The sequence below is a fragment of the Falco peregrinus genome, chromosome 13 (genome assembly GCF_023634155.1).
Source record: "Falco peregrinus isolate bFalPer1 chromosome 13, bFalPer1.pri, whole genome shotgun sequence".
Taxonomy (NCBI): Eukaryota; Metazoa; Chordata; class Aves; order Falconiformes; family Falconidae; genus Falco; species Falco peregrinus.
The window spans coordinates 15,734,317-15,977,823 of record NC_073733.1 but is presented as its reverse complement, the minus strand read 5'-3'; the positions used below and the strand labels follow the sequence as shown (position 1 = coordinate 15,977,823).

General features: G+C 44.4%; 5 protein-coding genes, 2 long non-coding RNA genes and 1 other non-coding gene across 23 annotated transcripts; 4 read left to right on the top strand and 4 right to left on the bottom strand.

The window, feature by feature from the left end:
- Positions 1–12,604: 12,604 nt before the first annotated feature.
- Positions 12,605–20,627, bottom strand: LOC106112185 (uncharacterized). Its single transcript, XR_008749714.1, has 2 exons — positions 20,451–20,627; positions 12,605–13,402 (listed from the first exon to the last, which is right to left on the bottom strand). It is a non-coding gene; the product is annotated as an uncharacterized LOC106112185 (long non-coding RNA).
- Positions 20,628–20,680: 53 nt separating this feature from the next.
- On the top strand, positions 20,681–34,909 carry MOSPD1 (motile sperm domain containing 1). Of its 2 annotated transcripts, XM_055817870.1 has the most exons (7): positions 20,681–20,816; positions 26,118–26,374; positions 26,555–26,630; positions 29,843–30,069; positions 32,017–32,178; positions 32,755–32,858; positions 34,371–34,909. In XM_055817870.1, the coding sequence occupies exons 2-6, from the start codon at positions 26,221–26,223 to the stop codon at positions 32,832–32,834; spliced, it is 699 nt and encodes a 232-aa protein (XP_055673845.1). In that variant the 5' UTR covers positions 20,681–20,816; positions 26,118–26,220; the 3' UTR covers positions 32,835–32,858; positions 34,371–34,909. The 2 variants fall into 2 exon arrangements, with proteins under 2 accessions (XP_055673845.1, XP_055673846.1); XM_055817871.1 differs by lacking the exon at positions 32,755–32,858.
- A 7,274-nt stretch (positions 34,910–42,183) lies between these two features.
- LOC101912667 (P2R1A-PPP2R2A-interacting phosphatase regulator 1) lies at positions 42,184–222,654 on the bottom strand. 4 transcript variants are annotated; one of them, XM_055817861.1, is made up of 11 exons: positions 222,650–222,654; positions 58,787–59,115; positions 55,350–55,428; positions 50,613–50,669; positions 48,531–48,574; positions 48,397–48,451; positions 47,884–47,976; positions 47,275–47,363; positions 46,551–46,615; positions 45,490–45,586; positions 42,184–44,323 (listed from the first exon to the last, which is right to left on the bottom strand). In XM_055817861.1, exons 2-11 carry the CDS (start codon positions 58,900–58,902, stop codon positions 44,167–44,169), a joined length of 852 nt encoding a protein of 283 aa, XP_055673836.1. In that variant the 5' UTR covers positions 58,903–59,115; positions 222,650–222,654; the 3' UTR covers positions 42,184–44,166. The 4 variants fall into 4 exon arrangements, 3 of the variants coding, with proteins under 3 accessions (XP_055673836.1, XP_055673835.1, XP_055673834.1); XR_008749645.1 differs by lacking the exon at positions 222,650–222,654 and adding an exon at positions 44,863–44,931 and having other exon boundaries at positions 44,190–44,323; positions 58,787–59,207; XM_055817860.1 differs by lacking the exon at positions 222,650–222,654 and having other exon boundaries at positions 46,551–46,612; positions 58,787–59,206.
- PABIR2 (PABIR family member 2) lies at positions 62,320–73,738 on the top strand. Of its 3 annotated transcripts, none has more exons than XM_055817864.1 (10): positions 62,320–62,789; positions 63,190–63,268; positions 64,613–64,669; positions 65,048–65,091; positions 65,172–65,226; positions 65,453–65,554; positions 66,817–66,905; positions 67,460–67,538; positions 69,972–70,068; positions 71,174–71,312. In XM_055817864.1, exons 1-9 carry the CDS (start codon positions 62,674–62,676, stop codon positions 70,050–70,052), a joined length of 702 nt encoding a protein of 233 aa, XP_055673839.1. In that variant the 5' UTR covers positions 62,320–62,673; the 3' UTR covers positions 70,053–70,068; positions 71,174–71,312. The 3 variants fall into 3 exon arrangements, with proteins under 3 accessions (XP_055673839.1, XP_055673838.1, XP_055673837.1); XM_055817863.1 differs by having other exon boundaries at positions 62,322–62,789; positions 67,477–67,538; positions 71,174–73,738; XM_055817862.1 differs by having other exon boundaries at positions 62,327–62,789; positions 67,474–67,538; positions 71,174–73,738.
- LOC114010894 (small nucleolar RNA U109) lies at positions 70,946–71,091 on the top strand. The gene has a single exon (XR_003552587.2). It is a non-coding gene; the product is annotated as a small nucleolar RNA U109 (small nucleolar RNA).
- Positions 119,062–126,058, top strand: LOC114010892 (uncharacterized). Of its 5 annotated transcripts, none has more exons than XR_008749648.1 (4): positions 119,067–119,141; positions 120,155–120,292; positions 120,747–120,908; positions 123,293–124,503. It is a non-coding gene; the product is annotated as an uncharacterized LOC114010892 (long non-coding RNA). The 5 variants fall into 5 exon arrangements; XR_008749650.1 differs by lacking the exon at positions 119,067–119,141 and adding an exon at positions 124,786–126,058 and having other exon boundaries at positions 119,437–120,292; positions 123,293–123,364; XR_008749649.1 differs by lacking the exon at positions 119,067–119,141 and adding an exon at positions 124,786–126,058 and having other exon boundaries at positions 119,437–120,292; positions 123,293–123,377.
- On the bottom strand, positions 131,433–152,953 carry HPRT1 (hypoxanthine phosphoribosyltransferase 1). Its single transcript, XM_055817872.1, has 9 exons — positions 152,825–152,953; positions 150,676–150,782; positions 148,989–149,172; positions 143,389–143,454; positions 142,400–142,417; positions 139,995–140,077; positions 137,604–137,650; positions 135,300–135,376; positions 131,433–134,695 (listed from the first exon to the last, which is right to left on the bottom strand). Exons 1-9 carry the CDS (start codon positions 152,849–152,851, stop codon positions 134,648–134,650), a joined length of 657 nt encoding a protein of 218 aa, XP_055673847.1. The 5' UTR covers positions 152,852–152,953; the 3' UTR covers positions 131,433–134,647.
- PHF6 (PHD finger protein 6) lies at positions 164,151–191,503 on the bottom strand. 6 transcript variants are annotated; one of them, XM_055817868.1, is made up of 11 exons: positions 191,112–191,503; positions 185,838–186,017; positions 185,525–185,626; positions 181,843–181,976; positions 181,474–181,517; positions 171,818–171,981; positions 171,499–171,642; positions 170,152–170,256; positions 169,195–169,328; positions 168,439–168,568; positions 164,151–168,148 (listed from the first exon to the last, which is right to left on the bottom strand). In XM_055817868.1, the coding sequence occupies exons 2-10, from the start codon at positions 185,973–185,975 to the stop codon at positions 168,439–168,441; spliced, it is 1,095 nt and encodes a 364-aa protein (XP_055673843.1). In that variant the 5' UTR covers positions 185,976–186,017; positions 191,112–191,503; the 3' UTR covers positions 164,151–168,148. The 6 variants fall into 6 exon arrangements, with proteins under 6 accessions (XP_055673843.1, XP_055673840.1, XP_055673841.1 ...); XM_055817865.1 differs by having other exon boundaries at positions 171,818–171,984; positions 191,112–191,496; XM_055817866.1 differs by having other exon boundaries at positions 164,151–166,849; positions 171,818–171,984; positions 191,112–191,496.
- Positions 222,655–243,507: the final 20,853 nt, after the last annotated feature.

Sequence of the window (243,507 nt, the reverse complement as noted above, 5' to 3'; positions counted from 1 at the left end):
TAGGAGTAGATTTGCTAAGGGGTGAATGGAAACTAAACTATTGGTAGAAGATGCCAGCTAATACCACTAGGTCCCAGCACCGAGAACTTGATGAGGCCACCTATGCATTTCTCTCGCATCAGCCAGCTGAGATCAGAGACTAACTTCTGACTCCAGCTGACCTCAGCCAATTCAAACTGGCAACCTAGAGGCCCTGCATCGTACAGTGTTCTCAAGTCAGACTATATGAAATGCTAAGCAATTAGAAGTTCATACCCTCACCCTTTTTTTTTTTTTTTTTTTTTATTTCAGACTGCCAGATACCTAAAAGCCGCTTCTCTCGCATTCAAGCATAGTGTTTAAAGGTCAAGATGAAACTCTCTTGTTCCCCATTTCAGAGGCTGACCTTTCCAAGGGCAGCAGCAGGCAAGGTTTACATACTCTCCCCCTTTCTCTGCTGAAGATTTTGGCTTTTGAAGCCTGTTCCTGCTGGACACCACAAGAGCTGAAATCTAGCAATTTTCTGGATACAATGCAAGACATTTTTTTAGTTTAATGAGACTCTTTTTATTCCTGAAAGTAACAGACACCATGGTTGCTAATGTGTATGAATGCAGCTAGAGTGAGTGGTTCTTTGCTGTTCCACCATACAATTGGTGTTTGCAGTGCTGACTACCTGGCAGCCTATGGCAGCAGATATTTGTGACATCTATAAAATTCAATTTTTTCTTGGGTTTTAATTGAAATTATGCTCATCTACATTTCTTCAAGTGCAATAGTTAAAGGAATTGTTTCTATGGGGAAATTAATCAGAACAACTACTGCAGATTAAGCTCTCCTATAATTAAATATTTTGAAATAGGTCCTGCGTAGATATTCTATCCCACAGCAAAAAGGAACATAATTCAGGAAAAATAATTTCAATTTCCAGCCAAACAGATCAGTGATATTTTTCCGTGTTCTGCTGATAAGTTATTATTTTCCTGTTTCTTGTCCTAACACAGCTCAACATCTGAGCTGTTCCTCTAAAAGGATTTTAGTTCTGACAGTCTGTCTTTCTTAACACTTTTATATTGCTTCATCTGGTTTTGGTTGGGTTGTTTGGTTTTTTTTCATCACCTAGCTACTTTCTGACCTGAACAAGTAATGTGTCTCTGAGACACTAGCCATGCTCCTTTAGGCACTGAAGGAGGTCAGCTTTGGCACCGATTAGCCATCTGAATTTGGGGCACACTTGATACCTTAGTCAGAAATTATCTACTCAAAATCTGGGATCAACAGCTAAACCCTTCAAACCTCCCTCTGCTTCTGTGGCTCCCTATCTTGGTCTTGTAATACAGCTGTTCTGATTACTTTCCTGTTTGATTTAAAAGGCTTCAAGCCAGAGCAAAAATGGTCACTGCTAAATTACTATAAAAATACTGATTAATCCATCCCGTGAGCTGGGAGGTATTATCCCTATCATACAAAAAAGGGCCTGCCACCAGAGCGAAGGAATTTGCTTGGCACCACACAAGATACAATCTTCAGTAACACAGTGAGAGTTCAGAAGTGTTTAGCTCTTTGCCAGCCACAGATCTATACTGTCCCTTTCTGAAAGATAAAATCCCCTGTTTACATGAGTAATTTGCGTACAGCTGAACTCCAGTATGAAAGATATGAAATTGTGCTAAATAATATCTCCTTCTCAGCTCCAGTAACTATATGGCGGAGTGAGAAAACGGAGTTAGATTCAAGATGGCAGAAGCTGAGCAAATTCAAGCCCTGGATAGTGTGCTCTATCAGGGCTAAATATTCTCACTCGTCAGCAGTTAGCTGCTCTTAAGCCAGACACTAGGAAAAGCCAGGCTGCTTCTGCCAATGTGTCACACAGCCCCCTCTGAAAAAAGCAAGCCAGTATTTTCCAGGATATAGCTCAGAAGCACCTTTCCTCCCCCACCACTAATTTGTAACCACACTACAAAATTCCACAGAATTGTAACTCATCCCCTTAAAGATTTCTGCCCCTTTCACTTGCTCCATCTCCTTCCTGCAATCATTCCACTAAAGGCAAGAAAGAGTTTGGGAGCCTGATCTAAAACTTGCCTTTTAGGAGTCTGGGTTTGCAGATTGAGGACAGTAATGGACACTGAGGTGCAAATTTCACATTACTGTGGGCCACCAGGCTTTGTGTAAGCCTCCCATGGAGATATGCACCTGAATTTCTTTTCACAGGCTTCAGCAAATTCAAGAATTCAGTTTTCAACTGAACTATAAGGAACGTACTACGGATACATGCCCTGACTGCAGCACATTTTCTCCTGATTTATTGACTGTGCATAAATACTACACTATAACTGTCATATTTAACCACAAAAAGAGAAAGCTGTACGCTCAGGAAAATAATTCAGGGCAACTCTGAGATTTTTCATCTGTCTTCCATGCATTTCAGAAAAAGAGGCCTATTAGCAAAGGGGCAGAGTCCAGCCAGCCTGATTTTCTCCCTGTCTCCGCCACGCACGTGTTAACCCTTTTCTATGCACGAAGCACAGAGTATCTTTCCTCTTTCTGCAAGATTTTTATGTGAGCACAGCTAACACTGCCCATGGTCCAAAGGTGAAAGCCAGATCACCACAGTCTGCGTAACAGCAGACACAGTTTAATTTCCATTTTGCTTTAAAGACCAATGAAAAGGGGATGAGGAAGTGATTGGTTGCCTAAGATGGTGGATCATTTTGCAATAATAGTAGATAAGCAAAATTCTCACAAAATGTCTCCGAGGAGACATAAAATGAATCCATGAAGCAGCACTTTGAACAGCAAATCAAGCTGGAACAAATTTTCAGACAGGCAAGGCTTTCAATATGAGAGGCGGTTTCAAAGTCCAAGAGTCTCTCCAAAGAAGAAACAACATTCAGAATAAAAGTTTGAAAAATATTCTGGCTACTGAAAAAGAAACTGAAACCTTCTTGGTAAATTTAGAAAACTGGAGAATTGAGTTACTCTAAACACGAAGATGAGAAAAAGAAATTAAAATCATGCATATACCTGCACATATGCAGGGAGGTACAAAACCGAAAGTGTGTGTTTCAGCTTAGCGCATCTTTGTGATCAAACAGCAAATAACAAATTAGTGGGGTGGATCTCCTAGCCCCAAGACCCTATTTTTCCCACCAAGTTCCCCCCACATAAAGATTTATCATCTCTCTCTTTTAAATTCTGGGAGACAGCAGAGCTTGTTCTGGAGGAGGAGAAAAAGAAAAAGGAGAGGAATTTCTGGCTGAGACAGGAGAGACTTGCACCAGGCAGTCACAGCCCCGGGAAGCGGGGGCTCATGGGCCAGGGATGCTCCGACCTGTCGGTGCATTTAAATTGACAGCCAGCCAAGAACTGCGTGAAATTCCCTGTTACTTCCTTTTACTGGTCTTATGCTAAGTGTTGCTAAGCTCTACCTGGGAACCAGGCCAAATCAGCTTGGGATCTTTGGATGAAAGGCATTATAAAAAAAAGTAAAATCCAGAGTATTACCCATGTGGAAAACAACAATATGAATTAAATGAATGTGCAAAGTAGCAGGATTTGGATTTTATTACATTCTACAACATAAAATGTAAAGACAGACTAAAAAATTGCCTCTTCTAAGGAAAGCTACAGCCTTCTGCCCGAGTTTCTGTGAGGAAGAGTCATGAATGCAGTATATTGTTACCAGAACTGACACCTGAAAACACACATTTTTAAATAGACTGGAACCAACAGAGACTGATTAGGAAAGTCATTTTCCTAGGCTAGGGTACACAGATTTGTGCCACTGAGTGAGAAGTTAACATTGCTTCATCAATTACCTATCAGCATTTATTTTATGACAAAATACTCGTGTGGGCTGGGGATCTGCTCTGAACTGACAGTATTCATCATAAAGGGAAAGCCATTCTTGCGTGTTTCATTTTTGGACACAGTTACGTTATTTTACCATACGTGTGGCTTGCCTGCAACAGAATTTCTCCCTTACAAAGTTCAAAGTACCTCCCACAGAGAAAGTTTATCTAACCCGACCATATACTCCACATCCTGCTTATGCCTGATCCAAAGCGGACCAGACCCTGCTGCAAGTCCCAGCCTTCCAATTTTGGCTCTGCAAGTCACTTTTCAGCCCTCAGCACCATTTCACTCCACCCAGCACACCCAGTGCCCCCACTGGCATGGCACCTTGTCTCTCAAATAAAAAAATAACAAAAAATTAGGGACAGTCTCCAAAATGTCAAGGGACACCACTCTGTGGAACATTAAGTCTGTGCTGAGAGCACCTAAAATCAAATTACTGGTCCCAAACTGGGAATCCAATGTATTATTTAGGGATTAATATTAACATAGGCAGCACCTCAAATACTGTGTTCAATTTTGGGTCCCTGGCCACGAGATAGATATTGAGGCACTAGAGAGCATCCAAAGAAGGGCAACGAAGCTGATGAAGGGTCTAGAGCACAAGTCTTATGAAAAGCAGCTGAGGAACTATGGGTTTTTAGCCTGAGAGGAGGAGGGTCAGAGGAGACCTTATTGCTCTCTACAGCGACCTGAAAGGAGGTTATAGTGAGGCGAGTGTCAGTCTCTTCTGCCTCAAATTGAACCAGGGGAGATTTAGATTAGGTATTATGAAAAATTTCTTCACCGAAATGGCTGTCAAGTACTGGAACAGGCTGCCCAGGGAAGTGGTTGAGTCACCATCCCTGGAGGTATTTAAAAGATGTGTAGATGTGGCACTTAGGGGCATGGTTTAGTAGTGGACTTGGCAGTGCCAGGTTAACATTTGAACTCCATGATCTGAAAGGTTTTTTCCAACCTAAACGATTCTGTGCTTTCCAACATCACCTTAACACATCATCATCTTACTGAACCTGAACACTTTCATGGCATCAATATGTTTACTCTATCATCATTTAGTTGTCAACCCCCCGCCCCAAAGCTACTACAGCAAAACTGTGCAATAAAAGCGTTGCATTTCACCGTAAGCATTTTTTGCAAAATATTCCCCCCCCCCCCCCCCCCAAGGAATCCAAATATTTCATCCTAATGACTATTCATCATTGAAGACAGTTACAGAAGCGGACAGAATTATCTACTCTGAGCACAAGCTTTGGTGCTATGTGAGCTCCTGCTGGCTCTGCCACAGGTCTTCACCAGCCTCTTCCATAGGTACCTGGCTTTCCTACCTTGGTTTTCCCAGCTGCACAAGGGATGGTTTTTGTTGTTTTTACTGTTTTTTCAAAACCACACAAAACTATGCCAAGTCGTCACTAAAGAGGCAAGAAAAATCAACCCTGCCCTGTAGTTCTTGCAAGCTAATTTCAGACATGATCTAATGAGTGGGTGGTAAGACGACAGCAAGGCGGGACAGGAGAGAAAGGCCTAAGCCGCACTCCTGAAGCTAGAAGGAACTCAGCAAAAAGCAAGTGCACAGGAGAATAAAACTAAGATCTTTCTTCAATATTTTTTTTTTAAGATAAATAATGAGGAAGGGGAAGCGAAGGCTCTTCTCCTGAGGTATCTGGTAGGCGTTTGGAAGAAACAAGGTTCCAGGAAGAGCTTAGACAGAGACACAATGTTGTCTTGCAAGACCAGCTCTCTGTGCAGTGGCATGAAAGGAGGAGACGGCAGGAGCAGACAGCACAGTACAACGGTGTTGCCAGCAGCACAGACCAGATGGGAAATCCAAAGAACTGAGACACAGCAGCAGGCAAGCAATAGGTGTGCAGTCTTGAAGAGTCAGCTCAAATGCAATGGAGTAAGAAAAAAGGACACAAGGCAGAAGAGCTGTGTGATTTTGCCAGACTGAGAAGGCAGCAAGGTGTCCCCTGCACATGCTCATGCCTGGATCTGAAGACATTTGCATCTGCCTCCCAAATGGAGTATTTATGCCAAATAGGAACATAGAAATTGTACATAAAAGTGTGCTCTTTTCCTCCTCTGTATCTAAAGATTTATACACTATATAAGATATTGTGCTTATTCTGGACCAAGTAGGAAAAAAAACCACCCCTCTGCCCTCCCTGGAGTTGCTATCTTTGTTCCTGTTTAATGCTGCTGGCCTTGCTCAGTGCGGACTGAATTACTGGACTTCCTGATCTCTCTCAGGTCCCAATTTCGTCACTTCCTTGCACTCACTCAATTTTTGTGTGTTACATTTGAAGGTTTGTTGGCAGCAAATGAGAACTTCAAATTCAGACAACTTCTGTTTACTTGCTGCGTGCTCTTACCTAGTTTTGGACATGAATACAACCTCAAACTGGAGAGGGTTACAGGAACAGTTTTCTTTCAGAAGTTTTTGGCAATTTCCAAGAGCTGAAAGCTAATTATTTTGGCACAAAGAGGCACCAAAGAATCCTTCAACTATGACATTCCTGTATAAGGTTTCCTCGACACTTTTGTCTGAGAGGAAAAAGAAAGAGAAGTAATAAAAAGCCCACATATATCTTTTTTGAGATAAAGAACAGCTTTGCTACAAGAAGAAATTAAATAGAGAAGAGCTCTTCAGGTTGAAGAAAAAAAGATGACTGCAGAGGGAAATTACAGCAGTCTATAAAATGCTGAATGGAGAAGGTAAATACAGAATAATTGTTCACTTTCTTTTGCAGTACAAAAGCTGAGGGGGCATCCAACAAAGTCATTAAGCAGCAGGTTTAAAACAAACACACCCAAAAGGAAGTACTGTTTCATACCGTCCATAATTGCATTGTGGCAGTCAGTGCCTCAGGAGGTTGTGGAGACTGAAAATGGATTTTAAAAGGCATTAAACAAATTCATGGGGGACAGTGTGATCAGCAGCAAATAAACACAGTAGCTTAGGTGAAACTTTTCGGGTTTTCAAACCCATACCCAGCTGATTTCCCAAAGCTGGGAGGAGGCGACACCAAGTCAAAATGATTCAGTATGTGGCCTTTTTCTTCATCGCTAAGCATCTGCCGCTGACTGTTCCTGGAAACAGCGTGGCAGTTCCTGTTGTTCAGTGTGGAGCTATGAAGCAGTGTGTTGCACATCAGTTACAAGCAGTAAACTAAACTGTTCTCTGCATTCTTCTGCTCGGCTCTTCTCCATCTTCCAGCAGGCTTCCTCTGAGAGCAAGAGATGCTTCTGGCAGAGCTTCAGGATCCAACCCTCCTCCTCCTCTCCTTCCTCCCCCCCATTCCTTTTCCCTAGAGCAACCACACTTGTAATTGTGCAGAGAGAGAACATTACATTAGCTATCAAAGTGCTAATCTCAGGTTAAAACAAGGAAAATGTTAATCCTATGTTTTGGTATTTAATTGTAGCCTCTGTATCTCATATTCAAAGGGTAGAAAATGCAGCTGTTCTCCATTCTTGGTCAAAAAGCTCCCCAGTCCCCAATAATAATTTGGTACTATCTACAAAAAAAGAAAGAAAAGGCAACAGAACAACTGCTCTCCATAGCCAAGTGAAAGTAACAATTTACCTCAGACAGCAAGGAAAAACAAACAAACAAAAAGAAAAACCAGAAACTCCACCCTGAAGTCACTCAGTTTCATTTTAAAAAATAGTAACTGCAATAAAAGATTTTATGTGCAACATTTACAAAAGACAAGAATTTCCAATTATGATCATGCCCAGTCTTTAAAAAAAAAAAGAAAAAAAAGGCTGTAGTAACGCCAATTCTCTTCCAAACAATTTCAGAACAGAGTCAGAAACATTTTCAAACTTCAATTATTCCCTATTCAGCTAAACCCATTGTGTTTGCAAGGAAAATCCAACTGAACTGGGAGTTTGTGCCAGCTATTTCCCATGTCACAACATGTTCATTCATCACCCCAACACTTCCCCAGCCTTGCACAAAGCACACACACTCTACAGCATCCCTGAGACAAGGAGAGGCAGCTTGTCCCTTACCTCCCAGCAGTCCTACCCTCTCCTGCTGCCCCCTTCCCTTGCCCTGCTGCAATCTCCCCTTTCCTCCCAGCACACCCCCCTCCTGCTCCTTCATTTTACCATCCAGCAGCCGGGCAGAAAAGAAAGAGGAGAAAGCAGCACAGTAGGAGGGAAGGAAAAGGATGTGGTGGGTGATGAGCGCTGGGCACAGACTTTACAGATATACAAAAAATGAAACAGGATTACAAATTCAAGGGGGAAGACCACAAAAGCCTAGTGATGGTCTAGCACAGTGGGAATCTGTGATGAGCAACTGATGACTCAAGGTTTCCATAGCACTTGTATTCTCAGCTTCAGAACACACTGAACAAAAAATCTTAAGGCAAGGGGTATACTTGCGGTAAGGCTGGGGGTCCTAAGTTGTTCTGCACCCCTGCTAACGTGACTGTCCTGGGAAGAGAGTCATTGATACTGGATTGTGCCCTTCAAGGGTTAGTATCTCGGTGCCAACACTTCGGAGTTTCCTACTAAGAGCTCACAGCCTCTTTGCCCTTCCCCAGGTGCTCAACACTCCTCAGTGCTCACACACATTAAGGAACACAGACAGGAGAAAAATGAAAATGGTAGGAGAACAGATTCACGGAAGCAAAACAAGTAAAAAACCACTTTGAAAAGTAACTGTGAAAAAAAAAGTGTAGATCAGAAGGAAAACAAGCCCAGAAAGAAGCATAGGTCTAACAAGGTTCCTGTGTTCTATAGGAAGAGCCTCAATTACAAAAAAATGCATAACTTAATAAACTGAAACCATATACTACCTTTTGATACACATAACAGGAGCTCACCTGAATCACATCCCAGGCAACCAGAATCAACTGATAAAACTAAAAAGATCATAGAAATAGAAACGAATTTTTTTTATTTAGAAATTAGTACCAAAGAGGGTATTCAGCCATTTGACTACTTTTCTTTTTTCTTCTAAATCTTAACAGTGTATTACATCTTAGTATATCAAGGCACAACACTTCAGAATGGTGGCAACAAAGGAAAAATTAGCCTCAGCCTTCCAAAGAGAATTTCAGTGAAATGCAGACATCTCAGTTAATGGGCTTTGACTGTGGGTATTTTAGCTCTAGGCAGTCTAGCCCGGTGCACTTTGAGCTTAATTCTCGGAGGTATCAATCACTTGAAACTCCAGATGAACTCAGTAAGATCAGCAGCTGATGCTAGTCAGTCAGGCCCAGCTGCCCTGAAATGGTTAATCGTAGGCATTAAAAAATGTGAATCCACCAACGTTTGGACAACCAGAGATTCATCTAGTATAAGCCTAAGAGGGCAGTAGGACCCTAAAGGCAAAGATACTGCCTGACATCACTGGCAGGGCAACAAACAACAAATAGACTTTTGTTCTGATAGTGATACCCAAACATATTTTTTCCCGTGTGCAGCGCTCCTGCGTGAAGAAGGGCTGTCCCTGGGCCTGAAGAGAGAGCAGGACAGCACCTGTAGCTACGTGGATTGCTGCTCCTACAGGGAATGCAGCCACAGCCGGTGCATTCCTTGCTAATTAAATGCAGTCCCCAGGCTGTCAGCCAATTACCCCTGCAACCCTCCCATAGCCACGTTTGCAAACCTCTGGTCAAATAAGGGGTATGTGGAAAGCTTGGAAGGTAAGTAAATGCAGTTTAAAGCCCTGCTGCATACCAGATACAACCATAATATTTTTCTTCCTCATTTACTATTTTAAAACAAAAGCAGCAAAGGGTATCTGTCATCAAGCTGGACTCGTATTTCCCCCTCTTGTGGAGCTGCAGCTCGCTTGCTTGCAGTCTCAGAAAGCTGTCCGGTGGACCCTCTGCCTCTGGGCTTCAGGACTGGCCCAGCCACAGCACCGCTGGCTACCAGGAGCTGGTGATGTGGCAAACAGGGAGGGTAGGGCTGCAGCAACGCCACAGAAAACTGCTGTAATTGCTGCAAGTATAACATGGAGGCTCTTGCAGTCAGTGCAATTTTTTGTCAAAGTAAAAAATGAGAATATTATCTTTTTCAAAGCCTTTCTTGAAACACTACAGAGAGCTGCCTGTGTGCAAACATTATACTCAGCTGCTCCTTTTCCCAGTAGATAGGCAAAAGAGTGCTATCTAATTTCATAGGCCTGGTCTACACTATGCCTTCTGTCTCAAAATGGAGCGTTTCCCCTAATATTATTAAAATAAAGCAAACCTATCTACAAAATGGGACTTTTTGCGGACAATGAACTTCAGGGGTTTGCTAACTGTTCTTTCCTACTGAGGTTTATTTTCTCATCATAGCCTAATCATTAGTTTTACAGAGGTACAGAATACACACAGCTCAGCAAGGCAGCTGGCAGTGGCCACATCCTGCCTCCTGCCAAAATCCACTTATGAGGATCTAAACAAGCTTGGTAAAAATCCTCATTTTGTGATTGCTCTCCAACCAAGAAAGCAGCCAGGAATGATTCTGTCACCACCAGGTCTTCCCACACACCCTGCTTTCATCTTAATTTTTATTCATAGGATCATGCATGTTTCCTATGACATGGGCTGGAAGTTGCTTCTGTTGCATTTCCAAAAGGCACTGGAGGATTTCAGCATCAGTCACTGTCTCACACAGGACATAAAACAAATTTTAACAGACGATAGTGGAAAAAATCCTGAACCAAGACCTAGCACAACAAATATACAGAGAAACTCAGTCCTCCCTCTGAAAACACTGTTGTTTATTGCTGCCAAGGTCAATGAAAACTATACGCAATCTGCTTTAGCAAACCCATCAGATTTACATATACCGATAGTCTGCATTGTTAGTTCTGAAGATATTTGATAAACAGTTAAAATTGGAAGTAGGCAGGCCTCAAAAACAGCAGCTGAACAAAAACTCAGTGGGCTTGAACAGCATCGAGGCCAACCTGCTGTTTCAACACCACATTCCCTTTCCTTTTCAGTCTTGGGAGGGAGAAACATGTCAATTTTCAGAGAAATCAGTGAAGAAAATACCAATTTCTGGCCTCAAAGGCCAGGGACTATTTGTTACTCCCTTAAGGGGACCCAAACTTTATCCAGTGGCTTAAGCCATCCCAGATGTCCACCCCAAAATCCTGCAGAGCAAGGAAAGAAGGTCCAGTTAAACCCAACTACTGCCAGACTAAAAACAGCTCTCCAGATGAGCCCAGATCTGGTTTAGCATCATAACAAAGTCAAACACTTCTACCTAACCATAGTTACAGGCTTGTCATGCAGTTCTAGTACTAATTAAATTATTAGTTTGTGTGAAAGTCAGGCCTTTTGTATCTCAGCAAAATTTAAAGTGGAGCATAAACAACCAGCAAGACTGAAAAACTGTGACACTTCCCTATTACTTGTGTACTTGCCAATATTTTGGTTTAGTGACAAATATTAATCCCAACTGTTAATAGTCCTCTAAACTAACTTACATCCAACATGCCTCACATGGTGTGTTTTATTCTCATTCACTGAGGGAGAAATCAAAGTCCAATCAGTAGGAGCCAAAAGCACTTCTGTCACTGAAAATCACCTTGACTGCTGTGTACCTCCTTTTCTTCACCAGTAGACATAATTTTGACTATTAGTTACAAGTTTGAGGGGTTTTGGAAAAATTTTACACTTCCTGCCTTTTTAATTTAAATTAGGTGACATTTGCAGTCTGGTCTTCAGCAACTTACACAGGGCAATTCAGGGAATATAAGGCAGAAATGAGAGCAGGACCTCTGTTTCCTTCCCTACAGTTGTGAGCTTTGACCACTTTTCAGTGCTGCCTCCCTTACTGAAATAGTAAAGTAAAAATGCAGGCAGTTCCAGTTTTCAGATTATATGATCCCAGCCTTCCTCTTTTGTTGTTGCTCATTCATCCTTTTTATGTAACTGTTGCCTTAGCTGTGAAAACCGTAAAGGTCAACTTGACACTAAACCGTATCCCTGGGAAGAGTTATCAAAGTTGTGGACAAAACATAAAAGGCTGCCACCTATTTTCTTGATTTTGGGGAGAAAGCATGTTGGTAACTTGTTCTGAACACAACTGTTCCAGAGAACTGCACTCTAAGTACTTCTGCAATGGAATTTACTCCCTAAGATTCTGTGTGCAATGGGGGGAAGCAGTAAATAAATGGCACAGTCTTGCTGATGACTGTATATAGGGCAGAAGTAAGATCAGATAGCAGATCTGTTGTTTTCAATGAAATCAGTGGTTCAGATTTTTATCTCACATTGCTATAATTTCAGTGGTATTAGTTTATTGACTTTTATGCTAATATAATCCACAGTATCCCAAATGTACACTGTTTCTCTTAGTCACAAATTTCTTGTGAGTGTAATAAGACTCCGGTGAATTTATCAGTATTACTACAAAAAGTACAAAGAAACTAACAATAAGAATACACCAAGTGCAGTATCTATGTTGTCTGCACCGAACTGTGCTGTTAGCATTGTACTGGGGAAAGGAGCAACCCAAAGGCTGCAATAGGCCAGAAGTTTTACGAGGATCCGTGCTTCACGTACGCTGGAAACACCTTTCCCATCAAAATCCCACTTTTACTATAATTAAATGCTTCAAGCAATCAGTAATTTTGTCAAAATTTCATTTTAAGGGGAAAGGAAAAATTCTGAGAGCATCTGGTGTCTTGTTTCAATGTCTTCCCTTCAAAATAATTTTACTCTGTCATGTAGCATGGTGCCTATAAATACGGTGTATACCATACTCTAGTGCAATATATTCTAAATTAAAACAGACATTTCAATCTATCCATCATGCCTTTATTTTCTGAATGCTGCAATTTTACCCTAAATAACAAATTAAACTTCACAAAACCAGTGAAAAAGATCTTTCCTTCCAGCATTCATCATGGACTTTCCTGGTTTTTTCCATTCCTCTCTGGAGCAAGGTGGGTGCAGTCCTGCAAGGAGAACATGGCAGGAAGGCTGCTTTGGGGGCTCACTATCCATGAAGAGATTTGCAGCTCAGGCTCACGTCACCTCGCTCTCCCCACGCTCGCTCCCGAGCTGGCGCGCTGGTGTCTTGCTGGGCTGCACTCATCGGGCAGAGCTGAGGAGGAGGTGAAAAGCAGCATGTGGAAATGCAGTGGGAAGCCGAAGCAGGCCGTGCCGATTGCAGCGGGAGAGCTTGCGACGGCCGCAGCATTGCGATGGCACAGCGGGCAGTTCCCACAGCAACCCGCTGCTCCCTGGCTCCTCTGCACAGGCAGCGCTGAGCTGGCAGAGCCTTGCTCTGAGCATGTCAGACAGTTTTGAAAGAAAGGTTACAAACTTCAAACAGACAGAGATTATGCTCCAGCAGGGCTGTAGCTAGGTATAATTCAGCGAACCTCTGCCACCCCCCACAAAAGACCCACCACCGCTGAGCTGAGCCATCCCGTCGGCTGCACTCAGGCTGCGTAGGCACTGCAGGTCTGCCACTGAACCCCAGGTTACACAGCATTCTCCTGCCAGTCCCAGAGGACGTGTGGGAGCTATCCTTGTCCCCTCTGACATTTTCCTGAGTTTCAAAAGGGTGGTTCGTCTGATAGTTGGTCATCACACTGAAAAAAAGGAAATTAATTTTAAATAAATTTCGTAATGTTTGCATTTCAGAATAAATGTAAATTTGCACCAGAACAAAAAGCAATGTGGAATAAGGCTTTCAAATGTGTTGGTACAAGCTTGCACATGAGGCAGTCACAGATGATTGATATGATGACTGATACTATAATTTAGCTTTTTATGCAGTTTAAATGAGCATTCAATTCTGTACCCTTTAATCACAAAGTGGCATTTCATCTCATGAGTAGCCAGCTGTAGTTCGATAAAAGAAAGGCTACCCAACAGGAATAGGCAAAGTAGGCTGAGGCCTCAAAAAAAACCCAGATCAAAAACGTTATTTGAAAAATGAAATATTAATATGGGCAAGGCTTCCAACTAAATGTTTCCTTTGGTATTTGCTCAAGTGAATGTTATACCTCTAGTGGCAGTAGAAGTGAATTACTTAGCATAATGGCTATGGAAAATTCAGACTACAGTTAAATAGTTTCTACATCTTGGATATAGGTATGTACATACAAAAATGTATGTCATTTTTGAAAAATGAAATCTTAAATCCCCATGTTGGTAATTCACCTTCTCAGAGCCTGAAAGTCGAGCAAGAGACATAAGCAGGCCTTTCCAAGTTAAATACTGTAATTTGTCCAAATAAAATGACAGAATGCAGGCTCACACCCAGTATTCGGATGCGGCCATGGCTTCTGCTGAAGTTACCAGATATGTCCATTACCTCAAAGGAAAGTTTGTTATAAAAATGCTAATGCACAACTCGTCCCTGCAGGCACAGGGGAAGGCAAACTGCATGCTACAGCTGCAGAGGAGACACACTGCTCTGGAGAGGGAGGCACATGGCAAGACTGGTTTAGGCTGCGACAGTTGCGGAGTCTGTCTGTGGACAAGTATCTCCTCCCAAATCCAGCTGTGTTGACAGCAGAGTCCTCCCCCAGTGTGCCCAGAGGCTGCTGAGCATTGCCCTGCAATAGGTTACCACCCCTCTGATCTGGATTTACTTGTTTGAACACTCCCTAACCTATTTCATTGAAAATCAGCTGGGCCAGCAAACTCTTATTACTTAAAATGTTAGGCCAGGGTTGCAGACACGTTTTCTTCCCTGCAAAGCAAGCTCCAGCTATTTCTATTCCCCCGATCTTTAGCTACACTTCGGCTCTGCACCCCCCACCCCATTGGTCTATGCACTATTTTATCTATTTTTATAAACCAAATTTGTTGGGGTTTGGGTTTTTTTAAGTTGGATTCCCCCATGCGTCTGATTCACTTAACTAAATGTTATGGTCTGTGCCAACCAACAACAGAGGAGATGGCATGGGGCTGGAAAAAATGGCCAGGAGGTCCCTGTATCACATTTGTCTTCAGGATAGAGGTCTGCAGGAATCCATGGTCTGATACTTCCTAATCCCCCTCTGAATTTGGCTTTTGGTAAACTACATGACTCGAGACATTTTACAGTCATCTCATCAACGATCTCAATCTCTTGTTAATGTCATACTCTCCAGATCCACCAGACTCAGTAGGATCTCTACAATCAAAGTTTTTTTTTTTTAGTCTGGGCCTTCATTTAAGTAATTCGGGATGTGGCTGTTGCCAAGTTGTACCGTCCCATACACAGTTCAGAATATGCCCAAGGCATGTTGCTTCTAATGCCTTGAGTCAAAGGTCACATAATACCAGATGGAGAAATAAACTCTAACCTCTAATTTGAGTGTGTGCAACTCAAGCGCAAGTAGGATCTGTGCTGACAGTGTCCTCTTCAAGTCAGTGCACGTATATTATCTGCACTGTAAACTTCTCAGTCGTTGGTGGCAGCAAAGCCCAAATCCAGACGTTTTTTGAATTTCCAGGTCAGAGATCAACTCCAGCGTGCTCACCTCCCAGATCTCTATTCTGCAGTGTGTCTGCAACATACCAAAGGCTGCACGAACTAAGCATGAGACCATCTGCTTAGCAGCAACAACAGCTTCTTGGTTTTGACTCCCAGCCTTTTTAAATCCCTTGTCTTTGTCCTGCTGACCATTATAAGGAACGAGTTCAGCAGGAAGGACAAGTGGTTTCCAGAGTAATTCCCAGAAGAACTCCATGAGGGAGCCTGGAGCACGCCTTGGTGCCATGCTCAAGAAACAGAGCGTGCAATGTGGAGGGCCCTTCAGAGAGGGCCAGGATCAGAAAGAGAAGGACAAATGGTGCTTGTGGTCAGCTTTTAAAGACAAATCTAAATATCAGGGCAGGTATTTGCTAACACGATAGCAAAGCCATCAGTGAGGCTGCCCTGCCTCCCTCTGTACAGCTGCACAAAGACTTAATACATTGCACACGTAGAATGCTTGAGCAGCAGAGGTGCAAAATGGATTGTATTAAGTGAAGCTTTTAATAAGATTTTGATAACAGTGATTTTTATGTTAATCTCTAAAGAATTTGCTTTTGTAACATTTAACTGATAAGCATATAATCTAGTTTTAATTTAATCTCTGCAGGTGTTTCCCAATAGTAAATGTTAAAATTTTATTGCTTCCTTAGGCAGTAATAATAGGGAAAAATCTGTAAGGTTCCTAGCGTCCATTTGTATGCAGATAGCATCATATTTTATAATGGCTGTAAATCTGACAGGATAGCCTCTTACTTTTGAGATGACATTATAAATACGTGTCAACACTGAAGTAAACATTCAGAAGGAAAATGAAATAGAGATGTTATTAGAGGTCTAATGAAACAACCATAACTGCTTATTTATAAGAGATGTATATGCACATCCTTGAAAGAAGTAGAGCCCATGCTGGGTTTGCAGGTTTCCGATGAGCAGGACAATGGAGATTCTCAGCAGGGTCCTACAGACGATGCAGAAATAGATCCTACACTTCATAAAGACGATGACTGTCGATAAAACTCTAAATGTTTGCTCCCTCTGAGGTTTCTAAATGATTATAAATACCATGGTATGTCTAAGACTCAATTATGGCTTCTTTCATACAGCTTCACAGAGCAAAGCACAGGTCAGGAACTCCCACACGAAGAACCATGCGACACCCAGTACAAGGAACTGAACGCTGATACCTGTCTGAAGTATAAAGCATACTTTGGGCAAAATTCACTCAGCACAAGGCCCGAGAGGGACTTGAATGATCACTTAGATCTTACATCGGCCTTATTCTCAAGAATGAGCATGCATGAAACCTGCCCTTGTTTTACATTCAGTGTTTTAAAGACAGCTACAATTTAGGCTGTATTTTCGCCAAATCATTTTATCTGTTCTGCAGCAAATATGTCACTCTGGCATGCTGTGCTCACCGTGTCCATAGGTACATCTCAGGGACCCATCAGCACGGGCAGAGAGATAAGCTAAAGGACTTCTAAGGTGGAACTGGCTTGCCTCCAGCCATTGTGGAACATGGGCAGAGAGAGCTTTGAGCTGTCTTTACTCTCCTGTATAGGCATGCCCTGAAAGGGATTACACTTTAACAGAGGTCTAGGTATTTCCTCAACAGTGCTTAGATATGTGGCTCCCAAGGTCCACATTATTAGTCATAAAAACAAAGTCTAACCTCTGACACAAAAAACTGCATGCTAGTACATTTAAGTCCCTAGTGACACAAAATGGGAATACAGCATGCTGCCATTTGCACGGGGGGAGGAATCTGAAAAGCTGCCATATAAGCAAGCAAAAAAAACCCCAACCAAACCTTACCGGTGAATTAAAGTTACTAGAACAGCTTGGACTATTTAGGCTGGGCAATTCTTGCTTCTGTTACAAGTCAGAATATGTATGCTGCTTTAAGGTGGCAGTTTGAAAGCAGTATTTTGTTTCTTTTGATAGTCTCTTCAAGTGAAAAAAAGATCTTTTATTATGAGGGTTTTATAAATAGGTATTAATTAGAAAGAAAACTCAGTTTTCTACAGAAAGACAAGACAAAAACAACACAACACGGGCGTGAATAGAAATGCAGATACCTCACTTCATTTCCTGCGTTACTTCAAAGTCAAAGAGGATCTGCCATGTTGTGCCATGGAGAAGGCAACCGTCAAGAAAAACAAAATATCATAATAAGAGTATTGCCTATTAAGGATTAAATGCATTAAGAGCTATAGGTTAGATTCAGATATATAAAATGTTTAGGTCTCTCCTGTCTGCACACTAGTTCTTTTCCTGTCAGAGTTTGTAAAAATACAATTTATTTTGTGTATAAAGAATCTGAGGATTCTTTAAAGGAGGCCCCCTCATAAAGTGTTTGCAGTCAGCCTCTCCAGCTGCACAACTATCACACATGTGCCAATGTTACAGGCACACTGGGCTAGTGGTGACCACAGAACCCAAGTGCTGTACCCTCTGTACCTAAACACTACACAATCTCCTTAAGCCATGGCAGACAAAGTGGAACTTTTTGCTAATCAGGTGTGAAAATTACAGGAATCAGGCATAATGCTGTGTTTCTCACAACTTAAGAAAGTCTCCTCCATGATAAATGAGTTGAGAATCTCCCATATGAAGTATTTAAACAGATGGATAATCACCACAGCAACCAAAACCGACATAGTCATTCAGGAGCATTCTGTATCTACAGACTCCAGTCTCACGTTTCATGCTGCAAGGAGGCAGTATTTGATGTAACCGAAGACTAACCAATGCTTTTACGTAGCTTGCAGTGGTTTCTAAGGTAGGTAAAAAAGCAGAGGACCAAACATTAGCTACAGGAACAGAACTTTTTTACACCTCAGGTCCTACTTAAAGTGACCTCACAAACTTGTCACAGATTCTCTACTGCATCGTCTATTTCTACTCCTTAGCATCTGTATTTCAGATTTCTTCATCCACATTTTCTCCTCCCGTCTTTTCTCTGCTCTAACAGCATCATAACAAGGACTGCAACCTCAATCTGCCTCTGATCCTAGAAATCATTAATTATTTGGGCGAAATAAAGTAGCCCAACCAGGAGAAAGCAAAAGAAACAATAACCTAATGATAAAGGAGAAAACTTCCCACAGATCTGAGATACTACTAGTTACTGCCACCCATGGCAGTAGTCTCCATCTCCCACGTTGCAGATGAGCAGTCTACCCACAGTACACGGCATGTGGACACACTCATACACATCCTCTCAACGATTTTTTTCATCCACCTAAAGCACCGAGCCTTGCTGGCATGGCAGTGAGAAGAGCAGTAGGTCTGTGCCAGGCCAGGCTTTGGGCATGCCCCAAAACCAAAAATCTCGGCACCAGTGAGTTTATCAAGCAGCTCTGTAATATTTTCACATACGTCAGTGCTGGTTAAATAGTGATGGCATATATGTAACTTTAGTAGTGTCTGGGATGGGGCATAAATCTCTCTCAAGGGCACATTATTGCACAATTGTCAGTGATGTGGGGTTTGTGCTCTCTGAAGCATCAGGCACTAGCAACAAGAACAGAAGAACACTGACTCCTACTTGTATGCACACAAACTTTAACATTTAATTGGAGTTAACACAGGGCTTTTAAAATAACAAAATAACCTAAAACCAAGCTTCAGCAATAGGTAAGAGGAGACTGGCATGATTTCTGATTTTCAACAGGTGGCCAGTGGATGCAAACATTATTAAATGTGTGATAGATAAACCAAAGTTGAATCCTGGTAAATTTATAAAGGGAGACCTAAAACTTGTTTTCAGAGATTCTGAACTTTCTTTGTAAATGAGCTGGGTGAATTGGAAACCATCAGCTTAGCTAATTAACGTGCTTCTAAGTCTAGCCATTTTAAATTATGTTTTTTCTAATTTGATCATTCTGTTTATACAAATTTGAGTATCTCTGAAGCATGTTTATGTCTGCTGCTTCTCCTGAGACAGGTTTGCAAAATCAGCAACACCCTGCATTTGATTAATACTCAGTAAAAACAATAATCTTCTGAATGTATCCTGAAGGCTGATGTCTGATAAGTCTGTTTAAAACCAAGAATTCCAGTTTATTTATAAACATGTTAAACCCCATAAGCTGATTGACACTTGTCAAGAAACAAAATATTTTGCCAGTTTTCACTGCATGCATCTGCAGAAATTCTGACAAGATTGTTATTTCTATATATAACAATTTAACTGTAATATTATGTGATTTGTGGCTGTAAGACTGAAACTTAATAAACTATTAGCAACTACTAGATCTGCAGAAGTTTTTTTTCCTGATCTACTATCAGGAAAAAGGTGAGCACTAACACATCTTGGCTAAAGTGCAAAATGGATATTTTTTTTATTATTTAACATCTTACATTATTTTAAACAGACAAAATACATTACTTCCTGTCCTGGATTGTTTCATTATTTGTTTCACGATGTTATTGTGAAATACTAATGGCTGTTGTGTTTATTTCACCACTGAAGTGTGTTCATTTCACTGGTGGGTAAAGCCTGGTAAAGGGTCAAAGATTTTGCAATCCTGCTGACTGGATGGCTTAATATAAACCTTAATTATTCACCCAACATACAACAAAAGTATTTTGCTGCATTAATAATCGGAAAGTTGCAGATGATCTTAGGTGACCATTACGCTGCTGCGTGTTTTTTAGATTATACAGGGCTTAAAAGCCCAAGCGAGGAAAAAGCCCAGCTCAAGGTGACAGGGGATATGCATAAAATGGGCTGAAGCCCAGTTTAACAAAAACACACCAGTAAGAAGACTATAGAAGAAAGGTAACAGAAAGAGGAACAGTTTAGAGACAACATGCCCCATTTAAGCTGTTCTGCTGTACGATTAGAGCATCACAAACACACGTCCCCCTTGTTTTATCCTGCGCTGAGGCTGACCCCCGCCGGGGGACGGGCAAGGGGCCGGGGAGCCCGCAGGCCAGGACCCACGGCAGCCCCACGGCCAGCGAGAGCGAAGAGCGGCCGGGAACCCTGACGGAAGGGGCCAGCCCTCAGAAACCACTGGATGAGGGAAATTATTCCTAAAAGACACCGTCCCGCGCGACAGGCGCGCCGGGCCGGTTGCAGACCCCCCCACTTCCCGCCGCGGGGCCTCCCCTCGCTCTGCGGCCGGGGCAGCGCAGCGCAGCCCAGCCCGGCTGCTCACCCCTTCCCCGCGGCGCCGGGGCTCCCCGGAACGGCGGCGTGGCACGGCCCCAGACCGTGCTACCGGTTGGGGATGGAAGCAGCCGAGAAACGAGGCCCCCGCCGCCAAGGGCAGTACCAGGCCCTGAGCGCCGCCCGCCCAGGCTGGCATGGCGGCGGCAGGGAGGGGGCAGTGACGGTGGCGGGCGAGGGGCGGGGCGCCGGCACATCTCGCGATAGCTGGCCGGCCGGCCGGCGGCGGACGGTAGCGGGTCCGCCGCGATCCCGGCAGCCATAGCGACGACGCTACCTGCAGTGACGGGAGCAGGCGGGGGGGGGGCGGACAAAGGGGGCGCCGCGCGAGCCCGCAGCCAGCGGCCCCGGAGGGGTGAGTTCGGGCCCGCGGCGTCGGGCGACACCCCCGGGCTGGGGCGCGGGGCGGAGGAGCGGCACCCCTGGGCGTGAGGCGGCGCCGGGCCCGGCAGCAGCGGCTCTGGCCGGCCGGGCCCCCCCTCCCCTCCCCTTCCTTGCGGTGGGGAGCGCGGAGCTTTGCCCCGGCAGCTCCGGCCGTGCGGGCCGGGGTGGGGGCGCTGGTGGCGCCGCGGCCCTTCCCCTCGGCGGCGCCGTCGTGAGGAGGGAGGAGGGGGCGGCGGCCGAGCTGCCAGGCCCCGGCGCCGCCTGCCCGGCCTGGCCCCTCGCACCCGCGGCGGGGAGCGGGGCAGCAGGGCAGCGGGGTCCGGGCGCTCCCACCGGAGCCGGGGGGTGCGGGCCGGCCGGGGCGGGGCCGGGGCTCGCCGGAGCTGGCTCCGAGCTGCCGGTGGGGAACGGGGCGGGACGGGGCCGGTGCTGGCAGCGCGCTCGTCACGGGCAGGGCAGGCTGCGGGGAGAGGCCGTTAGCGCGCAGATACCTCAGCCTTTATCTCTGCTGCTCCTTGTTGGAAAACAAAGAGGGTCAATTAAGTGTGTGCGGTTATTGCTGGTTCCCCTGCCTTCGGCAGGTGCGCTGGGAGGGCCGGTCGGGGTGCCTTTCTTCTCCGCTCGCCGGGGAAAGGGGGGTTTGCTGTCAGTCTGTGGCACCTCGGCATTGGGGCAGAGTATTTGAGCCTGGCCTGGGATAGGGGGACAGGCCACGTAGCGCTAATGAGCACTAATACACGTTTAAAAACGAGTTGGGTTTAATGCATCAAACACAACCTGAAAGTGAGAAAACTGAGACTAAAGTAGGTGTGCCCTTGAAAGCCTTCCATAGGGTTCTGATCCGTTCTACTATACGGCTCAGAAGAAGCAACGCGTAGCTGTTATTTCATATTTCCCTGCTTTCACATGTCTCTTTAGTTGCATTTGAATAATGTTTTTTGCTACTGTCACCTTTTCAGTATCTGAAAAAGTAAAGGAAATAAGTAATGAGGTCCTGGTAAATTTTGCTGTCAGTATCAGCATGATTGATGCATGTTGTAGTCATCTGTGCTAATAGGTAACGCTTTGAGACTATTTCATTTTACAGCATACTGGAGACTGTTACTAATTACGTTTCCCATCACCCTGCAAAGAGGTAAACGGTAGCATATTTTGGCCCAGGCTTTGCAAAGTGTCAGAGTGGTTCTGCCAGTTTAAATGTGACTATCCGCCTACTTAAATGCTTTGCGGAATATGTGCCTTCATAGATTAGCAAATTGAGGTGAGGTTAACCAACTTGCTCAAGGTCATGGAGTGTCGGTGACAGAGTTAGCAAAAATGGAATCCAGCCATTCTGGCTCCTGGGTCTGTGCTCTAATCATTGGATGACTCTCCCAAATAATTGCAGGTAGTTTAAACATTGGTTTGCGTCAGTGCATGTTAAGGCCTTCAAAAACTTCTGGAGAAACAGAATGTTAATAGATCTGCTTTGGATTCTATGTCATATTTACACGTAGCTCAACTTGACATAGGAGGGAATTTTGAAGAAGGTTTTGGCTTGTTTTGTAAATATGCGCTCAAAAGGCATGAGTTTTATTGAGCAGATAGTGTAGAAGACCTTATTGGGTAGAATCAGAGGGTAGATCATGAGATCTAACAAAGATAGATTACACTGCAATGAGACAATTTTTAAAAGGAGGATGTGGAGGCTATGACTGTAAAGAGGTTATCTTCTGAATAAAGTGTTTACCAGATGACATTCTGTAGAGTTATTTGTAGTCATTAGGAAAAAAACCCAACCAACAAATGCACTCAGAAGCCATGGCGATAAGGCTGTTGGAAGTTACAATGGGAACAAAAAACTTCCTCACTTGATTTATTTTTTCAGCAGATACTTGTTAAGTAAAAACAAATCACAAATGGTGTTATTTCGGGTCCTAGAGAGAAGATACGTTTCACTTCATGTTTTTCTCTGTCAAGTTTAAATTTATGAGGAAAGGGATTTCAAAGGAAAAACTGGCAGATCTGTCCTATTGTGGCACCAGCAGTATATATTTAGTAACTTCAGGGAGGAAAGATCCTTATTGTGCTAAAAAAAAAAAATCAGTGACAATTGTTTGTCTGGACTTCAAAGAGCGTTGGAAAGCAAGCTGGCATTGTTCAGGTGTTGTACTTTGGCCCATGTCCAGTAACGAGCATTACATTTGACAGATTCCTGCACCTGCAGGGAGTTTCGTTGGCAGTACTAGGAGAAACCCATCTGTGCAGCGTAGGTCACAGAATCGAGACCACAGATCTCAGTTTTGTACGGGTTGGTTTGTGCTTACCTTTATGTTCTGCAAGTAATCACGGTGACTTGGCTACAAAATGCAGCGATTGTTGTGAGGATCTGCTGAGCTACAGCGCAGAAGAGCAGCAGCCAAGTTTCTTTTAAATTAACTGGCTGGGGTGCCAAAGGCAGCCAGCTGCGTAGCTTTATTCTGAACATGAGTGCTGCTTTAGGGTTCATCTGCGCAGAGAAGTTGTGATGAGACAGGCTTTCTCTGAAAGTCTTTGCAGTTTCTTGGTGATGAGTGCTGTATGAAAGGTATGCTGTTGTTAATACTAAACCGTCAAATCTTCCCAGCATATGTACAGTTTATAATGCAGTCTTTGGGAAGAGCGCTTCTGCTGATGTTACTTGGGGAGATATCCCAGCGCTGTGACTTTTAAGCCAAAGTGATGGTCTTAAAAAGGATGCTGGTTGCTTGCTTAGAAATCCAGACGTTTATATCCTGAATGACGCTGCTGTGTCAGCAAACGTGTCTATTATAAGTCTGGGTTTGCCAGATTTTACTTTTGCCAGTTTGGGCGGTACCTTCTTATCCAGCCAAGTTAAATAAGAAAAGGAAGCAATAACGGGATATACTTTTTTAAGATTGGTGGCTTTCCGCCTGCAAGTTGTGGAATCCTGGAAGGTTTATGCACTGTGTTTTTAATGGCTGCATAAGAAAAATGAGCCTGTTGATAGGCTTTAGTGATCTATACCTCCACTGTTGTTGTGATTTGTGGGGTTTTGGACACCTAAACACCTGGCTGAGCTGAAGAAACTGGAGTTGTGATATGATGACAAGAATCGGAATGAAACATGTGCAGTTATTAAATAAAAAACTAAAGCATTGAAATAATATTATTATACAATTTTTTTTAAAAATATTACATATAGTCACTTAAATATATAGCAGTAGTTTGCTATTGGGTGTACAGTAGTTTAAAACACTTATTAGGAAAAAACCAACCTGTTAATTTCAAAGATTGCCTCTATTTCTCTTGTGCATAATGTATGCAGTATAGATATGCATAAGGACCAAAGATTCTCACATATGCTTACTGTATACTGCAACGAGCTAACTTTTGGGGACCTCCCCCTTCAAAAAAATCCACCCAAAACCCAACAACAACAAAAAAAGACCCAAAACAGACACCTTCACCCATCTGCCTATGAGAAGTTTCAGAGTAAGTAATTTTGTATTGCTGTGAGCTGGCAGGCTTTCCACATTAGTTCTTCATATAGCCTTAACATATTTGAATGGAACAATGAATCTCACTTTGCAATAGTACATTAAGTTGTTAAAGTAATGATACGTACACTTGCTGCATGAAGTGATTCCAGAGTTTAATTCTTCTGAAACAAAAGGGATCCACCAAAATTCTAAGCAGCACTTGGAACCCAAGTGGCCACCTACAGAGCTTTTTTTTTAGACTCTTAATAAGGTAGCAGGACATCAACTTGGAACACTATCTTTGGGGATTTGTTTTCAGAATATTATTAGTAGCATTTCAGTGCAGTGGAAACAAACCTGTGCTCTGAAAAGAAACTGGATCTTGGGAAAAGACATTCCAGTGAGAGCCATGAATTTAAATTCTACAGGGATGATTTGCTATTTAAAAAAAAAAACATGTAAATTTAGAAGCTTAGTTTGTGAGTAAGAATCAGAACCTGTAAATCTGAAGATATGACAGATATACTCAAGTAAACACCTAAACCTGTCTCATATTTCAAGGATGAAACACATAGCTGGTGCTTGGAAACATGAATATCATGATGTTTAGAATGCAAAAATAAGCATTTGGTTTTGATTGTTCACGATGAGGTTATTCACTGCTGGGAAGTCCGGAGACTACATTTCATAAGGTGCAACCAGATCAGTTTATTAGACGGGAGAAGAGCCGAAATGGACCTTGTTTTATAAAACTTCAATGGAGGTGGAAATGACAGCTGATGAGTCAGTAGGAACCTTTTGTTCTTCTAATATTTTCTACTATACAAAAAAGTTAAACCTCAAAGGACACTTTCAGTTTGATAATTAACCTATAGAAGCTACAGTAAAATATGACGTTCTTTGGGGACAGATATGTAGCTGTTTCGCTTTGTTCTGTCTGTAGTGTGTAAAGTCAATGGTATGTGTGCTGAGGAGTCTGGCTTTAATTTTATTTTATGAATTACATTTGGGATTGTTGCTTAGTTGGGTCATGGGTTCTGGTTTAATTCTGGAATGTCACTCAAAATAAAACAAAACTGTAGGGATGGCAGAGGGAGAATTACAATGGTAATACTTTGGTTAGAGGCAGTGGTGGTAGAAGACCCGTCTTATTTTTTAATCAAATAGTAAATCCCAAATCTGTTTGGTGTTATTCATCCCAGTTACTTTTCAGTTGGTTGCCTGTAACTACCATGCAGTTGTAACTAGAGTTTAGTTTAAGCAAGGCGTGAGGGTGTTTCCCATTCTTTTGTTCTGAATCTCTGGGATTTGACATACCTCAGTGGCTGTGTGAGCAGATACCTAAGTTGTTACACCTCATCCGGGAAGGTCACCACTGCAGAAGGATTCCTGCCTAAGCAGTGACTACTGCTGCCTTACATCTTTGTGTTCCCTCATTTCTGCTCTGTTTCTTCTCGCGTGTTAGTGTCCTGAGGACAGGATGGGATATCTTTTTTGTTGTCGTTGTTTGGTTTGTGTTGCAAAGACCCAGCATAAGCAACCTTAGTTGTGGACTGGGACCCCAAAATGCTGCCGCAATACTTTGAAGAAGTGCTTATCCATTTATTTTATAGCAGTTTGTTAAACAGGTGGAAACTGGATGCAAAAATTTTTTCTATTTCCGTATTTTTCAAGGAACTTAAATAGAGGTGGATTCATAACCAGGCATCGCATTTTTGTATTTTCACACCTTTGTTGACTGCCTCAGTTTAGTATAGACTTATGGAAATAATCTTCTTGCCTTTTCTCTTTTTTCCCCTTTTTTCCTTTAGAATTGCCAAAATGCTTTGGAATTCTTAAACGATTCAAAAACTGAAGTCTCTGAGGATACAAAATCATAAGAACACAAGAAGCAGCAAGGAGGATTCAGTGCCAATGCAGCAGCAAAAAAGACAGCCAGAGTTAGTGGAAGGAAATCTTCCTGTTTTTGTTTTTCCTACAGAACTTATATTTTATGCAGATGACCAGTCAACACACAAGCAGGTGTTGACTCTATATAACCCCTATGAGTTTGCCTTAAAATTCAAAGGTGGGTTTCTTAGGTTAAGTTCTATTTAAGGGTCAGTTGGTGCTCTTGAACAGTCCAATTATAATTCATGTAACAAATCATATTTGTGACAAAACCAAACTCGTGTCTTTACATGTATCTGTTGAAGTTGGTGAGGTATTAGTTCATGATTTGTTACCACAACTGTCCTTTTCGTTACAGTTCTTTGTACAACTCCAAATAAATACGCAGTGGTTGATGCTACTGGTGCAGTGAAGCCGCAGTGCTGTGTTGATATGTAAGTAAAAGTTGGTTGTCGGTGGTTTTTTTTCTAATGTAAAACATCTGATTATCATAATTTCTTTTATTATTTAAGAGGTAAATGACAGCACGCAGAGTATAAACTATGTTGGATAAAGATACAATATTTTCTTAATCTTCTGTGTTCTTGTGGCCATCTGGTCTTGGCTGTTCTTTCGCTCTAGGGCAGAGGTGTTACAATGTTGGAGGTAGTTCCTTCTTTAATTTGTCTTTAGGCAAAATAAAATGCTACTAAATGCACCTGTAGTATAGTATGTAAACCAGCAGTGAGAGTAATGTGAGCCTCTTCTGAGTACTTCTTTGTACAAGATAAATAACAAGAAAAGCAAGACCCCCAGGGTTGAGATTTCTTTGTGAGAAGTGTTTGTTTGCAGATTGGCAAAATGAAAATGTGCGCAGTCCTACTGAGCACATTTTCCTGGGCCACGTTTAATAAAGGTACTTTTGTCTACCTTTCACCCTGGGTGCTGCACTCCCGTTCTTGGATCTCTCAGTCTCCCCTTTACTTGTTTCTCCTGTCAGGTCCCAACTCAGTAACAGAGAAAATAAGAAAGCCAGTTAAGTAACCACAGCAATGTACAGGGTCTGTAGGCTGTTATAATTCAATGTAGAGTAGGTATTTAGGCTAAAATAGACCAACTTTTTTCATCTTCCATTTGCCATGTTATTTCTGTGCTGATGTACAGATAAAGAAAGTATGAAGTACCTAAAAGTGCAGACTGAGCTTTCTGAATAGAAATTTGCAAACTGTAAAACACCTTCTGGAATCTGTAGCTAACAAATGGTCATATACAAAACACTCCACTGCTGAATGATCCGTCTTTTGTTAGATAAATAATGCAGTGCTTGGGAATGGCTCTTCCCTGTAGGCTGTTTTCCTTAGGTGTAATTTGGAAGATGCCAAGGACTCGCCAAATAAAAGGGAAGTTTAAAACATGGAACTGAAAAGTTTCAATGGGCAGGGGCAACAATCCTAAAAATGGAACAAAACAGGTTAGAATATACCGGTGTATCAGTGAAGATTCCAGTCTTTAGCAGACATTTACACAAGCTTGATTACATGTGGTTAATTTTAAACAAATGTCTTTTGTTAAATAAAAAGATAAGACATATGCGTGTTTCCAAGGCAGTTTTTTTGTGTGGTAAAAACTCCCATCCCATTCCAACAGTTGCTGTCTAAGGGCAGTGTTTACTGCTAGGATATGAGCAGTACTATGCAAGTATGGCCATTTGCCAGATAAACAGATATTCTACAGAGCTTCCAATTATGCAATGGTCTCTAAAAAGTAACAGGAGAATGTATCTGTTTATAAGGGTCTGCAAAAAATATCTCTTTGCTTGGCAGCAGATGCATGTTCTCATAGCACAGTGTTATGTAAAGATTCTGTTTAGTTTGGTAGTTAGTGCCCTGGTACTAAGAGTAGAAACAAAAATTTAAAAGGAAGTGTTAAAGGAAGAAATTAAAGAGTTGAGTCTGCTGTTCTGATGTGCTGAGAGTTGTATGTATTAGGATTGGCAGGGGAGGAAGCCTTTTGTTTTAGTGAAGGCAGTTGCCCAGCCAACACCCAGCTTCCTGAAAGCCTGTCATAAGCACGCTCTTGCCTCTGAAGTGACTTAAAACTCTGTACATTCCTGCAGCCTTTTTGCTTGGGGGTTGACTTAGTCTCTGTTTCCTTGCTGAACAGTCTATTCAGACTAGATACTGGTTACAAACACTGGCTGTATTAATAATTGTAGGTATCTTGATGTGATACAGTTCCTTTAACTGAAGACTGAAACACAAAACGTGTTTCTTGAAGCGTTTAAATGTATATATTATCACAAAGTTAGGTTTCTTGAAGCAATTTTGAGACTACTATCCTGTATCACTAAGGGTAGAACCATTTTTTTTCCCCTCTTGAAGCCAAACTTCTTGAAGCCAAATCACTGATATGTAGGTATTTTTCTAACCTAAGATTGTTACCTTAGAAATTTAAAATAGCCTTTCACAGAAGTTTTCCACTTTGGAAAAATAATTAAAATCCATATTAACCCTAAGAGCTGATATGACTTCAGAACCTAAATGTTACAGCTTTTTAATACTAGATACGTATTTTCGAAATGAATCATAAACGTAGAGATGAGGTAGTTGAGCAGAGCACTGCTTAGAGGTCTGTATTGCCTTTGATCAGTGCTATTTTAAAACCGTGCCTTTTGTAGGTCCAACATATAATTTTTCCCACAAAATGCCATAAAACTAGGAGGAGTGCAACAACTATCACCCTGTTTTACTGTTGAAGCCACCTTGGTCCATGTATTCAAAACAGTAGAGCGAGAGTGGTTGCTGGACAGTGAGAAGGTTTACCAAGAAAATAACTGACTCATAGCTATAACTCGGATGTCTACACTGCATTCTGAGTTGTGATTGCAGCTTGTGTAGCTACACCCGGTAGCTAGTCAAGTATCTGCAGCATCATGTATTTCAGTGACGGCTACAAAACATGCTCAAGGTAGCTAGATTGATGAGCAAAGCTGTGACGGCACAGAGCTCTGCTGTTGATATCCAGGTTTATTTCACCGAGGACAGATAAGAAATGTTTGTGTAGATACACAGGCGTCAACATGCTCTTAATGGTGGGCCTCTGACTGTAAAAATCCCTTTAAATCTAGCTGAATCCTGTCTGTAAAGTGAATGAGTTTTGCTTCTGAGAAAGTATAATTATAAAGCTTGGAGCCTGGTTTCCTCAAAAAGCTAGACTTGTGCCATCACCTATCCAAGTGGTTGGCAGTCCTACTTTCCTTCTTTCCTTCCCTGTCCAGTCCAGTCCCCCCATACCTTTTAAAATCATTGGCCAGCGTCAAACAACTTTGATAAAGGAGAAGGGGGGTTTCGTGCAATTTGGCAGCTAGGCCTCAGATCAAGGCAAAGGTGTGCCTGAGGTAAAGAATTAACTGTTCTTTTTGGCCAGCCAATTGGAGAATATAGATTTGGGAACCAGAACAGACGTAAGGAGGGAGGAGGGAGAAAGAAAGAAAGCAAGACCAAATCTTAAAGAACATTGAGTGATGGAGGAGGTAATGGGGATCTGGACTGTCGCAGTCTGTCTGGGTGGGGGGTCAGAGGGGAAACATTGGGCTGCAGGATGTAAATCCATAGGAGACATGCTTCTTGTTAGTTCCTCTGTTTGAAAATGCTGTTTTCCTCTGCAGTGTGATTCGTCACAGAGATGTTCGGGCTTCTTACTATGGTGTGATAGATAAATTCCGTCTACAAGTGTCTGAGCAGAGCCAGAGGAAGGCATTAGGGAAAAAGGAGATTATTGCTACTCTACTTCCGTCTGCAAAGGAACAGCAACAACAAAAGGAAGAGGAGGAAAAACGAATAAAAGAACACCTGGCTGAAAGTGTCTTTTTCGAGCAGACTTTGTGTCAACCAGGTAGCTGAAATCTTTTACCCCTCCTGTCTTCTGAATCGGTTATGAACAGCTCAAGTGACTAGAAAGACTAGATTAAAATAAACTGTAAAATAATTATTTTTACTTAGCTGTAAGACTGCTGTCTTTATCACTGGGGGATCCCAAGAACCCAAACTATGGCTGTGCTGCTTATGCTGGCTTGATTAATTAAGACCCTTTGCTGCCCCGTGTTTACATGTCATACCTTGGAGAGTACCTCCTCTGTTCCTCTGGTGCAGAAGTTCTGTTACAGCCAGTGCGAATTTATCTGCAAAAGGTTGGTAGTTATTTTTTCCCCTGGGTTTTTTCAGAACATATGCCCCTTCTGAGTTTGTTCCAAACCCTTAATCCTCCATTTCCTGATGAGCAGGAAATAGTGCCAAAACATCTTCTAAAGTGCTCCTTGTTCTGAGCCATCTCCTTTGTCTGTCTCACAAGTACAGAAAAGCACAGTCGCTAGCTGAAAACTCTTTGCATCTTTCATATGTGAGGAAGTGAATCAACAGTCTTGGGGAAAACCTGGATCAAATTGTTAAACTGAAGTGGTAGAGGGAGATACAAAAAATACCAAGTTTTACCAGAACTGAATGTAAACTAATTCTTGACTTGACAGTCTACGTTCTTGTTACTTCTACTGATTTATACTGTAATATTCTTGCCGCTGTTTTATTTTTCATGACAAGAACAAAATCAGTTCCAGAAAATAGATGAAACTGCTTGAGAGCGTTCCTCCTGTTAAAGCCAAACTGTTTCACTATGTTTATACATAGTTTGTTGACTGGTGAAACACCTTTTACTAAAAAAAAAAAACCCCAAACCCTCAAGAACAGGTATTACTAGGCTACATGGTTAAAGCAAACCTACAAAGATCTCTGGGTTCAGGGAACAAAATGTACTATGATAGTTGTTCCGGTAAGAGGGTTTGAACTGTCCTGAACAATCTGATACTGGTCTTCATCCAGATGCTATTTCTCTGCTTAAAACCTTGTTGACTACACTGTATTGCTTGCTTACAGAAAAACAGTAAACAAAGCAACTACAGTCTTTGCATATAACCTGCAGCCTAAAAATAACAGATTTATGGAATTGAAATAGGACACATATTGCTAGTCACTGAGGATAGAAAAACTTTGTAAGAACATTGGCTAATTTCCAGTGGGTCTTAAGAATTTGGTTAGAGGTATTCAACTACCATGTTAACAGCTCTTTTCAAAGATTACAGTGTGCCTTTGAGCAGGTTCCAGCTATTAAACTGCAGTGCGATAAAAAGCATGAAGGACAGTTCATCTGTAGTTTGCAATTCCTTATTTTGGTGATACTTGACTGTCAAAGTGGTTCGTTCTCAGAGTTTTTAAAGTAAAATTCAAATATTACTGATTTGTGGCATGTAAACTGGTTCTGGCAGGTGCAGCCCTTAAATCCTCTAAAGAAATGAGGGGAACTCATCTGGCCCAAGAACCTGTGCTCTTGCTATAGCCAAGTTTTGTTCTGGAGGCGTAAGCAGTTGTCTGCCTGTGCAGCTCTTTAGGTGCTCTTTCCCAATTGATTACTAATCACTGAAGGGAAATATCAAGGAGTGGAGTCAGGCCGCATGGTGAAACCTGAAGTGCAGCTGAAACATCCAGCTGTCATGAGTGTGTCTGTATAGCTGCTGGGCCTGGCTGGCTCTGTTCCCCCAGAAGGGAGAGGTTTGGGAAGTCACGTAAAAACAATTCCCAGCATCACACCAGGCAGCAGCCTTCTCCACTGCAAAAGGCAGAAGCTTCAGAAGGGTGGCTTGAAGAGTTGTTTTCCACCCCCTCCAAACTCCAAAGGAAAAAGAAAATCTGAGGATATTGCAGCTCCATTGCACTGCAAGTATTTTTGCAGAATCTATAACACTTCTATTGGTTAGGTGTTCCTTACAGTTGGTACTGTCTTGTTTTTCAGAAAACAGAACTGCCTCGTCGGGACCTAGTTTACTAACAGTCTTCCTAGGAATAGTGTGTATTGCAGCACTAATGCTACCTACGTTGGGGGAAATGGAATCCCTGGTGCCTCTCTACCTCCACTTAAGTGTGAATCAAAAGTTAGTAGCTGCTTATGTTTTAGGTAAGTATTTGGGATTTTGTAAATGTTTTCTTGCAACTTCTGTGATTTGGGAAACTTCTGTGTTTGCCAGTGGCTCCAGGAAACTTGATGGAGACAAAGCACCACATTACATTCTGGTTTACATCTCCACTTATATTTTAACTTGCAGCCATAGTGACATCAGGGTAAATCAGTTATCGTAAGTGTTTTAGACTAGAGTTTAGTTGGTATTATATACAGGCCCCTACATGTTAATTTCACCTTCATTTGATGACTGGCCAACTGTAGTCATCTGCCAACAACACTGAATGGAATGTGCTCTTTCTTATTCTTATGTTGAAACAGAGAGTTACTCTCCTGCAGAACCTAGATCTCTTTTGTTTTGTTACTCTCTCCAACCCAGGTGAGCTGGCCTGAAAGGCTCCATTCACTACCTGCCTGATAAGCAGTTGAAATGTGTGGAAATAAGTTGTTGTAAACCCTAAGAGACCACTACCATCCACAGTTCTTCCTGATGTGTAACTTGCTCCTCAATTAGCAAACGTAGAGAAGTTGCACATTTTACTTGTTATGACTATTTTCCTGTAACTATTTCAGATTTGAAGAACAGTCACACTAAACTCAGTTCTCCTGTCCCACTACCTGGCAGAAATGAGGATTTAAAGGAAACGAGCTAGGCAGCTTCAAACTGATAGCTAGAGGTGAGGTAGTGATGGGAAAAGATGCAAGTTCTTGATGGTTAACACGCACACTCCCTTGACTGATTGACTCCTGCAAGTCAGTCTGCTGAAATGGTTTGAAAACTCACTTGTTGCTCTTTGCCTGAGCTGATGGTGATGTATTTTCAGATCAGGACCTTGCAGTAATCCTTGCTTGGTGTTTGTCTCTAGTTTTGGAGATTACTTCAGTTTCTGCTGGTGCCAGCTGTAGTATTAAGTCATTTGACTTCATACACTTGCAACAACTTAACCTGTTCCTCTGGTAGCAGCGGTTTTAGTGTTCATGAAAGATCATTCTGTGTGCAACTCTCGCAGAAAGCTGATTGCTCTTGAGAAGAAACCAACTGGGCACACTTGACAGTTGAGGAGTATTTGCTTTACAGACATGAGTCAAACCCTTTATTGCCGGAAAGCCCCTGTACAAGTGGTGTAGGCTGTCCTGTAGCACCTTCCAGAAGCCTCTGTTACTACTCTACAATGATTTAGATAATCCAAGCTAAGGCCTACAGCAGTTGTGGCAGTACTGATTGTCTAAGCTTAGATAAATACATATATATACATACACATATATAAAAAATTATATTAATCATAATATTTTAAATATATATAAAATAGCTAAGCTCTCTGCATTGAAAGGCTGCTATATTGACGTCATCTGAGCCTGCAAGAAAGTTAGATTGCCTAAGAACAGATAAACTACTATTTTGGTGTTATGTAAGGTTGGAATTGAGGGAGCCCGAATGTTTTTCTGTATGCCTTCTTGCTTTCTGCCATGTAACTTATGGCTAAAGAACTTGCAGATTTGCACTGTATCAGCACATAATTAAAGTGAACTTTCAGCGAGTTATGAGTAGGTTTATTAGCCCCACATTTCCTGCTTTCATCTGTTTTTAATTGTTTTTAACCTCTATCAGAGCAGTTCTTTTTTTCTTCCTCCCTCTTTAAAGGTCGTCACAAAGGCTCTGTAGAAAGCTCCCTGTGCAGACTGACAAGGAAGCCTAACATCTTTGTCTAAAACTAATCTTTGATCAGTTATTCTGCACAGAGCAGGAACAAAAATGTCTTGGAGCCTTGAGCTAATCTGCCTTACTGATGATTCAGCATGCGAGTTACACTGCCCATAACTAGCCCCCACAAAAACGGGTGGCTTGTGTGCTAGCGTTACACTTACGTAAGTTAAAATCTTAACGTTAAGATTTTCCAGTAGTGAGATCAGTAATTGTCTGGAGTATTTATAGCTGCTTTGGCATTTAGTTACTAGATATACTGCCACTTCAGTGCAGTTTGGTTGGTTTTTTTTTTCCCCCCCTTTTTTACACAGTTTTTGACTACATCAACATTTGGAGCAATACTTCTAGTATTTAAGTGAAGCGTATATATAAACTCATTCTGCATGTATTTATGCACTGGCCTGTGACAGGGTAAACTGAATTTTAAATATTTTATTAAGTGAAATTAAAGCGTTGTGTTTAGTTCTTAATTCTTGTCTTTCAGGTCTCATCACCATGGTTATTTTGAGAACATGAGCAATGAGTTAATAGGATGTCAAACACCTTACTGTATATTCACATCATGAATGTGGACTGCCTTTTACTCCCATTTGGCTCATTAAGATGCTAGCAAAACTGTTCAGTGATTTAAGATACCTTCAGAAGTGTAATATATTTTAACTATGTATAATAAATGAAAGACTCAAAGCACTTTTCGGTGCTTCTGTAACAGACAGCTATGAAATGTTCAGTGATACCTGTGAAAATAATTTGAAAAACTTTTATATCTACGCCTACTGTAAAAAATCCTTATTAAAGCAACATTTGTTATTTTTAGTCTATGTTCACATCAGTGCGTGATCACTACAAAAGCAAACTGTCTTATGTAAAATGTTCATTTGGTTTCTGGTTGTACATGCTGAGGCTGGTGCATAACACTTCTGTATACATACCAGAAGGATGAGAGTCATGACTAATCATTGAAGAAAATTAAAAATTCCATCAGTGAAACTATGAAATAAACCATGAATTTTAGGTGAAGAATTAACTCTCAAAATTCCTTACTTCATTATTTCCGATATAGCATTGAGTGCTCGTTTTCTTACCTGGGGAAGTAATTTCTGCAACAGCCATTTTGTATCACAACTGTAGACAATAAAAACAAGTTCTGTAATCAGATCCTTTCATTTCTTAGGGATGCATGCAATATGTGAATTAAGTGGCAGTAACAGAAGTTGCACTCACGCTGCACACTAACACAAAATTCACCATTTTTATGATTTTAGAGACCAAACTCAGTACAGCAACACAGGCATTCCTTGACACCATCCCTTCACCCCCAGCTAAGGTAGGGGATTTCCTTTGTATCAGAAACTCCTGCTCAAATGCCATTTTTAACTTTAGGTGAATATTTGTCTTGTTTCATATAGTAAGTATTTCCTTTCATTTGACATTTCACTGTCAAGATGTTAAGTTTAAAAATATTTCTGCTGAAGGGGCATTATTAATGCATTTGATTCATACATGCAAATCTTTGTTTATAAGAAGTCTATAATATGCTCTGGTCTGTATAGAGAACACATTTTGGAAATTAAACCTCCTTTCCCCCTGCATGTTATGGGTCGCTTTTCTGCTTATATGTGGAAGTACAAAGAAACCATGCAGGTAACAGTGTTGCTTTAAAAAAAGAAAAAAGGTTGAATTCCAGTTGTTAATCACTACATTTTTTTCTTATATATAAGACAAGTAAGTTTTTAAAGGACAATAAAATGTTGCTTCAGCTTGATTCTCAGAAGAACTGAAATTGTGTCATCTATCAGTGTCAGATGATAAAGAAGAGTCAAACATTAACATGCATTTAAAAAAAAAAAAAGTTATTAAGTGGTTTGAGAACGTTGTGTCCCAGAGCGGTGCTGCAGACACAGCACTTGCCTCCAAACACTGAGATCGTATTTTTTTTTGGGTGACGGTGTTTTCCTACCACTGCGGAGCTGCATTCTTGTAGTTTCTCTGTTAGGTACCTACGCTGTCAGTTCTGGTTTCCACGAGGCCGTTGAACCTGCTGCTTCTTGAGGAAGGGGAGGGAGCTAAAACCACCCCATGGTACATCAGCCTGGCTGTTAACAAGATATGTATTCAAGTGATTTAAAAAAACCCTGAACCACGAAACACACCCAAACCCACCTTTTTTTGCCCCATATCCTAGAGTTCTAGTCATGGGCTAGGATCATGTTTTCCCAGGCACTTGCAGAAGTACAGAAGAGAGAGAAGCCCACGTGTAAGAACCCGGAGTTGCTACAACCAATCCTGACACCTGCAGCCGCCTTGGTCCTGCAGGACAGGGCACGCACGAGCCTTGAGCAGGGAGATTACAGCCAACAGAGACCCTGCCTGCCAGCATTCGGTCTCAAGGAAGTTAAGAGGTGATTGGTTTAGAGAAACATCTTGACCAAAGAAATTGGTAACAAAAAGTTACCGGCACCTAAAACATTGGACCATGTCTTTTCCAAGGGCATGCAAGGAGCAATACACCGATAAGAAAGATTAAATGCACAGTGTAACTCAGCAAATGCAGATAAAACTGGTGCTTGGGCAAAGTAAGCATGACAAATGTGAATTTTGACTTCTTTCTGCTCCAGGGAGATTACAGCACACTGTGTAATCACAGATTTATTCCAGTTTGGGGAGAATGAGACCTGAGGACAGTGTCGGTTCAGCACTGCAAGGGGAATATATCAAATCATGTTACGGTACGGGCACAGGGAGACAATTTTACCAGGTGGACATGGAAGATTTACAAGATAATTCTGATACATAATATGTATATATACACGCACACATCTCTAGTACTTCATAGGGTTATGGAGAACACCGAATGCCTTTGGAAATAAGACCTGAGACAGTGAATATGCCTCCTCTTAAAAACACCAGGAAAAACAGTTAAGCCTTCACGTCATTTCCCATTCCTGACTCTTTAAGACAAACAAAAGAGTCATTTCCTTGAAATGGAAAAGTATTTTCAGCAGACTGCTAGGAAGGCTTTAAGATCATCCAGCAGAAACAATTACCTTGTTTACCCAGCACTTGCTATGGCACCGGTATCTCAGGGGGGCAATGCCAGCAGGCAGGGGCTGGGACTGCTGCCGAGATCACGTTCACCAGCGTCACTCCGGGCAGCTGTGGGCTTGGTACGTGATCTCATCTAGGTGTTTGCACTTGCCTGCCTCAGAAAACACTTGGACTTCCCTATTTTATCTAAAGGAGCAAATCACAGAACGCTTCAAACTGTAATAGACCCAATATAACTGTTTCAGAGCTCCAGGGATCATCAGTTTCCAAACTTTCTGATCATCAGTTCATTTCACAAGGGATGGCAGGGTATGGAGCCCCCCCAGGCTGGGGAGTGGGGGGGATCAGTCTCCCCTGGAGCTCACCTGCAGGCAGACCCGGTCCCTGCAAAGGGAAACGCTGAGCTGCTGCTGCCGCTGCTCAGGTGCCACAGGAAGGTAACCGAGGGGGCTGGCGGGGGCAACGGTCACCACGCGCCTTTAACCAGCTTTAACAGCAGCATCTGAGCTGCTTCTAGAGACACCCATGCACAGAGCCGTGCCTTCAGCAACGCAGCGGAGAAATCCTTCCTGGAATCAACTGGCTAAGAACTGTCAAAGCCAACTGTACAGTATTGCATTTTCTGTTCACACCTAAGTAGTATGTGATAACCAACAAGCCTCAACTGGAAAGAGGCTGCCAGATCAGTTTGGCAATAAATCACCGTATTTTAGCCCTCATTTGTCTGTATATGTAAAATACCTCGCTTTCCTCACAAATGCCAAGTTCCATCCTCCCTTTCCTTTGTCAGGAGCATGAATCTCGTGCTTCAGACCCACGTGCACTGGTATCTCATCCCACTGCTGGGGCCAGGCTACAGAAGGAAACTTGCCTGAGCCAGATCCAGGAATACTTTGTTTACAGGAAAAAAAGTTCTTGGGTGCCAAGCGATGCATGCTTCATAGGGCCCGTGGGGATCCAGGGCAACCTCAAAATTCAGGGACCAAGCTGTACGTGAGGTCTTAAACCCCAAACCTTAAATCACCTCCCTGCCAGGAGGGAGTTTGGGCTCTTGGGTCAGAGCAGCTCAGGTGCTTTCTTCACCCTCTGACCTTGTACGAGACCCTCCCGGGGGTCCTGTGAAACGGGGCACTTCCCTCCTCTCCGTAGTGCTATGGATGGCACCGTCTCCCACCGGAGTGGAGGAGAAGGAGACGAAGGTAACGGTGCTGGCGCTGGGCTCCAGGTTCCCTGCAGGCGTAGCTTGCTGCCCGAGGAAATGAAACTACGGCTGAACCTGCTGGAGGAGAGCGGAGGGCACTGCTGCCCGCAGCAGATCGCCTGCTCAGCACTGCCACATAAGCCAGAAAACCCGGGGAAGCATCGCCACGCAGCCCGGCAAAAACCATTTAAAGATAACACACGGATAAATGAAAGGAGCCTGGAGAACCTCTGTATCCACAAAAAACGAGTGCTGGAGGAATGAACACAGGCAGGCCAACACCGTAACAAGTAAAGCCAAGTAAGGGGATACACTCATTTTTCGGGTCTATTTTTGTCTTCTACAGAAGCTCTCTTCTGTATGCTAACTAGCTGTTTACTTTGGATAACGAACTGTAGCTAATGCATATGAGCTCTTGAAAATTTGCAAAGCTGTAACCACGCTGACAATATAACGTGGCATTACGTGCAGGCAAAGGCAGGCACCTTGGTCCCTGAAACAGCAGAGACTCTGCAAAGGAATAATTTAGAGCACAACCATGACCACAGCAGCACAATCAAAGCAACAGAGGGTCTCCTGGCCCTGAGGAACAAGGCCCGCCTTGGTGACCAGCTCCCTGTGACACCTCAGTTGTGGAATATCAGCTCAGACACACGGAACTGCCGTCACCCTGATCCCTGCAGAACAGGAGATACCAAGGAACAAGATGCTTGATAAAACTCCTATCAAAGACAAGGAGTAAAAGAAAAACGAGTCTGTAATGGATCTTAAATCCACGTTAACGGTTTTTTAAAAAAACCAAACAGAAGAATTATTAACAATACAATTTACAGTAGCAAAATAATGAAATATGAACAATAATGAAACGAGAGCATTCTTCTCCAGGAAACTGCAGATACTCTTGGTGGCTTTGAGGTATGAACAAGGTGGCATCAGACAAACAAGAAACCACCATCAAGAGATAAATAAAACTCTGCAGCAAGGCTCTGGAATCCCACGTTCCATCAACATCACCAAAGCCATTAGCGCCTTTCCCTCAGGAATCTGCCAGGAATCTCCAAAATCAAACCTGACGGCTGAAGTGAACATGCTTCAAATGAAAGGATCCCGATTTACTTTTAGCAGGAAGTTTCTTTCAGCAATTTCAGTGCCACACAGCCCGATTTCAGCCAGCTTGAAAGACAACGCAGCACACTGTTTCGGTGCCACAAAACGCCACGTACGATACACACATCACGCCTTTGATTTTTTCTCCACACAAGGGGAAAAAGCAAATCACGAGAACCATGTTTCCAGATTAGTACCTGCAGCAGAAAGTGCTCCTGCTTGAGCAGCTCTTCCTACTTAAGGTGGCATCCAGCAAAATTCTAAAGCTGACATCCAGCAAAATTCTAAACATTTACACACCATTATTAACCATGGAAGGAAGTCTTACATAGTGAGCATTTTCCAAGGCTCTTACAAAGCAAGTAAAAGAAGAAATTAAACAATCAGAAGAATTTAAAATTTGGTCAATGGCAGATTTGTCTGAGGAATCTTCATGAGATTCCTCCCCATGAGACTGGGGAAGCCTCACGGTTCCCTGGCACACAGGGCAATGGGCACGAGGGCACGGAGAGCCCGTGTTTGCTTTTGGTTTGAATGCGCTCAGCTCCTCCCTCCTTGGAAATTTCTGTTCCCGAGCCAGTTACTGAAAGTCAGACAAGGTTATTCTCCTTCAGTTGTTTATTCCCCTCCCTCCTCTCTCATGCTTCTACCACAAAGCCCCGACAGGGGAAGCAATCTGCCTTTTGCTGCGTCTTTTAGGTGTAGGGCAGCTGCCTGGAGCCCGCTGTGACGAACGAAAGGCATCTCCGGACCGAGACCCAGGCTGGCTGGCAGCTGGCCTCAAGTTTATCATTAGGATGCTCGTACCAAATATAAACAAAATAGGAAGACTCTACTGTTACAGGTAAAGAAAAAACCAACAAACCATCATCCAAGACATACTTTTAGGGAACAGACTCCAAATAAAAAAACGTGAGGTGACAATTTTTCCATCTAGTTAGTGAAAAGGGCTCTTGCAAGCTCCCCTCTGTATCAGTAAGGTTTTAATTGTTGTACTGTAGCTGTAAACATTCATTTACATTTACAAATATTTTAACTTGGTGCTTCCAGGAGAAGAGGGATCAACTTAAACTCCGTCTGCCAGCTGGTGATGAGAAAGGTTGCTTAAAACAGGGTATGAAGAGCTCACACATTTTAATTACAGCTCCTGAAGCTCTCTATTTTAAGCAAACGAGTTACGACTCCAACATATGCACTAACGCAACAGCATAAAGTGAACATTTCTGAAACGCTAAAGAAATGCACAAGCTGTTCTGAGGCTGGAAAGTGGCTCCCGGAGCCCCAGAGGTCACTCCTGCCTTCAGTCACTTCCCTAGCAAACCCGCTCACCATAGCGGGGCCGGACTCACAAACACAGCACTAATATTAGAACCACAACACGCATTTCTACATCACGGTATTTTGGTCTCACCAATACAACCCTTTGGAGACCTGTTTTGTTGGCACAGGCTGGAGATCACTTAGACTCAAGTTTTCTGAAGAAAGGCGAAAAGAACAAATTTAGGATTAAGTTCTTATGCTGATCTCGGGAGGATGTGGGCAGCCGTTCAGTTGAGTATTCGGATCGACTGGCTTGCTGGCGACACGCAGAAGACCCCAGCAAGTTAATCTGGCTGATGCACAGGCTCGTTTTTCCTGGCATTTGTACCTCTCTTCTAGCATGAAGTATCTATTCCTCTGCTAAATGCAGTAACCACCAAAGCGCTCATTCCAAAAATACAGTCCCCCGAGCACTGGCACGGTTATCGATGTTCCCTCAGCAAGTGTGTCATTCTGGAGAAGGTGGAAGGAAGAAAAACACCGATCAGTTGTCGAGGAAGACACACGGGCCCAAGACCTGGGTTAAATGCCAACAAACGCTACAGGATAGTTTTCAACCAGACCAGTCAAGTGCCGATCACAAGCACGACTTTGGCAGGGTGCCATCCGAGAGGAGTGGCAGAACCCCAGAAACAGCTGTATGCCCCGAAAGAGTCACAGAATAAAAAAAAAAATAAACTGTATGGTTATATATACTTATACTTTCAGAGATATGTACGTATATATAATCATAACACTTCCAATATGGCCTGAGACAAGAAAGCTGCCCATTTCTTCTCAGAGGAAGACAAAGGCATAGACACTTGTAACACAAACTCAGAGCAGTTAAGGAATGTGTTACGCAACAGTCCTGTAACCGTGACATCTAATCAAGCAATCAATCATGTGTAAATGGGGAATTAGCAAAATGGAGCTAGTACTAACAGTATGAGTTACCATGTGAGTACAGGGTTGATGATGCACTTTGTATAGCACCCTAACTCCCTGAATCCAGATATATTTTTTGAAGGGTAATATAGTTCCAGAATCTAGTATTTCATTTCAGTGGAAAACCCCCTGTACGTCTCCTGACTCCAGGATGCAAACCCACAGCTTCCCAATGACACGGATGGACAAGAAACCAAGGTGCCTTTTTCCACAAGTTCAAGGTGGTTTCTGCTTCGCAAAAGCAGGGGAAGGACCAACTGCAGACTTGTAACTGCTTCTCTCTCCCCCAACAGCATTAACTGCCCTGTTAAAGCAAACCACAGAGACCCCCCATTTCTTCCCCAAGAGGTAAGAGCCCTGGTGCTGCCCACCAGCCAGCTGTAGCTTCTATCTTCCAAACTATCTCGCCACGACTTCCTCCAGGTATAAACTAGGGCCATGCTTAGCTACTAAAGTCTTCTGCAAATGTTTGGGTTTATTCTTCAATGTTCCCAGAGTTGTCACAGAACTTTAAGATAGCACTGCACTAGGAAAACAGAACAGTCTGCTGCAGGTTTTAAGGCCAACTTCAATGTAAACTAGACTGGGTGGAAGTGGGTTACAATAGATATTCCGATTTAAAAAGGAAAACATTTAATCACAGATGAAAACAAGAACGTGGTTACCTCTCTAACAAAGTGCAGAAACAGTAAAACACATTTATTTTTCCATTTATTGGCACTTATTTGAAAAATAGCATAAATATTCAACAGAAGAGAGACAAGTTGACCCACACGCAACTATTAAACTCCTCTACTGATGCACCTTTTAAAAAAGACTGGAAGAGACACCAGGAGGTTCAGTCTTAAAAAATAAGCAAGATTTAAAAAAAAAAGTCTCGCCCTCACCACAAAATAGTGAATGCACAGCGACTCTTTGGCACATACCTGAAATAGCGAAGCAAGCTATGCCATATTAGACAGAGCAAACAGACATTAAACACAAGCTTGTCCATCTGCCACAGGGATGAAGGACAGTCTGAATTTAAAAAGGAACTGCAATTGGGACGTTGACTATTACAATAACTTAAGAGGAATGAAATCATAACTAAACCGTGTCGTATCTTACTTGAACTGAGTAACACTATTAAAATACATTCTATTTTCTTTCTACGATAAGGACACACAGAAACTGGTCACCGGCCCTCAGGTCAGCAGGCCTTTGCCCTCCAAGTCATCCATTTCTAATTCTGATGACTGATGTCAATCAAAACTTCATCCATGTGAACCTTTCACAGCAGAGTTCAAAGTGAGCTTTTCTCCAACCTCAGGAAGTTTCTATACCTCTCTCAGTTCAATACACATTACAAAGATTCAGTGTTTAAAAATAAAACATTTTTCTTACTAACCGCTCTGAAGACAAGGCTTAAAACCACATAGTACAGACACACACAGATGTACAAACGGGGACGCAGCTGGGGACACTCAATTGCTTAACAGGAGACAACCACCAAAATGAGGTTCCCACTGGAAAATCTGACACGTGGCTTATGGTGGGGTTTGCAGATTTCTCCTCCTGTCTGGGGAATTTCAGAGTTGAGCTCAGGATGCCTCAACGCACTGACTTTTCAAATACAGTAAAAGAATCCTGAAACATCTCAGATTACCAAATTCTAGGCTTCCGATCAGTGTCTGACATTTTCAACAGCAGAAATAACTTGATGCCACTGTTTGACGAAGTGGCATGAGACTAAACATAGATTAAACATGTTTGATCACCTCAGCCTGTAAAAAGGCATTCAAGATTCCTCACTGTATTTGTCCAACAGAAGTCATATGAGGATGAATACTGTCTGGTAAAATAAAGCACTTCTGAAGTACTAAATACTAAAGCCTCAGGATTTAACGTTTTATTCCAAACATTATTACTATTTTTCCCTATCAAAAGACCTTTAACAGAGCATCTACCACTCTAATACATCATCTAAATGGGGAAGAAAAAGAAAATAATACAAAAACCCAGAGGAGCGTTCCACACCTCATTTGAATTTAGTCACAATAGCAGTCATGATCATGAATAAAATCCAACATACAAATTTAAGTTGACAATTCACCAACTTGTTCTTTTGACACCTATTAGAACACAGATTTAACAGCCAATCAGAACACAAGAATCAATTCCGCCCCCCCCCCCCCCGAAACTCCCCCTTTCATATGAGGAATAAAAACCATAAATATCTTACACTCAGGGAATAAAAAGAAATTAGTAAGCTGCTTCTTTAGTTTCAGACTGAGGACAAACGCCAAAGTTATCTGCTACTACATAAGCACCAGCTTATGTTAGTGAGGACACTGCCTGGTGGCTGTTGGAAAGCCAAGCCTTCCACAAGCAGAACATACACACATTCTGGACGTCACATTTTGTAACTTACGCCAACAAGACAATATCCATTATAAATCAACAGCTTGCTTACTGATGATAGCATGAAATACGTCTGCAGTTCAAATGCTTACTGTATTTTAGTAAATGTCATACAAATCACTAGAAATGTGAATTCCTCCTCAAGGAACTATTCTGGAAGTTTTCTAGAAATAACATTTCTGGAAGTTCCTATGAGGAACAGAATCAGTTAAACACAACAGAAAGTCTTGTTGATATCCAGCTTGTTTCCTGGTGTCCATTAGCAGACTTCTGTTTCTCAATTAATAGGTAACTTAGCCATAAGATCTACTGGTAAAAAAGATCTGGAGTCCGATAGTGAGACTGGAGAGTCTGTGTTGGTGCCAACTTCAGCTGGTGAGTCACAGGAAGAGCCTGCACTGCTTCTGTTGTCATCAAGAGCATGTGACGACAGACTGAAAACAGAGTAACACGGAGATATGAGGAAGGTAAGGTACCCTTTCTGATAAGTTTCAAATACTAGCTTCCATTCATTATAAAGCCATTTTAAAAAATGGTCGCCTTTGAAAAAACAGTAAAGCCCTATGGTTTGAAATAAATCTGCACCCTGCAGTTACTTCCAAACAGATAACATGATGCTAATTTCCTCCTTCAGCTCACACAGGAACGATGTACAGATTAGAAGCACCAGGCTGAGCAACCCATTGCAAGCTCTACCCCATCTCCTACAAGGTCCTGGGCTAGCATATATTCAGAGGCCTCTTTTGCCAGGAGAGCTGACGATAAACTGTACGCACTGGAGTTGTACTGTTCACTATGTATTTCACAGGACACAAAATTGTAACTACAGGTGATAATGATCAGTAATAGCATCGAAGTGTTTTGTTTTTTTTTTTTTAAATTACCATCTTCTAAACCAAGATGCAGCAACTGAACCTGCACTGCTGTGCCTGCTGTGGATAGGGTGTGCAAAAATGTGATGTCTTGAAAGTACCTTTAAAACACCTGTTTTACTGCTGCCACTGCAATGGGCTCAAAGCTCGTGCACAGCTATGTACTTTAGCTGTAAGGCAAAAAGGACAGAAGTACCGTAAGCAGCCCTGCCCTGACAGTTGTGTGAGCACTCCCTAGGTATTACTAACCTCGTGACTGAAATACTAAATCAAAATCTCTTACTATGCAAAATCATTATGATTTTTTAACCTAGTATTTTTTATCTCTTCCTCACAGAGAGGGTCAGACAGGCTAATTTTCCCATGCGACTAAGAGCAAGGAAAAAGAAAAAAGAAGAAAAACACCCCAATCTACCCACAAGTAATCAAACATGAATGCTAATGCAATTTGAAACTCAACTCCAAAAATTGCCAGCCATGAGGTATCTTTTCCTAAACAGGCCCAACTTCCACATGTGAAGCATGTTAACAGTCAGTCCCAGAAATCATAAAATTGTAGCAAATATTACTCCCTGTTTACTGTGATAATTTCAGTGCTGCAAAATTATGAGATATCTGTATTAAAAGAACAAAAAAACAACCCCCCCCCAACTTCAAGCATAATCATTGCGAGATGAAAAGACTTGTAATGCTTCTGATGAGATCAACACAATAAATAGAGCATTTACCATCCCCCAAGGTCCACCTGATGTGAAACTTCAGGGGAAAGCATGTTGGTGGATCCTTGGAATAATCTTTTTGGATGATCTTCTATCTCTGTTACACCTTTGGTAAGAGATAAGGAGTGATAAAAATTACTACTCATTTAAACTAAAATCTACTTTCAATGTACTCTACAGAGTAAAGAGAATAGAGGTTCAAACTTATTACAATAGATGAGAGATTATTTTATATGTATAACATAGAAGTTTGATGCTGAAATTTTTAAGACTATTTCTTGGAAACATTTTACTCCAACCTTCAGTAAAGTTTAGTGACTTATGAACTGAGGTTTAGTTATCAGATATTTATTCTTCAGTAGCAAAGCAAAATCTTTTCGTTTCAGTTCATGCAGCGATCAGTTCACCGACTAGCTCCACCAATGCAGAGAAGCCGAGAATAAGGAAAGCTTGTCTTCCTCTTGCAATCAATAAAAACAAGGTTCAGGATTATCACTAAACTTACATATTGATTCCCAAATACTCTAGAAGAAGGGAGAATAAATATGTGCTTAAACTGGCTACGACAGAAATCTGATAAAAGTACTTTTAAAGTTTTCTCAGAGCCAGAAGTGTTCTGTTACAAAGGTGAGGCATGAACATATAAAAACAGATACAATAAAATTACCAGAAGTTAAACTTGAAGAAAAACAAAGGAAGATAAAGAAACACTTCCCGGTAAAGCTGTAAGGTGTCTACTAGGTCTCTGCATAAGCTTTTGGTTTTGAAGAGTGATTTTAAATCTATAGTACCTGTGTGCTTCAGTTAGCCAGGACTTTCAAAATTTTCTATTTGTTCAGTTAAATATACCAATAGTTGTATTTCTTGTTTTGTTAAGCAGGTTACATTAGTTTTATCAGACTGATATGAATACAGCAATGGAAAGGCATTTGAACAGAACAGCTATTCATTTTATGGAACGGTAAAAACTGATTTGTCTGCTTTATCCCTACCAACCATTATGTTTACTTGGTTATCTGTAACACCTTCTATTTCTAGTCACTCTGAAGCGCCAGCACCAAATACTGTACCTTTTCTTTTTATTGACCCAAGAACACTTGGTCGAATGCAGTTAATTGGACTCTGGCTTCTCCTGCTAAAAAGAAGGCATATGCTATACTGATATCACCACTAATAAAGGAAGACTGAAAACATGTAAAAAAATATACTCTGATAAACTACCAAGTGGAAAACATTAAGAAAATAGGCATTAAACCAGCTTATCCAAAATAAGTCCTTCCCACCCCCCTCCCGAAGACAGACAAGGAAGTATAGACCCTAACAGAAAAAGTTTAATCACATTATTTCACAGCTGGCGCAGTCTAAAAGCCACGTCTAGGCACTGACCAGATCTTAGTCGACAGGCTACTCTGCTGAGCTATTAGGGCCTAATAAAATTTAATTGTTTGCCCACGTCACTCAAAACAACATCCAATGCAGCTAAAATCAGAATCAGAAACAAACTGAATCTGTTTGCTTTGGTTTCATTTTCCCTTCAGATTCAATTCAGTTACATAAATGTGATTAAGAACAATGTAGAAACTACACTGAGAAGACAGATGCCACGACGCAGTCCATTTTCCCAGTTTTATGACATGAGGATTTTTAGAGCACTGTAAAATCTAAAGTTTACATGAATATATAAAGTTGTATTTGTGATTAGAAATAAATTATGTATATAAATTTCTGGTATTTCAAAAGCCTACTGTGAACAAGCTACGCCAATTTGCTATTATTGACATGATTGGTACTTACCTTGAAAATCGCCTTGTTGGACTTGGGCTAGGACTTGGAGGTAATCCACTGCTACTCACCAAACTTTGCAAAGAGGGTGAGAAACATTGCTGAGAGTAAAACAGTTTGAGTTATTTATGTATAAACACTATCACACCCATATGGTAACAACTGATCCTTATGGCAGGTAAATAAGCAACCCATTAGCAATTTAAGCAACCAGTCAATACGGCTGGGTATACTGAGATACCACTTTTTGTTACTGAGCGTTAAAAAATGGGACAGGTTCATCTTCATGCAGAATACATGCAAATTGAAAAGGATTTATTTCGCAAAATAGGAACGTATGCCCCTTCCTCTTATTCCAACAGGAAGGCAAGTAAAGAGTAAGGTCTATTAACCACAGATTAACAGTTGAACAGTCTACAGAAATTCACATCCACAAGATCTGCAACTGCTAGCTGGTATTTTCTGTTTAGGGGTTTTAGGGGTTTTTTTTTTGTTTACTCTCTAGTTTCTTGTTTGCAGCTGAGGTAGAAAGGAGCAGGTGGCTTAATCTTTTGCTACTAATTCAGTTGCATGTATTTAGCACTACTCCAGTTAAAGCCATTATTCCCACATTTTGCTCACCTTGCCTATTCCTCTGGTAGGTGAGGGAGCTGGAGAAACTGGGACAAAGTCTACTTGCTTTGGTGATGATGATTTTTCAAAATCATTGTCGCTCTGTAAACAGTACATGTAAATAATCTTATGAGCAAGTACGGCAACATGAAAAGGACTGATTGGTGTGGAATTGAGTACGATTCCAAAGTTATCCTCCACCATGTTAACAATTTTTAGGTAGCCATTTATAAGCTTACACTTAACAACAACAACAAAAAAAGCAGAACATGGAAGAAAATTCAAACAGCCAGACATCCATGCAATTTTCTTTTGACACACCAGCCCAAGGAAACCACATGTATCCTTGAACAACGATAATTCTGGGCCTTGTTAGTGTGAAAAATTGTTGATCAAAAGCAGTGATATACTAACACCTTAATTGCAGGTCAAACTGTCAAAGAAAATATTGAGATGACAGAGTCTTTAGTGTCCTGATACTGATAATAGAAATACAAATTAAAGCACGAATGCATGCATTACCAGGCTCAAGCTCTCCTCCCATGAGTGGCTCATCTGCATTGCTACTTGCACTTCCCTATAAAGAAGAAAAGAAATTTATTGTCCTGGGCCCATAGAAGACTGCATTAAGTATTCTAGTTTGCCTTAATGCTTACCTTTCACGTACTGTTTCTCTGTTCATCAAATTCATTCCTTCTTCCTAAAATATTAGCAGATGAAAAATTAGATTTAAAAAAGTGCTTTGCTACAGCAAATCAGAAAAGCTCTAGTTTCATTTCACTTTGGTATGCAGAAAATTTAATTCAACTCAGTTAAGCAACAATAACCTTAAGCTCTCACTACACAAAAAGGAGCCAGGGGGAGAGGATGGGAAAGAGATATAGCAAAAGAGACCACTGCATAAAAAGTGCTTATGTTAGTTGTTATTTCTCAACCAGCTTTTTTATTTTCATTACTATCCAAGAGGTAGTTACAAAACTGAACAATGATATTATGAACCAAAAATTCTGCACACTCTAGAGTATCTTTATGCAGACTTGCATAATATTATTTCACAAAATGGAAACTGGTACAGATAATCCTCAAAAGCATGGCTGAATTCTTTACCTTATTCTAACTAACTAGACACTTGTCAGCATTTCATTTGCAATACAGTGCATTGTACACAATGAATTTGGGATTTAGTAGGTTTTTTTCTAAAGTACCCATAAAATATTACTAAAATGGATCAAAGGTGTAAAATTAAACTAAACATTAACACCAAGTTGAAGTACAAACTTGACTCAATCCCCTCGAGATAGATACCATTCCTTAAAACTAACTGAATGCTACCCAGTCTGTTGAGTGAATTAGCGTTCCCTAATTCAGACCAGTTCAAGAATAGAAGTTCAACTAAACATCTTCACAATCTTCATCATATGAAGAGTCTTACTACGTGTGATTATTGCTAAGATTTGAAAGACATCAGAAGTAAATCACACAGGTTCCCATCTCTGCAAGTATACAAGATATGGAATTTCAACTTGTGAATTTAATGATCAAACATAAATTAGAAAATATAATTGTTCACTTTATTAAATGTATGGAACAAGTATGAATACAGAAGTATTTTCCAAAAACTGAATTACCAACTTTACTTCATGTAATATAGCAGAGCCATAGGAGTTTATTCCGTTGCTCTCATCAAATTCACATATTAATCCTAAGCCTTTTATGTTGATGAAACAGCTCTACAACTGACCCGAGTGCTCAAGTCTCTCTAAGCCAGTAAATAATTTACATAAAAGCAAGCAGTTATTTTCTTCAGTTTTATTATGCATACACCTCAAATACCTGAGGTGGGAAGCAGAAATGCCTTCCATCACTTCAGATGTCATACCCTGAAAATGCTGTCCAAAGTATTAAATCATTTTCTTAACTTTTCACCCTGTAAAAATCAAGCCTATCCATTGAAAACTAGCAAGCTAAAAAAAAATAAATAATACATATGTATAAAAAAATCAAGCCTCTCCAAGCCAATTTAATAAATATTCTACTGTCAAAAAGTGGACATATAAAATGGAGGAGCCACAAGAGTTTGAGCTTGTTGATTTTAAAACTTGACCCTTGAGACTGTGGTCTTTGTCTGGTAGCAGTGCTATTTAAGCCTACCCAGGTATTTGCTACACCCCCCCCCTCCCTTCCTAAGTGTTTGCTCTGGTGCCCTTCCCCCTGTGCTCCTGCTGTGACAGCACAAATACAGTGATCTGGATAAGAAAATTATACAGATGAAAAATAGCCCAGCCAGAAGAGTCCAAACTATTTTTTAGCCCGAGTGCTTCCTTATCCAGTTCATTTTCTGGCTGCACAAAAGTCTTGTGGCAACACAAGTTAAGGAACACTTTGTTATTGGCCCTGAATATTTATGCTGGCGCTACTGCCAAAAACTTGGTGAAACTACCCTAAGGGTTTACATTAAAGGCTTCCTTTCTAAAATGGCCATTTTAAGATTCCTCTTTCTCCTCAAATCTTCTTCTTACTATAAGATGTGTGCTAAATCATGAAATTTGCAACTCTGCAGACAAGATACAGCTTTTACTTTTGGGAACACCTTGAAGTGACAGACTGCTGCAGACTCTACTACAGTTTCAAAGTAAAATGCATAATAACCATTTGAAGGACTTACACGTTAACTGCAAATAAACCAACCACCTCTAAAAAATAAAAAAAAAATTTAAAAAATTAGAATCTGTGCTTGCCTGTTTGATTTGATGAAGACGGCTGCTAGGAATACGGATAGGAGATGATGGCACAAACTGCAAAACAAAGCCACATACAACTGAAACATGCTTAGAAACTACAGGAGAAGAGAGGGAAAGGTGCAGGAATGTTAGTAACCATGCTATAGTGCCATCCCAAATGAAAAAAATATTAACACCACCAAACCACTTATAACGCTCTCAGGATATATAAACTACATTAATTACTTACAAGGACATGATAATATATATTCCCATATTATACTGCTTTGTATGCTCACAGATGGTAATTGGTATCGGTTTGGCTTTCACTTCATTTCCAGGCAACTAGAAGTCACAGCCTTCTCTGCAGAATTAAGCTGTGTTCAACCAGCACACTGCCACTCTTAATATATACAGTCGCATAAATATTTTCATTTAAGTGATTCAGAATATTTTCATTTAAGTGATCCAGAGGACTCCCCAAAGATCCTTAAAAAATACAAACCCAAAACAACGCATTGTGCAAAAAGGTTTCTGGATTGTTGTCTGCCTATAAACAAGTACTTGGACAGGTGAAAAAAAATCAGCTACTAGACAGCTAACAAAGAATTAAAGACCTTCTTTATGGTTTCTTAAAAGCTTCACCAATTGGGGTGAAAACAGAGAAGATGCCACTGAAAATGGTCTTCTGTTAATTTTGTCAGTTTTGCGTCAAGATCCCACTGGAATACTAGGATCCAAAACTGCACACTCAAACCCAAGTAATTAACAATTATTATTTTACCAAAATATAATTACCTTTCATATATTTTCCATCCCTCAAGTATCTGACTGTCATAACCCATTCAGGGATAAAAATGTCCAAGCTACAGCTTTGAACAGAGGTTTAACTTCTTTTCTGTAAGCTGACAACCCCTCCAAAAGACAAGATGTCTTTTTAAGTTGGATGTGCGTTCAGCAAGTAAGGTTTGTGCTATTACTAAGTGTTTATATACTTTATGCAGTATGAAGCTTCCTCCCTTCACAAAACAGTTCTTCATTATGCTAATGCTGGGAAACTAAGAAATATTCAGTTAACCATTTACTGCAACATCTTCATGGAGAACACAAAGATTTTGCAGCCTTACACAAAAGATTACGGTAAGTTATCACAGACTATTAATGCTTCATATATCCAGAATCCTCCCGCTAAAAAAACAAACATCAAGACATCACGCCCTTCCTCTCACAAAGGATACTAGCCTATGAGACTCACACAGAGGATGTCAAATGTATGTGCCAGAATTTAGTCGTCATAATATATACTACTGAAGTCTAGTAGCTATAATGTCTTGATTTGCTACTTCTCAAGTCCAGTTTAGGTCAGCTTTACTATTACATCAGGCTCCCCAAAATCCAGTGCACCTAAATAACAATTCCTCCAAGCTGTACCAGCCAATGTGGACCTTGAGTCGACCTCGATTCTCACACAGGGAAAAGGATTCAGACAACAGGACATTCCTGCCTATTCACTCTGTCACTCCACAGTAGAAATTTGTTCCACTCATTCTATTCTAATTTTATGACTGTGCTCCACATACTTTAAGGTTTAACATTAATAGAATATATATGAAACCCGTGGCTCACAGTGTAAAATAAAAATAATCAAAAGACAGTTAAGTGTTGTTTTGCAGGATCTAATGCACTGACTACACCCACTAACTCTGAGGATCCTACATCTCATCTCCAACAAGTAATCATCCTTATTTTGTCCGTGCTTAAAATTCACTTTTCCCCATTCATAGTCCTTTGATTTAATTCTCCTGAAAAGAAACCTCAGACTTTTTTGAACGGATACTTGCTAAAGCAGACTGAACCATTTGTTAAAATTACACTACCCAAATCCCCAGTGTTTTAAGTGAGCACAAAGTTTAATAAAAACCATCACAAACTATTAGACTGTCATATGGCAGAGAAACCCCTTCCCCAGTAGGTTAAACAATGTTTTCCACTGAAGGTAAAGTTTCAGAAGCGCCAGCCTGGCAGGCACCACTGCCAAGGTCCCCTGCCCCACGCGCCTCTGCCCTTCCTTCCACTGCCGCCCCTGCAGTGCTCCCTTGCTTCTGCCAACACAGGCATTTCTGGGGCTTCAAATAAACAAATAAATACATCAACCAACTTTTGCTGAAACAGTACCTAAACATCTAACCACAGGCTAAAACGCTTTGCTTAAACAACAAACCAAAAACCCCAACCACACACAAAAAAACCACCCCAAAACCCCCAAAACATTTATTCACTAGAAGCCACTGATACCTTCTGGAAGGAAATCAACAGCAGACACTGAGCCCAGCTGACCCTTCCTCAGCAATTACATACAGTGTCAGAAACCTGGAGATTAAGTCCCAGCCAAAATGGCATAGCTGCCCCTGCAGTCATCATTACAAAAGAGCTGGCGTCTGAGACTTGGAGAAGCTACCCAAAAAAGAAAAGATTTTAGAATTCAGCTGAGCAACTGGGACAAGCACAATAGCCCTGAAGATGCAGTTAGATAGGATATAACCTTTAGTTATCAGAGTATTTTAGCAACTCCCATTGTTTCCATGACAGTGAACACAACCCAGATTATACAATTAATCATTTTTTTTTCCCCCCAAGGTTTAACAAAACATAAAATTTTAGCTGTACTTATAATAACTAAATTAACAAAGTTTCAGTCACTTACTGAATCTTTTCACCTCTTTATTAGACCTTAACACTGCAATAAAACTTGAGTTAGTTTTCCTAAACACAAAAAAATTTTTTGAAGTACACTTTATCCCCTATTTATTGTAAAATCTAATTTACCAAATTAGATGTCATCTAGCTCCTTAGAATATCTCTTCAGATCATAAAACTACACTTACGTCTTTGCTACAGCAAGAATACCAAGTGAGGTTGCTTACAGTCCTTAATGCTGAAAGTTTAATTGTTTTCACAAAATCATTTATCTACAGATGATCCTGGTTTAAGACCACAGAAGGATGAGATAATCTCTACACTCTTTTCCAATTCCATCCTCCCTGACATTTTCAGGAGAACCATAAACTAGACCATAACCAAAGAAATATTTCAAAGTGGACCAGGCACTGATCTAGCAGTCAATGGAACACTTGATTTTTAGCGTAAGTAAAATAACTGTATTTTGTCAGCACCTGGTCAGCTTGGAGTGAAGAAAGTTAACTTTCAGGATGCTTTTTAATAATCTTAAAGTGAGGTGAAGGGTTAAGGACATCATCCCGTGAAGATGGGAACACTGGTTCAGTCCAGAAGGCTGCAGCTTCTGTTAGGGACAGCCAGCCAGAAGAGCTAGCCCATCAGTAAAATAGTTCCTGCTTCCCAGCAAGTTCCAGGCAATGCATCCTAAATTAGCATCTTTTTTGCCCAACAGTTGTGGATCTTCAAGAAGTAAACACAATAAACTGAGATTTCGCCTTTGTTTCTCCTTTCATCTGACCACAGGCATAAACAAATCTAACCTAAGCTGCCACTCTAAAAAAGTATATATAAAGAGACTGTTTAAGAAATCTTTACTGTAATACATTCTACCAGGTTTTATACCCTAGCAGGAGAAAGGCTTTTCCACCAGCCCTCCTAGACTTTGACATAACTGTTCTGGTTCTGATACAGATGCAAACCTTTACTGAAGTAGTTGTCCTGATTTTAAACCAGAATTTTAGCTAAAGGGCATCGGTCGAGAAAATAGGAGAGTAGTATTTTTCAACCAGTAACATGGGGCTAACAAATTACTTCTAAAGCATCTTCAAAAGGTAATTAAGAAACAGGATAATTGCTGTTAGCATTACAGGGACTTTGTTTCCCATACTTAAACTTGATACCACTTGTCTCACACTCCAACATAGCTTAACTTTTCCAGAACATTAATAATCAACTGAATGTAGCTGGGTGTTATCCCACATCTACTGGCTTCTTAAGGCTGTCTTACGGGAAAAGTTACGTTTCTGGTTATACATATAAGTCTGACCAAAAATTCCTTTTAGGCAGGGGAAATAACTACCCTGTATACCCTAACCATTTAAGGGTTAGCAAACCACACTGTCTATGTGAACCTGTGCAGGTGTTCTAAATCAGTCAAAAGCACACCTTTCTACCACAATTTGTACAATACTAAACCAATACAGTATTTTGTCTGGGTTGCATCACCACGGGTCTAGATTATTATTTTAAAGACTCAGATTTTGGGAGCTGTAATAATAGAAATCAGAGAAAAGTTGAAATCACAAACGAGCATCCGTAAGAGATATGGAATCATTAATTCTGGAAGTCTCAAGATCCATGTTCTATCATCCAGTTCCATCTTATTGTATCAAATTGTTGATTACAACGGTCTATACAGTCACTACTATGCAGAAGACAAATTAAGATCAGAGCATCACTGTCTTTTTTTAAACATCAGAAATTATTAACACATTGATTACTGAACAATACATCCACATAATTAATTTTCTTTGCAAACTACCTTTCTTTATCTTAGAACATATGCTTGCATTTTATGAACAAAGTTATGGTCACAATGAAACGTAAGTACTCTCTAAGGCTAAATGGTCTATAAATAAAATTTCACTATAGCTACAGCATATTAATGTCACAGTCTAGAGCCTTGTTTCTGAAAACACGTGGTATTAGTTTCACAGACTACAATCTCATTTTCTTCTTTAATCCTGTATGCACACTTCTGCTTTGGACCTAATGTGGTTAGTCTAATAGTTTTCTTACCAGACTATGACGATTCATAACTGTGGTACTGTTCCTGCGGGTTCGCAAAACGTTAGCCTGGAACACCTGTGAATTATCGCTGTGAAAAGAAACACTTGTCAAATGCAGAAGCCATCTCCCTCCTATCAAAAAGTACCTCTTAATATAAGCTCAGTTTCAAATGCTATGACCGCTACCATTTCAAGACAAAGCACTCGAGAGACAGATACATAAGAACTCTTCTAGCTTGTTGGCAGAGTGGAAACCAAACTGCTCTTCCCCCAAGTCCCAGCTACCTCAGTAAATGATTTTAATTAATCATACCGAGTCTTCAGAATAAAAGAAAAATTGTTAAGGCTAATCACTTCTGTGGGAATTTATTATGTTTGGAATGGCTGCAGCTTGCACATTGCTTCAAACGTCATTCAACAGAACAAATTTATAAATGTTACATAACTAGCAACTGAAACCACCATAGATAAAATAGAATTTAAAAAAATACAGTATCTCGATAAGTCTTATCACTACAAACACTTAACAAGTTCTGAACTTTTTTCCAAGAGAGGTTAAACTAAACATACAGTAAAACCAGTTTTTAAAGCCCTAAGACTTTTGACCACAGTCAGGCTTCTAACCAGGAAGCAGCACATCCATTTAAAAATGCAGGAATCTGATATAAAATGAGCTCCTTTCTCAAGGCAACTTTAGTTCTATTGCTTCCTAAAGCAAATTTCACTGGTCAACACCAGTGTAATCATCAACCATTGATCAGCATTTAATGAATGTGACTGCAGAAATTCAGTTTTATGGTTGCTAGAATAAAAATTTTGAGCCACAATCCTACAATCCCCACGCCTAAAATTTACCAGCACAGGCCAAGAGATCCAAATATAAGATTGTAATTAGATCTAAATTACAAGAAGTCACTGGATTGCATCTTCTTGTTTCAGCTGCTAACTTGGGATGAATGAAAGCACTACACAAGTACAATTTCTTAAAACTAATCTGACCAACAGAATTACCTTGTTCTAAAGATTGATAATCATTATGCATTTTCAAGACACAACACTTTCTGAATCCTCCAGTTTAAAATGCACCAGTTAGACACATAAGTTTTAGATCACTTTTAGCTGGTTGTAAATAAACAACGCATACTGTGAAATAAAAGCCAACAGCAACTGGCATACGCACTGTGCCTTTCACCAAGAAGAATGCAAAAACTCTCTTTCTCCAAAACTTCCAGTACAAGTGACCAGACATAATTTACAATTTTCAAAGAGGTTTTACTCAGTCTACACCCACAAGAGATCAAACAGTTGCCATTTGATAGGGGGTGGAACAGGTAAAATTTAAGGGAACCATGACATCATGTTTAGATATGAGATTTACTGGCCGAGGCCAACAGATAAAACTAACTTCTTTTTAGTGTAAGTGTACTGGTTGGTATACAAACGCAACACAAACAGTACATCCTGAAATCACGGGTCTGAATCAAGAAAAGAGTTTGGAATGATTCTGTAACACATTACCATAGGCCGAGTTCAATATCCTGTGCTAACTAAAACAGAAGAGAAGGAGAGAAAAAGCTCTGCAGATATCCTTACCTTTAATCTCCCTTGCAAACACATCAGAGATGGTCAGATCTCAGACTTACCTTTCACAGAAAATCCTTACAATTCCTATTGAAAATCAATTTTATTTGGCATGAAAACAAGAGTCAGAAGTTCTGTGCAAGGTAACTTCAGTGATCTAAAATACTGCGCTTAAAAACGTTCTCTGGCTCTATGGTAACTCATTCTCCAAGCTCCTTACTAAACCTGTTAATGAAGACGTCAAAACAGGAGGCAAAGTAGAAAAAGCAAGCTGTTCAAGAGCAAGAGCTTTTCTTTCAGTTTACCCAACAAAACCATTCCGGGAAAAACTGAAGTTTCTTGCCAAGAGCTGCAACCTTGCAAAAACAGTATTCTGCTGGAAAATTCCTAATAAACAGGCAAACCCCCTGCAACCACCTCAAATTAGTTTAATGACATTTCAGTTTAATTTGTATAAAACCCTAATATATAGCGTATGCACAGTTTTGAGGCAAAAGCTGAGGCTTACCATTCTACCAGCCTGAACCCCGAATGAAACAATTTGTTTACAGCATGGTTATGGGATGCTTATTTTTTTTAAGGAGCAAAGGGTCTCACAGTCCATAAGAAACAACTTGTAAAAGGCTGAGAAACATCTCACCCCGTTTACAGATAGTTTACCTGGTCAGAAATCTCCCTGAGGAATAACTGCCACTCACAATACTTCTATACTGCATTAAAATGTAAACTAACAGTTGTTTTCTTACGATTGTGTAAAAGAACCACAATTATGTTTACTTAACATTAAGTCATGACTGAACAGGCAAGAATCAGTGTCTCCTCCGAACTGTTAACTCACCGTTAACCATTTTGGTACAAAAGATCTATGAGGTTTGTCACTTGATATCTAGTCCCTTACAGAAACACAAAGTTGAAGAAAAAACCTGAAGTATTTATCACGTATTATACTACATTTAATGAAGTTTATTGTCAATATGCTCTCCCAAACTGCACACATACTACTAGCAGAAGCACAAGGACTACCTCAGATGGTAGCCACACCATGTAGCTCATGGGGGCACCTCCCAACTGCAGGACAGCCCAGAGGAGGCAAGAAATAGCACCCCGAGTTAGAAACTTACGGAAACACAAAACTATCCAAGAGACCATGCAGATCTGAGAGCGTTACCCCCTGCCCTTGCCTGGGACTGCCACTGCCTCTGCTCCATCAGCTGCAAGAAAGCTAAACCTGGAATGCATGGCAAACATCCAACCCCCCTGGCAGGTACCACCTGCCACAGGCCGATGGCAACAGCCTGGCAAAACTGCCTGCACCGCTCCTTGTGTTTCTCCCCAGGACAACTGACACGCTGTTTTACACTAAATGTAAAACTTTTTTCTCTCAAGGCGCCATGAAATGACCTTCAACGAATTCACCCGGCTGTTCTGAAGGCATTTACTGCAGTAAGCACACGCGGTGCAGAGGTATTTCGGGGTCAGACTTGAACCATGAGGGAAAACGGCAGGGTCGGTGCTTTAGCTACAGCAACGGCCACGGACCTGGCAACACGGCTGTGCGCTCCTCAGCTACACAGCACAGCCGGGTGACAACAAGCCAGGCGTTTTAACGAAGCTACAGCACAGCGGCCGCGGCGCCCTCGCAGCCCCGGGCACCGGGAGGGGCACCTCGCCGAAACGCCCCCGGCCCGGGCTGAGCCCCGCGTCTCCCTGCGGGACGCCGGTGAGGAGCTGCGGCGCCCAGCGGGGGGGCCGGGCAGACACGGGGCAGCCCGCGGGGCGGCGGCCAAGGCGGCCAGGCCCCCCGGGCCGGGCCCAGGCGCCGCCGGGGCTGCGGGGCCGCCGCGGGCCGGGCCGCGCCGCGCTCACCTGAGCCCGTGGATGAGGGGGGCGCTGTTGGATCGCCTCAGGCCGCCCCCGTCGCTCGGGGCCGCGGCGCTCCCCGGCGGCAGCTCCAGGTCCAGCTCCATTTTCTCTTGAGCCATCGCGGCAGCGGCGGCTCCGGCTCCTCCCGCTCCGCCGCGATGCCCATTCACTGCCGGCGGCCGCCGCGGCTCCTCATGCCGCCGCTCCCCCCGGCCAGGCGCGGCGCGGCCGCCCCTACAGGCCCCGCGGGCGGCGCCGCAGGCAGAGTCCGGGGGCGCGCCGGGCCCGGCGAGGGGGGCGGCCCCAGCAGCGCCCCATGCCGCGGGCGGCCCCTTCCCCCACCCGCTCTCGCCGATAGACGAGCCGCGCCAGTGCCGCCGCCTCAGGGAACGGAGCGCCTCGGCCCGGAGACCCCCCCGCGGTCGCGCAGCGCGCATGCGCCACAGGAGCCCCCGCACGGCGGGGCCGCGGGGTAACGCGCCTGCGCCCTGCGCCCCCGCGGCGGCCGGGGCTGTGCGGGGCTCGGGGCGGCCGGCCGGGTGCGCGGGGGCCGCGCCCTTGGAGCTGCTGCTCCCGCCGAGCCGCGTCGGGCCAGGGCAACCACACGTCGCTGGGAGGCGGGCGGGAAAGGCAGAGCCCTCGCCGTGAGGTGAGGGGGCCCCGGGGCCGGCGCGGCTGCCGCAGAGGCACGGGGACCCTGTGCCACAGAAGGCATCTGTACCTTTTTTTTCCATACCATAGTTTCTGTGAAACCGAGTCTAAACGTTCGTGTAGAAAGCCATTCTGCCCTTGTCCACTTGCCATCTTATGGTCTATCACCATATACCCGTCCATCTAACTGTAGTTAAATCATTTTATCTAACCATAGCTAGGTATGTACAACTCGGATGTAAATATTTTAGGTGTCTAAAGTATATTCATTAGTACTGCCTTGCTGAGTGCTACAATGCTGACCTTTAAATATTGAACGCTGAGCATCTGGGTTAATACCTAACCATTGCTGCTTCTCAGAAATATGGTTGATTGCTCTTTGCAGGCCCAGATATCCCTTCGTCACCTCGTATTCCATGTGAGATTTTCAGACAGTCTTTAAGGACAAAAATAACTGGAGAGGAAAGGTAGATTGTAAGTAGCTAAAATGTTTTTTTGTGGGTCACATGCCTACCGAGGCTAATGGCATTTTGTAACTTTTGAGTGGCTGTGTTTATTTTACCCACAGGGATATTTCCCTGATACTGTCAAATATCTCCCGCATCATTGCCCACACCGTAACTTCATGCCTACCAGTCCCTCTGTACCACTGTACCCACCTATCTTCTCCTCCCAGCCTGTATTTCCCCGCTTTGCATCTCCATCCTTCACCTGTATTGTCCCAAGGCTCTGTTTAACATATACTCTCCTTTCTTAGTCCCTGTTGCCATGGTCATTTGCGCTGTTTCTCTAACTCGGCAATCTGTGATTTCATTTCCATCTTTCACCTCATTCTGTTCCATAGCACAACTCCCCCACATCCACATCCCTTTTTCTCTGCCTTTTTACCCTTCTTGGGCCTTTGAGGGTCACCTCGACAGTACTCACTTTCTCTTGTAGATATTATTCCTGTGAAGGTTCTCTTGGTTATAGTAAACCGTGGTTGGACAGTAGGCTGATGGTGTTGGTGCCTGGCACTGAAAAATTTGAGTATACGAAGCAGATGTTTTTGAGCTCGCAGCCACATTTTGGATATTGTTGACTTTTTCCTTAACAGTATTCTGGTACATAGTACTTGAAGCTTTTTTCTGTCCGTAGCGGCAAAGACATAATATCACAACTCCACCATAATCACAAATAGCAAAATCCACATAGTTTGGTGATGTAATCAGATTCTGCAGGTGGCTTTTGTATTAGCAGAGCCAACATACATGCGAGTAGATTTCCGTTCAGAGCTAGATGCTTTGCTAGATACTGTCATTTTGAATTGCCTTTTGGGCACTCTCCAGCCATGGAGAGTGAAGCTGTGAAAGCTATTACAAGCTACAAAATGCTTGTGCTTAAGCATTAGACAAGGAAAATGGTGCGGGTTCCGTATTAAATGTGTGGTGTTGCTTTTAGGGAATAGTGGCAGAGGAGGTTGATTAACAGTGTTTTCCTTTTGTAGCAGCAGATCTTAATTTTCCAGTGAATCAGACTGATCATAATTCTTAGAAATCAAGCAAAAGAAAGTTTTAGATATTTACTCTCTTGATCTTTGCAGGAGATGGCAATTCTGTATCATTTCACAGGAAGGTGTCATTACTGGCTACAGTATATCACAGCATAAGCGGTGGTACAGGGCTGTGAAAGTTTTTTCTTTCTGCAGTAATACAAGGAATTTTCTCTCCAGGTTTTTCAATATAAATACGTAATTGAGAAATCTTGAAAATATTTGAAATGTAATCTTGTGGGTCTGTTAACTCATCTCAGGTACTTAATAGGTACAAAGTTCTTCATTAATAGTGTCAGTATAATGCAAGAAATGGGAGCATCAACAAAAAGTTGATGAGACATATACACTGTCTCTGAAGGTAGAAGAATGGAATATGCTCGAGTCAGTCTTGACTAACAAAAAATGCAAGGAGGTACCATAATATATAGCAAGCTATATATATATATCTGCAGTAGCTCTACTCGGCTATCTAGGAACATCACATCACCTTCAATGATTTTGTAGCAGCACAATAATTCATCTAGCCATGTTCCCATTTAAGAAAGGTGAAATGATTAAAAATCCTAACTTCTCTGTCTTAGCAGTCTCTGTACTTAGTGCGCTGGAAAAAGAATTGCTGTTTCCCAGGAGAAAATGAAAGACCTTTTAAAATTTGGTGCTGGGAAAGACCCTGAATAGCCCACGCATATAAGAGACAAATGTCTATGTTGTTGATGTTGCAATTGTTGTTATAGAAACATATTAGAGAATAAAAATCAGTAAGTACAAACTTACTTTGACCACTTAGAATGGAATTGTAGAGGTCGATCTAAAAACCTAAATACTGCCAAGAACTAAAATCACATGTTTCTGAACAAATTTAATGCCAGATTTCTGAGAACAGAGCAGAGGCTGATGTCCTCGTTACAAACACAGTCTGTTCATTGGGTGGAAAAGACGCGTGATTTCATTGGGAGAGGGAGACCGTAACCCTAGGCAGGGTCGCAAAGCCCTCGCACGGCTGGCGCTGCGCCCCGCCAGGGCAAAACAAACCCGGCCCCGGACTGACCCGGTTAAGAACACACCGAGACATGTGCCCGCCGTCGGACTCGGCGCCACGCCCCCGCCCGACGCGACCCGACGCCCGGTGCTCATTGTCCCGTTTCAAACACACGCCCTGCCCCGCCAGCCAATCAGCGCGCGCTCCACGGCCGGAGGTTGTCGGGAGCCCACACGCCGCAGCGGCTGGGGCGCCGGCCCGATGCCGGCCTCGGGGGCATGCGCGGTGCCGGCGGGCGGGCTCAGGGCGCAGGCGCCGGGGAAGGCGGGCAGCGTTGCCTCCGCCCCGCGGTCCGCGCATGCGCGCTGCGCGGCGGCGGGCGCGGGGGGGTCTCCGGTCCGAGGCGCTCGCTCCCTCGCGGAGGCGGTGGCACCGGCGGCGCCACCGGTAGCGGAACCGCGCTCGGCGAGCTCGTCCGTCGGCGAGAGCGGGTGGGGGAAGGGGCTGCCCCCCGGGCCGCCCACGGCATGGGGCGCTGCTGGGGCCGCCCCCCTCGCCGGGCCCGGCGCGCCCCCGGACTCTGCCTGCGGCGCCGCCCGCGGGGCCTGTAGGGGCGGCCGCGCCGCGCCTGGCCGGGGGGAGCGGCGGCATGAGGAGCCGCGGCGGCCGCCGGCAGTGAATGGGCATCGCGGCGGAGCGGGAGGAGCCGGAGCCGCCGCTGCCGCGATGGCTCAGGAGAAAATGGAGCTGGACCTGGAGCTGCCACCGGGGAGCGCCGCGGCCCCGAGCGACGGGGGCGGCCTGAGGCGATCCAACAGCGCCCCCCTCATCCACGGGCTCAGGTGAGCGCGGCGCGGCCCGGCCCGCGGCGGCCCCGCAGCCCCGGCGGCGCCTGGGCCCGGCCCGGGGGGCCTCGGCTGCCCGCCGGGCCCTGCGCTGGGGAAGCGCGCCCAACCCCGCTGCGGGCCCTGCCCGGCCCCCCCCCCCGCTGGGGGCTGGAGGCCGCTGAACGTGCCCGTGGGTTCGGGGGGCGCTGGGGCCGGGCGGCGGGTTCCTTCGTGCCGCCGTCGGGCCGGTAGCGGGGAAGCGCCTGCCGGGTCCCGCAGGGCAGGCGGTGCTTCTGTGCGGGTAAAAAGGGCGTTTTCAGCGCCCTGGAGACGGGAGGCAGCGCTGGGTGGTTCAAGGAAAGCACACCTCACAGAGTTGTTCACAAAACTTTTTTTTTTTTTTTTGCCCCTCCAGTGACAACTCCCAGGTTTTTCAGCCCTACGTGTTGCGAACGCGCAGGAACAGTACGACAGTTATGAGCCGTCACAGTATGGTGAGGAATCTGAAGCATGTTTTGTTTACACCCAACAAGAAATAATTGCGCTGGAGAAATGAAGTTAAACTTGATTTGTATTTGCACTGAACATCCTAGCAAGCTTCCAGGCTGCAGAATACGCGGTTTTTCCCCCACCCTGCAACCTACAACAAAATAATTCTGGTGTATTAACTCTGTGTCCCCAAGAAGACAGCGGTGGCTTAAACTGTGTGTAATTCCCAGTATTAAGTTCAGTCTTAAAGTTAATTTGGACCCGACTGTGAGCTGGAAAATGCTGTCACAATTAAAAGTCGTGGAAGGGTGTTTTAAGCTGTTGTAAAAATGGAAGAGAGAGTCATTAGTCTTTGTTGACCTGTTTGTTCAACACTGTCACATTTTTTTTAAAGGCTGAATACTAAACATCAGAAAATGATTTAAAAAAGAGGAATTTATTTACTGAGTGATACTTTCTCTGTTACAGAAGTCTGGTAGTGTACAGTATTGCAGTTGTTTAACTTTTCAGAGATGTTACATTTGTTTTTTTCACCCTGTCCTTGTCACCTCAGGGATCTACATGCTCTTTTCCACTGAAATTTTTCTTTCTTGTCTGAGAGTAGTGTAGACTAGGTATTGCTTTTTTCAAAACCTGTAGAACTTAAAGTCCTGAAATGGGCTTCTTCTGTGTCTTCTATTATGTTCAGACTAAGCAAGATGAAATTTTAATTCCAGATCTTCTTTTATGAGATTTCTTAAAAATAAGGATGCAAAATTTTGGAGCTCAAGTCAGTAGGTGTTAAGAGTAGACACATGGGCATCTTGAGTGGGAACCGTTCGCACATTTGTATGTGATGGTAGCCAAAGTTCCAGAGGAATAGATGCATAAAATTGCATGCAATTAAACATTTGCAAAAGTAAAGTTTTAGGGATTGTTGTTCAAGGCTGAGCTGAAACACTGAGATTTCTACTCTGTAATAGCCAGCTGGCTGAGTAAGTTAGTACAGGAGTTTGTCATCTTACCCTAGGCAGTAGGGCATTGTATAATGTTTGTAGTTTCATTTATAATTATAATATCTCTCTTGTCTAAATGTCATATATAGCTGTTAGTATATTTGAGATGCTAAGCAGTATCTGCTTGCAAGTTTGAGATCCATGTCACTTACTGAGTGATAGAATGAATTTGTAAGTGGTAAAACAAGTCTTTTCTCTTGAAGGTCAATGTTTTCTTTTTGCAACATTGAGTCATCCACATGTAGTTGTACAGCTCATTTTTAATTCACTAAGAATGTATTTGATGGTAAATGGGATGTATGCAAGCTGTTGAGGTGTGATTTAATCACTGTAGTTGTCACTTTTTTTTTTCAGCTGTTGTCATCATCTCCTATTCGTATTCCTAGTAGCCGACTTCATCAGATCAGAAGGGTAAGTATAGTTTTTATCTGTATGTTTAGATACAGAGCGAAAAGTATTATATAATATTGAAGTACTTACATAATGGGAGTTTCTTTCCTATTGGGATTTTCAAGTACTAGAGGAAACAAATCTTTTTTTAAGACTTACTTTCAGTGAGATAGCATTCTTGCAAGGCTTATTGTTGTCAAGTTTAAACTACCTTGCATTTTTGAAGTCTTGTTTCATTCAAGAGAAATGGTGAGCTGGGCTGGTAGCAGTCTTTTCCTGGAGTGGTTCTGCTGTTCCTATTTCAATTCTAATGGCAAATTATTGAATCGCAAGGGTTATTCCAAGTATCGGTGATGAATCAAATGTTACAGGAAAACTTATGACATTTATCTCCTGCAGGAGGAAGGAGTGGATTTAATGAACAGAGAAACAGCACATGAAAGGTGAGTGTTACTGAAACAAGAGGATAAAATAGCCAGAGTTATCCTCTTTGTAGCTACTGATGGGGTTTTTTGTATTCTAGGGAAGTGCAAACAGCAATGCAGATAAGCCAGTCATGGGAGGAAAGCTTGAGCCTGGTAATCTCTTTATAGATGTTTCCTATTTAATTCTACTTTTACACTCAACTGACGAATTTAAGGGAAGGAGAGGAATTAACTGTGAAAATAATTTAAGAAGAACTTAAGTTCATCTGCTGTAGCTATTTTGTGCATTTGGTCTGGTCACTTTCCATTAAAAGGTTGTGCCTTGGATTCTAAGGTAATGTCCTGTGCCAGTGTTGAGTGTGAAACCTTGTATTTACAGAGTGACAATGACTTGGACAAGTCTGAGAAGTCTTCCTCTCCAAAGAGAATAGACTTCATTCCAGTTTCGCCTGCACCTTCACCTACAAGAGGAATAGGAAAGGTAGGATAAGTGAAATACCAAACTGAGAGAACATTTTAGAACTTTAGGCCCAGGTGAACCGTTGAAGACACACATAACTTCACAAATTGTTTGGAAGTTTAAAAAAAACCCAACCAAACAACAACAACAAACCCGAAACCCACTTTATATTGATTTCTGAGAATCAGATGCTTACCATCTTAGAGCTGCAGAGTTTAAGCAGTGTGTCTGTTCTGTCACACTGAGTGTTGTCAGTTGTTGATATCTGTGCAATGTTTGGACGGGTTAGGGTTCTGTTTCTAGGGAAGCTGGAAGAGGTTGTTAGAGTAATCAGATTAGCGCATGATCTCCAGCTGCTTAAGTTGGGGATGCTGGGGAAGAGGCGACAAAATGGCAGTGTATCTATCATATGTAGATTAAGAGTGTAGGTAAAGACCAGAAGCTGCAAATCTGCGTGGTGAGGAGGATGGTAGTATGTCCATCAGGGAAAGGAAGGCATGAGCTCACTGTGAGGGGTGACTGGGGCATGCTGAACTTGCCCTAAAGGCTGATGGCAGATGCTGAAGAAGAGGTGGATTTTAAACTACTTTTTCCAGTGAGGATTGGAAAACTGAAATGTAGCATAGAGAAACTGGCAACAGTGTTTAAAGATTGGCTGCTGCATCTTGTTTTCCTCCTCTTCTGTGGCCCTGCTTTTGTACTGCTACTGTTATATTGCATGCCTCTACTAGTATTGCTGCATGGAGCAGCCGCATACTAGCGCTGGGTAAATGTGCTCCCAATATAACACTGTTGCTGACAGCTGGTCCAGTACCTTTGGAATCTGACTGTAAAGACTTGACAAACATTTTTGTGCTTAGCTATGGGCATTCGTGGCTAAGCTCAAATTAGCTGCAGAACTGCAGAGCTCAATACTCTGGAATTCTGTGTTAAATTTTCAGGTCAGATGTATTTTGAGTAAACTTGTTTGTATAATAAGTTCCTTGAAAGAAGTAAGTCCTGAGGACTGTACTGCTACAGAAACAACTGTCTTGTTTGGAAAACAGTGTGTATTCAAATTTCATATTTCTTGTGCATTTGAATTTTCAGTTAATCTGAGCGGTATTGCATTAACCAGTACATTTTTTGCAAGTTAGGTTGTAATGCTTCTAAGATTGAATTTGGTCATCTCTGCCTTATTCTGTTACTAGCTTTTCTTTAATGGGCTGTTTTGTTTGGAGGGTGGGGTGAAACACCTGAGTAAAAGGAAATTCTGAAGCGTCTTGATGTGACTTTTTCTGCAGCAATGTTTTTCACCATCATTGCAAATGTTTGTGAGCAGTAATGGATTACCTCCAAGCCCTATTCCCAGTCCAACAAGGCGATTCTCCAAGTAAGTGACATCTGCAAGTAACAGGTATACATTGTCTTAAATTCCAAGGCTAGCACTAAGTTTAGTTAAATCTGATGTTCAGGCATTTTAATGCCTTTAGAGACTTTAGTTTTACAATAGCTGAAGTATTGCCACGTGAAAATGCTCTGAAAGTTCAGCCTTTACCAATGTTAGCTTTATGTGGGTGCTCTTTTAGGGGCCTGTGTCTTTAAGCTAGACTTGGTAACTTGTGGGGAAATTTCTAGGTACTTCAAATGAACTTTAACTCTGTCAGCATATTAATTCTATATAGATGTTACACACAATTTAGAAACGAGGATGTGACGCACTAAGGGAGGGAGAAAACCCTAGAAAGTTTACTGCAAATTTATGTGGCAGATAACAAGAGTACTGCCTATTAGAGCACGTTAGCTATGTATTTAGATTCCCTAAGCCTTCCAGTTGTGCAGGAATAGCTTTTAAAAAAGTGTGTTATATGTTGTGGTGGTGGTGATTCGATGCTAGGTATGGTGGTGTTCAGACTTGGAACCTTTACAGGCCTGATTGTGTATCAGTATTCTCTCTCTAGCAGGAGGAGTCAAAGTCCAATCAACTGTATCAGGCCCAGTGTTCTTGGCCCCATTAAAAGAAAAGGTATGTGTATCTACATTATCAGGTGGTTTAATATGGATGTCGTTTTGCAGCTGCATATACTTCTCTCTTCCATACTTTTTTGTTGTTGTTCTGTAAATATAATGCACGTGTATCCCCAGCGAGTTGGAAATTGCCAGCCATAACTAAAAATACAATGTAAAGTAGCTAGTCTAAAACACAAGAATGAAAAACGTTAAAAGCAGCTACTGCTTGAAAGAGGCAAACTTTGAAATGAAAAGCTTCAAATTAAATGTTACGAATATTCGTAAGCCCTGACATTCCTAAGAGTACCACTGTATGGTGCACACCCTTCAGATCATCTTAGGAATGTTGCTTATCGTGCAGTATCTCTAAACTTAGTCCTGAATGTTTGTTTTTACTCTGAAAGTTCAGAAGGTGAGTGTTTAGAGAAATTGAATGGATCAGTGCCCTTTCCTCCTGAAGGGGGAAAACTGCATTCTTTCCTGGAAGTATTCCATATTAAGGATATTCGAATTGCATCCCAGAACAAGTCTCCGTAGTAGGACCGTAGGACTGAAATATTTACAAGTGTGCCTCTAGCTATGCTTATTCTTTCTGAATATTTTTTTTAACTTGGGCATTCTTAACTGCACCAAAAGCATGCCTTTTTTTTTTTTACAAGACTTATATTTAGCCTTCAAGAAAAGCTACTGTTCGTTGGGGTTTTTTTAGGACTGCTTGTCCTGTCATATAAAAGAATGCTATCTAATTTATATTGTGTTAACAGGGGAGAGAGACCAGTTTTCTCATGGATGCCAATTCTGTCTTGGCTGTTACTGTCTATGAATTTTGGAGGCATTAAAAATTAAACAAAGAATTGAGCAAAATGGAAGTTTATCAAGCTCAATGATTAATAGGGAATAGGTATTCATACTGCATTGTTTTATATTAAACATTGTACAATAGACTTTACACAGATTGTGTGAAAACAGGGTGGGTAAAGGGCAGGCTTTCCTTGTCCTATCCAAGTGCTCTTATGGAGCATCTTTTACAAAGTGGAGATAGGAGTTTGCCTTTTTTTACTTGAAATAACAAGGAATATTCAAAATGTTCCTTAATTGTAAAACATCTAATCCATTTAAATGAACCTAATTTCTTTTCCTAAATACATAATCCTGTTTTCTGAATTTTAGCAGTAGCATTATGGTTTATATTCTACTGATATTACATGGTAACAAATTGACACTGTAATATGTGGGGGGAAGAAAGCAATGTGTTGAATAACGTTTCACTGCTCTAGGGAATTAATACTGGTGTGCACTGTGTTGTAGCAGTGCAGATTTGTCTTTGTGAAATTTCAAGTAGCAAAAGTTACCCAAGTTGTTGGTTTGGGTTTTCTTCATTTTTGTGTAAGAAAGTGATCTTATAAATGTTTTTTGCCCATTCTGCTTGATAGTTAGTCTGCTTGCCTGTTAGTCCTACCCTTCAAAGAAGGGAATGTATCCCTGTGGGATAAAGAAATAGGACATTTTGTGGAGTTATCAGTCTTCTATAAAATGAGTGGTAGTATAATTCTCTTGCGTAACATATTATAGCAAACCAGTATGTATTGATGCTTAACCTCTGTCAGCTTTTCAAACTGATGCCACAACTGCTGTGAAGTGTAGGAAAAAGCCAGAACATTTATTTCCATTTCATACGTTTTTTGTTGCCAAACTAAAAATTAAAATATACTGTAGCTGAGAGGGTTTCCTTTTTTTTTTTTAAGCTTGTTATTGGCAAGTTCATGATATTTCCAAATGTTTCTATTGTACAGAAGCTATTCATGAGCTAGCTCATTCTCAGGGCAGATTATACTAAACATATTATATGAATTCTCCCCATCACGTTTAATCTTTTAATGTCAGTAGGTGATTAGAGGTACAAAGATGGTCTGATCCTGACGAGTAAGTGGAAATGCATACACATGCCAAATCTAATCTTCTCAGCTTTTCTGTAAAAGTGTACATATGTATTGGAATTTGTTGTACACAGGAGGGTGAAACTGTGAACCCGTCCAGCATTCCTGTTTTCATAATCACTATGAATTTTAATCTCTGTATTTTGGATCATGTCAGTTGCCTCATCTCAGCTGCTTACTTAAAATTAAGTCATAGTAATTAGTTTGCTTTAGATTATTTTGTCTGATTGTAGTCCAAGTAGCAAGTGCCTAGTTTTATGTCTTTGAAATCATTGTAGTCCCTCAGATGCTGGTGAAGCATTAGTTAAATTAAGGACAGACTGGATGGTTAAACAACAGCTAGCGTCAAATTAATGACTTACCCAAGTGCTCGGTTGGCTGAATCAGAGGACTTACGTTACAAATGTAACCTTGCTCTGTTGTGGGACAAACCTCTCTTTTACAATAGACAAATATTAAATGGACATTCCAGAGACTCAAGTGAGTTTGATTATTTGCACTATTTTCCTTAGGTGAAATGGAAACTGAAAGTCAGCCAAAGAGACTTTTTCAAGGAACAACCAACATGCTTTCTCCAGATGTTACACATCTGACAGATCTCAGTTCATGGTAAAATATTTCATGTGCCCTGAAATACCAAGAACAGGGAATGTGCATTTATCACAATCTTTCTTGTTTTGTGGGGTTGTTTTTTTCCCAGAAAAAAATACATTTGCTGTTAGCTTGCATATGCATATTACTGGGAACTATTCCTGTGGTAGTGTAGTGTGACAATGTTCCTGCTCATTTGATTGGTTCTTCCTGAGCAGATTCTAGCCTAGATTTTGTGTATCAAAGCTTTTCTACTTAATATTATTGTTACAAAACTCTGTTGGTTCATAAGCAAAGTTACTTTGCCTTAAAGATGCTTCATCGTTGCGGTGTGTTGTAGGCAGTGGTAATATAGTATCTGTGGTACTTACCTGAATATTCAGAAAATGTATGTTTGAACAGTTACTGCAGTTAACTAGTTCATGTGGTTATATTCATGATTTTTTAGCGTTATAGTTTGTTTCCTTTCTGTACTAGGATCATAAAAAGCTGAATTGTCTTTTATGTCAAGAGACAGATACTAAGTGTTCTAAAATAACAACTCTGTTAATATAATTTCGATTTGCCTACAGACTTGAAACTGCCTAGAAATACTTTTTTTTTGGTGTTGCTTCTAGCTAAATTGCAAAAGCATCAAGTTATGTGCCCTCTGGAATCTTGTATCAAGACTTTAAAACGCAAACACAGGAATTCCTTACCTACAAAGGAAAAATAGGTTTCAAAATCTTGCTTTGAGTGGTGCAACGTTAAAGAACATACTAGCTAATTAACGACATCTTTGCTGCATTGCTGATTAGATTCTTATTATTCCTTTTCTATAACCTTTTAAGGTTACTTTTCTCATTAGTTGTCACCTCCTTTCTATGACTGATGAAAATCACAGTCGTAATTTATTCTGCATGTTAAAAAAATAAATAAATTCTGCTCCTTATTCCCATAAAGAGCATGAATATATATATAACATGCTACAGAAAACAAGGAGTCTTCAGGGCTGCCAGTCTTGCAGTAAAGACTGAGTGGTAGTATATGTCTCCTACATTTTCTCTACAAAAACGTAGGTGTGTTAGCTTTACACAAAGGCGTCATGCCCATGTTTCTAAATAACCTTTTCCTTTTTCCCCAGCCTCTCTTCAGATATTCTTGATGGGAGTAGCAGCAGTGTTGGCTCTTCCTCTGATTCACTGACTAAAGGCAGCATAACCACAGAGTCTCCAGTAACGTGCTCAAACTCATGCTCTTCATTCATTCTGATGGACGATCTCTCACCTAAGTGACTTAAGTTCTGAGTCAGTGTCTGGCTGTGCTGTTCCCTTACTGTACACTTGTACAGAGAAACGAACTCTGATCCTTGAACCATTAACACGAGGATTATTAAAAGGAAAAATTATTGTAACTGTAATCCTTGGCGACTTTCCAGTGATTTTGATTTATCCATTTAATGAACATTGTAGACCATATTAATGTCTGGTTTTGCAAATTTATTTTTTAAACAAGATGTCTGCTCAGATTATACTAACTTTCTGCTTTCAGGAACTTGCATACACTTTTTGAGTCTGAGAATAGGTATCTACCTATTAGTATTGCAATTTTTAGGAAAATATTTATATCATTATCGTGGTCACTATGTCTAGGGAAATAATTTGGTTTGGAAGGATTTGAAAATACTGATTTATTCTCTGGCACTTACACCACTGAGTAAAACTGTTCTCATTGCTTTTTTCAGTCACTAGCCTCAAATTCTCTTACGGAAGGGAGAAAAAACTTCTTAGTGCTGCTAGTCGTTTTTGTTACAGAAGACCACAGTGGTGTGGAAATCTCACACTCAGATTAAAAAAAAAAAAAACCACAAAACCATCCCACAACAAAATTAACTAATGACTGGCACTTTTGCCATCAGTGAAGAAATAATAATGCTCTACGAACATGATGAAAACAGCTGCATAGTTCTCTCCCCAGATCCTTTATCCTACAGATTGTATGAAATAAGGTCAATATTCAGGAAGATTTGGCCAAGGAAAATTAATCCACGCCTTGATCTAAGACATACAGTGCAGATAACTAAGTTATTTAAACTACTGTGTAGGAGAACCGTGTATGGCGCCATCGATGTCTCCTGTGGCATTGAGGTCATAGGTATTTTTGTGCCTTAGGGGACATTGTTACAAAATTATGGAATGTAAACCAGAGGGGTGGGTGGGAAAAAGTCCTTTGTGTACAGCTTGTTTATAGAGTGCTTACCAGAATCTGTCGTCGATGCTGCTTTCCTTAGTGTTCCTTTCCAAGGTGTGTGCTCCGTTGCAAGGTGCTGTGGGCAGTGGCAACTCCGCTGTGACGCGGCAGCCAAAGTAATACCCTTTGCAGCTGCTGTGTGCGGTGTTTGTGTCTTTGTTGGTCATGAGCAGGGCAAACAGCTAAGCAAACATTGGATTTCTAAGGAGAGATTTAAAAGTTGGGATTGAATACGAACTCTGCAAATTGTTTGGCTAAGGAGTGATGTTTGAGCTATGAGTAGTTGATACAGTACCTTGGTCGGTCTGAGGTAAGACAATAGATATTTTACTTTTTAAAGACTTTAACGGGGCAAAATAAATCCGTTTGTAATCTACTGTGTTATGCTATTTATTATTTATAACTATGTAAAAAGTCTGTGGTGATGAATTATAGTATTTTTTTATGATTGAATAAGTTTTTTATGTTCAGTAATTGCTGGCTGGTTTGTATTTAATACGCAACATTGTCTGCCAGAATCATAAGCTTCCATTTTTGAATGTTTGTAACATAAATGCTTTTGTTACCTAAAAGTACAACTTCTGATCTTTCTGAAAGAAAATAGCACTGAATTTAAAGATTATGTGCTTTAAAAGTGAGCACAATCTCTGACAATACTGTCTGGCTAAAAAGGGGAGGAGGAGAACCATAGGTGGGGTTTTTTTTGTTGTTGTTCTGAAGAAGCTGTTGAGTTTCCAGAAGACGTGTACATACCAGATTATTTTTAAAAGTGTTTCCATTAAATTGCAAGAATTACCATAATGGGCCAACAGTGGCACTAGTATTTGTATTACCATTTTCACCTGTGGAGCATTAGTTCCCCACCTCAAATAAATGTGCATATTGTAAAATATTGTCCATTGGTGCCATTTTTAAATGAGCTCTACGGTATTGAATGTTAATTTTATTTGTATATGCACAGTGCTATTTCTTGAATTTTTGATGTCTTAAATCGCTTAATTATTTTTTTATTCATGCTTGTATCTTCTCTGCCTTCTCGATGCTAAAAGGCGGCTGCTTTTACAGTTGCAAAATATTGATAAACAGTATGTGATAAAATTCAACCTGTTACCTGTGCCCCAGTTTCATGATACTGTGCTTTTATTGGTACTGTGATTTAGAAATCTGAACAAGGGGTGGCAGAAGGGGGAAACCTATTGCATGCTTTCTTAAAACTGAGAAGAGCATAGCTATTGCTTATTTTTGGCTGACTTACCTGTACAATTGATGTATTCCAGATTTGTTTGTTAGTGGAGAGTCTTATATAAGTGCTGGCCTTTGTAAACATTAGAATGTAAGCTTCATAAAGCGAACGCACAAATGCTCACTCTTGTTACAGCATTTTTTTAGTGTTTGGGCTGTTCTTCGCTCTTCAGAAGACATGGCTCTTTTTATAAAATATATACGTAATACACACGCATACACTGTGTCTGTTGTTTCAGAATGAATGTCACTGTGTAACGTAGTAGGTCCCACCGAGGACCACGTTCTGTTTCGCGCCCATAGCTGTAAGACCACTTGTTTATTGTAAAACTTAAGGTTTCTAAGACTGATAGCTGATACTTGCACTTAACTGCATGTGAGTTGCTGCTGCTTACAGACTCGATCCTTACGGCAATGTAAAGGCTAGTACAGCATACTCTGACTAAGACTGAAGTCGCGTTTCTGGGTTTGTCAACTGTCTTGTCTGTAACAAATTAGGTTCCAGGTTGGGGAAGAAGGCCAGCTGGTGCTGGTAGTCGGCTTTAATATGTAACTATTGACACACTTAATAACTGGGTTTTTTTATGATTTCACCAGACGGACTTGTGCTGAATTGCCATGATGAGTGTCTGAGAGCTCCTGTCTTCCCTCCCCCTCTTTTTTTTTTTTTTTTTTAATAATGAGGAAGTATTAATGCATATCTATGGCTGAGAATCACCAGTGGTGACTTACTTTTAATGTTGTAACTGTTGAGAAGAAAGTTAAAATACCAGCAAATACCAGCGTAATTCAAGCAGCATTTTAGACGGACTATTTTTAATATGTTAATTAGCACAGCGTTATGAAGTTGGTCTTTGTATGGTTCATTGACTAGCACTGCCTTTAGATCATATCCAAAGCACGCTGAATCCTCAATTCGTGGGCTTAAAATGCTGGAAGGATTTTACCAATGGTTTAGAAAAATGTGTGTGTCAGCTGTGGAACTGTGTATGTTTTGATAATATCAAGTGTTCTCAATCGGGAAATGGATCACAGTATGCATGTTTCATTCTCCTTCATTGAATTTCAAATTGGGGATCATGGGCCCGAAAGCCTGTATTCAAGGGGCTGTTTTTCTGACTGTATGTGATTAAATACTTTCTCCTACAATGGAAGTAATTAAACTGTCAGTGGGTGAGGATGTAAATCTGAGTCCTGCAGACTTTATTGGAAAACTCATTCTTGAAATGCACATGGAAAGCTATACTGTATAAAAACAGTAAAGTGGGATATTTTTTTTTTTAAAGTCATGATAAAAATAGAGCACTCATTTTAACAACTCAAAATGCTAAATGGAAAATTAAAATGCAAAATTTTAAATGTAAGACTTCAGCTTGGCACGTTTAGACAGAACCATGTTGGGAGCTGTACGCAGAGGTTAACTAGAGCAGGCTTAGGCAGATTTGGAGCTCTCGTATTCTGGTGGACAAACACAACAGACTAGCCTTGGGAAATTAATTTTTGTGAATATTCACATTCTTATCTGGAGACCCTGCTAATATATTGTGAGACAACAAAGACGAGAACTTGTTTTTCCTGGAGGAATTGCATCTGCATATAATCTTCTCGGTAACTTCATAATAAAAAAAGCTTTGCATTAATATGGGTTCAAATATTTCATGAAGTCATAGGACTGTTTCATTTGCTTTTTTGGAGTAAAGGCCAAGAAATATTTTTGGAGCTATACAAACTGCCTCTTGTAGTCCAAGGCTATTATATAAATGGCAACTGGCCATCGTAAGTGGCAAGGGACTTTGCCTACCATTCAACATTTCAGGCTCTCTTGAGATCTGTTAAGTAATCCTTAGCAAATTTGGTGATTGATGTAAGATGGGTCACTGAAGGTACCACATGACCCAGTGAGAAGGATGTAGTAACTAGCTCCTTTAACTATAAATTAGAATTTTAGCCCTGAATGTAGACCTAGCTTATCCAACTAATTTTCAAATGAAAAATGAGTTTTTTTCAAGCAACTGAGACTTTGATGAGGGTCTGCACTGTTTGGACTTGGAGGAAAAGACTCCTTGCTGGCAAGCCTAGGACAGTTTTGCTCAATCCATCCCCAGAAGAGCAAGCCATGCTTACCAGTCAAAATGAGAGTAGCAGCTCTCTCCATTTTGGCCGTCTTCGGGGAGGGCAGGGAGTTGGCGGTTGGGTCTCCTTCAGGGCTGATTATCTAATTCATGGCTAGGACCTTCGTCATCAGGCTGAAATCAAACGTAGATGTTGTTTTAGGGCAAGTCTGTTTTTTGAGGGAGTAAACAGGCTGCAGAGCTGGTTTAAGCATGACAGCCTGGGTTTGCTCCTGCTGTGGATGGAGAGTTCATGTAGGCAGGTTATAGCGACTGGGCTGCGGGCTCGGCGCTGCCATTCCCATAAATACAAATGCACACAACTTCCACTTTCAACTTGTTTGTGTACCTCAAGGCTATCCTTTTATTAGTGTACTGGGCACTTAACGGAAGTCTCTTGTTTCAATCCAAACCGTTTTGCATTAAAGCTGCTTTTTATTACTTGCTTTTAGATCTTAAAGCCTTTTGATATGGGGCCTATTGGGCTTTGGGTTTGAGTCTTGCCTCTGATTAGCATGCCAGGGCCAACATTTTCTTTTTAAACCTGGAGCGATTTGTTTTGTTCTTGCATTTTAAAGTTTGGGGATGCGGAGGAGGTAGGTTCTTGCCATTAGTAAAGAATGCATGTTAGTTTTGGTGATTGCAAAAGCTGATGGGGTTTTAGAAGAAATAGGACCTGAAAACACAGAACAAAGAAATACTGATTTTTAGCAAACCAATTTGGCTGGTTTGATACGAGGCTTGATTTTTTTAAAGGCAGGCAAGAGTCTTTTGAACATATCATTGGTAACAGCAGCAAAATCCAATATGCTTTCACCTTCAAACACTTCTCCTTACTGTAAAGGACCTACTACTGAAAGACCACAAGTTCTGCTCACCCCCAACGAAGAGGGCATGGTCTATCTCCGTCTCTGAAAAGTCTGCAGCAACAGTCCCCTGTGATTCCACAGGCCTGTCGGTGACATCAGACTGTCTAGCAGTTCCATTTCTGTCCAAAAAGCATAATTTTATACCATACGATAATGCTTATACCTTTAGTTTCCCTTATTTCTGAGGGCCATGAGATTTTTACATTTTATACAAATGCAATTATTATTTGCTGTTAATTACTGTAGGTTGACTGTCTTACTAAACAGCTGCAATAAAATTCCTGATGGACTTTGTGTGTCTCTCATTTTGGGGTATAATGTAGTTCTGGATTTTTGATTATTTTTCCGATAATGCAATGTGTATTTTCTGGAAAAATTATCCATTGTGTTTTAATTCTGCAAGGCATTTGGATATAGTTTATGCAGAAGTAACTCCTCTTTAACAACATGAGTCAAATGAATCTTGAAGACAATGACTTGCGTTTGTTTTTTCAGAAGTTGACTGGTTTAACCCTTGCATCACCTGAAGACAACTATATTCTGCTCAGTCCCCACATTTTTGAATGTTTACCAAAGTAAAGTAAGTTGGCAGAAGCGCCAGGCTGTTATTTGTATGGGGGTAGTTTATAAAGCAGATTATGAAAACCCTATTGTGCTTGAACAAAAAGATTTTCCTTGCCCCAAATAATTTGCAATTTAAATTTGTCATGAGAACTGTGATGGTTTATCAATGCGATGCATGGTCAACAATTTTTTCGGTATGAAAAAGTTAGGATCTGTAATATGCAGGTAGGAAGCAGGTTGTATCAAAAACTATGGGCCAAAGTAAAATAAAGAATGTAACTAAAGTTAATTAGTCCACAATCTAAATGTTGGATCTGACCTCTGACAAAGCAAACCCTTTGCTCTACAAGCTCCTAAAATTTTGAAGAAATTCAACTACTGCCATGAACTTGACAGCTCAGTCTCAACCCTAGCTACTTATGACCAGAACCTCCAAGAATTTGGAAGAGAAGTCAATGTGGAAGGTGGAGCTAGAATTAAAATGCCTGTGTGCCTATGATGTGTGAGTATTGGTTTGAAAAATGATGCAGCAAACAAAGTACAGTGAGTTGGGACAAACGTGCTTTAAATAAGAGCTGGGGATGTCCTACGTATAGTACGTGTAACATCCTGCTTGTGTGCAAGAACAGGCTGTGAAAGAAACAGCTTTGTGTGGGAGAAGCAACATCAAAGAGCCTGAAAGAACTAGTATTGTAATAGGAAACATTTGCTTTTTGAGGACTGTTACTGCTGCTGGTCACTTCTTTTTCTTTTTTTTTTTTTTTTTTCTCTTTTGTCCCCTCATTTCCGCCCCCCCCCCCCGTATTAAAAGACAGCAGTGCAAGGCAGCATGGGTTGGGTGGGCCAGATGGGCAGCAAGGAGGGTTACAGAGGGATAGCTGAGTTTGTGTGGGCTTTAACAGCTTCCCTCCTGCCCCTTTGACACTGAGTTTGCATCAGCCATGAAGATTATAGCTGCACTTGTTGGCCAACCAAAGCAAGGCTGGACGCTCAACTTCTTGTTGATACTGAACGGGATTGCCAGCTTCCATCAAACGCATCCTAGACACGGTGGGTGGGCAAAGCTTTTCATGGGGGGAGAGGGGAACTGAGGGTGTAGGAGATGTCCAAAAGATGCCCAAAAAGCTCTGGGAGCAGTGGGAGTGCATGGGGGACCTGGTGGGACAAGAGCCTGTAGACAGCACCGTAGCGGAGCAGGAGGAGGAATGTCACCAAGCAGGAAGGAGATGGCATGGCATGGCATGGCAGCAAGTGCATGCAGGGCGTGCAGGAATCACTGGTTTTCCTGCGCAGCGTCACTGGTTGCCTGTGTTGCCAGCAGAAGGCTCGTGCTGAGGGCGAAGGGCTGCGGCACAGCTGTACGCAGACAGCAAGCCAGCCATGCCACAGCCACGTCTTACGGCTCGTGCTTACTGGGGTTCATCAGGTGTTTTTGGAGAGTAGCTGAAGTTTTCCAGCCTTTGCACGAACAACAAGGAGCGCAGTGCATATAGGGCTTGGGATGAGCGTAAGTGCCGGCACAGGCGCGACACACATCTGGTTGGGTGCTTTGGACCAGATGTGGGATGTTAATGGGGATGTTAACGGGGATCTGGGTGACCACAGGATGGCGTCTCGTGGCTTGCAAAGCACAGAACGGTGTTTAACGAGCCCCGGTAACACTGGCCGAAGTGTGTCTGAACTGTTCATCCTGAGGCTCTTATTGCTAGAAATTTCTAATCTTTTCTTCCCTTTCGCTCACAGCGTAACCTCTTGCTTTCAAAGCAAGTGCGAACTTTCCAGAGCAAGGTTTGGACTTCATTGTACTAATAACGTTAATACTGATTTAAAAAAAAAAAAAAAAAAAAAAAAAAAGGCGGATGCTCTTGGGTCCTAAGAATAACACAGTCCTGTGCTAGAGGAGACTTTGACCAAATTTCCTGACCACATGAAATGAATGAATAGGCCCCACTCACAGCAAGAGAGATTTTCTAGGGGTATATCGCATATCGGCTGTGCTCCCAGCCCCGTGAAGCCTTTCAGAAGCACGCTGTGGCACATTTCAGTTGATTTTAGGGAATTGCAGCGTACACGCCGGGTTTTCCCCCCGCGGTGCTGATGCTGCAGCGTTGCCATCCGATCGTCCGTGGGAAGCACCTTTCTGTTCCAGCTGGTGTGGGCTGTAGCAGAAATACCTGTGTCCTGGGGGATTTGCGGCGGCAGACCTGTGTCCTGGGGGATTTACGGTGGCAGACCTGAGTCCTGGGGGATTTACGGTGGCTTCAGCTTCATGACCTGCAGCACAAGGGGAACATCTGCCTGTGCAGAGTGTCCAGCCACACAGCCCTGCTCCGCTGCTGTGTCCAGGTGGGTGCATGGGCAAGGCTGGCTAGAACGTGCCTTGGTGCCTGCTGCTGCTTTTGGACATACGTTGGGTTCTTTACTGAAACCCAAGATGCAAAAATAAGCAAGCGCCAGCCTTGGGCTGTGCATTGGAGAGCTGCCTGCAGGGTTACAGCATGGGTCTGGGGAGGTCCCACCGCTGCCCCTCTGGCTCTGCGCTCTAACCCAGCCCAGCAAGGAGGTCGGGGAAGATGGATGAGCCTGATCTCCTTCACGGAGCACTTGGAGATCTCTACAGGGTGGGTGCTGTGCAAGGGCTGGGTGCTATCACCACCACCATTGCTGGGAATCCTGGTTTGGCCCCCGCAGCAGCCACTGGCCCTGTTGTGCCTGTGCTGCACATAGTTTTGACTGGAGCTGGGAGCGGTTTCTCTGCTCTTTCATAGTTTGCCTTCTCCTTCGCACGTCTCCAGCAGGAAGTGCAGATTCAGCAGGCATTGTGTGCCTCAGCAGCCTGCCAGCTGCCTCGCTGGAGCTAATTCACAATTCAAGTCACTCCTGATAAGTTTGCAAACAATGTGCAGTGATTTCTGAGCTAGATAGCAGCTGAGCCGAGCTCCTCCGTCTCCAGTCTGTCAGCTGAATGAAGCCGTGCATGTACTTCGTAAAGCTTGTGGGTCAAACCTGCTCATAACGTTTTGTGCTGCTGTGACACTTCATAATTTTCTTATTTGTTTAGGAATAATTTTAAGCGAATGTCATCATTATTATCAAAATTCTTTTAATAATTTAAGGCACAAAGGGGGCGTATGGTTAGTGCTGGTTTAATACAAGCTAGGAATTGAACCCAGGACTTCAGACTTGCTGTTTCTTTGATCACTGGATAATTCTCTTACCCCCTTTATAACACACTAAAGCAGCCTGGGAATAACTCCAGTGAAAACAAGAGCAACACTTTTTTTTAATGCTAACTTGATGTGGCAGCCACTGAAGGCGTGAGCTGCGGAGCCAGCCCGGAGGGAGCGACTCCGCACTCGTGGCTCATCAGCCCCGGCAGGAAACAGCGGGTCAAAGTTAGAAGGAACTTACTTAAAAGCTAAAGAGTGAGTGGTGCAACAAGCACTGGGAGAAGGCATGGTTCGGTAGCCAGCAGGGTAGCTCGGGATTCTCAGTCTCAGTCCTTATTCCACTTGCTCTCTGCTGGTTCACATCTGTTTCACCAGAGAGGTGCCAAGGTGATGATCCATCAGGTAAGGATTCATAGGTGAGACTGCACAGCTCTCTCTGAAAAATGGAGCCGGCACAGAACCCACACTGTTTAATCTTCCTCGGTATGTTTTTACGAAACGAAATCCTCATGACTTTATATCTCAGCTTGGCAGATACTACTTTTTTCAGATGTTGTAAGGTCAGTAGTCGCAAGTGTAGCAGCCTAGAACTGCAGGATGGGTCCGACCGTTTCGTGCAAAAATTGGTACAATGCAGTGACAGAAGTAGGAATATCTATTGCTGCTGCCAGATGACAGCAGGGTTTGTTCATAGGTAAGCCTGCGGCAGCTCACCTGGGTGCACTTTCCAAAGGGCGTGGGGTCACATCATGGGCAGACTTAGGTTTTGAAGTGCATTTGTCACTGTGCCATACGATGGGTTGGGGTTTTTTCTACTCCTTCTTTAGTATTGGAATTGGAAATTCAAGTTGGAGAAATGTGAAAGCAATTGGGCCTAATCCATTCCTGTTGTTACTCCTTTTGTTTTCACTGGAGTTACTCCAAAGCTGAATTCAGCATATGATGAACAACTTGTTCTCCAAAGCTGGAACTTAGGGGAGAAGGTTTCAGGGATGATCACGCAACTCTGAGGCTCCTTCTCAAACAGCTGAAGCTCCCACAAGAGGGACAATATATGGTGAGTTCAGGTTATTGAATTTAGTACAACGTTCTAGTAATAAGCCCTCTAGTCATAATAAGACATTATTATCCATTAGAACAATTACTTGAATGAAACCCAACTGCTAGCTCACTTAGATTGGATGGAAAAATCCATGCTGTTGATCTCAATTCCAGTTCGCTGAAGAGATACTAACCACAAGCAAATGATAAATGGTTCTGAGCCTGCTAATCCTCTTCTCGCTTCCCTTTCCTCTCACCTCTTCTGGAGCCAGCTCCTCCAGGGTTGCCACTCAGGAAATGTTGCCTGCTTTTCAGGCGCTGATGATCTCGGCTGCAGCCCAGGAAAGGAAAGCCTCCAAAGAGGTTACAAACCTGTTTTGGTTAGATGGAAAAAGGAGATAAGCTATGGAGGAGCTGCACATTACCAGCTGGGGACTAGGTGGAGGTTGTTTGGGTTTGGGTTTTTGCGGGAAGGGGGATATTTCTGTTAAGGATGAGGATGAAACTCTTCACAGATCTGCGAGAATGAACCACTCTTCGCTGCTGGTGAATTCCTCCTGTGTTCCTGTGAGCTGTTGGAGGGGTCATGGCAGGCACAAGATCCCCATGGTAAAATTAAGCTTTTCTTTCTTGGAGAAATAACCATTACTGTCTCTCTGGCTCACTCCATTTCATTTACTTTCTAAATAACTCAGATCACAAAGGGCTCCAGGAGGGGTGCAGCGCTTGCAAAGAAAAGGCCTGGATGATTTTCTCCATTTAAGAAAGTCTTGTGAAAGTTGTGCTTCCTGCTCTTGCCCGGAGAAGAGGATTTATAACAGATGCTCCTGTAATCTTCACCGTGTGTGATTTGGAGGGTGGAGGATGCACCAAGCTTGCTGTGCTTGGGAGACCAGAGTAGCTTTCTGCTGAACAACGTGAGTCCTGTCTGACTAATGGAACATTTCTCTGTCCCAGAGCCCAGCTGACACCAAGGCAGGAGACCCCCTTCTCATACGAGCTCTCACACGTTGGGGCCTGTCTCCTCTGCAGCTCTGCTCAGGCAGCTTTCAGTGCCACAGCCACGGCATCCTTGGTCTTGCTGAGGCTGAGCACGTCTCTGTTACCCTTTGGATAACATCTTCCTCCTCCTCTACTTTGCTTCTGACCCAAGGAGTGTCTGCTAGCTGCTCTCCCTACTGCTGCTCCTCCCAGACCCACTCTGTTTGAGCAATCCAAGCTGCAGGTGGTACCACCACAGCCAGCTGCCCTGACTGCCAGGGGTGGCACCGAACATGCTAAGAATAGAAAAAGCATTATAGGAAGGGGCATTTACAGCATTTATCATTGCTAACTGGAAATAGAGCAAGCACTTCCCTAACATATTAGCTGATCCACAGGGTAAAATATTTTCTTCAACAGTTACATACTTAGTAAGCAGGGAGGAAGAGCCCTTCGCTTTTAAAACCAAAACAAAGCAACTTCCAGTCTTAGTTATTCCTCTCCACAACAGAAAATGCACCACTAATAAGCTGATCAGTGTAATGGTCAGTAAGATGCTGCTTTGCTTAGATCTGAGGAGGCTTTAGGGAGAAGGCAAAAAAATTAACATATTCCACACAGTTACTGACCTCAAGGCTCAGCGGAACAAACACCAGATAGCCAAGGAAAACAGAAAGAATAGTTAAAATCTTACAAACCACAGCGCAGAGGGATTATCACACCAAACTTTGGTTAAAGTTCACATAGTGAAGAGGATCTCTGTCTTCCAAGGAACTACAGCTCCTACTGTTTGTCAGGCACGATGGTCCAAGGCATAAGCACTTCCCTAACTTTACTTGGTCATCAAGAGCACTGTAATTTGGACCAAGACTTTTGGAAGGCTTCAACACTAAACCAAGCATTTTATCGCCCAGCTTAAGCACAGGAGAGGAGGGGGTCTATTTTCCCTTCTGTGGTTGTTTGTCTGCAAGGCACCCAAACACAATGTAAATGTCTGGATTTATACAACTTGGGTTTGATGGAGTTCAAAGGCGAGACCTGCTCAGCCTCCTGGTCGCAAACATCTGAGAGCCCAGCACGAGGTAAGACCTTAGGCTTGTGCCTCCAGCCCTGCTGCTCTCATACTTTTTCTCCTATTTGGGTTTTTGCTTCACTTCCCTTCAAGCATTTGGCTCTAGGAGCTGGGCATCTCATTTTTCACTTTGAACCTCTGTTCCTTCTAGCTGGGAGCTGCACATCCTAAGAGTTTGGAAACTAGAAGATTTATTAAAAAAAAAAAAAAAAAAAAAAAGTTGTCAAAACTACATTGTCTTAATTCCTGGAGGAGATGGATTGTAACTCATGTTCTTGAATACTGTTGTTAGGTGTTTGGCCCATTTCTCCTGTAAGCTAAATATTATTTTTTTTGCCCTAGAAGTATTTGCCTAAGGACTTTCTTCTATTCCCAGGTTAGCAGCAACGCCTGTGGAAAAAGACTAACTGCTTCTTTAAAAACTGAATCAAATCTGGATGGACGACATAGATAAGCAACCTGGTGTGGAGGGTTGGTGGGGGTGTTCTGGATGGCTTATTCCCCCTCAAGTGACACAATCCCACACTATACTTGTTTAATTCAGACATAAAATATCCTGAAACGGGGAAGCTTGGGTTCTGGGTTCAGCTGTGAGAGCTGAATATCACTTTCCAGAGGGGTGTCTGTGCCCCTCCTTGAACAAAACCACCATTCAAGGCCATCAAGGCACCAGGTTTCTGTGATGCTGTCCTTGAGCCCCACCAATGCTCCCTGTCCCTGGGGGGCTGTGACCAGCCGGTTTGGGGGCTGTTTGTCAGACACGGCTGCAGAGGCTGCTGGAAAAGAACACATCCAGAGGTGCACCTCTGGGCCAGGCCCTGGCAAGTGCTGTGGGTTTCCCCCCCCCCGCCTTGAACTTTGCTGAAATGCATGGCCATACTTCAGGACCTTCAAGGACTGTTTCTCTAATCTCCCCAGAAGGATTACTGCTGCTGGAAATCATGAGGGCTTGGACTAGCTATCAACTTTATCAGGAAAGCTTTCCGGCCAAGCTAGTAAGAGCTTTGCTAAGCGGGAATCTTGGGTTGAAGCTGCTCTTCTCATATTTCACAGATGGCCTCAATGAATGATTTACTAGGAGAGTAAAAGATTAGCCAGATTCCTCCAACGGCATCTTGAGTCGTATAAAGCACTGGGTTTTATTGGGGCCTAGGCGATTCCTAATTCTTTAGCCTTGTTCGACTGTTTTACAGTGACTAATTGCCCCGCGATCTCTTCCCTGGGAATCAGGTGTCTCCTGGTGAGGAACCCAGGCTCCTCGCACGAGCCTGAACAGCCGCGCCAGCAAAGGCTTCCCCATAGGGTCAGGTACCTGAAGACCACAAGACATCATGTCTCTAGTTGTATTTTATCGGAGAGGTTAGTATGCTTCTGGGAGGGAGATGGTAAAGGGAATACTTGAAACACGCATTGAGGCATTTCCATAAAATCATCAAAAGCTTTGCAGCATCTTCCTATGGAGAAGAGCCATTGCTGGAGAGTTCACGCAAGCAGTGGTTTGGGTATGGCAAACCCCCTTGCTTTAATGTTGTAGCTGGTCTCCAGAGCTTGGGTGAGCTCTTCTGTGGGGAAGGAGATTACCCCATGTTTGCCTGTTACGGAGTTTCTCACGTTTTTCTCTTTTCCACTTGGCAGCCAGAGCTCCGTCTCTGACTCTCTATGGCAATTCCTACAGAGTTTGGCTGTTTTGAAGGACTGCAGTACTGATTTAGACATCCAAATTGGAAAAGCAGGGTTTAAAGTGGACCTACTTTTTCCTTTAGTGAAGCTTGTTAAAGATCTTCATTAAATTATTTACCCGTGGTCTCACAAGATCAACAGATCTTTTCATTTAATCATTTGCATGACTTCCATTGTGTCCAATGAATAAAAAACCATTCGTAAGATAGCTAAAGGGCTTGCAGGGATGGGTTGCCCATCACTATCGATACACGAAGTGTACACGCCATAAAGCAGCACGGGCATGTGCTGATCTCATGTAAACAGGCTTTGGTTTATAGCAGTCAGAGATGAGAGCTCTGAGACTCACCGGGGGAATCAACCCCTAGCAGAAATGTTTAAAATATTTGAGGTTTAGCCAAGAGGCTAAGAAAAGCGGGGTTTGTTTCTTCCTTTTCCTCTGCTGTGATCTCCTCACATACAACACTAAAAGCTACGTAAGAAACGGGGATGAGAAGAAACAGCCCTGTCGGTCTTGTCCCCAAGGTGTCAAAAGAGGTCGAAGATGCTCAGTCTGCCCCAGAAGTACAGGGACAATGGAATTTGCTACTTCTCTGATTTTTGCATCACCATTTATATGTATAAATTGGGGCTGAACCTACTGCCCAGCGGTCCCTTTTGGTTGAGCCTATGGCGTAAACAGAAGCAGCCCCCAGGGTCCCCTTGATAAAAGCCTTCCCACCGCAGTCCTTCAAGGCTGAAGTTTTGCCACAAGCGATAGCTGGGTAAGGGAAGCGTTATAAAAGCCCAGGAACGCAAAATTCTCTCTTTTTCTCAGTGAAGGTAGAAATAAAACGTGTGTGCGAGTTTCCAGGATAAAACATAATCTACCATCCGTTGTGTCTGGTATAAATGAACTGTGCGTTGGCATCTGTTGTATGTACAATTTTTCAAGCATATCAGTTAGCAGAGGAGATCCTGCATCATTTCTTTTGAAACCACTATGTCCTCCCCATAACGCAATTGACCTGCAGGAACAAAATATTACAATTAAACACCACTTTAAAAGCAAATGTGACCCTTTGATGTTTTTTTTTTAAAAAGACAGTATTTGTCAAGCCTATGTTTATGAGGACAGCACCAAATCTCGGAGGATTACTCACCACGGCAATTTTTGAGGGTATTAAGTCGCTCACCCAGCTTTTATCCATGGACTGCCAGACCAGGGGGATCCCTGGGGTTGCCTGGGTGTGATCTCCTGTCAGTGACCATCGAAGGTCTCAGAGCCCTGCAAGATCTCATCAAAGACTGTGCCTCCACTTCTCATTGCCAGGCAGATGGGGCTATCGATAAGGGTTTGAAAAGGCTCAGTCAAAAGATGGAGCAATTAACAGGAAGAATTCAGAATCAAGAGAAGAGACATAAGTTTCCTTGATTTTTTGAATATCGCTCTCATTGGTTTTAGATGTACAGTCTTTTTGTCAGATGCACCAAATGGGCACCTGGGATCCTGACATCCTACCCCGAAAAGGTGTCAGGCTGTGATTCCAGCTGGTTTTTGCTGTGCATCCCACCATGTTTGTGTGTTGGGAAGTCTGTGCTGGCAGTGATGGGGCAGCTGTGCAATATACTGCCATAAAACGTTCCTCTTGCGACTCTGTCTTGCTTTTTATTCTGTTACTGCCAATGCAACAGCGGATCTGCTCCTGCAGAAAGGGCAGTTCTCTGCGTGCTGCCCTCAGCCACACAGAGCCTGAGGATACCCTCTTTCTAAAACCAAACAGGAATCAGGAAGATGTAATGAGCTAAAAAGGAAATGAAATTGCTAATGAATTTATGAGATTACTTGAAATGCTGATTTCTCATCAATTTTTTGTCTGCTTTGTCAGGGTCCCGTCTGAGCAGGACCAGGAGCGCACGAGGAGGGTTGCCCAGCGGCAGAGACAAGGCTAAGAAAGAAAACAGCTGTGATCCCTTTTTGGAGCATTTGTTCTTATTCATCCCCTTAGATGTATTCCAATGTAAATAAGCTTTCAGATCACTTTACAAAGTGATTGCTAAGCGGGACAGAGGAGAAGGTATGCTGTAATGTAGTAATTTCTGTCTTTTCTCTTTATTTTCCCGCTTGGTCATAGAAAGGAAACGTGGCTGGTTGTTAATTTGAAAGCATTTGTAGTGGTGATGGCATAATAGATATGAAAGTTCACAGACCTCTGGCAACTACTAATGCATTGAGGCTTTCAGATGAAAAAGTGAAAGCTGCCTGTGAAAGATTCCCACTGGTCATGAAAACCCCGCAATACCATGGGACAGCTGTTTGCCTGGGATGTGTATCTCGGATACAAGGAACCAGAACAGACATGTGTTCTGTTGTACAAAGACCGTAACCACAGAGACAGGTAAATCATTCTTTATAAGGAAAAAACATAATGCGGAATTAATGTTTTCTATAAAAGATGCTTTTCAGGTTTTGCTCACTATTCAACATAATCAAAAAAATGGCTTAAACCGCATAAATGATGGTCTTTTATATTCTAGTACTCTAGTAACTTCCTCTGGAGATGGATTTGGTGCTGCTGCAAGCGTGGCTGGATAGCTGGGGGGGGAGGGGGGGTGGCAAGGAGCTCTCCTGTGGTCGTACAAGAGCACAAAGGTGAAGCAGGTGGCAAAAGTTTCCTGGGAGATGCTGGGTCCAGAGTCTTTACTCAGGCCACTCTGTGCTTTGCCTTGTTCCACGTATCAAATAATTTATTGAGCTTTCATTTGAAAATCAGAATGAAAACAAAAAAAATCCAGGGCTGAAGCTTCACCAAGCAGCTGGAAACTAGGAAAAGCCAAGCTGTGATGCAAAGGTAATGCAAATTTCACGCAAAGGGTGAGCTCCTGGTTGTCTTGGTGTGCTTTTCTTTTTCATGTGGCATCTTTGCCACGGCTTCAGACACAGCATTAGGCTGATGTGTGGCCAGGTTGCTTGGGAGGCCATCACACAAAGGTCTTTTAACAAAACAGAGCTGCTGCCATGAAGTTCAGGGAGGAGAAATCAGCCCCCCCTGAGCAATCTGTGAGCTTCCCTGTTGGTATATTTTTAGTGATGAATCTTTTTAGTTTGTTCTGTGTCAGGAAGGTCTGCACTGAGCTTCGTGCTGTGCCATGCTGCGCTGGTACATCACAAGGGCAAAGCACATCTGCGTGGAAGAGTTTATCTACGATGAATTCCCCTAACTTTGGAGATCCAAAGATTTCCTCCCCAGCCTTCCTTCTTCTCTCCACTTTTTGTTATTGCCGCAAATGAGTAAGACAGCAAACCTTGTAAATAAGGGATGACAAAAATATGCAAATAAAATGGCAAGATTAGCCGGACCGTGGACTCGGTGTGTGCAGGCATATGAAAGTGAAAGGATATTGAAGGAAGCTTTCAAAACTTTGTTTCTTCGCCAGAGCTCAATCTCCAGACGCTAATTTAGCTGTACTAGTAATGCATTTCAGTGTGTTCCTGTGCTAAGCAATATATTCCCTACAGAGCAGCTCTGAGGCAGCTGTTAGCTACGGGCTTTCCGCAGGCTGAGGTCTCTGGGTCAGAAACACTCTGTCTTCCACCAGCACATCCCCCTGAACTGCTCCACGCACCGGGGATCTGTCTTCAGGCAAGGTGAGTGCCAGGTTCCAAAGTGCTTTAGCTCAGGTGGCAACGCAGAGGCTAAGGTCGGCTCAAACTACTTGTGCTCCTACCGGAGAAAGCCATCGTGCCGGGAGGCTTGGCACGGTCCCTTGTCGCATCTCAGCTGAAAATAGCACCAACTTTGCCGCAAGGAGCCATGCTTGGCTGCTGCACGCTCACTGCAGTTTGCATAAGCTGCTGCTCCCATGCATTCAAACACAGGCGCCTGATTTTCTTTAAGGTGGTGCAAGGTCTTCCTTTTCCAACCTCTTCAGGCATGGATTTGTGTAAGTGCACCCCGCGGCTTGCACAGGGTCTGTGGCAGGATGAGGCGCCAGGGCTGAAGGGGCACAATCTTGACTTTGTTGCTGCTAAAGACAGAGATTATTTTTAATGTCACAGTTATTGTCTTGGGCAACCTTCACCTCACCAGTGCATAATTTCAGAATGCTTTAAATTAAGTCTGGAGGCTAAAAGTGTGTTAGTCATTGCCCATACGTCTTAGGGGAAGCAGGGCTCTCTAAAGTTATTGTTAGCATTAGGCATCTGGTTTATGTTTATAATGATTTATTCAATGATGGGAGACAGGTAAGGACCCATCGTGGAAGACAAACTAGAAAAGATTGGGTTTTTCAAAGCTCTGAAGCCATTGTTAAATCAAAGTTGTCTGACTTCAAAAGGAGTATATAACTTGATTAGATCCTTCAAACAATGTATAATCATCACAAAGTTGGCAGATATTACTAGAGGCAGTTGGTAGCACAGCCTGCTCTGGGGGTTTCTTGTCTCTTCGAAGTGCAAGATCCTGCTCTTATGTCATGACTCTGGCTTTTTCTTTTTTTTTTTGAGAAAATTTCAGCCAAGTACTTCAACTGCCTGCAAGAGCCAGGGCAGAGAAGAATACATTGTTTTTTCAGTGTTAGAATAATTCAGGAAATCCTTTCTTTGGAAAGATCTAATGCTTCCATACTTTGAAACAGGGACTTAAAATCCAATGGGGGAAGATAGGCTTTGTGTTAAAGACGGGCGCGTTGCCATTGCCATAAGGATCTGACCACGGTTGTTTCAGTTTTATGAGCCTCTGAGAATGTCTAGTTTGTGTATGTGCAGAAGGGCTTTGCAAGAGCTTAGCTAAGATTAGAGAAGAGTCTCTGCTCGTGTCTCCCTGTGCCTGGCCCTCACCAGCCTGCGTGACTGGTGGAATTGGTCTTTCCTGGTAAGGACAAGCTCTCATCGAGACCAGGATGGTGGGAGGGAGAAGAGAAAGCCCATCCACCGCAGCTCCCGGCATGCTGGAGCAGAGATGGGGACTGTGCCTGGAAGCAGGAGCCGGTGGGACAGGGCATGTTGGGGAAGGGTAGGCTGAGGGGTGACGGATCCGTGCCTGTTTGATCCTCTCTCCCCAGCCTGAGGGGGCATTGCCTTCCCCTCCTGCCAGAAAGCGTGGGTGGCTCACAAGCCATAATCCTCACTGCCTCCAGGCGTGGATGCAGGCGGAGGGTGACACAGTGATGCTGCAGCCACCCCAGGCCATGGGTACCCTGCCAAGGGGGAGCAGGGCAGCCCCAGGCACTCAGCGCTCAGCGGGACATAGGCAAAAGCTGCATCTGGAGATCCGAGCTCAGCTCTTCCTCCAGCTGCACGGACCTTTGCTCATTCACCCACTTTTTTGGATAAAAGACGCTGTCCCGGGTTGCAGCTGATGCGCTCGGCAGGTCGGGTTCTCCACAGTGGTGATCTCAAGCGGTTGGGCAGGAGCTTCTCGATATTCCTTCTGCAGCACAGAGCAGATAAATCGTTGTTGCTGCTCTGTCCTCTGCCTTGCTTGAGGGCAGCCACCTTCCCGCTGCAGGGACGTGGTGAAAGGACGCGTGGGGCTGGGTAGCCAGAGCTGGCAGCTGCCGGAGCAGGCTGGAGATTTCCAGTGCCTGCACTTTTCCTACAGGATGAAAACCAGGTCTGCACAACTAGAACTGCACACAGGCATGTATTCATTGGTGTTTTTTTGTTGTTGGTTTTTTTTAACTTTTTCCAAAACACACTTTGACCCAAGGGATGACCCAGCTGGGGTTTAGCAACCTGCTAAGGAAGGAGTTCAGTGAAATGCTGTGGATTTTGGGGCAATACACTGTTCATGGAGAACTTTACAGGGCTCTGCTGTAAATACAGCACACCTATCCCACAGGGTTCAGCCAGCCCTGGGCAGTGTCACCTCCTGCCATGCTGCTCAGGAGGCTGCAGCAATGTGCCCTCCCCATGGAGCCAGGTTGTTGGGGGTGACCAACATCTGTCAGAGCTGTAGCCACCCCAAATTGGAAATAAATATCCCACATTTTGCATCGGTACCATTCACCTGGCACAAACCCTACCTGCACCGCCCGGCCTGTTGCTCTTTGTCCTGGTCAAAGCGCCATCTGACAGACCCCCCTGGGTTGGGGAGGAGCACAGTGGGAACAGCACACCCCGAAGGGCTCCAAGTGATGCAAACGTGGTGTCACACGTATGGGGCAAGGACCAAACTTGACGCTCGGCGTGGGAAGTTTGTGGAACTGCTGGAAGAAAGCCATCAGCCCGCGTCTGCTGGAGTTAGAAAAATGTCCCAGCGCTGGATCCACCCAACTCAGCTAGAGCAGGGCTGCTTGGCCAGATGACAGGCCTGGCTCTCTCTCCAAAGTGGACGAGTGCCAAAGGGGATTTTTAATTTCCAGATGCTTTTAAAATAAAAATAAAGACTCTGCTGTAAACTGGCTTTGAATGGACGCCTCTCCTTCAGCCAAATAGTTGACTGATAGGGGCTAGATGACTGGGCAATAAAACCTTTCATTGCAATCTGGTGCATGGCGAGCGCTGGCGAGCCCCGTGCCGAGCCAGCAGCCCAGCTGTGTCTCCCCGCACAGCCCGTGCTCCCCACCGTGGCGCGGGCGGCCGCGCTCCCGGGGCCCCCTGTCTCCAGATAAAAATCTTTATGCGCGTCTTGATTGCTGTTTTCTTCTTTTGGAGGGAGAGGGAAATGCTCTGGGAGAAGGCAGTTGACAATAGCAGACAGGGAATTAGAAGGTTTGGGGGGAACGATGTCCTGAATGTGCTGCGAGGTGCTGCTGGGAGCCAGGCAGGCTGGTGACAGGGTGACATTGCAGGACCCCTGGCTGTACACCTGGCTTCGGATCTGGCCACAGACACATCTCTAAGCCAGCCCTGGGTGAATCCCTCTACAAGCAACTTAAACCTGGCAGCTGCCAATCAGCATAATGAGACTTGGTGAATTAATTTCCAGTGTCTGTATGGGGGTAGCTCCTGGGGCAGCCACCCAGCTCTGCGCCAGGGCCCTGGCAGCTGGGGCAATTCCTCCGCAGCCCCCCACAACGCACATTTTACCTGCACGCCAGGCATTCAGGCATCCCAAGCCTGCACAGAGGGCTGTTTGACGGCTTTTTCACATAACCTCATGCCTAGAGTGCAGCTGGAGGCTGCTTTGTGAACGCAGCCTGAGGTGTACGCTACGGCTATAGGACCCTAAGGGAGATGGCTCCCAGCTCCGTGCAGGTGATGGCCAGGAAGGGCTGTGCTGGGGAGGGGGATGCCCGAGGCTGGCTCTGTGGGCACAGGACCCGGCTGCTCGCCCACTCACCTCCTGCTGCCAGGCATCACCTCCCCGAACCGGAGCTTGCTCCCTCCCTGGCAGCACTGCCAGTTGCTTTATCAGCATAGATCTTGATTAATTCCTTACCACTGCAGGCATGATTGCCTTTTCTGGCTGGCTGGGTTTCTCTGCACCGTGTTTTATCCCATTCCCAGCACTGAGCAGGCACAGGCGGGAGCCAAGCAAGGCGAGGGCAGTGGAGCTGGAGCCCGCATGGGGAGTGGGGTGATGCAGGGTGACACAGGGACGACCCAGGGCTGGAGCCCACATGCAAGTCCAGGCACTGCTGCCCAGCAGCTGCCCTTGGAAAAAAAAAAGCTGGTTTGGGCTGTTTGCACTCCCTGTGTCCAGCTGCAGCAGGCAGGGAGTGAGGATGGGCTTGTCATGGGTAACACCAGGGCTGTTTCAGCAGGGCTGCGGCTATCTGGGCTTGCAGGTGGCCATAAGAAAACAGAGCAAACGGGCACGTCCCCTGTTGTCCTGGTGCTCACCGTTACCAGCAGAAATGCCTGCGATGGACACCTTCTCTTGCCCATCTCACTGACCCAGAGAAGGATACACGGCTGTTGGTGATGGCCTTTGGGGGACAGAGCCAGCCCAGTGACCCAGCAGGATCACCAAGGACCAGTCCATCCCTCCGTCCCTCTTGTAGATATTTTTTTTTCTTGTTAATCTACTTGCATAGGGGCAGCTTTTGCAATCCTGTCTCCATCTAACTCCTTTTATTCTGCATTTCTTATGGTGATTTTTATCCAGAGCCAAGGCGAGCTCCTGTGCTTGATGCCTGGGAGGGGGTCTGTTCATACCTGGATGGGGTCATAGCAGAAGAGCACATCACCTTGCTTCTCACCACCACCATCTGTTAGACAGCCTGGGGTCACTGCAGCCCGGGCAGGCACCAGCCACATTTTTCCCCCTGGAGAGCAGGGAGACACAAGGAATCACTGCAGATATTTTCTCCAGCAGCATCAGCATCAGCATTTTTGGTGTCTCTGTGGCATCTCTATTTGGCATCACCTTTCTGAGGGCCAAGGTGTTTGCATGTTCCTGGTGTGACCCAGGACACATGTCCACAGCCATGCAGCCCTTTGTTGAGCAGACACCCAGCCAGGAGCCATCCCTGAACATCCTCTCACCTGGCAAAATGGGGTTTTACCCCTCTCCCATGGGCAAATCTGTGCAGCTATGCCAGGAAGCCACATGTTTTAGAGGCATCTTTTCACATGTGGAGGAAGGCAGGGGTTGAAGGGAGCACACCTGGGGTGCAAGGTCCCTGCCCTCCCCTCCTGCAGTGAAGGTGATGCCGGGGTGTGCATCACCTCTGCCTCGCAGCATCCTCCGCGGCTCCTCCACCCATACATTGTGCAGCTGACATGGGGGGTTTCTAATCCTTGCTCCTGTTTCGAATGTCTTTCGATTCCTCGTGGCATCTCACAAAAGACTGAATGGGCAGCAAGCATAAAGGCAAAATAATCCTTACGCTGAGAATGCCTTTGAGGAGTCCTGACCTGCCTCTGCAGGCATCTGCTGGCGTGGGGGATGTCACGCAGCTCTCAAAGTTTTGAAGATGGGAGACAGGATCCTGCCTAAAATATTTGCATCCAGATTAGACTCTCAAATGCCACGTTACTAATTTCTTCCTGACTTGACATGCCTGGCCATTGGGCAAAAACCACAACAAATTTGCCTTTTTGTCTGGTTTATTAATTACATCTCCTGTTACTCTACACTCTGGCCTCAACCGATTCATTTGTGATTCTCCTGAGATAAGCATACTGTAACAGCAGAAAGTAGCACATAATCATTTAACATATGAATGCTGTCAAACAGTTTAATCAAATCTGAAATTGCCCGCCTTTGTGCCCTGTGCTAACTCGTTGTGACTGCAGAAAGTGAGCCAGGCTCGCCTAGACAAAGAGCAATTGCAGCCCCGTTCTTTGTCTACTCTCTTTGCATAATTTCCTGAACCCTGCCCTGTTCCACCTGCTCACTAATGTTAAGCTTATTTATGGATAATTTATATGCAGCCCACTGCAAATGCACGCTGGCAAGGATTTTTTTGGTGGAGCTATGGGAACAAGCCTCTTGCCATGCACGTTCCCCTCCAGTTTTTAAGACCCAAAGCCTGAACCTTCATCAGCACTTCCTGAGCCTTCCCCAAAACACCAACATGCAAAAGCACCGAGTGCTCCGGTCCTCACGTTGGCACCACCCCCCGGGCTGCTGGAAATTCAAATGCTCTTTTTGGGGGATGGGGATTAAGTCAGAAATATTTTTTGGTTTTTGAACAAAGATGCCAATGGGATGGCTCGGTGGGATGCTCACCACTCCAGCTTGCTGGCCACGTCGAGCACAGGGTGTTTCTGCGGTGCTTGTAACCCTGACCTTGGGGCTCTGGGAGGAAGCACGCGGTTCCTGGAAAGCATTGTTCCTGTGTTTGTTTGTTCCGCGTCCTCCCAGCAGCCGCTGGGAAGAAGCAGAATAAAGGGCAGTGGTATGGGAGCCAGCTCCCACAGAGGAGACCCGGGCAGGCAAACAGGACCGTGTGCCCTGGCTGAGCCCCTGCCACCCTTCCTGGGCACAGCCTGGGTGAGCATCCCGGCCCGCACGGCCAAGCCGGCACATCTCCTGCCGGTGAGCAAATGCCTGGGTGAGTGTTGATGACATCCACTGGCCCCCAAGGCTCGTCTGCAAGGAGAACAGGCAGAGCTTTGCTGATGGAGGGTCTCAGGTACAAGCCCAGTGCAGCTGCAAAGCCGAAGTGGTGCTGCCGCATTCGGAGGAGCATTCTTCCTCTCCCGGACCACCTCTCCAGGTGTGCCAGGTTTGATCCATCACACTTTGAAACCTGAATGCAACCTCAGGGCCAGCTGGGCTGATGGTGGTTGTGTTGCAGGAAAGCCCCTGCCCCGGCTCTCTCCATGCACGAATTTCTTCAAGGTGCCCCTCGCCCTCCTGGGATGCCGTGGGGGGGGCTCCCAGCGGCTGCCCTCTTTGGGCACCCCGTGCCTGGGGGCTGGGGGGGCAGCCGCTCCCGTTCACCTGGAGCCGAGTGAGCCCCCACAGCCGCCCCACGGGGAGCAGCTCTTTCAGGCCAGCAGCAATCAGAAGCAGGACTGCCGAGCCAGAGATGAAGAGGTGTTCCCCGGCCCCTCTGCCCCGCTGCAGGGATGGCTAGAAATAACTTGTGTGGTCTCTGGGAGGGCCTGAGCTGCCTGTGCCAGGGCTGCTGCGAGCCCCGGGTCTCCTGGGAACACTCCAGCCTGCGGTCAGCAGGACTGTCCCTGGCCAGAAGGTGCTGGCCACCCTCAGAGCAGCCCTGCCAGCGCAGGTCAGCCCCGGGCTGGCGGCTGCAGCCGGACGTGCTCGTTAGCAACTGTCTTTGCAATTAAGCCCACTGGTCCCATCAGCATCTGTGGGAGCAAGGCTTGCCCCAGGATGGCTGCAGTGGGGTGAGGGAGGCAGCCCGGAGAGGGATGCTCGCCCAGCAGCCACTGTGTGACACTGCCTGCCAGGGCTGATGCTGGGGCACAGGAAAGCTCTTTTCCACACCAAAATCCCCCAATATGACTCAAGCAAACAGCTAAACCAGGTGTGGACAGTGCTGTCAGGTGGAGCATTTCAGACACCAGGGGGTTTCCTGCAAGGGAGAGCCCAGCAGAGGCCCCTCCACCCACTGAGCACTATTTCCCACCAGTTCCCAGGTTTTCTGTTGAAGAACCATTTGGTGCTTTTCAACAATCTCTTCAGCCATCCCCCCAAAAAGCTGGCTCGGTGACATGTCCTGCACCTTGAATGCCAATCACTTCTGCACACAAGGTTTTACAGCCCAGCGAGGAGCCCTGCAAGCAGCAGCATCGGTCCCTGCCGGGGACCAGACACCCCACCGTGCCCCCCACCCCTCAAGGCACCTCTTTTTGCCCACAGGCTGCAGGGTGAGAGCGGCCAGCCAGGACACAACTCCAGTGCCTGCCCGAGCCGGGGAGTATCAGCACATCTTGGCACACAGAGTGATGCATTGTACCAAAAATAGGGCTCCCCCATTGTATTGTTACGCAAACATGTTCTGTGAGTAAATCAAACTCCTTGGGATTTTCCAAGCCAACTGCCTTGGATTTCTCGGGGTCATTTCACCCCAGCTGCTGGGAGGGCTGCCGGGCACACTGAGAGCACAAATCAGCTCCAGGGAAGGGTGGCCTGGAGGGGTTCTCCCAGTTTGCTCACCTGCCTCTGTGGGCAGAGGCAATGCCATGGGTCCCACCGACCTGCTGCTGAGGAAACACAAGTTTCTGTTTCTGCCGCCAGCATGAGCAGGGCTGCTGGCCACCCCACACACATGCACCTCCTTCTGGACCCCCAGGCATTCCCGCGACCACCCCAGGAGCTTCAACATAGCCCTGCACCAGCTCTGCCAATGCTGCACCTCCTGGGACACTTACTCCAGGTCAGCAGAGCCAAAAGAAAAAAAACCCAGCCTGTCTGCTGAGCGAAAGGTCCAGGAGGAGGAAAAATAAACACAGGAAAAGCCACAACATTCAAGAACATCACTGGATACTTAAATGATGCCAAGGTCCTTAAAATCTGCTTGTGTTTGCAGAAATGCTTCAGAAATGGCACGAATTTTTCATGAAGTAAAATATTAGCAAGCAACATAGCATCACAGATAGTATCAGTTTCTGGCATTCATGACAGCCACCAAGCTCCCAGGTTCCCAAATGACAGTCATACCCACTGAGAGATGGGGAAACCGAGGCACAAGTGTATGCTGCAGCTTTTCCCACCAGGCTGGCAGCATGAGGGAACTGTCCCCTCCTACTTCACCCCTATCCCAACCCATTCCATCCCATCTCAGCTCAAGCCACCCCACCCCATACCAACCTATTCCATCCCATCCCACACTATCCCTCTCAATCCCATCTCATCTCATCTCATCTCACCTCATCCCCCTGACCCCGTAACCAACATATTTCACCCCATCCCATGGCTCTCCATCTTCTGGCCACATTGCACAACACAGTACCATGTTGAGGACCCTCAGGGATGTCCCGCACCCACTCCAGATGCTGCACCAGTGCCAAGGGAAGGACCCACAGCAGCTTTTGTGTGCTGCAGAGCTCTGCAAGGAAAGCCTGGGCTTCATCCAATGCAGCACAGCGCCTGTTGAGTATGCACCGAAAAATTCTGCTTTCCAGTGCAAAAAAGAGCTTCTTCATGGTCTTTTTTTGAGTAGGGCATGAATGGGAGTATGGGGGAACTGGGAAGGACTCTTGTTCCCAGTAGTTGCTGGCCTGACATGGACAAATGACTCCTTAAAATATTGCAAAGACTAATAAAAGTATAACTGATAAAAGGCAAGAAGCTGGGAAAACAGACTAGACTGGACTATTTTTAGAAGCAGTGGCATCTGGACAGCATGAGAATTGCTCCATACAAATTTAGTGCAGCTGATGTTTGAACAAAAAGTTTGCTGGCTAAGCTGAAATCACCCAGCACAGCCACCTAGAGAAACAGTGACCGGCACAAATCAGCAGCTCCAGCACAGGCAAGAAGAACCTGCAGCCAAACATCACTCAGGGCCACCTAAAACAGTGACACAAGGCAGCTCCCACCCAGCAGCCAGGCTGAGGTTTTGCTGTGAGGCTGCTCATGGTGGCAGGTGGGGACAGTTCCTGTGTCCCTTGGCAGACATGCCCCACTGTGGTGCCACCATCGCAGCAGTTGTGCTGGTGCCCAGCTGCTCTGCTCCAGGTGGATTTGGAGGGGAAGGCTGTGCAAAGCTTGTGGCCTAACAAACACTGTCACCATGTGAAATAGTCAAACTATTTAAAAACCAGGTGCTGGTGACTCCTGACCCCAGACATTTTTGCCTGCCTGCATTTCTGCAGCAGCCGGACTTGGAAGAGGGAGAAGCCCTGCAAATCCAGTGCCATGCTCCCCGGTAAGGGGACATATCCATCTCCCATCCAGAGAGCCATTTATGCTGCTGAAGGAAACCAGACGTTTCCTAGGGTGTATTTCCCCTCCACCCATGCAAGGAATGAATCTCTCTCGTATTGTTGCTGACAGATCCCTCTCACTTTTATCTAGCAATTATTTGGATTTGACATCAGTCTCTGACTGACTCCAGGTGTGACTGAGGGGATGCTGGCCTGAATCAGTGACGTCTGAAGAACAAGTGACACACTCCCCTGCTGCAGACTTGTCCCTGGACAAAGTCCAGGGCAAGGGTTGAGGAACACAGGGAGACCCAGCTGGGCATGGCTGGTAGGTGAGCAGCTCCAGGGGCTGCAGACCCCCAGTTTGCAGGGCAGCAGGATGGCTAGTGCAGTTGTCCCCTGAAGCGTATGGGACTGAGAACTGTGGGGGCTGGATGAAGCCCAGGACCCTTTAGCTGCCCATCCTAAACGCAGACATCAGCCTGGACGCCCGTGTACCCCAAGAAGTGGGATGGTCCCTGAACGATCTGGCAGAAAAATCCTTCAATAAACCTGCACTGTCAGAGCTGATGTCAGAGGTCTGGGGGACAGCAGATTTGCTACTGTGACCTGTTCGTGGGTGCTGGGCCCTGACTCGATGCATCCCCATCCCCACCAGCTCCATCACCTCCCTGCATCCCAGCCTGCCTGACCCATCTCCTTCCCCATTCCTGTGGGACATGGCTTTCAGGGCTCTTACCCTGCCCTCCCTTCCTCGCTGAACACAGAAGCCCCTACAGCACTGCTCTCCCTACGGCTGTGTATACAGAGACTGGTCCCAGTCCCGGCAGGGAAGGTGCAGGGGCTGCCTGCAGACCCCAGGCCGGGCACAGTGTGCCACCGAGCCAGGGGTGAGAGGGAACCCAGCCCTCCGTTTACAGCGAAGGCTGCAGAGATGCTCCCGATGGCTGCACTGTGATAGCCGTAATGAAAAAGCGCTCGAGTTAAACCCCTGCCATCTGCCTTTGTTTTGCTAACCCACTTCTCTGGTTGAAGCTGGCAGCTCGAGACTTGGCTGGCTATGGACTCTTTCCAAAGGTTGTTGAAGGCAGTATGAATCATCTTGCCACAGCCGAGGGCTCCCAAGGCAATTTCTTCATGGAAAAAGCTCTGGCTGAGTCCTAGACACGACACTTGGACAAGGACCGGGCAGTTGTATGCAGCCAGGAGCCCCTTGGAGCCAGCGCACCCAGGTCTGCAGCCCACCGGCAGCAGAAGGGGCAGGCACGGGGAGAGGAAACCGGGAACCAGGTGGGGGGGATTTGGGCATAAAACATCCTTTGTATAGCCCGGACGTGTGGTGGCAGCAGCATCCCCAAGAGACCCAACAAGTCCCTGTCCCCTCGCTTGGTGACAGAAAGGGGAGACAGAGCAAAGCCGGCACTCCCCTTCCCCACGTTGCATTTGCTGTGGTTCCTGTTATTCATTGTTTGTATTTGGACAACCACCGAGTACTGGTGAAAACACTCGGAGCCCAGACTCACAGCGTCTCATATATTTCAACACCAATGATTATTCATCCAAAAACCTCAGACCGGAGTGTGGTATTCATTACTTGCTACTCTTCAGTCTCCTGTTTAAAATGTTCCCAGTCCAGGCGCAGGAGCAGCTGCCCTGTGCCCAGGCAGCCAGGCACACGAGCACGCACGGCAGAGCTCACCGGCAGCACCCTGGCAGAAAGCACTGTCCAGAGCTCTCGGAGCACCCAGCGTGGGAAGGCACCCCTGCTCAGAAACCCTTCTGTTGCCCCAAAGGAGACTCTGATTCCTACACATCACCCCTGTCTCCATTGGCAAAGATTATAAAAGAGTATTTATTCTCTATCTTCTTCTGTTTACCCTGGAGGACATAATTGTGTCCCAGGGTCAGCAGTCCAATAATTCCTGTCCCTGCACTCTGGGACCCCATGAGCGGGAGGGATGTTATCCCAAGGAGATAGCTCCAGCCACCGTGGAAAGCCCCTGAGGAGGGGTTGCCTCCTGCAGCCAGGTGAGGGAGGACGGGCTGGCTGGGAGCCCAACGTGGAGCTGGTTTGGGGGTCAGGGCTGCTCTGCTGAGTAGGAAGTCAAAGCATTTTCCTGCACTTCCCTGCCTGCACATGGGGGCAGAGCGTGAAAAGGGTTGATGTCCCATGGTGTGCTTCTTTTAGACCCCTGTTTTTTCCTACATACCCTTTGCAAAGGCAGAGCTGCCACCACGCAGATGTGACATGCACTGGCAGCACCAGGAGATGCACACGAGAGCAACCACCCTGCATGTCGTTCACAGGCCTCCAGCATCCCTGCACACAGCTTGCTCCCACGCTGATCCAGCTCTGCAGGTCTGGTAGAAGGGACTTGCCACCCGGCAGCTGCACACAGTGCTGGTAGCTCAACGGAGCCTGAATAGAGAAATAAAGGCAGCAGATGCCCGTCCTGGTGCAGACCCCACCAGAGGATGCCCTGAAGAGCCCTTTGTAGGTAAGGCTGTCGGATCTGCCACCTGCCCTGATTTCCACCCTGGCGGATGCAGCGTGCGGTGAGGAGCCATGCCACCCGCCCGCCTTGGGCCACTCGTGGTGGCAATGCTTAGTCAGTTCCCAAGAGCACGTTTGGGCTCTGAGTGGAGGGAGCAGCAACCCAGCTGAAATGTTACACTAAAAATAGCCCAGTGTCTGGGTGGAAGCACGCTGTGGTTAGCCGGCAGTTTCACATCCCTGAGAAAGCCTGCACCGAGCAGGGTCCCTTTGCTCCCGTTATTGTCCACTTTCCCCCTCTCCCTCTAGAGACACCCTCGGGATTAACCAGCAAATAAATGGCTTTACACGGGACAACAATGGCTTCTGTGATCAATCTTCATGAAATGTGGTTTGGTAGCTCTGCAAGAATCAAGCCAGCTGCCAATATGGCCCAGAATATGTGAGAGGCTGCGACGGGGCCGTGGGGATGGAGAGGCGAAACACCAGGGCCAAGGAGCAGAGCCCTCGGGGCCATCACAGAAATGGGGCCACCTGGGATGAAGCCAGGGACAGGCGGCCCCAGGGAGCTGCAGGGTTGCTTGGCTCTGTGGATGCTGCAGGGGGAAGAAAAGCAAGAAAAGATGAGTTTAGGAAAGTGCTGATGAGAGAAGCCCGTCTCAGGGCACTCAATTTTAGCAAAGCATCAGGCTGCTGAGTTGGTGGGTGCTTGTTCAGGAGCATCTGTAACTCACCCTGATTTGACTTGGCTGGTTTAGGTTTTCATGAAACCCCTTTCCTGACTCACAAAAGCTAAACTCCAGATTACCCAGAGTTTGCTGCTGCAGCTACTGATGTTGAGTCACGATGCTCGGGCTTAGGGCTGACATCTGCACTGGACCTCACCCATGTGGCTTCTCCATACAGAACACCCCAGCTTTTCACTGTCCAAAGGGAAAACAAAGATCAAGGTGATGCAAAGTAACACAGACTGTTTGCCTGATTTCCCATCCGTTTCCCATCTGGGCAGCCTCGGTCTCTGCTGGTACCTGTTAGCCTCCACCTGGGAGCCCTCCTGCCCCACCAGTGCTCGGTGTTGGACCGGTCCCAGTCTGCCTCTCCCAACACCCCAAGCAGCATCCTTGGAGCTGCCTGCAAAGCCCTCATTCCTGAATTCATGCAAAGAAACACGAAGGAGGTGGATAAAGATTTCATAAGTAGGGGTTCAGGTGTTTCCTACCTTTCCAGCACCTGCCATAGAAATATTACCTGGTACAAAGGAGGGGATTCTGCATGCCGCCAAAGGTTGGGCACCCACCCAGCAGACATGTCTGCAGTTTCGGCATCCCTTGGATCAGAGACTACTGTTTCCTAGGGATGGTGCCTCGCTGTCACAAAATATTATTGCTGGTGGAAAAAGAAGTTTGTTGCTCACTCAAGAAAAATAAATCCTTGACCCTTTAGAAGACCTGTGCAGTAGTGGCGCCTTTCACTCCTTGTGAAAGTGTGTGGGTGGGAAAATAGTCTGCGCTGACTTTTCTGCCAGCTATGTGAGCTGTACGAGATGTACAGCCTTTCAATAGATGGCTGATAATGCTCAGCTACTCCTCTGCTCACAGCCTGTAAGCCCCCAAAGAAACACTGACTGCAAGCATGGAATTAGAGTCTCCCACTCATTATTTGAGAAGGATGTGCCTTTCACAGCCAAGTGGCCTCTATTTGCTTGGGGGGAAACATGTGCTTATCTCTTATTTATGTGATTTATTTCTTGAGGTTAATGCATCAAATTGGCCTGCTCCCAAGCTCTCAGTAAAGTCTCAGTTTTCATGGGACTATGCCGAACCACGCAAAGTTTCGCTGCTTGTTTTATGAAACTGAGAGGAGGATTTTTATCTCAATCGTAAAGCAGAATTTGGGGATTCTGCAGATGTAAGGCAGCCAGCATTGTTTTGATCTGCAAGCAAATGATAGCCCTCTCTGAGTTCAAGGAGGGCTATTAAATCAGCCCTGTGGAGATAGAGCAAACAAAACCAGACAGAGCCAAGGAGTCAAGGGGGGGATGTTCCTATTCATGTAAGAAGCCACGAAAGCAAAGCAAGGGAGGCAAGTTAATGATCAACTCATCTGGGGTGTTTACTGTTACATGCCACTGGGGTAAACAGAGCCATGTCACCCCTCCAGCCCACTCTTGTTTATAAATATATAATAACATTTACAGCAGAGCTGGCTGGACCCCCCTGGGTCTGGGCTGGAGAAGCCAGAAGGGTCTCATCTCCCACTTCTGCATGGGACAAGCCCTACTTCTAGAGCTCTGCTGCTGCAAATGCACCTTCCAGCTCTGCATTTGCATCTGCCCGTGCCAGGAAGGCATGAGCCCATCTCCCAGTGCAGCCCCTTGGAGATGCCCCATTGGAGATGCTCTGGCAACTGCTTTCCCACCCTTTACGCGCGGATATTTGAAGCTGTCCCTTTGCATTGCTGGGTTCAGAGCAGCAGGTCCCAGAGCCCTGTTGGTGCTTTACAACAGCCTGAGCACATACAGCAACCAACAGGCTCAAGTTCATGGCAGCCAACCTGCCACGATGACAGCCAGAGCACGGACTTGAACTCATTTGTTGCTATTGACTGCAATGCATAGTTATCCTTCAAAGAAATAGCATTTCACCTACATAAAAAAAAGTTCTTATAAATCCTGTATACATATATACATATAAAGTTCCTGTAAATGCTATAAAGTTCCTGTGAATGCTACTATTCAGTGAGACCAAATGGAGGAAACAGAACAGCAAACAAATACCAGGTGATCCATTCACTGCAGCTGACAACTTAGTGCAGTTTTTTTGTCCCAGATTCATTGATCACCACCGACAAATCTTAATGATCTATTTTTCAGGCTTCTGCCCTAGCTCCTGGTGCTGTCCTGGTTTTCAGTCAGCAGAAAAGGTACAGCATGCAGGGAGTTTGAAATGGGACCCTCCACCAGGCCACGCCACGCAGGGTTTGCCTGCGCCCAAATTCACATCAGCTTAAAGACACTGATGCAACCTCCTGTACAGACACAATCGTGGTGGTTTAGAGCAGGCACTTTTTGTGGCTTACTTAAAACCCACCACCAAGCAATTTACACTGGACATATTCTAGCTTAGAGTAAGACATACTGGTGCTCATACAGGTTTTTTCCCACCTTAAGTGCTGTGTCTGTAGTTTAATCAGTGCAATTCCGTTTGTGTCCTTAGCTCCGTATCACATACGAAAGAATGCATTCAGTCTAAATTACATTTCTATGAACAGTTGCTGATTTTTATTATTATTTTGTTAAATAATTCTGTTGACACATTTTTGCCAGAAATTGTGTAGAAGGCAAGAAGTTCTGGTTCTGTAAATGGTCAGTGTAAATATCAGGGATTATTCATCCTCATTTTCATTACTAAAACCATAGTCCCATAACGATGGAAAGGAACACTGTGGGAATAAATGGGTTTACATGGGAATACGTTTGCAGAAGGTTTTTGTTCACAGTGTGCACAGGCTTGACAAACACACCTCCCCATTTGCACCTGTCCCCTGAGGGGGACTTGCAGAGCCCTTAATAAAATTAAAAATAGCCAAACGGGCATCAGTGAGTGGTATGTTTCTCAGAGGGAAGCAGTTCTGGGCTGCTTGATGTTCCTGGCCTATAGAAAGCAAATAATGCCCCCGCTGGCATGGATGCTGGTTCCTGTCATCACACTGCTGGCGTTTCAGGCTTATATCAAGATTAGCACAGGATAAATACTGGGAAAATGTAATCACTAATCATTATGCAATGAAAATGAAAATGCCAAACTTTGCACAGAACCTTATTCACAACAAATTATACAACCAGCTGTAATCAAGGTCATTTCAATCTGAAAGCATTTTCCATTGAAATCCACAACAATATTCAGGCCCCGTTCATTGCCCAACAGCGAGAAAGCCACAATTGTTCTTGCGCGTCTGGATGCCCCGGAGTGGCGGGGCCGGGCCCCTCGAGGATGCACCCACCAGAGCCCTCTCACCCACCGAGGAGCCGCCGAGGAAACCAGCACAGCCTGCACATCTCAGCCTTTTTATCTCGAATGTCAGACCCAAGCATGACTCACGCATTTCCAAAACTGCCATTCCCTCCTGCCGGTGTTAGCTTGGTCCCTTTCCCCCATAGCAGCTTCGGGCAGATGCATGCGCTTTGGTCTGCAGCTTGTGTTTTAAGCCGAGGAGGTCCTTGGGTCACTCCTGCTTCATGGACCTCTTGCATGGTGTCACCTGCACCCACACCTCAGGGACCAGCCCCTGGGATCAGGAGCTGGGCATCGGTGCTGGGGCAAGCCGGACCCTGCCTGGCTCTGCGCTGCCAGAGCTCGACAGGCCTCTGGGAAATTTGGCTGGGGGCTCAGACTTTTGCAACAGGGGTTTATCCATGCTGTTGCCTAAGCTGGAGAGAGCGGCAGGGTTTCCAGAGGAACACCCTGCAGCGAGCACAGGGAAGCTGCTGCTGAGGGGTCACAGGCAGGGAGGGTTATGCTCTGAAACCCATTGCTCGGCACATGGAGGACCGCATGAGATGGTTTTGTAGTTAAGGCCCCAGAGACTCGAGCTCAGCCACTGCGAGCCTCCGAGCAGAGCTCTGCATCTCCCTGCTTGCATTTCCCATCCGCACAATGGGACAATAACCCCTCCTCAGCACCCAGCCGCCAGCGGGACAGTCCCCTACAGCAGCTGCGACACGGACCCACTGTCCTGCTATGAAAGGCAGCTGAAAATGTAAAAAATGCTGGCTATGCTTTCCTAAATCAATGCTGAAGCTTTGCTAGAAAAGACCTAGCAGTTCTCCCCGCAGCAGCACCAGAAGTAACTGTGCAAACTCCCTGGCGTGATTTAATTCCTTTTCTGGAGTGACTAACACCTCTATTATTCCCATCTGACCTCGGCAGACATCCTGCCATGCAATTGTGTTAAACTCTGCAGCGAGAAAGATAACCGGGCCTAAAATTAAACCATCCAGCACGTTTTTAATATTAGCACAGGCGAGGAGTGAATTCCTCCCGGGTGGAATTCACCTCTTGAACAAGCAAGAAAAACCAGCCCTCAGTACTGTCCCTCCAGCAGTGACGTGCTGGAAATGAATTATTTGTCTTTTTACTTTGTGAGCCCCTGTGGTAGCCTGCTTTGATCGCCCAGCCCAGGTGGAGCCTGTTGGGTGCAGGAGCTTGCCTTGCTGCTGCTGCTGGGCATAGGGTGCTGAAGGAGGCTCCAGCCCGGGCATCACATTGCAAATGCAGCCAGAGACATATTTGATGAAGACAGGAAGGCTGCAGGCCCTAAACACCAGGGCAGATACCTTCCATGGGAATAAACTGGTGTAAACTGGAGCCTCGGGGTAGCTTTGGCCCTGGGAGAAAAAGCGTTGCAGCAAGAAAGGCAGCGCCAAGCCGCAGCGGGGCTGTCCCTGGGTCCTTGGGCTAGAATCGGGTGGTGGCTCTGCTTTCATTCAAATATCATTTTCCATCAAAAATAACCCCCTGAACTTTGCCACAGCGTCTTTTTCACAGCAAACTTCAAAAGCGAGTCGGGCTCAGAGGTGCTGAAAGCTTCTCCGCACGGCCCGGAGGGCAGCATGGCTCTTGGGGGGCAGCACGTCCCCGCTGCCTTGCCCCCGGCCCCCGCTGCTCACTCCAGCAGCCTGCGGCGGAGGACTCAATTTTGGGGGACAAAAAAATCTGAACTGAAACGTGACCTGAAGCACCTGCCGTGTCGCCGCAGAGCTCCGCCATGCCATGCCTGGCACAGGCTGCGTCCTCAGCACGGGGTCTGTTATCTCCGCTGGCTCCCACCCGATAACGTGGCTTGGGGGGCTGCTGATGGAGACCCCGAGCCGCGGTGGCTGCCGGCAGCCCTCTGCTTTCCCTCTGTGGATCCCCCCAGCGCTCGCTGACCCTGGGCAGCCCGGCGGTTCCGGGATGGGGCGGCAGGTGCCTTGCCCACCGGGCAGAGCAGCCGTGGGGCCCACACTGCACCACACCAGCGCACACCAGTGCGCACCAGCGCACACCAGTACGCACCAGCGCAGCCGCAGCCCTCGGGCCCGCTGCACCCAGGTGGGATTTTTGCGCTCTTGCGCTCCCTCTGCTGGTCCTTAGCCCGGCACGGCCGGCACCGCTCCGGCACTGCTCGGACACCGCACCGCACCGCACCGCTCCGCACCGCACCGGCACCGCCCGCACACTGCCACGCCCGCCCCGCCCCGCCGCGCCCGGACACCGCCCCAGCACCGCACCGCTCCGCATCGCACCGGCACGGCACGGCACGGCACCGCACCACGCCGAGCCACCCGGACACGGCCCCAGCACCGCACAGCGCCCGCACTGCCCGGATACCACCCGGCCCGCCCCGCCTTGTCTGGCCCCGCCCACCCCCGCCCCACCCCAGGCCGCCATGCCCTTCCCGGCCCCGCCTTGCCCGGCCCCGCCCAGCCCCGCCCCACCCCACCCGGCCCCACCCTGCCCCGCCCCGCCTTGCTCGGCCCCGCCCAGCCCAGCCCAGCCCTGCCCCACCCGGCCCCACCCTGCCCCACCCCACCTTGCCCGGGCCCGCCCAGCCCAGCCCCACCCCACCCGGCCCCACCCTGCCCCGCCCCGCCCCACCCTGCCCAGACACCGCCCTGCCCTTGGGGCACCGCTCAGCCCGGAGCACAGCAGCGCCCCGGGGCAGGTCCCCAGCCAGGAGGGGCCGCGGGGCGGAGGGCGCTGGGGGGCTGCACCAAGCAGGGCACTGCGGGGTCCAGGCGGGACCCGCACACCCTTGGAACAGCACGAACACCTCCCCCACAATAACAGCTTTAAAAAATGTGACACTGCAGCACGTGGCTGTGATGGAGACTGCACAAGCTGGACGGGTGCCGCAGGGGTCACTTTATTAATCGTCACACAGAGGGGACACCAGCTTTGTCAACCCATTTTTGCCAAATCCTCTGCGCGGCTTTTTGCACCAACGCCTCCCCAGCTTGCACTGCTTGTGCAACCCGTGTGACGCGCCACCACCGTCAGCGGTGACCTGCCTCACTCGGACCTTGCACAGGCACAGCCACCAACATGCCACCAGCAGGGAAGGAGGCCACAGGCTGCAGCCTTCAGCGGCCACCAGCCACCGTCCTGCTGAAGGTGCCGGGGGGGCACGCAGTGGGGCTGGGGTGCGGGGGGTGGCGGCGGGCCATGCTCCACGGCTCTACGTGGCACTCCTGCCCTCGCTGCCTTGGCCAGACTTGCCAGCTTTATTAGAAAGCTGGTTGCTGTTTCAAGGCTGCTTTCTGGCGGTTATGGCCGACCAGGGACGGAGGGGGGGGGGGCTGCGCTCCACACGGTGCAAGTGACAGCTGCCAAGGCGCCTTCCCTGAGGCTCCATGAAAGCCCCGTTATGGCTCAGGCTGCCTCATCCCAGCCAAACATCTCGGAGGGTGACCCGGTGCAGGAGGCTGCCGCGCAGCCAGCCCCCTCGGCTCAAAGCCCCTTGTCCCCATCCCTGCCCATGCGGCAGTGTCCGGCTGCCCCCTTCGCCGCCATGGTTCTGTCATGCTCCTGCCGTTCCTGGGACTTGGAGAGGAGCCACTGCCTAGCAAAGGAGGTGAAATACCTGCCCCGAGCGAGCAGAAAGCCTGGCTGTGCCCAGGAGCCGCCCAGCGCGATGGGGAGCTTCAAGGCGGGGGGGGGGAGTAGGAAGAGGATGTAAATTGACCACCACCACCACAAAAAGTGCCGTTACCCTTCCACCAGCCTCCTCCTCCCCAGCACTGCCACCGCGCCCCGGGAAGCCACAGTAACCCACTGTGCATCACCAACCACGGGGGCTGTGCCAGACTGCACCCAGCCTTTGCCCCCACCACCCCAAAATCTGGGTGGCCCCATGCAGGGTCCAAGCCTTCGCTGGGGGCAGCGAGCAGCCCGGCACCTCCCGACGGTGCGTGCTGGTGTTCGGGCTGTGCGGACTTGGCGTTTCAGAGCTGCTTTCCAGAGTGAACAATAAATCTTTAAAACAAGTGTGGGGTTCTCAGAAAGCTGCTGAATTCAATGGCTGAGCCCTGCAACAAAGCCTCTTCCTGAGCGCGGTGGCTTCTTGCCCACCTCCCTCCCCGGGGGGACGGCAGAGGCGGCAGAGGAGGTGAGGGCTGGCTCAAGTTTGTAAACTGCGGCTGCTGGAGAAAACAAAACCTGTCCAGAAGTTTTGGTAGGTGCTGATGCCTTCTGCTGACGTGGCTGCTCCCCAGAGGTGACCGGCACCATGAGCTGTTGCTTTTCCCCAGCCCCAAGTCACCTGCCTTGCTCTGGGGCACCCTGTTGAAGCCCCCTCGGGGGGAGCTGCCAGCGCTTCTGCCAACACCAGCTGCAAGTGGTGGGTGATGCCCCACAGACATTTCTTCTCATGCAGAGCTCACAGGTGGTTTCTGTGCATCACGACACTTTTCCATCTAATCACCGCCCCACATTCCAAGTCCCTCTTAGGTGTCCTGCTCTGCCTTGGCACCACTGGCAGGGGACAGCTGCCCGCCAGTGTGGGCACCCACCCACAATCCCTGAGCCGTGCCATTGAAAGGAACCAGCTGCTTCTGTGTTTTGGAGATCATCCTTGCATGCAAGGAGGTGAAATTCCGCATCCGACTGACCATCGCAGAGCCATAGCAGGCTGGGTGGGCACCGCTGGGGTCCCACACCATGGGGCATTCTCCAGGCAAAGTGTCATCATCGACCCTTTTGCTTTGCACAACTCATGAGGCAAAATGTTTTCCCGAGAGAAGTCGCTCATCTTTCAAAACAGATCCCTCTGTTTTCTGGGAGCACTTTTGTGGATGCAGACAAACGGTTAAACACATGTAGCTGTCTCCCATGTGAACTTTCCTTGGTGTCACCAACAGATGATATCCTTTCAGTGCATGAAACCACAAAGTTGAAGTAAGTGAAAGTGTAGAAGAACGAGGGCTCAGATGGTGAAACCTTCCTTAACCACAGGCTGATAAAATGAAACAGTAAAAGTTTTTCCATGGTTGAGAATAGCCCTGTTATCTCTCAGGGAGGCAGCAAACCCTCCTCTCCAAGGAGCAGGCAAGTCGATAGTGCCAGGCCAGGCAGCCCTGGCATGCGTGTGCTCAGGGAGAAATGCTACAATATATTGCCATATACCGAGAGACACAAATAAACTCCATTACTGTTGTTAATTCTGCAGCGAAATTGTTTTTCCGAATCTTCCCCAAACCAGATGTGGAAATATTTAGCTACCTCTGCACTCCTCCAGCCCTGAGCCTGAACAAAGCGTTTCAAAGCAGATGAGAGGCAGGGGGAGGTGGAAACCGTGACTGGTTTCAGCGAAACTCATGGATTTCTCAATTCATGGTATCATTTACTGACATCATGAAACTAATTTGGGCTTTTTCTTCTGTCTCTTTACAGTTAGGTATTTTCCCCAAGAGGCTGAAATTTCTCTTTCTTTCAAACAAAATTGGGTTTCTTTCCTGTAAGGAGTACAGAAACGTAGATTCTGTTCCCAGAAGCAAGATTCAGAAATCGTTATTCTTTTTATTAGAATATTTTATTAGACGTAGTCAGTGCAAAAGACTAAACTAAAAGGCAGCAGCTCCAACAGACCATCTCATCACCAGCTCTCCCAAATCACATATCGGACTGGAAGACAAAGAGGAGGTTGCCTTGCTTCCCTCCTTGCCTTCACCCCATGAATTACCCAGCCCTGCTTCTCCGGAGGTTTCCATGTCTCCTGCCTCCTGGGCGTGCTCCCGTGGAGCCAGGATGCTCAGGACCATGCGACGCACATGTCTGCGATGGGGTTGCTGGAAAGGCTGAGCAGGGCTGACCTAACCCTGGGTGAGGAGCTGGCTGCCCTGGGGACACACGCTTTGCAGAGGGTATGTAGCTATCCGGGAAGGAAATAGCCAAGCTGGCCATGCCAGGCAGCCACAGGATGGGTGACGTGATGGCAGGCGAGATTTGGTGTGGGTGACAGGGAGCCAGGCTCGCAGGAGGAGCAGCCCCAGCGCCTTTGTCCTTGCCTGAGGCCAGGCGTTTGCACTGCAGGAGGGCATGAGGAGCACTTGCCTCCGGGGCAAAGCGGCGTGTTGTAGGCTGCTCTGTGCATCCCCCTGGGCAGGGTCCCCGCGCAGGGTGCCGAGCTGCACCGTTCCCAACCATGCAGGCAGGGAAGGTGCATCAGCAGCTGCCCCCCTGGAAGCTGATGCTGCCATGTGGTCACGGCTCACCCAGCGCCCTCCCAGACTGCAACCGGGGTGCAGACACCCACCTTTGTGCCTTGCCCACTGCCTGCCCGGCCAGCAAACTGGCCTCTAACACAGAGATCCTTCTGCAAACCATTGCGGCAGCGACCCCACAGCTGATGGGAGCATGGCCTCAGCTTTGAAGAGCTTGATTTTCCTTCTCCAAGGAGAGATCTTCCTGCCCCTTCCATTAAAAGGCACTTATTATTTCTGGCGGGTTTCAGCATCCACTGAAATAAATAATATCGGGCGAACTCAGACACGGTACGTGCTTTTTAAATTGTGCAGCTCACAAGGTGAACGGGCACTCTGCTGTATGCAGTGCTTAGACATAGGCGTGCATTTCTGCAGCAGCTCTGCTCCATCCTGTCACACCTGGCTGTGTCCCCCCGACCTGCAGGCAGCCTGGGGTCCCTGCCCATGCCCCCCCTCGCTACCTGCCCACCCTTCTCCCACTCCCGAGAGCGAGAGCAACGTGTTATCGCACCCCTTTGACTTGACATTTCACGAAGGCAAAAATGAATGAAAGATGAGCACTGAGAGCAGAGAGAAGCACTAATTTAGGAAAAGTACTAATTAAACATATTCTGGGTGGTCTCATTTTGGCGTTCCGCCTTTTGGGTTAGACTGGTTTTGCTGCTGCTTCCCTCTCTCCCACGTTTTCTCCTCTCTCGCCTTTCCCAGTGCATTTGCTACCCCCACTGAGGATTTCCGCGGTGGCTGTCGCAAAGCCCCGCTGGCTGCCCCTTGCTCGGGTGCAGGGCAGGAGTTTTACCTCCATGTGCCCGGCTGCACCGCGTCCTTCCCTGGCACACAGAGCCCCCGCTGCCCGCAGCCCTACACACGAGCCAGGGCAGGTCACCCATACAGAGACACACAGGCACCGCGAGCCCCAGAACAACTGCAGCTTTCAAGTGACAGATGTCCACCGATGATGTTAAACATATGCATATGTATACTATTCCCTGCAAATAATGCTACAGTTTGCAGTTTAGATGGAAGGAAAGCATAGTAATAATAAACCTAATACTAGATTTCACTGGAATTGGGCCAGACATGGCAGGTAAATGTCTGGCCTCCTGTCCCAAATGACACTGTTTTAAGTGCATTTGCAAAGCAGTGCGTGGTGCAATCAATCCCTACACTGCATGCAGGTTTTGGCCTCCCACACATGCAACTTCTCCTCTTTGCACCTCGGACAACACAAGAAATACAATTTGAAGCCTGTTTTGCCGTTGCTTCTGCATTGTGCATTGCTGAATTAACTCCTGGTGCAAGCCTGCAGTTTTGCACAGAAAGTCAGACCCTGTGTGGCTTTGAATTCCAGGTTCACCCCTCGAGCCTCCCTGCAAGTTGGAGGCACCATGAGACAGAAAGCTCTGGAAAAAGGGAAAATGCAAACAAAGTGACTCCGCATGAGCTCTGCGAGTGTTGACATTAGGGCATAAGCAATGCTTCTTCATCCTCTTTCTCTGAGTGGAAAACACTCTGTTGTACAATAGGTGTAACTCAGTGTACTGAGTAATTCAGGGTAAAAAGCATGTTTAAAGGTATATTGTGCCCTGCCCATCTAGAAACATAATTTACGTTCACCCTCAGGAGCCATGCTCATCTTCCTGTTAAAACCCTGCTAACAGGGGAACTGGTGCACGGTCAGCTTGCACACTCGGTGCCGTGATTTCCTCTTCCCACCCTGGAACACAGGGCTAGCAGCTGGGATCGGGTGCCTCGGCACACAGCGGCTATCCCTACTCCAAGCTGCCTTGTTAGAAAGCAACACTTCTCTTTGGGAAAATGAGTGTCACCAACAAAAACCAGGATGGGGATTTTCAAAAGGAATGAAGACCTCTATGGGAGCTGGGTCCTCCAAAAGGCCCTTGAGTTAAACTTCCCCCAGCTGGGGGTGCGAGAGCCCCCAGAGAAAATGGGGTGGTCATGGGCTGGGGGGCCACAGATCTGCTGCGTGACCCTTCCCAAAGCCTTTCCACTCCTTCCCAGGGTGGGAAACCAGGGACACGCCAGCAGGCAGAGTGCTTGGGACTGACCTGCCAGGCTCCCGCCAGCATTTGGACCCTTACTCCTGTCCTCCACAAGCCCAGCCTGAATTTTGAAAGCAAATCTCTCTGGATTTTGATCTGGAAGGGCAGCGATCACAGCCCAACGCCCAGCATGGGAATGAGCTCCCTACAAACAGCAAAGGGCAAGGTGCTCCTCAGGAAAATCCCAGTGAGAGGCTTAAAACACAGCCGTGAGAGCACGGTGCTAGTGTGCAGGCAGGGGATGCTCAGAAGCCTCCCCAGCTCTCTCCTGGGGCTCCTGGCCTGGCAATGGACCTGCTTGCTTTGGAAATGGAGCTGGATCTCCTGGGAGCACCTGCCCAGGAGCAGTCCATGGGGCAACCAGCAACTCAGAGAACCCTGTTTTCCTGCTGGCTTGTCGGATGTCAGCTACCAGAGATGCACAGCTTCACTGCTTGGGTTTTCTTTTCACCAGTTCTAGGAGCTAGCCTTTAGGAATTAATACATCTTCCAGGTAAAAAGCCAGGAGCTAGAACGTCTTTCCTTGGAGGAGGGCCAAAGCATCTAAAGACAACCACCAACACACCATTTCACAGACTCCTCGCATGTCTAAGGAATGCCTCCGGGGGCTATTGCCTTGAATTGTACAAAATAACTCTTGGACGATATAATTTAATACTACGTGTCATATGGCAGAGGTCCACGGGATGGCCAAGGAGCATGATACAAAAAATATTCAGCTGGAAATATCAGTTTTTCTACTGTATCAGCATAACAAAGACTTTTGCAAATGTCTGATGTTGGGACTGGTTTGTATTGCAAATGTCCCTGTATAATCTACAGCTCTATTAAATAACACATTATCCTATCATGACATTTTGCTTTGCCAGGAGAGCACAATATTTATATGTACGTGCCCACAATACTGCATTTCTGACACAATACAGTATTAATGACAAATTGCAAGTTTGGTAACGTCAGAAGAAGTTTTAAACCTATTGGCTTAAGGGAAGCAAGACAAGCTTGTTTAGACACAGAAAAATCGCAACAGCAAAGTCATCATAAGCTGTTTGCATAAATATTGATCTTCAAAATTGTTCACAGCATTGCACTCAGAAACTGCAGAGCTGCTATAATCGGTAATTTCTCAGTGCTATTTCAAATGCATGAGAGTTGCATTACTTTCAAGATGCAAGTGGCTCTTCACTCCCAGCTCAGCCCATCCACCGATGGCAGAAGACATCTCCGTAGCCAATGTTCTGGTGGTTATCCTACAGAGAGCCATGCCTCTGCTCCTTGCAGCAAGAGAAAAAAAAGTGTAGTGCTCCAGCCCTTTTCGGAGTGACCTTCATAGGCAACTCCCCTCCCACCCCTCCGAGCTCTGCTTTTTTGTATCCTGCCTCCAACCCTTCTCATGCTGCATCAAAAAACCTCCGCAGCAGTTTCGGGTCGTGTCTCATGCAGCAGCATCTTCCCCTCTGCCCTCCTCTCCTTTCTGTGCTTGCTGTATTTGATGCATCCATGGGGAAAGGTCACACTCCAGACCCCAAAGGGCTAGAAATATCCAGGGAAATGGGTCTGAGCTGCCCCCGGGCTCTGCACAGGCCCAGGTTGCAGCAGCAGCACTGAGGGTTTGCCTAGGACAGGCTGGAGCATCTCACTCTTCCCCAGCCTGAATTAAGTTGGAATAATTTACAGGCAATTTTCTATCAAGATGTCGGCTGCACTATCAACCCGCCCCCTCCACTGCACATAATCAAAATATTTTGATAACCGAAAAATGTCAGGCAATACAGCAAATTTTGCAGTAAATAAATAGAGCAAATAACTGCAAAGAAAAACAAGGAGGGGAGGAGTGGGGAGCTGGTGCCTCTGCAGAAGGCTTCCATCCCTGAACAACAAAAAGATCCTTTAAAATTAGTTTCAACAAAAATAGTTACTTTTGACAAAAATAACCCTCCTTTAGCGGGAAGAGGAGGCTGACGGTAGGGAATCTCACGCTGCTGATTCACACCTCCCTGCTTTGGCAGGCCAGTGCTCCCTCCCAGCGCGCGGCACAGCCCCCAGCACACCGGCGGGGCAGCCCGGCCGAGGCCAAGCCGCTCTTCGCAGCAGACAAGTAGCGATTAGATGGATCGCCTGGCAAACGAGCCCTCAGCGAGATACCAAACACATACCAAATATGTGTGACAAATTGCAATGACAAGGTTGCGCTGGCAGGCTGGATGGCGGGTAATGAAATCCCTGTCCAGACAGTGCTACGCTCCGGGCGCTCTTTGAGCCAAGGGAAGGCAGGGGATGGTGCCAAAAACCCATCGGCACGGCCACCACACCCGTTTTCCACATGGCAGCGAGTGGCCGAGGCTGCTACAAACACCGATGGTGCCCAGGAAGGCCAGGCTGGGACTGCCACACCATGTGCAGACCTGGGGGAACTGCAAAATGCCAGGGCCAGCGCACAAGGTCAGATGAAGGAGAGTCATACAGAAAGCGAGCACAGAACCGCCCCTCCGGTCTGGTCGCAAGGGACCGAAGCGCTGGAGGAAGGGTTAGTGCAGAAGCCAGAGCTCCAGATGGGCAGTTTACTGCACCGCGTGGGGTAATGCAAGAAATAAAAAGCACGGCTCCCCGCTCTGCACATCAGGAACCACGGGGTGCTGTGGCCACACACCCCCACACTTGCTCCTCGCCACCATCCGCGCTCCCCGTGCCCCGCACAGCCCCTGCAGACACAGGGACCCACCTTCCCATGCCAAACCCCCGTGTCGGGCTGCAGTTTGGGGCTGGCCAGACACTCGTCCAGAAGCAGCCGCAGTTTATTAGCGCAGTGGCTGTGGGAAGTTTCCAGGCTGGGCAGGATGCTCTGGCAGCGCCTGTGGGGGGGTTGTGGAGCAGGGTCCGCACAAGGCTCTCACTGCAACACGAAAGCAAGGGCAGCGCAGCAATGCAGCTCTCACACCCAGGGGCTACTTTTGAAGAGACATCTCTCTTCAGCCATTTGTCCCCTCTGATGTCCCCTGTCCCACAAATGGCACTCCTCACAGGGCACATAACCGCCCAGCTTTTTGCTTTATTCTCTTTCCCCTTGCAGATGGCGAAGGTGAGCCTGGCATTTGGGCTGGACAAAGAGAATTGGTGTCTTCAAAGAAAGTTTCTTACCTTTGCCACCAGCCTAGAGCACAGAAGGAGTAGCTGTGGCTCATCCCTGCTACAAGGGGCAGAAGCATTTCAGCAGGCCACATTTAATGTGTGTAGTGCGGGGATGTTTGTTTTTTAACCGGTTCCATAGCTGCCATCTCTGCAAGGCACCACATTTTGACTATTTGACAAGCCCCAACCTGGCCAGGTGTCTGCAAGCCGCAGGCGAGGGAAAGCCAGCGGGCCTTGGCACTGCTCACTACCTTCTCAGAGCAAAGCAGCGATGCACCGAGAGCCGGAGCAAAGCAGCGATGCACCGAGAGCCGGCGGGCTGTGGTGGAGCAGCACCCAGGCAGGGGCCCTGGCAGGTGTGTCCGTGGGAAGGCAGCACAGGGGGGAAAGCAGCAAACAGCTTCCCTGGGGTATTTTGGGCTTTCTGCTTTCAGCCCAAGCGATGTGGGGCGCGTCTCTGCTCGAGGAAGGTGGCCGTAAAGCATCCATCTGCAAAAATACCCCAGCAAACACAATCCCTCGCCCTCCCCCACGGTTTCTGCAAGCAGCATTCATTCCTTGCTCTCGCTGTAGATCCGGCATGCCGAGTCCTTTCTCCCCAAGAGTATTCTCCCTTTACAAAGCAAGATCATAAAGCAGTGACATAATCCAAGCTTGGCAAACACTTCTGCTGATGTTAAGCCAGTGCCTTTCGTGGTTCTCACTGCAGCTTTTGAGTCCACGATATAGATGGCGCAACCGCCTGATTAAATGTGCAGGAGCCTCCCAAGATACCATTTCATTTGAAACGCTGACATTTATATTTGACATTCCAATAAGTGTGGGGCTTTTTTTTTTTTTTTTTTTTAATTAGTTCTCGCAAGGGTGCGGGTCAGACACAGCTACACAATGAAGTTCTCCATCGAATAGGTATGATTCAAACAGATGACTCCTGGCCAGACTTCCTAACCCATCTACCTTGCAGTGAAGCCTCGAAGCCAAATTAATTAGAGGCCACCCACAAGCAGATGTGAGAGGTGTAGGTGAATCTCTTTGCCCATTCATTTCCCACCACATCTGCTGAGATCTCGATGTACACGTTCAGGGTGAGTGGGAGGGCTCTGGTGCTAAATAAATGACCCGATTCCTTTTGTCTTGGCACCAAAATGCAGCCAGCCAGTGAGGCCGAGTAGTAAACAATAGTAGTAACGCAGAAAAAAAAAAACCAAAACCAAAAAAGAACAGAAAAGAAAAGAAAAAAAAAAAGCATATAAGATGCCTCAATGAAGAGGTGTGATTGTTGGCAAAACGTGTCCTGTTTGAGTTTATGGGATGTACAGGGCCTTTTTATTAGGGATACTTTTTGCTATTAGTGTAATAAAAAAGGACCAATTGTTTCTGCCATCTGAGAAAACTCTTGGAACAGGCAGAAATCCAGGAATAATTAAGAAAATAATAGTGCACACCCAACAAGAAAAACATTATTTGTTTAAAGATGAAGTCCCTCCAGAATACTTGGTAGTGATTGCGTTTCTTTCAAAAGGGGGGGGGAAAACCCTGCTAAATGAAAAGCAGCAGCCATCAGCTAGTTTCTAAGATCTCGAGTGGAAAAAGCGCAGGGCTGTAATACCCTTCAGTGGTAAGACTTTTTCCGTTTTACCGCTCTTATCAGCCTTCGCAAGTTGCAAAATAATAGTGTTTTGCCCTTACATGTTTCCATCAAAGGATCAGAAGCGCTTCACAAAGCAGAATTAATTGAGCTTCACTTCTCACCTGTAAGAACAGAGCAATTATTTAGCAACAGGGTTTGGGAGTTTTTTGCCGTTTGGGGTGGGGGTAGAAGTAAAAATTGCAACAGGAAGGTTGCAAACCCACTGAGACAACAGGAGACTTCTTGGCTTTGTCCATTCCTGATGATGGATGAGATAAGCCTTGAAGTTTGTGACCTTCAGATCCACGTTCTCCCTTTGGAAGGGACCGCTTTGCCCCAGCATCGCTCCTCCTCAGGCCTCAGCTTGCCAGGCTCCCACTGGCACGCAGCACCAGCCTCCCAAACTCTCCAGATTAAAACATTTTCAGAAAACCCGTGTCTCCAAACCACCCGCCTTCCCTGCCAGTGCGCCGTGGTGCCATCCCGCACCCAGATGGGCAGCGTGGGTGATGAATCCTGTTCCTGTCACTCCCGGGTGGCTCGGGGACAGGTTGTAAAGCTGTGCCAGTCATGCACGGGAGCATGGCGGGGAATGGGGAACGGGGAGTGGGGAACGGGGAGCTGGGAACGTCTCCGGAGCCGGTGGGTCGGGGAGGGGAAGGCTGCGAATGGCTGCTGGTGGAGAACCCCAGCATCACGGTAGTGGAGGGGGGGAAAGCCCCAGTTATAAACCTCGCCCCGATGCCCCGTGCCGTGCACGGACGGAGCCACACGTCGAACAGTGAGAAATAACTTTTGCTCAAGCAGCGCTGGAAAAGCCTCATCCCTCCTCCGGCTGGTTTGCAAGAGGCTGGGAACGGCGGCGGGACGAGGCCGCGGGGGCACAGCCCGTCTGCGGGCAGGACCGGGCCCCCCACCCGTCCCGTGCGGCTCGGCTGGTTTATATACATTTACCCCCACCCGCAGAGAGGGCTCCCCGCGGGCAGCCCCCCGCCGGCCCGCTGCGCGGCACCGGAGCCCGGGGCAGGTGAACCCAGCTCGGTGCGACCCGCCGGGCTGCCCCCCGCCGTCCAGCCCGCACACCCACGCGGGAACGCGCCCACGGGAGTTGGGCGGGGGGCGGGGGGGGGGCGCCCTTGCCGCTCCATCCCACCCAGGCCGGTCCCGGGACGTGCCCGCCCGGCTCCCGGCGGGAGCATCGCCCCGGCCCGCCCGGCTGCGCCCGCCCCGCCCGGCCCGGCCCGGCCCGCCCCGTCGGGCGGCGCTGCCCCGCCCCCGCTCCCAGCAGCCCTTGCAGCCGCCTACAATGAAATTTGCGAAGTTTTTTCGGTTTCGGCGCCATTTTCGAGTGGACTCGGAGGTGAGGAGGGAGGGCGGGCAGGGCGGCGGGGCCGGGGCGCCGCGGGGGGCCGACCGCCGCCCCCCCTTCCCTCTGCCCCCCGCGGGCGGGACGGCGCGGCTCGGCTCGGCACGGCGGGGGGGGGGGGCGGCTGGACCGGGCGCGCTGCGCTGCCCGGGGGGGGGGGGGTGGCGGCACGGCGCGGCCCCCTCCCGCTGCCCACCCCCCCGCTCCGCCGTGGGCGGGGCCGCGCCGCTCCCGTTGCGGAGGAGGGGGGGGAGGCGGGACACGGGCCCGGGAGAAACTTGTGGCGGGGGAAGGGAAAAAACTCCGAAAAAACTTTCCCGGCGCGGGGGGGGAGCGGCGGCACCGCCAGCGCCCCCCGCCCGCCCGGCCGGCGCCGCACAAAGGCGGCCCCGGGCGGGGGTCGCGGCCCCGGGGGGGCGGCCCCGGGGGGCGGCCCGTGACGCAGCGGGCAGTGACAGCGGGGGCGGCCGGGCCGGGGGCGGGGGGGCGGGGCGGGGGCCCCCGCCGGACCGTTAGGGCGGGAGCGGCGCCTTTCCCCGCGCAGCGGCGGGGGCCGGTTCCCACGTGGGTGCGGGGCGCCCCGCCGAGCTGCTCCCCCGCCCCCCCTTCCCCGGGCGCCTTTCCCTCGCGGGGATTTTATTATTAATAATTTTAATATTTTTTTTTCCTGGCGTGGCGGGGCGCCGCGGCCGCCCCCCGCAGGTGTGGCTGGGCCTTGGCGGGGGGGGGTGTGTGGGGTGGGATTTGCCCGGTTTTATTTTTTTTTAAAGAAACCCCGGGGGCTGCGCCCCCGCTGCGCTGCCGTCGGGCCTGCGCCCCTCCCCAGCTCCCGCCGCCAGAGCGGGCGCACGGGGGAAAGTAGTTTAATACCTTTAAAAAAAATAAAACACTCGTATAACCAAAAAATACTTCGATGAAATAATTAAAATGATTAAAAAAAAAAAATTGGCACCCAGCTTTTGCTATTTTTTTTTTTTTTTCCCCTTGCTGGTTACTCCTTTGTACAGGAAATTTGAATATCCTGGCAAAGGCAGGCTTCCAAGCTGCGCTCCGGCAGCCGCAGGGACGGGGGCAACGCACGCCGCCGGTTTTTTTTTCCTTTTTAATTGATCCCAAAGACGATATTATTCCCACATGCGCATCAGGTACAGCAAGACTTTTTTTTTTTTTTTTTTACATTTAGAGAGCGAGTTTGCCCAAGGTTAAAACATCAGTTGCTACCCCCCGCACCCCTCAACAACAAAAAAAAATATTGTGCTTGTGTGTTGTATGGTGTGGACGTGTGTAGGTGAGGGACCTTCTGCCAAGTTTCATCATCTTCTGCTCTGGAGGAGCCCAAAGAAAGTCTCGTTGCTCACCAGCAACTGCAAAAGTCTGTATTTAGTTAATCCACTTTGGTGGGAAATACAGTAAAACTGAACTGCTAATGCAATAAATATTTATGAAATATAAGAGGGAAGCTTTAACGCTTCAGGCGAACTGACCCAAATATTAAAAAAAAACAAAACAAAACTAAAAATGCTTCTTATGTTCTGAATTATTGTTCATCTGACAAAAAAAAATTAATTTTTTTCTGTTCTTAACAAATAAACTTTGTAGGAATCAGGCTTCCAGATCTGTCCCTTGTTTAAAACTGGATGAGATGACAATGCAAAAAAATGGAAGTAACAAGAAGCATCATACTTTTCTTCTCAGCAGTGTTGAGAAAAAACTGTGGATCCTGGAATTTTACTGTGGATTTTACTGGTTTTCTGGAGTACTGTAAGTTGGAAGTTTTATCCCGCAGGCCTTTGCGAGCGCCAGTAGCTCTCCCTTGTGTTAACAGCCTCGCCTAGAGAGATACAGTTGATCCTGCTGGAAACAGGATCGGGGTCGAGTTTCACATCAAGTGAAGTTAACGAATTAATTTTTTGCATTATTTGAATTTGCCCTTTGTGGCTGCAGTTTGGTTTCGGGTGTTCTGCCCCACCTCGGTGCGCGTCCACATCGTGTGGTTTTCATGCGCGAAAGGTACGCTGGGCTAAAATTAAAACGCAGCTCGAATACACTGTTATTTATATGGAATACGTGTTGCATCTCTGACCTTTTTCTGGATAAATTAGTGAGAAAAAATTATTTTTAGTAAAGAGGATGAGAAGCTGTCTGCTGTCGTATGACTTTGACCTGTGTGAGCAGGGAGAAAAATAATATTTTGTGCCACCCGGGAGGAAGCCTTAGCGGGCTGAGACGGGTGTCAGGGCGATGTCTGCGTGCTGCGTGACGCCGAGGGGATGCACTGTAGATGCCCGTGCAAATGAAAGTAACTTGCCTGCGTGCAGTTCCCACGTCGGACCGTTCGTGCTCGTTCAGTCATTTCTCTTTACGCAGCCCTCGCTCGCCTTCATCAGCCCTGCGAGGCCAGTCGTATCGGAAATGTAATAGCTGGAACCATTTGGTGGCTGTCGATCAAGCATCGGGTCTGATTCCAGCTATTAGCCACATCTGTAAATATTAATACGTGACTTCTGTTGAAATTTCATTGTTCAAAGGGAGGCAGGAATGAAGATGGTGTGATTTTTCAGACTGGGGCAGATACAAAGTGTTTCAGTGCTGCTACTCACGCCCTTATTTTTTGTTTTGGTACTGTAACTGTGTCTCACTAATTAATGCCTGGGACATCTGTAACAAGATGATTTATTTTACTCTTTTTGTAAAATAGTAAATGCTGCTTTTTTTTTTTTTTCCCTCCCCCCCTTTTTTTTTTTAATTCTTCTTTCAAATGAGAACAATGACTTCAGGATTTGTGCGTGTCTCCTGAAAAACTGTTCGATAGCAGAGTTGATGGGGTTTTTTTCCCTTGTGCTTTATATAGAGAGGAAATGCTTAATATTTACTTGATTTTGAGCTTACCTAGCCCAGAAGTGTGCGAGTCGGTGAATTCTCTGTATGCAAATCTGGCCTGTCACGGGCTCCTGTATTTATTTCCTTTCCTTTCCCATGGCGCTCTTTCTCACTTTTTTTTTTTCTCCTTTTTTTTTTTTCTTTTTCTTTTTTTTTTCTAGTTACACTGTCAGTGAGGAGGAGGGACTAGGTTGTGTTTTAAGGGAACCCTGTATTTCAGCGTTAATTTGGCTTGGTTTTGTGCGTGTGTTGGGGCTTGGGGCAGGGGCTGGGTGGGTGTTTTTTACTTAATTGCCCAGTATACTTTGGCAAGCAGAAGTTGCATTGTTTTGTGAACTCCACTAATGGATTTTTCTGTGTTCAAATTCCCCAGTTATTTGGGGGATTTAATTAAACCTCCGTAGGTGGCTGGCTGACGTAGATGACAGGTAGAAGTCTCGATTTCTAGAAACAGCTGGTGTACGCGCCGCGGGCGTGGAGCCTGTGCAGCAGAAGAGCTGTTGTGATGCTTTGGCCTCGAGGTGCAGCTTTTGGGGTGGTTCTCTTGACATCTGGGGCTACCAGCACAGCAGGTCACTCCTGGCTGTGGTGGCGTGCTGCTCCAAGGTTGGGGTGCTTCTGGGGTGCTGCCTCCTCCCATTAGCCCCTCTGCATCTTACCTGCGCATCCTAGGCATGGCTTGTCACCTAAATCACCATAAATAAGGTGTTTCTTTTGCTTCTGGTCCTAGGCATGGTTTGTCACCAGAATCAGTGTAAACAAGGTGTTTCCTTTAGGACCAGTAACTGATTCTGGCTGCTGCTGGTTTAACCCCTTCGGGGAGAGGAGGTGGGCTTGCTGCTGGCTTTCCCACTCAGCCCTGGAGCTGCCACTAGTTTCGCCCGGCAGGAGCCGTGCCATCCTGCCTTGCTGTGCAGCACCTGGGTGACCAGTTGGGGTTACCAGTGTGCCCTGGGTGCTGCCACCGAGCCGCACTCCTGGCAGCAGCGGTGCCGGTAGCCCTGGCTGCGGGAATGGGGAGAACAGGGAGAGAAGGGGTGCAGTCCCTCTTTCAGTGCCCCTTTGTAGTCAGCCCTATCTGGAGGTGAAAAGTTGATTTTTTTTTTTTTTTTTTTTTATTCCCCCCCCCTAATTTTAAGAATATTTGCACCCACTTGAGCCTTTGTGGTCTGGGCATGCCTGGGGAGGGGGACCGCTCTGAGGCTGCCCAACAGGCCAGCCCCCCTGCGAGTGCTTCGTCAACTCTTCTGTGTGTTGCTTTCCAGCTCCCGTTGAAGCAGCGACTGTCTGGTGTCCGGGGAGAGCCGGCGCAGGAGCCGATGCGCCTGCGGTCAGAGGTGAGTCAGGAAGGTAAGCTGGCGTGTCCCACCTGCTCCGAAATACCTGCCGCGCCTACGTCCCCCTGGGGAGGTGCAGCTTCCTCCTAAATGCATCTCCCTTCTTGGGCACCACAAGGCAACACCTCGGAGAGGTCAGGAGAAACTCAGATTGGCCCGTTCGGCTGGCAGCTCTCTGGTGTAACGCTGAGAATCCAAAGCACAAACTTAAGTTTGAAAGAAGCTGAAGTGCGAGATGGGGGTGATTCAAACACAGAGCTTTCTATTGCTTGAAATAATTATGGTGTCATGTCATAAACACGCATATTTTCTCAGATACGTATTTCAGTGCCTATCCCAAATTTCCACTTGCCCAGTACTTGGTGTGAATGTTGATTTTTTTTTTTTTATTTTAATTTTTTTTTTTTTTTTCTCTCTCCATGTGCTGGAGAATAGACTGGTGGAGGTGATCTGAGCCCTCGCTTTGCAAAGTCCTCCTTGCTAAAAAGAGCTCTTGTCCCCCTTGTTGAACTAGGCTAAAGGCTGGTTTATATATACATGTATAAAAACATTAATTAAAACATGAACCTCAAACACAATCAAAATGGATTCTAGAGCCAAGCTTGTTTGCTGTTACTTTTTTTTTTTTTTTTTGAGTCACTTGAAGAGATGAAAGAAATAAGACTACGCAGGTACAGTCAAGTAAAAGATTGTTACAGAAATAATTAATGGTAAAATTATGTGTGGGGTTGTTTTGTTTTAGCTTGTACAGGTTTAACTTCCTCTGGGTGCTTGTTGGCTTTGCAGTAAGTAGCAGTTGCTCGTTAGAGAGTTGGAGCTGGTGCTGTTGGTATTGAGGACACTGAAGTGGTGAAAAAAATCTGCTTTTTTTGTTGGCAAATATTTGATTTAAAATCTGCAGTAATCTGGCATGGGTCATGAGAGCTTTTGAAATTCCTATTTTTAAGTTTGCTAAACAGGCAGGGACTAGGAGGAGGAGAAACTGGAACTTGGCGAGGTGGCGTGTTTAGCGCGAGGGGACGGCACAAGCATTTGAACTAATGGCATCATTTCTGACATTGTTCAGGTTTTTTTGTGATGCTGCTTTTTAAGAAAATGAATTGAAGGAAGTTGTCACATAACTGGGGGGGGGGAGGGGAGGGGGGCGGCGGGGGGAGTTGAAAGGAAACACAAAAAATGTCAGGCTATCTGCACGGCTCCTGCACAGCCCTCGCAGGCTGGCTTGTAAGTGCCTTCAGCAGTTGCATGCTTCAAAGCTCCTGCCTCCTTTCTGCCCTGCACTTGTTTTCTTCTCTGGTACAGGCAGGGGAGGCAATGGAGTGCCAGGGCATCTTTAATTTCTGGTCACATAAGGTTTGTCCATCCAAATAACTGAGCACATCATCTAGCCTTTCAAAAAATCAACGTTTTTCTTTTTTTAGATTTCTCAAAAGTCAAAATGAGCTGAATAAAAACATTTTAAGGAAGACTTAACAGGTTTGAACTATTGGAATTGGGATTTATTTATCTGAAATATTAACATTGCAACTCCTGGAAAGTCCTTGATGTTCAGCAGCCCCTAAGAGGAAAGTACAAGGTAATGTTTCCCCGCAGACTGTTTGGAAGGGTCAGGAAGGTCTGCGGGCTCCTTACAGTAGCAAAAGCAGCAGATCTGCTAGATTTGCAGTTCTGCAAGTGTAGATTTGCCAGGACCCAAATACGAAGTATGTTTTGGGGGTGGGGGAAACAGTTAATTTCTGATTTTGTTTCTGAAACTGGTTTGTTTGCACTGTGTAACTGCTTGTTCTCTTATAGTTACAGACTTTGTGATAGCACCCGTGAAGAAAAAAAAAAACCAAACAAAAAAGTCCCATGGTGGTGGTAATGCATGCACGTTAAATGTCTTCATTGTAGAGTGTTCTTCAGTACCTTATATCATGGTTTAAAAAAAAAAAAAATAATTCAAAATACCATTTGGAATGTCAACATTCAGTGGGCTTTGAGGAGATGTAGCAGCACATCATGGTTTGTAGGGACAAGGAGATACAGACCATTCTGGGCTGCCTCATTACCTCAAGGATAAGACAAGAAGGTGAGCTTCTGGTTATCATAGATGTGGAAGCTAACGCATTCCCATGTGTCCCTTTAGTTCAGGTGAACAGGTACGTGTAGATAAGTTCTGCCGGTGCTCGTATCTGCGCACACCCTTTGCAGCTGCTACAGATGCATTCCCTATGGGTCTGTGTGCATGTCTCGGCGGGGCTGGCCCTGCAGGCAGGGAGGACTTGCGGCTCCTTTTTGTTCTCCAGCATGGGCATGGCCGATGCTGGCTCGAGCACTGTGCCTTCAACTGGTGCCTTACCCCTCACCTCTTGCTCCTCGGTCCTTGCCCCGGCAAAGGATCGGCCAAGGTACTCTGTCGCCCTGTGTTTGGGGGTGGGGAGAAAGGAGGGGGGCTGGAAGCCGTGGCGAGGCACTAGGATGGAGAGCTGTCAGCAGTGCTCTAGCAGCACGTAAATACTGGAGTTTGGGATTGCCTGTTGCTCTCCAGTATTGCATTGCTGCTTTAGTGAGGCTGGAAATCGGTCCCTGCCGCAGGAGCCGGGGCCCTGGCTCTCAGGGTGCGTCCCCAGCACCCCCTACGGTGCCTTCCACGCTGCTGCTGGGGGGCTCTCGTCTCCCACACTAATAAACCACTGCGGAGGCAGCAACGAACGAGGGCTTGGTGTTGTTAATGGGGGGGGGGGGGCTGCACAGGGGTGGAGTGGGCAGAGGGTACTGCTGTGGCTGGGAGACTGGGATGGTGCTGAGCCCTTCCCAGCATCTGTGGGGAAGGGGGGGTACATGGTGGTGGGCAGCAAAGGATGATGCTGCTTCCAGCAGCTGGGGAGGGGTTGGTTCAGCAGCATGGGAGCTTCCCAGGGGCGTGGGAAGGAGGGGCCCTGGGCCTGTGTCTGGGGTGCTCCTAGGGAAGCCCTGCCCTGGGATGGATCACTTTTCCCCAGACCCAAGCAGCTCCCCATTGGGGCACCCAGGTAAGGCTCAGCCAGGGTGGGGGGCTGCCCATGGCCAGCACCCACACGGCACTTGCGTCATGGTGCAAAGAGTGTGGGGTGGGGTGGCTGGAGCATCGCAGGGTTTGCCTACAAAGTGGTGCAGCGGTGAGCTCCTCTGGAGCAAGCCCAGCCCCAAGGTGAATGGGTTTTTCCTTCGGCAGCCCTTGGCATCACGCCTCTTGCAGCTTCCCAGCTCTGGCAGGAGCAAGGAATGGACACAGGGACCACTCGGGCCTCGGGGGTGCTCCTGAGAAGGGTGGGGATGGTGGGTTCCTGGTGGAGCATCCATCCTCTGTGGTGGGAGTCAGGTTGCCTCTCCTGCCAGTGATGGTGTGTCACGAACAGCCCCAGTCCTGTGGTCTGTTGAGCGCTGGTGGCTGTGAATCCCATAACATTTGGGGGTTTTCAACTATTTCTAGGAATTAATAAATCGCAGTCGATAGCTGTGGGACAGGGGAGGTGGGGGAGCATCCTCTTGCTGATGTACAGCCTACATCGTTGCTCCTGGTCCACACAGTGGCACTGGCAGGTGGGCACCAGGGACACCCCCACGGCACCTGAGCCTTTCTGGCACGGGAGGTGCAGGAGGCACGTGTGTGGGTAGGAGCAGCTTTTAAAAGCCTCTGCCCACCAACGGGTGGAAGTCACGATATTCAGATGCACGGCAAACCCGTTTCAAATCGGACATTGGTGTTCTTTCGCTTGCATCTGTAAAACAGTTCGTTCCCGCTTTCTGCAAGGCAAGCCCTTAATCACCATATAAAATACTGCTTTCCCGCAGGAAAACGCCGATAGCTTGGTTTGCAGGGAAATTGGTCAGTATAGTGATTAATTCTGTAATTCTGTACTTTTATTTTCACATCAAGGGGGGTGTGTGTGAGAAAGTTTTCTGTTGTCAGCATTTCTAGGTGGAGTGTTAGAGTTAAAAATCAGGTTTATTCCTTTTCAGACTTTTCTGTTGTGATTACTTTGATTTTACTCAGCTAGAAAAAAGAGATTTCCACCTCATTCAAAACGGGAGAGTCTGGCTAAAACTGCTTTCAGGCTACAGTCCCCTGCCAGGATCAAAACAACTTGACATTAACAGGAGAGTAAAAGCACCGCAGAGTTTCCAGAGCAGCGGGCAAGAATAAAATTGAGGCTAAATCAAGCTAATAGGAAAAACGATCCCAGGGGAGCCAGGAAAGTGTCCCCGTGGAAGCGGCTGTGCTGTGGGCAAGCGGCACCAGCCGTGGGAGTGGTCCCTGCGCGGCTGGGGGTGAGGGATGCGGGGAGCTGGGAGGGGGATGCGGGGAGCTGGGCAGGGGGCTGTGGGGAGCCGGGGGTGAGGGGGGCGGGGAGCTGGGAGGGGGCTGTGGGGAGCCGGGGGTGAGGGATGCAGGGAGCTGGGCGGGGGGATGTGGGGAGCCGGGGGTGAAGGATGCGGGGAGCTGGGCGGGGGGATGTGGGGAGCGGGGGGTGAGGGATGCGGGGATGGAAGGCTGCGGGCACAGCGTGGGGCTGGGCACCTGCCCCGGCAGCACCGCGGTGCCCAACGGGCAGCCTCAGCTCCCCTCCACTGCTGCAGGTACCTTGTGAGCGCGCCTGCTCTGCTCCAGATATTTCAGGATATTGCCAGTTATTAATACAGAAAGCCCAGGGGGTAGGCATCCAGCTGCGCTTTTCTGTCTGAGAAGCTGGGGAAGCTCCTCTCATTTCTTTTTCTGTAAACGTAAAAGCTTGCCTTCGACGTGTTTGCAGGTTAGCTTCACTACTGCGTTTGAGCACAAACCAACTGAAAAAACCCCAACACGTGCCCTTGCGGAGCATCCCCGGTCCGACTGCGGTCACCCGGGGAGCCCTGGCGCGCCATGCATTGCTCTGTGCAGCACGTGCAGGGCAGCATGGGCAAGCTTTTCTGTTCGTGTAGGATAAAGCAAGATGTATTTTTGCTGTTTAAATGTGAAGCCTGCTGCATCAGGAATGTATGTGACCCACTGTGGAGGAAAAGTCTTTGAACCTCCCCAGTAGTTTTTGGTGTGATTTTTAAGAACGGGCTGGCAGGCGGCAGCTCCCGCTGGAAGGTAAATACGTGCAGCACGGCATCGCACCATTGCATGGCTGCAGGGTTTAGTAGGGAGACACTAGACAAACTTACCAATCGCACATTTCTACACCAATCTTTTTTTTTTTTTTTTAATTTCACCCAGACCGAAACCCTCCCACACACTGAGACAGAGGTTATGTTACTCTGCTCACAGTACCAGGTACCTGCATTAGAGAGCTGGTGGTGCGGGAGCCAAATGAGGTGTTGCAGATTCCTGTAAACACTAAAAAAGCAACCCCAAACGCCACCTTATCTACCTTCAGTGCTTTCCTGCTCACCTCCTTTGATGCAAAAGGAATTTTTGGCAAAGGTTAGCAGCTCATTGTGGTATCCAGCATTATCTTGCTTTCCTTGCACTTCTTGCCCACCCACCTCATCTGCTTTTCCTCAGCTCACATCCAGTGTGCGCTGAGCCAGGGCTGACTGTTGTAGGTGCTTGTGCAGTGCCTTGCACAACAGCAGCTCCCAGTGCTAGCTGTTAATAAGTTCAGGTCTTGCTTTTGGTGCTGGGGAGAAGAAACACTTTCTATGCCCCGCTCTCTCTTTGCGCTTGTAATCCTGGCTAAATAAGGTGACAAAGCGTGTACCCGCTTACCCTGCCGGCTTCAAGGGGAAGTGACCAGTATTGCCAATGCAAAGTTGCACAAGACAAAATCTCTGGGGTTAAATGTGGCAGGTGGCAGCCACATGGCAAAGGAGAAGCCAGGTCACCTGCTCCACCAGTAAGGGCTTGCTAAAGCAAGAGTGTGATGACCAGAGTAAACAATAGCTCTGGCACCCTGATGAATCGGTGGTTCTTGGCAACAAACTCACCACATGCAAGAAAAATACAAGTTCAAGTCTTTGCAATTCTGAAGCAAAGTGTTAGACATTACTCTCAGCAATTTCTCACGTAAAGGCATCCCTGTGTGCCATTCAAGTAACGGACTACTGAAGGTTACTCAAAGTACAATTCAAGTAGAGCATATATTGATTTATAAACTGTCCAGAGGGTTCATGCCATATGCTCTGTAAGAGAAAACACTCACACTGAAAAGAAATGATGTGAGTGTGCAGGACCGCTAGGCAGGGTCCGATGGCAGGGAGGGGACTGGGGGGGGGTGGGAGATGCAGCCAGACAAGACCAGGGGGGGGGTGTCTGGTTATCCTTTACTAGCAAGCACAAACAAGATGGTTTTCTCATTGCAAGTAAGGAGTTTTCACTGCAAGGGATATTTCTACCTCGTAATTTTGTATTCTGTGATTGCTATTGCGTGCTTTGCATTTTGTGAGTGGAAGGGAAAAAATGAGTGAGAAAGGGAATCGAGAAGAAAAGGTCTGATAATGGCACCTCAATGCACATTTGAGAGCATGGGCACACACCCACGCCCTCCTCCCCCCTGCCTCAGGGCTGGCTCTATCACATCCCAGCTTCTCAGGTGGGGAACAGGCAAGCGAAGCATCGGCATGGCCACGCCGGTGCTCCCCGGGCCCCACCGGTGACCCAGCAGAAAGCGCAGCAAAAGCGGCACGTTCCATCAATACCCAGAAAGCCTGTTCCCAGGGAAAAGGATTTTATCCCTCTCTGACCCGAGGGACAGCTGACCAGCACCCGGTGCCCACGGCAAGCGCTGCCCCAGCTGCTCCGCAGGCTGCTCCGTGCTCCCGGCCGCACATTGTGGCAGGCGGCTTTCCCGGCGGATGCTGGGGCTGGAGGAGCAAACCCAGCTCCACGCCAGCATCCGCAGCATACGGGGCACTGGCATACTCTCCCATGCAAAATCCACGGAGAGATGCGGTGCTTTCAGCCACAAGGTTGGAACAGGTGAAATAAATCGGGCTACTTTGCTGCTGAGCGTAGCAAACTGTTGTGGGAGAACCGAGCTGTGGCCAAGTCTCTTCCAAAAGCAATCCTGTAGCATTCCCACCAATGCTCCTCAGACTTCAGGATTGTAAACTGGCCACAGAGGAGCTACCTGGCTATTGGAAGCCTACCTAACGAGCTGGGATAGGAGCTGGAAATAGGGAATTCCTTATTTATACACACAGACGCTACCTGTTGGGGTATTTTCCTGCCTACGTTTGCAAAGGGCAGGGGTGGGGAAGCAGAGTCTGCAGGGGGGCACGGACTGCGTGGGAATCCCCCACCCCTAGTGCCCAGAGCTGCAGCTCACGTGCGGCGTAGGCAGCCTGGAGATATGCCGAAGGTGCACAATGGTTGGTTCCCCTTTTGGTTATAGTGGGGGGAAAACGTAAAGCTGCCACCAGCAGTCACTTGTTAGACAAACACCAGGCTCTTACTGGAACACGTTAATCTACCTGCCCCTTGATGTACTCACCGTGTCAGGCCTGCCTCTCCTACCCGGTTCCGCGAGGATTTCCATCTTCTGAGATGTTTCAGTTCACCAGCGGGTGCTTTACCGGTGCAGAACAGCCTGGAGCAAAGCCTGTACACAGAAGTATGTTTGCAGCCATCAAACATGTCCCCCCCACACACCTTGCACCATTGGCAGTTGCTAGCACCATCCCTTTCTCAGCTTCCCTAGGGATGCAAATCCTCAGTGCCAGGCCTTAGGCTGTGCTGAACCTTTGTGCTTTTCCAGCTTTACCCTCTTCACCACGGTCTGCAATGACCATGACCTTACCGTGTACTGGCATCTTAACCCAGCTGGGAAGGAACTTCCCCATCGGAACAGTCATCGAACTACACCTGCTTGTGAAATTAAGTCCTTAAACACTACAAAAAGAAAAGAAAAAAAAGACCACCGTCATGTCTCATTTGCTTATAAAGGTGCATGCATACAGTTGAGATCTGATCTTGCAAGGTGCAACCTGGGTGGGAATTAAAAGCAGCCAGACACGGCAGACAGTCCTTTAATGAATTGTAACCAGCTCCCTCTAAGTAGCGTCAGATCCTCGCTGCCGGCTTAGTGCATGCTTGACAGGATTTTCAGAGCGTAACAGACAATGAAACACAACCAACATTTAATCAGTCAGGATATACAATTACAAGGCAACTTAAAGATCCTCCTTTTGCCTCAGTTTTCAAAACCGGGATTCACACACCACACACCCCCCCCCAAGTGAGCGGCCAGCTCAGGTCACAGAGAGACTTCCCACCACATCTCCCAGCTCGCTCTGGAGCACTTTAGATTCTGATCAGCGTGAATTTAAAACACGAAGAATAAACACTCCAACCCAGAGCTACATATTTGCGGCACCAGCCAGGCAGCGCCAGTGGCATGCGGCAGGCGAGAATTATCACAATGTACAGAAATGCCAGATGTCACAGGGTGAGACAGTATAGCAAAGCCTATAAATATTCAAAATTATTTTTCCAGCATACATTTGTGATTCATAAAATGTGGAACCATAATGAATTTCAAATGCCACATAAACGTTCAAATACAAGATTTTCTCTGTGCTTTCATAATGCTTTAACAATATACATCTGGGTTGCATAAAGCTGGCATTTAACTTGCAAAGGTGTGACTAAAACCCCAGTCTTTTAACCGAAATTACTGAATTAAAAGTAACAACTGCATTTTCAACTTTTTTCAAGTAAGAATTTATCTTCCTGTAGCGCCAGCACAGGTGCTGTAAAAGGCTGCAATATGTTAGAACTGTTGTCGCCTGTGTGTAACTTTTCCTCCGAACAATTTTCATAGAAAGTAACAAAAGCTTTTGAACGAGGAGTCCCTCTGGGGCGACACGCTTCACCTGACAAGCGCCTGTGTGAAGGCAGGGGCAGGGGAGTGTCTGTTCCCCAGCGTTCGAAATGTGGAAATGGGCTTTTTCCGTGGGACACGGGTGAGGTTTGTTGGGAGGCGGACCTGGGCTCCTGCAGCATCGCTCCCGAGGTCAGTGTAGCTCAGGAGTATCTTCCCCGGCCTCTTCTGTGATTCCACCATGTGCACACCTCCACGCAGTTCCTACCCCTGACCCCACAGACCAGTCATTTCCCCACTCCAGCTGCGTGGAATACAGTATTTGTATATGGAATACATACAAGCTAAAGCACTTGTTATGATGACTCAACCTCTCCTCCCTTTCCCAAATCACAGCATCTGAATAACCATCCTGACCAAGATAAGAAAACATTTCAGGATAGACTAATTTACGAGTTTAATCCTAAAAGATATCAACTATCACCAATCCTCACTATTTTCATGTGGAAATGGGTACTTTTCAGTGACCTCTCTAGTGTAACCTCTAGATGCCATGAATTTATTTTAAAACACATTGTGAAGTAGGACCTAGTAAGAAGGTTGAAGAAAACGCTACTTTTTAAGATTAGAACTTAAGTTCAACCAGAACTAATGAAAACTTCAGCAGATGTAGTAATTCTCGAGTGGGTTTACACGTTTCTATGTTGCTTTTGTGTTTCCTCTTCTTAGAGATGCATCATACGTTTTTGCAACAAGTCATCCCAGGGACAGTACAGGTTCTTGGAAAGGCATAAACACAAACAGCGTTATAAATACCACCAGTCTTTGTAGTGCATTTAGGTAAAATAAGCTCTTTGGAACATAATAACATCGCAAAAGTATAGTATAATCACAACCAGTGTTCTGATATTTGTTAATGAGAATTTTGATTTACGAATAGATCTCCTACAAATAGATTGTGGTCATTTGATCTAAATTACAATGGGTGAGTTATTCATATTGTAGGTCTGCTACTAACTACTACAGCTGTAACTGAGCACACCATGGACGGACAACATGCAGTACTTTGAAAAGCACAGAAACATGGCTCAAACTTCAAAACCACAGAAAAAAATCTTTCAAAACAGGCTGGTAAAAAGTTCATTACGTATTAAGCACTGAGCAGTGTTAAATCTGAGCGTACAGTGGAAGAATCCACGCGCAGAAGTACAAGAACCCTGTGAGACAAGAGACCACAAAGCACAGCACAAGGACAAGGTGTGAGACTGGCTGCCACGTTTTGAATTAAACTCAACACGAAGAGAGGTGTTAATGAAATGAAGCCAAACGATTACTTACAAAACGGTTGTAGGTGGGGATTTTTCCATGTGTATGTCTTTAATAAACATACAGTCTCCACTCTTTATTTTTGCCAAAACAGAACAGAGGACAGTGCTTACACCATTTTCTCTGAAATCTAGTTTGGTTATGGAATACGCCAGTGTTTCAGTATTCCCTCAGCACTTTATCATCTCTCTTATAGACAGGATAATGTTAACCAAAAGCTCTACAAAGATAACAAATGTAGAGTCTGCCTTCACTGTTCAGAAACACTTCTGAAAAATATTACTGAGAAGAAAATGTCAAGAGCACTTTAATATACAGAATGAGTGGCATAGATATATGGGGCTTATTTTAAAGAGACAGCCTTTATTTAAAGTACTTTGTTTTGTAGATCTTATAAAGTAAACATTACAATACTTTTTCACAAATATATTAAAATTGTTTAAATTTAAAAGGCAATTCCACTGACTGATGGGAGATTTTTAAAGAAAAAAAAAACCTAACAGAAACAGGCAGCTCAACTAAAACTAGGTTTAAACATTCTGTTTTGTCATTCCATCTCCTTTAAATAAAAATAACAAAAAAAAAAAAAAAAAAGAGAGAGATTTTTCACCCAGACTTCCTTTACAGCAATAAGGCAACTCCAGGAGATTTGAATGAGCTCATTGGAGATTACAGATACTGTAACTGGCTGCTCCTCATGCTTTATAACACCCAAAGGTGCAACTATCCATTAATCACAATCACATTTGTGCATTAAAATATAAAACTTAAATTACAGATTTTAAAAATATTACTAATAGACTTCCCTATCATAAAATGTTTGACATTTACAGTACTTGAACTATTTCAGTTCTGGGTTGATGAGGTTTAAGCAATTTACCACTGCAAGAGTTAGACTCCGAAGCTCACAAACAGCACAACCCAACCAGGGGCAGCAATAGTCGGTAGAGTCATAGTGCAAATCAAAATAAGGAGTGCAGAATTGCACTAGTTGTTTACATTTCTAAAATATAAATGAACAAGACGAGCTCTTATATTGTACATGCAATAAATTATAGTAAGCATATGACAATGAGGCTGGGGCATTCTACAATTTTAGCTGGTGTACCAGAGTTGAAGCCTGTGAAAGATAGGACTCAGTAAACAAAACATTTCAAAGCTCTGTTGTCATAGCACTTGAACTATGCTTTTATGCTTTGTACTTCTGCTTCCCTGTCTCGCTGATCACACAGATATGCTGAAACAAAATAAAATAAAAAGATCCTGTTAGAAAGAGACCAGTGTTTTACATCCGTATTCAATAATGTGTTTCTGACAAAAATAAAAGCGTACCATACACATTTCAGTATGAAAATCTTGTGATACTGTTTATGCAGAATAATTTAAGCCTTTTCTTGTCTAAAAATCCCAGCATTGCCTTCTTTCTCCTCCCCATGTCTGCTGGCGAGACCCAGATGAAGAATTAATGACTTAGGATAAAAAGCAACCCCCTCTTAACTTCCAAGGTGTCTCTTCTCTAACTCTTCCATCACTAAGGAAATGCACTTATTTGTTGCAGACATCTGGTAAGGTAAGAGACTTCACACAAGCTTTGCATTATTTCACAGTTGACAGGAGATGTGTAGCCTCCATTCTGCATGCAGCAAAATAAAGTTTCATAAAAGCTCCAAAACACTGTCCTGCTGCTCTAGGGTTTGTTCTCATCGTTGCACCACCAATGGAACAGATTTGCACACGAGGTGTGATTTACAGAGGAGGAGGGAGTGTGATGTGAGGAGACTTCCCTTCCTTCCTCCTCCCTAGTTTTAAATGGACAAAAACATACGGGAAAAATTACTTACGTTCAAATCTCTAAAGTATTCATTGTAATCTAGGGCGTATCCCACAACAAATTTGTCTGGCACTTCAAATCCAACAACTGAAAAAGACCGTTAAGTCACCAGTATGTTAGAGAAGAACTTCCTAGAGCTCACTAGACTTTTTTTATACAGACAATCTGGAATTTTACAGATATGTGACCATCCTAACTCATTTTATTTCTTTCACTCGGGCATGCTCAGATTAAGTTCAAGCTATTTTAAAATTTTAACTTACTTTGTTATTTCATTTATCAACTAAAGCAAAATTAAATGGCTGTATTTATTGGTTCCCACGCAGCAGCATGGTGCTAGCATGCACTCTGCAAGAAATGAATGGAAGCACTTAAATCTACAGACAGGGTATTGTTATCAGAACGTAGAATTCCTTGAAAATTTCCTGCAACTTCGCAAATACATACAAAAAGAGCCAATTCCCGGACTTCCTAGATGCTTGACATGCCAGTACAGAAGCCATGGAACTGGTGAGCACAGCACAAGTCACCCCCCGACCCAGCATCACTTAAAAGGCAGCACTCCTGGGAGCTGGACCTGCGCCTCAGGCTGCAGGAAGGGTACCCGAAGGCATCATGAGGAGGCAGGTTCAGTCATCAGCTCCTCAAAGCTATGGATGTGCAAGCCCAACCGGACTTTCTGTGAAGGGCTGGGAAAGTACAGAATAACGTAAATGTCAGAACCAGTTATTGCAGGAAAACCCATCCTTTGCCCTTGAGTAACTGCCCAGATGGACTCCATTCGTGCGACTTGCAGGCAATGGCCTGGTATGCAGGAACATACTGCGGTTGCTAGAGCACATCTTAGATGCTGATTCCATGGTACAGAGAATGGTGAAGAGCAAAGAGCGCTCTGTTCTTTATGGAGTCACTTGCAGGTTTCAGTAACAGGTGGGTGGGTGGTTTTTTGTGTTTGGTTGTGGGTTTTTTTCCTCCCAGAAAAGCTGCCTAAGACGAGGACATCAGCTATTCCATAGATTATCTGAACAGCTCTAGCAGGACAGTTCGTGGGTGGTCAGGCAGTTATCAGCCCAACCTGTCCACACACACTATAAAATGACCAAAAAATATTACATACATAAAATATAAAATTTCCAAACGGCTTTCTCCCCTCATGCTATAATCAAAGACACCTGAGCACAGGAAATCTGTGCAGTTTTTCCTCTCCCTGGCTATAACGAGGGTCTGTAAGGAAAACAGGGAGATAAACTGTACCACTCAAATAAAAGGCTGTGCGTGCTTTTGGAAAAATTTTAAAGTGATGTCTAGCATCTACCTGGCCTCGCAATACAGGGACAAAATGGAGGCCCAGCCACTACTGCCTTGTTGTCTCCTCCTTCAGAGCTCACGTGTCCTGCACTGAACAGGTTGCCTCTGTGGACAGATGGCAAAACAAGTCATCTGCTGCAAGATGCTCAAAAGGCAGACCATTAGCCCAGCTAAGCCTATAATAAGATCTCGGGAATGAGGAGCATCCTTGACTGAGGGGGAACACCTCAATTAAGCTTTAAGGCATTGAAAAACTTCATTCCAGACTATTGTACAACATTGAAAAGGAGGAAGAAGAGGATGCGATTCTGCTGCTAAATTCACTCCACTTCCATAGTGAAAGTACATGGCTTAGATTAACAGGAATTCAGCCTCTGGAACAGGGTTAAAACACACAGCCCTTCCCAAGGCAGGAGAAGCCGTCACTTTGGTCCAACTGCCTGCTGTGGATGCTATTATTTTCTTTATGGTCTTGGGACAGACAGGAGAAGACAAGAAGGGAGTAATTCAGATGCCTAGACATAACCAACTCTGTGCCAATTTAGGCTTCTTATCACTGTAAACTTTTATCAGACCTGCTACCCTGTGCAGTCCTCCAATATTCCTGGGGACATCCAAACAGCAGGAGGTGGCTAGGTTTAGGCACTCAAATCACTCTCAAAAGTGTCAAAGGTGAATCCAGCAGATTCTGCTACCCAAAGCATTTGACTACATGCAGCTGGGAAAATCTGCACATGAAAAGGGTGTAACCTGGACCAAAATATCAAAGTTTGCTTTTCGTATAGTAAAATGTTACAGGAAGTTAAGAAGAAAAAGCATCAGACCAAATCCAGATTAACTCTGTCAAAATACATTCCAAATACTTAAATTCCCTAAGTAAGAGCAAAATCTATCAATTTTTCATTAGTGAAAGCTTGTTTGGAACATCCCTGGACTCTGACCAAAGGGTACACAATACACTGACATACTTTTAAAAATTAATAATGTTTGTCAAAAAGTTACTTACAGTCAGGCCGATATCCCACACTTCGAGGAGTTCTTTTTACCAACAAACTGTCAAATAAAACCAATGTAAAACTGAAACATGGAAAAGCACTGGGTACAAATATATGAGACTGTTTCAATGACAGACAAGATGAATTTGGCCTAAGTGTGTGTAACAAAGCATAACTACGCATATTTTAAACTATTATTTTATTTGCAGGTACAGCTCATCATAACGACAAAATCAACACTTCCTAGACCCACGAACAGTTCACAGCCTAAAGGATAACTAACAGGTTATGGCAAGGAAGAGGCTAGGAGATACTGACCTGGATGGTTTTTCATTGTGAAGAGTGACTTAATGGGGTTTTATGTGTGTTAAGAACTTCAGACACAATTTTGCCTATATGTAAAGTGGCAACAACTTGGGATCTGGACAGACCAACTGAGCTCTTTTCAAAAGCATCAGTATGAAACAAAAGTCCAGCTGCTTAAATGAAACCTTAATTGTACTTGCCCAACATGCCCTCAACTGTTTCTCACTGGCAGTACTACTTATCCCATAAAGAAAATCTAAGTGGTTCTGATGATCAGGTGATACAAACCAGCTCCACTTTTCCAGAACTAATAGTCAGAGGTGTAAAAAAAATCATGGAGACACAGAGTTGAGGGTACTGCAGCAGAGAAAAATGCCCTGCTAGTTTAGTTTGATTTGCTCATTTTTCAGTTGAGCACTTCTACCTCTTAGAAGTCAACCCCACAGGCCTGATGTGTCTGTCTTTGAGATACAGAGACTTTGGGAGGAAAAGCAAGCATGGTCAATGGCTGAGTGGAATGACAGAGGTCAGCATAACTCTGTGCATTAAGCACAGATCTTCCCTGCTGGATCACTCCTGAAGGTAGGACTTCTTCATTTGTCAGAGTCACAGTTTCAATTTTAGACAAGTCTCTTGAAACTTCTAGTTGTGAGACTTAATCTTTGAAAATTGGTGTAGGATTTGATCAAAGACACCCCAAAGTCATATTAGCATTAACTCACACCTCCCTGCTACAACTGCTTAATTGTCAGAGAGAAAGAAATTAAAAAAACCCAAAAATAATAATAAAAAAAAAAAGAGATGAGAGTCAAGTGAAGTAACTAAGAACATCACCCTGAAGAGTATCTGGAAGGATCATGTTTACCTGCACAGGTCTTTGGCAGACCCACATTATTGCAACAGGTTCAAACAATAGGAAACTGGACTTTGCTCATACTCTATCGTACCTGTGATATTCACTGCAGTGTTAGGACACTTTTCAGCAAAAAGTATTTAAAAAACACTTAATCTGGCCAGGGAGAAATCCTCAAGAACCTCACCTTCAGCAGGTCACCTCCAGATTATCAGCAAGAAAAGCTGTTCTCGTATGTCTAACAACTGCTCTGACATTGTTATGGCAACACAACCGACCAGATATTACATACAGCTCTGCTTTATTTCTAATCCCCAACAATCATTATGCTTTTATTGTAAAATACACCGCCACAGCATAGCAGTGCAAAAGATGTAATTTAAAAAGAAGTAGGAAGAATGCTCATGTTGGTTAATAATATAGTATTATTCTCAACCTTTCTTGTTGCTTGTAAGTTATTTAATTATAAAATGTTTTGAAACTAATTGATTAAAGATGTAACTAAGTAGAAAAGCCTGGAAGAGCATATGGCTGGGTGACTCTCACAGAATGACCTCTAAAGCTTAGCTGCACTATGCACACTACACAAACAGTAATGCTGGTGTGCAAACCAATTTAATTCTACAATTAAAGAAGGCAGACTAAAAAAACGTCTCCATTGCACAGGTATATTGCACAGCACTGCGGTCCACTGAAATTGTAGATAGCGCAAGCACAAATGAACATGTTTGGATAGATACTACATATATGTGACTGATTGTTTTTATCCCCTTCTCTAGTAAAAGTCTGCATTTATGAACTAAATTTGTGTTGAAAATACGTCTACCAACTTGAAAGGATTTTTTTTTTTAAAGTCCAAAAGATTTAATTTCTTCTAAATCTAACTTGGACTCCACAAATCTTACCGTAACATGATAAAGCAAGACATGTACCTGGCATGCACAAACTATCCCCTTCTGAAGCACTGAAATGCTTCCAGCAATAAGACTGGAAATAGTGTTTTCGCCAGCCTTAACGAATACATGTTCTCATAAGAAGGAAAAGTACTTTTCGAGTTTAAACAAATACTAAACTCCAACAAATCACATCATATAGGACTCCCGCAGAAATGTTTCCTCCTGTTGCTCTTCCACGGAAATGTATTCTACTTTTTTTTTTTTTTTTTTTTTTTTTTTTTTTTTTTAACACTGTGTGTCCTTCTTAAGGTGAAATACAGCACAAATAATCATCATTAAAAATATACCTGGCTACTTTCACCATCTTTGGATTGTATTGCTTAAGTAGAGACAGCAACGTTTTCATTGTTTTACCAGTATCAATTATATCCTGAAAATAAAAAACCCATGTAAGAAAGAGTATTAAACATGTCAGAGTAACATTTTCAAGTTTCTACCACAGAAATTGCTCATCCACAATAGCATGAAAATATGCCAAGATACTGTTCGAAATCAAGGACAGGTGAGATGTAACACCATATTGTGCTTATACAACTGTGCTCCGTAAAGTGATAACACAAATTAACAACAGTTCTCAATTGTTCTGGACAACTATGACATTGAAAGTTACTGAACTATGACCTTCTTGGCTCCTTTTGTAGATTTTATGGCTTGCTCCTTGTAGCTATTAGACAAACAATGTTTCATTTGAATATGATAAAATTAGTATTAGTCTTCCCATTCAGCTCAGAGACAGATGCATGCAACAGCAAGAAAACTAACAAGGGAAAACAGGCAGAACAACCCATTACTGCAATTAAAGAAAAAGGAGCGTAATTTACATTACAGTTCCAAGAAACATCCAAAGAAACTGCACTGGGAATATCAGGATGCAGTTCTAAAGTCTATACTCAAACACAGTAAAATTAATTTTGACACATCATTTTAATCCCATCCACTGCACATATAAGCAGAAAAAAAGAAGAATATATGGCTTACAACTGAAGTAACAGAAATGGACTCCTCAATTGCACTCCAATAATCACACAGCCTTTAGAGGGACAGTCCTTACCCTAGTCTGAAATCAAATCTATTTGAAGTGAAGGAGGTAACACAGAAGCAGCAATGTCCTCTTTTCAGCTTATTTTCCCATGACTCCCAATTAAAATAAAAATCAAACAAAAAACTCAACAGAGCACCCGTCAGCAATACCACCTTTAACAATTAATGCTTTTAATCATGGTTATAAACTCAAGGAAAGTTAAAGACATACAGATATCCAGATAAAAATAAAAGTTGGTGAATAAACAGAAGTAGCTACTTCCACGCTCTAAAATAAAAACAGAACCTATTACTGATTTTGTATTGTGTGATTATCTGTTTATTGGAGGCGAATCTCCATTTTGTACAGATCTTTTTGCACATTAAAGGGATGCAGTATAGAAAAGCCTGGTGCTCTGGTGCACAAGATACTAAGCCTACAATAAATGTGCATTTTTATTGTTTGACAGTTAAAACACACCAAACACAGGTGATTGGTAAAAGGATTCATGTTTGACAGTGTATAAGACAAATCACTGGAAGATGATTCACCGAACAAATGAGAAACTAACCTAGTTAGCTGTCTGGGACATTAAAGACATACATTCATCTGAAATGGAGCAGATACATAATTAAACACATCTGCCTATCTGAAGCAAAATATACTTCAAAGGACACCACTGGTCACACAGATGACTGCTGTATACATACTATTTTGGTAGGAGTTTTGGAACCGAATGTGCTTCCTGTGGAATAATATAACCTTCTCAAATTAAAAAAAATATCCAAAACCAACCATACATAAAAAACACATTTTATGAGGGGAAACATCCTTCCCCTCAGCTGCTGAATCAGTTGCCCTGGCTGGTTTTTTTACTTATAAACAAGCCACTTCCATTATTTGGAGCCTTAAGACATTATTGGATTGCACGTCTATTCTTCCTGTCTGCTGCTACTTCCCCATCCTGAAACTGGCAATCTTACTCAAGAACATCCATTGTTAAAGCAATACTCATGTACTTGCGGAACATAAGCAACACCATCCACCGAGAAAGCGGTATGAAACTTTCAAGAATTAACCAACAGTACCTACTAGGAAATCAAACTGAGGTATATCGTACCTGGTATCATGCACAGAACTATGACAAGAGAGAGGAATGGGAATTTAGCAGTTGTTAAAACACTCCTTAAGAATTAGCGTATTCTATGTCACTATTCTCTAAAGAAAATTACACACGGGGACACTGGGCTTAGATCTGTTTTTCATGTATTTTAGGATATTCCTACTAAGAACCTCTTTCTACCCCTGCAGTTTAATTTTCTACCTTGCTGTTATAAACCCAAAACAATAATATGCTTAATACCACTTTGTTCAGGCTACTTAAAAAAAAAAAAAAGTCATTTTAGAATTGACAGAATTCCAGCAAACTGAAATCAAATGCAAACAATTTTATATGGATATTTTCCTTGTTAAATTTAGCAGCTGAATGCAATTTGAGAATTTAAACCACAGATAATTTCTAAATCAGAGCCCACTTGTAAAATTCAAGCCTGAAATCAGAAGCTGGAAGCCTTGAAACCAGAAACTGTAGGTTTTCTGGCTTAAGAACAACTTCTATTAGAACTCTTACCAGTCAAACGTTAGAACTTCAAGGTGAAACATAATACTTACTTCTACAATCAAAACGTTCTGGTGGGAAGAAAAGAAGAAAAAGAAAAATCTCCATTAATATCTAGACAATATGCCATTTCTTATATATGTTAATCTCTATAATTTACTAATTTTTGTTGCAGTTAAGTATTTGTACCATTTATGGTACATGTAAACATACCATGTAACAGTGAATTCTAGTAAACATTTCTGAAGCTCTAATTACAATTAGGTGGCAATGAGATTCTCCTCAACTGCTCATGCTGTGTACAAAGGGGTCTTTATTTGGACTTTTAGAATCCTAGATGGATGCAAAAGAGAGGTAAACAGTCTACACAATTTGTATTCTTCTGAAACAAGGAGTATCATACTATAGAGACACAAAATTGTGTCATACCTACATCCTTCATATTGAACTGAGACATATGTGCCTTAAAGATCACGTATTTGTAAGGAGAAGGGGAAAGTAACATGTTCTGACAGAGCAGGAGGCATTGAAGCTTTAGTCCTGGAAATCAAGCTCAATGATCTCCACAGAGTCACTGGAGAACAGCAGATTCCCAATTCACATTCTGCATTTCCTTCTCATTGCTGCCTGGAACAGCAACCTCCGTTCCTAACCTGGGCTGCACATCAGACGTCTCGGCAGTACAAAATCCCTTTACTACTTCAGCAAAACAATACAGCCAATAAATAACGCTGCTGTCTTTTAAAGGTAGTCTGTAGATGACAACCCACACAAGATTATTCTTCTCAGGCACTGGAGAAAACCAAATCTCCTAAAACTTTGCTGATACTGAAGACAGGGAAGACGATTTTAAGTTCAGACTAAACTGATGGCTTTGGTGGGGCTTCTCCACAATCCTAGTATACAGTGCTGAATACTTAAATGAAACTCTTCTGTGTTTGTTCTTTTTTAACTTCATAAGCTTCACACACTAAAAGAGTAGCCTTAAAACCATGCAGGTATGTGGGTTCTTTAGTGGTTTTAAACATACCAAGAGCCATACCTTTCCAGTCAAGGTTGAGAGGTCATCCCCACCAATGACTTTGATATCTCCAGTTGACTGATCATTCTAAGAAAGAGGAAAGTGAGCATTAGCATTACCAGAATTAAAATAATTTTTTCTTCCAGTAAATATCAAAACTACAAAGTACATAGCCAGTGAATGTTAATGTCTTCAGAAACACAGCACCAACAGCATCTCTTTATTAACTAAGAAATTATAAGTGATCAAATTCAAAGACGGTATTCCTTTAATCTGAAATACTGAGATTTGACAACAGATCTGCATAAATGCAGGCACCATCTCTCATCTGTGACCATTACATAAACATATGTATCTAAAAATATGATTTGCTATGCATTCCCTACAGATATGGAAATAAGACCCCCCCAAAAAGCACTTTGTTTTCAAAGCTGCATGCTGCTATATAGCTGGTAATTTACGTTTTAAACTTTAACGTTTGAAGCCTTAATATAAAATAAAATAAATAACATAGAAAGCCTTACTCTTTGAATAAGAGCAAACAATCATAACAAAGTAATAAGAATAACCAGCAAACAAGGCACAGATTAGTATTTAGAAATATAAACCAGAAAAATAGCCAGAAAAGCTTTTGTTTGCCTAGTTTACAAAAATATTGGTAACAAACCAAATTACTTCTTATAGTTAATTGAACAGCAACATAGGAACACCATCACTACAGCACAGCATTTTGCTTCAGTAAAACTAAACTTTGATAAAAATGTAATTAACTGCTTATATAAGAAAGTTAAAACCAGTTGCTAGGGGTGCTTCACAGATCTTTGCAGTTTACTTCAAGTCATTCAACTGACTTTAAACCTTGACAGTGTCTCACAGTTCATGTTAGATGTGACATGCTTACTATTGTACTACTTACACATAGCCACATTATCCTACAATTTCATTTCAGTCAAAGGTTACTATTGCTTATCAAACTTTATTCTCGTAACTCCTTACCACATATCTTCCTTTTAGAAAAATGGTATTGTTTTGCTGCCGCAGCTTGAAGCCCAAGCGTGCACACAACTCTGCAGACATGCAGCAAAACAGCAGTTCCTTCCCAAACCCCAGAAATTACAGATGCAATACAGAGGGGACCACAGGGGAACAGCGACAGCCACACACAGCTTCCTGTTTTTACAGTCACATGAAGACAGATACTCATGCTATATGAATTGTAGGCAAAACTTAGAAATGTTATCCCAATAGAGGGGAAAAAAATTATGGGGAGAGGTACACACCGAGTACACAGTAAGTAAACGCTGGGCTGATACTAAAGAGAAAATGTATTAAAATCCTTTGGACAGTGGTGTTGGCGATCTGGGATAAAGAAGTGCCGACAGCTCTAGGCACATAAAAGCAGATGATAAGACTAACAAATACTTTCCTTTTAAGATTACAATGACGCAACATAAAAAAAAGCCAAAACTTATTAGAAAAAGTATCTTTTCAGTTCTACCCCAACTGCTTTAAAGAAAGCATTAGTTCAGCGTAATTTCAGAGTGGTATAACTTGAACTCCCATGTTTCATTACTATACGGAACATTCATTTTTGATAAACAGCCAACTGTTTCAGTGCTTCCGTAACAGTGCAAACAATAACTAAACCAAACAGCATCGATGTCACTGTGTTGAAAAAGTCCAAAACCAAAGATGTCCAAAACGATTGCTGCTTGACCCCATAGATATACACACTGCTGCTGAATGCCTGTGATACTGGCTAGATCAAGCACTAGAATTGATTCATTTAAGCACTGCATTCATAAAGCTAAAGGACATTTGCTGCGTTCACTCTACCTTAAAAACTACCTTAAAGGACAGCTTCTTTAAGCTTCTCCTTGCTTATGTTACAGGATTCTCTCTTTATCTATTCCTACACTAACAGGGATTTCATCCCACTTCCACGGAATAATGTAAAAAACCATTCCTTACAAATCAATGATGGAGAAGTTGTTTCAGGTATTTGGTCTGTTAAAATTACATGCATAGATGACAGATTCTTACTGCTCAGTCTATGCGTAAGATCAGGTTCCTGATGATGTTTGGCTAGAAAGCAACACACCATAGTCAAACAAGAGCATCACAAAACTGTAGGTTACTGTAAACCTTTGGATTACACATATTGAAGTGTGATGATCAGCAGCAGAGAAAAAACAACCTAACCTACAGAAACTCTCCTTGCCCTTCTCACCAAATCCCACACAAATTGCTACACTGTTTAACACAAAACATAAATCTTCATTGGCATATAAACCTGCATTCCTATGCAGGTGCTGAGCTGCTGAGCAATTAAAGGATAAAAAAGTTAAAGAATTTCTGACACTGGCTGTAACCAGAATTCCATTGGAAAGAACTTTGTCTAATAATTAAGCAATGTTTTAATGATCTTCAGGAGCATTATTTCTGATTTCAGTACTGGTAAGACTTGGTAGTTTAACACAGAAGAGTTTTACTGTTTAGATCTGTTTTAACTGCTTCCCCATTCTTGGAAAACAAGAATGCTTTACAAAATCTTAACTCTTGACTCAAGTGACTCCAAGATCACCTTTTAAAAAGGCATTTTAAGTTCCTTCCAGTATTTGCTACAAGGCTTGGTTAACAGAGACCTTTCAGAGTACTGCCGTAACCAGCCTAACCAGACTTTACCATGTACCCCACTGAAAATCCCTATTTTCCCAAGCGACAGTGCACCACATCCATTGCCTTTTGGCTGCCCTTCATGACTACATAAGCAACGTCTGCTCATTTCCAAGTTTCGATGCAGAAGGCTGGTGAAAAACCATTCTTCTTGTAGCACAAGCAAAATAAACTGTTTGTCAAGAATATTGAGACCTGGGTCTGTTCACAAACACTATCTTTTCATTTCTTACCAGCTTGCCAGATCATTAAAATTCATCTGTAAGGACTCGGAAAGCTGGAGTTCCAAACAAAGTTTAATCGCAGCTTGATCATGTCAGTATTCTTTGAGAATTATTTTTGGGTGCAGAACACTATGAACTTTGCATTGCAACACAAAAAACCCCACATCCAACCATACGCTTGTAAATATTAAATGATTGGTTTGAAACAAGAATAGAATCTCAATTACATCAATTTCAGATCCATTACACAAGTTCAGCTGCTTTGTTTATGGGACCAGGGTATTTTTAACATCTTTTATCCAGTCTGTAAAGGCAGGCAGCATGATCTAGTAATTGCATCCAAAGATGGTGATAAGAGAGCTAGCTCCACTTTCAACTGTCCGTTACAGTTTGTGATGGGTTTCCCATCACTAAAAGCAGATCTTTCCACCTAGTAAAGCACAGATAAAAACTACAGAGCAGATTTAGCATTCTGACAACTATTAGTGATGGAAGACCTAGTCAATCTGTTACATACATGTTCATGTTAGGACAATCTTATCCAGTCTATCAAGTTAAGGAATCTGAAGGACATAAATCTGGATATTAGTAAACCCCTAAGAGAGTCCACAGAAATGGAATGCTCATAAACACTGTAGTGGAGGCATCAGGTAACAGGAGCTCCTCACTCATCTAGAACAAGAAAACATTCTTTTATAGAATTGGCTGACAAAACCAAAAACCCCAAAGTCAAGACCTCAAGGAAAACATTCTGCTTAGACAGTTTTCTGTCTAAATTTCCGCACTTTTCATCTACTCTTCTTTTACTACAAAACCAGGCATTTAATTTCCATAAAAACTATTTTCCTGCTCACCCTCCTAATAATATCAAGGCATTGTAGTTCTGGGGAGTAATAAACAAAAGCAGCTGTAGTAAAGAAATGAACCAAAGCATGCCTAACACACCAGTGAAGAAAACATGCATACAAGAAGGCAGCCTTGCATTTTAACAGTTTTTTTCAGGTGTTTCAAACCATTTTTCCAATAGCTTTTTCCAAGTCACTCAGAAGGTGGAGAGAGTAAAAAGGTGTAGTCTTTATATTGCTTTTTGAAACAAGCCAAGTACGTTATTGGAAGTGTTCCTTGAAGAAAGCAGCAGATAGACAATTTCCTCACCAAAAAAAAGGTGGGAGTCATCATTTTCTATTTTTAACATATTATACTCTAATAGAGGCATTCAGCTTTCTGTTGTGGCTTTTACAGGCAGAATATGGGCATGTGGTGGCTTAGTGGTTAAGTAGAAACATGGCAGGAGCCTGAATCTTTTGGGGAGAGCAGAAGGAAAGGGTGTCAAACAGCCCTCACCCACTGACTTAAATACAGTGCACAAGCACAGAGAGCCCCTTGTGAGATACAACCAAAGGCTGGCATGAACTTTTCTATCCAGCCTTGCCCTCTCGTTAAAGAGCATGGCTAATGCCTTGCATTCAGCAAATGTGAATGTGGTCTCCAGGTAACCCCTGGACAGCCAGCCACGCGTATGCCTCGGGCAGGCAGGGCTGCTCGTCTTGCAAATGGACTTGACCAAAGCCCTGTGCAGTTCTGGGCTTGGCCATGAAATATTAACGGATCACTCAACAGCGATCGTGAATTTATGAAGTTCTTTGATTCTTTGACAGTCCAAACTATGTCTGCAAATAACTCCATCTCTAGTTTCACAGCTTAATGAAATTAAGGGCGAGGATGAGTTTGCAATTTAGTAATCTCTGTTTTTTTCTACTGAAACAGGCACTCATCTACAACTACTAGATGCAGCCTATACTGCTGGCTTGAATGTAAAGATGCTGAGAAAGAACTAACAGCATAACCTTACAAAATAATTTATTCAAACACTCTAAACTGAAACCAAAAGAGGTAATTATTTCCATGCTACAGATGGTCTTATCGAACAAATCATAAATACCATCCTGAAAACACGAGACTAGGCTGTCAGTAAATCAGGAAGCATACAGGACTAACACACATCTGCTTCTTCCTTTGACCCACACAACATAACCTCATGTTTCCTTCTATAAAACTTACACGTTGCCTCATGTTACAGAATGTTCAATTTCCCTATAAAGTTAAATCCTTGTGTTCAGAATGAAAATAAATTATTTTCCAAAAATGTAAACCCAAGGCAACCTAAGCTCAGGCTTGAAAAGGTAGTGCCACATTCAACAGCCACTAATTACAAATGTAGGTTTATGAATCTAGTATTTCTTGAAGGCCAAATACAACTAGTTTTGTTCATAGTTTGGTTAAGCCAAACAAAAGATGAGCTAATTTTTGCAGCTTTCAAGTCTTCCTGTCCAATGAATGATGTCTAAGCCACATAAAAATTCGTAAAATCGAAGTTTTATAACCACAGTTGTAGGAGTATCCTCAGTATTATTCTAGAGCCACAGCTTTAGAGTTGTAGTAGTGGGCCGAGAGGAAATTGCTTAACAAGTAAAGGACATGGAAAGGGTCTCTCTGCTCTGCACAAGGATTTTACTGTTCAGTGGAGATACCAAGGTCTAAAGAAAACAGGTTACATAATATAAAGTAGAGAAAAGTAAATTAGCTTGTGACTCTTAATTCCCTTAACTATTTGTTTAATATTAGTACATTCTGACAGTAACAATATTAAACCACCTCTGTTAATAATTCAAAGTTAGTAAAATTTATTAAAAAATTGCAGGGTACTGCAGAGATACTTACACAATAACTCTTCAACCTAATGAAGTCGACAGTCATGGGGATTGATTTGTCACTGTTTCTGTTCAGTGCTTTGATGTAGTCTAATAAATCAGCAAAAAATTTATAGCCACCCTTGAGTACACAGAGTGCTACAATGTGGTGTCCTCCCATGCCCTTCATAATTTCACGTGCCAGTCTCTCCGTCCTGTACAAAACCAAGAAAGAGTTAGCTGTCATATCACATTTCACTTGCTTACTATAGCAGCAGCATTCTATACTGCTAACAGTAGCAAACACATGCATCAAACTTGGAAACACACTTTGCTCAGAAATATTTGCCTACTACTTGTCGCTTTTACACATTATTGGTCAACAAAGTTTTGCTTTTCAAGGTTAATCTAACAGGAGCACTGCCAAACGCCTTTGTTTTCATACATCACGCTCAGCCAAAGCAAATCTGAACACTCTGAAGCTGTTTCACTGCCAGATACACGACATGAAGGTGCGTTTTCTCCTTTGAAAAGACAGGCTCAGCTTCCATGCACAGAGCGATGTAAGCTAACGCAACCAAAAACGCAGTAGCCCTTACTGAGGAGCAAAAAAAAAAAACAAACTCAAATTGTAAACTGAAGAGTTTATGTTTAAACTAGCCAAGCCAGAATGCCAGAAATTTGTCCTAACTGCAAAATACAATACCAACAAAGAAGAGCAACAGAACACTGTGCCTTTTTTCTGCAATCATTGTTTCTAAATTTATCTTGCAATTCATTTTAGAAAGCATGGTATGTATTTACTGTGTGCCAGCTGACAGCAGGTTTCTCAGAGAAAGCCTACTATTACAAACTTTACGTCAATTACTTAACGACATGTGCTTTGTCCAATTTTTTTCCTCTATATGGACCTTCAGTGCAAAGTTTTTACAATATTAAAAAACCCCCCACATTTTATACGAATGTTTATTATATCTAATCAAACAGGACCACACAAAATCCAGATGCATTCCTATTCACAAGATCTCCAGGAAGTTCCACCCAGCACCACTCTTAAATGGTTGTGTGTCTCCAACAACCAAATTTGTTGTTCATTCTCTTAAAGGGAATTAGCAACTTTCAAACACAAAGTAAACCAAAAATGCCTCATAGACTTATGCACCCATTTCTGACCAAATGAGATAAAACTTCCACAGCACATCACAGATTTCAGCAACCACAGAAGTGACAGATTGGTATTTGCAGAAGATAATGTCTTTCCCAGAAGGTAAGAGAAAGTTGGATATGACTTCTCTACCATACGAACATGAGAAAAGCTACGATGATGTGATTAATAATTTACTTGTATTAATACTCTAAGGACATTCAAGAGACTACAATTGTTTTCAGACTGAACTGGCACAACAAGTAACATCTTCTCATTAGGTTTTAAGAAGGTAAAACATCAAAGAAACTCTGGAAAGAAAGTCATAGATGGCTACACACCATAAAATTTCACTCAAAAATCATGACAAATTTCCAAACAATAGTATAACTGCAAATGTAAAAACTCTTAGAAGCCAAACAAGAAAGAGTTAATTAGCACTTTTACTTCTTAGCCTCTGATTAAATGTAATCTATTTAGACAATCACCAGGTGGCAAAACTATCACTGGAAGATTGTTTATTCCAGCGTCATGGAATCAGCTGGAGCAGTGTACTGTCTGAAGTCAAACAAACCTGTCCATGATGAGCCCATGAGGAATATAGACTTTTTCCAAATCATCTGCATAATGTTTAGGTATGCAGAACAAGTCCAGGTCGTAACCTTGTTCATCATCGCCAATCTGAAAAGGAAACAAGGTGAGATTTCTACAAAGCCTTATAGAAAGTCTGTGGTGAGAAACTGCACGTCCTTTGCTTTATTCAGTAAATTATCAAACCCGTTATGCTCATCAGGATCACCTTATTTTCCCTCCCTATATATAAAAACATTACTCACGCTGAACACAGCATAAAATGTAATTTGACAGAACCTACAGTTCTCAAGACTTGCTTGATATACCACGAGCTGCTCTTGCAATACAATGTGGAGAAGAAATTAAGTCCTAACAACATACTCCTACATCAGAGAGCAGGAAAACGAAGCTATGACACATCAGTGTATCTCTATATTCCATTAAAAAAAATAATTAAGGTGCTTTTTAACACCTTTGATTTTCCTACTGTAATGCAAAACCTGCATCTGCAATTAAGCAAGCAGAGTTTTGACACAAGACATGTTCCAAATCTCCACAACACCAAATCACAACAAAACACACGAGCCAGCGTTCAGGACAAGACAAGACAGCTACACGAGCACGACAAGTTAGGCTGCTGTGAAGCAAGCCTTCTCAGCACCCTCTGCAAACCGTGGGTGTTCAAGATCCCTCAGAATATGAAAACGAAAGCCCTAATTCAGCAACCTGTTCCACACGGGCAAACTCCCTGTATGAAACAGCCTGTAATATCAGCAAGGGTATATTAATTAGGACAAGGGATTAACATACGTTTATAATTACACCAAACATTGCTGAGGTTCAGGGCATATTGTCACAACAGCATCAAGGACAACCTTCCCCTGAACCTTAACCCTGCTGCAGCTTGAAAATGACAATCTGCGTTTTGTAATTACTTCAATCCCCGGTTATGCAGCTGAAGGCTATTACATGCAAAATGAAATTAAGACATTCAGAGGGAAAACCAAAGCTTGCTACTGACAGTTCACCAGGGCGGGCATTATAAGCGCCCATTCTGACTACCGCTGCCCTTGCAGGGCACAAGCTCATTTCGGTGCCCAAGGAAGCACTTACTTGGCCTGTGCTCAGCCAACAGTTTACACGGGGTGTCTTTTTTTGGTGTGCAAACCCTAATGAGTATTTCCCGTGGGAATTTCATGAGTATTTCACCCTCCCATCCACAACAGCCCCTCAGAGGGTCCCACGCGGGCTGGTGTTTGAAGGAATAAGACATGTCCCTTCCCAAAACACACGGTATTTTCCTGTGGTTCAGACCCATCCCTGTACCTAGCGTGTCTCTTGAACCTTCCTTTCCGCATCTGGTAGGGAATTCCTACAGATTTTATCAGTTTTTTTTACTGACTGCAAGGATTTACAGGCACAACCCCGCGGCCGGCGCAGCCCTCAGCCGTGAGACACCACATGCCTCGCATGAGCACCCGGCGCTAGCTTTGAAGGGGGGAAGGGGGGGGGGAATGAAGTCTGTAAGAGCCTTAGCAGATACGGCGATGATGCAAAAATACCCCCCGACTGCTCTTCCCCCACAAACGCCTCCGAACTGCACGCTGCGGCGGCTGGGGCTGCCCGGGAGCCGGTGCCTCCCCAGCTCGCCGCGGAGAGCAACAGGAATAGGAAGTTGAGCGGCGCGGGGCTGCGAGCGGTGGGAAGTTGTTTCACCTTCATCCCTGAGGCGGCAGCCCCGCCGCTCCCCGCCTTCAACCGCCCGAGCCTCCCGCCGTGGCCGCCGGCCCAGCCCCGCAATGCCCGGCGGCCGAGGGCGCGCAGCCGCCCCGCCGGCGCCCGGGGAAGGGAGAGCGGCGCGGCCGGGGCCGGGGGCGGCGCGGCGGGGAGCCCCGGGCCCGGCGCCGGGAGGCCGGGGCTCCCCTCAAGGTGACTCCGCGGGACGGCGGCTCCCGCCGCCGAGGGACGCGCCCCGCCGCCCGCCCCGCTCCCTCACGGATCACCGGATTTGAGGCGGGGGGCAGCGGGAGGGACCCCCTTCCCCTCAGCAAAGCGGGAGACACCCCCTCGGGCAGCCCCCGGCCCGGCGGCGGCGGCGGGCAGGCTTCCCCGCGGCGGGAGGCCGCGGCGGCGCCGGGGGCCGCACTCACCACGATGCAGGGGCTGGGGGTCGCCATGGAGCGGGGCGGCGCGGCTGCGGGCGGCGAGGAGGAGCGGCGGCGGCGGCGGGCGGCGAGCAGCGAGGAGGCGCCGCGCCCCGCAGCGGCCCCGGCGCCGCCTCCGCGCTCCCCGCCCTCAACATGGCCGCGCCGGGGCCGCCGCCCTCTCCGGCAGCTCGCGGCCTGCAGCGGCCCCGGCCCGGCGCGGCGGCGGGGGATGCGGCCCGGGCGGCCCCGCCAGCAGCCGCCCCCCCGGAGGCGCGGAGAGCCGCCCGCAGCCCCTGCGGCGCCGCTGCCCCTCCGTGCGGGGCGGGTCCCCTCTCCTGGCCGGGCCGCCCCTCGCCGCGGCTGTCCCCAGCCCCGCAGCGGGGCAGGTGCCCCCGGGCTGCCCCCCCCCCCCCCCCCTCCCCGTTACCCTGACCCTCCCCGACACCGTGTGGGGATGCCCCGTGTCCCCTCGTGTCTCCTTGGGAAGATCGCTCCTACCCCCGGGGGGGGGACAGGGTGTGTGGCTGCTGGCATTCCAAAACCAGGGCTGGGATGCTCTTCCCTCGGGCGTTCGTCTCCTTGGAGGGGCTCCGCAGACAGACCCCCATGGACAGACGGACCCCCATGCACGGCCAGAACGCTGCTTGCCATCCAGGGAAGGCCTGTGCTCCGCCACCGCTCTGTGCGTGCTGAAGGAGGAAAGAGGAGGGACTGTCTCCATCACTTCGGGTCTTCCTGAGAATCACAGGATTTGATGCAGCATCATCCCCCCCCAAAATCCAGCTCCCCCGGGCACAGTCTGCTGAGGGCATGGGCAACACACACCTCCGTACTGGTCAGACTGGCACGGGTGGGCGTTGGGGCGCCGCCAGCCCCGGGGCCTCAGGCAGGGCAGGGTCACCTGCCTTAACCTCAACGGCGCTTGTGTCGGGGCAGTTGTGATAACCAGATCCCGGGGCTCCAGCCGACCCCTCGCAGCGGTCAGGTCCCTGGGTGCAGAACTGAGCATACTGTGGGATTTTCCTCTGCTGTCCTTTGCAGCAGCAGTGTGCTGACAGCTAGCAACCAGCCATCACTCTGACATGGTGCAGGGAACCCTTCGCAGATGCTGCTCCGCAGCTGACACAGCAGGGAACTGATATAAAATTAGGTCTTAGCTGGTAATAACCGTGCCTTTTCACTAGGCGAAGAAAGTGGCGGGTGCCACTTTTCCGTGGATAAATGAACAGGGATCCCCTGCGCCCCTGCCACCTCCCGGCACGGGGCACAAAGAACATGCACTTTCTGTTTGGTGTGAGATAAGGCTGAACTGTGCCTCCAGCATGCTGGCCGTTATCTGTAACTGTCTGAAGGAAAAATGGAAAAATCTGAACTTTAGGTAAAATAATAACAAAGCATGGAAATCCTTGGATAGCTCCACAGGCCTCAAATGAGGAAAACGCCACAACCCAACAGAGTAATTTTTCCTGTAGGTCTGGAGTTAAGGACAACGCAACACTGAAAATGGAAATTCATGGTTTCTTATATTCAACAATTATACATCATCTGAAGATTTTCCCCTTCTTTCTCTAAGGGGCGGAGACCAAGTTTTATTTTATGCTGCATAACTAACTTGGTGTCAAGAAAAGGATAACAATTCTTAAAAATAACTTTATTCATAAAGAACTGTAGCAATCGACTCCTGATACATTTTAAGGAATTTAAGTGTTCCTTTGTATGAAACAACCAATTTAAGCAAATTTTCACTAACCAAATAAGGCAGGAGCCCTAGTGAATGCGGTATTGTTGCAGGTAGGTGTTCAGCTACAGTTTGGGCGGGTTAATTCTGGAGTGGGAGGAAGGAGCCTTTATCAAATTGCCTAGAGCAGCAGAATGAAATACGCCCTGCAGCTAACTAATATCGAGAACATGTCACAGCTGGCCTGTTTCCAGAAGGCTGGGAAGAACAGCAGCTGCCTTGTCAAGTTCACGGGGAGCCTGACATTACTGGGCAGTGGGCAGTATCTGTCGAGAGACTATGCAACCACAGAAGTGTCTGAGGGTCTGGTTTTATTTTAGTTGCTGAAGACATTTCTCATTAATGACCAATATCAATGTCTGCCATTAAAAGCAGCATCCAACAGCACCTTTCTGGTTGCATGCAAAAGTTGTTGGCTTGACTTCTGTGCAATTTCTCCCCAGCAGACAAAAGCATTAGTCCTGTTTTGCCCTTCTGGGTGAGCAATTTCTTTGTTCCTCTTGCCAACCAGCACATTCCTAGATCCAAAGCATTCCTGGTCCTGCTGGCACCCCGTTATGGAGGGAAGAACAGATTTACAAAAGCAGAAATATTTGCTGATATTACGGGAAGTTGGTTAGCTGAGATCAGCAACAGATTTAGTAGATGATCAGTTTTGTTCTTGCTGGTACGGGGGCCACCAAGGTTTGCAGGGTGGCGGGAGGGGGTTCGGCGGTATTTGGGAGCTGCACATTATCTGGCTAGACGATGCATGAGGTGGGAGAGCCAATGTTCTGATTTCTCTGGTACGCACAGATTTTCAGAAGGCACAATAATTTAACAAATATGTTTTGTCTCTGGGTGGATTCCTGATTCCATTATTATTTTGTCCTCAGTCACCAGGCAGGCATATCTCGGTGCTCAGGCCCAGCGAACCATGGCCTGTGTGAGCACTGGTTGTATGCAACTTTATTAAAAGGCTTTTAAAAACGTTGCGTGGTAACCACATGCCCCCAGTGGTGGGATACCTGGAGATGATAACTGAGTATTTGTCGTTTGGAAACACTTGAAATCGTGTCCTCTGAGTCAGATCTTCAGGTCACCGCTCACCAATCCCCCTCTTCCCCCCATTTTTTCTCCCCAGTTTTGCCATTGCTGCTGGGTGACTCACAGGGAATCAGCAGAATTTATCTGCTGGGTTTTTTGTGTTTTTTTTTCACAAGACAAGCCTCCTAAAAAAGCAAAGAGCACAATGAATTTTCAGCAGATTAACAACTGAGACCAGCAGGACTCCCTTGTGACCAGAAATTAGTCTGTGCAGAAAGGGAAATGATGGACAATTCAAGGCATATTAACTCAGTCCTGAGATGAGCACCAATATTTCTAATCAAGAGGAAAATCAAAAAGGAGTATCTCATTAGATGATATATAGAGCATTCATCAAAATATGAATTTAGCATGCAAGCATCCCATCTTCATCGTGGCTACAGAGAAATCACTCCACTCTGACCAGTGATTTAAATAGCCTAAAATGATTTTTGTAGCCTAATGTTTCAAATGGCAGAGGAAGCCAGATGTACCAAAACAACATTTAAAGAGAGACACACCCTTCCTAAGAAACAGAGAATAAATATTGTTTGTTGCAAAATACCTCTAAAAATAATGTTATTCCTGTTCTCCATCTTGTTGACCTTTGCAGAAATTAGTCATCAAAGTGATTCTCGGTGGCGACAGTCTCTGTGGATTTGGGGAAGCGGTGTCTATCTATTTACTTGTTTCAAGACTGAGACTTGCTGGATGATGAGGATTTACCAAGATTTATCTCCCTGCTCAGCTAATAAATGACAATTTACCTATCAAAATAAAAATAAGCAAACCTTTGACCCGATGCACTCCTCTAGAGCTGTAGGTAATTTCCTTTTTCACGTACATCTTGGCTTCTGTCAACTGTTGTAGGAAAAAGGTTTTCACGCTCTAGGCAGAGGCTTGGAGGAATTACAGACATTTTTCTCTTTATTCGGTAGTGCAAGGAATGGTCACTGACACAAGAATTACACAACTGCTACAAAACACTTGGTGTTGGCTTATCACAAAATGTCAACCATCCTCAGAAACGGCCAACCTAGATTGCTGCAGACAACACCACACATTGGGCTGGTATTTATGGTGTTTACTGGTTTTCCTTTGCAAACACCTGTGAAGAATTACCCCAGTGGTCCTGGTTCAGCAGGACCAGACGTGTGATGGTGTCTGTCACAACACAGCGGAGAGGCTGGCGCTTGGCACCACACATACCTAAAGACACACCGAAGTCCTGCCCGATGGGATTTACCGAGTGCCAGTGTGCTGCCAAGGTCCAGCTAGCCTAAGGGCCCGCAGAAATTTAAACAAGGATTATCTTAAAGTGGCAGAAAACAAGCAAAGGCAGATCCCGTCACCAAAGCAGGGCAGCTGGCATGGGCTGCCAGACCTGAAGCACAACCCCATGCCACGGGGTCTCGTGCCCTTAGGGGCACCCAAAACCTTTGAGTAGCCCAAGTCCTGCTGCTGTGACTGAGCACGTGGGGTGCCCACCTTTCCCCCTGCAGCTCCGAGGTCTGGGTTTGCTCCTGTTCCCTTTGTCCAGGGAACTTGCTCCACTGGCACAGGAGAGCTGTAAGAAGTGGCTTGGACGGGGAGGAAGGCACACCTGAAATCTGGAGAGCTGCCCAGAGGACATTGTTTTTGGTTGAACCTGTCCTGGCACAAAGATTGAAGCCTGAGCGCTGTAACTACCAGGGAGGTATTTTTCTTTTTTTTGTGTGTGTGTTTGAAACAGCTGTTTCTCAAGCTCAGCTTGACTCACTGAACAATGCAGCCTGATGGAGCTGCTGACTTTTCATGCAGCAAAAGGTAAAAAAGCAGGAGGGTTTTTTTGCTTGCTGCAGAGCAGCCTTCAGAGCTATTACACTAACCATTTGCTGCAAGTGTGTGCAGCATCCCTGCCGCCACAGGAGGGGAACCACCAGTGTATGAGATGTTGTCACGTGGCACCAAGAACCCTGCGTGCAAGGACATGGTGAAGCCCAGGCTGACCTCCTTTTACTCCTCCCACCCACCTCCTTCGGCTGCGTGCGTTGCTCTTCTCACTGAAGAAGTCACCTGAGGTCCTCGGCAATGCCATGCAAAAGCAAAGCAGAATGAAGAGCGGGGCAAAGACCAGTTACGAGAATGAGATTCCTTCCTTCACTGTGCAGCATCAGTAAGGGGCACGTTTTCTCCGTGCCAGTAACAAGGGAAAACTCTTCCGCTGCCCCACTTGCATCAACAAGATACCTGGGTGACCCACGAGCTTCTGTGTGCCACGTTTCAGTGCAAACCCCACCAAAATTAATGTGACTAATGGCAGCCACATTACTCTGCTGGCTTACTCAAAATTAAATGGTCTCCTGGAGCACAGGAGTGAACAGATGTCTACACTGCAACATGCACGTGCAGCAAACTCCCAGTTCTACGCAGGCATAAAAGGGCTTCTGGCAGATGGGCTGTGCATGGGAAGTCAAGCAACTTATTTTAGCCAACAACTTGGATAACACAGCCTCCATTTTTTCATCATGTTTAGATGAAAACATGCTAGTAAGAAACCAAGGGAATCCCGCAGCGGGACTTCAGCCCGGGATATCTGCACCGGAGGCTCGTTTGTACCGTACCTTCAACTGAAGTCTGAGGGAAGGCTGGACAACTTCAAATGCAGACGGTTGGTGCTGGCAGGTCTTCCCACCAGGGAAGGGGGACTGTGGGAGAGATGTGGGGTTTCCCCCCCCCCCCAGCTCAGTTGCTTTCTGAGGAATGAACAGGTTAATCTGCTTTCACCAGGCACCTGAGTGCAGGACCTCCCTGCAAACCCCGGGAAACATTTCTAAAAACCTGTAGAAGACTGGCCATGTCACATGCCTCAGCAGAGGTGTCTGCACAGCTACACACAGGTGAGCCAGATGCAAAGATTGTTTCAAAAAAAAAACCCAAAATCTGGAAGCTGTTGGTACCAGCATGGACAAAGTGGCCAACAGGCTGTTGCGTGAGGACAGAAACTTGAGAGGAGGCAAGAGGAGGTGGCAAGGCTGTTTCAGCAAGAGGGGAGAATGAGGAAGACCAGCAAGAGACCGCAAGGCAGCAACGCGATCAGGTAACTTGCTGATGGAAGGCCGTGTTTGCTGAGGCTTGCAGATCCAGCTGGCACTGTCTCGATGCAGAGGAGGCATCAGGTGGCAGAGCTCACATGCCAACCCCTGCCTCCCATGCGGATCGTGGCAGCCGTTCAACTATCTCAGAAATCTTCTCTGGGCAGATTACAAGGGAAGCAGAGACGAGAAGCACACGCCAGGCCAGGAGGGAACTACACTTCAGGACTCGCTTCGCCTTTGCGTGACTTCTTGAGTTGTATGGTGTGAGCTGAATTGTCATTCAGGTCCTCAACTATTAAATACTGTTCTAGGAGTAACACCAGATCCTGAATCTGGATTTGGGTTAAGGGTGCAAGACTGCATGATATGCCTGGTGAGGACAGAGTCAGATAGTTCAGCTGAAAGAGTGCTTTTAGAACTCAGTTCATATTTAAAAGGGGAAATAAGTGGATTTGTAGGGTCCCAAGATAAATGACCAGGCAGCAGGGAGCTAGAATTCCTGTACTCTCGCTCACCCAGAATCCTGCTTGACCCAGTGGGAAGCTCCTTCAGAAATCTGTCCTCGAAAAAATCCCACAAGACAGGGATGGGAAGGGAGAGGACTGTTCTCAAAATGACTGACAGGCCCCATAGCAAGGGGAGGACATATACCTTCCTCCGGGACAAAGACAACAGGACCTCATCTGAACCCCCTCTCCAGGCAGCTAGAAGGTCCCCAAAAAAACCTAATCTTGATGCTTTTTGAACCTATCTGGCTCCAGACACTGACCCTATTTAGCAAACAGTATGTTCAGTTAATGGCAGAACAGAGCACCTGTACCTATAATTGCAGAAATTTAAGACATCATAGAGTGCTCAATAGAGATGACAATAGGAGAATTTTGCTTCAAATAACATTTTTTCACCAAACCTCTGCTCTTAATTTTACCTATTAACTAAAATCCACTCCCCAAGTTGTAAATCTGTGATATCTGATGGGCTAATACAAGTTTTACACAGTGATAGCATCAAGATTTTTTAAATTCACCCAGGCTTATCTAAATCTCTGGTTGCTTGATTTTTTCAGAGTCTGGACAAGTTTTCCGAAACTCAGTTCCCCTCTGGTGTAAGTATTGTTCGGCAGCATCAGAAAGGCTTTCCAAGGAGAAGTGAGACAGACTGGAGTTCCTGTCTCCTTGAATCCCTGCCAAGCGCATCTTGAATTACAAACTTACAGACTAGTGTGGTCCTGCTATTGATGAGAGTTCAAAAGATTCTGAAGTACAATGACACCGATCTTCTGTTTAATTGTTGCACAAATCAGGTAACTGAATACAGAGGATTCAAATAAAAGCTGAGTAACTGACAATACAAAATCAAGAGGAGGGAAAAACAGCTATGCAAAATTACTGTGTTTTCAGTGATTCCTGTGAAATAGCAGAAAATGATCCAGAGATTTAATGACTGTCTTGGAAAATATTCTTGTTACAAGTGAGAAATCCTGAAAAAGGAAAATGTGACTCTTGTTATGTCTAAACAACCAACAACTATTGCAACAAAGAACAAGGAAGCTTGATACTTAAATTGAAAGATCGGTCTTCATAGTTCAAAACGTACAGAAGAATGTGACGTGATTTATTTTAGGGCAAAATGGCACTAGTAGGTAAAAAACACTGGAAAATGTGGCAAAACCAAGTAACTCATAGGCTTCAAGGCCTGAATGAATCACTTCTGTCACTCCGTCCAGCTTCCCAGAGAGCTTTGTGTCTCGTGTTTATTCTTTTTAATCTAGTCTCATTTAAGGAAGTGCCTTTCCAATTTCATATCACCACGTCGGGGTTGGGGATGTTTAGTTAACAGCAATTTGGAGGGTTTAAAAACCATTTATTTGCAGCCCAGCTGCTACAGTTCTTACTCTGCAGGAAAACACTTTTTGGATGTGTCACCTGAGCATCTCAGTTTTAGGTTAAAAGCCTCCTCCCTGCTTTGAACTTTGCAGACTTCAGGGATTGCCAGTGCCAATCTCAACCATGGTTTAAGTAAAAACGTTTGAACTGTGATCCTGTGTAAGCTACCAGCACTCTGGAAGAAGGCAAAATTGATACAGCACAGCAGGGAGTAATAAGATTAAAAGCGTTGCTGACTACGTTTGAGTTCAGTGACTTGTTTTGGAGAGGTATCTAGGCTTACAGCTAAGGCAGCTGCATGGCTGCACGCCAGAAGGAAGTTCACAGCAAAGCTGTTTGCACAGCATCAGCCTATTTTTAGTACGTGGGGAAGGAGCAAACTCCTTCCTCCCCCTGCCCCAAGCCTCTGTAATGCCCTCCACTGGCAGGCTGGAGCTGACGGCAGTCTTTGCACAGGAATACGGATTTTTTTCCAGCCAGCAGTGTGAGATAGGGTGTTGCATGTGTGCCAAGCAACCTCCATGTCTATCCAGGGAATAAAAAGCAGAGCAGCACCAGCCCTGGTTGCTCTCTTCTCAGCTGGAATGTTGTTTTAGGAAAAATAAAAGCAGAAAAACAAAGTAAGAGACCATCTTCGCACAAATTCAGATGAAGGTTTAAGATTCCCGCCACAATAATTGGGTAAGAGATTGGTCACCCCAAACTCTGTATCATCCCACTGCACATACACAGGCAATTAAGCATCCAGGAGTTGTGTGTACAAATCCCACACGTACGTCTGTATAAAGCACTGCTGTCACTGCGCTTACTCTTACACAGTAGAAATGTACAGTCAAGGTGTGGGACACGTTCACTCAAAAAGTTGGGAGTGCTGCAGTACTCCCAAAAATCTGAAATGGAAGGGTGGAGAGTGCCTTATGCTGGGTGGTGTCGGAAAGTCCGTACTAACTACGCAGACGTGGGCCACTCCACAAGAGCATGCCGGTCTCCCCACAGATGTTATTGTTACCACAAGTGCTATTTCAAAAGAAAGATGAAAAAGGAAACACATGGCTGTGAGCCTTGAGGTCAAGCTCAAGAGCTTTGCCAGTGCCGTGTTTTGCTCCAGAGCAGTTCTCCAGCTCCCTTGCAGAAGGCACTGGTGTGAAACTGTAAGAGGGCATTTCAGTTAGCCTTAGCCCCATCTGCACCAGCCGTAGGATGCCCACTAACTTTTCCTTTAAAATCTCAAATTCCAGAGATTCCACAGCCTGCCCAGGAAAGGTATTCCAGAGCTTAACTCTTCCAGCTGCCCATTCTGATGTCTAAGCTAAATGTCTCCTGCTGCAATGGGATCTGTTTTTCTCATCCTACCCACAGCAGTGAGGGAAAGTGTTTATTCCCTTCTTTGCAGCTACCTCCTACCAATTTGAAAACGCCTCTCCCATCACCTTGAAACCAGCCCAGTCCTCCATCCTGTTCTCTCACTGCTTTTCTCTGGTTGCTTCCAGCTGTTCCACATTTTCCATGAAGTGCAGTGCCTCCAGCTGGATGCCATGTTCCAAGAAAGGCTACTACCACATGAGGAAGAAGGACCACGTCATGTATCTTACAGACTATTTTCCTGTTCAAACATTCCACAACATCATTATGTTTTTTTCAGGAACAGGATGCTGTTGAATCATGTTCAGCTGGTGCCTGGCTATAACCCCAAGAGAACTTTGCTGTACAACTGCTACCCTAGCAGCCTGTCCCGTCCTGTATTTTTTTGTGCAGCTGATCGTTGCTTCTGCTGAAGTGTATAAATACGCATTTATCAAATCCATTGCTGGATTTACATTCTAATTCTTTTGAATTTATCCAGTTCATTTTGAATTGTAAATGTCTTCTACTCGGTCAGCTCAAGTCTGGTGTTCCCTATAATTTAACCAGCGTACACCATCTAAACTGTTAATGAAAATACCAAGTAACATCAAATTGTAGCAGAAATGTAGAGAATCCCACTCAATACATCCTCGCAGTCTGACTGCGAGTGATTAATAATTCTTCTGACTGGGGTTTTCCAAGCAGGTTTTTATAAACTCACTTTTAAATTTGTGTCAGATCACATTCCCCTACTTTAAGGAAAATCATTACACGTAAAGCTGTGCCCACTGCTTCTCTGTTCAAGACATTCGTTGCCTTTGTGTAGGAGTAACCTTAGCTAGCCACAATCTGATCTTTCGTTTAAAAGCTTACCGACAGTTTCCCTTTTCCGTTAATTTTCCAGTTTAAACTACTGACCCCGAGTTCTGAACAGATGGGTGGAAGCGGAGAGCCAAGCTGAGCCTTCAGTTTACAGCATCCCCCTTTGTCCCTAATGCTTGAAAGTAATTTACCATATGGGGTACTCAATCGAGGCACGAGGATCGCTACTGTTGTACTTGTGCAGCAATCCCTTACATACGGCAGAGTAAGTACAGCTTGTCTAGGCAAGGACAGGACAGCCCCTGAAGTATTCGCTACCCTGCCCCAGCATCACACACGGACAATGGAAGTCTTCTGATCCTATGTCTCTGGATCCCTCTCCTCAATTATTCCAAGATTTCAGTGATACGTCACATCCATGAAACAGAGAAGGCTCCTCAACAACATCCTGCGCTTCCTGCAAAGATCCCAGCTGACTGAACTAAAACACAAAAAACATACAGCAAATAGATGTGCATCCAGTAATTATTTCCATGGTATCAAAAACCATGTGGTAAAACTACTCCCAACATCAACTTTGATAATATAAGTCTTAAATTAACCCCGTAAGAAAACCTTTGCAAAGATGGATGTGGCATCACAGGATCAATAATTACACTTCATCAACAAGACCTGATCATTTGGCAGCTCCTGTCTGAAGATGATACATAACAATTTCTTCCTGACACGTACGTCTCCGCTGACTGGGGATACGATTTTTCTCAGGTCACTGTAAATACCTACTGTGCTCAGTAAACTGACTCCTTGTTTAAGGCGACGACAAGAGCACGTAGTTGTTTGCAGAAAGTAAGATCTTCATCAAAAGGCCAACAGTATCCTTCCCCTATGGAGTTTTCCCATCATATTTCTTGATACTTTAAATACACTGAAATGTACTGGCAGTTATGTATTTGGACAAATCCAGCATTTTACAAGCGATCTTTTGTTTTGTTAATCTCTTACGCTACATCTATGTATGTTCTAAAGTGCATCCTGGCCGTAGCTGCTCTTCTGCAGTGTAAGTATATTACACTCTGCATTCCCTTGGTATCTTAAGTCTAAATTAATTTGCTCTTGAAAAAGAAAAAAAAATTCTTGAAAGGTGAGAATGGGAACCTTCAGTGAGTCAGTTGCTTCACATTATTAACTAGCAGAGCAGCTTACCCGTTGCACAAAGTTAAGAAGAATACACAAATATGCAGTGTTACCACTAAGTGCCATACTGCAAGTATGCATTCTCACTTCTTGCCTGGTAAAATTTTCATGGGACTGTAACCTCAAAAGCAAATACTGCATTTATGCATTAAAACGACAATTTTAAGAGTTACACTTTCAGAAAAAGGACAGATATGCAAATATGAAATTCATAACTCATTTATTGAATATATATATGCAAGGATACCAATAAAAAGAAACTAATACTGCAAACTACAACTTTGGAAGTAAAGCCAATATAACAGGAACAAAATATACATAACATTGTAGATAGGAATGCATTTACCCTCTTTCATACATTCCTTGTCTTTACACCTAATGTAAATGTATGCTAGAGCAAAAGCTGCAAATGTTAGCCTAACCTGAGTGCTTTTTGACAAGCAACAGTTCTCCAGGATTCTTTAAGAGTTGAGATGTCACTGCTGACTAATGAGTGTGCATATATATGCGTATATAGAAACTGCTTCAACAAGTATATAAATCAAGAGCTGTGTTCTGTTTTTTAACCTCCTTCACTAATACGGTGGTATCTGTTTCTGGCAACATGGAAGAAGAGTTACTATTCGCTATAATGTACTTTCAGTTCTCTTAAGATCAATTTCATCTAATGAGGATTAATTTTCTTGTCAATCTGATTTAGCATATTAGTATTTTTGGAATGCACTGATTATCACCTGCCAGATAAGTCTGATATTTCAAGTAGATCATCACCTCTTCATCTTTCACTCTGGTTTAGCATGAAGTTATTTCTCATATAGGCAGCAGCACAAAGCAAGCTCTCTTCCTTTATATTACATTTTAGGGCCAGATTGGGTATAATCATACCATTCTAGATCAGCACAGCTCTTTGTACCTAAAGATCAGACTTTGTGGAGTGTAGGTGTAACTCCTACTAGAGCCTTATCACAGAACCTCCTGTGGATCAACACCTGCTGAATGAGCAGATCTTTTGATCACCTCATCTACCTCAGCCTAGCTAGCTGCACTGATGCCAACGCCGAACCAGCCTTTCACCCTTCCCTGAAATGCAGCGATCGCACAGCTCGCTGCCATAGTCTTTGATCGCACCTTGAGAATGGCATTACACCAGCTGTATCCTCGAGTTGTTTGAACAATACCCTCCTGATGCCTGTCCTTCCTTGGTACAGTCCTTTCATGGTATAGCACAATCACAGATCTGTTAATACAGAGATACAGTGAGTTGGGGAGACCTCTATAAAATAGAGATACAGCGAGCTGGGGAGAAATTTCCCTTCTCAGAGGGTTCCAGGCATCTTAAACAGCACACACTAACTCTTGTGAGCAAAAGAAATGCCCAAAGGCCAAAAAGAAAATTTAAATAAAGCAAAACCAGTTTCATAAGACAAGTTTTGTTAAATTCATGAGTTCTCCAATTGTGAGATGAAAGCCGAAGGTGCCTATTAAAAAAAAAACCCTCAGTAACAAATAGACTGCATTAATTTAACTATCTAATTTAAACATACCTATTTCACCTATTGAGCACTTTCATTACTTCTAACATTTCTGGGAAGGCAGTAGATGCTCCAGAATAATCTTCAATATATGCTTGCAAAGATTACATTGCTTTACCAAAAAAAAAAAACCCAAAAAAACTCTCAGACAGACTGTCTGAAATTCCAAGCTAAAATACACATAAAAAGACAATAATGGCAGTATTTTGTCTTTAAAAAATGACGTAAATGTTGTATACTATCATACATTGTCATGCTTTTTAAAACTACAATTAAGGACGTAAGAGATGTACAGTAAATACACTGCTGAGGTACATTTCTTCTAAATATTAACACCACGACAGAATTACTCCCCAGCAGGTGATGCTACTTGGGAACATATAAATACAATTTTTACATTGTAAGGCACTTTTACCCAGCATACATGAGTTGAAGTCAGTTATGACAAATCTGAGGCTTGTAAGAAAAGATTTTTGCTTTTGACTTTGTTTCCATGAATTTGGAATTAATGACAGTTTAGTCAGGCCAACTCAGCACAAAGAGGTAACAGGTAAACCAGCCACTTTTCTGCTACCCAAAGGTAAAGTGCTGTTCTGGTTCTTCAAGGCATGGAATGGGGTAATTTATTTTTACAGATGAATTATTGGATTGAATATTATACTAAGCAACTGACACACTATGAATAAGAGCTCAGTCTCAAATACAATCAGTATGCTGGCAGATCTACCCCATGCAACCTTAGTTAAAATACAGTAGCTGCAAACAAAGTGCCTTTTTTCCATGGAAGGGCCATGTCTCAGGCACAAATCTAGAAGTAATTTAAACACTGAAGGATGTCATTTTGCATTCTAAAACTGTTCTGAGTGGCTGAAAAATGTTCATATTCTAGGAGAAACAAAACACCTTGATAGACAATTTCAATAATCGATCTGTCATTGCAATTCAAGTCACGCTTTTAATTTTGAAAGTTACAAATACAAAATAAAAATGATCAATGGCATCATGTTTAGAGCAGTAACTGAGTATTTTCTGTACACAGCAATATTTCTTTCCAAAATGACATTATTCTCCAGAAAAGCAAACAGAATTGATTGAATTCTAACAGGTAAAATGTTAGAAACTCCAATATACAGTAATTGAGTCCCTCAAGACATTAAGGGAATGCATAAGAAGACAAATGACACACATTAAATCTTTTAAAAATACAAGTAAAAAATGCTACAGAAATTCATGTTACAAATGAACTGTTTTTGCAATACCAATCACAGAAGAACTGTAGCAGTTTATAGTCAAATCAGTGTCTTTTGCTTGTTTCCTTCCTTCAGATCCAGAAGTTTTGTTGGGAGTTCAGAGTGAAACAAGTCAAAACCCTAAACGAACAATAAGGTGATGCGACAGCAACAGACAAACATGTGGACTAGATTCAGCTTTTTGGTTTTATTTAAGTCTGAGACTGTGCTTTAACAGACCAATTGAAGAAGCTAGTAGTCATTAAAATGACAAGGTGTTCTGAAAACAGTCAGAGGACTGATCTGTTAGGTTTGGTATAGCCTAGATCTGATTATTCCCTAAAGGAACATCAAAGTCTAGCAAGTAGGATTCCATGGCGTGATTGTTGACTTGAACAGAAAGAGAAAAAATAATCACTAAAACAATAAGGATGATAAGCAAAGTTTCTCATATAGTGGTCATAAGATTAAAAAATAAATACCAATCTAGCAAAAAAGGTTGTTTCCTCATTCTTTTTACAGAATGGGACCTTTATGCATATTCTGGACAAAACATGAAGTGTTCCACACAGCACAGAACACTTGAGGTATGGACGTCAGATATGGTGGCTAAATTCCATAGTGAGTTAGGAGTTGTAACTCTCTGAAGTAAAAGAGATTGGGCTGCAGAGTCCAAACATTTGTATAGTAAGGTTTTAATCACACTTAGTGAAGTGTTCTTTGTAAATCAGGGACACAGAAGAGGTGGGTCGTTGGGGAAAGAATGAACTACAGCCCTTTGGCATGAGTTCTAAAGCTCACAGCTCAGAACCAACAGCTGCTCAAGTAAATCTCCCGCAAACAATGCTGGGCGGAATGAGCAATCACAACAGGAACAACCTGAAATGTTCAAGCGTGCTTCGGTGTACACTGAGTCCTTTTCTACTGTGTGCTTTGCAAGCAAAAACAGAGAGCAGCTTTCCCATGTATAGCCTCCATTACTTGTGTATGAAGAGAATGCAAAATTCACAAAGTACCAGCTTGTCGCCACCACCAACTTGTTGTTAATTAAACTAGCTAAGACCTTCCCTCATTGCATGAATCCACTAAACAAGTTACACGTTCCAAATCTTAAGGTTTTTATTCAGTCCAGAAATATAGATCTTACTTCATTTCAATGTCTGCCTTAACTTTTGACACTGTACATATTACATATCATTTATATAGTGTTTCATTTTTTCCAGACACTGCAGACTACAAACTACATAATATTGACATGTAAAACTCTGCCACTTACTGAAGGCTCACACACATGAACGTTTCAGGCAGTTCAATGAAATTTCTAACAGAGTTGGGTAGTAAAAAGTTACTAACCCTTTTCTGATTTTAGAAAACAATTTAAAAGAATTAGTAGTTATGATGTCTTAGCCATTCCCAGTTCTATAACTCTGTCCCTTGAACCTGTTTAAAAAATGATGAAAACAACAGTAAATTTAAAATCATACAGAAAAGCATTTAGCAGCTCTGACATTACATCTATATTTAGCGGCAGAAACGAGGGCCTCCCTTCTTATATGGTTACAAAGTCCATTGGATTTAAAAAACAACAAATCCTCCCCATTTTTCTACAGTGTGCCAATGAAAAGTATTTATCTGCGTACACTAGATTTAAATACTTCACTGCAGTAAACTATATTAAATGTATATTGCATTTCAGTCTCGGTAACAGATCTGTCAGGTAACTTCCATACCTAGTTTCCATTGAGCTGCTGCTGAGGAATGTCATTATGGTCAGTGACTGATTTGCCACGGCTTTTGCTTTCTCTTTCTTCATCCTCTTCATCTCTTTCATCATTTCCACTATGGTTTTTACAATAGAGTCTAGCACAACAAAAGAAACAGTGAGGACTTCTACCGAAAATATCAAAACCAGACTCTCAATTAGTTTTGAGATGTGCTACGAGTCAGCTGCGAACTCCTAACTCACTCATGGTTTTCAAGTCTAGCATCAGTTAAATGGAGAAAGAAAAAAAAAGGTTGAAGCCTAGCCAACAAAACTGATCAATGAGTTTTCTAGAACTGCTACGACACTGCTCAGAGAATGCCCTCTTGTGGGCACAGCCACACTGGCAACTCAACTGCAGCAAGTGCCAAAGTGACAGGGTCCAAAAACCCAAAAATAAGCTACAAAACTTATCAGGATGGAGTAATCATGCCATAAATTATCCAGGGTTTCTTCAGTATAAATTAAAGATTAATGGAGGAGGAAAATACAGTACAAGTAAACTAATTTTCTCAGTTCTCATAGTGCAACACCACGAGAGAAATTTTAAGTTAGCAGAGTAACTGAAATCTTTTGCAAAGTCAACAATTACTTAAAAATACCATTTTAAATGAAATTATATTCCCTTTTTTAATAACACACTTGACTAGCCAAGTTAGACAGAAAAAGTGCCCTGAAATACCTTCACTTTCATTATAGATTGAAGAATTACATAGGTCCTTACTTATAAATTCCTCGTGACATATTCTCAATGTATTTAGCTTTGTCTTCTACTCCACAGTGGTAATGGTATGTTTTTATGCAGGCTTTAATTTCACACCCAATAGTAGCACCAGGCTGGCTGCAAAGTGTGCATTTCTGTGCAGGAGAAAGAAGAGAATGGCAGAGTTCAGCCTTTCAGTCTCTTGCCTCTTATAATCAGTTTAGTGTTCCTCTTATTTATGGCTACCACTTTGGAACAGAGTAATTTCTCTGGCAGATCATCCTTCCAATGACAAGTTAATCAAAGATATTGTAAAAGAGAAACTATATAATACTAACCTAATTAAATATGAACATTAGGATTTACCTGCTCATTGCAGTGAAAATTGCTACATGATTGCACATATTATTGCATTTCCAAGACAATTTTATTGCCACTGAAGTTAGTAAGTTAATATATGAAGAATCTTAAATTATTTTTTTTTCAAGCGACAATGTTGTTAGGAGTCATTTGGTCTCCCCCAATTTCTTAGCAGTTTAAAAACACACTGAATTTTAAAAAAATACAATGTGACATTGTACCAACATCCCCATCTCTGAGGCCCTGATACGTTTTCATATATAACATCAGAACAGTTAGAAACATGCTGCTACAAGAACATATTTTCTAAATTTATTTCTAGTTCTACACAGTATGTTTTCAGCAACATAGGATCCAAAGCTGTTACTCTCTTATAGTTACAGGAAGGCTAATAATTATTTACTATGTATACTGTCATGAAGAAACCTAAATACTTGCCCAAACACCACTGATTTTTAAGGCGATTCCTACCTGACTACCTGTCCCCAAAGTAATAATGTATTTAAATTTTGTGTTTAGAAACAGATGGAAATGATTATTTCACAGAAGGAAGGAGGCAAAGCTATGTACACCTTAGAAGAATCAGTAACACATTCATCACATCCTGCAGACACATACCATTCTTTTTCCTCTCTTGATTTCTTGAAGTACAGTTTTGATATCAAAATCACCAAACTCTGCCCTTGAAGTTGTTGTTAGCTGGACAGTGCCAGAAGAGAACAACTGTAAAACAAGCAAGTCAAAATAATTTCAGGTCACCAACATGATTAGAAATTTGTTTATATGCAGGAATAACTGCGTATTGAACATCCCCTTCTGTGATCTCAGACAGCACGTGCTGTACCAACAAACTAGGAAAAAAACCCATGCTGAGTAATTAGTACGATGAGTATTCCTTCTGATACCCACACGATTGCTTTAATTACATTTGGCACCTTGGAGAAATATATTATAAAAGACAAAGAAGTAGACAAGAAATAATGACATAATGAAAACACAAAGTAATAAATGGCCAATATTATCAATTACGCGACTGAACTTTTTAGGAATATTCAATTTCCTTCCCTGTGACATATATATATATGTAATTCAGCTTCACACACAGCATCAGCACAGCTGATGTCAACATACCTGAAAGGCCCTGAGGGGTGACAACGGAGTACCATCCCTACTATCATCATCCTGGTATATTCAGTTTAAAGTGCCCTAAGATCAAAGCTCAAGCAAACAGAGCAGCAAAGAATACTCTAAGGCTGAAGGCTGCTGGCACACACCAGCTCTGTTTAGCATGGCTAGGTATAGGAAGACACTTAATTAATACTCCACAGATTGCCTGGACTATTTATTAATTTTGAGGCACAACAGGAACCACTGAGGCTTGTTACTCAAAGCCCTACCTCATTCATAGAACAAGTTATATGAAAGATAACTGCTCATGTTCATTGAAATGAGGAGATTCTTTTCAGGCTGGCAGTTCTATAAATGTGACCGTTGAAAAGCAAGGGTTTTCTAGAACTCCCATGTCCCACTCTACTTGAGTCACACAGTCTGAATCCACTGGTCAGAAAATTAATGAAGGTCGTGGATTCTTCTCAGATTTTGTCTGAATGCTTGTGGAGTAAAGGTATTTTGGTTTTGGAGTGGATTTGTTTAGTTAAAACTGTTTTCTGTTTTCCTTTTTAAATACTGCGCATGCATTTACACGCTAAGGGAGCATTTTTAATAAGCTAAAGAGTCTCCCTGAGCTAATTCCATCTCTTAGCACGTAGCCAACTTTTATCCATACTGCCCGCAGTGAAAATAAATGAATTGCTCACATCGCAACACTTCAGCGCTTAAAGAGATCATCAGCGCACAGACAATACTCATGCATAATTACATGTGAGGTTACTGTATTAAAATTTAAAACAGCAATTCAGACAAAATTCACATAATAGACTGGTTTACAACAATACTGTTACTCACCATGCACTTATAGTGTGCTGCAGCCTTTTTGGCATTAAATATATGAAGCTTTCCTCTAGCTTCATTTTCTTCTTCACCTGCATGACAGAATCCACATTTAGGTTTTGTATCACTGGGGCTGCTTCTGTGGGGAGACCTGTCTCTCTGAAAGAAAAACATGTTACTAAAACATACTGCTGGTTACAAATAAGGTTTTAATTTTAAAAGCCTGTAGCCACCAGCTGGAGGCTCAGACATGCAAATTTTAATAAAAACTGTATTTGCAGAGCAGAAATATTAAATTCTGTCTTCTAAAAAGTTTAGCGTATTTACTGCTTACATAGGAACTGCTTTCTATTTCATCTGTGCCATGTGAGGACGTAGATCTAGTGTCTTCTGATTGCCCTTTTAAATTTGTTTTTCTTGGCTTTCCCTTACGACCCCTCCTTTTTCCTTTGGGAGGTGAAGGCTCCAATTCGTGTTCATTGATACTTTCTTCTAAATCTGCTTTAGAAGTTAGAAAACATCATCAAATAACATTCTCAAAAAGTTTACACAAAACTGACCAAACAACAACAATAAAAAAACCCAAAACACCAGGAAAACAACCAAACAAGAAAACATAACCTGTATTTTCTGTGTTTCAGTCAGAAATAATAATAGCAACTTTTCCCCATGTATTACAGACATGCAACTGCAGATCCTGAAAACATTATTTACTTCTTTATACATTATCACACAGCTTTGCATCTTTATAACATATGAAGATTTAGCATTTCTTACAACTTCTGCTTTCAGACCCAAAACGTGACCTCAGATACACATTTTCCTCCAGTGAAAATAAGACTCACTTAAACTACACTGAAACCAGAAAGTGTTTTCAACCATGAAATAAGCTTTTAATTTAGGGTTGGTTTTTTTTGAAGATGCATAGCTCCAATGTAAATAGCCCTTGATATTATGCCAGTGTATCCAAATAACACCTCTCTCCTTGCTTTATTAATTGATGCCATTTGACATAAGGAAAAAACTCACTCATTTTGGCTAGAACATTAACATTAAGTTTTAAAACTGAAATGTATTTTGCCTCCATGAAACAAATTAAAATTTCCTTTCAGTTACAGAGTATTTTTCCATCTACAGCTAAAAGCAGCCACCAGTTTACTGAAAAATCATCCACGCTGACAATATCCCAGATAAAGTATTTATAGAACATAAAGAATTTAAGAATGTATGATTTTAATACAGACATACCACAGAGGTCTGACAAGTTGCTTAGAAAATGTCAGCTCAACAGCTGAATGCCATACAGAACTGTAGTCCAGTATTCTAACAGACCTCCTTTTTGATTACTCAAAACTCTACAGTTAATACAGATCAATTCTGCAAACTGAAAATTGCTTCAAATATGATCTAGTTAAGTTACATCTGATACTGAATAACCAGCTCTACTCGGTTGCTAACGTCTTTCCTCATCATCAGCTGCTCACAGGAGCATCTTTTTTTTTCTTTTCTAATGTGCAACACCCACCCCTGCTCAAACTGCAAAGATACTTCAGCAGACTTATTTAAAGAAACATGCACATGCTCTGCTAAAGAACTTGCTTCTAAAATCCAAACCACAAACATCAGGATGAGCCCCCAAACAGAAGAAAATCCTAGCCAGAAGATTTGGAACATCTACTTTATACATTAACTGGCCACTTAACTGTTGTGGTATTATTATTATTATTATTAAAGCATTGCTATGGCACTTATTGTGATTATACTGTTGCCTCAGTATCCAGACAGGACATCTTATTTTGAGACTAAATGTTGCTTCGCCAGAACTCATCTTTCTCATCTATTATCATAGAAAAACCAAATCACATTTCTATCTCATTATTAACAGCAACTCAACCGCACAAGTCAAAGACTTGAACATATTCCACAGCCATCAACCTGGAGCAGAAGATAACTGAACTACTGGGCCAAGGCCTTGCATACAAGTGTATCCTGTTAAGCTTCATCTACCATATCTGTCCCTGATGCCTAAGAAAGCTACAGCTTCTTGCTCATTCATTAATGGACAGAAAACTAATCCAAACACATCACAACAGGTTATACTGAACTGTAATTCCTCCAAAGCTTTACTCTGTTGTATGCTTAGAAAGAGGCAAACATACAAATCTGCAAATGATTTTGGCTTAAATTGACAAAGATTATTCAGCTGTATACAGATATACCCAAGTTGCTACTAAAATGCATCAGTCTATCTACCATGATATTCCTGTGCTTTAATAGATATACTATCCTTTTCTAATTAGATTACAAAAGCTCTATTTCAGTTTCCAAAAATAAAATACATACCATGTATTATCTAATGACACAATACGTTTTACGTTTTCTTCTTAGAACTTACTATCTAACATTATTTTTTATTTATCATTACTTGCTAAATTCCCCAAGCAAGATTATACAATTTAGATATCACACCTCTCAGACTCCATAGAGCAACATTTATTACAATTTGAAAACCTTTTGAATAATTCTCCTTTATCTTGTCCTTCATCATATGAACTCTCCACCAATGTTTTAGAAGAAATTTGTGAATTTTTGTCTCTACTCTACATTTACAGAAATCACAGATGGTTATTCTAGAAAAAAAGAGTCTTACAAAAACATGACTATTGAATCCATGACCCTTTAAATAACATCAGTAGGAAGTTAAAAGTAATTCCTTCCAAAATCATTCCACGGACTTCCTTACTATATTTGATGAAGCAAAATGCAGCCCAGTCACCAACACATTTTTTCCAGAGCTCCTTATCAATTCTGTCAACCATAACGCTTTCTACCTCTTAGTCCACCCTTATTTTCTAAATAACATTAAAGCGTATCCTGAACTCTCTACAGGCACACTTTCAAAACTGAAAGTGAATCATAATCGCCAAAACCAAGCACATGTTATGAAAATAAACTTTTTTGTAAGAAATGTCACAGCCTCCTTACAGTGTAAGTTCTTAAGCGCTAGTTTTTAGTCTAAATTTGTTAGAATATTTAAGATTGGAGAAGTAAAAATGCTGTATTTTTAAATGATGGTTTCAGTGTAAGCATAAAAAAAAAATTAAAAAAACCCAAGATTGCACAGTTTTCCTCAAAGGAGAACCCCTTTTCCGTGCTCAAAACTAGTACTTCCTAAAAAGTTCAGAGTTCACTGAAATAGAGATGCTACATGACCCCTTCATTAAAATAAAATTCCTTGCAGATTTAGGTCTCCTACTACAAGTGACACAGACCTACAGATTAACACCAGCGAGATGTGAGGATCTGCTTTACCACATCTATCTGCAAGACTGATGCCTCAAAACACTGAAGTTTCTCTCATTTTTTAACAGCACCGTGAACTACTGTAACAATACAGGAAGAAAGAGATTGTAACCAGCTTTAAAATACACCTGCCTTGGATGGTCTTTACTGTTTAATATGCAATTTGGTTTGTGCCCTACCCCTCCCCTCAAGCCCACTGCCAGCTTACCCTGTTTCCCTGGCATCTGATGGTTGGGTGTTTCCAACTTCTCATGTCAGCTTGAACTAAGGAAAACACAAAAAGTTGTTCAACTCCTCCCTGACCAGATGACGTTTTATCATGGATATCACCCATACACTGAATCCCCTGAGACTCCCTAGATACTCCTCAGCTGCCCCCATCCCATATCCCATTACTGCATTGATTTTTAAAATCATCACATTACGCTCAACGTAACTTTATCTAAACTCTTCAAAGGAGGTGTCTTAGCTTTCTTCAGAAGTCCCTACACACCGTATCTGAAAACACAAGCTTAATATACAATATGGCCTGAGAAGGAGGGGTAGGGGTAGAAATCAAGAGGAAACATTCCACATTTTAAAAAGCACCTAAGAACATGGTATCATAAATTCAGATGAGCAAAAAGATGAGCAGCAACAAGCCCCAAATTTGCATTTTAGAAATCCATGAGCAGTACAAAGTACCAAAAAGAAGACTAGCAAAATGCTGTATTACATAAACTGTTAACAGGGAGACTCAGCTTCAGAGAGAAATCTAAAAATTCTCCTTTGATCATGACTAGAAAGAAAAAGGATCAAGATGTTTTGCTGTTTAAAATAAGGCTTGGCAGAGAAGTCACTGAGGTATCACTGATCTATTCTATATTGCATCAGCTGGAAATACACCTGGAACAACCCTTTTCCCAAAGCTATGTTAAAGCAAAGTAATAAAAGAATTAAGTGATTTAAAGGTTGTGAAAGAACAAATAAAAAGATGATGTGTACAATAAAGGCTAATACTTGCTCTCTGCGTCCACCTCCTACATTACCTTAAATAACAGACTAAGTGAGCCAGAAGCAAAAGGGGCTAAGTCTGTATGAGGAAGATAATAAACAACTGACTGGCAAAATATATTTGGAAGTAGGACTGTACATAAAAAGCCGCCAAAATGCAGAATGTGGAAGAGGCTTCGATATGCTGTTATGTAAATCTGAAATCACACATGTATATTTAAAGTTTTACAGTGCATTTTCGATAAAAGAGAAGCTCTAAAAATTATAAAAGAACAAAATTGACTTTACTAGGTTTTCAGAAGAGAAATGGAATATAACAGAGAAAGAAAAATGTACTTTGACGTGTTAAAGTAAGATGTCCTTAAAATATGGCTGAAACCCAATGAACCATGTGTGGCAACATAAATATTTTAAATTGAAAAGAAATGTCAAAAAAAAACGGAAAACCTTATTATCCCAGTAGTCAATAATAAAAATGTGAATGCATCTATAAGCATTAGTAAGAACCAGATATTTGCATAAAAACCCCTGAAAACAAATACAGACTCAGGTAAACCAATCATGAAATAACAGCAGCTTTTATAAGCAAATTATGTGAAATTAACAATTAAAATACTGAATATAAATTTTAGTGTGGCGGGGGTTTTTGTCTGTCTGTTTTTGGGGTTAGGTTTTTTTTTTTAATGGAAAAAGACTAAGTTACATGAAACATATCTAAACTGGAGAAAGTAAGAATGTAGAGGAAAAAGATTAAATTACCTCTTAGGTCCCATCACTAACATGTTTTCCAGACACCTCAAGGAACTGATGACTCTTGTCCAAAAACTATTTTTGACTTGACAGTATCTATGCTATGAAGTACTTGATACTTTTTCTTTAAATACATTTAACATAGAAAATGAATAAATAAATAGTCCTTCATAACCTTACAATCTAAATGCTTTTTCAAGCGATCCCTGGCAAAGACTGAAGGCAGACAATACACTTGGCTTATCTGCATAATCAGAAAGCTTATTACAATTGTTATGTTCAACCTGTTAAGTATGAGTTAGCTGACCAAGATTCTATTTGTATAATGTCTTGCCTAGATAGGAAGGAGAATTATAGTGTAAACACCACAGGACAGCTCCTCAGATAGGCCAAACCTCTCACCACATTACTTTTACATTTTTTCCTGTTCCATTAGCTATACATTTTTCCATAAGAAAACACCACTGTGATGCTTCTGCAAAGTATCTCATTAGTCTATAATGGACTGTACAGGAGATCGCTAACTTATTGCCTGGACCAACTGTTTTTGTTGTAACACTACGCATACATTTGATGTCACATTCAGAGCAGCAGACTCCTGAAGACAGGCAACAAGAAGGCTGAGTTAGCAGAGCCTAGGAAGAATTTTTTACCATCAACCAGCACAATTGAAATGACACTGAACTGCAACATTACAGAAACTTTTAATACCTGACTGCATTAATGCATACAATGTTAGGCAAGCTTATGCTGTGAGCAGCATCACAGAAAATGCAACTATAAACAAATAGTGATTAAAGAATCCAAAGATGAATCAGGATATTACCTAACTATAATGCCAAAAAGTTGTGGATCTTTTTGCTGCCAGCCCCTGGCTTACATAGTGCTTTGAAAAAGCAGTCGGTTTGATACAGATTGCATCATCTCTAAATAGGTCTCACAGAGAAATATTATCCTGACTCAACTTAGAGGGCAGTATGAGAAGCACAGATTTAATGTCTGATCTTTAGAATAACATGAAAAGGATGCTGCGACAGGGAATGTCCTTATTTCCATTGTGGAAACATCATTCCCTGAGGCTTTGAGTACAGCTACCATAGGAATTACGGACACTTTTATTTCTCTGACTGCACAGTTCCCAAGCATCTGTTTTAAACATTAACAACAGATAGTCACACGGCTGTCTTCATTCTTTGATTTACTAATATGTAATAGAAGAATGAAATTACATTCTTAGTTTATATGAAACTATTCTTGATGAACTGAATTTGTTTTAAATTCAACACAGGGGACCCCACCTGCAGGGAACCGAAAGATACCAGATTTAAAATTTTTCAACAATTATTTCCAGTACGTTGGAATACATGCCAACAAATGGTGCCAAAACCTTATTTCAACAATACTCTATTCTTCAAAATGAATAAATGCAATTGTATAAAACTGAAAAGTAATTCAACTAATAGTCAGCTGTGATAGTTTGAATGCACTGGCACCAATTCCTGTAACCTATTAGGTACTGAGAACTTGAGATGGCTTGCCTAAATTAAGAATTAAATTACTTAAAGTTCAGGTCAAATTATGTTGTTAGATTTGTAACCAGCAAGACAAAAATCTAGACTTGAAGCTTTCAGTAACTTGGTCTGCTCCTCTGAGCAAGTGTCTTTAAATTTGTTGACCTCACAGCCACAGCCTAGTACAAAGTGTGAGGGTACCTCACTTTTACTGTCCTTTTTCCAGTTAGTGGGAACACAGCACAGAAGCAGCATTCTGAAATATATATACATAAAGAAAATATAGCAGAAGTACACTTTTCCTATTCTATGTTACCTGAAGGCTTGGCTGTACAAATACATCAAACCCAACGATCTGCTGAAACAGATAATGTATTTAAGAGCACAATACTTTGCTGCCATGTCTCATATTTTTATATTTAAAGAAAACAGAAGGTAGTTCAGCAACTCCTGTCAATTAAAGGAAACTGAACTTCCATCACCCATTAACTCTGTCTAGATGAGTAGAGAGATACTTAGTCTGATGAATTCTCGCGCCACTTGAACTTCATGACAGCAATAAATAACATCTAACAGGTCCTTTTTATTAGGTTTTAACTGGGTAACTTTAATTTCCACACAGGTCCTTCAACCACACTTCCACACACTCTCAAGAAATGTTCTTTAACTGTTATTAAATGGTTAACAGATACCCTTTTTAAACTAGAACTTCTAACAAAAGGTATATTAGTCAGATCTCAGACATGAACAAGTATGTCTCCAAAAGCATCTCTTTTCTAGGGAAGGGAAGAAAAAAAATCTCACTATTATGCAGCAGTACTGCCTATGGAAATAAAACTGTTCTGCACTGCACCAAACACTCCTAAAACCTCTCTGAACATCCACTGATAGAAGTGACATAATAAAAATGTTTGGACTGCAGCAATTAAATCTGGATACAGAGAACAATGGATAAAAACCCCAGACGTTCTACACTGACCAAGAAAAAAACCCACCAAAACACCAGCATCCCAGAGCAGAAGCAGTAAGCTTCCATTAAGAAGGACTGATAATTTCAGTGCCTCTGTGCACCTACATTAAGTGACAATAACCACTGATGAGCTTTAACTATTCTGTTACAAAAACACTGCCAAAAGCAAGGATTCACGAAAATGAAACAAACACATGAGAGGAAAAAAAAGCCACATCTAGTATCCCTAGCCAGTCTATTCACTCTTCTCTGCAAGTCCTTTCTGGTTTCACACACCACCACTCTTTGACATTCATATGACTCTTTGATATTCACATTTTCCTCAAGAAATAAACCAACAAAATACAGACATAAAGCTTAATTTCACCATCCAACATCTTCAAGTTACCATTTCACTAAGCAGACTTCAGCATTTAAATATGAAAAAACAAACCCTCCATCCTTTCTTAAACTCTGAAAAACATCCTGTATATTTCTGACTTGTAAAGGTAATTAGTTTTCAATGTAACAAAATACCATTGCTGTACAATGCTCTAAGTAATTTCCCTAAGACAGATGCAATATGTATTTTCACTTTCTTTGATTTAAAGAGGTCTATCACAAAAGAGCCCCAGCTTCTGGCATTATCAAATCCATAACTGTAAGTAATAAAATTCTACGGGTATAGTTCCCTAAATTGTATTGACTAAAAAAAAGAGAACATATTCCTTGGAAAAGAGCACTGGCTAAAATTTCAGTCAAATATTAAACAAAAAAATGAAAACAAGAATGTGAAGTACAGCTGCACATATGTCTAAAAGCGTAAAGCATAACAGAACTAAATATTTTAAACAAAAATATGTGTCCAAAGTTCAATGCTAAGTAAGATACTGCTGGGTTCTTAGGTCTCAGTTTTTCTGAATGATGTTGCTTATTCCTCTTTCTCCTTACCCTCAAACTAAGAGTCTCTTTGGATGAGTCTAGTTTAATGTTTTAATAAATTGCCATCATCAACATTTAAGAAAAAAGCCACTACGCCACTAGTAATTATTCCCGTGTCTTCTCAGACAAATATATCCATATAAAATTTAAAAGCCTTTGCTGTAGAGAATGACATCGTAGAACTGGAGATAACGGTGTCTCAAAACTCTTAAAGAAAAGCACATTTCGATCCTGCAAGGAATTCCAAGCAGAAAAAGTTGTCCATTGGCAGTGGGCTCCACACAGAACTGGAGGCATTTCTCAATAAGATGTCAAACACTGAGCCATTTGTGAATAAGTATAAAAGATATATTTAGTTATCAGTTAAAAAGATGAGTATCTCTCTGGACTGAAATGTTTTTCATATTCTGTTCCTGCTAACAAGGAAAACAACCCCCAAATCAAAGAAACAAAGTGCTACAAACAAACTACAAGATAATGTGGCCCTGCCTCTTTGGAGAACTAATATGTATATTGCTTTTCTTGGGTAAACCTGGTAACAGCAGTATCAGAGAGTGCTCTATACAAAGCACATGACAATAATTACTTAAATAAACTAAAAAACCACAACCCACAGTTCTCATTTGCCATTTTCTACTGCTTTCAATATCTTTCTGAACATTGAAATAACATCCAAACTTTAACATATCTACTACCCAAAGCATAAAAAGTGGTACATTACCTTAAAATACATTTGGCAGAAAGAGACTGAATAGTTTACGAAATCTGATCTTCGCTAAAAAAAGCATCTCATACTCCTCATTAGTTAAATCTGATGACATTTCAGTCAGAAGTAATGCAAAAAGTAAACTAACAATTGTTCACTTACACAAATTCAAATACAGTAAGAAAAAGGAAAAATACCTGCATAAATACACGATAGCACAACTAGTTTGGAATTTTAACCAAATGATTTATCTATGTTTGTGGCATATCACCCCTCACACATTTCACTACTCTCCCCTGCACAGATGCACCGCTTTTATGACTATATCCATACGGATTTTTTTGTTTATGAAGATGACTCAGAAATACATCTGTAAATGATCTGATCACAAACCTTTTCATTTACTATTGCGTCCTTCTTATTTGAAGAGTTAAGCTCCATTTAATAGTTTTAAAAAATAGTGAATATTTAGGAACATTAGCAATAGCAAAAATTAGCTGTTACCTGACAAAATATTTTAGATGTTAATATTGTGAATATTTAACTACAAATATAAGCCAGCTTGTTCCCAGAAGGGAATGCATTACTTCCACCCAAACTTTGTTTTGACAGAACATCAAATCTTTTGAACAGCCTAAAATTTATATTTTGGGCTTCTCTCCACCTCAACCAATAATTTTTAGAGAAAATACAGAAATCAGATGGGCTTCCAAACTCATTGTTTCTCAAAAAAATGTAGTTCTAATTTTTACTGAAAACATTTATATTCTCCAGAAGAATTAAATTTAACCAAGTATCTTTCTACAATGGGAAAAATTTATATTGAATAATTTTACCTTCAGAGTTATGCGTAGTTTTCTTGTGTTTTCGACATAAAATCCTATAAACAAAGTAGTTGAAAACTGTCAAGTCAGTCACGATTCACAGATTTATTTACTCATCTTTTAAATTTAAATGCCAGTACATTTTTGTCCCACTTGTAATACTCACTGATATACAAATCTTGCAGTGAAAAGAATGCTTTTCTAGCACATCACTATTTTGAATGCCACAATCATCATTAGAATTTTTTTGCAACAGTTTTGTTTAGATTCCAAAGTGGGTATTCTTTTGTTTTGCTTTGTTGCTGGTTTTTTTTTTTTTAATAAACCAAAGAATGTGAAATATAAATACAAAAATAAGCATAGCAAACAAGTAATAGTTACATGTAAATGCCTTGTGAGGGTTTCTCTCTTATCTGAGCTTTATCATGCAAAGCACAGTAGTAGTGATATGTCTTGTGACATGTTTTCACATCACAGCCAATGGTTGCTCCAGGACAATGGCATAAAGAGCACATCTGTAAAGAAAAAGAAAGCACAATTCACGTTACTGTTGGCTTAGTATTTCTGAGTTCAAAAATAACAGTTACCACTCCTGGTGACAAAATAAATGGAGTTATACACTTGGTATTACTCTGTGTGCTCTTAGGTGTTTTGCATAATTTATTTTAAAATCAAGGAGAAATTTGTTGCAATTATGCAACAGTACAATAACCATCATACAGTGATTATCAATTCAATGAAGAAAAAAAGTAATTTACTTTTTGGAACATGTTTGATGAAAGTGCCACAGCTATTCACCTAAATATCTCACTCCCAAGCACAGTCTGTACCAACCATTTCAGAAAAGTTAAAATAATAAATTGTGTCTAATTCTGATTTATGTTATGAAGTTAAGGGGAAGACATCCATTTGGCAGTCAGAAATACAGATGACCTGCAAATTTACCTTAGCCTCAGCAGCTAACTTCACCTCATTTTTCTATAGTAATTTCCTTAAGTAATTTCCAAAACACTGAATTTAGTGAAATATTTGTTAAATACAATGAATTTATTTCAATTAGACTCAATTTTGCTCTTTATACTTATATTGCAGAAAAAGTTAAATGGGAGTCTCTTCCTTTACTCTTGTTTCCCAATAATTAATTCTTCTCATATTACTCACTATTGCTTAGGATACACCAGCTATCATGCTTCTAAATTGCTCACTGCCCTGCTTATACTGTGTTAGGAATAACTGGAAAGAAATCTGCCTTATTTTTTACATATTTATTTGTAAATAAATATGGGGCAATATTTACATAATATTACCCCCAAAATCTCAGAATTTCCCATTAAACTCCTGTCCCAAGACAACCGGAGCTTTTTGTTTGTATCCTGCACGTTGTCCACACCTCCAAAAGGTTACAATTAATTCCAGCTCCGTCAGTGTAAGTGTGCAATGTAAGATACTTGCTACATACATCTTTGTGGAATACACCTTCTGTCTACTGCACTAGCATAGTCAAGTTCTTTTCATTTGTCTCAAATCTGCCAAATAAATATACCACCAAAGTTATGTATCACCATCCCCTTTTTCAATTTTAACAAAGTTAACTGAACAGTAAAAATGTCAAAGCCTTGGATCATCTCCACTTACTCCTCTACAAGCTCTGAAATGGTATAGTTATATACCATTCCCTAGTTCTTATCTAAATTGTATGGGTATTTTCTCTCGTAAATTTGTTATATGTTATGGTTTAATATATGTAATAATGGCAGACCAAAGTCTAGGCTGAAATTATATCCAATCAATTTTAGTCAGTACTTCAGTATTCTCAAAGCAAGAAATGACTAAAACAAAACTTTCTTTTTATGAACACCATGGTGTATCTATACAAACAAAACAGACATAGGAATTTTAACACTGATTTATTGGTCTATGTTCCCGGACAGTAATAAACTATTTATTTCATTGGTACAAGTCCTGTTGTCCAAATGGCCACTGTCAACAGATTAATTAATTCCCAACTCATATCAGGTATATGGGAAGTTTGACAAGCTGCAAAAATGGGCAAGCTCTTTAAAAAAATCCTCCCACACACAGCTAACAGAAATAATACGGATATCAGTGCCGTGGTACTCCCAAATATTTAGACTTTATAAGTTTTTATGATTGGCTTATTAAGGTTTGAACCTACTAAATTTTCTCAGGCAGAAATGTATTACCATCTACATGTCAGTCATTATCATTTCAGTAATCAACAGGCCTTGATTTTCAGTGCATACCTGGTCAGCAGCAGCACCTCCTGAAGGAGGGCAACTACATAAAATCTGTCAGCAGACAAATTTTGTCCAAGCTATCAGTATAATTACTTAACCCAGTGCACCATGCTGAGATATTTTTGCTCAATGTGTTCCCACATAAAAGAACAGGCTAGAACAGAAAGCAGACGTTAGAGGAGGGGGTATTTGGGCTAACTATAAACATTTAGCTTTACGCTTCCTATACAAGTCAATGCAGAAAGACAGATTCCTCCAGAAAGTGATACAGAGCTGTAGTTTTCTGACAGCTACAGACAAAGATAACACAGCTAAATTAAGATCTAAAATTATCTTGTAAATTCTCTCCAAACAGGATACATTTCAGGACTAGGAATCTACTAGGGTAACCAGATCCAGGTTTTCTTCAAAAAGCTGAACAAAATGCCTGATACATACAGCTAGTGAGTTCCAAGAATATATCCAGCTATTGCATCAGTGAGGGAACGCAAAGAGATTCAGAAGCAGAAAGACAGAAACCACCAATGACATAAAAAGAAAAAAACTTCAAAAAACATTTAAGAGACCCAAGAATCAAAAAGTTTCTTTATGATCTGTAGTTCCATTTACTACCATGTTCTTTGGAAACTCCTAATCACAACATGACTGACTTGTGAATAGTTACTTCTTTATGCTTCAGCTAATTGGAGCAAAGAAAGTTCCCCACATTGGAAAAGATTCAAATGAAACACTGGATGAAATATTAGACTACTATTATACAATTGCAGTTCTACAGTAGTATTTCGGACTACTCTTAGTGGTCCAATAACTGGTAAATACTTAAGAATGCTTTAAATAACTAAGCTGAACATTTTTAATGTGAGGAGTTAATTGATCATTTGTTAAAACTCTTTTTAAAAAGCCTTACTCATTTCTCCCAATGGAAAACAACTAGTTCTCGTTTTTTTTTAAAAATTTAAAATCATGAATTTGCTTCTCAGAAATTAAATAAACTAATTGCTGCTCAATTCTCATGAATTTGATAGAACTGTAATCACTATTGTATCCACATACCTCAGAAGACACCTATATTCACAGAACTGTCTATTAAATCAATATTAAAGGAAGCAACAAAAGTACCTTTGGTAGTTAAAACCAGATTTTGGCAGCAAAACCAAATACTGGTAAAGGCACAATAATACCCTCAACCAGGTCCCTAGAATGTGGGTTTCTTTCTGACATCTAACAGAAAATATTAAATAGAAATTACTGGATTAAAAACATAAATCTAGGAAATGCTATTGTTTATATGCAGAACATCAAAAAAAACCCTGGGCTTATTCTGTAAATGAGTTTTCAAATTTGCTTTGAAAAAATGCCTATCTGCTACAATCATCTACATTTGCCAATGAGGAAAAAAGTTACCCTAAAAATAGTAATTCTGGATTTATTTTTTAATAATTCCATTATTAAGCTACAATTCTTAAAAGATGTTTACATGAAAGCAGCACTGGACTTGAAATAAACAAACTACTTTTCATCCTTTCCTAAACACACTTCAAGAGTTGTTTAACTGACATTTAACTTTCATTTCAATATGAGTATAATCATACCTACTGAGGTCTTCTGTTCATAAATCTGAGACCAATCTTATTTCAACATCATCTTCTGTAAGTTGTCCATTGCCTCAGAGCTCACACAAAGGTAGCACTTTAACCACCCCCACCACCTAATATATATAACACACCAAACAACTGCATGGTAAACTTTACAGAAGGTAAGAAAATACTGCCTTCCGTTTCCAAGAGCCAAAAATAGAGACTTACCAGTTTAGTGCCTCTCTTTATTTCTTTCTGAATATCTTCAATAGAGAATCCACCAAGACTCTCATTATCAGTGTGTGAAGATACCAGTGCAGATGAGAACAGCTAAAATTATAAAAACAAAACTTATTTTTTAAGCTCTAAGGTGGTACGGACCATTTAAATATATAGATAGATAGATATATAGATGAAACCCACAAAAATTTCAAATTACAGTGATCAATAAATTGTGCCAATGCCACAGCTTGTTGAATTTTCTGTTTGTTTGTAGCCTTTTACTAGCTCGCTACACTCCTTTTTCCTATGGGTTACTTACCATACATTTGTGATGTGCTGCCACCTTCTGGTTTTCTGACATCAGTAATTGTCCACATTCATTATCTTTATTAGATCTACAAAAACCACACTTCCTTTGTCTTGAAGACACTTTTTTCTGTCCAACTGAGCTTGTCATGATTTTAAATGACCTTAGAATGCCACTTCAATCCTCTCAATGCTACAGAAAAAAAAGGTGTAATCAGCACGTTAACGTCAACAAAAGGCAATTTAACTTACAGTTTTATAAAAGTAATATTGGTTGCTTGAAAGTGATCTGTCCCTTTTCCCTTTTTTTTTTACACTACTTCAATATATCCAGATAAACATGCACCCAGCAGAGGCAGTATTTTGCCAACTTATGAAATTGTATCAGCAAGCATAATTAGTTCTTTAGGCAAAAATGTTTGAACATTAATATAAAACTTTGGATACTAATACAAAACTTAGGGGGAAAGAAGGAATAAGTGTAAAATATAACAAATACAGCAATCATTAGGGGGAGAAGTTACTGCAACTCCTTGATCTCATTCTTACAGTTATTTATTACAGCAAAGGAAGTTGTAGAAAATGCACTACCTGTGCATGCAATAAAATTCATGCTTCTGTTTTTGAAGAAGTTCAGTAGCAAAGAAAAACCCAAGAGTCCAGCATAGCATCCAGAACAGGTTTTGAGTGTAAAAGTATCAGCAGAGAAGTAACTACCCTCAGATGAGGGTAGAGATGAGAAGATAAATCGTTACCATTTTAGGTATTACAGACATACAGTGTGGCTAGTCAAACAGCATTAGGAACGAAATTTTAGAAGCATATCGGACTAACTTGCTGGAATGGAAACCTTTTCAACACCCACAGTTAATTTAGCCATACCGTACTAGCTTTCAGTTAAGTGCACGAGAACTGCTATTCTCACCTAAGAAAAGTAACTTTGAATTAAACTCAACATGAATCACACACTTTGCACATGTCACCAGCAACACATTTTAAAATATAACATTGAGGTCCCAAATCCTCTAACCAGGCAGACACTGCAAGTTCAGAAGTGAAAATACCTGATGTGTGTACGTGCTTCTTGGCCCAGTATTAAGTAGTTTGTGTGTATTGGATTCTACATCTCTCAAAGAAATAAAATACCATCCCCTTCAAACAGACTTTCTTATAGGTTTTCACTTTGGAGATTTGAGCCTTACTGTCAGAATTGGCCACAACTGCAATAAAAGCAATCCTCCTCAGCTTTTGTCTTCATTAGACTCATCTAAGTAAGAAAAGCCACCACATAGTTTGATATTTCTGTTGGGAAAAAATAAAAAATCCAGCCATAAAAACAGCAGATTTGCAATACATCTGGACTGTGCTACAATGGCCATTGCATGAAAATGCATAACTGTTTTTTCAAATTTGCATAGGCAAACCTGCCTGCTTCTCCATGCTGTCAGACTCTCATAATACTAATATCACCCCCTATTTTTCTGATGGAAAGCAGAGAACCATCATTAAGTGTCTGTCAGCATATACTACTGCTAAAAGACAATCCTGTTAGATTCTCACTCTTCTGTTTCAACAGATTTACACAGACTGTGCTTTAACTGTCTTGCAATGTTTACTCCAAAACTCCTGCATCAAAAGGTGTCTGTCCTGTATCTACTGCCTTTGCTTTATCAACAGCTTCATTTGCTTTCTTTTATAACTGGAAAGCAGTTTACTAGCCGGTGACGCATACTCATAAGAAGAATGCATAGATTTCAGATCTTGCTGATTTGCACAAAAAATGTGCCAATCTGGATAAACTAGTCACACCCTTTTGCAGTGGCAATAGAGAGTCCTTAAGTGTTAAACACAAAAGAATTACAATACTGTATTCTTCTAAAGAAAAAACAAAACAAGACCATTCTGTAATCCTTTCTGAGTAGAAAGAGGGAATGGCTCCTAAAGGAAATATGCAGATTTTTAAACTAAAAAAAAATATATAATTTTTAAACTTAAAAGAAATGTATTTGGGAGTAGGAAAAAGACTTACAAAAGACAAGTAGGAAAAATATCACAAAGATTTCTTCTTTTCAGGTCACGTTCAATAGTTCAACACAAATCACAGAGCTATGTGTTAGAAATATATTAACAAAATCATTTAAAAAGCAAGAAGCTCTGCTTTGGTATAAATAATTTTATAAATACATTAATTTGGGTCTACCTGTTTCATTTTATATTCAGATTATATTATCAATATATTGCCAGGAATGATAATAGTTCTTAAACGGAGTAACAGGAATTTTGTTGAGCACATACACAGGTACTGCTGACCTACAGGACTAAGAATTACAACTATAAGAAACAGCTATCTTTCAATTTAACAAGCAAATTCGTATTTTAGAAAATGCAAATAATCCGTAGAACACACAAAAATTTACTAAATCGCTCTCATAATCTTTTATTTATAAGAATAGTAACTTTCAAGAAACAAGATTATGAAGAACCTTCTCACAGCTGGCTGCAGTCAACTGCCCTCAGCTTACGCCTTCCAAAGCACCAACAGGCACGAGAAGGCACGTCACTACAGCAACGCTAGAATGTGACATAACCTAACTTCTTGAAGTACTTTTGCATAATTAAATTTTTTAAGGCTCACAGTGAAGACAAAAATAATGCCAATATTTACTTGATGACGCATGGATGCTGATGTTGTAACACCAACAAAAATTAGCAAATACTATGTTTTGGAATACTTATTAAATTATAAATAATTTAACACTTGAAAATTTATTCAAAACACAAACAGACCAAAAAGCATCAGTGAACACCAAAAAGCAAACACACATTCTTTTCACGATCAGATTAAATTACTCCAAAAGCATTTTACAAGGATATCTAAAAGTTTTCTTTCCATTTCTACATTCTCTGCATTTGTGTTTTCTGTATCACTGGGCATTAACACTATGTATACATTTCTAAAGACTGCAGAAAAAAACCGAGCATGAGAAATATTTCAGAAGCATTTAATCTGTAGACCTCTCCATAAATTATATTTGCTTTCTCATAAACGTGAGAAAACTACCCTGAGATCACTTTTCTTTGTGCCAAGATGCACTTCTTATCCTGTCCATTTAAATATACTCATTTTCTGAAAAAGACAAACTAGGTTATGCAGCTCCAGAATTCTGAACGTGAACACTCAAAATTCTGTTTTCATCTCTCAAGTTAAATCACCCAAAAGCAACTAATCCAGTTTGCCAAGTATCAAGCTACATTTCATTGGAACAAGAAAAAGAATGCAACTTAAAAACAGCTCAGTATTTGTTTTCCACGTTTAAAAAGCTAACATATTACTACTAAAACTTATAATATAGTGTTTTAAGTATACTGTTGACAGAATCTTGCCTGTCTGCTTTGTCGGGGAAAGTCTTACAGATTGGATCACAGAAAGCGATGTACTATGGAATCACTCACTAGGAGATTGTGCACTATCTGTACCAAAACAGAACACGTGTACTACAGAACACAAATTATTACATACAGAATTTTTTTCCACAGGCTTGGTCTGAAAAATGGGAAGTTACATCTACCCTATAGTCACAAAAGAAGAAACTAATTCAGTGATTCTTCACTCAGAAATTTGGTTCATTTGCATTCACGTTTCTTAAGTGTCCACTAAGACACTAAACATGGTGCCTCCCCTAACAGCATCTTTATTTTAATCTTTAAAGCAGCATGTTTTACAAACTCATACGGTTTGCATACTGTTTTACTGAGTTCTAGATAATGTAAGAGAGTGTGAGTTCAATGACTCAGGCAAAGAAGGACGCTCTCAAGTGTATGAGACATTGTTCAGCACCAAAGAACGGAAAGTAACCTGGATTCTAATTTCTATTTATTGCCCCAGGATGTTTCAAGAGCTACTGCCTGTTTATAGGAGTTAAGGCCCCACTTGTATTTCCAGCTGACAACAACGACCTGTATACTGTACTTTCTCATGTACAGTTTGGTTTCATGTGTGGCCTGTACGATTACAAAATTGTATTTTTAAAAATTAGGATTTATATTTATCCATGAAGAAAATTTCAGACACCCAAGGAAAACCCGCAAGTACACATGCTATGTAAAACATCATTAAACATGCTGAAGTGGTTTGGCCTTTCAGGAAAAGCTACAGAAAATACAGGCAGTGATTTTTGCAAGATGCTCACTAGAGATTACCAGATTCTCTGTTTAAAAAACTTCCAAGTGCTGTCTAGTTTCTAGGGTCAATTACCCATTTTTGGGGACATTATTTTGGAGAAGGTGAGCAAAGCTGGGGGGAAGGGAGGTATCCCATAGGTGTCTGTAGCTGAGAACCAAAAGTCACAAGTCCCATGGAACTCTTTAACCCAGAGTTACTTTCACACAGCATCCTACAGCCACTATAAAAAGTAGGACATGAACTTACCCGTGCAACTCCCTTAAAAAAAAAAAAAAGAAAAAAAAAAAAAAAAGAGAGAGAGAAAGAAAGCAAATGGGGTGGGTGGGTGTGTGTGGAGGGGGGGGTGTTCGGCGGGACACGATGAGGGGAAAGCCTGACCCTGGAAAGTCTAAACAATAAGAGCAGAGCAGGTAACTACAAATGACACTAACAGAGCCTGCGGTGAGGGAGATCTGGCAGGCAGCACAGACCTATCTTCAGGAAAGTTTACATACTCCCACGGGGAGCGGGAGATGAGACGATAACAGCACCTCCGCCGCTCGCCCCGCCGGGGGGGATGGCTGAAGCACGGCCCGGCACCCCCCGGGGAGGGACGGCCGCCAACCCCCGCAGGAGCCCGGCCGCCGCACCGGCTGGGCCTGATCCCTCCCCGACGGAGGGCCTACCGAGGGGAGCTCGGTGGGGCGCGGGGCTCCCGGGGAGGGCCATCCTCCCTCCGTTTCTCACCGAATTTTGGGGGAAATGGGACTGGGAGACAAGGGGGGGCGGATCCTCCAGGGAAGGAGGGAGCGGGCCGAGGCGGGCGGAGCGAGCGGCTGCCGTCGGCTCGGGGAGGGGAAGGGGGGGCGGGTAGCGGCGGCGGGGGGCGCCCCCCGAAGAGGCAGCACTGGGTGCCGGGACCCTCCCGGGGGCAGGCGGCTGGCTGAGGCCCAGGGACCGGCGGCGGCCGGCGGCGAGGCAGCAGGAGGGCAGGGCTGGCACCCCGAGCCGGGGGCTGCGGGCGGGCGGGCCGGGGGCGCCGTGCCTGCCCCGGGCGCGCGGCAAAGAGGCGTTTGGGCGGGCAACGAGGCAGCTGGGCACTCGGCCGGTCACTCAGTCACTCACCCGTGTGGCGGGTGGGGCGCCGGGGAGAGGAGCAACTCGGGCACACCCCCACCCCCCCGTCACCGCCGGTCGCTCACGGCCGCTCGCTCGCCGGGACCGTCCCTTTCATTCGGGGCAGGGGACGCTGCGCCGCCGCCGCCGCCGCCGAGCGCAAGCACGCACGCACGCACGCACGAGCGGGCGGACGCACGCACGCTGGGACGCACGCACGCACGGCGCGCTCGGGCCGCGACGGCGCGACGCTGCGGGGCGGCGCCCGATTGGCGCGCTCGGCGGTGCGGCGGGAGCGCGGCGGGAACACGGCGGGCCCTCGCGGCCTCCTGCGCACGCGCGCCGCCGCCCGCCTCCCCTCGCTTCTCCGCGAGGCCCGGAGGCGAGAGAGTCGGGAAACGGAAGGGGGCGGGGCGGGAGCTCCGCGCCTGCGCACTGCTCACGCGCAGCCGTTGGAGCTGGGGGGGGGCGGTGGTAGGAGGGGGCGCGAGCGCCGGGGCCGCGCAGGCGCGGTGCGTCGGCGGCGCGCGGCAAGGTGCCCGCGCATGCGCGGAGCGCGCGGAGGCGGGCGGCAGCGCTGCGGCAGCGCGGGAGGGGACAGGCGCATGCGCGAGGGTGGGAGTTGGCGGGGCCGGCTCGCGGCGGTGCCTGGCGGCGCTGCCTCATGGCGCAGCCGCGCCTCGGCTCCGGCAGGGCCTGGCGCTCCGAAGCCGTTTCCCGGCTCGAGGTGTGACGCTGGCGGGGAGCCCCTGCCCTCCTCTGCTGGCCAAGCGAGCGCACACGGGGTTGGTGTTAGTGCAGCGGCCGCTGGTAGTGAGGAACAACGTGGCGGGAGGTTGGTTACCTTGCCCGGGCCCTAACATCGTGGTATAGGTCAAGGTATAGCTCGCTTGTGGAGCAGTGCGAAGGGAGCCAGGGAGCACCGTGGTGCCTGGGAGTGGCTTGTGGCTGTGGGTCAGGCAGTCTGGGAGGAAGCCAGAGGTTCCCTCTGCTGCCCAGCTGGGAGCTCACACTCTCCTCAGGCTTACACTGAGGGGGAGAGAAGCCAGGGCCCCCGCCACAGCTCCTTGGTCACAGCTGTGAGAGCAGGACTTTGCACCGCCAAAATACAGCCTAGTTGGCCTCAATGTTGCAGAGAGGCAGCAGGGCAAGGCCTCAGGCAGAGGGATTACAGATCGGCGAGGATGGAAAAGCCACAGAAGACAGCCACAGCCAAGCAGTCTTCCCAGGTATTTTTGTTTGAGAATGGGTGGGTGAGTGGTGGCTAAGTTAGAGGTAGGGCTGAATTGAAGAGACATGAACTGAGCAAGACAACAGGTGCTAAGAGAGGCAAGTGTGGAAAGAAGCTAAGGTAAAGAAGCAGTAGAGGCAAGAAACTGCTGGAGCCGGTAGCAATCAGTACAAATCCCTGCTGGATACCATATGCTGAAAACACAGCCTCAGCTGAAAGGCACAGTTGTCACTGCACAGCAAATTGTCACTGCACTGGTTGTTTCCACAGTGGCTCTAATCATACACTTTCTTCCTACCTTTTACTAATACCATATGGCAGAGAGACAAAGAGGTATCATTTGATACTAGCTTCTCCAGTTGGGTTCATGCCTACAAAGATATTACTCCCAGAGGATCCTTGAGAAGGATGGATTGAAAGAGTTTTGTGGGTACATGTATCCATTCACAGCCAAGAGGAATAATTCTTTTTGGTAGCTACTGTAGCAAAATAATTCAAAGTCCTTACAGAAAGTGGGTTGTCACTTTGAACTGATACAAGGTGAAAAAAATGTCAACAGTAATTAAGAGATCTGAGCTGTAAGTGTGTACTACAGCTTAACAGATACACTGAGTATACATGTACGCAAACACACAATGTGCTTCACAGAGGAGTACGATTCATGGCAGGAGTAATGGTTCTGTGTCAAGAAAAAACTGTTGTAGGTGGTTGTATCAGCAAAACTGCTTTCTCTGATACGATTTGTTGTATTTGCAGAGTAGTGATGATTTTAAAACACTGATACTGTGCTCAATGTTAGGAGAAAAGTTGCAGCTGAGTATCCTACTGGTGTAAGAATAAATCAAACTGATAAAGCACTTTTCCTGCGGGTGAAACATTTTAAAACATTTAGTTGTGGTTTGAAAAAAGCTATTAGCTATTATTGCCAGAATAACTAAATAGAAAAATGTAAGGCAAGAATCCAATTCCAGGAGATTGCCTATTTTTCTGAAACATAGTAAATAACAAAAGTTACACTTTCCACAAAGTTGACATCATCCTGAATGTGTTGACCGAATCTGTATTACACTATAGTGAGAAGCTCGAATGCTGATACACAATTAAATACTCAAGATGCTGCCATTTTACATCATAATACATAGATGATTTACACTGGTATCCCTACAGAAATTATTCTGCCATCTTGTTACTTGTTCTTTTTGATTTTTCTCATTATTAATAAGAAGTTTTATCTTCATTTAGTTCCAGAAAACATTTTGTGTGTCTTCAGGGAAAATGTCTCCTTTCTCTTTGGTGTTCTTTGATTTTTGCTTTTAAGTGAATGTTTTTTGAATATCAGCTATTGGGAAAAGAAAAAAAAGCTGCAAAGACAGTTTCTTTGGTTTTTGCCTGAAAAAACTTTTCCAGTGATTGTGCTTCCTTTCCAAGACAATTATTTTTGTTACCCTCTGGCAATATTTTGTCCTTCTTTGGCACATGGAGCTTCAGAGGGTAACATTTGAAAATATACACAACAGTAAAGATATTTGTGATCATTGTTTGATTTGGCTCCTGTTAAAATATACGCTATCCAGCACATCGCTGTATAGCCCCAGCACCTGCAGAGCTAGGCAGAAGAAGCTTTCGTGGGGGACCCTACTGATTTCATGCTCTAGTAAAAGGCTGAGAACCAAAGGTGTGGAGTGCGTGGTGGAGATGGAGGCGACACTTTGTATGCATTATCAGCTAGTGATGTTTAGTCCTATGTTAGTTCTGATTTTCCAAGCAGGAGTGTATTTTCCTTTCTTTCTATAGGAACTTAAAATTAACAGCCAGTTGCTTTATTCTTTTGTAGCACAGTATTTAAGAGCACTCTAGGGATGCTGTACCTCACATGAATACGGAATTCTTACGTACATAGTTTCACTGAGAGGCTCAGCAAGGCAAAAGAATTAATGAGTTTTAGAAACAGCGATCCAGCTGACTTCATGTTTTATCATCCTGATGTTTTACAGCCAGAGATTCCATGAATAATGGTCACATGCAGCAGTATTGCAGATTTGTTTTTAATTCCTAATGCCAGGTTATGGCTAGCCAGTTGATTGCAGTGGGCAAATGACAACACAAGGAGATTCTAACTTTATGCTAAAATATTTTGACCATGTTGGCAAGGAGCCCAGCAGGCATTAACAACTACAGGAGCTTACAGAACTTCTCAGTGCCTTGTGTTTTGCAAGCTCATCACCCACAGACTCAATTATTTACTTTCTTTCATTTCAAGAGAACAAGAAATGTCATAATCAAGAATCCAAAAAGACTGAAATTGCAAAATAGAGCTTGTCATTTGTTCACAGATACAGCATTAATCCAGTTACTTTATAGACCTCAGACTTATATAGAAACCATTCATCTTTCATCAAAGACATGATCAGTTTTTTCTATTTTCTATAGCCCAGCTGTAGTGGAGTATATTTTACAGTGACTTCACTGTGCGCAGCTAATTTTTTTAGTTAAAATGATGGGAAATAAAACCTCATTTATTTCCCACGAAGCAGTGCCTGATTAGAACAAAACCCAAACATTATATAAGGTCTGTAGGAATAAGCAGGGGGGAGCTATTTAAGAAAAGTCCTTTTAGAAACAGGTTGAATCCTCTAAAAAAAAATCTCTTTAGCTGCTGTATTTCTGCTAAGTAATTTAAGCACAATCCAAACAAGTGCAGTCAATCAAATCTTACTGTTTGTGTAGTCTGGTTTTAGGTACAAGATGTAAATGAAATGAAACGAAGGTGAGACCCATACCATCTCTTCAGTGCTGGCAGCTTCCAAGAGCACAGCCAAACAGCTCGACCAAGCCCAGCTACTTGCTCAAACCACCCTCATATTTTCTGTTTATATAGTGCTATAAACCTTATGAAAAAAGGCAATGTGTTTACAGGGTAAGATTTCAAGACAAGCACTGCCAGCTTTGCTATAAGGAGATCCACAAAAAATGGATTGCAAGGGTTCAGGAGAGAAATCAAAATCAAACAAGAAAACTGATAATGAATGGAAAGTGTCCTGGGAAAAGAGAATACTGAATCACTTAGCCATCTTGCAGGTACCCCCATTTTTAACTTATCAGGAGAAGGAAAAAAAAGGAAGAAAAAGTTCTCACAATTTCATTAATGGCCATTCAAATGTAATTTAAAAATTATAATGAGTAATGTTGACCGTGTGTCCTAGTAGTCAAATACGGACATCAAAGGCAACTTGTGTCCAACAAGCTCTACTGCAAAACACCACAGGCAAACAAGACTCTCCTCTGCTTTCACTGTACAACAGCAGCTCAGTTTTAAGCTCTAGAATAATTCTCAGCCAATGCGTATTAGATACTTAATTGCATGTGTTTGGTTTTGTACAAGACTGTTAATCTTAGATTCTTTCATTCTCAAAGCAGCTACAAAAGGTCCAGGCTTTAAACCTAAAGTGAAACAAAACAAACCCCCATAAATCCCCTTCAAAAGAACAAATGTTGCCAATGGTGACTGAAAGCTTAATTATTTTACCACTGATTATTTTAGCATAAAGTTATGTATAAGGTACAGCATTCACAATCCTGCCCTAGCTCTTTCATCTTCCAGAATTACAAAATACAGAGGTTCCTTACTATATTCGTATCAATTAAGTTAAAAGCACACTGCTTTAGACAGCGCTCCAGTACAGCAGCATGTTAGCTTTGTGATGTTACCATGTGCGCTACCAGTATATATCCATAAGGGCACTATTTTAGTGTTCAGTCACCTCAATATATGTATTTTCTATGTGCCACATTTATACCGCTCTCCTGTTATTCTGGGACAAAACAATGATAAATGCTCTGTTAGTACATAAACACGTGCTTTGCCCAGACCTAAGTCCAGGATTGTCTTTCTGTGGCGACTAAAAAAAGATTATATATCTTGAGGTTTCGCGTGATATGTAATCCATAATTAGGATCTCATGCTACAAGTCACTTCAAGAAGAATGTCACTTCATCTCCCTGCTTTTATTTCCTCTGTCTTGTCCATATAGATGGCAAAGGCTTACGTGCAGGAGCTGTTCCTTTCTATGGGCTTATACGGCAGCTAGCATTTTCTAGGGTCTCTAGCTGCTATGTTACACGAGTATTTAAGATACAACGTTTTCAGATGTGTGGACAGAGATCTACGTCTCAATTACTAGTTTTCTTACCTGTATTACAGTGTCTTGTGAAGGTTATACAGACAGCTACGTTGGTCCTGCTCCCCTGGGATTCACAAACCCATTCTTAAAAGGAGATGAACATTACAAATCAGTTAAGTTACAATTACAAAGGCAAAATGCTGACAGGAAGCAAGAGTTTTACACCATTTATGAGGTATGAAACAATTGTTTATTGTTCAGATGATTCTTTTTGGAAAGAACTGCATTAAACATGAATGTTCTACGTATGGCTTAACCAGGTGGACTTCACTGCGATTATCAAGAACATTGGATTTTGTATGATTTTATTTCCAAAAGTAATAGAACAGTTTCAAGCAAATCAGAAGATGATACAAATCATACTTGTTTTAATTTATGATGTAGTTAATTCAGGCTGCACTCTTGTTTTAACTACACAACAGATGTTTGTGGTTACAGTCAGTAACTGGAACATGCAAGCCATTGAGGCTAGAGGTAAGATAAATGTAAAGATCAGTGGAGGACATTAGAACCATTTGTGTTCCAGTATTTTAACCAGATTTTTTTCTGCTAAAACCATGCAAACAGAAATAACTAATGCTGCTGTCATTTAAATAACAATCTTTTAAGTTTCTGAATTAAACTAGTCAAAAGCACTGGATGGTTCTTGGAGCTATTGTCAGAGCTATTGTTTCAAGCCATCTGTGGCTTACAGAAAACATCTTCTCCTCATTTGTATTCAATATATTGTTAAAACCATCAGCACTTCCTTAAAAATAAATAAACAAGTCTCCGACTGCAGACCTCAGTTTTCCATCTAGAAAAGGACTTCACAGCTATGATTTAGTGCATCCTTGTGTTTTTTAAGTGCTAGAGCTACCCAGAATATGTTCTTTATGGTCAGACAATTAAGAGATCTTAGACCCGCAGTTCCTAAACTTTCTGGATGAACAAACGCTGTTCCCCTCTTACTAGGTTAGGAATCACTGTCAAAGGTAACTGAAAACACTGGCTTGTGAGTACTGTCAATGGCTTTGAAGACTGTCCTCTGGGAATACTTGCACTAGGCAAGTAAATCTGCAAAATTTATGTAAAGCATGGGCATTAGAATGGCATTCCGAGTTGAGACATTCAGAGAACAGTCCACAGTTTTGGTCAGGCTACATCATTTGGGACTTGAGTCTTGCCTATATGTAGTTTTATGTCCTTTACCACAAAGGATGTAGGTGTTTCTGACTCCCAGAGGAGGTGCAGTTGTGTGATGAGCTGTGTCTTTATTAACTGGGAGGGGGGGAGTTTCTAGTTTTCAACCAGATCAGCAACGTGATCTGACTGATCTCAGGCCAGCATTACTGCCTGAGCCAGGGAATGACAAACCTGTGGTCAGGGAGCGAACTCTTTCACTGGCAACACAGTCCTAGCTGGGATTGACACAGCTGTGGGAAAGCATTCTTTCAGGCTATTTTTTAAAGTATAGGACAATTTTGGTTTATGACCCAGGACAGTCTATTGCTTGGAAACCCACCTGGCCACACAACGTAGCTTTCTGAGAGCCCCAGGCTCTCCCTGTGAGAAAGGTGAGATGATATTCAGAAAATATCAGTGATCAACACGCCTCTCTCTGTCTCACACAACAACTGGACATGACTGACTTGTTGCCAGATCTTGTCCCAGAGGCTGCTGCCTTCAAGCTTACCTGATATAAATCACCCGACATAGCTCTCAATTACTTTGCGTTCCAGCAGCATTGTCTGAATGGTGCATAACAGCTAGGCAGAAAAGCTGTAAACAAAACACATGCTCTGCCGTTGTGTTTTATTGCAACTTACATGGTTTTCCGAACAGAAGTGGTGGACTTTCCAGCAAATTACATTAGCACTGCTGCCTAGTCTTTGTGGATTGCCATTAAATACCTGGCCAACAGCACGGAAGCATCTTGAGTGTTGTCCAGAGCATTTTTCCATTTTCAGTACTTACGAAGAGTTGTCAAACAAGAGCGTGTGTTGCCTTCATACTCTTGTGTCATCTTGGAGAGGATAAGATTCAGTTATCACATGAACTACTGCCTGGCAGGAAACCAGCCCTCTGACAGAGGTGTAGCAAAGGCTTATAACAATGAGAGTATCTCTGTGTGGGCTAATACTCACCAGGATTTTACCAGTTAGCATTAATCAGTTCTTGCCAGTTTTTAGCTCATCACGTCATAGGAGCTCTACACTGTAGTTATCAACAACCTATTAAATTCAAGTTTAAAAAAATGAAAAGCAATTCCCAGTGCAAATAAACCGTGAAGTACGTTTGAAAAGCAATGTAACAATTGCAAATTATGTTTTATGAGCTTTCTTCTAGCAGTAACTATCACATGAACAATACGACATTTGGGACACTGGGAATATTTAAGCTTGATAGTCTAGCCTGAGGACTGCAGTAAGCTTTAATAAGACTATAGTCATTATCTTGAGTACCATTTAACATGGTTTCATTTGGCACAAGTCAGAGATGGACAGCGTTTTAAAGACCCGTGGATCAGATTCTCTGCTAGTGTACACTGCCATGCTTCCATGGACTGAATCTGAGCACGTATTCTCATACATATGCTGGGAGTATGGAAAAAAATGTGTTAATCACATTAAGTGCAGTGCTGGAGATTTCACTTTAAAGTAGTAAGCCTTACCTTAAACACTGTAAAAATCTAGCAACTGTGGTAGTGCCAGGTTTGTATTTTTCTCGCCTTTCTGTAAGCTACTTTGGTGACATCCTCTACACAACAAAATAGATGGGGAATAAAGCCCCAAAAGCATTTAAACGACCCGGGAAAGCTCCCAAACCCATCACATCACTCCAAAGAGGTTGTAAATGAAATTAAGTTATAAACTTCCAGGTTTCTCCTTCCAGAACAGGCATGACGGAGGGAGGTTTAACACTGGGAAACATTCTGCATGTGATAGCAAGGACCCCAAAGGGCTGAAATGAGAAAAAAGGCGTGTGATAGTTTTACTGCAGTGGAGGGGAGAGTTAGGTTGTGTTCACCACACAAGGCAGGCAGGAGATTAGTTTTCATTTGTTTTAGCTTCACGTCAAACGTGCTTCTAAATCATCAACAGAGAGACACAATGTGGTTGTGGCTGCGGGTGCCGGAGGCAGAGGAAGAGGGAGAAGATTGGCAGCAAGGATGCCCTTGGCCACAAACGAGATTTTGCTTTACAAAGGGAGAGATGAATACTGAGCTGTGCAGAGCTCAGCTCTATGCAGAGCAGCCCGGAGAAGACAAGCCTCAAACACAGGACAGGACAAAGGCCAAAGAAAGCTGCTTCAGCCTCTGAACTGGATGCTGCTGCTTTAAATATCCCAACAATTCAGCAGTCTCTCCTCCTGCCTGCATTTAGCCAGCTCCGGGCTCGACTGTAGTACAGCTGGGATTTTTTGTTTGTTTGTTTGTTTGTTTTTAAATCTGTGCAATTTATTTTACTTTCTTGCAGCCGTTTTTGGTTCTCTCAATTTGCCTCTTCCCAGTTGCTTTGCCAGTTTGAACACCCCATCCCCCTGTCCCCCTCCCCTAAAATACAACCCCGACTTATAGGGTAGTTTGGTCCTACAGCCTCTTATAACTTGGTGGTTTGTGTTTTTTTTTAAAGCTAGCTATTGTTTAATTACTACTTTGAAGTCAATTTAGCAGAAAAAAAATCCCTAGTTTAAGGTGGCTTTTTGCATCCCCACCAAGCTATTCAGCAGGGCATTCATCCAGGATACAAAACTGGGCTGAAGCTTTAGGAGTTGAATGGATCGCTCCAGTAGAGATTTAATTTCCATGAAATTCCTCCATGAAAATCCACTCACTCCTCTCAGATCTGACAGACAGGCAAAGACCAGCCACTACCTTTGAACTGAGTCATTTTTAAAGGCATCCCACCACTCTCTGCCCCCCATGTAAATATGAATTGCTGAGGCTCAGAGCGCCCCGGTAGACTTTCGGCCGCTCATCTATCTTCACAGGGTGCCCGGGGAGGGGGGGCGAAGTCAAGCACATGACTCCTTGATGGCTAAACTGGGGGGGGTGGGGTGTGAATTAGCCCCAAGGCGGTTCGCAGGCACCTGGGGGAAGCCCCTGCCCCGGTCGGGGGGTCCCCGGGACAGCGGGGAGACCTGCCATCCGCCGGCCGTGCGGCGCGTCGTGTCCTGGGTGTTTGCAGCCGGCAGGTGGACGCTGCCCCAGCGGGGGGGCGCCGGGCAGGGCAGCCCGGGGGGCTTCGCGGCTAGTGGCTGCGGCGGGAGCCCGGTGCCACCCGGCCCTCCCGTTGGGGACACCAGCGGGCACGGGACGGGCCCTTTCCCCGGCCCCCGTGCCGGTGCTCCGGCGGCGCCCCCGCCGCACAGCACCCCCTGCCGGCCGGCCGCGGTGCTGCCCTCCGGTACGGGCTGCCGGTTCGCCAGGCACCGCCGCGGTACAGCCGGGTCTGGCAGCCAGGGATGGGGAATTTCCCCCTCCTCCAACACACACACCCGGGCACGGCGGAGGCATGCCGGCCCGGTGCAACTGCCTTAGACCCGGCGTTCTGGGCATGCAGAATGGAGTCACGCAGTGGGCATGGTTGCGGTTCCTCTCCCTTTCCCCCCTTTCCCCCCCCCCCCCGCAGCTAACAGGGATTCCACTCGTGTGTTTTAGAAAATATGTACCCTGAAGTCATCAAGCACATCACTTGGTGCTTGGGCCAAAAGGCAGTTTTCAGTGTTGCTAAAGCTGCACTGGTGCACGCACGCAGGCCTTCCCAGTGCCCGGTTCCCAGCCCCCAGCTTGCTCCGGATTTCCTGGGCACTGCGGCATTTCCACCTGCTCTGTGCAAACCCGCTCCCTGAGCCCAGATTTTAACTTGACTCATTGTAAACTCTTCATTTAATCCCAAGTTTTGCACCTAAGCCTTGTTTTAAACCATCAGTTCTAGATCTTTCCCACATCTTGCCCCGCTGCCTGCCGGGAGCAGGGGCTGTAGGCAGCATGCTGCCACCCCCTGCTGCTCCTGCCCTAGCTGCGCTTCCACGCGTGGCTTTGCGCTCCCAAATGCCTTTGCATTCCAGGCACAATGACCCTCTGTTCCCTGTAAGCTTTCTTCAGCTCCAACATCTAAATCACCAGTCCCAGCAGGCAGAATCCCCTTCCGTTTCCTCCTTTGAAACGTTTATCTTTGCACCTACTAACTTACGTTCGTAGGCTTGGACAACGGGTTTGGGAACCCATTCTTTTCCTTTTGAACCCTCTTTCCTCTAGAAATTTTGTAATTGCCATATTGTAGAGGGTTGTTTCACTCTTTTTGCTCTCTCTAAAGCCGATTTTTCAAACATCAGTGATTCAGATTGATTGGCTTGACTAAAAAAGTCCTGTGCACTGAAATTAGTTGCAAATAACTCCTCCCTGTGCTTTCTCTCCATTCCTAAGATTTGTTTCCTATCACATGGGAAAAAAACTCACAAACCAACAATATAATTTCACTTCACTGTGAATGCTGATTGTTTTTATTGTAGAGAAGCTTAAATCTTTGAATACTTTTCTTTAGCAGCTCTCATGTAAGGCTGTGGTGGGAAACATATACCAAGGTGGTTTGTTCAGTGTAAAGGTCTTAGCTGGCAATGTTACAACACACTAACTAAATTATACAGGAGCTCAGCTGCATTTTAGCTGTTGCTGTGATATTGAAGCTGTTGGTATGATGTTAGTTCGTTAGAGGAAACATTTTAGAACTATACTTTTAAAAACCAGATAAATGTGAATAGTTCGTGCATTAAGCAAAACTTGTTTTTTTAAATAAAGCAGGCTTTATAGGACCTATGTTTGAAATGTTTACAGTTCCGGACCAAGGATTACAAACTGTGTTGTAAATTCGCTTCTTGATCTATTCTCATCACCACTCAAATTCTTCAAAGGTAGTTACTTGGTTTTAACATTTGCATTGGGATCTGAACATATGAAATGCTGCTGCGACTTGGGTGCTAAGTGTTACTTAAGAACTGTGGAGGTGTCAGACCTTATTACGCTGAATGACTAGAAAGCTATACATAGCATAGACAGGCAGTATATGCTGCCTCTGGTAACCCTGACGATTGCCCTTTAATCCTGACCTACAAGATTCCTGATATTCCAGTCATAGTCCATTCTTTGCATACAAACTGAGCAGAGATACAGTTATACAGGCTCATGTAAGTTCTTGTGGGAAAATAAACTTCTGTAGGAACTTAAAGGCTAACTCCAAATCCCTATCACTTAAAACTAAATCATGCCATGAATCAAAACCTCTAGAAGTGAAAAATGTGGAATGTATTATTATCGTATTTACTCAGAGTTATTTGTTCAGGTATGTTCCATTGCACTGTAATTGCTGAACTGAGGAGATGAAACCCAGTTTACTTGCTGTTAAAAGTTGAAAAGTAACAAATTTTATCTGCATTTACATTAAAATCCCATAAGAACAACTGCCTGAGGTGAAATGTATTGACAAAGGATTATGGTAAATGTTTGTCTGTTCTAGGGACTGGATAATCTAAGTATAATTTAAAATTTTGTTAGTATTATAAGTGGTATAAACTAGATGTGAATAAGATTTTTGACATGGGCTTTATGTTTGTGGATGAGGAAGGGCAATAACTAAATAACAGCAGTAATATTTCAGTTAACCAAAATGAAACAATTGGACAGTGATGAGTTCAGAGATGCTTTATTATGTGTCGAGGCACTTCTATATGGTATGAGTATGCATAAACTGAAATACAAATGCTGCAGAAAGGATGTCTTCTACTTTGATTTCCATATAAACTCCTCCCTGATGTTAGAGGAGAATCAGTGTAAACTGAAGGCAGTTTGAATTTCTGTCTCGGTTGACTGAGGATTAATAATGATGGGATCTGTATTCCTCCTCTGTGGGATTTTGATCTTCCTGATCTAGCAGTTATTAGACAGTAGTGCAGTTGTTTCAGATCAGATTCTAACAGGCAGGTACCTCCATCTTAGAGGTCAGCACTATGCTGGGGTCAGTGTCTAAGTTAATCTGGAAAGGAGTCTGAAGTCATACAGGCAAGGATCTTATAAGAGAATGGCAACTTCACCTAAAGTTGTTCTAGAACAAGACTGATGCGCAAGAGTGCACGTAACAGAAATTTGCAGCCTACTCTGTAGTGAGAAGCCATTCAGGGCTGTTACAGGGCAATTTGCAAGAGTGGTACATTTGTGCAACAGGTTAGAAACAAAAATGCAGTTGCATGAAGAAAAAAGGGAAAAGGAAGAAAAGCAAGACAGGCTGAGAGAGGGAGAAAAAGATTGGAAGAGGAAGGAAGGAAGGAAGCAAGGAAGGATGGAAAGGAAATGTAAATACTATTATTTATCTATTACATTGCTAAGCTTTGAATCATTCCAACTACGTATTCCAAAACTCAGCTCCAAACTTTGGAAACATAGGATTTCTGACAACATTACCAATGAATACAATTAGCCATGACACATTTGTTTCATAATAAAAAAGTATGCTGAATTCCAACGCAGCAAATAAACGAACTAAAACCTAATGACAAATCTGCATTTAGTTAAACATCGAAAGGTTGAATTTTCAAATGAGCTGAGGGTGCAGTGTAAGCAAGAGGAGCACTTCTGATTTCTTCCCGCCATCCTCAGCTGAACTTTTCTGCACCCTCTCTTGTTCAAACTCCAGGCATTGCTTTATGCTAAAGTCAGCCAGTTCAGCTCACTGAACCACTGAAAACTTGCATTTTGGAGGTGTGTTGTTTTTCAACAGATCAGCATGATGAACCAACTCCTCTTGTACCCGTACATGTATGCGCACTAGGGGCAGGAATAAGCAGCTGCAAGAGACTGAAGCAGAGCACCCCTTGCGCTGCTGTCCTACTTTAACACTGACCTGGGTGTACTGGGAGCTGCCCTAAGCACCCACCCACCTCTGCCAAGCTGGCATGCCACAGAGACCTCGACAGGACAGTAACTGTGGATCTCAAAACTGTGGATACTTGTCGCCTAAATCACTCTTGTACATGTATATTAGGCAGTGTACAGCGTGATCTACAAAAATGTTCTGTGCCAATACAAATTGCCTGATAAAAAATCAAATAGTATCAGAAAGAGTTATTGAAACACTGTTCCTAGAAGTGTACAGGTACTCTGTGTGGCTTAGTCCTCTTCTACTACAGAGGTAAATTATGCAAGTTAAAAGCAACTGACATGAGCTATAACTGCCTTTGGAACCGCCCACACTCAAAAGCAGCCATTCTCCAGCAGCATGGTGATGCCCCTAATGCTGTAATGCAACAGTTTTGGTCACAATCTCGGTCTCTGGGACTGGCAGCCTGTCCTCTTGGGCTTGCCCTAAAAATGGGGCTTCTTACATGGTATGTGTTATACCTCTGAGCCAAACTGGCAGCTAAGGGGCACAGGAGAGCAGGGAGGAGAAACTGAAGTTTCCTGCTGCAGCCTGATCGCAGAGGAAGTTGTCGCTTCCTGCAGCTTGGGTAGGGGAGCCCTACAAGCCAGCTGGAAATCTGCTTCAAGAAAGATCTGCTTAGAGAAGTCCAAAGCTGGGTAGGAGCGAGCAAAGAGCAGTGCCAAACGAGGCTGGAAAGGACACCACCAGTCCTGCCAAAAAAATCAGAAGCCGTCAGATCTGCCGCTACTACACAGTGGTGCTCACATGTATGCTATCAGGGTGGGCAATCCCATCACCGCCTTACGAGAATGTGGTGCATCCAGTCAAGCCCTGTATTTGTGGTGTCCCCTATTCCAGTCCAATGACAAACATATTGCAGAGGGGAATGGAGAGGGTCCAGACCTCTCCGACAACCAGTAACTCTTTGTGATCTAGGTAAATTTGCCCTAAACACCCTCTAAGAAAGAACATAATGAAAGATGAGAGAAGCACTCAGGTGGGTTTATTTGTCTTTTTTCTTAATTTTCATTTCTTCATCCTGCCCAACCCTTACTTTCTCCATCTCAGTGCTTTCCCCTCTGTATTTCCTCCTTTCCTAAAAGTGCTTGTCAGTATCTCCAGGCATGGAAAAAAAAGATTGCTTTTTGATGTGACTGTTATATTTTAGGAGCATGCACTGGCAGAAAAGAAAAAATGCTTCAAGCAACATAAGATCATTCCAAATTTATGCATTCTTGGGTTAGACCGCTTTTCTAGCAACAGAACCAAAACTCCAACAATACAAAATTCCAGTGACAGACTAGTAACTGATAATTTGAAGTTAACACTCATGTAATTGAAATGAGGCCACAGTTCGCAATGATCAGGTGAGGAGCAGCCCAGCACACAACTGCTGCAGGAGCTCTTTGCAGAAAGAAGCTGTTTGCAGAAGGATGTCCTGGGTGGGCAGTGACAGCTGTGTCCCAGCTCGCCAGGAGGACCGAATGCTGACCTGCGTAACAGCAAAAACGCTTCTGCTGAATCTGTGTTAGCTACAGCGAGTGCAAGGGAATGTTGCTGTTGTCACTCCACTTTGACAGCACAGAACTGAGTAAAACTTTGTGCAAAGAGGAGCACAGATATTTAGAAGAAGCAATCAAACCACAGACAGAACTTGGAGGCAAACTATTAATTTTAACATCTTATTACGTTGTGTTCAGTCATCTATTTTCATAAGTGGTAACCCTGTTTTCAAGCTCTAACAACCATGACGGGAGAAAGAGAGAGACATTTTAGTATTGTTTTTCTGGGACATTCATCTTTCTCCCTCAGAAATGCTTTCCTTTGGAAACGCGTCAGCCAGAATCTATTTGAGATGAAAACCGCTACAATAAAAATAAATCCAGTATACTGATACAAGTGCATGTGCTGGCTGATGTTCCCCAGTGTCCTCCTCCCACAAGACACTGTCACTGTCCGTGCTGGCAGAACAGTTTAAAATAAGCCCCTTTATCTCCCCACCATTCACCTGAGCCAGATTAACCGAACACATCTATGTACATTACTCACATGATTTTTCTTAATGAGTACTAGAGAGTGTGCACTGTGAGTTCCTCTGTCCTTAGATCTGCAGGGTCAGTATTCTTTGGAAGAGGACTGGGATAGCAGGCTGAAGGCAGCAATATCTCCAACTGTCCTTGCTGGATCTGGAAGAGAATATTTGTAAATGGCACCAGATTTCTAAACACACAGTAAAAATAAATATCAAATGATATGATTTAAGGAGGGTGACAGCTCTGTCTCCAAGTGACTTGGTAAAAGATGGCAATGAGGTCAGCAAGCAAAAGTGACCTCAGGAGTCAAGCCACCAGGTCCCACAGGAGGAACTCGGTTGTTGTTCTCCCCCTCAGAAAGAATCAGTCCATACCCAGACTGGTGATCGTACGGTCTGAAAATGCAGAGCAGATGGGCAGCTTGTTCTTCTGGAGAGAAATGTGTGCATTAAACAAACTATTTTTCAGAATACTGAGAGCAGCCTCTAATCAACCTTCCCACCTTCTGTTCTTCGCAGTCCTGGCTGCCACGGGGGCACTATTGCTTTCCAAGGACAAGGAAACCTGCCAGGAAGACAACATTTACAAGAATTCGGCAGTTCACTTTTAAAGCATTAGAAAAAAGATGTTCGTCATTTTAGCTTCTGGATTTCATGAAGTTTGAGACTGTCTCAGGCACTTAGACCTGCAAAAAAAACCTCAACAAACCCACAGAAGAACGAAATCATGTCTCGGGAGGAGGAACAACAGGTAGCACTGCTGGAAGACACAGAGAAAGTTTCCAATTGTTTTCATTTTCCACTCTTCCCTAATGCACAGTTTCTCTCTGCACCATGAACCACATACAAGACGTGCTAGTCGTTTTACTTAATGTATTCCTGGAAGATGCTCAGACATTACAACTGATGTACCTGTCCTGCATACCTATACAGCACAGAAGATTGTCTGCTGCTAAATTTCCTGAGAAAATTTCCTAGAGAGGCATTAGACCGACTCACTAATGCTGCTGAGGGACTTGTTAGATTCTCCTCTGAACATTCAGCAAGAATCTTCTCAGGTCTGTGGTTTGAAAAATGATATGTTGAGAGTTACTGCCAAGAGAAGAAGGGAAAATTAAAGCCTTTGGTATAACTAATACAAATTACTTGAATCACAACCAATGTCTGCTGCAGCTTTAGGTAGTACGTGGCACAAGTTCGTCCTGAATAAAACACAAGAGGTTATGAATTATCAAGTCACAGTCTTTTGAGACACAGTTAGGAATCTTTTTTGAAACATATACATCATGTTTATTATTATACAACATAACTACTTCCATTGAAATTTCACTTGGGACCATATGTATTTGAATATTAAAGTAAACAAATTATGGTGAATTTCATTGTAGATATTAAACACCAGCAGATACACACACACACACACGTGTTCTGAATAATATAGAAAAAAACCCCAAAGCAATTCAAAACCATCTCAAACACCTTTTATTCTAATTTATTTGTTTATGTCACCTTACCATGACTGCTTTTATGAGACAAAGCTGCCCTTACCTAAGCTAGCATATCTTAATTACATCTGAAAAAGTATTTAGGAAAGCAGAATTGTGGTTACGAAGATAAAATACAGAAAATAAAGACATTATTTTACTGGATACTGTTGCTGTTCTTAATCTGATCATTGGGGATGTGTGAAAAAATAAAATACTGTGAAGGTCTGGGAGCTACATGTATGTACGGATGCTATCTTCGGGTCTAGGATGAGCACATTTCCTAGAGCTAGGGGGGGTCTGGAGATACTCTGTGACCAAAACATGATTCAGCCCCTTTCTAAAAACCACTTGACCATTCCCACTGCTAATCAATATTTCAGTAGTTAAAAGGTTTTTCTCTCTTTTTTTTTCTGGACTCAATTTATCCCTTTTGAGTCCTACCACAAGTTACCTTAAAATTCAGATATATTTTTGTCCATGAAGTCACCGTTTTTTTAACTGGAAGTGGGTTGGAAAAGCAGTTTTGGTTTGGAAAGCATCCCTCATCCAATCTTCTCACATCTGACTTGTGAAGAGGTGGACTGCTGTGTAAGTTCCCAGATTTTCAAGTACAACAACAGGTTCAGCACCGTATATTAAGAAGAATCTTCTTTGACTCCTTTCAATAAAGATTTAGCTTTCTGTGCGTGGGTCCTTGAGAGCAACAGAGAGTTTTGGAGATGTTGCCCTTTGCTACATGCCAACTACATTTTTCCATGGGTTGTACTGGTTGTCTGACATGAGTGTCCAAGTGAGTGTTGGAGATAGCTGTACTCCATCCTCCTGGTGAGCAGCCCGGTGTGAATTCTGACAGAGTTAGTGGAGGAAGGAGAGTCTCTTGTTGCCCTTTCACAGCTGAAAGGGCATAGGAGAACAATTACAGCTCTTCATACTAGCACTAGCTTAAACGTCTTTTGGTTTTCATCAAACCAACAAAATAAAATACATTTCTGAGATATGTAATAAAGGATGCTAGCTTTTGTAACATTAAACTTTAAATATGAAATCGTAGAAACAATATTTAAAATTTAATTATATCATTTGAAATGTATTTTATATGTGCTTTTCTGGTACATGGTGCTAGTTTATCTTGTGTGTATATATTATGTCATGGAAATGTGTGACGTACATTATTATGTGTTTCAGCCTCAACATTTACTTAGCCAAGGGTATAATTAACGCTTTGCTAGAATGAAGCACCTCCAATTCGTATCAAGTAGCGAGTGACTGGTCTATGTTGAGCAAGGGACAAACCTAGAAACATTTCTTGGAATAAGCCCTCCCTCTCAATTCTTTCAGCTTCTTTCCTTGTATTAAATGGAGGCACGGAACAAAACAGAAATTAACCGTTCTTAGCCTCCAAATCTATTTTTTGTTCTGATACTAGCTTATGTTTGTTTTATGAGATCCTGCTTCAAATTATCCTTCAGGCTGCTAGAGACCCTGGGCTGAGATAGGCACCTGGAGATGGCAAGCTGAGTTGAGGAAAACCGTGTGGTCAAACAAGACAAGGAAGTTTGGTAGCAGCCATTAACTGCTGCTTCACTGTAAGTTTGCTCACTAAATGTCTTACCCACCAACTGCAAAGAAAATTATCCTGTCATAACATAAATAAGCATAATCTGTACATTGGACCAGGGAAAATACTTCCAGTATTAGATATCAGTGAAATCCTGTCCACTCATCTAGTAGTGACTCGCCAGTCTGGCATTAGATATAGCCAATATGTGAGCATTCCAGCGGCTGATAGATAAATTGGTTTAATTTAATTCTGGTAAATTAGAAATACCTTCCATTTCCAAGGTAACAAGATATCTGAACAGTAAGAATGAAAGTGTCTTCTGGACATGGAATACTTCACAGGGTCTATTCTTTCTATTTCCAAGTGCCCTCCTTTTGCCCCTAGAAAAATCAGCATCGCACCTTCAGAATACAAGGTTGAATTCTTTGAAAAGGGAGAGAGTACAGGGGATCCATAAAATATCCTTAAAAATACTCTCTTGTTTTTCAGGGAAGATTTAGTAGGCTTTGGTATACATTTCAGCACAAGACCCATTAATTTATAAACTGCAGTGTTTATGTTGGGAAATGTATCCTGCTCTTTCTGTAAGCAAAATGTCTTTATCTTGACGGACTCTTTTCCAAAAAATAAATAATAAAAAAAAGAAAATAGACCACAGAAACCTCTGCCTGCCTCATGGGAATTTGGCTAAAAAGGGAAGATGAGAACATGCAGCAATCCACTGACAAGTGCCATGAAGCTTTTCCAGATTAGACTATTTCAGGTTTTGCATACCTGATTATTTTTTTTTATTAGGGGGAAAAAAAAAAAAAAGGTAACAACACTTGTTCTGAGATAATATACTTCTCATGGAACATTTTACTTTGGGAAACAACTGATTTTCTGTCTTTAAAGGATGTGATCAGTCAGGATGTGATCAGTCTTACTCCCAAGGCACAGTCTGACACTGCACTGCAGGCTCCAGCATCAATAAATAAATCAGGTGCTTTATCTCAGCCTCCAGTATTAGTGAATGACTCCCCTCTCTTCCAGCCTGTCTCCCCCCCAGGACGCAACCTTGTGTTTGATCACCTCCCCAGCCCTTACAGCCCCACTCCAGCTTCTTCCACTCTTCTCCACCCAGTAGCTGCTATTGCTCTTGTTAGGACCTTGAAAACTACTTTAGAGTACTTCATGTGCATGTAGGAGGGGAGAGCGACTGCCAGCTTGCTTCTTTTACAATATTGACTTTATCCAGGGCATGATACTGTCAAGCCACGAATTCCAACAATTAGGTCCTGGGCTGCATCTCTTCTTAAAGAGCCGTCTTGTATTAGAAACATATATAAAAACTGAGACAATGATGGGAGCGTGCTGTGGGAATGTTAAAGAGATATACTACTGCAAATAGCAGAATTTATTTAGTGTAAGTAATTTTATTTTAAGAATGAATTACACACACTTAAGAAATGTGCATATTTATTTCCTGAAAAACTTCAAAGATGGGCTATTAAATTTCCAGTCAGAAATTCACTTTCCATTAGTCTTTTTGAAAGAGTAAAGTGTCCTTAAGAACCATGATTTAACTGAAAGAGTAGCTAATAATTTAGTTACTGTTTCTCAACAAAATTAAAGATACATAGTAAAGCCCTTTTAAAAAGACACTAGAAAATTAATTAAGCCAATTCTAATTATAGCTAGATATTAAAGTAATGTTTGATTTTTGTTGTTTGGTGATCATTGTTTGAATGATAAGAGATATTCCAAGACTAATTATGTGACTTTATGAGTAGCTATTTATTAATGTTTGAATACTCTAACAATGTGTTTAATGGTATCTTCTCTTTTGAATTGCGATCTTAACTGTAATTTAACAAAGCATGCAACTTAAGTTCTGCTACACAAAATACCCTCCATGCCTTAACCAACTTTAGGGTCCTTTAACTGCCTTTTTATACAGAATTTTAGGCTAGGAGGAACAAAAGGATGCACTTTTCACGACCCTGGAACCCTGTGACCACTGGGAAATCAAAAGGGTGGTGACACGAAGGAAAACTATTGTCCACAAAAATAAGCTCTTCAAGGGGCACCAGGAATGCACAATAAAATCCCAGTTTCCTTTGTGTAGCTGTTTATGCCTATGGCTTGCATCATCCAAAGCTCAAGAAAAGATCTAAACTAAAAAGGAATCATGGTTTCTAAGAAAATTCCATATTCTTCTAAAAAAACCCAAACAACCACAAAAACAAAAACCCAACAACCGCTGTGTGGAATAGAACCTTTTAAGAATTCATCATCTCTTTACAAATTAAATATGTAACTCCAAGGTAATGAAAATCCTTCAGCCTGCTCTGTGGGAATCGGAGAGGTAGATTTTAAAAGTGATTCTGGTAAATAGGAGCAGATGGGAGAATAACCTGACTTGTCAGGACTGGGGGATTTAGTGAATTTGTTGCCTTCTAACTCTATCGTTATTAGAACATAGCAGCATGTAAGAGCTTAATTAGAGAATCAGCTCTACTTTGACCTGAAAACATTTCAAGTAAAAAGATTAAAAAAAAAAAAGAAAGAAAAACTGGTCCTAAATTCTTAATTAAGCAAAGCTGCTATTGAAGCTAGTAGCGTTTTTTCCACTGAAGATTGCAAAATATGGAAAAATAGCAAATAAAAAATATAGATAAATAAAATTCTCTGTGTTATTGTCTCTGAAAACAATCTATTGTGTCATATATTGTTATACAAAATTTAAAAAAGCTGTTGTTAAAATATTTTTCAATGACTTTCTCTAATTCAACTTGAAATCAGTGAAGAGAAAAAATCCCATTGACTTTAATAAGCTTTGTATCAGGGAATTGGCTGGTAATTTATGCAAACCATTGTAATTAAATTTTCTTTTAATAAAAATGTGTGCAGGTAAAATATGCAGTTACCACTCTTTTGTTTGTACATAAATGTTACCCAGGGATTTGCAGAGCAAAGTTAAAGTGCTGTGCTAGTGGAGCAAGTTTAGACAATGAAAATGGTCAGACACTACTTGTGAAAAAAAAAAAAAGAGAAATCAACTGATTTTTCTCATTTCTTCTTCGAGACTTTCAAAAAAAGTAAGGAAAAGCATATTTGGAGAAAAAAAAATATGGTTCAAAAGGCTGTAGCTTTAACAGTCCACATTTATGTCAGGAAAGTGGAGAAGTTTTTTTTTAAAAAAGATTGTTTTGAATTGCATAATTTTACAATTAAACTGATTGTGAGAATTTATCTGTGGGAACAATGCTAAGAGTACTGAAATATTTTATGTTGCAACTGTTGGTTGTCTCTGTAGAAACACATGGACTAATCCCTTTTTCAAAAGACAATTAAACTGTCCTCAAAGCAATGATTTTTAAGTTGCTAACGCATGGGATCTTTGTAACAATTATTTTTGGTTGCAGATTTTCTAGTGAGAACACATGATAGGGTAGTTCTAAAACTGATTATGCAAAGGCTGGAAGAAGCAGCACAACAAAAGCCCGCAGCCTAACAGGCATGCTAAAAACTTCGTAAAAAGCCCAAACCTACAAGTGACCTCTTGAGCCCTGAGGCACCTCATGCAGCCTACAACGTTTTGAAGACAAACTGTACTTACTCCTAGGCATGCTGTCAAACAGTTTTTGAAACGATTTCATATATTTCCTACAAAGCAGAGAATAATTTTATAGGGAATTCTGTGCAAAAGAATTAAAATTTAACACCCTTAAAGACTGATGTATTTTCTCACATTTAATCAAAACTCGATGTTACAGAGGTCAAAAGGGGATTGCAAACACAGACAAATCTTAAAGGAAAACTGCATGTTAGAATTCATATTATTCTCACTGAATCTTCAGTCTTCATCAAGTTTTGTGCTTTCTGCTTAGTACAGAGAGGAACTATTTACCTCCTAGGCAAAGCAAGGCACCATCACAAAATGCAGTGAGACCACAAGCCACAGCAGCCATCCACATTTTGTAATGCAGCACTCATCAGGAGGAATGTAAGAGAACAGGATCTATCTAAATGAGTAATTTAGAAAGGAAAGGAAAAGCCAAGCTAAATCAAATTAAACCAAATAGAAAGGCATCTTGGTTTAATGCTTTAAATGAAAATATATGTAAGGTACAAGATCTCTGATACATTGAATTTTTAAGTTATACAGAGGTTCATGTGGAAAATTCTGCTTCAGAATCTGCATTTCAGTTTTACATGGGAATGTGTGGTAAATTAAAATACATATATATTCTGAATGTACTCTTGTAATTTGCCTGTAAACCTTTTATCTTCCCAATTACACAGTTTTTTTTAGCAAAATGGCCAAAATCTAATGCAGAGATACATGGCAGAAAATATACTTTAAATCACTAAACAGAGATCTTTTTGCTGCCTTTTTATACAAAATTCTGGGTCCTTTATAACAAAAGGATGCACTTTGCACGACCTTGAGAGCCTGTGACCATTGGGAAATCAAAAGGGTAGTGACACTAAGGAAAACTATTGTCCAGAAAAATAAGCCTCTCCAAGGGGCACCAAGAATCCACAATAAAATCCCTGTTTCCAAGAAAATTCAGGCATTTCCATCAAAAAAGACTGGTAAGATAAATAGAATGTCCTCATAAGCCACAGATTCTTAATAATACAAAATGTCTAAGTCCATGGTAAACAAAGCCCCAACGAAAACTAACATCTACTAACTCAGGCTTCTCAAGACCTAGGTCATGACCCAGCGCCTCGTCACAAGGTACCTCAAAAGCATTTCTGAGGTGAAATTGCACGGAGTTTGTTTTGTGTAATATATATTTCAGTTAGAGTTTCACTCCTGTGCAGAGCTCATAAAACTCCTATGACTGTCTTCTTGTCGATAGATATGATTTCAGTATTAATAGTTACTGCTGCTGTTATCTTTTAAGCTTTTCAGTTTACATAAGAACACACGCTGATCTGAAAGTAACCCCAGCCATGCTAGTTGCTCTCTTGCTGTCTGCCTGTAATTTTTGTGCATTTTTGGTTTTCCCCCCAAGTTTTTCAATTAATCAATTTTGAAACTTTAAAAAAATCAATGGTAAACGCATGCTGCTATACATTTTGCATTTTGCTCTGTATTAAAACTCTTAATTTTTCAATTACTTTTCTTGAATTTGATTCTCTTCGGTTTCTTGTAATGATCACATAGAAGAAAAAAATTGTGATAGATTCAAATAGCAGAATGTAGCATTTTGTGGAAATTAAGTGTGGCTATGATGACAGAGTCATTTGCAGAATCTCTGGTTTTAGACAGTCCTGCCTCTAGTACTAAACTTGCCTTTTTCTATCTCAATCCTGTAGGAGGCAGAAGTCAACAAATCTTTCACCATTTGACGTGGCAGAAAGGCATTTTTGTTATCGAATGCCCTATTTTTGCTAGTCGGTACTGGCAAGAACTAATTGAACAGGGAAAGTTATACATATCAATATTTTTAGTTGATGTATGCTTTTTAAAGGCTTATCCTGCAAATATTTACATGCAAAAGCAACTTTAATCACATAAATAAAGCTACTTGCGTGTTTAGGCATTTGCCGAACTCACCTATAATTTCCATGAAAATCTAAAGAATATAACGTATGATTTTTCTCTAATTGTTAACAAAAGGGCATATGTAACAGGAGGAGTTGGGAACTAGATGACTTATTTATTAACTCAGGTTAGTATAAATTCTTAAAAAGTTACTGCCTCGAAGACTTTCTACACATTGCCTGTAGTTTTAACTTCTATTCTTGCAAAAAAAAAAAAATGACGGGTAACATTATTAAATGTCCAATGTAATGACTTTCAAGGGCTGAATCACAATGATCTGAATGTTTTCACTCATTTTTGCAAAGCTGACAACTCTGCGATGAAAACTGCAAATTTGCCTCGTCTGGTTGCATATGGCTCATGTTTAACTGGAAAATAATTTCATGTCATGAGCTGCACAGTAAACCGTTCTTAAACATTAAGAGAACTCGAGTGTCCTGAGATACATGATCGACATGAAAAAATACCTGGCATCCACATCCATTCTGTGTTTTATCCGGGTTAATGAAATGACACCTCAGAAGCATCGCTTTGGAAATAGATTTCATAGGTTCATTTACACAGTAGGAGCAAATTTATGCAAACGTGGGGAGGGGGGTGTTTTCCCAGAACTAATAGCTCCAAGTTCTGGAAGACTGAGCCAGGGGGAATGAGTTAGTGGATGTGATGGGGCAGGAACCGGTCCCACCGCGCTCTCGCCGGCCGGCGGCGGGGCGGCAGCCGGGCGGGGCGGGGGCGCTGCAGCCGCTTGCGCTCCGCGGTGGCAGGGCTCGGCCCCGCCGGCTGTGCCGGGCGGCGTTTGCTGCGCTGCCGGTCCCCGGGCTGCCACCGGTCCCCGGGCTGCCACCGGTCCCCGGGCTGCCATCGGTTCCTCGGGCTGCCATCGCGCCCCGGGCTGCCATCGCGCCCTGGGCTGCCCCCTGTCCCGGGCAGCCACCGGGCTCCGGGCTGTCATCGGTGCCTGGGCTGCCACAGGTCCCCGGGCAGCCACCGGTGCCCGGGCTGCCACCGGTGTCCGGGCTCCATCAACACCCCGGGTTGTCCCCGGTCCCCGGGCTGTCCCCGGTGCCGGGGCTCCATCGCACCCCAGGCTGCCCCCGCCGCCGGCGGGATGCTGCCAGCAGCCCACATCTCCAGCCGCCTGCCCGGCGCCGGGCTCCAGGCTGGGGGTCTCGTCAGCTCCTGGCTTCACCCCGCAGGTCCCCCTGTCTCCCTCTGTCACCAGCGCGGGGGCATTACCCGGGGACACACGCCGTCCCCCCCCGGAGCTGTACTTCGCCCGGCCGCGGCTGGGGGGCAGAGCCGCACCGGTGCCGCTGCGGCGGGGGGACACCGCTTGCGGGAGGTTTTCGCAGCTGGGACAGGTCCCGGCGGGGGAATTCCACCCCCTGTCCTTGGTTAGACATTTAGTCACTGCACTCTGTTGCAGAAAGGAGCTTCCCTCCTAGAAAGGCCAGTATTTTTGCCAAAAAACCCACCTTTGCGCCTTTGTATGTGAATTCCAGTCTCTACCTATCCTCAGCTTTATAGCCAGGCTGGGCTGGATCTTTGGACTTTATACTCAAAGCAGATCTTCCCACCATTTCCCACATGTTCTTCCTCATGCCTAGGTTTGTCTGCCTCCTGTCATGTTTTTCTTTTCCAGCAGAACATTTTGAGCTTGGGATAACAGGCTCATCTTTTAATTATGAGCATCCCCAAATGTGTTAAACTGCTGTTAATATGTTTTAGTGGCTTAGTAGGGACCCGGCGCACAACACATGCACTGGAAAAAAGCGTTGCATCGGGAGGAGAGGTGAGATTGTGTGTTATGCCTCTGGCCATAGCTCTGGCAACATACAGCAGGTTTAAGCTGTTTTTATGCCCTTCTAATCCTGAGCTGCTCTGCAGGCTGGAGTAGGCATCCCAGTGTTTAGTCAGCCTGAGGTTCCAACGTGTTTCAACTGCCCTGCGAACTCAACTCTCCCCTGAATTTCTGAAATGCGATTGCAAAAGGCGACAGCCTCTCTGAGATACACCTGCAGCTGCTGCCCAGCTCCTGCACTGGTGTTCGGAAAGGGAATCACCGAAAGGAAACGTTGACAAGCTGCATAATGAAATGCCTCCCCCAAATGGATGTAGAAACTACTTTGTGCTGCCCTGCTCTGAGGAGCTTATCCCAACCGACAGGATTTTGAGTTTCATGGCTACACACACTAATTTTTGTCTAGGACGTGCTTTCATGCAGTCGATGCTCTTGAAGAGGCACCGATTGTTGGTGCTCTTGAAGAACCATCTGATGTCGCACAGAAGAGGGCCTCAGGGATGCTGGTGAGACCTCGTGAAGTAGGAGCATCCTGCCAGTTGCAGGTGGTTTATAAAGCCTGCCCTGCGTCTACACAAGTTTTGTATATTTAACAGGCAACCAGAGAGCTTCTGTCTGAAACATGCTCATGTTTCTTCTGCAAAAAAGAGAGAGGAATCCTAGCATTTCCTATTGCATGCAGCTGTAGGAATTCAACGTCGGGGAAAAAAGTGCCAGCTGTTTTTTTGGCTGTGCATGACGATGTGGTGTGTGTCTACGCTGCCAGTTTTCTTACATGCAGAAACACCCATCTTTCTGCCTCTTTTCAGAGGCTGCCTGTCAGAAACAGGTCTCAAAATCTAATATCTGCTCAACCCCCTAGAGCGCATACAGGCTGATCAACAGGGGAAAGGTAGATGTGTTCCTTTACCTGAGAAGTAATGTTAGGACAGAAAGCAACATACAGACCACCCAGACAAGGTCTGGATCTTCTCACCAGGTCCTTACCTCACACACTGATAACACCTGCAGATTGCAGAGGAAAATGTAGGCAATACTGTACTGCATCCTACAGTAACAGAGTGACAGAGCTCAATAAAATATGAATTCTATGTGTAACTTGTAGTCAAACAGTAATTTATTGACTCATTTCTAAAATGTCACGTGGTGTAAGGGAAATATACTTTGGAAGGAGATGTCTTATCTAGAAATGACTTGAGCATATTCTTAAATTTACACATGCACAGTAAAGAAGTTTAAACATGTCCTGTTTTCTTCCCCTGGCTTGAAGGAGAAGTTAAGCTGCACACAAATGTCTGTGCAGGACCGGGACCCAAAGCTTCCCTGCCCTTGCACATCTGGACTGGGCTGAATAATCAGTGGGATTGCTTGTGTCCACATTACCCAGCATGTGTATAAAACGTGCGTAGGATCACCTTCATGATGTAGCCTGCCTTTGTAACTTGTTTTGAGGGAAAGAGTACTGCTCCTCAGGACAGAGCTTTCACGGTTTGCAAACTTATACACCCCTCATTAAAGATATTTAACAGTTTTAAGGGCTTAGGCACATATTTAGATATGTGGCTTATCAAAAAATGAAGATTTACACAAAACCTAAACAGCTCTCACAACGCAGTCTGATTGCCAGCTGCGGAGAAATAAAATATATTAAGCAATTTTACAAAAGGCAAAGTTGAGTAGTGTTATAAAATAGAAAACTGTGCTTCATAATTAGAATGCAGGGATGCAGTCATGAATTAAAATGTTGTGTTATATAGACAAATAAGAAGACTCATCAAAATACCAGTAATATTTGGCAAAACTGGAAACCTATATGTGCAAAGAACATGCAAAATGAAGCAGAGAAATTGTAATACAACAGAAACCTTCCAAAGAGAAAGGCAAATCTCAAATGACAGAAACTTTAGTGAAGTAGTTTGGGCAGGTATCATCCATGATCTTATCAAAATGGCAGAAGGATGCGCAGTGTGTATGAAGATGTGTTTAACCAGAAAGCCTACCTAGAGAATCTGAAGTGGAAAATGCATGGCCAGCTTGGCTACGCTTGCAAAACGCTGTCCTCAAAGAATTGATTTTGACATGAAAAAAATGCAGACCCTGTTACTGAGCAAGTTCCTATGGGGAGCATTTCTAACATAGCAGCTCAGCATTACATAGGGCCCTACCGCATGAACACAACACGGGTCACTTAGTCATGCAAGTAGCTGCTTTTTCAATTAGACAACTTAGATCCAGATATCAGGATTTAACCCACCTGAAACCAGAGAGATGAAGAAACCAGTACTGTGAAGGGATGAGTTCATTTTACTTCCCATGATGCAATGAAAGTGGGAGCAACTCACAGAATCAAAACGTATAGAAATTGCATAAAGGAGCTGCACAGAAATGTAAATTCAGTCTGCTAGAAAACAATATAAATACAAAATAAATGAAAAGTATTAGAAATCAAAATGCAGAATTTAGCATATTTACATAGCTACCAAACTATGAAAATAAATGCAAGACAGAGCTTTCGTTCTTTACATTTACATTTCGCTGTAATAAAAGCGTTTATAATAAATTGTCAAAGAGCTCTTAAAAAGGCAGGTTTCAGACAGTAGTATGCGGCAGTCCTTTACAGCATATCAGAGATACAGCAAATGTTACATTATTTATCACAGCAATCAATACTGTAAAAAAAATAAAAATTCAAATTAGACATGAAGTCCATGCCATTAGTATACATTTGTTTCTCATTTTACATGCGGATTGGTCTTCTTTAGGAGCAGGTTTACTGGTTTTATAAGCATATTTCACATAACAAAAATGCAAGGCAACATAGCTTATGCGTGCCCTGTTTTTCTACATTAAATAGAAAATTTACTACAAATAAAGTACACAGAAATTAAAAGGTGAATGCCACTTTCAAACGTTTTACTAATACAATGACAGAAGTGTGAAATACTTTGTGGAAACCCCTCTGTTATCGGCCATTTTTCATAGGGAAGTGCAAATACATAGCAACTATTCAGAAAACTAATCTTGAGTTAAATTTTTCATTTACATTGAGGAAAATAGTGCATTTTAATCTCAAAGTGTTTTCTGTCCTCATAGGAGGAAAATAATTTTCATTCTACATATTTCTCAGCTGAACACTTTAAGACAGTTTAGCAGCAAATGACAGGCAATCCACAGTTATATGAAAAATCCAAAGTGTGCAGAAGAGGAATGATCTTTAGGAACTCCACGCCTGCAAAGATTTGCCGGAGTTGTGACTGTGTGAGCATTCACAGAAAAAGTTAGCAGCCTCTGCAAGATCAAGAGAATAACTCTGTAGCTGACTGTTGAAGTATTTTTTCTTAAATATTCCTTTACATTTTTTGTTTCTTTTTAAGATGACCTGATCTCTCTGAACATTTTCTTGCAAAATTATAAAATGTGTCTGAAAGACTCCAGACCCGGCTATAAAAGAGGGTTTTGGACACTGATTTCATGCTGCTGTTCTGGAAGTTTAGTAGAAGACCTTCTTAAGACTTTCAACTGTTCCCAGAATTTTGAGAAATAAGTTAGATTTTATTAACCTGAAAGAAATCTCTCCATAGAGCAACTGATCTGCATCTTTGAATGTTTTTTTTTGAAAAATAATTTTCTGTTTCACAAAGCTACATCCCTCTTACTTGTTTCTGGTTTTCATTCCTTTTCTTTTATGTACCCGGATAGTTCAGTGCATCTGGGTAGTTCAGCACAATTCACCGCGCTTTCTTCAGCATGAAAAAGGTCAGACAATAGTTCTGATTCTTGAAGGAAAGAGAAGTGGAGGAGACAGTCCAAGGCAATCCTCGAACAGAGTTGTTGGAGCAGGAATGAATCAGTAACCAAAGAGATAGAGCAGAAGGATCTGCAGCACTGAGAAGAAAAGTACAGTGAAGGAAACAGAAATACCTTCTCAGCATATACGCAAGCACGTTGATTCCATTACAGAAAAAACATCCAACCCTCTGCATATCTGCTATAAGGAAAAAGTGAGCTACATAATTTCACAATAAATTCTGAAAGTGATTTTCAGAGAATTTTTTTTCTTTTTTTTCTGCTACCTCTGCACAGGGCTAACACCTCTCTTAGTCTTCGTAATGGTCCTCCTAACCTGGAATAAAACCTTACCCCAGTAAGTAATATGTTTTACAAGCACCACCTTACAATCTATAAATCACGTGCATTTGAAAAGGCCGTCAACACAGGGCGAAACTCTGCCTAGCTAACATGGCAGATGAATGCTTTAGCTAGACAATACCCTTTAAAATATTAAGAAACGTTCTGGCATTTTTTTCTTTGACCATTACTTTTTTTAGCAGCCGATGTGTTTGCAGACCCCAAGACTCCATTCCAAGATACACAAAAATACAAGTCAAAGGTCAGCAGGAGGATGTAAAAATACCATTTAATCTTATCTGTGCAACACTTCATGTAGACTTATTTCACCATCTTCAGGCTCTCTTTGTTGAGAGCCTAATTTATTTCTGAGCTGACAGAAAAGAGATAATCAATTTCCAGCATGGATTGAGTAAAAGCTGCTACACTTACACATAACTTTATCCATACATAAGACTTGAATAACAGGTATGATACAACTTTTCATGTTAAATAAAAAAATCAACGCAAAGCATATGATTTTTTTCTCTTACAAAGAAAGTTTTCTAGTACTGTGCCATGTTTAGTGCTTGTTTGCTACAAGTTTTAAAAAGTCTTTTTTCACAGGGTTGGACACAAAGTACCTTTTATTTGGGAATGTTTTCTATCCTGTTGTGCGTATATGCGTTACTGGGACACTTGATTTGTATGTTTCTGTGTCAATTCACTCGTCCATTTCTGCAGGGGCACAGATAACAAATTTACACACCCGTGCTAAATTACCAACTTTAATGTTGAGCACTTTGCTTTCTTTTAGCTTTCGTGATTCAGGACCTCAGAATGGTACTTTGCCTGATGGGGAGAAAATTTAAATTTTGAATTTTACCACATCCTCCATTACATGGCATCTCCCCGCAGCTCCAAATCAGGAGTCAGTAAATTCAGCATCTACCCGAGGACACCGCAACGTGAAAGTCTGCAAAGAACAACCCGGCCGAGCATTTCCACTGATAATGAAGAAACAAATTGCAGTTTCTGGAACAAATAATACAACAGCCCCCGAAACAGGTCTGCCTGCGGAGAGCCCTCCCGTCTTGCTCGGGGAGCGCTTTGATACGGTCGCTTTGTTTTAGGCCTCACATGCGCAGGCAGGGAGGGCAGTGGGGACGCTCGGCCGAGCTCGCCCTCCAAACCTGGGGGAACTTGGCTGCAGAATTTTCAAAAAGAAATTAAACAGTAGTAAATACAGGCGGGACAAAAGCCTTTTTCTCTTCGCGTAACGAACGCAATACTGATAGATTACTCCCCCGTTTCCATGGGGACCTTTTTGTTCTAACTTCAGATACCGATGATCAGGGTGCAACCAGGCACCTCGTATTTTTTCGCCAAACCGAAGGCAGTGGCCGGGGGGTGGGGGGGGTGGAAGCTGGGCGAAACCGTTCCTTCCCGATCGATGTTATTTTTATTTTTATTTTGAAAAAGGATGAGTACTTTTAATCCTTGAGGAGCGGCGGCCGCTGGCAGGGCACAATTAGCGCATTTTTAGCATTCCTGCGAGGGCCGCCCGCCAAGGCAGCCCGCCCTGCCGTGTCAGGGCCGGGGGTCCCCCAGGCCGGCCAAGCTCGGGCCAGACCCCTCGGGGGGCGGCTTGAGGTGCAGCCGGACCCCTCGGGGTGCACCTGGGGGGCTCAGGTGTGGGAAGGCCACGGGGGGCGGCCGGGGGCAGCCGCCAGCGGCTCGGCGGTGCAGCGGGCCGCGCCGGCCCCCGTGTAGGCCAAGCTAGGCCGGGCCGGGCCCACGCCGCATCGTTTGGGGGCTTCTCACCCCCAAACGGCCACACGTTCCCACCCAGCGCCGCACCGGGGGTCCCGAGTGACCGCGGCCACGCGTGGCCGGGGGGGGCCGCAGGGCTGCCACTTCCAGGCGGGGAAGGGAGCGAGTGCGCGGCCCCCCCCGCCGCGCCAGCCCCCCGCAGCGCTCCCCATAGGGGCCGCCGTGCCCCCCGAAAGTTGCCGGTGCTGCCCCCCGCCCCGGGCACGGCTCCCGCCGGCCGCCCGCCCGCTCCCCACCGGCCCCGGGCCGCGCCGCCCGCCCCAGCCTCCCCCGGTCCCCGGCCATCGCCATCCTCGCCGGGCGGGAGGAAGAGGAGGCCGGGGCGGCGGTGGCTGCCATTGGCCGGGCCGCCGCGGCTGCAGCTGCAGGACACAATTAATTATGCTAATGGTGAGGGGAGCGGATGTACTTTTTTCCCTCCTTTATTCCTCTCTCTTTTTTTGGCTGGTCGGTGCGGGAAGGAGACGCCCTGGGCTGGGATCACATGATATTGTCTTCGCGCCACTTTCGTAAAACCCTTTTTATTCCAGGGCTTTGCTCGGGCTCAAAGGTAACGTGTTTATCTTTCCATTCCCTGCTCTCTCCTTCGCGCTTCTTTTTTGTTTCCCTCCCCAGCCGCCGGCGCGAGCCCGAGGGTGCTCCCCGCGTTTGCAAGCTTTTCATTATTTTATCTTATTTAATTTTTTTTGCCCCTTTTTTTTTTTCTCTCTTCCCCCCCCCCCCCCCCCCCCCCCTCCGCCTCCCCTCTTGCGCGGCTTCTCGCGACCCGCCGAGCTGCGCCGTAATCTCTGCCGGCCGGCGCGGCTTGCCCGGGGCATGGGGGCCGCGCAGCCCCGACCCCCGGTGCCGGGGGGTGCGGGGGGGGGGCCCGGCAGCGCCTTGCTCGGGCGCCGGCGGTCGCCACCCACCTGTAGGAGTGCGCGGGGCTCGCCCAGCCTCCCGCACGGGCCCGCGGCTCCCACGCTGCGCTCCCCGCGCCGCCCGGTGGCCCCCCCCCACCCCCGGTCCCCCCTCCCTCCACGGCCGGCGACTCCCGCGGCACCAACAATGGACGGGGCCGCGGCGGGAGACCGAAGCCCGGGGCTGCCCGGCCGGCCGCTGCCCGTGCGTGCGGTGAAGGGGGGTTGGGGGGGGCGGGAAGGCGGGCTGCTCGCGCTGTTACTCCCCCCCCCCCCGTTACATCTCTCCCGCGACCGGCGGGGGGGGGGGGGGCGCGCGCGCCGCCCCGGCGTGGACCGTGCGTGGGGGGAGGGGGGCGCGCGCGGCGAGCACATGGCGGCTGCGGCGGCGCGGGGGGGTGGGTGGGGGGGGGCGGGCGCGCGGGGCGCATGCGCGGGGCGCGGGGCGCGCTGGGGCTTGTAGTGCGGGGCCGGCCGGGAGGCGGCGCGCGGCGGGGGCGCGCACGCGCGCGCTGGCTGGCGCGCGGAGGGGGCGGGCGGGAGCCGGACCGACCACGCGCTCGGCGGAGCCGCCGTCGGGGCTCCGCGCCCCGCGCGCCCGGGCCGCCCTCGCCGGCCTCAGGCAAGACCGGGGGTGGCGGCGCCGGCGGGGGGAGGGGGGCCGAGGCGGGCGGGGGCCGGCGGCGGGCGGCAGCGGGGCTGCCCCGTCGGGCCGGGACAAAGGGGCCGCCCGCGGCCGTGCGGGGCCGCCCGCGGCTCAGCTCGGCGGCGGGCTCGGTGTCCCCCGTCTCCGCGGGCGCGGGGGGGGGCCGGGCCCCTGCTGGCGGCGGCGCGGCGGGCCGCGGGGGGGCGGGCGGGCGGCTTGGCGCGTTTTTGGGGCTTTGAATGGAGGACTGCATTTCCCACCGTGCTTTGTTCCTGCGCTTTAATCGCCGCCGCGGTGGCAGCGCGCGCCCCCCAGACGGGGCGGGCAGCACGTGGCGGGGCGCCCTCACACCCCCTCGCGGGCCGGGGGCGGGGGGCGGCGTGCGGGGCCGGGGGGAGCCCGCCCTGCCAGCGCCGGTGCTCGGGGCCGGCCGCTGCCCCCGGCGATGCTCCCGTTGCACCCCCGGGGTTGGGGGGGGGCGCCGTGCACGTGGCGAGCGCGCCCGAATAATCCCCCTGGCCGCCCCCCCCCCCCCCCCCCGCGCAGATGGTCAGTGCGGGGGAGATAACGGCGGGCTGCGCCGCCCCGGGGGGGGAAGATAATGTCCGGCCGGGGGTGGGGGCCCTCCCGTGGCAGAGGACACCCCACCACCACACACACAAACGCCCGGAGCGCCTCCACTGCTGCAAGAGCCCCTGGGGGTGTGCGGGGCGGGGGGAGGGGGCATCCCCACCAAAAGCCATCCCACCTCTGCAGGTTTGTAGCACTGGGTCTTGACAGCGTGGTTCCAGAGGGAAATTTAAATTAGCTAATATATATATACATATTTTTTTTTCTTTTCCCCTCCTGCGAGGGGGGTCCATCGCTTCGGTGCTGCGCTGCAGTTCGCGGCATCATCTGGAGTACAGATACTCCATTATCGGGTGCGGGATCATGTGTCAGAACTTTTCTTACCCTACTGGGGGGGTGGGAAATGTTTGGTGGTTGGGTGATGCAAGATACTCGGTAAATCTCCGGGAGAAAGGCCAAGTAAAATGTCTTGTGTGCTGTAGTAACGCACGAGAGCAGGAAACCGGGATGTTTTGATACCTATTATGGTGCTTTTTAACTGCCGTTATAAACGGGAGGAAGACATTTTCACCTTAATTTAAGTGAAAACTAGCTGCAAACCCTTCCTTTTGTGGTGTGCTCTCAGTTAAACTGCCTCCTTAAAACTGAACCTGTTTCTGCCTCTGGGCTTCGATAAGAAAATCTCTGCTAGATCGAGTAGCAAATCCATATCTGTGTTACGCAACGTTAATATTAGTCTTCTCTCTTGGCAGGTACTGTTGGCTCCTGTGCTTCAGTCAAAATGCTTCTGCGATGCTTTTCGCTGCACTGAAACAAGAAGACCTTTTAAGCAGAAGAGTTTCTGTCTGGTGATGGGCCTTGAGTTGTGCAAAAGTGCTTACAGTGCAGGTAGAGTTCAGGATCTACTGCAGTATAAGCACTTCTGGCATTACTGTGGCGATTCAGTGACGGTAGCAGGGCACGGACCTAACCAGGATTGTTGTTTTGCTGCGTTAGAGCTACGTTACAAATGGTTCTTGTGTTAAGGTGCATCTAGTGCAGTTAGTGAAGTAGCGTAGAATCTACTGCCCTAAATGCTCCTTCTGGCACAAGCTGCTGCCTGCGCGTCCAAAAAAACTGCATCCATCTGGCTTTAGCTCAGCAATTACAATTTTAGTTAAAGCGGGTTTTTTTTCGTTGAAGGCAATTGCTCGGGAAGTAGTTTTGTCCTAGCAGTATCAAAGTGCTCATAGTGCAGGTAGCTTTGAATTGGACCTACTGTAATGTGGGCACTTACAGTACTGCTAGATAAAGTGCATCCGAGCTAGTGGCAGTTTCTGGAGAAGATGGTGCTGATTACAGTCAGTTTTGCAGGTTTGCATCCCAGCTTACTAAAATTGCTGTGCAAATCCATGCAAAACTGACTGTGGTGGTGGTGAATCTGTGGTGAATAATGGGTTTTGAAGCTTCCCTCCCTCTCCCTCTTTTTTTTCCATGGAAGATCTGAAGATGCTTTGCGCTGGTTTCTCCATGGGTGGGGATTTGTTGCATTACTTGTAGCTATATGTAGAGTATTGCACTTGTCCCGGCCTGTGGAGGAAAGGAGGACTTGTCTTCAGGCTGCATTGCCCCAAATTTGCCAGTACGGTAAGCTTTGTTTTGCTGTTGTCGGGTGGATCACGATGCAATTTTGATTAGTTTAGTAGGAGAAAAATTGCACGGTATCCATCTGTAAACCGCAAGACCTTCATCGCTGACAACGTAGCTCTTGTCAGTAATTGGCTCTCGCAGCAGAGTCTCGTAGTGATGTGTGTCATGGCTTGCTGGTGACTCCGCAGCTTGAAGGGATGGGAAGAAAGAAAACTCCAGATACTCAGGTTTGTGTACCATTTAAAAAGGCAAAAAACCTCACAAAACCAACCCATCATTCCCTTGGAACAGTTGCAGTGGTCCAGGGACAGACATTTTGGGGGAGTTTGTTGCTGTGATAACTTGTAAATGACTGTGGTGGACTTACCAATAAAAAGATTTAAAAATAAACCTTGTGTTTATACTAATGTATCTCACAATCACGTGGTTGCAGCAGACGAGTGAAAATACAGGAGACCCTTTTTTGTGGCTTGCAGCGCCTCCTCCAGCAACCTCCTCTCCCTCGATTTTGAAGAAGGTGGATCTGCTGCAAACCTCTTGCCACTGCTGCTTCAAGGAGGCTCTTCGCTGGGAAGGGGAATGTTTCTCCCACAGGCCAGGAGAAGCATGTCCTCAAGTGATAGCGCTTGATGCTCACCCTTGAGCAATAGTCACTCCTTTTTTCTTTTTTCTTTTTTTTTTTTTTTCTTCCCTCTGTGGTTTGCTGAGCCTTGAAGTTGGGAGTGGAGCTGCACCTTGTCTTGCCTGGGCGCGGGGAGACCTTGGTTTGTCCCAGCTTCAGAGGCTGGCAAAACAGTGTGACCTGCTCTGCTGTGGCACCAGGGGCCAGAGCTGAGGCTCTGCTGCACGAGCCGAATGTAGCAGCCCGAAATTTTGTGCTCCAGTGTTGGGGGTTGCTGCTGGGGGAGTCTGCTCTGACAGCGGGTGCTGGGGACTGGGTGCTGTCTGGTAAGGGAGGGAGCTGAACCTGAGCTGCGTGTTGTGGGTACACAAGCGATGGGTGTACTTGGGGAGGGCTGTGTTGCTGAGATGGCTGCTGTAGTGTGCAAAGCGGGGGGGGTTTGGGGGTGGCCTCCCTCCTGAGGGGACCGTGAGTGTCCTGGGGAGAGGGTTGCTTGGATGCTCAGGCTTTACTAGTTTGGTGTTTTGGTTGTTTTTTTTTTTTCCCTAGTCTACCCTCTTAAAACTACGGTTATGTGGACATTATGTGGCAGAGATGTTTTGAGACTTGCTCCAGAACTGCAGCTTGTGGTTGCTGCAGTTGCCTCAATACAAATAGATGTGGTCCAGTTAAGTGGGCAGCACCAGTGAGTTTACAACACCCTCTTTCCCCCAGCAAAAATATTTTGAAGTTTAAAAAGGATCACTTTATTGGTCTGGCCTATGGTGGCCAATGCAGCTGGGCTGATACCATGATGGGTCCCTGATGCAATCCTGTGTCCAGACCTGGTCCAGAGGTGGTTGTGTACAACAGGGAAGAAAATAGCCAAGCAGAGCAGTCCTTGCTTAGTTCAAGTACAACCGCAGAGCTCCTACCGGGCTTTTCCTGCAGCTGGTGGCTGTGGATGATTTTCTACTCCAGAATTTAATCTGAGGCTGAGTTGTTATCTTCCTTGTGCTTTGGAGAGCTGTAATCTGGACTTCAAATCCCTGCACAAACAAAAGGCAAAGATGTTCCCTAAGCGTAGAGTCCTTCTGGCTGCGCCACTTGTTGACAGTGAAGAAAAATGGGTTGGAGTATGTGCTAATGATGATTTACTATAGCGCATCGTATCCCAACTGAGTGGAAGGCATCAGGCTGTGTTCATGCCAGGAGCGGAACCCAACTTTGCTACCGTGTTAGCGCGCTCCTGGGAGATGCTCCAAGCCTGGCTTTATATTGCTAATACTGGAGCTGTACCCAGCTCTTGCGTTGGGTCTTACTGGTGTTTTTCGCGTGAACCAGGCTTGTATTGAGGGGTGGGTGCTGGAGGGGATTTGGTGCCACTGGTGGGCATGCTCAGCACGGTCGGTGTTTGGTGCAAGGTGCTGGTGTGGCTGTGCCAGGACATCTTCCTAGGGAGGGTTTCTGAGCACCGTGGTAGGGCTGAAGGTTGGGATGGGCACCCCAAAACCATCCCACCCAGGCTGGGCTGTTAGCAGATGACCGATAGCTTTAGTGTGTTTGTGTTGCCTGGGTGAGGGGGATTGTTGCGGTCCGATCCCGCGGATGAAAGCTGTCTATTAACGGCATAGGTATTTGCTGTTCTGGTGAGTATCTACACAATCTGTTCCGAGTGACAAGCCTGTGGTTTGCAGTTTGAGTGGTTTGCGTGGAATTTACTGACTTTGCTCGAACCACTGAAATTTGGAAGCGAGCTGAATGTTCCTGCCGTTGCTCAGGCATCAGGAGGACACGGGATCCTCTGCTTTCTCGGGAGCAGCTTCTGCAAACCGGTGTGTGCTGCTACATGCGTAGTAAGTTGGTTTTCTTGTCAGGCTCTGGCATTAGAGCACAGTGGGGTGGGTGGTGCATCTGCGTGACTAGGGTGCTGGTTTTCTCTAGGGTGCTGGTTTTCTCCAGGGTGCTGGTGAAACACTGAGGAGGGGCTAACTCACAGGGTATCGGCGCTGCAGGGTTCGGAAGTCAAATGTGCTCCTGCTGCCACCTCAGTGTGTCTCTAAGGCGGGTGAGGAGGAGTATGGTGTGATCAGAGGCTTCATCTGGCAGCAGAGCGTGCCAGCCCTGAACTCAGTTGCTGTGCATCTCCCGCTGAAGCATCCGTCTCATCTGTGAGTTCTGCTGTCCTTTCCCTTCTTACACCCGAGGATAAGCTACTGGCTCACAGGGACTGCAGGACCCCCCTTCTGAGCAGGTCACCCCTCGCCCACCCAGCCTTGCTTGCAGCTGTGTCGAACCTACAGCCTGTTTCATACTGCCTGGATCCCTATGTCATGGCTTACTTTTGAAAAAGACCTAAAAACGCTGAACCTGACTTTTGAAGGAACAAATGACCTGTTTTTATACTAGCAGCAGCGTGCAGAATTTCCTTGTCTTAAGCCCAGAGCATTGCTTTGGGGGATTTTGCAGGAGATGCCCTTGCTTTCTGATGTTTTGGATGCCCCGTCTAATCAGGTGGAGCCCAAGGATGACCAAAAAAAGCTCAAAAAAACCCCACCAAAAAACCCAACCCCAAAGCAAACCAGCCCAAGAATGGTGGCTTCGGGTATTTTGGATACCTGAACCGTGTGAAGGTGGGTGCGGAGCTCTGGGCTGGGATGCCCGTCCACAGAGGGGCTGTTCTGGGAGGGCTGAGGAATTTTTCTCCAGCTCCTGGTGAGGGGGGAATCTGTGGGATCTTGGGCTTTTCTGATGTACCCTTTGTCTTGCCCTGACCCTGCCTTCAGAGGACACGAAACCAGGGGGATCCCGAATCTGTCTTGGGATCCTCTTCATGACTCCTCCTCCCGTGGGAAGCACTGGGGGTGCAGGAACGGGCGTTTGGGTTCTGCATTAACGCTTTGCTACAGCCAAGGAGGAAGGGGGTGAAATCTCCCCGGCCACACGTGCGCTGCTGCTGTCGCTGTGCCGGTGCAGCAGTTGTGCTGCGTTTTAAACAGACTTGTTTTGAGGTTTGTTTTTTTTAATCCATGAGAAGCGTTGCAGCCGCGCGGCCGTTGGACATCAGCGCCGAGGGGGCTGAGGCTGTTCCAGGAGCCGTCGCAGCAGCTATTTCTGGGAGTGGGACGTCAGAAAGGAGTCGGCAGCCGTGATTTTTTTTTTTACTGGAGGTATATAAATAGGTACGAGCACACGCGGATGTGAGGGCTTCTCTTGGAAAGAGACAACTTTTGTTCTGGAAACTTCAGAGGGCTTCTAATATCGGAGTGCTGAGGCTTTTTTATGTAGTGGTAGTATTCCATGTCCTTTCAGTCTCCTTCCTGCCACACACCACTTTCTGTTACTGAACGTGTGTCTGGTTATTCCCAGCTGTAATCAGTGTTTATCTTGCAGAGCATCCAGTGGGTGCTTTACTTTTCTCTTAAAGGAAATTTCTGAAAATCATTCTTAATACTTGTGTATTATAGTTTCTTTTTCAAGTATCTTCTGCTGTTGATGGTCTTCAGGGTGTTTTTCTTTTTTATAGCACGTTCATGGCTAAATCGGTGCGCTCAGCCCAGGTGAGTGTTTCTAACTGGCATCTTGCAGTGCACAGCTTAAGTGTTGGCTGCCCTTCATCTCTGGTTGCTCCCAAGTTACTTTGTCCAAAGTGATTACACTGCATGTCTGTAAAATCTGGGTTTTGTTTCCATATGTTATTAGGTTTAAATCACAGCTGACAGAAAGGTGTAAGTATCTTTCATGCGCTTCTATCAGTTACGGAATCAAATGTTGTCCAGATCCAAACCAGCTCTCAACCTGGACCCACTGGCTGAGAAAGCAATTACGTGTTGCATCCATCCTCGGTCTCCTCCCCCGCTGCACTTCTTTCTGTACCAAATCCCCTGCGAGGATCCACCAGAAGCACACGCCTCGTTTGCTCTGACTTTTTACATCTACCTATTGATTTAAGTTGCTGTACTGCTGCAGTCAGTACGCCGGCTGCTGCAGCTGGATCGGAAGCCACCAGTTATGTGGCTAATTACCTTTCCCACTGGAAGTTTTGTTTGTGAAGGTTATGTTTCATTTGCCAAAGGATTTTATAAAATGTAAGGAATTGCAGCACTGAACCAAAGGGGAGGTCACCAGTGCTGATTTTACATATACACGCATCATATGGAAGAGGAAATTACCATTTTGTTACTCTGGTGATATGGAGCTGGAGTAAAGTGATTTTTATTTATTTATTTTTAATGGGAATGGGCTTTTTGGTGCAAAGTGCCATTCTCATGCTGTTCTCTGCTGGTGGAGGCACTGAACCTGGTTCCCCAGCAGATACCCTGCAGCAATAGCAAACGGGTGGCAGGACAGATTGAAAGCTTGAAAGAAGTAACAGATCTCCTGGGACTTCAAAGGCCACACTTTGTCAGCCAGCCTGCCTGCCTGCTCAGAGCTTCATTGCAGCAATGAAAAGAAAATTGAGATCTTCCTGCCTTAAAAACACAGCCCCCTTCCCTCCTTCAAAGCTGGACCACTCCTCCATGTTCGTTAGCAGCAAAGCCCGAAGCGCTTGTTCCTTCCTGTACTCAGCAGTGGTGCAGATGCTCATTAGTGCTTTAACAAACAATTTTTGGAAGTAGCACCATGTCCCAGAATGTCCACCCGTACTCATTTTTAGTGGTCTGAGATGGGTGCTTAAATTGCTGAAAGTGGCTTGGGAATCCCTGCCCGTACCCCTGTGCTAAGGTTAGCTGTGGTGGTGGTGGTGATGGGCCTTCAGCTGCAAACTGATGCTGCTTGTAGCTGAGCTTTCAGCTTCCCTGAAAACTGGGAATTGGCTGGGATGTGGGAGGAACTGGGGACTGACAGGGAAGTGCCATCCCAGGGGACAGGAGGTTTGTCCTGCTGGTGCTCGCCGGACATCGCTGCTCCCTTGGACTGGCCAACAGGGCTTCTCTCTTTCTTTTTTCTTTCTCTCTTCCTTTCTCTTATTGAAGAGAGTCCTTTGCATCGATGGTTTTCTGGTTTGACTGATGAAAAATCTGGATTTGCATTGACATGGAGTAAAAGGAATACAGAAACTTGGGAAAAGTTTAGTCTTTGCTCTCTCTTTCAGCTTATGCAAAACCCCAAACCCTTGTTTTGCTCAAAGAAGGAGCAACTTCTGCTAAAACAAAATGATGATGATGAAAACCTTTTAAATCAGCCTTACAGCTGAAGAATGCTGCATCTGAGCCTTATCCTTCAATCTAAGAGCAGCACATGACAGAGCTTAATGGATTGATGAAAAACATTTTGGTTCCCTTTATTGTGATACAGTACAGAGAGGAGTATGAGATGGCCTCTCACCTCTGGTTTGGGGAGGCTTCATGGTAAGTGCTTTATCTGCAGTAAAAGCTGTGGTTAGTTTTGGAGCAAATACATTTAAAACTAACAGAGTTAGGACAGTATCAGCAGAGTTCTTGCACCACAGAGGCTGTGTGTGAGTAGCGGGGACAGGACTGTGCCGTTTTATTAGTACAGTAAATGTAGCAAAATAAAACTGCGTTAACTCTGATAGTTGTGTTGCCACAGCTCTGCTGATGGACTGTTCCTGAGGCAGCAGAGTGGTAAACAGACCTGCTCAGAATTATTTTTATATAGCAAAAATTTCTTTTCCCCAGTTACGCCTCACTCTCCAACTAAAACATGGACCTGGCTTGTTTTAGGAGGTGATGACAAGCAGATAAAATGGAATTAGAGCCTCTGCTTGAGTGTGGGCAGGGCTGCAGTGCTGCCTCTAATAGTTTCTCACTCGGGCAGTTTGTGTTGCAACGCTGACGCTCTAGTTGCTGGAAGGTTGTCGGCGGGAGATGGGGATTAGCGGCTCTCTGAAATCCTTGGATGTAGACTTAGACCCGTGTGAGCATCCTGCTCTGTGAGCTTGAATCTGCTCGTGCAGCTGCTCTGAGGTGCCTGCAGAAAGCGTTGCCCATCGGATCTGCTGCTGCCAGAAGCCGGGGTAGCAAGTGGGTGTCAGGGTGAAACTCCTCTGTCGCTTTTTCAGACTGTAAAAAATACATGAGCGCCATCTAGACTGACGCCATTGACTGCATTTCCCCCCTCATTTTCTAACGAACTGTCACAGTCCCGCAGGAGGCTTTGAAGCTGCACCAGTGAGGTGGGGACTGGTGAGCTGTTGGTGCTTGGTTGTGCGACTGCAGTCGAGGAGCTTTGCAAACAGGACTGTTAAATGAAGGGGTTTGGAAAAAGTGAGAAGATGCCTCATCTCCCCCGTGGTTTCGAGTCAGCCTGTGGTACTCGGGTGGGGACCAGCCTGTCCCCTAGCACAACTCGGAGTGATGGCACAAGACCTCAGGGACCCTCCTGGCTTCATGGGAGCTGGTCCTGGGGTTCAAAACTTTGCATCTGTGTTGGGTAGGACGTGCTTCGCTTCAGCTTCCTGCCTTGGGAATCCTATTCTGTTTTTTCCATTCTGTTAAGAAGCTACTGGCAATCAGAATCAGCACCAGATCTGCTCCACTTGTGTCCCATCGGAAGCCAAGGGTGCCGACACTGTGGATGCGCGGGCTGTCGCTGTGACGTGCAGGTACGTTCTCTTGCTGCCTTTTGGGTTCCTGCAAGCCCCAGGCAGGAGCCACCGCGACGTGTCCTGTTTGCATGGTGAGGGATCGCATCTGAGCCACGAGCTGCAGCCACGTACTGGGGCTCGTGTCAGGGCTGGCCACGGGCCATCTCGCTCCTGGCCCTGCAGCATCGCCCGCTGCCTGTCGCGTCATGGTCCTGGCTGTCAAAACACAGCCGGCACGCTGTGCTCCTCAGTGCAGCCTGGTCTTGCATCATGGCTGGGTTTTCAGCGCTGATTTGGAAGATTCATGTACATCACTGATTTATTAAAAAAAAAAAAACCAACCAAAAAACCACAAACCAACAAAAGAGTAGGTTGGTTGGGGAAGTTATGGCTTTCTTGGATCTGTTACTTAGCCTGTTTTTACTTACTCTGAATCATGTTGATTCTGGGTAAAGCTTTTATCCTCTGTCCCTATAAGCTGAGGCTGCTCTAAGAGGCTGCCCAGAAACCCCCATACGTGACGTGAATGCAATCACCTTTCTGAGCCAAGCCCGCACCCTCACGGAAAGTGTTTTTGGAGGTGTTCAAGACAAAGTACTGTTCTGCCCATAAACTGAAGGCAAACAGTGTTTTTCCTCATTTCAGATGCTGAAGCCCCATGCTCTGCCTGCACCCAGGGCTTGCCTTGGCTTTGTGCAGCCTTTCCCCAGCCAGTGCTGTGGGGCTGGCTCAGAGATGCTGCATGGGGCACCTGTGGGCTCTCTCGGGGCACTTGCCCATGGCTACCTGGGAATTACTGGGCCAGCGAGAGAAAGTGGCTACTGTGCAGGTGGGAGGAGAAATAGGCACAAAAATGAGTGAGGAAAAGCTGCATGCGGCAGGTGAGGGACCGAGCTGTGAGACATCTCCTCCGGTGGGCTCCTGGCCCTGGGTCCTGCCCTGGCACCTTTGCTGGACAGTTTAGTCCAAAATTTCCTGGTTTTCCATCTGCCACATGAGGGCAGGCTGTTTCTAACTAAAATACAGAGAGAAATCTCCAGCTCTGCGCAGCTGATAAAATCTCCAGCCCAAGCCTCCTCTTGCTGGGGAGGACTGGGCGCTGTGGCCAGGTTGCAGGGGGATGTGGTGGCCAAGGATGAGGTGCTGGTAGCCCGAGCGTGCAGCATCATCCCTAGCACTGTAACCACCCCTGCCCGAGAGATCTGCTCCAGCCTGTGCTCTATCTATCTCACTGCTCTGTTATTCCTCTGGGCAAACTCAGTTTACTCTAATGGCATTAGCTGTGCATAATAAATGCCTTTTCTCATCGTGCTGCTGCCATGCCGGCCGCAGGTTAGTGGCCTTTGCTCACCCTGGCTCCTGCATCCCGCCCCCCCCCCCCCCCCCCCCCCCCCAAGTGCAGGGATGCTGCTGGCAGCATCGTGGGGCTGTCACCCAACCCCACGGGGATTCACCACTGTGGTCTCACCCCACGGCACAGCTTCTGCCTGCTGTCAGTGAACAGTGATTCTAAAGAGGACAGAGTTAACTGATGTTTGTCTGATGGTTGGTAATGCCACCTCTGACTTGGGTTTGTTCCTCATCTTTTGGGTTTTTTTGTGTGTGGTTTTTTGTTTTTTTTTTAATGGAAATGTAACAGCAAATGCCCCGCAGGAACATAGGGTTTTAAGAAAAAAATAATATGGATTTGTCAGTGTAGCAACTGATACTCCTGGTTTTATGGCCCATGGACTTAAAACTAAAGCAAGGATACTTGCGGTGTCAAAGGAGGATGCTGAACGGTTTGTGGTGCGTGCGCTGGGCAGGACCGCAGGGAGTGCAAGTGGGGCAGGGGTGGCCTCGTGGATGGCTCCAAGGAAAGTCCTGTGAGATGTTCCTCTCCAAAATCCTCTTCAGCTGCACTAACAAAATGCTTTGCTCTTGCAGACAGCGTGAGCGGGCAGGCTGCAATTTACGGGTCTGAGGAAATCCTCTTGCTCACAATCCAGGGTTAGAGTAGCCCCGCCATGGAGTGGTGTGACTGCTGGTGGGGAAAAGCCTACCAGATATTATTAACCTTAAAATGTCAGAAATATCACAGTGACCACAATAGAACACAAGTCTCTATCAGTTATCTCAAGAATGATTCAGTCAGGAGATGCCTTGGGAGCCCCCTCAGCATGGCTGTGTCCTGCTCGCCGAGGGCTCCAATAAATCTGTTGCCTTTTGCAGGTTTTTCAAAATTTGACTTAAAAATAACCCCTGCAGCCCAACCCAACAAATCCCAGAGGTGGCTGCAGGGGGAAGTGTCTGAGAAGGCATTGGTATCTGGAGCCCTGGCTGTCCTTTGCCATGAGTGAGCTTGTGCCACCATGCTGCTGCTGCTCGAAGCCTGGTGCTGCAGGCACTACTTTTTTTATTTATTAGTTATTTATTTAGTTATTTAATTATTATTTTAATCAGCATAGATTGTCCCAGCCAACTCCTCCTAGATATGCTTTCTATTCGCTTGATCTCTCAGGTAATTTTTCACGTCCTCCTCTGTGAACCATTTGGGAGGACACCTTGGCTCCATTGAAAGGTTTTATTAGTGTCTTCAATCTGGTCGAGCTGTTGCAGCTCTGTGGGAGAAGCGTGTCCCTGGCCACAGCCGTGTCGTGGGTGGAGGATGGGGCAAGCAAACACGGCTGCACTCCAAGCATCCCCCTGCTCTGGCTCATCCTTACTTAATCAACCTGCTCAAGCCTGGGTCTCTGTGGTTATGCCAGCGTGACTGCTGGTGTGAGCCAGGTAAATCCTGGGATTGGGGCTGCTGGAGTCAGGAGGGGTGCTGGTGCCCATGGGGAGAGAAAAGCACCGGTGCTGTGCCCTGACTGCCAGCAACTTTCTTCTCCTTTTGCATTTTTAGAAAAAGGGGTTTTTTTTCCTCATCTAGAGAGACATAAATAATTGCTGCTAAACTGTTGGGCTTTTACCAGGATGGAAAGAGATAGTTTCTTTGGTTGCTTTGTTCTCACTGTTGTGTGTGATGAGTTGAAGAGCTGAATAGCAGCCGGGGAGGGAGATGTCCAGGCAGGTAATCGCGTGCCCCCTGCTAGGACTGGATGCAGCCACTCAGCCCCAGTGGGGACAGAAAAGTTATTTATCTCAAAGTGATTGTTCCTTGCTGTTACCGCTCTCCCACGGATTTAGAGGAGTAAACAGCCAACAGGTCATGATGGACTTTAAGGACTGAATTTGGAAAAAACAACCCCTCCACAAGTGTTGTTATCCTGCTAATAATGAGGAGGAAAGAAAAGGTCATGTTCTACACGGTGCTGTCAGCTGTTCAATCCTTTGCGGGTCGCCTCCCAGTATGGCCCTCGGTGATCCCAGCTCCCAGACCGGGACCTGCCAAGTGGTCTTAATACAATATTTAATTGTACTAAGTGATCTTATTTTATATCTATATTATTATATATATTATAATATAGATATAATAGCTATATAAATACAATATAATATATATATTAATCTATATTAAGATCACCAAGTGATCTAAAATACAATAACACAAGTGGTGTGTTATCCTGTGCTGGTTTGCCATCAGTGACTGCTGGCAGGAATGGAGCTGGCCAAGGAAATTCCTTACCCTTTTTGGCCGCTAATGATAGTAACGGGTTAAAATAGCTCCTCAGAGGAAGGCTCCCTCTGTCCCCAGATCCTGGCCACCCCAGCACCTGGAAAACATGGAGCACTTATTTGAAAAACTACTATAACAGTGAATAAACTCCTCTGCTAAATATGTAATCGTGTGCCAGCAGGCACAGAAATGAGGTAGCTGGATGAAAAAACTCCCAAACTGGTGGGCATTAGCACCTGGCTTGTGCTCGGTATTGTACCAGTCCCAGAGTTTATGGTGTAACAGCAACATTTCCACTGTTGCTTGGTACTGGGCCTGTGGGATGCTTTCCTGCAGTTCTTTGACGCCACTATGTCAGGGTCTCTGACCTGATTCCAAGCTCAAATCCAAGGAAATCCAGAGCAAATCTCTTCACAGAGTTGTGCGAGGTTGGTAGAAGCGGAGGAAAGCTTTCCAGCTGTTCTGTGGGGAAATCCGGTCCTCTGGCAAAACGCAGAGGGGCTGAACATCAACACAAAAATTCCCACTGACTTCAGCTGGGCCAGGATCTGGGTCGGGAGAGCAGCGTTAAAGGCTTGGAATGCTGATGCTGAGCCCAGCTCCACTGCCCCATTTCCAGCCCTGGAGCCCTGAGGGCTAACCTCTGGTTTGGTAGGGGTTAGCCGCACTGAACCGAACTATTTCATTGCCTGTCAGATCTGCTGCCCTGGCTGCTGCAGGAGCTGAAGAGCGATCGGATGCTGCACGATCGGATGCTGCACGGGGTGTTGGAGCTGCTCCCTGGCACAGGCTGTCCCTGCCCGTGGCTGTTTCCCCCTTCCCATGGGCTGTAGGCGAACAGGTAACTCGCTGGGTTTTCCCCCTCAGCTCCCAGCACAGTCAAGAACTCAGGTATGGAAACAAACCTGCGTTTCTTTATTCTAGTTTGGGAACATTGGTGACCTCTCTGCAGCCCCTTGTGCCTGGCACTAGTCTGACCGCGGGCTGAGCTTAGGATGCTCAGCCTGATGCCATGCCCTAGGATTTGCTGTGCCGCATGCAGTGCTCTAATGCAATTCAGTCCACCTTCAAAATACCCACAATTAAATTTTAAGACTCGGCAATTTTTTGGATCTGGCCCTGTGAATACAAAAGGTTTCTCCAGAATGGCATAAAATGACCAAGGAGACGGGCCAGCTGACCTAAGCATTCTTTTTTTTTTTTAAATCTGTAGATGCATGACCACAGGGAAGGGAAACCCAGGGCAATTCCTGTATTTATTGCTCTCCAAATAGGCAAGTATTGCTAACATGCCGCCCCTTTGATGATTGCCTTTAGTGACCATTTTTTACACCATAATGGTTAAATACAGTAACTCCCCTTTAGACCGAAAAATCTATGGCACCAATATCCTTGAGTACTTCGGGATTTGGCCCGTGTTCAGGCCAATTCATAAAACACAGCTCAAAAACTCACTCAGTGCCAAGTCCACGGTGCTTTGCCTTGTTTTAGCCAAGATGGGTAAAAGTGATTTTATAAATTATTGCAATGTCATGTTGCTCAGATGAGCTGCTGCCCGGGTTAGTGCCTCTGAGGGTTGTGGGGGGCACGGGGGAGCCGTGCTCCTGCCTGGGACGGAATGGTGCAGACGGGTTTGGGCATCTTGCCCAAAATGCGCCGTTATTTGCTTTTTTTCCAGGCTGCTTTTAGCTGCTGCGTTTGCTGTCTGCCTGCGGCTGTTGGCTGCTTGTTGGTGGTGTAGAGAAACTGTGAATGGCAAAGCTCCTGCCGGGATCCCCCTCTTTGTGCTGAGCCTCGGGCGGCTTTCGCTTTCCAGCAGCTCCATCAGCTTCTGTGGGGTCTCACCTTGCCTCCACCATCATAGCCTCGTGACGTGGGGACATGTTTCACTTATAAGATGTCAGACCAAGATCACAACAAGTTTTAGGCTAGGATGTCCAGCATGTTTCGTAACCAGAGGAAGCAAAAGGTGAAATCCTTGCACAAACCTTTGTAAGGGACCTCAGACCTATAATTAAATACCGAGCTAGCCTTGGTTTGTTCTGCTACATCACAGCCAAACTCTTGCAAGTCGTAAGGGATGGTCTGAGGTCTCCATGGTGGTTATAGGCTCTTCCCCTGTAAAGGCTGTGAGTGATGCATTTATGGACTGTAGCAATCCAGTTGATACAGATATGGCCATCCCTGAGCCGGCAGGCTGCAGCTGTGGGCTCTCCAGCCGTGAAATACAGCTGCCCAGAGCAGGGCCTGATCCTGTTGCACTCCAGCCCAGACAGTTGTGCTCTCTAACTCAAACCATGAAGCTCAATACAGTTTTGTCCAAGCGCATCCTGGTGCAGTGTTGCGCTACCGCATGCTTAAGAGCTGCAAGTGGTGTTAATGTAATCACTATGTTGTGTTTCCACAACAGATGTTGACATTTCACTATTACCCCAGAACTAAATGTCAAGTTACTGCTGTTCAAAACTAGCATTGAAATGTTCAGGGATTCCATCTGCAGCTGTATTTATAGCCGACTGCCTGCCTGCTAAGCCAGCATTTCTAAGCAGGTTTGTAAATGGGCTGCGGTGAGTTCATGTGAGTGCTACAGAGCTGTCTAGGTTAATTAATTCCCTTTCCAGACATTATAACCTATACGAGCAGGGCAGCTGGAGGGCTAGGTTTTCTCTGAAACCAGTAATTATGCACATTGTGGGACCAACTTTTGGATTTCTGCTGCTGTTGTTGTGACCTGGAAAACAGAAGCAGCATTCAGGAAAGAGCTGGTGGGGGATGCAAATGATCCAAGCAGGACAGATACGTGACTGATCCGCAGCAAATCATAACCCAAAATCCAGTGCAGAAACACTGGCACAGCTTTTTAATTTTGCACTTCTTGCTGCTCGCGTTGTTTTAATGTCTAGCTATGTGTCTGAAACCACTTTCTGTGCTCTCTGTGGCTATTGAAGCACTTTGCTTTCAGTTGAGGGGTCAGGTAAATATCTCCATGCATCACCGAGCCGATGCGCATGCCGCGTGCTCAGCATTTACCCTCCAATACAGAGCGCTGCAAACCGTCTCATCAGATGCAAGCTCTTTGCTCAGCTGTGGAGTATTTTTTCAAAGCATCTTGCCCTGCTGCCTGGCCGAGGAGTAAATGCTAGCGAGTGGTTTGGGGGAGAGACAGTGGTTTGGGGGTGACACAAGAGCTACGCTGGGTGGCTTCAGGTGGCCCCAGTGATGGCAAAGCTGCCATGCTTCAGGATTTAGGGGGACCAAAGATCCAGGTGATGTTAAGGCCGTGCTCTAAATGGCTTTAGCTGTCGTGGGGTGAGCACAGCATGTGGTTTGGCAGCCTAAAAGGCAAAGTTTTCTACCAGGGTGGTCTGCTCTTTGCACCCTGTGCCTTTCTGGAGGGGAGCCCTGGGTGCAGAGGGGCAGGAGGAGCGTGGCTGGAGCCATCGGCTTGCAGGACATGTGCAGTGGAGGAAGGAGGGCTGTGTTTCGGAGCAGGGGACACTGCGGGAAGGAGGTGCACAGGAAAACCCCAGGGTTTCTCGCTGTTACAAGATGCCTTGTAACATCTTCGGGTTGAATCCTGATGCCTCCAGACCAACACAGAAGGCTGAGGGGCAGAGGCAACAGGAGGTGATGTGAAGCTGTGCTGTACAGGAGAGCAGGTAATCCACCCGATGCTTCTGATCTTGGAGATTATGAATTAATGTCTCCCTCAAAAAAGGCCTCAGGTGATTACAAATGCTTCCAGAAAAGAGGCAAACCTCTCTGGCTGATCTGAGCCCGACAGTGCCATAAAATTACTTGTAGCTCGGCCAGTTCACACCTGCCGTGATCAGGGCCCTGGGGCTGCCTTTTAAATGATAAAGCAGAATACGTCTTTTGTTTTGGTGGTGGTTTTTTTTTGGTTTTTTATTGGTTTTGCTTTTTTTTGGTTTGGTTTTTTTTTTTGGTGGCAGTTTGCAGGGAGTGTGCTACTCCCAGCTGTATGAGGAATTGTTGAGATTATCTGTCAAAAGCATAGGGAGTCCCTGTTTCTGGAGACTCTGAAAATGAACAAAGATGGGTAGTAAGAAATAATTTGAGGAGTTTTTATTATTATCACATTTAGTGGTAGGGTTGTCTCTTTAATGCTTTATTTTTTTTTTCCACGCTCTATAGGTGAGCTTATATTACACAGTAAAAAGCTATTAGTTTTCTCAAAAGATTGTCGATTTTCTTTCCAAATTGCTAAATTACATTTTCAGTTTTATGGGAATGTTCTTTCATTTGTGCGAAATCCTGCGCTCAGATGGGTAGGCCAATCTCATCATGCAAGACTATTAGGTGAACTAATTGGATCTGTCTTACTCATGCATTTCTATCAGGAGTACCTATAAAGTGGAAATTCATTTGGAAATGAAGATGGCATCTTCATGTTCTCAGAACTTTGGAGGTTTCTGCTGTTGCAGCTGCAGCGTGAGCACAGCCAGCGGGAATTAACTGCTTTCCTCTTGGCAGCTCTGTTCAAGCCTTTTTTCCAAGGTAGGTACCTGACCATCTTCATAATTGTCAGAAGTTGCTAAATGATGCAGTTTCTCTGTGGTATTTAATCGATGCTAATCCCAGGAAGATGCAGGACATCTCTTTCGCAGGTCCATTTGGGCTGTCATCAAGGTAGGTGTGAGCATGACCTCGGCACTGTAATTGCTGATCCTCTTCAGTGTATTTATGAATTTATCTCCTCACTATCCCAGTAAAGCAGAGAAAAATCATTATTCCCGTGTTGCAAATGGAGAGGTGTGGGAGCAAGGTGGTGAAGGAGCTCCCAAGGTTGGCTGGCCTGGAGGCGTCTCAGATGGAGCTACCGCACTCTAAATCCCAACACTTAAATGTTCATCTCTGCTTGCACGTCTTCCCTCCTCTAGCGCTGCGTGGCTGATGCTCCGTGTACTTACGCTAGGCTATCAGCCACTCCTTTTGGACTGATGTTTTCCACTTCTAAGACACCTGCCTGGATTCAGCCAGGGGTTTGCACACAGGTCCGCTTTTCATGGGATTGCTTTGTAAGTCTGGAGTTGAGTCATTTTGTTGAACGAGTCCCAAAAGGTCAGATGCTGCTGGCCAATTTGCAGTGCATTAGTGCTGTGCTCGCAGCGGGGCCCAGGACCTCTCTGTGGCAGGATTTCTGTTTAGCACCATGTCCTGCGAGTGAGAATCACCCTGTGTTCCCTTGGCACTCAGCAATGCCTTGCCTGGCAGAAAGTATGCAGAACAAAGTGAACCTTTTATGCATTTACAAGATGCTTGCACTGGCAGAGTACACTTGTATTGGTTCAGTGCTTTGCATCATGCAGTGATGATGCATCGTGCTCTTACACGGAATGCACTTTCTTCTTGAATCAGGGTCTTGCTTTCTAGGGGAAGCGAAGCCAAAATGACCGATGCACACCCTGTGAGTGCTAAATACTGGTCACTGACAGCAGTTCTCATTTGGGAGAGCAGTTTCTAGTAGAGCCAAACCTCTTTCTCCCTAAGACCTTCCTTCTTACTCTTGCCCAGGTCACAAATGAGGACAAATTCCTGAAAGGCCGTGGATAAGACCTGAACACGGCTTGCTGCGCTCTGCTGAAACCTGCAGGACATTTGCTGATGGCTTCAGAGAAGGTGCAATGAGAGAAAGGGGGGCACAGGAAGGAAAAGTCACTTGGCTTTAAGCACGTACTGTTTAAATTATTCAGTTTCTCCTAAACCAGCCCATTGAATAATACATTGCGGTCACTTTTATTTCTAAATGCTTGCACTTAGACTGAGGTTAAAATGAAGTCCTAAATTGCCAGTTGCACTCGGGTTCCTCTGGAGATGCCCATGGAGCAGCGCGCTGGTCCCGGCAGCTCTTCTCCCCCATGTTTTAAGGCTTTGGGTCCTGCGTTTGGGCAGTGCCAGCTCCAAGCGCTGCCCGGTCAGGTCCCCCACACCTCCTGCACCAAGAGGCTGACTTTAACCATCCCGAAACACTAAAAATAACAAGCTTGGGCTTGTTTCTATTTGCTTTCTCCATTGCTGGCCAAGCCCTATGGAGTAATTTGTCAGCAGCTGTATTTCTTCTTCATCAAAGCGGAGTTTTGACCTAATTGCACTAATCCCTGGGTTTATGGAAAACCTTTGAAGTGCCCTACACCAGAGTCACAAAATGGAGCTGTGACGGAGCGCAGTGACTCACTCTCCCTTTCTTTCCCATCTTGTCCCCAAAACAGGCACAC

Excerpts from the sequence above, each read along its gene's own strand:
- MOSPD1 (XM_055817870.1), top strand. The coding sequence starts at position 26,221 with ATGCAGCAGCAAAAAAGACAGCCAGAGTTAGTGGAAGGAAATCTTCCT. Across the intron at positions 26,375-26,554 it reads GTTTGCCTTAAAATTCAAAG|TTCTTTGTACAACTCCAAAT; the intron begins GTGGGTTTCTTA and ends TTTTCGTTACAG. Across the intron at positions 30,070-32,016 it reads GCAGACTTTGTGTCAACCAG|AAAACAGAACTGCCTCGTCG; the intron begins GTAGCTGAAATC and ends CTTGTTTTTCAG.
- LOC101912667 (XM_055817861.1), bottom strand. The coding sequence starts at position 58,902 with ATGGCTCAAGAGAAAATGGAGCTGGACCTGGAGCTGCCGCCGGGGAGC. Across the intron at positions 55,429-58,786 it reads CCCCTCATCCACGGGCTCAG|CGATAATTCACAGGTGTTCC; the intron begins GTGAGCGCGGCG and ends TTCTTTTCACAG. Across the intron at positions 48,575-50,612 it reads GTCTTCATCAAATCAAACAG|GAAGAAGGAATGAATTTGAT; the intron begins GCAAGCACAGAT and ends CTAATATTTTAG.
- PABIR2 (XM_055817862.1), top strand. The coding sequence starts at position 62,674 with ATGGCTCAGGAGAAAATGGAGCTGGACCTGGAGCTGCCACCGGGGAGC. Across the intron at positions 65,227-65,452 it reads GGGAGGAAAGCTTGAGCCTG|AGTGACAATGACTTGGACAA; the intron begins GTAATCTCTTTA and ends TTGTATTTACAG. Across the intron at positions 70,069-71,173 it reads CTGACAGATCTCAGTTCATG|CCTCTCTTCAGATATTCTTG; the intron begins GTAAAATATTTC and ends CTTTTTCCCCAG.
- HPRT1 (XM_055817872.1), bottom strand. The coding sequence starts at position 152,851 with ATGGCGACCCCCAGCCCCTGCATCGTG. Across the intron at positions 137,651-139,994 it reads AAGATGGTGAAAGTAGCCAG|TTTGTTGGTAAAAAGAACTC; the intron begins GTATATTTTTAA and ends TTTATTTGACAG. Across the intron at positions 135,377-137,603 it reads TGTGGGATATCGGCCTGACT|TTGTTGGATTTGAAGTGCCA; the intron begins GTAAGTAACTTT and ends GGTCTTTTTCAG.
- PHF6 (XM_055817865.1), bottom strand. The coding sequence starts at position 185,975 with ATGACAAGCTCAGTTGGACAGAAAAAAGTGTCTTCAAGACAAAGGAAG. Across the intron at positions 170,257-171,498 it reads CAGCACACTATAAGTGCATG|TTGTTCTCTTCTGGCACTGT; the intron begins GTGAGTAACAGT and ends CTTGTTTTACAG. Across the intron at positions 169,329-170,151 it reads TCAAGAGAGGAAAAAGAATG|AAATGCACACTTTGCAGCCA; the intron begins GTATGTGTCTGC and ends TCTCCTGCACAG.